This window comes from Mustela erminea, chromosome 13 (genome assembly GCF_009829155.1).
Source record: "Mustela erminea isolate mMusErm1 chromosome 13, mMusErm1.Pri, whole genome shotgun sequence".
In the NCBI taxonomy this organism is placed as follows: domain Eukaryota; kingdom Metazoa; phylum Chordata; class Mammalia; order Carnivora; family Mustelidae; genus Mustela; species Mustela erminea.
In genome coordinates this window covers 27,129,566-27,377,646 of record NC_045626.1, presented here as the reverse complement: position 1 = coordinate 27,377,646, position 248,081 = coordinate 27,129,566, and the positions used below count along the sequence as shown (strand labels likewise).

The following is a 248,081-nucleotide window of genomic DNA, read 5'->3' as shown; positions in this document are numbered from 1 at the left end:
CAAAATTCGATTCCACAGGCTCTGTTGCCATCTGGCGGCAATACCCCCCTGATGATGCAGCCTCTCACGTGATTTCCGAGAAGTCCCTCATGCTACAGTTAATTACTTCCTCAATCTGTACAAGGCATTAATTATTTCATCATTCATGATTACTAAACATATTTTTAAAAAATTATGAGGAAATCACTTTACTTCTATATTTCTTTCTCTTTCTTTCTTTCTTTCTTTCTTTCTTTCTTTCTTTCTTTCTTTCTTTTTTAAGATTTAATTTATTTATGTGACAGAGGAAGACAGCAAGAGAGGGAACACAAGCAGGGGTTGTAGAAGGGGGAGAACAGGCTTCCCGCCAAGCAAGTAGCCTGATGCGGGGGTCCATCCCAGGACCCTGGGATCATGACCTGAGCAGAAGATGCTTAATGAATAACGCCTCTAAGTTTTTTACAGTTTCTTGAGACAATTAGCTGGAAGTGCATGTACCAAAAATATCCTGACTACGTCTTTTTTTAAGACTCTTATATAGATGAGGTTTCTTTTATTAACAGACTTTTGTTTCTACAGGAAGCCAAACATATAAAACTTTTATTTTTTTATATTACTTCCCCTCTCATAATCTTGCCCTCTTTAAAAAAAAAAAAGTAAATGAGTCATAGAAATGGTGAGTGCATCCCAAACATCATATACCTGCTGGTGTCCCACTCATATCTCCTTGGCATTTATAATTTCTGAGTATGAGAACCAAACTCAAACTGTCACATCTTTGCCTCAGAGCCCGCTTTGGGTACACATTCACCAGGCTGAAGGTGCCACGGGAATACTGCATCCCCCTAAACTGAAAGCAGCCCTCAACCAGTGACAGATGGGGGTTGACATATAAATACCATGATGGGTTGAATTGTATCCCTCAAAATTTGTATATTGAAGTCCTAACTTCCAATACTTGAGAATGTGACCTTATTTGACGATAGGATCGTTAGAGACATAATCTGGTTAAAAGGAGGTCATAAAGGTGGGCCCTAACCATGACCTGTGTCCTTCTACAAAGGTAGAATTGGGACACAGAAACATGCAGAGAAGTAAGATAACGATCTACCAGGCTAGGAGAGGGATCTAGAACAGCTCCTTCCCACACAGCCCTTAGAAGAAAACAACTCTGCTGACCACGTGACTTTGGACTTCTAAACTCCACAACTGTGAGATAACACATTTCTGTTGTTTAAGCCTGTCAGTATGGTACCTTATTATAGCAGCTTTAGCAAATCTCCCTCACACCTGTCAGGACTAACACTGTGATCTGCGTTCTGTGGTATTTCCCAGAGTCCCCTGTGGGATTCAGCTCCAACTGACCACAGTGGCGACATCCTTGATAACACAGTCTCTATTCACTTCCTTATCTCCCTTTTTCAGTTCCCATTTCACTACTAGTGTTCTCTGGGTTCACCTCTGAAGTAAACTACTTGATCTCCAACTCTCGAACTCTCAGACTCTTGAACTCCTGGTCTCCAGGCCTCCTTGAGGAACCCAAACTAAGATAGTTAGTATCAGAAATGGTGCTCAGGGGCACCTGGGAGGCTCAGTGGGTTAAAGCCTCTGCCTTCGGCCCAGGTCATGATCCCAGGGTCCTGGGATCGAGCCCCACATCTGGCTCTCTGATCAGCGGGGAGCCTGCTTCCCTTCCTCTCTCTCTGCCTGCCTCTCTGCCTACTTGTGATCTCTGTCTGTCAAATAAATAAAGAAAATATTTTAAAAAAAAAAAAAAGAAAAGAAATGGTGCTCAGATGTCAGGATGGCATTCTGGAATCAGACCCCTTCCCAGCCAGATGGTCACAAGGATCTCACTGCTTATGGAAGTGGAGTGGCAATGACCACCAAGCTGAAGCATCACAATCATTGGAGACCTCATCTGTAGGGACTCAGGACAGGATTCAGGGGGACGGTTTTATACAACATTCCTGATATTTGAGAGATCTGGGGTGAAACATAATTATAAGGACCAATAGAGTGGGTTGGCTGTCGACTGCCATCAGAGTACCAAGGAGAATTACAAGCTCGGATCACTAGGACTGACACGAAAGCCAGAAAGCCTCTTTGGTAACATGGACAGAAATGCATTTTATAAAAGTTACCCAAAAAGTTACAAAGGAAACAGGAACAGGAACGTGAAATAATGTTACTCCAAACTAGCTTATCCTTATTTAGACCCTCCCCAAGTCAGATCCAGGGGGCATTCTGGTACATTCTGGAACAGGCAGGGGCAAATCCAGAAGGCCAGGATGTCACGCAATGCAGACACCTCCACCAACTTCCTCTGTTGCACCCATGTTTCTCCTTCCAGCTCATATCTGTGGCCTCAGAGGACATTTCCTTCAACCCGGTGGGTGAGAAGAGCAGAACACTCACATCCGGCTCAAGAGTAAATCAGGTCTGCATGTTAACTGTTGATCATCTCTATGTGGACAGCTGCTCCATGACACCCCTCCAGGATGAAGAGAACTGCTCCCCGTGGGCAGCGCATCGAGTAACACAGTCGGTCATCAGCCTGGTGTGAAAGGAGGAGGAGCCCCAGGTAAGCACAGATGCGGACTGCTAGGCAATGGTACATGACTTGACTGATGGATCAGGGAATGGGATCAGAAGACTCAAAACAAAAGAATGGGCAGCAAAATGTGAAATGTGCATTACTTACCAGCACCTGCAAGAAGCTACTCATCGAAGGAGATCCAGAGCAACCAGGTGGGTAGGATGACTCATCCGGGGACGTCCAACCAGCCTCTGGCCTTGGCCATGCCCCTCCATGGACTCATGGACAGAGAGCTGAGTGGCAGGGATGAAGACTCTTAAAAGGGCCCCCACTCCCCAGGCCTGCCTTCGTGACTGCTGCTAAATGTCTGCACAATTAGTCCCTGAAGCTGAAGTCGACCCCTAAATACGTTGTCATCCCCCCAAGGAGACCAACCAGCGACTTGATGGAAACGTGATTCCACTGAACTCCTTCCACTCTAGAAGGAGCAGATTCACCTCTGCTGGGACTGATTCCAAGAACAGAGTCTCCTTTTCTGCTGGTCTTGTCTTGGCCAACAATGCTATCCAAAGGCTGAAAGAGTGTCTCATGTATAATTATGAAATCCCACACATCACCTTAGACCGGTATTTGCCAAATTGTTTTTCATTATCCTATGGAGCCTTTTTAGACATTTTTTTCTAATTGCCACTCCTGTGATATGTTAATACTACAGATAACACTGGATATCTGTATATGCACCACTGTGTGTGCTTTAAACATAAGAAGAGTAAGATTGGTTTTCCTGGGGCGCCTGGGTGGCTCAGTGGGTTAAGCCTCTGCCTTCAGCTCAGGTCATGATTCCAGGGTCCTGGAATCAAGCCCCACATCAGGCTCTCTGCTCTGAGGGGAGACTGCTTCCTCCTCTCTCTCTGCCTGCCTCTCTGCCTACTTGTGATCTCTGTCAAATAAATAAATATTTTTTTAAAAAGATTAGTTTTCCCATCAAGAGCCAATTTTCACCCCCCCCCCATGAGCAATACTGCCCCCACTGAAAATGCATACCTGACACCAAGAGCTTTACTTTATAGAAGTTGGTGCCATGATGGGGAAAGGTCCATGGGCTCCACTTTGTCTGCTACATGCCATGTCACCTAGAAGCTGCTGTCCTGATAGGATGTTGGTGGTAGCTTGAGAATATGTTGCAGAATTGGGGTGCTGGTCTTAAAGATGAAGTCTTATATGGTGCTTATACAGTCATAATACGGTACTGTGTGTTGACCCCAATAGATAGAAAACACAGGTCTGGGAGCAAAGGGATGAGACTGGCCTCTGCCACCAGAGATCCCACTGACCCACTTGGGAAACTGGTGCTTCCCATCTCTTCAACTTCAGGCTCTGCTGGACTAGAGCATCTAGCATGACGTGGTTGCTGGGAGATGCATCAACCAGGTGACACAGAAAGGCTTCCACTGGGGTGGGGGTGTCTGGGTGGCTCAACCGGTTAAGCAGCTGCCAGGTCATGATCCCAGGGTCTTGAGATCGAGTCCCATGTCAGGCTCCCTGCCGGTGGAGAGTCTGCTTTTCCCTCTCCTTCTGACAAGAGCCTGATAACCAAGGGCTAAGACCCCTTAGGGATGAGGGTTTGGGTCACCCCCACCAATCAGTAGACTTGCCAAGGGAGAAGAAGGGCATCCAGAATGTGTGGTATTAATTTGCTAGGGCTGCTGTATCAAAATACCACAAACTGGTTGGTATAAACAGTAGAAATTCATTTTCTTGCAGTTCTGGAAGCTGGCAATCCAAGATTAAGGTGCTGGTTGGTTTCCTCTGAGGCCTCTCCCGTCGGCTTGCTGATGGCCATCTTCTGGTTATTTTTCACAAGGTCCTTTCATGCACATTCAGTCCTGGTGTGTCTCTTAACGCTTCTTAGAAGGACACCGATCAGACTAGATTAGTGCCCCACCCCAGGGATCTCATTTCCACTTCCTCACCTCTTTCAAGGCCCTGTCTCCAAACACAGTCACGTCCTGTGGTACAGAGGTGTGGGACTTCAACACATAAATTGGGGGGGGGGGAGAGCAATGGCCAGAATACAGTTCATTCCATAACTGGCTGGTAGAGGAAGGAGAGGATGAATAGCAGTTTTAGACTCAGGACCATCTATAGCAAGGGACTATAGCTTGTCCTACTAAACCTGCTGCGTGAGTGAGAGTGTGTGTGTGTGTGTGTGTGTGTGTAGAAACCGGAACTTGAAGAAGTGGTGGCAGGGTGGAGTCCAGCTCATGTGGGCACAGTGGATCTGACCCATGCAGGGGTCAGCCACTGTCAGGGTACCATCCACATCCCCTCAGTACTTAGCATTTCCTCCCACAGCAGCCCAGATTCCAGGAACTGCCCCTCCCAAGGACTCTCTCAGTGATCTGGACCCCACTCTGTGGCCATTTCCGCCTTTTGCGCAGCTCAGAAATGCCAGGGAATTCGTGCCTCCCAGGGGTGGTCCTCAACCAGTGAGTGAAGAGAGGTGGGGAAGGAATATGACCGCTCCACCCCACCGGGGAGCCATCCCTGAGATGCATGTCCCACACGGTTCCCCAGGAGTCCCCAGATTGAAGCCCCAGTGCCCGCATTGCTGACTGGCTGGATAATGTAGCCTTTTGCTTTCCCTCCCTTCCCCCCTTCCTTCCGTCCCCTTTACCTCCCCACTCCCATACAGGTGCTTTCTGGGATCATCCCCCCAGAAAAAGGACCTGCACTCAAATTCTTATCTCTGGGTGGGCTTCCAGCAGAACTCAAATTAAGACAGCCACGGTCTTCAGGGTAGCTCATATTTACTAAACTTAACATACATACTTATTTGACTGGCTTCACTGCCTTTACACTCTGGGTTCTCTCTCAATTGGTTGTTTCTCCAGGTCCACTCTCTTTCATACTCACTACAGGGTGTCATGTGCTGGGACACAGCAGGAAGTACTGACAGAGAGGGACCTGCTGTCATGAAGGTTACTGTCCAGGAGGGAAGCCAGACTTGGAACAATTAATTTCAAACGTGAATCTTGTTGTGTCAAGGAAAATATGGGAGAGAAAAAAGGACACGGCAGTGGGATCCAATCTAGTCTGGATTAAACTAGACGGTGGACGGTGCCTCCCCAAGGAAGCGACTTCGCCTGGAGGATCACAAAAATGCAAAATAAATCCCACATCACTAAGAACCTTTATTTCACTTCATATCCAACTGAAAAAGCCACAAAATAAAAATATTTTCAATTCATAAGACTTTTACATCAATGACACTGACCAATAGAGAGAAAAGTGAAATCCCTGAGGAAATGCCAACAATAAATAAAATACTTAAAAACAGAATGTTCTGAGTTCGAAGGAAAATTTCCTGAGCCTGCTCAATTTGGGGAAGCCAATGGCCCTTTGCAAACTTCAGTTTCTTAAAAGGATATCCAACTGACGCAAGTTTCCTGTCATGACAAGAAGCGGCCCTTTTCAGTAACACCTTACATTAAATGGGGGGAAATAATCAATTTTGTTTCAATCAATTTATGCATAGTTCTGAGAAATCTATTGCACTGGCAGGAGAAGAAAATACATGCTCTTGGTGACAACAGAATTTTACAACATAACGAGTAAGTAGCAGTGCTAGTTTGTTATTCACCACAATGTACTGTTTTCTCATGGTGTGTGGATATTACACAAAAGCGATGTAAGTCTCCCCACTGTTTGTGGGTAACAAAAGGAAGACTCAAATACCTGTGGAAGGCTAAGATCAACACTTTTAAAAATTCCAGAAAGATTCTCCGTGAAGAAGACCCGGGATGGAGGACTCGCATGGGAGCACTAAACTTCCTTTTAGCAATGGAGTCGAAATATCCTGTTGCACGGATTCTAGGATGTGCTTTTTTCCCAACACTTTCATGAATCAAATTCAAATGGGCATGGCCATTAACTGTCACAGATTAATGGTCAACTCCTCTACCTAACTTTCTCAGTGGTACATAAAATAATGGCATACTTTACAATCAACGGCTTCTTAGATGAATTCAATATGGCGCTCTGTACTTCAGCACACACAGTGAGTCATACAAAAATAAAGCTGACATTTAAACCCTGGTAATGTTCCCAATTGAAAAGACACTGGCAAAAACATTTGGCGTCTGAAATTTCAACACAAGCACCACAGCCTCAGGAAGGATTAGTTCGTATGGTGATGTGGGATAAGCTTACACTCCAGTTTTGGTTCTGTCCCTAATCAGTAAGGAAGTGGATTTCACACTGCTGGGCCTCATTTCCTCATCTGTAAAATGAGAAAGTAGAATCAGATGGCCTCTCAGTCCTCCAGCCAAAAAGGAAGGGGATTTAAAATTCCGCGCCACTCAGGACGTGTGTGGCTGTGGAATGTTCCACAGACACGCTGCCCCCAAAGCCAAGATGCTCCTACAGGCTGATGGCTTGGGCCCCTCTGCAGCCACCTCTCCCCCAACAAGAGGAGTCAAGGCTCCAAATCCAGAGAGTTTCCTGGATCCAGGAGATAACGTAATTCATTCACAACGTTGGTAACTGACAGGAAAAGGGCAATTCTTCAGTCTGGGGCAATCTGTAAACTTCTTTTAAAAATTTCAGAACTTTCCTAACCTCAGTTGATCTAAATGTCTGCAATCAATATAAAATACCAAAACATGACAGCAAGGTCTCACTTCAAAGTTTCATGACTGACAGAGCTTGGCTACAGATGCTACTGCTCTGAGTGTTTTCCTCCCACGTCCTAGAATCACCAGCCAGAAAAGGAGTTGTTTTCTGAAAGAAAATAACAGAGACATTTCATTTGAATGAACCATTCACATCAGCTCCTCACTCCCACCTTGATATATTATCTGTTGAGAATATGTCTGGTTGGCCAAAGAAAGCAAATGGTGAGGAATAAGTATTAAAATAGATGAAAAACTTAGGGTGACTGGGTGGTTCAATCAGTTAAGCAGCCAACTCTTGATTTTGGCTCGGGTCATGATCTCAGTGTCCTGGGATTGAGCCTGGTGTTGGGCTCCCCACTCAACAGGAGTCTGCTGGAGATGCTCTCCCTCTCCCACTGCTCCTCCCCCGCTCTCACAGATCACACATTCTCTCTCTCTCTCTCTCTCTCTCAAATAAATAAATAAAATCTTTTTTAAAAATTTTTATTTATTTGAGAGAGAGAGAGAGAGAGAGAGCACAAGCAGGAGGAGCAGCAGAGGGAGAAGCAGTCTCCCCGCTGGCAAGGAGCCCAATGCAGGACTCGATTCCAGGATCCCAGGATCCCAGGATCATGACCTGAGCCGAAGGCAAACGCTTAACCAACTGAGCCACCCCGGCACCCCTCAAAGAAATAATTTTTTTAGAAAGTGATGAAAAATGGGTTGTGACAACACCAGCATTGCTTTCTGGTAAATAATACACATATTTATATTTTTTGATACACAAGTTATAATCTGTCTTTACCTAAACATGTTACAACTAAAAACAGGCACAGTAGCCAGCATCAATGACACCACACAAACCACAGATTCCTACACCTTCCTATTTCATTTCCAAAGGCTCAAGCTCTTTTAAGTGTTGTGATAAGTTGCTTGGCTAAGTTATTAACTAAGACAGACTTCCTTCCTTCTTCCTTTGTAAGAGACAAAATTCTCTTTGACTCTGTCAGTAGTACACACCTATGCTGAGTGCCCACGCGTTGAGCTGGCGCACACCAATGAACCCGAGGAAGTGACAGAGCTCACATGTGTTGGCCTTAGTATCTTGCATCCAAACAGCAGATTCTTCAGCTCTAAGGAACTAGAGTTCCTGGGTCAAAGGTTACCATTAAGCAACTAGAATACATGCTTTATGCAAGTAGGTGAGGGTAGGAAAGGAAGAGGTTAAGAAAACAAAAACACTGTAAGTGTGTAAGCCTGATGATTTACAGACCTGTACTCCTGGGGCAAATAATATATTATATGTTAATAAAAATAACTAATTTTTAAAAAATAAAAAAACAAAACAAAAAACAACAACAATAAAACAAACTCTTGGAGCTGCCAATGACCATGGGCAGCCATCATAAACATGGTGTTCCAGAGGGCAGGAATCTCAAGTCACTGATTCCCTATGTCCCTCTCTACCTCTACTATGGGCCGTGCCTCTTTCCATGAGATAAAGGAACCTTACAAAATGAAGAAGTGATGACCAGGTATAGACTCCAGTTGCTTATAAGTCAGAAAGTTATGCATAGTCAGAGGCCTGGGTATTTTAGGTCTTTGATTTCCATCATCTTTCACAGAAAAGTTGTTTAGATATTAAAGACATTTATTAAGCAATTTAAGGACTCATGTTTAAATATAAATACATACTAGTTAATTGTTTCTATGTAACCAAAACAACATGGCTTCTGTCCTATCTAGATAATGGGCCGTAAGTCACGAAGCAGGTGTTTTCAGAGGACTAAAGACAAGCAATGTTTGACGTGCTCACTTCACGAATTTTTCAGTGCTACACTGTTGGTGGAAATGCAAGCTGGTGCAGCCACTCTGGAAAAGAGCATGGAGGTTCCTCAAAAAGTTGAAAGTAGAGCTACCCTATAACCCAGCAATTGCAATACTAGGTATTTACCCTAAATATACAAATGTAGGGATTTGAAGGGGCACCTGCACACCAATGTTTGTAGCAGCAATGTCCACAATAGCTAAACCATGGGAAAGGCCCAGATGTCCATAAACAGATAAATAGATAAAGATGATGTGGTATATATATATACAATGGAATATTACTCAGCTGTCAAAAAATGAAATCTTGCCATTTGTGACGATGTGGATGGAGCTAGAGGGTATTATGCTAAGCAAAATAAGACAATAAGAGAAAGACAAATATCATATGATCTCACTCACATGTGGATCTTCACTGTTTAAAGGGATCATGGGGGAAGAGAGGAAAAAATAGAGCAAGACAAAATCAGAGAGGGAGATGAACCAGAAGAGACTCTTAATCATGGGAAACAAGCTGAGGGTTGCTGGAAGGGAGGGGGATGGAGGGGTGACTGGGTGATGGGCATTAAGGAGGGCATGTGATATAATGAGCACTGGGTATTATAGAAAACTAATGAATCACTGACCTCTACCTCTGAAACTAATACTATATTACATGTTAATTTAATTTAAATTTTTAAGAATTTTTTTAAAGAACTTTTTGGTGCTATAAAACACTAAAGGAAAGCCACCACAGAACACTATTCAAACCTGTTCCATTTCCTAAGTGACAGTAGCACCAAACCAGGGAGGATGGGAGAGAGGCTGGTCCAGTTCCCGCAGCCCACCCCCACTCCTGGCACTCCCGGGAACACACTAAATCAAGAATGTGCCAGAAGGTCAACTCTTCAAAAACAGTTTTTTATTAAATAAGTAATAAAGTTTCACTGTAGACAAACTGGAAAACATAATAAGTAAAGACAAAGAAAAACTAGTACTAGTTTGGGAATATATCTTTTTGAGACTTTTCTTTGCTCATACGTACATTTGTTGTCAAACTCCAAGATATGCCCATTTGGGCTAAACCAGTTATACTTTATAGAGTTTTATATAGTACTCTTTTGGTTTCAAAGGCATTCCTTTACATTTGTGAAGACTGAGATTGCAACATGAAGACATGTTGCAAGTGTCTGAGAACCAAAGACAGAGCGCCATCTCTGCAGCAACGGCTGGCTCTGTAGTTCAGCTCTAGGAATCCCTGTAGTTTGCTAGTTTGGAGCAGTAATAATCTGAGACAAGATGACTCTCTCTTTTTTTTTTTTTTTTAAAGATTTTATTTATTTGTCAGAGAGAGAGCGAGCGAGAGCGAGCATAGGCAGACAGAGTGGAAGGCAGAGTCAGAGGGAGAAGCAGGCTCCCTGCGGAGGAAGGAGCCCGATGTGGGACTCGATCCCAGGACGCTGGGATCATGACCTGAGCCGAAGGCAGCTGCTTAACCAACTGAGCCACCCAGGCGTCCCAAGACAAGATGACTCTCTTAATGCCCTTGTGTAATGGTGAGTGTGACAGTGTTTGCCTCATTTTCACTGACTTCTGTTTACTTGACTTTCTCCCCTTTCAGAAATAGGGGCATACACTATTACTTTTAAACAGTGAAGATCACGTGTGTTTTGTTTGTGATCCTTGCCTTGAGCGGAAGTGTGTTATAGCCAAAAAGAGCTTAACAGGAGCAGAAAACGAGCTGCAGAATAATTAGGGAAGGGTGAATCTCTTCGTTCAAATACGTATGGCATGGACTCCAGTCCCCTTGCTGTATGGAAACCAGACTGGCCATCCTGCAGAACCCCATGCACTGAGGGCCAGCCTGAGGCAAGGCCTTGCCGCTTGCAGCTTCCAAGATTCACAAACACATTCACCAGTCTAAATGCAACTTGATTATGTAAACATTAAAGGTTCTTACCATTGATGTTACTGGTAGATCAGACTGTAGTCATTAACCAAAGAATAATCCTGATCATCTGCAGAAGGCAAAACAGAGCAACATTAAGTTCATCTTGTTTCACGGTAAGATCTTAATCCCTCTGGAATCAAAACATTCCAGTGAAATATTCTAGTGACTGTCCTTTTATAAGAAGAAAACATCTGGTGACAAATCCTACAAATGGCAGGCACGACTATAAACCAAAGGATTCACTCACACATTCTGGAAATCACTGCTATGATTTCATTGCCCTTTTGCATCCATGTGCACAGAGCAGCACCTAGAGTGAAGTCATCTTCAAACATAGGCATAAATAAGTCCCATGTTATCTGGTGGTAATTGTTTTACAAAAATAACTTAAACCCTTATATTTTTCAAAGATACCACTTCAGCCCTGGTTTTCTTTTTAGTAGCTGAAGTTCTACTAAGCTCCCATATGCAGCAGGAGTTGTCTCTTCCCTCAGTCCCTTGAACAAAGGTAGGTATATCTTTCTTTTATTCAAATAATAGATATTTGTTGAGCATCTCCTATGTGCCCACAGCTCTATTAGGTGCTATGAGCGATACAGGAGAAAAATCAAGTGCCACCCTCAAGGGTCTTATAATTATCCAAGGAATAAAACTAACCCAAAAAAATGCTATCATGTGTGGTTGTCCCAGAGTTATCATAGGAGTTCTGAGTGAAAAAGACCAGAGTGATTAGTGAAAGACCCAGTTACGGTCAGTACCCAAATATATAACATCAGGTCATATGTTTCTAGACATCTATGCCTTCTATCAGGTATGTTTCTGGGTAATCCAAAGGAAACTATATCTCACTTTGCTGTTTTTATGGTTCAAGTTCAAATCATCTCTTACATATGACTGCCTTGTGTTTCTTTTGATACTCCCAAGAGTGGATTTCTCTTTGGTAAGCTATAAAGTAAACCACCAATTACCAAAGTCCACTCTGTGATAAATAGTATTATGTTAAGATCCTAATATAGGTTCATTCTCTTGAGAATTTGATTCTATTTATTCCCTTCTTTCCCTTTATCTCAGCATTCTAACTACTCAGCCTTAGAGAGAACATGATGGGGCACCTGGGTGGCTCAGTCAGTTAAGCAACTGACTTCACCTCAAGTCATGATCTCAGGATCCTAGGATCGAGCCCTATGTGGAACTCTACACTCAGCAGGCAGTCTGCTTCTCCCTCTGCCCCTGCTCATGCATGCTCTCTCTCAAATAAATAAATAAAATCTTTAGGGAAAAAAAAAGAGAGAGAGAGAGAGAAAACATGACATAAGCATTTCAAAAGGTCTTTCTTGGTGTCATACCTGGTGTACTTCTAGGAACTGGGAGAGGTCCTCTCCTGTAAGAAATGAAAACCAAAGTCTTTCAGATAAGTTCTTACTATTTTTCTAATTCTTGACTTCACACTACAAGCATACAGCCCTCTAATCAGATCTGGTTTCTGTTCTGGAGAGTCAGGAGAGTTCAGATGAAGGAAAACGCCTACACCACCACCGACCCACTGGAATCTAGGCTGCCAACATTCTATTATGCTGCGGGCAGGATGTACAGGGCCCTGCCCCCACACCCCAGACCGACAGGAGGAAAATCTCTGCTGTCAGCATGTGGTTTCCTGACCTCTGGGTACCTCAGCATGTCCACATGTAAGATGGAAAATACAAGCAGCTCCCCCCTCACCGTGAGGATGAAATGAGCTAATTCCCATGAACTCTTCTGAACAGAGCCTGGTATTCTTAATTATTGATGAGTGCCTGGCAATGCCCCCTCAAATATTCCCTTTGCTTTTTAAAAACTGAAATGGAAATTAGCAGCTTTGATGTGAAACTGACTGTGTGAAATAGAAGTTTCTCTTCTGTCAGGATCCTTTATAGCTGGGGCAGCAGACTCGTTCTGCAAAGGGCCAGACAGTAAGTGACTTGGGCTTTGTTGGCCCTGAGGACAACCTTTTTAGAACTGTCAACTCAAATGCAAAACCAGTTGTGGACAAAATGTAAACAAAATGTGCATGGTCGGGTTCCAATAAAACTTTATATGAGCACTGACATCCGTACTTTGTGTAATTTTCACATGTCACAAAACAGTATCCTTTTCTCCTTTTTCAGCCATTTACAAATGTAAAAACTACTCTTTACTCTTGGGCCCTATCAATAGAGTTTGGTCAGAGTTGACTCACAGGGGGCTAGAGCCTGCTGACCCTTGCTTTCCACAAGCTATAAAAAAGATAGGATTTGTATGTGAGTAACAATAATCACACTCAAGCGTAATATAGCCCTCCTTAAACTATGACTGGTAAAATCCACTGAGCATTTGTCCTAAAAACGCTACCTGCCCAAATCTAGCAACCTCACTAAGCAAATGCAGTGGTATATGTGTTCCAATTCTAATATTGCTTAGAACACTGACGATAACAACATTTATTAAAAGTATGGACTCTGAAAAACAATCTGAGGGTTTTGAAGGGGCGGGGAGTGGGAGGTTGGGGGAACCAGGTGGTGGGTATTGGAGAAGGCACAGATTGCATGGAGCACTGGGTGTGGTGCAAAAATAATGAATGCTGTTATGCTGAAAAAATAAAAAATTTTTAAAAATGTATTTTTCTTCATGTGAAAGGTAGCTGCTTATTACCTTGCTAAGTTAGGCCCCGGGGCCTTTCCCTGTGAGGCTGTATTCTTCTGGGGGCAGTAGAAATTCTCATACATGATGGGTGCTAGGGGAACCAAGAAACAAAATATTAAGATGCTGGTGTCTTCCATTCTTGACACGTGATGCAGAAGACTCACAGAAATGCTGAAATAATCCCACAGCCTGACCGCTTCAGTCACCTGGTGGGGTCTGTCCAGTTTTTCGGTGGTTCACAAAAAATGCAATGTCTTTCTCAATGCTGCATGCTTCCAAGCTCTTACGAACTTCTTCATACATCTAACAAAAAGAAGATAAATCAGGACACCTGGGTGGCTCTGTCAGTTAAGCATCTGCCTTAAGCTCGGGTCATGATCCCAAAGTTCTGGGATGGAGTCCTACATTGGGCTCCCTGCTCAGCGGGGAGTCAGCTTCCTCTCCATCTACCCCTCCCCCCTGCTGTGCACTCTCTCTTTCTCTGACAAATAATTAAACAAAGTCTTAAAAAAATAAAAAAGATAAATCAACCTAGAGGTAGGTCAGTGATAATTATGATACAGCTTATTAAAACAGGCTTGATGAATGGCTGAATCTTTCAAATTTTGTTTTAAAAAAGAAAAAGAGACATCCCCAAGTCTCTTTTTGTATCACTCATATATAGGGATTTCTCTGATGCATATCCGGTGTTAAAATTGTTTTAAAGATGGTGAGAAATGTATCTCTGTGGGAGCGTAAAAACCTTGCCAGGAAGAGGGTTTTTTTTTTTTTTTTTTAATACCAATAGCCAAAGGAAATAGATACCAAAACTAATGCCACACACAAATGTAAAGACAATGTGCTAACTTGGAAGAAGTTCTAGTCAATTCTATAGGTCTCCCAGGTGTTTAGCTGTTTTTCTAAAGTGACTGTCCCATCTAAGTGAGGGTGGCTATTTCTCAGCAAAGAAGGTCGTGATAATTTGAATTCTAATCCCTCCGAGGTTTGAGAATCCCATAAGGATTGCTATGCCCAAGGTAAACCTGGGCATTGACCCTGGGAATACTGTTGAAGTAAATCTTGAGCCCTGGCCTCATCATTAGCCTGGGCAAGTGTCAGTGGGCTAGCACTTGGACCTGTCCTGGAGTGACACTCTGGGACCCACGGTCATACTGTGACTTCTCCGTCATCCATAAATTAAACCGCATTTGGGGGCACCTGGGTGGCTCAGTTGATTAAGTGCCTTTGGCTCAGGTCATGATCTCAGGGTCCTGGGCAGGGAGCCCGCTCTTCCCCAGCCCTCTACCCCTCTTCCTGCTTGTGCGCACTCTGTCTCTCTTTCTCTCAAATAAATAAATAAAAATCTTAAAAAACAAAACAAAACAAAACTGCATTTGGGTCTCCCTTCTCTGCTCCCTGCCCTAACTCTAAATTCCTTCAAGAGAAAGTCATGGTAGCAAAGCAAAGGGGTCAGGCAGTTCGGTGTTTATTTGGGCCTATCAGCTCACTGTGTGGCCTTGGGCAAGTCACTGTACCTCTCTCAAATGAGAGGGTAGACTCATAAATGTCTATGGCCCCTTCCACTCTACTGACTCCTCCGTGGACACCTTTGACTTACGTCATCGCTTGTGACACACTGTTGTGACAGCTGATTCATGTGTAACCACAACGCGTTCCGAAAGAAGTTTATTCGTTCACATTCTTGAGCTTCAAACATCTATGGAAACATAACTCCATGTCCAGACATAGGCAGAGAAAGAGGACATTTGTCTAGATTGGCTATGACTTAAGAAACAGTATCAACCTTCATTATCTGTAAGATTACTGCCCCATTTAGGATCTTACCCTCACCACCAGGGAAACTCATCAACTCTCATCACAGGCAAAGAACGCAAATGGTATTCTCATATGGTATTAGCACAAGCAGGATCAGATATAGTTCTGAAGGTAAGAGGTAATGAGGAACCCAAAGAGCAAGGTTCTAACCTGAACTCCAGCTCACATTTCCAACTGCCTAATGGGTAGCTCCACCTGGCAGTTTGCCAGAGCCTCCAACTCAAACCTTTGCCCTGTCCCTATGACGTAATTCACATGGCAAGATGATCACAACTGTGGAAGCCGGTTCATGAGAACATGGAAGAACCTGCACTTGCCTTCTATCCCCGCATATTTTTGAAAATTTCTTTAACAAAAAAGTTCTTTAGAAAAGTCCCTCCCTGAACAATAGTGGGGTTTTTTTTTTTGGATATAAACAAATACCAGCTTTTGGGAAAAGTGGGATATAAACAAATACCAACTTTTGGAAAAAGCTATCATTCTAGAAAGTGGATGCTATTTGATTCATCAGGGAATATTCTATGTTAATGTACTTTTTAACGTTGAATGCAACACTATTACATTTTGAAGGTTTTTATAATGTAAATCTTCACACATCCACAAGAGAGAATGGTCTAATGAATGCCCACGTACCCATCACCAGCTTAAACATTTATCAACTCACACCCAATTCTGTTTTATTATATGCCCATCAACTCAACTACTCCCCAGAGTATTTTGAAGCAAATAACATTATTTCACCTGCAAACCTTTTAGGATTTATATGTAGTGTATATTTTAGGTTTTATTTATTATTTAGTATTTATTTAGTATACTTAGTATATTAGTATATTTTGTATTTATGTGGCATGTAAATACTAAAATTTCTTATTATTTTTAATTATAGAATATTGCACATAGGAAGAATCATAGGGACACTGTAGTAAATACCCACATATCAACCACCTAACTCGGTCAACAATTTTGGCCATATTTGCCTCCGATTCTGTTGAAGGCCCTTGTGTGCTTTCCCCAGTCTCCATCACCTTCTCCTTCCCCATAGAAAACCATTCTCCTAAATTTTATCATTCCCATGCAGGCTTTTTAAAACATGTGTGTGTCCATAAAATGTATATGATATTGCTTTACATTTTTTTAAACCTTAAAAAAAAGGCCTTAGTCTAGGCTTTTCCATGAGAGTGCGGAATCAAGGACGTAAAACAAAAGAGTGTTTTGGGAAGGGGATAGTGACCCGCAGTACTAGAGAGTAGATATAAATCAAATAAGATCAGGAAGTGCAAAGGCCTGCTGGACCTCAAACCATGGAGACCTCCAGTTCCTCAAGCGAGCAGCCCTGAGAGGGTAGGGGTGGGCAGGGGGGATCCCCAGACACAGCCGGCTGGGAAAGGGAAAGGACAATGAGGATGTGAAGACAACTCCTTCCAGAAGCCTGGCTAGGAAAAGAGGAGAAGGAAGCAGATGGGACACACCAGCCAGTAGGTTCTAAAACCAAGAATGAGTGGAGTTAAGCGGATCACAAGAGCAGAAGTTCACACTAAAGGCTGTGCACAGGCACGAGGGAAGGACAGCGGGATGGTGGCATCTTGAGCCCAACGGGCGGGACAGGCTCTTGATAGGGCGGAGGTAGCCCCTTTTCAATGAACAGGAGAACAGGAAGGGAGGAGGATGGAGATCAGCGGTTCTGAGGCTCGAATTTGCATAAGAATCACCTGCGGACTTAGTCACACAAGGCTGAGCCCACTCCAACAGTTTCTGTTCAGTAGGTCTGAGAATCTGCATCTCTAACAGATTCCCAGGGGATGCTGATGCTATGAATCCTGGGACTTCACTTTGAGAACCACTGGTAAGAAAAAGATTATGTCTTTATTTTCTCCGCAAAATTGTGAGGCCATGTGCTAAAAACGAAGCAGGGGTAATGATGAAATCAAAGGTGTAGCGAGAGTAGAAACTTCTGAAGCCTGCTCGCCTCCTGCCTGAGTTCTCTTTATCCCACAGCAGGTTCAGGTGAGGCTCTGGAAAGATAATGACGTCATCACCACTCCCCTGACTCAGCTATGGCACGTCTGGGCTAACGGAACACAAGAGGAGGTCCTGGGGCAGCATCAGACACAATGGTCAGGGCTAAGACGCGGGAGAAAGATGAGGTCTGGGGGAAAACGCTCTGGCTCCTTCCCTCCTCCACTGAGATTTCTTGATTTCTAATTTGCCCTCAAACAATTCTATGAGACTTGGGGTCCTCTAATAAAGGGGGGTGCGAGTCTGCCAGGGCAGACTCCCCAGGTTCTGGGAGGAAAACCCACCCCCTCCCAAGCAGCTGCCCGTTCCGTACCTCGCAGGCCTTGATGTGCTCGCTCTGCCAGTCTTCGCGGATCTTGTCCAGGGTGCTGATGTGCATCATGTATGTCTTGTCTGCAATGCAGGGGAGGGGCCTGGCTTCAGAAAACGGACGGGACCAGGCTGTGCAGACCCACCGCCCAGCCTGCCCTGATGGAGTAGCACTGAGCTCTCAAGGACCCCAGATCTCTGAACCCTGGAAGGCCAGGGTTCAGGGCCATCTCTCCTTCTCGTAACATCTTTATGAATCAAGTACTTTCTTTTTAGACATTAAACCAAGCAAGTAGCAAGAAAGGGATCAAGAGAAGAGAGAGAAGCCTGGCAGGAACCTCAGCCAGGGTTCTCTTTGGCTAATTCAGCCTCAATAGCTTCCTTCCCATTTTCAGGAAAATGATTCAGGGAGAGAACTGTCGAGTTTCTTTGGTTTTGGATTTAGATGCTTCCTAAGTGGCCACAGTCATGAGTGTCTTGTCTCCTGCAGGGTATTTTGGGATTAGAGAGCTTTGCAAACACCTGGTTTGGATCTCAGATTTCAGCCATGACAAGGCCTCCCAACTTGCCTATTCCCTTCATAGCAAGAGTTGGTAGGGCCGAAACTGGCTTTTAAGAGAGATGTTCCCGGGATGCCTGGGTGGCTCAGTGGGTTAAGCCGCTGCCTTCGGCTCAGGTCATGATTCCAGGGTCCTGGGATCGAGTCCCACATCGGGCTCTCTGCTCAACAGGGGGCCTGCTTCCCTTCCTCTCTCTCTGCCTGCCTCTCTGCCTACTTGTGATTTCTCTCTGTCAAATAAATAAAATCTTTTAAAAAAATAATAAAATAATAAAATTTAAAAAAAAAAGAGAGATGTTCCCAGTGAGTGAGCACCTGATTACAAAGAAGCTGCCCCATCACACTCCCCCCCACCCCCGCCCCGTGCCCAACACCACCTTCTCCACCATTCAGTGCCAAGTCAGGCCCAAGACCTAAGTGTGGGTGCTGGGACAGAAACCGCTGGCCCAGTTGCTTCCTCTCACTTTCCCAGGTTCTGATATACCCTCTCTCCCTCTTTCTCTCCTTCCCTCCCTCCAGATAGCTCAGTAATCCCACTGTCTGTCTATAAATGACTGTGTGGTCTATAACACTACCTTTCCAGACAGAGTCTGTGGAATGTCAGCCCCACAAAAACCCTCCCCCCTCCCCGGGAGCAGCCCCTCACCCGAGTCTTCTACTGCAGTCTTCGAAGTTGCCAGTTTCACAAAAAGCTGTGAGGACAAAGGACAGAGGAGAAATGCTGGGCCAGACTTCCACAGGCCAACCAGACTTACAATGACTGTGAAGAGAACAGTGTAGCCCAGGTCTTACCTGTGTTTCTCTCAGCAAATCGTTCAACCTGCCCCCTAATCTTATCACCATTGGGCAATAGCCACAGAACATCTTGCCCTCTGTTTTCCTAAAGACATACCCCTGGCCTCTGGTTGCTGTCAATCTTCTATTCAGATTACATAAAATAGATAATCACTGAATCAGGAGGTGGCTGGGCTATAAAAAATACTTGAGTTTTGAAGAAAGACGAAAAAAAAAAAAAAAACCCTCGGGGCGCCTGGGTGGCTCAGTGGGTTAAGCCGCTGCCTTCGGCTCAGGTCATGATCTCAGGGTCCTGGGATCGAGCCCCGCATCGGGCTCTCTGCTCAGCGGAGAGCCTGCTTCCCTCTCTCTCTCTCTCTCTCTCTCTCTGCCTGCCTCTCCATCTACTTGTGATTTCTCTCTGTAAAATAAATAAATAAAATCTTTAAAAAAAAAAAAAAAACCCTCCCCAACTTCTTATTACCCCAGTCCTATCCCCCGGCCACACTTCTCTAGCTCTTCCTGAACCCAATAATTGCGACAAGGGGTTTTCTGGGTCAGAGGATCCTAGTGGCCCAGAGGAAGATATTGTCAGGGACTGAGGAAGTAGCTCCATTTTTAATGAAGATTATTAACTGGATTCAGTTTCAGATGCAGAAATCTCAGCTTTCTCAGGCTGCCGGCTCTCCCAGGTACCTTTTCTTGTTGCTTCGGGTTTACCAGGTTGGCGCTCCGGTGGACAGCCTGCTCTGCCTCATCTTTGTCTCGGCACTTCTGCTCGTAGGTCTTCTTTGCCTTTGTTGTTAGAAGCCAAAAAAGGACCAAAACAGGTGAGCAGAATGGTACCCTGCAAAGCAACCATGCCAGCCCACCGGACCCGGCAAAGCACGGGGCGCTCGGATCACCATTGAGGTCACCACTCGATGGTGGGCACTCTGAGGGCAACACTCTATCTGATCTTTTTTGGGAAGGTTTCTCCAGCCCTTTTCCAAACTGCATGGGGTGGCAACCTGATCAAGGAAGTAATCACTCCTATTTTGGCAAACACAAAGTACGAGAGCTTCAAAAACTGACAGAAACAAAAGATGGGATTTGAAATAGCCAAAATCAAGGTAGGTATGTAACCATAAGGTGTGAAATCGAGCAAATATGTAACCCAAGCCTCGGAACTTAGATGCAATCACTTGGCTGTGGTAATCATAATTATGCCTCAGTATCCCAAGGTGCCCTCCCTAGCAAGTGACAAAGGGGAGGGCACCAATCCCATCGTTTCTGGCATGTAGGCATAGCCATGTTCCTTTCTGATTTAAAGAACAATTTTAGCTAGTCTGAAAGTAGGCCATGGTCTATCATGGGCCATTATTACTACCATGAGTGTAAAAACAGTTCTCAAACTACAACTAGTGAATCAGAGCATTTTCTGTTTCAACTACTAAGGCAGTCTTAACTTTGAACAAATAAAGCTGCAAATCAGTTAATAAAAATGTTGACCCCCAAAAACCGCTTGACCAAGAACGAATACTCCTTTGCAGGGATGGTCTGTGCTCATCAAATATTGCACCTGTCTTCTTGCATTTCTTGGCAGACTCTGCAATTCAGCTGGGGTTGACCTTTCAGTAAACAGCCATATAATTCTCTGTACATGCTACACACACATAGAAATGTCCTAATCTTTCATAATTACAAGTGCATGAGATATTCATGCAATAATTTTCCTTTGTAACAATATGTGAGACATTTCTCTATTATCAAGCATGAGCCCTGTAGCCGAACACTTAAATGGTTGTAAATACACACACACACACACACACACACACACACCCCACAATTTTAACTATCTCTCTATTGGTGGACATTTATTTTCTTTCATGTTTTTATAACATAAAAATATGCTGATTTTATTTTGAGTGGTATGAATTTATCTACACAGGTCAAATTCCTAGAAGTGTAATTGTTTGGTAAACGAGTATGTATATGACCAACTTCCTTCCAAAATGACCACACCAACTGAAACTCCCACCAGCAGTATATAGAGTAAATTTCCTCACTCTCACGAACACCAAGCTTAGACAATATGCCTGACCTTTTCTAATACTAGAGAGAGAGTGACAAACACATTTAAAATAAATGAAAAAAATAGATGGTCTCGGCAAAGAAATAGAAAAGCACAGCAAAGGCAGAGAAGATCAAAAGAAGAACCAAATGGAGGGGTGCCTGGGTGGCACAGTCAGTTAATCATCTGACTTTGTCTCAGGTCATGATCTTGGGTCCTGAGGCCCACTGGGCTCCCAGCTCAGCAGAGAGTCTGATTGTCCCTCTCCCTCTGCCCCTCTTCCTGCTTCTGCTTTCTCTCTCAAATAAATAAATAAACATTTTAAAAGATAAATAAAAAAAAGAACTGGGGCACCTGGGTGGCTCAGTGGGTTAAGCCTCTGCCTTCAGCTCAGGTCATGATCTCAGGGTCCTAGGATCAAGCCCTGCATCAGGCTCTCTGCTCAGCAGGGAGCCTGCTTCCTCTTTTCTCTGCCTGCCTCTCTGCCTACTTGTGATCTTTCTCTCTGTCAAATAAATAAATAAAATCTTTCAAAAAAAAAAAAAAAGACCTTCTCAGATGACGAAAAACTCAGAGTATTTGTTGCTAGCAGACTGCTCTGTAGAATGGCTAAAGGAAGTTCTTTGGGGGCGCTTGGCTGGCTCAGTTGGCAGAACATGTGCCGCTTGATCTCAGGGTCATGAGTTCAAGACCCACACTGGGCGTGAAGCCTACTTAAAAAAGTTCTCTAAGCAAAAGGAAACTATAAAAGAAGAAACCTTGGAACATCAAGAGGAAAAAAGGACACACTCAGCAAAAAGAAAAAAAAAAGAATAAATACAATAGTCTTTTTTTTTTCCCTTGAGTTTTCTAAATCATTTTTGACAGTTGAAGCAAAAGTCTTAACATTGATATGGCTCTCTGTGTAGGTAGAAGACAGAGTTGAGAAACGTGTATTTCACTAAGGCTTTCTCTTCAATTGTAAGAAAGCTCACCCCAGACCACTCAAAACATAAAAGTGCTGGGAATGTTGATTTATTGTCCATCACCATTTCTGGAATTACACTAACATCACTTCTTATTCATCAGTGGCTTTGAGGTGTTGTGCATCACGGGAAAGACTGATGCAGAACAGGGTACCTGGATGGCTCAGTCGCTTAAGCATCTGCCTTCGACTTCCCGGGTCCTGGGATCCAGCTCCAAGTCAGGCTCCCTGCTCAGCGGGGAGTCTCTTCTCCCTCACTCTCTCCTTCTGCCCTTCTCCCTGCTTGTGATCTCTCTCTTTCTCAAATAGATGAAATCTTTTTTTAAAAGATATTATTTATTTATTTGACAGACAGAGATCACAAGTAGGCAGAGAGGCAGGCAGAGAGAGAGGAAGGGAAGCAGGCTCCCCGATGAGCAGAGAGCCCGATGTGGGGCTCGATCTCAGGACCCTGGGATCATGACCTGAGCCGAAGGCAGAGGCTTTAACCCACTGAGCCACCCAAGCACCGCTCAAATAGATAAAATCTTTAAAAAAAAAAAAAAAAGAATGATGCAGAACAAACCATACAAGCCACCAACACTGGTGACATTTTCTTCTGTAACTGGGTTACCAGACAGCCTGTCACCGTCTGAGAATATAATGATGTTTCAAAGTCATCACAGATGTTTCAAAATCAGAGTTCACTGTCCCAACTGAACAGACTCACAAAAGCTAGAGGGAGGCTGCTAGCAATCTGTCTTAGCTCTGTCTCGTTAAGTGTTTTTTTAAATAAATTATTTAAGGAAGGCTTTTACAGTTTTCAGCTCTTGAAACAGGAAAGAGTCACTCCGTAAAATAGGTAAGAAATCCATATTCAAGGGGCGCCTGGGTGGCTCAGTGGGTTAGGCTGCTGCCTTCGGCTCAGGTCATGATCTCAGGGTCCTGGGATCGAGTCCCGCATCGGACTCTCTGCTCAGCGGGGAGCCTGCTTCCCTCTCTCTCTCTGCCTGCCTCTCCGTCTACTTGTGATTTCTCTCTGTCAAATAAATAAAATCTTAAAAAAAAAAAAAAAGAAAAGAAATAAATCCATATTCAAAACAGTCACAGAGAAAAAGCTCAAATCCAACAAGACAAATGGCATCATGGGGTATAGATGCTTTTGTGTCTTGGCCTGAAATATTTAAGTGACCTTCCCAGGTTACCAGAAAGGCACTATTATTTCGCTTCCTCTATCTAGTTTCATCCTCAGTCTTTCCAAGGCCTGAAAAAGAAGGAAAGTCAAACTTCTAAAGGTTGTTTTCCCAAACCACTGTACTAATTAATATTATTGAAATGTTATTTTCAGGAATATGCTTATACACAGCACAGGACTTCACAAAATGTCACCTTGCTGAAAAGGAGGCAATAAAGCGAGCCTCGGGGATGCCTGGGTGGCATAGTCTGTTCGGCGTCCAACTTCATGTTTCAGCTCAGGTCATGATCTCAGGTTTCTGGGATGGAGCCCTGGGTCATCCTCAGGCTCCGTACTCAGCAGGGAGTCTGCTGGTCCCTCTCCCTCCGCCCCTCCCCTCACCTGTGCACGTTCTCTCTCTCTCTTTCAAATAAATAAATAAAATCTTTTAAAAATCAATACATAAATAAAAAAATAAAGTGAGACTCACATCCATAGTTTTCTTGAACTGTAGGCTTTTTTGTTTATGGACAGCATCCATTAATATCTCTGTCTGTGAAGAGAGGACAAGCACTATTAGTAATAAAACAAATTACCGTTAATACCAGTTTACTTGAGGACTAAGAGTTCGATGTGGACCATCTCACTTAGTCCTCACACACACTGGAAGGTCGACACGCTATTTATTCCCCCCATTGCATAAGTGAGGAAACTGCAGCAGAGGCGGAAGCCCCTGCCCCTGGTCTTATGGCTCGGTGACGGTGAGGCCCGCCTTTGAACGTGGGCAGCCACCAGCTGCCGCGGAGCATCACTGACCCTGGAGCGGTCTCCTCAGTAAATCTGGAATTAACCTTAGGTTTCAAAAAGGATTTTAAAACTCTTGTTAAGGCGTCATTCCTTTTTAAAAAGGGGTCTTTGGTCTGTAAACCTATGTCAGCTTCATCAATGGCACACCCTTAACCAGCAAGGAGCCCAGGCAGAATGAAGAGAAGATATGTCTGTAGGACAGCTAAAGAAGGTGTTTTTTTTTTACCCCCATCTAATCCAGGAAATGTAAAGTACTCTGCTGAGTTCAACTGGGAGCCATTTCTTTGTTGTGGCTGTGATGTTAACACGTTCATTGCTCAAAACAATGCAGCAAATAATAAAAAAGTATGTCAGACATAACAGAAGCTCCCATTTACCAGGTAGTATCACGTGCCAAGCAGTTTCCATGCAACCCAGAGACTGTGAATATTCTTATCTCTGTTTTCTTGACAGTAAACTGAGGTGGCTTAACTTACCCACGCAAGTCATGGAGTGGGGATTTGGGCACAGACTGACTCCTGTGCCCGTGTTCCTAATCATTACCTGAACCTACCACGATCCCTTACAATAGCTCTATAAAGCCAAATGGGTATATAAAAGACTAAGAGATGCAATCATTCCAAATGAGTTATGGCATTGCTCTTGTGCAAAATGGAACAATGCAAAATAGTAATACTGAAAATGATACTCAAATGTGATGTCTCTTTCTTCTGGAAAGTTGAATTTTTGTCTGTTACCAACACAAATTTCAAGATATCTGAATGGAATGTCTGGCATGGTCTCACTTCAAATATAAATTTCGTGTAATACGTGAAATTCACCAGGCTGGGGGGTCAGGGGTGGACAAGGGGTCTTCAGAGAACAGATGAGTCATCTTCTAGCCCAGCAGAAATCAAGGTACCAGGAGGTGGCTATGCATCTGCTAACAGTGAAGATGCTGAAGGCCCAGAGAACAGACATGAGCCCCGCATGCAAAGACTCATCGGAAGGTTCTTGCTATCACAGACAGGAAGCTGTGTGGTTCACATGACTGCCTATGTACCTCTGCCAGGAGGAGGAACTGGGTTTATTTGTTAATGGTTTCTAATTTTCCCTGGAGCAGTTCAGTTAGCGATGTTGGTCTAGTCTGCCGTCTCTTCCAGACCAAATATACACATTGCCATTCTTTCAGTTTGGGAGCTGCTACTGTTTCATAGTTTATGGCCCCAGCCAGGCCTTCTTGTGTCCAGTTTGCATATAACATGTGCTTCAGGCACCAATGAGATGGCTACCAAGTCTTATTAATTAGCCAGAACATTTCCGTTTCTCTTCTTCTCTGCCTTCGAGGATGCCTGGCATCTGCATCTGGACAGGACCCTAGAGAGGCAGTCTGGCTGCCACCTGACAGGTGCGACCTTAGGGCCCAAGAGGTGATAGATATTGCTTAAGGTCATTCAGGGACACCGAGTCCAGCTCTTTGATTAAAGCCTCCTCAGGTCTGTGTTCACTTACAGAGGAACCTAGTCACAGCAAGTCTTCTAAGGCCAAACCCAGTGGAAATCAAATTTCTGTGTTACTGCTAACACAAAGTAGTGCCAGAACTATCACCCCTGTTCTAAGGTAGGGAAAAGCAAGAGGGCAGGGGAAAGAAAGAAGAGATATATAAATGACCCAAATGACCCTATGGTAAATTATTGAAAGAGCTTTTCAGTGGTCTGTGTGTCTGTCTGTCTGCATTCAGACTGTATTCAGAAAACAGGTCACTTTGTACAACCCAGGAGGTTCCTTTCTTCAGAGATGGCTTGTTACACAGGCAGAACAACATGGCTCCACGATCATCCCAGTCTTAGCTGAGATGTAGAACAGAATATGGGCATCAGAGGAGAGCCCCTGACCATGTGCTGTCCCTTCAAGAGACAAGCTTCAAGGTCACCCCCCAGGAGACCTCCCCAGCCTCACTGATGAGGTCAGGTGTCCCCACTGTACATTCACGTGGCCTCTGCACCTTCCCTACTAGTTAAGGTTCATTGTGCTTTATCATGATGACTATGTCACATGATGTCTCTAGCCATGCTCTACACTCATGGAGGGAAGGCTGACCATGTCTGTACTGTTCACCACCGCAGAAATCTAGTTGTCTAAGTGAGTACACCATTAACTTCTGATTAGCCCTTCTGCCCACACTTCCCCTTGCCCAAGTTTCTAAAACAACCCAACTGATGAGGATGCTGGGGGCTCAGTCAGTTAAGCAGCTGCCTTTGGCTTAGGTCATGATCCTAGGGTCCTGAGGTTGAGTCCCACATCGGGCTCCCAACTCGGCAGGGAGCCTGCTTCTCCCTCTGCTTGCTGCTCTCCCGGCTTGTGCTCACTCACGCTTTCTCCCTGTCTAACAAATAAATAAATAAAACAAACAAACAAAATACAAAAAAAGAAAGAACGAAACCAATTGATGGCTTTCCTTGATAAGTGGAAATGGTTTAGTTTCCAAAAAGTGGAAGACCAAAGCATGCAGGGTTGGGCCAGTGAAAATGAGAAGTTAGCACTGATATATTTTCTCCCAAAGTTTGATTTGAAAAAACAAAAGTATCTAAATACAGAAGTGGTACAATCTAGAGTCCATTGTGACACAAGTAACTGCAAATTTATTAATAAACTTTGGACTTCCCCCAAGAAAGCTCAGAAGGCCCTCTTCTGCACAAGAGAGCACATAGGATAAAAGGAACAGGGATGACAGCAGTGGCTCAAACACTGGCTCCTCTATTGCGTAACAGAATACAGAACATATTCTTTGAGCTACGAGAATTTGGTCTTTGTAACTTGTTAGGAAGGGAAGTTTCAGAAGCCTTGCAAAATGAACAGAACACTCCCTGAAGTGACCAAGGCCACCGAAGGCACTCAGAACTATGAGGAAATGACCTTCTGCTCCTCTTCCTGGAAATCATGTATGCATAGACTCTGACTGTCTAAGGCATTTTTGCCTCTGAAAAATGGTTATTCCTCTAGGTAGATGGGTAGGGCTGGCGTTGTCAGCCAAAAACAGTGTGACTATCCAATGGGTTGGTATAAAAGCATATTCTTTCTGCTCTGAAAAATATCTGAGGTCAGATGTACCTCTCAAACCTGATACATGAAGCGTGAGTATGTAATAAGCCACAGGATACGGTGTTCCTTACAAGTTAGTGTCCACCCTTCCGTCCTCACAAGAGCCACAGCTGCAAGAGCAGCTCGGGAATGACTGTAGATGAAGGCAGCCAGGGTCCAAAGGCTCACCCACTCCAAATGCCAAGTAGTCACCAAAAAATCTGGAATTAGAATCTGACCTAGAGCCATAGGCAACGCTGCTGAGGTTGATGTACGGGTAGAGTTGGCCTGAACCGCTGGATGTTTCATTAGATACACACACTACAGACAATAACCTTCAGGTGGCCAGGAGCCACGATGAGGATGGATTTCCAAAAAGTCCATGCAGAGCTATCTGGGAGATCGGGCTGGAAATCTTTGGATGCCGAATAGGAAAGAGCATGTTCCCCCCATGAGAATCCGAGGTTCCAACCTTATAGACCAGATATAAGAAAGAAATGTTGAAGGTCCCTTCTTGGCTGCCAGGCCAACCTGGATATATAAGTCATTTAGTAACAAATTAGAAGAGAGTCAGGATAGTGGCTGCTCTACTCTAAGGACTAGTTAGTCTAGTCCAGTCTTGCCCTGGTCTAGTCTAGGGACTAAGGTCTAGTTCTAAGGAATGCTTTACAATCATAAAACTGAACTTCTTTTCTTGATCCTTATAACTTCTCAAATGTTTGCCAGTTTTATTAACTCTGCTTACTCCTGTGTCCTTCCGTGTAGTCCAACAGAGTAAATCCCATCAATGAAGAGGAGCCTATGTGCACCTGCTCTGAAGACAAAGAGGACTTGATTTCTCAGAGCCTCAGTTTCCCTATTTATAAAATAAGGCATTTGGACTGGATGGTCTCTGGGAGAATGTGAGTCTTTTCCATGACTTACCCTTCCCTTACTGCCTCGTCCCTAGGAGGAGTGTGATCTGGGAGCCCTCCAGGTCTAACGCCCTAGACTCTACTGAAGACAGAGGGCTCCCCCTTGCCAGTCAGTTGGAATAGTGGCAGCAGATATGAGAAGAAGAGGAAGGCAGGCCAGCCCCCTAAACTCTGCAAGAATTCAAAGAGAACTGACCCAGATGCAAATGGGCACAGGGACATAACCATCTAGATTGGGTCTCCATGTGGTTTCCCAATAAAGAATCTGATAGGTTGGTTAAAAGAGCATGGCTGCATGAAGGCAGGAATGAGCCAAGGAGCCTGATGAACAAACAAGCTTGGAGTTTTGTGCCACAGGAGAAGCAACTTCTTCACACATACACAAATCCAACCTTTTTCCGTTGTAGCTTCTGCTTTTCCCTGAATTCTTCCATCTTCCTGGCCTCTTCTCTTAGGGTCTGGGCAAGCTGAATGTGACATTGGGCCACACTGTCTACTTCTGCAAAAAGAATAAAAAAAAAAAAAAAGACAAAACAAAAAACAATACACAAGATCTACATATGTCTGAATTCAAATATACAAAACCACACAAAACGTATGCACAAAATACTGGAGCAAGGGGTAAAAATAACGTACTTCACTCGGTCACCATTTATTGAGTGCTTCCATGTGACCAGCCTTGCCTTGGCCACCAAGACCAAAGCTAGGAAATCCTTTAGCTTAGCCTCCTACCACTGGCTGTCACTCATCTAGTATGTGCCCCGGGCTAGACTGAAAAATAGCCAAGGCCCCAGCTCACAGAGCTTATGTGGTAGAAGATATCACAAAACCCACTACGATTTCAAATTCAATACTTATTTCACATTAGATGACTCTAATAGTCTTTCTATCTCTAACATGAGCCTGAGCATTTGTGAGAAAGGTCATACACGAAAATTTTGGGTACCAATAGTTACTTCTAGATAGAAAGATGACTGGTGATTTCTTCCCCTTATTTTCTAAGATCTTTGTAATGAGCATGGCTTATCTTTATAACAAAAACAACAACAACAAGAACAAAATTCTTATTTTACTTGTTCTAAGAAAACTAATTGAAGCATGGCATTAAAGCTAGAAAGACTGACAGATCTGACCTAAGAAAAAATTTTAAACTTGTGTGTGTCAAAACAACCTTGAACAAGGTTCGAAGATACATAACAAATTGGAAAAACTATTAGTAACTTATATCAAAAAGAGTAAATAGCTATATAAAAGAACATTTATGACTCAAAAGAAATATATACATATATATTCCATTATAAGAAACTGCTTAAAGAACATGATTTTTTTTAAAGATTGGCTAAATGGCCAATAAACATTTGAAAATGTATTCAGCCTTAAAGCTATTGAATGAAATGTAAAACTTGAAACCACAGAATATATAATTTTTTGCTTTTAAGTTGGGGAAATTTTTTGAAGTGTGAAAATTCTTCATTTTGGCAAGCCTGGGGGAAAACAGCACCTTTGGTGGAGGGAAAAATCAGTACAACCTTTCTGGAGGAAGTCTGGCATTTTGTAAGATCAAAATTTTCTTTTTTTTTTTTGAACATTTCATTTTTAAGTCATCTCTGTACTCGGTGTGGAGCTTCAACTCACAATCCTGTGATATCAAAAGTCACATTCTCCACTGACCAAGCTGCCAGGTGCCCCTCAGAACTTTCAAATGTGAAATAATAATGCAGACCTATGTGAATTGAAATGGGATGTTTAGATAATATTCAGAAAAACAAACTGTAGAGAGCTAGGTATAGTATAATCTCATTCATACAAAAACTCGTGTGTGTGTGTGTGTGTGTGTGTCTGCGATTTAAGAAAGAGAAGGAAAATTACAAATGCATAGAAAAAGGTCTAGAAAGATAATCTACCAAACTTCTAGCATGATCAAAACATTGATATTTTCAGGGGAACCTCGGTGACTCAGTTAGTTAAGCATCTGACTTTGTCTCAGGTCATGATCTTGGGTCCTGAGGCCCAACGGGCTCCCTGCTCAGCAGAGTCTGCTTGTCCCTCTCCCTCTGCCCCTCCTCCTCCTTCTGCTTTCTCTCTCAAATAAATAAATAAAAATTTAAAAAGATTAAAAAAAGAAGAACTGAACAGAAATTTTAGAAATAAAAAACACACTAATGGAGATTAAAAAAAAAAAAAAAACTCAACAGACGGGCTTAAGAATGGAAGAGACATGGGCACCTGGGTGGCCCAGTGGGTTAAAGCCTCTGCCTTCAGCTCAGGTCATGATCCCAGGGTCCTGGGATCGAGCCCTGCATCAGGTTCTCTGCTCAGTAGGGAGAGCCTGCTTCCCCCACTCTCTCTCTGCCTGCTTCTCTGCCTACTTATGATCTCTGTCAAATAAATAAATAAAATATTTTTTAAAATTGATATTTTCATTTCAAAATTTATTTTAAAACATAGGATCTGTCCTCACCTCATAGAATCTGTACCACTGAAACAGTATCATCCTCTTTATTTATATGAATAGACATATTTGTGTATAATTTTCATTGCATAAAAACACCTGGAATCACATTCACCAATAACTGCTTATCGCTAGAAAGTGAAAGTTCAAATGTTCATTATCTTCTCGATAGTTGTTTAACTAGTTAGTTGTTTGCTTGAATTTTTAAGACAAATATATATAAATGTATGGTTTTTTTTAATAAGAAGGAAATAAAACTATTTTGGGGGGGAAAAGAAAATAAGTTAAGTATGAACAAGTTTATAGGCTTAAGAGATCCAGCCTAGGCTGAAGCTCCCTTGGCCCACATGTTTAGGCTTGTGGGTATCTAAGAAACAAGAAACATAAACAATATTTCCACCTGGAGAAATGTTTTTATTCGTGGTTAAAGAAGGAAGAAGACACCTTCTATGGAAAAGTTAGGATGAATAACTATTTAGCTAATATTTACAAACATCTAGAACCTACATCTAGCTACAGAAACACTTTAAGCACATGTCGCATCTACAGTGTCATGTTAAAATCGCTAGCTTGGAAGCACCAGGTATTGGGAAGAACAGAAAGCCTTAAAGGCACTTCCTGGGAATTGGCCTGGGGAACTGAAGTGGGGAGCACCTGGCTGGTCAGTTGGTAGAGAGTACAACTCTTGATCTTGATCCACGACCATGAACTCAAACCCCATGTTGGGAGAAGAGATTACTTTAAGAAAAAAAGAAAAGAAAAGAAAAGAAAAAGAAAAAGAAAAAAAAGAAGTGGGGACACCTAGGTGGCTCAGTAGGTTAAGCGTCTACCTCCAGGTCAGGTCATGATCCCAGAGTCCCGAGATGGGCCTCCCTGCTCAGTGGGGTGTCTGCTTCTCCCTCTCCCTCTGCCCCTCCTCCCCTGCTGTGTTCTCTCTTTCTTAAATAAATAAATAAATAGAACTGGACAGGACCCCTTAAAGGCCTAAGTGCCAGGGTCTCGCCCTGGATTTCAAGTGTGAGAACCGCTGCTCTAAGGGAGTCAAATGCACATCACGACGTGGGGGTGTGGAGGATGGGTTCTCCTGCTCGTTTCAGCTCTGCAGAGCTCCTTCTCACCTTGCGAGCTGCTCTAACTTTTTTTTCACCCAATATGAGATCGCTGTTCAAATTAAAACCCACTTCTGGGGCACCTGGGTGGCTTGGTGGGTTAAAGCCTCTGCCCTTGGCTCAGGTCATGATCTCACGGTCCCGGGATCGAGCCCCGCGTTGGGCTCTCTGCTCAGCTGGAGCCTGCTTCCTCCTCTCTCTCTCTGCCTGCCTCTCTGCCTACTTGTGATCTCTGTCAAATAGATAAATAAAATCTTTAAAAAAATAAAAATAAAAATAAAACCCACTTCTGGGACAGACAGACTCAGCAACTTGCCAGGGCCAGCAAACACAGTTTAGAGAATCACTTACGCTGCTTGAAGACCTCCAGGGCCCGCTTCAGGGTGCTAAAAAACAAGCACATGTATAGTTTCAGTTCTGGAAACTGGCTGTGCAATTTCATAATGCTATTGCACGCTTCTCTCTGCCTGAATCTCACGGCCTTCCAGCTCAACTCTGCCTGTGAGCTTGGAAAGACCACAAAGGATCAAGACTTTGGCCATTCACTTTCCTCTTTCTCACTCTCTCAATCCCAGGCATAAGCTTCTCCACTGTCCACCTGGGTAGAGCAAGATGCCAAAATTCCTCATGCTTCCTTTCCCCCAATGGTATTATAGGAGTTATGGTCCCTTTCTCATAAGAATACTGGTCCTTCTCTAAGGTATGATCATTAGAAATGTGGATACAAGCCAGTAAAGGAAGGGTTCACACTCTGGCTCCTGATTGCCCCCTATTTCCATTCATCAACCATGTGTTCCTTGAACATAAACTATGAGCCACATGTTGTGGCAGATGTTAAAGATTCAATGATACAAGACAGACATGATCCCAGACCTCAGGCTCTAATGGGGGAGACACTAAACACATTGCACTAGTGTTCCATTGCTGAATAACAAATTACCACAAATTTAGCAGCTTAAAACAACAGACATTTATTACCTCACGGTTTTGGTGTGGAAAGACCCTGACTCATTTTTCACACCTTCTCTTGATGTCCCCCCATCCTCTTATAGCCCATGGCTCCTGCACCCGGGGAGACCCCCCTTGCCTGTGGTTTGAGTTTTCCCCCATCCTACACTTCTTAAGTAAACCTCCTTCTGAGGTCACTTGGCCCTGGGAATGTTCTTACTCATGCTGCCTTCATAGAAGCAGATCTCACTGGGCTCAGTCAGGCCCCTCTAAGTAAGAATGGAACTTTGTGAATTCACCAGCCCCCAGCCCCCACAGCATAAGATCACGGATCACTTCCTATATGTATATACGTGTGTAGCAAGTTTTGTTACTTTGCAAAGTAAAAGCCCTTGTCTTTTCCAGCTGACCACATCTTCCAGCTCTTTCGCTTCCGCTGCTCTGTTCACTTATCCCAAAAGAGAGGATTCTTCTTTCTCCATGCCTTTTCTCACACAAATATTCCCAATTATTACAAAGACATCAAGCAGAAAAAATAACTGCACATTCTCCGTTCACTTTATCCAACTTATGACACGATTTTTCAAGGAACACAGTGTACTAGAAAGAATCCCATCGGACAAATGTGCCAGCGGTCCAGAAGGACGAATGAGCTTCACGAAGCGCAGACTTTCTACTGGCATTACTGAGATATGCAGAGGGACATGGCAGCACGTACAACCAGAAGTCTTTCTCGATGGGGAATCATGGAGCTGAAACCCAGCTTTACTCATAAATTGTTCAGGGTGTAAAATTTTTCTCCCACCTGAAGGGCCATTAAGAGGGCAGTCCAAATAGCTCTTCCATTTGTCATTAACATTGTTGCCTCATATCATCACTTAATTGCTATTTCCCTTGCTCAGGGGATGATGACAATCCAGAGACAGAATCGGAACCTTGGGGATGGTGGCCCAGCCATGTCGTCTCCATTCTTCCCTAGGGTTCTTCATTGTGGGAAGAGAAAATATCCTACCACCCTTTACATAAGCGCTTTGGCCTTAGCCCTAATGCAGCCCCTTAGAAACCCAAGTCTCCGTGTGGTCCAGGAGAGGGAAAAGTCCAACTAGTCCATGCAGAAGGAGAGTCTCGCGCTCTTATCCAGGGCCCCTTCCTAAAGATCATCCTGGAGGTACCAGAGACAGGAGTCACCTAAATAACCTTCCATGTCAACCGTGGAGACACCATTGCCAGGAATTATTCCCCATTGCATCTTTCTCTCCGAGCTACGCTCTTAGAAGGAACACTGACTGGCTTTTGTCACAGAGCAGAGAGAACAATGCAGAGGCTCTCTAGGAATCTGCTAAGTTAGAAATCAAATGTGTATGAATATAATAAATACCATTTTGGATCAGGGCGCCTGGGTGGCTCAGTTTGTTAAGCGTCTGACTCCTGGTTTTGGCTCAGGGCCTCATCTCAGGGTCCTAGGATCGAGTCCCGCACCAAGCTCTCGGCTCAGCAGGGAGTCTGCCTGAGATTCTCTCTCTGCCTCTTCCCCCAATGCTCGTTCTCTCACTTCCTCTCTCTCAAATAAATACTTAAATATTTTTAAAAAATATATATCAATTTGGGTTAGACTCCTTCTGCTAAATATTGAAGAGCTCGATAAATATCAATGCAGGAGTCCATATGACTGCCCATGAAGCCACCAGCCCTGTAGATGAGAGGCAGTGTGTCCTAAAGCCATATCTGTATTCAGAGAATAACAGAAAAGTAAATCGTCATACAGAAACCTCCCATCGGGGTGCCTGGGTGGCTCAGTGGGTTAAGCCTCTGCCTCTGGCTCAGGTCATGATCTCAGGGTCCTGGGATCGAGCCCCGCATCGGGCTCTCTGCTCAGCAGAAAGCCTGCTTCCACCCCCTCTCTCTGCCTGCCTCTCTGCCTACTTATGATCTCTCTCTCTGTCAAATAAATAAATAAAATATTTAAAAAAAAAAAGAGGGGCGCCTGGGTGGCTCAGTGGGTTAAGCCGCTGCTTTCGGCTCAGGTCATGATCTTAGGATCCTGGGATGGAGCCCCGCATCGGGCTCTCTGCTCAGCAGAAAGCCTGCTTCCACCCCCTCTCTCTGCCTGCCTCTCTGCCTACTTATGATCTCTCTCTCTGTCAAATAAATAAATAAAATATTTTAAAAAAAAAAGAGGGGCGCCTGGGTGGCTCAGTGGGTTAAGCCGCTGCTTTCGGCTCAGGTCATGATCTTAGGATCCTGGGATGGAGCCCCGCATCGGGCCCTCTGCTCAGCAGTGAGCCTGCTTCCCTTCCTCTCTCTCTGCCTACTTGTGATCTCTGTCTGTCAAGTAGATAAATAAAATCTTAAAAAAAAAAAAAAGATACCTCCTATCAGTGGTGAGAGCCATAAAATGGCACAAAGACCATCTCTCACAGTTGTCATAAACAGCATGCGTGCATGTGCCTAAGCCCCTCTATTAAACGTCTAGTATAAAATTAATATAATCCTCTCTATGAAACAGTATACATAGAAAAAGACTTCAAATTAAATCTAGAAGGTTTTACTAATGGGTCATGGCTTCATAGTTCATTTGAGCCTTCTTTCTATTTTTCTGTATTTTTCACAACTGGAAATAAGGGGGAGGGAAACAATTTGAACTATTTTCACCCAACACATGTCACCCCATGGGCCAGCTCTGTCTGCTGAAGTGATGGGGGCTCCCAGTAGTACTGGTTGACCAGGAACCCAGAACGAAGCGTGGCACCTACTTGATCTCCGACTGTCCACATGGTTTCTTCCTGGAGAGGTTGAGAAGGTCTTTGCCATACTTCTCTTCAATTGATGCCCTGAGGGGAATAGGAGAGGGCTCTGAGTCCTTCTTGGAGTTGATTCTTAGTTAAAACACATGGCACGCCCCTCGAGGGCAAAACTGCACCTCTGACGGGAGAAGCTCAGATATAAACCAGTCTCTAAAAGGCAGAACTCCCTCTACCCGACCAGAAGAACTATGAGAAGACCAGTAGCCTTCATCTCTAAGTCACCAGCATGGACATCACAGCAAAACCAGACACAACCTCCCGACCAGCACAGGCTAGGACATTACAGACTATTTAAAACTATGACCCAAGGATTTATTTACCAAAAATTGATTTTTATTTATATTTATATATATATACTTAAGTGGAATACGATATTTCCACCAAATGCTGCACTCCTGAGGCTCACCCCTCCTCCCATGTTCTCGAAGAGTATCCCTTTAACCATCCTATAGAGTTCCTCATCCATAGTCAATTCAAAGACATAGCTAAACTGCAGCAATGAGAGGGCAATTTCAGAATACAGGCTCTGCAGTTGGCAGGTCTCACAAGAACAACTGATTTTTACTTGGTGCAGCATGGCCTTTCTAATGTGCCAAATATCCCCATTTCCCCATCCATTATGGTGTCTCAGGGACCATAGCAGGTACATTGTACCAGATTCCGGGACCCGACTTTCCTAGGTTTGAAACCAGATCTATCCTTTCTTCGTTGTGTGACCTTTGACAAGTTACATAACCTCCCTGAGCCTCAGTTTCTTCCGCTGTAAAATAAGGATGATAAAACTCATCACACAGGGTTAGTAGGAGAATGAATGAGATAATGTATGCAAAATATATGGTAGTTTATATGTGTATTGGCAAGCCTTCATTAAGTGGCAGCTAGTAACATAGTCTCATTTAATTGCCCCTAGCTACTGGCTGCAGGGTGATGATCCTCATTTTTATATTCGTTTCTTGCTCATATCAGGAGCTTGGTATATAAGCTGGCCCCATCCTGGGTTCTTTGGGTGAGAGAGTCTAAAGACAAGAGGTACAAGGGACAAAATAAGTTCATTTCCTTGTCAACCAGTGGAAGACCTCAGCCTGGAATGTTCTATAGAATGCTTCCTAAAAGGAAGTAAGGGAGGTGGAAGAGGGGATAATGTTCGGGGGAGAAGAAGAGAAGGTGGGGGGAATTTGACCTGGACTTTGAAGGATGGGGACAACTCACTTAGGCATCAGGGAGAAGGGAGGACATCCAGGTGGGAAATACCGGAGTAAACATGTACGGGCAGAGACCTCCAAAGCATACTAATCAACTCTGGCTGGCACAGAGAGAGTGGCTGTACTGAGTGAGAATGTATGAAACAGAAAGAAAAGGACGGGAAAGAACAGTTCTGCACAAGGAACAAGCACATCCTCCCGGAAGGTCACCTGCCCTTCTGCCCAGAGCTGATGAGTCATAAACACACGATCTCTGTGTGTGAGGCCTCTGGAGCTGCCACTTTGTAAGTTCCCATGGTAAGTTAATTACCCAACTTCATATGAAAAGCTACTCTTCTGGGGCGCCTGGGTGGTTCAGCTGGTTAAGCACTGACTCTTGGTTTCGTCTCAGGTCATGATCTCAGCGTCCTGGGATGGAGCCGTGAATCAGGCCCCCTGCCCAGAGGGGGGTCTGTTCTCCCTCTTCCCCCTCCCCCTGCTTGTGCACCATGCTCTCTCTCTCATGCACATTCTCTCTCAAATAAATAAATAAATAAAATCTTTTTTAAAAAATTCTCTCTCTCTTTCTCTTGCCTTCACCAACTTGTGCATTCTCTCATGCTCTCTTAAAAAAAAAATAACTAAAGAATAAAATAATAGGGCAGTGATATTTGTAAAACTTTTGTTTTATACATGTGTGTACTAGGTGGCAGTGTAAAATTTTTTTTATTATTTCTTTCTTCTTTAAAAAACTTTATTTTTTTCTTTTTATTTTATTTCTTCTGAGGGTTTCATTTAAAAAAACAGGTGGACATCCCTGATTTCCATCACCATCCCCATTGTGTCAGGGGTCTCTTGGGTGGTCCAGCCTGGGCAACAGAAGCTTCGGTCAGGAGCCAATGCCTCCTCATGGGTGTATGGCAAGGCTAGTTCCTTCCCAAGAAAATGTATAAAAGCCCTTCCTGGAGGAGGAGCTAAAAATCAAGGGACATTCTGCAATCTGTGTATCTTATAGTTGTGAAACACCTGTTTGCTGCTACCTTGTCAGAGGTCTGCTGGACAAAGGTAGAAGCCCACCTCCTGTGCCCATCAGGAGAAAGGAACACTGTATGTTGGTGTCACCACTGTCAACCAGCTTGGGTAGAAGAGGGAGGCTGGTCCCTCAAAGGAGGGGTACGTAGCCAGCTCCCTGGAGCCCGAGGGTTGGTGGACCTCTCTCCACCCAACCCTCCAGCCAGTGCTCCAGTTCCCTGGGGACCTTCAAGGGGGCAGACAACCATAGAAATGTGATGTTACCCCATTTTCTCTTGAGAAGAAAATAGAAACACTTAATGGAAAAACACGTTGACGTCTGGATCTCCAAGTTATAAACCTCTTATTCAGTGTGACACAAATAAGATCTGTTCACTAGTTTGGGTCCCAGCAACGACCCCAATCTTGGGCCAAAAATCCCTCCTAGGTGCTCCTTCATCCAGAATCACTGGGAAACTGAGTATTCTGCTGGGATAAGATTTTCCACAAAACTAACTGACCCCATTAAATATGGAACTTTTTTTAAAAAGAAGTCCTATCCATTAAAAAAAAGAAAAGGAAAGGAAAAGTCCTTTAAACTGCCATGGACCACCCTGAACACCAAGCCCCTCGCCCGCCAGGATGCTGCAACCTGCCGCCATCTTTCTCACGGCTCTGTGGCCCCACCAGCCCACCCCAGCCTCTGAATCAGCTAAGCCTTGCTCTTCTCCCACAGACACGAGGGTACTCCTCCACCTATGAAATCCACACTGCCCTCTGAAGGCCCCGAAAGGTCCTGTCTGTCCCGCCTGGACTGACCAGTCTTTCACAATCTCCCTCTCCCAGGAGGTTTTTAGTGCCACCCCTATCACTTCACTTCGCATTTTATGATATTTTGTGCACTGCTTCATTCCTAAATCTCCTTTGTCATGGATTTCTAAGAGCTCTAGGAGAGAAATAACCATTTACTTCTTGGGGACCATCCCATAAGCTACAGCAGAGGGCCTGTGGACCCCCAAAGACAAAGTGTAAATGATTCCTTTGAATGGGTTTTGTCTCCCCTCCGTCTTCGAGGAAGAAGAGCAGGTACCTCTCTTTCAGGAAGTCTTCAAACTCTTTGCAGTTCTTGCGGCCATTGTTGAGGTGCTGGATGAGGCAGTCGTAGCCCGCGGTGCTGAGGATGTCCGTGCTCTGGTGAGAAACAACATGGCGTCAGAGCAGGGACCCTGAGGACGGCGTCCCCAGGCCTAAAGAGTGCACGGGGCCAAGCGCAGGGGGAAGCCGGCAGTGGGAAGTTTCAACGCACTTCACCTCCAAGACAGATATGACCAAAGAGGACGAAATAGAAGACGTAAGCGTGTTTGCAGCTATGGGAGAACTGTCAACGTTAGGAAGGGGAAGGGCCACGAAGCAGGAAGTGATGGGACAGAGAGATCACAAGGACGAGAGGGCTGGCCGGGCTCTGTCCCTCTCTGCACCCCCACCCAGAACTGGGACCAGGGCTACACAGTCTTCCCTTTGTCCTTAAACTTGTCACGGAGCTTGACACGGATGTCCCTTCCCACAAACAATAAGCCTGGTGTGTTGGGCGGGGGTTGAGGGTATCCCTGCAAAGGGCAAGCAGCTCTGAGCCAGGAGCCAGGCCCCAGGAGCCAAGAGGGGGTCCACTGCCCACTGGGAAACATGAAGGGAACCAGCAGGATCCATCACAGGGTCACCGGCTGGTCCCAGCTGGTGATGGGTGGTTGGAGGGAGAGGAATTTTTTTTTTTCATTTTAAATTAGCAATTTATACCTATTTGATTCTACTGTGCACTGGGAGGTTGGAGGAAGCTACCTTAGTCCCCAAAGCAGAAGCCCCAAAGGCAGTACATTTTTAAAATCAAAGTCCCTCAGCCCCTCCAACCAACCAGTCAGGGGCTCAAGAATATTCCCTGAAGTATCCCCTAATGAGGCTGCTTCCCTGGCTGCTACCTCCATATGCATACAACAAGCTGCCTGATTCAGGCTCCAGGTCCTTAGAGAGGTTAGTTGGCTGCCACTGGGTGTGCCCTGAGGAGCTCTGAACTCACCCACCCCTTGCCCAGCCCGGGTGACCACCCCTTCCCAGGCCCAGTCAGCGGAAGGGGGTACCACTCTGCCATTGGTGGTGACTGGGGGACTCCTGAAGACACCACTCTACACAGTCCCGGGCACCAGAGAAGCAGAATTTCTCTCTTCCATTTGCTGTCACTTACACTGGATCCCTTGAAGATAGGGTCCCAGAGAGATCCAGTAGGACCCAGGCTTGAGGCTGATTTTAACATGGCATTCAGAAACCTCACTGGGCATAACTCACACTGCATTTTTAAAGATGGATTATTGGGCACGTGGGTGGCTCAGTCATTAAGCGTCTGACTTTGGCTCAGGTCATGATCCCAGGGTCTTGGGATTGAGCCCTGCACTGGTCTCCCTGCTCAGCAGGGAGCCTGCTTCTCCCTCTGCCTCTACCTGTAGTTCTGCCTACTTGTGCTCTCTATCTCTCTGTCAGATAAATAAATAAAATCTTTTAAAAAATAAATAAATGAAATAAAGATGGGTTATTATCAGAATAGTCAATTTTACACATATAATTAAATCTAAGTAAGAAATGCCTTTAATTCTATGAATTCTGGCTGTTGTTTCAGCATAGATTTAGGCCTCGAGAAGCCTAAGGAAATGGCCTCTCCAAAGCTTCAGTCCTCCCGCCATCCCTCCATACATACTTCTCTCCCAGCCGCATAGGCATCTTATGATTTCCCACAATGCAGCGTTCCGTGGCAACTCTAAGACAATGTTTACATTATCTCCTCCTGAATCCAAATCCAGTCCCTCAGCCCCCAAGTTCTCTGGAAGCCCCCTCTGAGTAGCCCTGACGCCCCCCCTTCCCTGGGCTCTCAGAGCGCCGAGCGTCTGAATTTGCTGCTCGGTATCCACCACATGAAGAACCTTGCTGCCCCAACTCTTTGGCAAGTTCCCTGCAGCTTCTCCCTAGTCTGGGGCACCCCTCCACACACACACCACAAAACCCTCTAGCTTCATATGATGCACACCTAAGGTCTACAATAAAATTCTGTAGGGAAGGAACACCTCTTGTGTTCCAGCCAGGTGCTTCTGAGGATAAGGATGAAAATGGACTCCGGAGTGAATGAGTGAATGAATGGTTACACAGGGCCATGGTCAATGGTAGTTTGTAGATGGAAGTGCTTTGCCTTTCCCAGAGAAAAGCCCTTGGGTTCCCTGTGTTATGATATTCATTTGAAAAATGTAGTTCCCTTTTTCTTTTTTTTTTTTTTAAAGATTTTATTTATTTATTTGACAGAGAGAGATCACAGTAGACAGAGAGGCAGGCAGAGAGAGAGAGAGGGAAGCAGGCTCCCCGCTGAGCAGAGAGCCCGATGCAGGACTCGATCCCAGGACCCTGAGACCATGACCTGAGCCGAAGGCAGCGGCTAAATCCACTGAGCCACCCAGGCGCCCAAGTTCCCTTTTTCTTAATGAAAGGTGCAGATACTCTTGGACCAGGCAGGAAGGATGGGAGCTAGACTAGGGTTTCATGGAAACAAACCAGGTCATTCGGCCTCCTGGCTCTCAGCCTTAAGAAAAACAGAACTGCTGCTTCAGAGCAGTGACTGGGCTACAGAGGTGACCAAGAATGGAAATCCCCAAGGATCTGGAGGGCCAAGTAGGCTACAAGACTGCATGAGCACAAAACTGGCATCACAGGTCTGCCATCAGAAATCATAACCCCATAAACTCAGTATCCTCAGCTTGGTAAACTAAGCCCCCTACACAGTATCCCTGACTTCTCTCCCTGAGCTTTTCCCATACTGGGTCTCTTCCCCTGACCTCCAAATGAACAGTTAATGTTTCTACCCCAGGACTTTTACACATGCTCCCCCTGCCCCATGGTGGGAATGGCATTTCCTCCTCTTCATTTAAGTCTCTCCTCTGCTTCAGAGCCAGTTCAAATTCCATTTCCTCTCTGGAGTCTTCCTCAAGTAATTCCCACTATAGTCTTCTCTTCCTCTTCTGAATTCCTGGAGTGTTTAATGCCCATTCCTCTATTTGGCTCTTATTCTATATTATTTTATGTCATTAGTCAACATCTTTTTAAAAACTAGCTAATTTCTTAAAAGATTTCTGGATTACACCCAACTTTTATCTCCCAAAGCAACTTCCGCGTTAACGGTGCTTGAGAAATGCCTATTAACTGTATGCCAACTACAGACAAGATATTAACCACGTTCCAAAGTCCTCATTAGAGTTCTTGCCATCAAGGATCCTGTTGTTCATTTAGGGAGTCAGTAAAAGACACATAAAACAAACGTGCATGCACAAGGAAAATTAGAGGCTAAAACAATATATGAGACTATAAAGAGAAAATATATAATGAATGAGATAGAGAAGAAAAATTAGGCTTGGGTCATCAGCAAAGAGAAAAAAATGAGTCTTTTAGAAGGACTGGGATTCACACAAGAAATCAGAAAATATTTCAAACCAACTGATAATGAAGAAAATGATACATCAACATTTGTGAGATGCAGCAAAATAGGGCTTAAAGGGAAACTTAGAGATTTAAATGCTTAAAGAGAAAAGAAATTTTTAAAAGTAATGATCTGGGGCATCTGGGTGGCTGAGTGGTTAAGCCTCTGCCTTCAGCTCAGGTCATGATCCCAGGGTCCTGGGATTGAGCCCCACATCAGGTTCTCTGCTCAGCGGGAAACCTGCTTCCCCCCTCCTCTCTCTGCCTGCCTCTCTGCCTACTTGTGATCTCTGTCTGTCAAATAAATAAATTAAATCTTAAAAAATAAATAAATAAAAGTAATGATCTAAGCCTTCACTTAATGGAAGTAGGAAAAAAGAATGAATGAATCTATAGTAAGTAGAAGGAAGGAAATAAAAATAGTGGAACACAAATAAAAGAAAAAATAAAAATAGTAGAACACAATGACACAGAAATGGACAAATAAAGTGTTCATGAAAAATTGTTTACCTTCACCTGGAAATTCAAATTAAAGTCACAGTAATATCTACTTCATGCCCACGCCCACTAAAATAGCTAAAACTGAAAAGTAACAATGAATGTAGGCAGGAATGCTGAACTATGAGACCTCTCACACCTTGTTGATGGGGATGTAAAAATGGTACATTTTTAAAAGTAGCAAATTCTCAAAAAGATAAATATATACATACCCCATGACCCAAAGTTCCACCCATTTCGCATTTACCCAAGCGAAATGAAAACATATGTCCACAAAAAGACTTGCACGAGAATCGTCGTAGGAGTGTTAGACCCAATAACCCCAAACTGGAAACAGCCCAAATGTCTAACAACTGATGAATGGCATACAATGTGTGTCAAGTCTATACAATGGGATAATACTCAGTGATAGAAAGACAGAACTACTGACCCATGAAACCACCTGGATGGATCGCAAGGTCATGCCAGTGAAAGATGCGACACAAGTATTTACTGTGTAATGTTACTCACAGGACATTCTAGGAGAGGCACTACTAGGACATAATTCTTGGTAAAAGAGATAACAGTGATTGCCTGAGCCAGGGGAGAAAATAGGGCTGGAGTGGGAAGGGGCCCTCCAGGAATTTCCTGGAACAATGGAAAAACATACACCCAAGTGACCCACATTCCTACCAAGATCATTCCATAGAGAAGTGTGGGCTGTACAGGTATAGGCAGTTTCTGAAACTCACTGACCTATGCATTTTTTATCTTATATAAATTTTGCCTCAATAAAATTAAAAGGCAAAAAAAAATGCATTAGGATTCAGAGGGAGAATGGGCAGGAGGAAATCAGTAGAAGGGGTAGAGGCAGCTCAGCCTTAGATGTGGACCTGGCGTTGGAGTCCTGGGTGAGGCAGGGAGAAGAAAAAGAAGGGAGAGTGAATCTAAGCACCCAACAAACCTCCCCAAGCCCCAGAACTCGAGGTTTCATGATACTCAAATCACAGACAGGTAAACAGCATTCAAGTTTCAGTCAATGGGTTAGTACTTGAACCACAAAGACATTTCTATTTCCTTAAGACAAAAAATTTGTCCAATCCAGCAGTGAGCTCATGGGTGCCACATCAGCAGACATGTGAACCAAAGAATAGTACTAACAGTCCCGTGAGCACGGCAGCAGGCAGTCTGGACCAGGGGGGCTCTGGGTTCCCGAAGGAGGATGTGTCTGTGGGCTGCCTGGTGGAGGAGGGTGACTCTACTGCCCACCAGCTCCCCACCCCAGATCTAACACTCAGGTCTGATTCCGCTCACTTGGTCCAGGCACATCCAGGTCTCCTTCCTGCCCAGAGCTGAGCCCCCAGCTTCAGGGGCCTCTGAGAATTTGTTTCTAGACTCCTTTCCCACCATGGGGCCTATGGGCAGAAGGTATAAAGGCAGAGGGGAAGCAAAGAGTACCTGTGGCCTCTCAAGCTGCCATCCCGGTTACAGGCACTGCGGCCAGGGTGTCCCCATGGCTGTCCCCACGTCTGGTTCTGTGCTGCGTCTCTCTCTCTCATGGTGTCTGCTACACACAATTTCTCTACACAGGGGCTCCAAAGCCACCCTATGCCAGAATCCTCCCAGCAGACCCCCAGGTCCCACCCAGACCTCCAGGTTCTGAGCTTGGGGCATCTCCATTTTTTGCATTCCTTCCAAGTGACTTTCTGCCGCTGGAGAACTGCGGCCACAGACATGATGAAAGATGAGAGAAGATCGGGGATCCTGCGCAGAGGAGCCGAGCACGGAGGAAAGCAGGACGCAGGAAACTAGAGAACATGGCAGATGTGGGAGGCAGGAGAACCATGGCCGGAAATGGGCATGGAAAAGAGAGCAGGGGAAGACTCCACGGTTCCAGCTTCATTTTGAAACCTCTTTTTTATTTTATTTATTTCTTTGACAGAAACAGATCACAAGTAGGCAGAGAGGCAGGCAGAGAGAAGAGGAAGCAGGCTCCCCACTGAGCAGAGAGCCCGATGCGGGACTCGATCCCAGGACCCTGAGATCATGACCTGAGCTGAAGGCAGAGGCTTTAACCCACTGAGCCACCCAGGCACCCATTTTGAAACCTCTTTGAGTAAAAAACTGTGAATCAGTGCTGATGCCTCTAGGAGGGTGTGGGGCCACTGACCATGCCGTTCATTACAAAGGCTGCATTTGTCTACCACCTGGGCATGTGACACAGCCGCCGGCCACACTTTGCATTATTGATCCACCGCCCGTTCCATAAACACAGCGAGGTGAGAGCTATTTCCATGTTTCACAGCTGGAGAAAATAGGGCGCTAGGAAGTGATGGTCTCCTGATCACTGTCTCCAATGACAATGAAAGATTTTAACCCTTAACCAACAATATTATCCAAATCTCTGTCATTCATGAAGAGCTATACAGCAACAGTAGACACGGGATACAGACCAAGGCATTCCTGTTACCTCCCTAGGCTCTCCGCCTGGACCTTGCTTTCCTACTTACTTTCCTGTCTCTTATACCAAAGAGGTAAAACCAGATGATTCAAACTCACCTTATCAGCAAATGTGGATTAATTATTATTAATTAATATTAAAAATTAGGTCCAATATACATTGCATGCTTGCTGTATTCCAAAGAGCATACTGACTATCATGCATGGAATGTCCTGTATAATCCTTGTAACAGCCCTGTGACACGGGTATCATTCTTATCTTCATTTACAGGACAAGAAACTGAGGATCAAAGTCTATATTCGTAAACCACTCAACCACACAGCTTCTCTTCCTGGAGGACAAGGAGCATAGCTAATTTTCTGTCAGTCCACTTCCCAGCAAATCTAAAGATTTTATTTTTAAGTAATCTCTACACCCAATGTGGGGCTCCAACTTAAAACAGATCCAGAGGCTGAGCCAGCCAGGCGCCCCACCCCCACCTAGCAATTCTCCGTGGGCACACCCAGGCTTTCACGCCACACTTGGGTTTGAGTCCAAATTCTACTGCACTAGCTGTGTGACCTTGGGCTGAGCGCTTAGTCTTCATTCGTGTGAATTTACAAGGCTGTAAAATTGGGGAGTATTGTAAGGCTCAAACGACATACCATGCCTTGACTTTGTCAAGTGCTTCATAAACTAAAGGAATGAGGGGAGACACATTCAAGACCAGGCCACGGAAATAAAAAGCATATGGATTCAGACCTGTGTGAACTTTTTCCTTGAAAGTGGACCACAGTGAAATAAATGTAGCTATTCAAAAATAACTATGTCATCATCAGAGGAAGCAGCTGGAAAGGTGTCAGAGGCTATAGAAACTGCTGTTTTCAGCCAAGTGTTCCTAAAACCCAAAGTCAGAATCCTGTCATGGTTGTGTCGTTAAGCCCTCTCGTAAGCCATCACAGGGGACGTTGAGGCAAGAATGAACCCCACCCCAGTTCCCACCCCGGCTGTGCTCTGCAAGCCCACAGCAGGTCTCCCTCACTCCCTCCAACCTTCCGTCACACATCCCCAGCTCCGTCTGGCCTGGATCCATTTTCACATGTAGAAATGTCCCTCCTGTCAGGTCATCAGGTCAATTAAAAAGGCAACTCCACTCAACTGAAAATACATTTGAACGTAACTGTGCGATACCAAACCTCTGCATCAGAAATTTAAAGAAAAAAAAAATGATGAGAAAGATGGGGACCAAAATGTTCAAAGCAGTTCTCTTCTGGAGCGCTTGGGTGGTTCAGTCAGTTAAACATCCGACTCTTGGTTTTGGCCCAGGTCATAACGTCAGGACTGTGGGACAGAGCCCCACATCAGGCTCTGCACTCAGCAGGGTGTCTGCTTGAGAGTCTCTCTCTACTCTCCCTTTTCCCCTTCCCCCTCTCTTTTTCTTAAATAAATAAATAAAATCTTGGGCTTTTTTTTTTTTTTTTTGAGGCCTTTTGTTTCTCTCTCATGTGTTTGCTGGCCCCACTAAAATAACAAATGATCCACAACCACAGTGGAAAAGTAGGGCCCAATGAGGAAGCTGGAGATTTGTAGGAATTTCTGTTATATAAAAAGCTAATGGGCTCGATGGACAGAGGACAGAAGTCAGTATTCCCACCCACGCAAAACAGAAGTTCCACAAACTTTCCCAGCAAAGCCCTAGAAACCCTCAAGCTCAAATTGGCAAAGGCTGGACCTGAAGCAACTGTGGAAAATCGGCAAGGTATGTGAAGGCCATGGGCACCCCGCCAGTGCCCCGCCCTGCTCTCAGGGCAGGCAGAGCAGCTGATGCTGACTTTCACTCCAAAGCCATCATTGGCAAGGACTCTGCCAGCCAGCAGCCTCCTAGCAAGGACATGGAGTCCAGAACAGCAACAGCTGACTGACCCTAGGCACTGTCGGAGTAGTTGAATGAAAATAGCCCAGAAAATGTCAAAGAGATATGTAATGAGTAAGGACTTACCTACCATATAAAAACAGTATAAAGTAAGAAAAGTTTTAAAAGTGTGGTATACTGACATGCAGAGCTGATACTCAGGTAAATAAAATACAAACAACAGTCCAGAAATGGTTTTATGTGCACAGAGGATTTAACATATGATAAAGGAAGCATTTGAAACCAGAAAGCAAAGGATGGCTTATTCAATAAATGTTATTGTGACAATGACTGTCCTTTTTCCAAAAAACTAAATAGAGAGCCCTTCCTAACATCATACTCTAAAATAAATATCTGATTAAGTGAAGGTCTAGGCATGGAAATCATACATATATAAGAAGGATATATAGAATATATATTTTTTTAAATATTGAGGTAAGAGATTTTTCTAGACCGCAAACTTAGAGCATTTAAAAAAAAAAAAAAGGCGAAATTTGCCTATTCTGAAAATACAGTTTAGCAAAATGGACCCCACTTGGGACAGAAAGTTTAAACAGGCTGATTTCCATAGAAGAAACAGAAAGTAATCAAGGAGCAGAAAAAAGCAACAGAACTGGATTTTTCATAGTAGAATGGAATTCCATTCTCAAATCCTCAGGGGAAAAAACTATTCCTAAGGTCCAAAATTGATTGGAAATAAAAGAAAATGTCCTAATTCACCTTGTAAAGCAAATATAACACAGTATTTAAACTTAATGGCATACAGAAAAGGAAGTTACAGATCAATATAACTTATAAATATTAATCAAAATGTTCTAAATAAAATATTAGCAAGATCAGGGGCTCCTGGATGGCTCAGTTGGTTGAGCATCCAATTCTTGGTTTTGGCTCAGGTCAAGGTCTCAAGGTCGTGGGATCAGGTCCCTGTCCCTGGGCTCTGTGCTCAGCAGGGAGTCTGCTTGAGATTCTCTCTCTCCCTCTGCCTCACCCCTTCCCTCCCACGGTCTCTCACTCTCTCATAAATAAATAAATCTTTATAAAATATTAGCAAAAATAATCCAATGCCACATTCAGAAGAGAATATAACATGACTAAGTGGGATTTATTCCAAGAATGCAAAATTGGTTTAATATTAGGAAATGTATTAACCTAATAAAACATTGTAATAAATCTAAACAGAAAAATCAGGATTTTCTCCCTACATGCCTATGGTGGCTGAATAGACTCCAAAGATTCCTACGTCTTAATCCCTGGATTCCATGAACTTTATCTTATACAGAAAACAAGTCTTTGTTGGTATGATTACATTAGGACTATTGAAATAGGGACATTATTTGGGTGGGTCCTAAATGTAATCACAGATGTTCTTATGAGAAGGAGTAGAGGGAGATTTGACACCAGGGAGGAAAAGCCATGTGACCACAGAGGCAAGACTGGGGTGATGTGTCAAAGGCCAAGAAATGCCATCAGCCACCAGAGGCTGGGAAGGAAAAGGAACAGATTTTTCCCTACAACATCTCGAGGGAGTACCGCCTTGCTGACACCTGGATTTCACCTCAGTGATGCTGATTTTGGACTTCTGGCCTCCAGAACTGGGAATGAAAGCATCTCTACTAGCAGATGATATGATACACATGGAAAGTTATTCTCTGCTCCTGGATAGGATGACTCACTGTCCTAAAAATGTCAGTTCTGAGTTAATTTATAATTGTAATGCAATCCCAATGAAAATACCAACAAGTTTTTTCTTATGTGGTTAAACAAAGTTCATATGGAAATCATAAAACTGTAGAGGTGACCAGGAAAATACGGAGCAAGGAAAGTTCTGAAGGAAAGCCTGCCCTACCAGAAATTTAGACATAGTATAAAGCCCCCATAATTAACACACTGTGAGGCTGGGGCAGAAATAGTCAAATAGACCAGCGCAACAGAATATAAGGTCCAGAAATAGATGCAAGTACACATGGAAATTTAATATATGATAAAGGTGGCATCTCACATCACTGGGGCAAAAATGGACTTTTTCTTAAGTGGTGCTGGAACAACTGTTAGACATGTAGGAAATGATAAAAATAGATTCAAGCCCCATACCGTACACAACTATAAATTCAAGATGGATCAGAGGTCTCAAGGTAAAAAAAGAAAAAGAGAGAGAGGGGGGCGCCTGGGTGGCTCAGTGGGTTAAGCCTCTGCCTTCGGCTCAGGTCATGATCCCAGGGTCCTGGGATCGAGCCCCGCATCGGGCTCTCTGCTCAGCAGGGAGCCTGCTTCCTCCTCTCTCTCTGCCTGCTTCTCTGCACTCTGCCTACTTGTGATCTCTGTCTGTCAAATAAATAAATAAAATCTTTAAAAAAAAAAAAAAAAGAAAGAGAGAGAGACCTGCAAGTACTAGAAGTAAACATTTATGGGGCACCTGGTTGGCTCAGTTGGCTAAGTGCCTGCCTTTGGCCCACGTCATGAAACCAGGATCCTGGTATCGAGCCCCACATCAGGCTCCCTGATCAGAGGGGTGTGTGCTTCTCCCTCTGACTGCTGCTCCCCCTGCCTGTGCTCTCTCTCTCTGTCAAACAAATAAATAAAATCTTAAAAAAAGAAAAAAGGAGTAAACATTTCAAAAGTTTTTCTAACTGTGACTTAAAATCCAAGTACACTAGGACACCTGGGTGGCTAAGTCAGTTAAGTGTCTGCCTACAGCTCAGGTCATGATCCCAGGGTCCTCAGACTGAGTCCCACATCAGGCTCCTTGCCCAGCAGGGAACCTGCTTCTCCCTCTGCCTGCTGTTGGCTCAATATCTCTCTCTCTTCTCTGACAAATAAATACATAAAATCCTTTTTAAAAAAATCCAAGTGCACTGAAAGAAAAAAATTCATACATCAGGCCACCTAAAAATAAACTTCATACCAAAAAAATAATAATAGACAACATTAAAAGGACAAAGTAAGGGGAAATAGTTACAATAAAATCACAGCTGAAGGGCTATTATCTCTAACATAAAAATAATTATTTAAAATTGATGGAAAAGGATAGGGTGCCTGGATGGTTCAGTCAGTGAAGTGTCTGACTCTTGGCTTCAGCCCAGGTCATGATCTCAGGGTCATGGGACTGAACCCTGCAGGGGGCTTCACACTCAGTGCAGAGTCTGCTTGAGGTCCTCTCTCCCTCCCCCTCTGCTCCTCCCTCTTGAGTGCTTTTTCTCTCTAAAATAAACAAATAGGGGCGCCTGGGTGGCTCAGTGGGTTAAGCCGCTGCCTTCAGCTCAGGTCATGATCTCAGGGTCTTGGGATCGAGCCCCGCATCAGGCTCTCTGCTCAGCAGGAAGCCTGCTTCCTCCTCTCTCTCTCTCTGCCTGCCTCTCTGCCTACTTGTGATCTCTCTCTGTCAAATAAATAAATAAAATCTTAAAAAAAATAAAATAAAATAAACAAATAAACCTTTTAAAAGAAAGGAAAATAAAATAAAAGGAAAGGAAAAGGAACCAAACAATGGGCAAGAAATATAAAACAGATGATTTACTCTGTGTGTACGTGTTCCTTAAATATCTAGAAAAATGTACAACCTCAGCTATTGAAAAGAGAAAGGCAAATGAAAACAACCTCACCCATCAGAATGGCAAAATTAAGGGTGCTTAGGTGGCTTAGTCATTAAGTGTCTGCCTTCAGCTCAGGTCATGATCCCAGGGTCCTGGGACTGAGCCCCACATGGAGCTCCCTGCTCACAGGGGAGCCTGCCTCCCCCTCTCCCACTTCCCCTTCTTGTATCCCCTCTCTTGGTCAAATGAATAAGTAAAATCTTAAAAAAAAAAAAAAAGAATGGCAATATTAACAAGCAGGAAACACATTTAGGTGACAAGACTGTGAAAACAGCCCCTGGTAAGAACAAAAAGCGGTTTAAACTCTAAAAGAGGGAATTCAGCAATATCTAACCAAACTATGTGTGTGTTGACCTTTTAATCCAGTTATCCCACTTCTAGGAATTCACCCTCAAGTTACACCTCCAACAAAAACAAAGCACATATGCACAGGTTATTCACTGACGTGCTGTCTGAAATGACAAAATTCTATAAACAGCCTAAATGTTCACCCACAGGAGAGTGGCTGATAAACCGTGGTACATTCACACAATCAAGTTCTTTGTACCTATAATAAAGAATGAGAACCACGGCACCTGGGTGGCTCAGTAGGTTAAGTGTCTACCTTCAGCTCAGGTCATGGCCCCGGGGTCCTGGAATCGAGTCCCACATGGACCCCACATCAAGCCCTGCCTCGGGCTCCCTGCTCAGTGGGGAGTCTGCTTCTCCTTCTCCCTCTGCCCCTCCCTCCGCTCGTGCTCTCTTTCTCTCACTCATTCTCTCTCTCAAATAAATAAAATCTCTCTAAAAAAAAAAAAATGAGAAATATCACTAAGAACTGATACAGGTTGGCTCCCAGTGTATATTTTTTATAGCAAAGAAAGCAAAGGACAAGAGTGGAGCTGGCTTATTAATACAGCATTTCTGTCAACCCTCACACAAGGGACTCACGGTTTCTGATTATTTCAAGGGAACCACCGTTCTGATTTTCTGGAATAAACCGGTCATGAACATGCCCCAAACAGGGGTGCCTAAGTGACTCAGTTGTTTAAAAGTCTGCCTTTGGCTCGGGTCATGACCCCAGGGTAGTGGGATAGAGTCCCACATCCAGCTCTCGGCTCAGCGGGGCGTCTATTTCTCTCTCTGCCTGCCACTCTCCCTGCTTGTGGTTGCTCACTCTCTCTCTCTCTGTCAAATAAATAAATAAAATCCAAAAAATAAAAAATAAAACAATAACACACATTTCCAGATTCTGTGGTCATTCTGCCTTTTGCATTAAGAAAAGAAAATGAGGGGCGCCTGGGTGGCTCAGTGGTTTAAGCCGCTGCCTTCGGCTCAGGTCATGATCTCAGCGTCCTGGGATCGGGTCCCGCATCGGGCTCTCTGCTCCGCGGAGAGCCTGCTTCCCTCTCTCTCTCTCTGCCTGCCTCTCCATCTACTTGTGATTTCTCTCTGTCAAATAAATAAATAAAAATCTTTCAAAAAAAAAAAAAGAAAAGAAAATGAGAAAATATATTTTATCTGGTCATTTGTACAAAAAGAAACACAGAAAACATAAACCAGAAATTAATGGAATTTTTCACTTACTTACAAGGGGTAAGAGGGATCAGAGTGGACAAGAGAGGAGTGGATTGGGCTAGAAGGAGTGGGGACGGTGATGCTTCTCTGGGCACCCCTTTTTCATTTGTTTTTAACTTTCGAAAGTTGTTAACATAACAAGAATAAGGGAGAAACCTCTACAGGGGAACACAAAGAGAAAGAAACAAACCTAACCTTGTTTGAATGAATAAAATCACCACACTGAAGGAGAGGGAGGTACATTCAACCCAAATAACTTTTGTACACCCTATTCTGACAATGCACTCTCAGCCCAAGGCCAAAAGAAGGAGACACATTAAACTCTAGCTTGCTTCCCGCAGTGGTATTGGTTAGCAATTCTGAAACTACTTTCTAGTGTCTTTCTAGTGTCTCCTAAGCAAATGAGTAAATACGCTATGAATAATGGCAGCCTATATCCCTTAGGTAAGGGAACAGGAACACAGTAGTCAGAACTGGTTCACCCCAGTGAGGACCAGTTCTGCATACCTCTTCCCAGCTCCCGGCTCAGTAAAGTCACATTGGTGGTTTGGAACTGGTCTTGGAGGGAGTTCTTAAACCACAGAAATTGGCAAATGCTGCAAAGCAAAATTTTTATCCACTGGATAAAATACAGCAAGTGGGGGAATGGAATTGGAGGTATCAGTATGCATACGTATGTTTCCTCACTCTGTTGAGAGAGCCTAGAAACAAGCAATTCCACAGGTAGCAATGAGCACACCCAGAACACAGATACTGGTTTCTCAGTCCTATTCTCTACTAAAAGGAGCCAAGGCTCTTTGGAGAAATGGCAGATTCCAGGACTGGGGCAGAGAAATTAGCCAATAAACCTATAACATCCGTGTCCCAGAAAGCAAGGAGTGTTCAAAGAATGATGGGAATATATCCAAAGGACACAAGATCTAGGACACACAATCTGGTTTAGAGAGGCTCCTTGCTATCCAAATCTAGAAAAATTGCAGCATCAAGGTAAATCATGATTATAGCATATTTATAATCCATTGAATAAAATAAGAATCCATGTGCACATACTAATGTGGTGGGAGCTCTCTCATTGTATAGATGGAATCCGAAAATCACCATACAAAGACTTGGACATGAATGTTCATAGCAGCTTTAGTTCTAGTCTTTATTTTTTTTAAAGATTTTATTTATTTATTTGACAGAGAGAGGCACAGCGAGAGAGGGAACACAAGTAGGGGGAGTGGGAGAGGGAAAGCAGGCTTCCCACTGAGCAGGGAGTCCAATGCCGGGCTTGATCCCAGGATGCTGGGATCACGACCTGAGCCAAAGGAAGATGCTTAACGACTGAGCCAGCCAGGTGCCCTAGTTTTAATCTTTAGCTGACAACTGTAAACAACTCAAATATCCATCAACAGATCAATGGATAAACACACTGTGACATGTCCATAAAGCGCAATATAACAAAGCTGAACATATTAAAAAACTTCACATTTTACTACAGATTAATTTCTATTATGTGCCGTGAGACCAAGACTTTGTGAAAGACGGTTCTCCCTCTAAATATGACATAGAAGGCATGAGATTTAGGAGATATTAATGTTCAGAAAGTTGACTGAGGTTCAATTATTACCTATCTAACCTTCAACGTGATCCAAATTTCTCTCTCCCTCCTACCTTCTCCCTATCCCCTCCCCCCTCCCCACATACACCCTCAGAGACATGAGAAATTTGATTTACAAATCCACCGGGAGAGAAAAATCTTAAGAACTGAAGGTGGGGGGCGCCTGGGTGGCTCAGTGGTTTAAGCCTCTGCCTTCAGCTCAGGTCATGATCTCAGGGTCCTGGGATCGAGCCCCACATCGGGCTCTCTGCTCAGCGGGGAGACTGCTTCCCCCTCTCTCTCTGCCTGCCTCTCTGCCTACTTGTGATCTCTGTCTATCAAATAAATAAATAAAAATCTTTAAAAAAAAAAGAACTGAAGGTGGGTGTTTTAATCCACAAGGAACACTAGATCATCCCCAAGACCCTGCTAATGTTATTGCTCACACTTTTCCAGTTCCTAAAAACAAGTTGAAGTTCTATAGTTTAACCTTGAGGGGGCATGACTGCCTTATAACACAGGATAAAATCTGTGGAGCATCAGTCTATTTTAGCATGTGTGCTGCCGAAGCCAGTACAAATCAGTGTCTTGAAATTCAGACTCAAAAGTCCTCCTCCTGGTGCATGGTGTGCCCGAGACACAGCACGGGCCTAGAGAGAACGAGCACCAGGAAGTGGTTCTGACTAAAACTGGAAGTCAGTCCCCAGACTGAGGAGCAAGGGAACAAGAGAGTGGTTCTCCAAACCCTGCTGTCCAGCCAGCAAAACCAGCCAGATCAAACACCCCAAGGACTACCACAGCTGTCAAAGCAAATAACAAAACTGGGCCAGGGATCCAAAGTAGGTCAAGCCCAGGGAGATGTCCAAAGTCACTGCCCTGGCTGACTTGTAGTTCCTCTTGCTCCACGTGGGTGGGAAGTTTGAGCCCAATCCAGAAAAATTCCCACCAGCCTCCGACCCCCTTCATGTCACATCCCCACTGAAATGCCATGTTGAAGGCCTTTAATTTCTATCAATTATCCCTCTGATGCACCCACTAGGCAAACCAGATTCTCAAAGGAGAAGAAATCTCCAAGCCTTGGGACAATACGTAACTGTGAAGACTCATGAACACCCCACCCCTGCAGAAGTAATGTCTGGGAGGCACTTCCACAGCTGCTAACTGGGAAACCCCAAATGAACGCCTTATCCCATATTCCAATAACCCCATATTCGATCAACTGGATTTTTTTCATGACAATTGAGCAGAAGCCGAGAATTTTCAAATTAATACAACATATATAATGACAATAACTTTTCTTTTTCTTTTTTTTAAGATTTTATTTATTTATTTGTCAGAGAGAGAGCGAGCGAGAGCGAGCATAGGCAAACAGAGTGGAAGGCAGAGTCAGAGGGAGAAGCAGGCTCCCTGCGGAGCAAGGAGCCCGATGTGGGACTCGATCCCAAGACGCTGGGATCATGACCTGAGCCGAAGGCAGCTGCTTAACCAACTGAGCCACCCAGGCGTCCCGACAATAACTTTTCTAAGGTAGAACCTGACCTCCGCACATTCATTCCTCCTCCATAACTTCCATCCTCCCTGTCTCGATTTCTGAAACCCCAGTGCCTAAATCGGAAGAATCCTCACAAAATTTCCCTTATGTTCTCTGGATTTGGATTCACCAAGGCAAAAGCGGGTTTATAATTTCTAACACATTTCAACCCAAAAATGAATCAGGGTTAATTATCAATTGATCAGAAAGTGAAACTGGGGGTTCCTGGGTGGCTCAGTCAGTTAAGCATTTGATTCTTGATTTTGGCTCAGGTCATGATCTCAGGGTCCTGGGATCAAATTACACATTGAACTCTGCTAGGCAGGGAATCTGCTGAAGGACACTCTCACCTTCTCCCTTTGCCCCTCCCCCAACTTATACTTGCTCATTCTCTCTCTCTCTAAAAAAAACAAATAAAAATTTTTAAGTGGAATTGAGCAGAATATCCCCATGTCCTAAACATTCAAGGTAATCAAACAGTCTATTGACTTTTCCACAGTATTCTAGCCTTGGAGCACTACTGAATTAGAGAACACCTTAGAGCTCAACCATATATCTCTTTCCCATCCTTTTACAAATGAAGGCACTCAGGCCTACGTTGCAACTTAACTGGCCATTGTATTCTTTTTTTTCTTTTTTTTTAAGAAGTTTCCCTTTTTTTTTAAGATTTTTTTTAATTTATTTATTTGACAGACAGAGATCACAAGTAGGCAGAGAGGCAGGCAGAGAGAGAGGAAGAGAAGCAGGCTCCCTGCTGAGCAGAGAGCCGGACTCTGACTCCGGGCTTGATCCCAGGACCCTGGGATCATGACCCAAACCGAAGGCAGAGGCTTTAACCCACTGAGCCACCCAGGCACCCCTGGTCATTATATTCTTAACATGAATAGAAATACATACTGCAAAAAGTGTTACTCAACCAACAATAGTCAAATATATGCAACACTCACCAAATGTGCTCCTCAAGATGACTAACGTTGGTTCTGAGGAATAAGACCAAGTAATATATATATATTTTTCTTTTTTCAGAAATTACTCATCCTTTGGGTTTCAGTGATTCAGCCTTCCCTGACCCCTGAAATATCTGACTCTTGGTCCCACTTGTTTCTAGCGACACCGTAAAACTGATGACAGTTGTGTTGTCTTTGAAGAGCTTTTTTTCAAAGTTTTTATTGAGATTTAGCTAAGTTTTAATGTTAATTTATTTTTGGCTTCACCGCTGCCATGTCGCTAAGGCCAGCCCAAGTTCACTGTATTTTGGATTTTCCATACTTTGGGCCCATGACTTTTGGGAATGAGAATGTCTTCCGTATTCAAATTTCAGGTTTATTCTTGTCTTAAATGTCAGAATTCTAGAAGAGATAGGAAATTTCTTCCAGTACATGTCCTCCTAAGTCCATTGACTTTTCTCCTCTAACATACCGATTTCTTGGCCAGCCTGATCCAAGGAGCATTTTTGTATGAATTTGGAGCACAGAGGACATTCAGGTATCTTAGATGTGAAATGTGTTAAAATGAGTTTGACTGAACTAGACCAATAAATGTGATTCACCAATGCTACATTTCAACTCAAGTGTGTTGGAAACATGTGTCTATACAAATCTACACATGAATATTTAGAGCAGCTTTATTCTTAACTGCCCCAAATTGGAAGCAACCAAGATGTCCTTCAGTAGGTGAATGGGTGAACAAATTGTGGTATATCCATACTGGGCAATCTTATTCAGCAATAGGATGAAATGAGATATGGGAGCATCTTAACTATATATTGCTAAGTGAAAGAAGTCAATCTGAAAAGGCTATGATTCCAACTACATGACATTCTGGGAAAAACAAAACAGAAGACAATAAAGAGGTCAGTGGTTCAGAAGGAGGGAAGGAAGAATGAATAGGGGATTTTTCAGCCCAGTGAAACTATTCTATATGATACTATAGTGGTGGACCTATGACATTATGCATTAGTCCAAACCCATAGAACACAGTGAACCTTAATATACATTATGGGCTTTAGCTGATAATAATGTATCCCTAGTCATGCAGCAAGAGTATGTACCACACTAATGAAAGATGTTAATAATGGGGCAAGCTGGGGCTTGGGGGAATAATATGGGAATCCTGTACTTTCATTCAGTTTTTCTGTAAACCTAAAACTGTCCTAAATAATAAAACCTATTAATTTTTTAAATTCTTGAAACTATCCTCAGTAACACAGCATGCTTTAGCTTTCTAGGTAATTACTAGAAACAAGATTTTAGTGACTTGATCATCGCAGCAAACTGGTGTTTGTCAAACTGATTCTCAGCAATCTGGCCTGCTTCCTGCTGAAGCCACACTGATCTTTCTGTTCCTCAAAGACGCCGGGCCCTTTCCAGGCTTGCCGCTTTCTCTCTCCCGCCCCCAGCCCTCTGGAAGGCTGGCTGGACCTTCTCCTTCGCATCTCAGCTCAAATGTCTTCCTGTCAGAGAAGCCGCCAGTGATCACTCTGCCCATCCCCCAAGCACATGGAGTGACTATCCAATCATCCTATGTTGTAGGCAGAATGATGACCCTCCCTGAAGGTGGTTTTTTAAAATATTACTTTAAAGGGGGCACCTGGCTGGCTCAGTCAGTGAAGCATGCAACTCTTGATCTTGGAGTGATGGGCTTGAGCCCCATGTTGGGTGTGGAAATCATCTATTTATTTATTTATTTATTTATTTTAAGATTTTATTTATTTATTTGTCAGAGCGAGCGAGCACACGTAGACAGAGGGCAAGCAGAGGCAGAAGCAGGCTCCCTACTGAGCAGGAAGCCCAATGTGGGACCTGATCTCAGGACGCTAGGATCATGACCTGAGCTGAAGGCAGCTGCTTAACCAACAGAGCCACCCAGGCGTCCTGGAAATTATTTAAAAATAAAATCTTAAGGGGCACCTGTGTTCAGTTGATTAAGTGTCCATGTCTTGATTTAGGCTCAGGTCATGAGATCAGGGTCATGAGACCAGGCCCCACATCAGGCTCCAAGCTGGGCATGGAGCCTTCTTGGGATTCTCTCTCTCCCTCTGTCCCTCCTCTCCTCTAAAAAATTATATATATATATATAGAGAGAGAGAGAGAGAGAGAAAGAGAGGAGAGAGAGAGATCTTATTTAGTTGAGAGTCAGAGAGAGAGAGCGCAAGGATGCAGTAGGGGTGCGGGGGTAGGGGCAGAGGGAGACGGAGAAGCAGGGAATCCTAAGGAGACTTCTCCCTGAGTGCAGAACCCCATGCAGGGCTCAATCTTACAACCCATGATATCATGACTGAAATCACAAGTTGGATGCTTAACTGACTAGGCCACCAAGGCACCCCAGTAAATAAAGTCTTAAAATATATATGTACGTATGTGTATGTACACACACACACACACACACACACACACACACTACTTTGAAGTATTATTTATCTTGATTACTGAAGGTTTTCTGAACCTTTGGGGTGTATTCTTTCAAATTTCATTCCCAAGGCAAGCATCTTACTCAAGTGCTGGCCCTGCCTTCCTCCCTCCCTCCATGAAGGACCTCCACTGGTCACATTAAGGTCCAAATGACTTAACCACTACCTATCGTGGGAAGGGGCACTTAAAACTTCTTGATTTACAGAATACCTGGCTATTCTACGATGAACATATTAGCAAAAAAGAAAACCAAACCACAGATAACCTTGAAGAAGAGATCACCTCCATTTATATGCTTTTAATGTTGAGTTGGGGGAGAAGAACAGATTTATGTTCGCTGTTCCCGATCGTAATCATTAACAACCTTCTTCAATAGGAATGTGGACAATCTATATGAGTACAAATGTATGGGATCAGGTTCAACTGGAAAATCCTCTAGAAAGTAACTCAACAATTTATCCCTGGAAGTTGGGATCTGAAGTGCTGAAGGAGGGACTTCAATAGTCTCATGTTTTTTTTTTAACTACACAGTTGACCTTGAACAACAAGGGGGTCAGGAGTGATGACACCCCCCAATCTCCTAACTGCCCCATCCCCAACCCCACACAGTTGAAAATCCAAGCATAACTTTTGATTCCCCCCAATTTTAACATCTAATAGCCTACTGTTGACCTGAAGTCTCACCAACAATATAAACTGTCAATTAACACATATTTTGTATATGTGTTACAGGGACTATATTCTTACCATAAAGTAAGCTGGAGAAAAGAAAATGTTATTAAGAAAGTCATAATGAAGAAAAAGAAAATCTTAAGGAAGAGAAAATACATTTACAGTACTGCACTATGAAAAATCTGTGTATAAATGGACAAGCAGAGTGGAAACACTTGTTGTTCAAGGGTCAACTGATACGGACCTGTAATGGTTTTCCTGTCTTGCAATGAACATGTGTTACATTCCTAATTGTTTAAAGTACCAATAAAAATGCAAAATAAATGGCCCGTCATACCCATAAGTGGTTCTCTCTGCTTACAGGCCAGGTGGTAAGGAGAGGTCTAGCTGGAGAGGTCACTGTGAAGAGGCTGGTCCTTTTGCCGGTATATATGGGAATAGGTACTCTAATTCCCACCCAGCTGGAGGGGCCCCTCATGCCCTAAGGGAAAAGCCTCAGCTTTGGCACAAACAGGTGGCCAGGTTCCTTCCCCACAAGCTGGTCATGTATCTCTGAGTTTTGAATTTCTTTTTTTTTTTTTTAAGTAGACTCCACACCCCACATGGAGCCCAACATGGGGCTTGAACTCCCAACCCTGAGATCAAGATCTGAACCAAAATCAAGAGTCAGATGCTTAACTGACTGACCCGCCCAGGTGTCCCTGGCACTTTGATGCTATGATCTGAACGGCTGTACTTGTTTTTTTTTTTAAGATTTTATTTATTTATTTGACAGAGATCACAAGTAGGCAGAGAGGCAGGCAGAGAGAGGAGAAAGCAGGCTCCCAGATGAGCAGAGAGCTCAATGCAGGTCTCCATCCCAGGACCCTGGCATCACTACCCGAGCCACTGAGCCACCCAGGCGCCCTGTACTTGTTTTTCTTTTAATACTTTTTTAAACCCTTTCAGTTATTTTAAAAGTTACACTTATTTTATTGTAGAAAAATGGGAAAGTACAGATAAGAAAAAAGAAAATAATTATGCTTTTCATACCATATGAAATCCCAGAAAAAAAGAACAGCTGACATTTTGCTGCACACCCCCCAGGTATTTTCTTTATAGACATGTGATGAAGTCTTCATATTGTTTTTTTAAAAGCAAACGAGGAGGGCGTCTGGGTGGCTCCGTTGGTTGAGCGACTGTCTTTTTTTTTTTTTTAAGATTTTATTTATTTATTTGACAGAGAGAGATCACAAGTAGGCAGAGAGGCAGGCAGAGAGAGAGGAAGGGAAGCAGGCTCCCGGCTGAGCAGAGAGCCCAATGCGGGACTCGATCCTAGGACCCTGGAATCATGGCCTGAGCTGAAGGCAGCGGCTTAACCCACTGAGCCACCCAGTTGCCCCAGAGCAACTGTCTTTGACTCAGGTCATGATCCTGGAGTCCCTTATCGGGATGGAGCTCCACGTCAGGCAGGAAGCCTGCTTCTCTCTTTGCCTCTGCCTGCCCCTCTCCCTGCTTGTGCTCGCTCTCTTTCTCACTCTCAAATAAATAAATAAAATCTTAAAAATGAAATAAAATACAAATGAGAAGGGGGAGCCTGGGTGACTCAGTGGGTTAAAGCCTCTGCCTTTGGCTCAGGTCATGATCTCAGGGTCCTGGGATTGAGCCCCAGGACAGATCTCTGCTTGGCGGGAGCCTGCTTCCCACCCCCATCTGCCTGCCTCTCTGCCTCCTTGAGATCTGTCTCTGTGTCAAATAAAGTTTTTAAAAAAAAAAATGAGGAGGTCTTATTTTACAAATTGGTAGTAACTTTTTTTTAACTTAATATATTATATTAATATAATATATATATTATATAATATATATAATATATATTATATAATATATATAACATATATTATATAATATATATAATATATTATAAATACTTTTGCTGCTGCTTGTTTTAAATGCCAATTTTTAGGGATTAGGGACTTATTCACTTATTCTAACAATTCTTTTTATTTTTTAAATTTACTTCCACTTGTCATTTTCAGTCATTATCTCAATTTTAAAAATTAACTGAACCGCACAAAAACCACTACAGTACTGGCATACAAGTGTATTACTGACAGCTGCAACTCTTTAACACAGCTCTACTCTATTTTATCATCTGAAACACAGCATGGTCCCAGTTCTAGGCTGGCCAGATAGTACTGACCTCCCTGCAAAACAGGAAGCTCAAGCCCAGAGTGGTTAGCTGGGTGGCTTTGGGCAAGTCCCCCACTTCGACCAAGGCAAAGTGGGGTGTGGGTCACAAGTGATACACGGCCATGGGTGGGAGGACTGCGGCTGCCCTTAACTGGTGGCCTCTGCGTCCCCACTTCCTGTTCTCACCCAAGCCAACCACCATTCCATCTGAATAGCTGCAGTCTTGTACTCTCAGCCTCTCTTGGACCCCCTGATCTTCCCAGGCTTCCAGGTTACCCATGTGAAACCCTGTCCACAGGACTCATTTCTTTGCCCTGGAGAGCAGACAGGTTCTAGCGTGCTGAACCCTGGGGCCCTGGGGCCTTGCAGGCTCCTTGCAGAAGGAGCCACGTGGCTCAATGGCAGGTGCCTTGACTGGCATCATGTTCGCTCCTTTTGACCCCTGGGAGGAACACCACAGTCTCTCATATACAGACTCTCCACCTACGTTGTCCAGGAAAAGAGCCCATACCGGCAAGGGTCAGCCAGGGAGTAACCTGCTGGCCAAGACAGTGACCCTGAGCAATGGCTGGTCAGAATCAAAGCCAATAACTCTTCTGGCAGGAACGCCATGGGAATCCTGATGAAACAGGTCAGAAGATGCAAACACAGGACAGGTGGAGAAAGAAGGCTGGCGCTGGGGACAACCCACAGCACTGGTCAACTCTACCGATCTCCGGATCCGGCCGTTAGCAAAAGAGCCAACAAAGGCCTAAGGAAATACTTTTTCTTCCAGAGAGCTAAGTTCTTTTCAGACCCCTTGTTCAGGACCTGACTGTCTCGGAAGGGAGAAAGCTTAGTGTCTGTATTTAATAGGAATATATCCTCAGAGCAGATTCCAAGAGGCAGGGCAACCAAGGCTTGGAGCAGTAAAGAACTATAGATCTAGAGTTTTCTGACATCTGTGGCCCTTTATAACATGTCACTTCAGTTCACACTGGAGTAGAATCAAATCAGCACTGCAGGACGAGAGCAGAGAAGAAAGACCTCATTTGACTGTGGTGAGGAAAAGACCCCAGTGTTTCGGCTTGTATCCCTCACCCAACACAACTAAGCCCGAAACTAGGCTCTGGCCCCTCCAAGGGAACCAGACTATTAACTCATCTCACTCAAGACAGGACCTGCAGGTAGACGTGGAGTCTGAGTCCCGTTCCCTAAGCAGCTTATTCAAGTATTTCTTCCAGCCTCCTGCCAAGCCTCACCCTCCCTGAGGCATTCTGGAAACAGATTTCCCCATCTTATCACATGCCCAATGCTATCTTAGCACTTTTTAGGGGCTGGTGCCCCACGGCACCCACTACTCAGCTGGGAGGGCCCCATAATCCTCTCCTGCTAACCTACACCCGTTAGCCTGAGCAAAGCCTGAGTAGGCCAGCCTATTTCCAATCAGGGTCATAGATGCATGTTTGCCCCTCAACGAGAGCACAGGCCCACTGAGGGCAGGGCTCATTCTTCCCCTGACTTTCAAAGTCACCAGGAGAAGTGTATAAACTTGGTGTGTAATAGATGTAATCACAAAAGATTAGCTCAACACACTAGACTATATACAACGTCTGCAAGATGCACACATTTTAAGTATAATTAGTCATTTCACAGATGAGGACACTAAATGGAGTGATTTGAACAAGGGCACATCCCTCAGCTTCAAGGGAGCAGAGCTGGGAGTGCAACCCAGGAACGCCCAGCACAGAAGCTCGAGGGCCTGAGGACTGCCCATCCCTACCACACGCTGTATTTACTGGATGCTAGAACATGCGAATTACATACACAACACATGTATGTGTACGTCCATATGCAGATACAAGAACGTGCATCCAAATATTCGTAGTAAATGGCAAAGAATATCCTTACCCTTTCTTCAGACTCACGTGGATTCATAAGTAGTGGCACATGGAAAGAAACAGAACCATGTGTAAAAGAGGAAACAAAACAAGAAAATAAATGTTCGCTCTCCCTGGTGATAAAAACACAAATGTAAGTTTAATGAGGCACCTGTTTATGCTTATTTAATGGGCCGCGAAGAAACCATACCTGCCATGTCGGATGTATGAAACCGGTCCCTTCAGATAGTGCCGGGAACACTGAGACTACGTCTGCCTTCTAGGAAATCCATATATATATATATATATATATATGCCAGAAGTTTGTTTTTTTTTTAAAGATTTTATTTATTCATTTGACACAGAGAGATCACAAGTAGGCAGAGAGGCAGGCAGAGAGAGAGAGAGAGGAGGAAGCAGGCTCCCCGCGGAGCAGAGAACCTGATGTGGGACTCGATCCCAGGACCCTGAGATCATGACCTGAGCCGAAGGCAGCGGCTTAACCCACTGAGCCACCCAGGCGCCCTATGCCAGAAGTTTTTAAATGAATGCTTTTGTCAGTCCTTCAACACACGGGCCTGTGAATCTGAGCTAGGGAACCTGGGGAGCCCCATTTTTAGAAAGGTTCCCTCTTCGCTGTTTCTCTGCTAGGTCCCGTTCACTCACACTCTGTATTTCACCTTGCATCTGAATCAAGGAGCTCTGTCCCCACTCCAAGATCGAGGCAGGAGAGTGAATCATTCTCAGAGCCTCCAAACCCCGATTACATCTAAAAAGAACCGAATCCCCAACATGTTGCTGGAAACTAGACCCAAACGAACCTCGGCCAGTGCTGTTATCAAGACCCCACCTTCAGTGATCTGTGAAATAACACCTCTTATTCACCTGACATCGCCTTGAAGCAGACCGTTCCCTGGACTCCTGAAGGAACACACACCCTGGACCCCTTCCCAGTGTAAACCCCTGACCCCAAGCAACAGAGAGACTCGCTTTCCTTCCCTGTCTGAGTCTCCCAGACATTCCACCTACCATATGCCATCACTTACGCTATTCAATAAACTCTGCTTCCACTTCCTCCCGGCTCGTGTTCGATTTTTTTTTATTTCGTTTTTCTAAAGTTTTTTTACTTTATTTATTTATTTATTTATTTATTTATTTAGTGATCTCTACACCCAACATGGGGCTCAAAGCCTCAACCCTGGGATCAAGAGTTGCCTGCCCTTCTGACGGAGCCAGCCAGGTGCCCCTTATGTTTCATTTCTATCCTGCACAAAGCGCAGTGACCCTCTCTGGATTGTCGGATCGGGCCTGCCTACATCAAAGCCATTATATACCTGGCACAGAACCAGGTACCGCTGGATCAAACGGGCAAGAGTGTGGGTCCTGACATATCAGTGACCGTGCCAGCTCTGGAATGACCAGCTGGGGACTCCATATACGTGAGGTAGTAATAAACACTACCCCTGTCGAGGCCACTGTTGTTTTGGGTTTTCTGTTACTTATGACCAAGTCCAATCTTATTTAGACTGAAGGTAAATGAGCTTTCACCAGCTAGTGTCTGACTTTTTCTTTTAAGATTTTATTTTATTTATTTGTCAGAGAGCTAGAGAGAGAGAGAGCACAAGCAGGAGGAGTGGCAGGCAGAGGGAGAAGCAGGCTCCCCACTGAGTAGTGAGCGCGATGCAGGACTCGATCCCAGAACCTTGGGATCGTGACCTGAGCCGAAGGCAGACACTTAACCATCTGAGCCACCCAGGCATCCCTGGTGTGGGGCTTCGTAATGGAGCAGGAAGCAAGATCATCAAAACAGAGTAAACATACGGGAAGGAAGTGGAGGTCTAAGCAGTGTGGAAAAGGTATGATGTCATCACCATGGAAAGAGAGAGAGTGATCTCATCAAAGAAACATAGTAAAACAGCTGGGCAGTGACAAGTTCCTTCTTGAGTCTCCAGAAACAGGTACTCAAAGAAGCCAATTTTTAAATGCCCTAAATGAATGAAGATGTACAGCACGACACTATCACAGAAAACTTCAGAAATTATATAAATGTCAAACATCAAGAGGCTTACATCACTTATAGTATTTTTTAAATGATTATTAGGAAAAGTAGATAGCAATAGATAACCTATACTTTATTATCGTATTTGTATTTTATTTATTATATAGAAACAGTAGAATACAAAATAGTACATACACTAGGGTTATAATCACATGTGGAGGGAAAAAATTGCAAGAAGTACCAAATTACTAACAATATATTTTTAATTTCCTTGACTTTGTTACGTTAGTATTAAAAACTATTATTTTTAAATAGCATGTAAGAATCATCTCATTGAGTAGAGAATAGTCTCAAAAAAGTAAGATGTCTCATGTCTCTCTGTGACCCACAGAAGCCATGAAGTATTGCTATGGAAGACTGAAGATTGTTATTGAGTTGAGCGGCCTGAGACGGCATGATGACTCGGGAAGAACGCTCCTCTCTCTAACCAGTGCTGGATTTTCTCTCCTGGTCACAGGGACTCTGATCAGGTGGTCAGCATCCCGCGTGTGGACCCTGCTCTGTATGTGGGTCTTGTGCCTCTCCCTGGACATGCGGCTCCCAGCAGGGCCAAAGACCATCCTTGATGAGATCACTCTCCCAAGCACAAGATGACCAGCCAGTCACAGTAGAGCAGGCTCTGCAGAAGCCCAGAAGGACGCTTCCCCCTAACGGGAAAGTGAAGACAAGAGCACTTCACCGGCTTGGGTGAGTAGCCTCCGTTCTCTGCCACGTATGTCTCTCACTGCTCACTTCCTTTGTTCATCTGCTCACTCTGATATTTGATGAGTGTCTGCTACATGCCAGGCACCATCCTAGGTGTGAACAAGTCAGACGCACCTCATGGGGCTTACAGTCATGGGAATTAGACGCTAAAGAGGTAAGTACAGGATTGTAGATTGTCTTACGGGTGCAGGGCGCCATAGGAACGGTCACGTAGTGTCGAGTGAATTGGCTCGTTAGAAACCGTAATCATCATTTGGTAACTGACCTACGAGTGCCACGCTAGAGTAGGTAAGCAGGGGGAGGCAGGTGATCAGAGCAGAGAGGCAGGCTGGGCTGGGTCTGGCAGAGCCGTGTAAGCCATGGTCAGACTTTTAGGCTCCAAGGGCCACGAGAGGCCACTGGAGAAATTCAAGCAGGGGAAGGATACGAACTCATATATGTTTTTGAGAGCTCTCTAAGTGACTAGGTTCTGGAAAACAGTGGCTCCAGCTCAAGAGGGCACTGAAGGGAAGCCCAAGGTGACAGCTATGCAGCAGGCCTGACTGAAACAAAGGACAGAGGTCTCCAAAAAGGCGGTCTCCAGAGGAGGATGGGCAGGAAGAGGATTTTTAAAAATACCTGGAATGCTGGAGCATTTTTTTTTAAAGAGTCTCTGATAAAGGTGAATAATTTGCAGAAATAGAAAAAACTGAGCCTAAAATTCATGTGGAATCTCAAAGGACCCTGAGTAGCTAACACCATCTTGGAAAACAAGAACAAAACTAGAGGACTCACACTTCTTGAATTCAAAACTTACTACAGAACCACAGTAATCGAAACAGTGCGGTACTGGCATAAAGACGGACCATGGGATAGAACAGAAAGCCCAGAAATAAACTGTTGCATACACAAATGACTTTTGACAAGGGTGCCAGGACCATTCAATAGGAAAAGGACAATCTTTTCAACAAATGGTGCTGGGAAAACTGGATATCCACATGCAAAAGAATGAAGTTGGACACTTCCTTAACACCAAATACAAAAATTAACTCAATATGGACCAAGGACCTAACTGTAAGACCTGAAACAATAAAACTCTTGGGAGAAAACATAGGGCAAAAACTTCACAACACCAGATTTGGCAATGACTTCTTGGATATGACACCAAAAGCACAGATAACAAAAGGGAAAACAGGGGCGCCTGGGTGGCTCAGTGGGTTAAGCCTCTGCCTTCGGCTCAGGTCATGATCTCGGGGTCCTGGGATCGAGCCCCACATTGGGCTCTCTGCTCAGCGGGGAACCTGCTTCTCCCTCCTCTGTGTGCCTGCCTCTCTGCCTACTTGTGATCTCTCTCTGTGTCAAATAAATAAATAAAATCTTTTTTTAAAAAAAGGGAAAACAGACAAACTGAACTTCATGAATACTTAAAAATTGTGTGTGTCAAAAGACACTAACAGCAAAGTAAAAAAGCAACCGCAGAATGGGAGAAAATAGTTGCAAATTATATATCTGATAAAGGGTTCATAGCCAGAATATATAGAGATAACTCCTTTTTGTTTTTAAGAGATAACTCTTAACAGCAAAAAAATAAACAATCTGATTCAAAAGTGAGCAGAAGACTTGAATAGACATTTCTCTAAATATACATGAATGGCCAACAAGAAAACGAAAAGATGTTCAATTTCACTAACCACTAGGGAAATACAAAATGAAACTACAATATCATCTGGTACCCTTAGGATGGCTATTACTAAAACAAACAAAGAAACAAACAAAAAACTAGAAAGCAGCAAAGTGTTGATGAGAATGTGGAGAAACTGGAACCCTTCTACACTGCTGGCAAAAATGCAGTCACCAGCAGCAATATATGGCAGCTCCTCAAAAAATTAAAAATAGAGTTACCTTATGATCTAGCAATTAAACTTCTGAGCACATTCCCAAAAGAACTGAAAGCAGGATCTTAAAAAAATCGATTTTTTAAAGATTTTATTTATTTATTTATTTATTTATTTATTTATTTGAAAGAGAGCACATGAGTATCAGCAGGGAGAGGGGACAAGAGAGAGGTGGAGAGACTCTCAAGCAGACCCTGTGCTCGACGTGGAGCAGGACACTAGGCTTGATTTCACGACCTTGAGATCATGACCTCATGACCTGAGCAGAAATGAAGAGTCAGTCGTTTAACTGGGTCACCCAGGTTTCCCAGTCTTTTTTTTTTAAGATTTTTGTTTATTTATTTATTTGACAAAGAGAGACACAGGGGGAGAGGGAACACAAGCAGGGGGAACGTGAGAGGGAGAAGCAGGCTTCCTGCAGAGCAGGGAGCCTGATGTGGGGCTCCATCCCAGGACTGTGGAATCATGACCTGAGCTGAAGGCAGACACTTAGCGACTGAGCCATTTGGGCTCCCCACAGGCTCCCCAGTCTTGAAGAAATATTTGTAAACCTGTGTTTATGCCAGCATTATTCCCAAGCACTAAAATGTGGAAGAAACCCAAGTATCTGTCTACAGATGGAAAGATAAGCAACATATGCTCCATATGCATAACAGAATATTATTCTGCCTTCAAAAGTTAGGAGATTCTGAAATATGTTACAACATGGATAAACCTTGAGGGCTAAGTTATGCTAAGTGAAATAAGCCAGTCATAAAAAGGCAAATACTGTATGATTTCATTTATCTGAGGTACTTATGGGCTCCTGCGTGGCTCAGTAGGTTAACTGTCACCTTCGGCTCAGGTCATGATTCTGGAGTCCCAGGGCTCAGTGGCGAGTCAGCTTCTCCCTCTGACCCTCCCCTTCTCGTGCTCGCTCTCTTTCATTCTCTCTCTCTCAAATAAATAAATAAAATCTTTTTTTAAAGGGGCACCTGGGTGGTTCAGTGGGTTAAGCCTCTGCCTTCGGCTCGGGTCATGATCTCGGGGTCCCAGGATCGAGCCCTGCATCAGGCTCTCTGCTCAGCGGGGAGCCTGCTTCCCCCTCTCTCTCTGCCTGCCTCTCTGCCTACTTGTGATCTGTCATATAAATAAACAAAATCTTTTAAAAAAAATATTTTTTAAAAATCTGTTAAAAAAAAAAAAAACAGAGTGATAAATACACTGCTAGAAACATGCAATGGACTTTCAGAAATCTCCTAACCAAGATCTAGAAGCAGAAGCAGAGATCAATACAAAGTCCCAGGGTGGGCTCAAGGGCACATCTCCCCACCCACCTCCCCAAGCCCCCTGGGGTGTAGCAAGTAGTTTTGTGTGAATGTGGTTCATTTTTGTGAACTTTGTGGGTGTGAGGCAAGGGCCAGCCTTCTGCTGCCATTACAACTTTTCATGTTCTTTTTTTTTTCTCTCACTGCTAAAATATAGTTGTAAAAATGGTGATGTCATTGAGGCAGGTGGAAATTTTAGTATCATCCTTGAGGGTTTATGAAAGTGCTTGAAACCTTAACCCACCCCCATAAACAGTAATATGTACAAAGAATGAAGTCGTCTGTGAAAAAAAAAAAATATTTACGATCATTACAGTCTTTTTTTTTTTTAAGAATAGTGGATAACTAGAGCATTTAAATATCTAAGAATACTCTTTTGTTTTACTTTCAAAAATAGTTAGCTGTGATCATTTGTTTAAAAAAAAAAAAGTCTTCAACTGGTTTCTGATCTATTATTACAATCCCATGTGACCTGGTCAAGGCTAATGAAACAGACATATTTGAACAGTGAGTTTTGAAGCTAGGTAACAGTTCCCAAAGATAGAAAACAATGAATATTATGGATTTGTGCACTGGGCCTTAAGAGCCCTGTGCTGTCTTGAGCCTCCTTACACATACAAGTAGTACAAAGAGTTTAAGACAGGGGTATCAGGGCCCGCTGGGGAAAAACTTTCCTGTTCTCATGAAGAAAAACCTCTACCAGATATTTTGAAACCTCTTACCGACCCTTGGCTAATCTTCAGCCCAAAATGCAATGTAAGGTAGAGCTAATCCCAGAAAGCTGGTTTAAACAAACAGCCACCAGTCTACTGTGTCTTTGAAAAGTCTGATTTTCCTGCTTTGCTCACACACATACTGTTTGGCAAACAGTCTGTGACTCTGAGGCAAATGATGAAGCCGTTGTTGGGAGGTTGGAAGGTTCACGGCAGCTTTACGAACACTGGTATTGAAAATACCCCGTATTGGGACGCTTAGATGGCTCAGTCGGTTAAGCATCTGCCTTCAGCTCAGGTCATTTGGCTCAGGTCATGATGAGGGTCCTGGAAGACTTCCTGCTTGGCAGGAAGTCTGCTTCTCCCTCTGCCTTTCCCTTAGCCTATGCTCGCTCTCTCTCTCTCTCCTGCTCTCTCTCACTCAAATAAATAAATAAAATATTTTTTTTATTTGAGAGAAAGAGAGAGTAAGCACAAACAGAGGATGGGCAGAGAGAGAAGCAGACTCCCCGCTGAGCAGGGGGCTCCATCCCAGGACCCTGGGATCATGACCTGAGCCAAAGGCAGACACTTAACACACCCAGGTGCCCCTAAATAAATAAAATCTTTTTTTTAAATTGTTTAAAAGATGAAAGAGCTAAATCCTCAAATAGAGCAGTAGGTCAATAGATAATTTTTAAACTGTTCTATCAAGAAAAGGCAGTATAGGGACGCCTGGGTGGCTCAGTTGGTTAAGCAGCTGCTTTCAGCTCAGGTCATGATCCCAGCATCCTGGGATCGAGTCCCACATCGGGCTGCTTGCTCCACAGGGAGCCTGCTTCTCCCTCTGACTCTGCCTGCCACTCTGTCTGCCTGTGCTCGCTCTCACTCTCTCTCTGACAAATAAATAAATAAAATCTTTAAAAAAAAAAAAAAAAGAAAGAAAGAAAAAGCAGTATAATCGTATTATTTTTTTAAAGTGGTGGTAACTACCAGGAGAGTATGAGTTTCTGTATAATGATGTTGAGAAAAGCAGGAATTTTTTAATTTTTCTTAAGGATAGGTCCCATGCCTCTCATTAAATTTGTAAGAAAATAAAACAAGAAAAGAGGGTTTTGATAATTATTTTAAAAATAAGTCCCACTGGCTGCTCTAGGAAGAACAAATTGAAGAAGACTGACTATCAGAGTGCCTGGGTGGCTCAGTGGGTTAAAGCCTCTGCCTTCAGCTCAGGCCATGATCCCAGGGTCCTGGGATCAAGCCCCGAATTGGGCTCTCCGCTCAGCAGGGAGCCTGCTTCCCTTCCTCTCTCTCTGCCTGCCTCTCTGCCTACTTGTGATCTCTCTCTCTCTGTCAAATAAATAAATAAATAATCTTTAAAAAAAAAAAAAAAAAAAGACTGACTGTCAATAATTTTACCTTGCCTCTGACCACAAGGCAAAACAATACAAAATAGCCCTGCGATGCACTTCTAGGGACCAGTTTTCAAAAGAGAGTATTAAAGACTTAAAGCACTGCCTAAACATTGTATAAACTAGCACATGGAGTCAACATGAAGGGCCTATGTGATAACATGCTTTCTTCTATTTATTTAAGAGAAAAAAAAAAAAAAGCAGCTTCCCATACAGCTGTAGGTCATTCTACAAAAAAAAAGTCATCTAGCAAAGCCCAATATGGCACCTGCTTTGTTCTGGTAAGGCTCCAGAATGACAAGATTCCACAGTAGCCAAATACATGGAGCAGAGGGACAGCCCTGGGTGCACAGCAGGGCACTGAGCAAGGTCAAACACCCCAGAGACTTGCCCTGGTCACTCCACTGGCAGAACAGAGAGGCCCCACCTACTGTGGGTACAGGAGGGTGCAGAGGAGGGGCAGGACAGAGACTAGGAAGCTGGTCTAGACCAAGATCCTTGAGAATCAGGAAGCCCTTGTTAAAATAAGGATCTAGACAAAGCGTACAGACAGCCTGGGCCTCACATCCCCGTGAGGAACGTGAGACTCTCCTGGGGTGCAGGAGGTCAGCTACCTCTTCGGAAACAGGCTCTACATCACCTGTGCGTGTCCACATCTGGAAGACATTGTCTGATCACGCCAAAGACTGGCAGGTGTCCTACTGTGTCCTAGCTGCTTCCCTAGAGTGCTGGAAACCACAGCCATGGTCACTGTCCTATTCTGACAAGGTAGCACCAATGTTCACATGCTAAATTACACAGCAGCACTTGACCACGCAGCCCCAAACCCGGCATGCGCAGGGAAGGGTGGGAAAGAAGCCACACACCCGCGCTTCCCATCAGACCCACTCAGGGACCATCCCGCTTCCAAGGAACGCTGACTCTCCCCTCTCAAACAGATCCATGGAAAGTTTTCTTTAAATAAGTATTTCCGGGGCGCCTGGTGGCTCAGTGAGTTAAGCGTCTGCCTTGGGGTCAGGTCAAGATCTCAGGGTCCTGAGGTGGAGCCCCGCATCAGGCTCCCTGCTCAGTGGGGAGCCTGCTTCTCCCTCTGCTCCTCCTTCCCTTGTTCTCTCTCTCTCTGTCAAATAAATAAAAATCTCTTTAAAAAATGAATATATAGATATAGATATAGATATACATAAATAAATATTTCCATGGGGCATTTGAGTAAGAGTATGTATAAAGAATGTGCTGACTCAGGGTGCCTGGGTGGCTCAGTAGGTTAAGCCTCTGTCATGATCTCAGGGTCCTGGGATCGAGCCCCACATCGGGCTCTCTGCTCAACAGGCAGCCTGCTCCCTTTCTCTCTCTGCCTGTCTCTCTGCCTACTTGTGATCTCTGTCTGTCAAATAAATAAATAAAATCTTAAAAAAAAAAAAAAAGAATGTGCTGACTCGTGCCTTTTCTGGAGCATCTACTTAATCTGGCCAAGGGCTTTTCCACTTCCATGGAACATCCCTCTCTTGGGCGTGTGCTGGCCCCTTCCTGCTTGTACCCCTATTGCCACCTTTATTTGTCTGTCCCCTCTCTTCTCCTGCATTCACAAAGGTATCCTTCCGGAGGCCTTTCTTGGGGACCTCATATCTTTTCATTCTTTCTCTTTGAGGCACTGCCTTTAATTCTCAGCTCTGTGCTGATGGTAACAGTAGCTGACAACACAGGTGTTCACGATGTGCCATGCCCGTGCCTGGCACTGAGGGATTAGACGTGGTTCATGTCCCATTTTTATGGAAGTGAGGAAGAAGGGCTGAGGCTTCGTGGTGGGGTGGGAGGAGGGAGGTTGACGTAACCAGCCACCCAAAGTCACAGAGACACTGTCACCCTAAGGAGCACAACCGGGATTCAAACCTGGCCAGTGAACCTCCAAGCGCCCACTGGTAACTGACGCCTTTCCATACTTCACACAGTTCTCTATATTCTGTCCTTCCCATGGCCTTCCCAGACCACCAATCCTGGCATGGGGCTGGGGGCTTCAGAATGCTGCTGGCCTTGGTCGTCGCCATGGCTAACCTGTGGTTAGCTACTGTTAATGCTGCCTCTGCCTCTTCTTCCTCCTCCTCCCTCTCTTCCCACAAACAAGTTCCTCCTCCTGACTTCCTAATTTCTGCAGCCCTTACCTCATTCTCCACTTTACGTTACAGGGAGCCTCCTCTGAGCCCTCCTCTCCTCTCTAGTGCTCACCTTCAACTGGTCGCCTTGCCCTGTGGCTTTGACCTCCTCTGCCCTTGGCTAGTCCTCCCTGATCTCCTTTGCTCTCCCTATGGTCTGCACTCAGCAACAGACCCTCCCTCCCAGCCCAGTTTCCTTGGCCTCTGCTGGACTCTCCTTATCCCTACCCCTTCCTCCTCCACGAACTTGAAGCCAAAGCCTGCCCTCCCTCCCTTGCTTCCCCGTGGGAATACACCTTCTAACCAAGGTGGTAACCCTTACGTCTGCAAATGCCGCCTCAATTAGAAATCCTCATATAGGGGCGCCTGAGTGGCTCCGTCGGTTAAGCGCCTGTCTTCAGCTCAGGTCAAGATCCCAGGGTCCTGGAATCGAGCCCCGCATCAGGCTCCCTGCTCAGCATGGAGTCTGCTTCCTCCCTCCCTCTGCTCTTCTACCTGCTTGTGCTCGCGTCCTCTCACTGTCTCAAATAAATAAATATTAAAAAAAGAAAGAAAAAAAAAATCCTCATATAGACGGGCACCTGGGTGGCTCAGTCGGTTATGCATCTGACTTCGGATCAGGTCATGATCTTAGGGTCCTGGGATCCAGTTCCGATCTGGGCTCCCCGCTGGGTGGGGAGTCTGCTTCTCCGTCTCCTACTCCCCCTCCGCCTGCTTGTGCTCTCTCTCTAGCTCTCGAATGAATAAATAAAATCATAAAAAAAGAAATCCTTACACAGAAAAGGTATTTCATAAATATTCAATAAATCCAGTCAACGGATACCCACTTGTGTTTCCAAAGTTTTCTACCATATCCAATCACAACCTTCTTGCCCTTGAAACATGCAAGTGATTCCACTCTAACCACAGCCTGGCCTCACCTACCCCCTGAGTGGGTGGAGGCCTCACAGATGCTGCTGAGGTCTCCAGCATGTTCCTTTATGCCCCTCTGTCCCCAAACCCAGACAACTGTCCCACCTGCCTGATTCCTGAGCATTCACATGCAAGGCACTGCGGCAGCGCTGGGCGCTCCACTGATGGCGACACCCAGTGCCTGCCATGCAGGAGAGAGAGCGTCATACGCAGGGTCAAATGGTGACCCACCACCTATCTCTGGCAATACCGAAGGAGCCGTGCAGACAGCAGTGCTGGGACCGTCTAGCTGAGCGCCAGCCTCACCAAGACATTCACGGAGCCCTTGGTCCACGCAAGGTCCTGCTCCACTGTTTACCAGCCCTAGCAGCGTGGCAACGTTGCTTAACCTCTCTGCCACACCGTTTCCTCATCTGTAAGATGATGGTAAGTCAGCTACCTCTTAGGATAGTTGTGAGGCTTAAACGAGGAGCATGTGTAAAGGCTTTAAAACGGTGTTAGCTGGGCAGTCAGTTGGCTCAGTCGGTTGGTTAAGCATCTGACTCTTGATTTCGGCTCAGGTCATGACCTCCCGGCCTTGAGACTGAACTCCCCAGTCGGCTCCCAGCTCAGCGTGGAGTCTGCTGGAGGGTCTCTCCCTCTTCCTCTCCCCACCGGAGCACCTCTCTCTTTCTCTCTCTCTCTCCCTCAAATAAATGCTAAAAAATACATCTTTTTTTATTAAAAGATGTAATTTATTTGTCAGAGGGAGAGAGAAAGAGCACAAGCAGGAGAGCAGCAGGCAGAGGGAGAAGCAGTCTCCCTACTGAGCAAGGAGCCTGATGTGGAACTCGATCCCAGGACCCTGGGATCATGACCTGAGCTGAAGGCAGATCAACTTAACTGATCTGAGTTAACTTAACTGACTGACTTAAGTTAACTTAAGTCTTAAGTTAACTGACTTAACTGACTTAAGTTAGTTAACTGACTGAGCCACTCAGGTGTCCCTAAAAATAAATCTTTAAAAAAAAAAAAAAAAAAAGAAGAAAGAAAGAGGGGCGCCTGGGTGGCTCAGTGGGTTAAGCCGCTGCCTTCGGCTCGGGTCATGATCTCAGGGTCCTGGGATCGAGTCCCGCATCGGGCTCTCTGCTCAGCAGGGAGCCTGCTTCCCTCTCTCTGCCTGCCTCTCCGACTACTTGTGATTTCTCTCTGTCAAATAAATAAATAAAATCTTTTAAAAAAAAAAAAAAAGAACAGTGTTAGTCACAGGCTGTGCACAGTAAAGTCTGCTATTATTTGATATAAAGTGTTACAGGAAATTAGAGATAAAAGACATCTTTGCAAAATCTCTCTCAGGATCTCAGATACTGTCTGAAAGTATAAGGCCAGCTTGGGGGAAAAGGAGTATAAACAGAAAGTTCTCTCCCCCCGACCTTCACCTCTAACTCCAAACCCAGACTTCCTTTCTGTGCGCACACACAACCCCCGCTGCCCCCCACCCCTACCCACTCCTGCAAGCAGGAGTCAGTGCCCGGGAGCCCTCTGAGCCTGGAGGCTCCTGGACTCACCCTGTCTCTGGCCCTTAGGCTTTACAGACACAGTTGCTCAACCAACAACTCTTCGCTGAGGATCCATCCTTCCCCAGCTCAATGGGGGGCAGTGGTGGGCTTGCAGTCCCCCAGTTCAAAACCAAAAACTGACAAATGTTAGGAAGGAACAGAACGTGTGGGGCACGTGAGCAAGCAATAGAGCCTGCTGGGAGCAATCAGGAAAGGCTTCCCTGAAGAGGTGACATTTGGGCTGATACCTGAAAACAGGTGTCACACTTTGAGGCATGGGAAGGCAGGTCTCTGCCCTAATTTTTCCCACCATGACAATGCCTGCAGTGGGACCTACAGGTTGGACAGAGCCCTCAGGAAACGGGGCATCCCAGGGCAGGATCTGAACCTGGTCACTGAAGCCACAGCACCATGCTTCTCCACACACTTTGGGGTCAGGGCTGTGCTGGGGAGCTGCAAGCAGCAGGGTCCTAGATAGGAGACTTTGAGGTGTGCTGACTTCCTGCTCCTGCCTTAAAGGCGGTTGCTCCGCATGAAGGGTTACAGACTATTGAGGGGCACTTGGGGAGCGAAAGGACTAGGGGAAGAGGACTGGGGCAGGCGGGCGCTGGATGCCGCGCAGCTCTGCGCGGGGACATAGCGGACTCCAGAAACAGGCGAAGCTTCTTGCGGGGAAAACCCTCTTGGTCTCCAGGGGGAAAGCGGGCGCGAACGGGGCTGGGACACACCGTTCGAGTCCGCCGACCTGGAGAAGACAGTCCCCGGAGTGGGGGTGCGGGGTGCCTGCCGCTGTCAGCTGGCGAGGCTCACACAGGTCCCCCAGATCCGCGCCTGGCGTAGCCTCGGGGACATCGGCGGCTCTCCCCGGACCGTCCGCTCCACGCCTGGGTCTCGAGATCCTCGGCCGGGAGATAGGGGCGCCGCGCCGCTGGGGCCCAGGGGGCAGGGGACGCGGGGACCCGACCCTGGGGGCTCAGGGACGCGCGGCGGGCTGGGGGCCGGGCCGAGAGGGCACATGGCAGCAGACAGGTCCCCGGGCGGCGCCGACTTACCCAGAAGTTCGCCTTGAACAGTGCGCCCGTCATGGCCGGCGCGCGTCGCAGGGGACGAGCCGAGTGGAGCTGCTGGCAGGCGCCGGGTGACCGGACTGTGGCAGCCCGCTGTCCCGCAGCGGGCCTAGGGAGTCGCCCGGCCGCCCGGAGGCCGCCCCGGGTCCTAAACCACGCCCGATAGCGCCCGCCCAGGGCGCACAGCTCCTCCCGGACCGCAGCTCTGGAGTCCAGCGGCGACGCCCATGCCCACGCCCACGCCCAGGGAAAGCCCCGCGACCTGTGACCCTGGAATTGCCCCCTCGTTCAGGAAGCCTTCAAGGATTGCAAGAAACTGGGCCTGCCGACTTCCCGAATTTGACTCCCTTCCCGCCGACGTGCTCCCCCCTCCCCCGACCGAAATCCTGGCGGAGAAATCCAGGCTCAGCCTGATCAGAGGTTGCTTGGACCAGGTGTCAGCTCCGCAGAGCTTGAAGACTGACCATACCAGCGGACGTTTCAGCCAGTCCTGCGTTCTACAGAAGACGCATTCGCTACAGAGGAGCCCCTGGCCAGGTTTTCGTGTAAAAGTCAAGGAAAGGTCATTGACACTATTAGCCCTAGACTTTAGGTCCCTTAAGGCGTCCTTCCAAGGCCTCCAAGAGCTCAGCTCCTCCCTGACCTCCTCCCATTTCTCAAGACCCAAGACCCTTTTCCACCAATGCCACCCCAGTAGGAGCCAGAGCCTCCTCCCTCCCCCTGCACTCTTCTACCCTTAGGACATGCATAACCCCAGGACAAGGCCGACCCTTCCCTGCTTTGAAGTACTGTGGTGCTTTGGGACAAAGTACTGCCCTGACCTACCTGCCCTGAGCCAAAACTGTGGCTCAGAGAGGCTGAATGACTTGCCCAAGATGCCAGGGTATTAAACAGGTGAAGAGCTGGATTAGATTTCTGCCCTTCTAAACAGGGCCAGGGTCAAAGACAGATGTCACCCCACCCCACCCCCCCAGGGCAAATCCACCCTGGGCCAAGAGCAGGTGCTCAAGGAAGGGAAGATGAAGATCAAGGGTACCAAGACTGAGTACTCATGGCCACCTGCAACCACAGGCCTGAAGAGGCAAGCATTTGCCCCTTGGGTAGGTTCTGCTTCTGTCCAGACACAGCAGAGGGCAATTGCTGGGCTGATCTGAAGGATAGCTAAAAGATCCTGCCTGAAAATACCACACCCAGTCGCCCTGGGATGAAATCCCACCTGCAGAGTTATCCACAACTAAGAAGATGAAGTGACTCCAGCCCTGGATCACTCCAAGTGGCATGTACCCAGCCATCTGGGTGTCCATCCCTTTGGAAAGCAGTGAGGTTAGGAGGAGGGGAAGCCTGGCAGCACCATCTGGAGGCAGGAGAGGCCATGGTGGGCACCAGGAGGAAGGATGAACTGCAAGAGAGGTAAGAAATAGCATGAACTGGGGGTCTTGCCTTCAGCTCAGATTTGTGATCCCAGGGTACTTGGATCTTGTGCTGTGGTGGGCTCCCTGCTCAGCGGAGAGCCCGCTTCTCTCTCTACCCCTTCCCCTGCTCTTCATGTCTCTCTCACCTCTCTCAAAATAAATAAATAAAATCTTCAAAAAAAGAAAAATATATATATAGGGCTGGGTGGCTCAGTCAGCTAAGTGTCTGACTTCAGCTCAGGTGATGATCTCAGGGTGCTGAGATCGAGTCCCTTGGAGCCTGCTTTCTCCCTCTCACTCTGCTTCTCCCCTCTGCTTATTCTCTCTCTCAAATAAATAAATAAAAATCTTTAAAAAAAAAAATAGCATGAACCGGAAGTTGAAAGAAGTTGAAGTTAAGGAAGACAGCACCAAGATTTTTCCTGGAAGTTTTTAATATTTGGGGGCAGATATTTTAGACACAATTCTAATTGTCTAAGTTTTAACTTTATTTTTTTATATATATACACATTTATACATATACATACACATATATATATACATACACATACATACATATTTGGAAGTCTTCCAAATGTTCACAATGCCTATAATGCTTGATTTTCACAGCTCTGGGGCCAAAGATCCCTGAATTTTAACTCTCTTCCACCACCTGGTGGCAGAATTGAAAATTACAAATGCTTGTCCACACTGACAGAAAATACTATGCTTTCATTCCTCAACCTTATTAAAGTCATCGTCTGAGCAAGGTGTTGTGAGTAAAAAGACAAATAAAATATGTACTATATCTAAGGGTCTACAACCAATTGGAGAGATTTTACTAACAAAGTTAAATAGCAATAGCAATTTTGCTATAGCAATTTTGAAGTGACATTAAATGATCAATACTTTTAAGATAACCACTGTTAATATTTTGGCATAATCTCTTCCAATAAAACACATTTGTTGTACATAAAATTTTGAATCTTGCTTTTTTAACTTAACATTTCATAAGTTATCTTCTAAAGTCATTAAATGCACTTTTCCTAACAAAAACTTTGATAGCACCCAGTGTCAGCTAAATGGGACACTCTTGCATGTAGAACTTGAAAATCTCTAGGAAGAGAAATTTGGTCATGTCACCAAAATTTAAAATGCGCTTATATTTTGACCCAGTATTCCATGTCAAAGACATAATTCCAAATATATTCTCACATGGGCAAAGTGAAGTATGTATAGTTATTCATAGCAATATGGTTATTCCAGCAAAAGATATGAAACAGCTAAATGTCTATCAATGGAGAATCGACTCAGTAAACTGTGATATATCTTCATAATGAAATAATAGTCAAGCATTAAAAATATGAAGAAGTGGGCACCTGGGTGGCTCAGTGGGTTAAAGTCTCTGCCTTCGGCTCAGGTCCTGGTCCCAGGGTCCTGGGATCGAGCCCTGCATCCGGGCTCTCTGTTTAGCAGGGAGCCTACTTCCTCCTCTCTCTTTGCCTATCTCTCTGCTTACTCGTTATCTCTCTCTGTCAAATAAATAAAATCTTAAAAAAAAATGAAGAAGTTCTTTGTGTATTGATATTGGATAATCACCAGATATTAAGTGGAAAAAAAAGGATGCAAAACAAGCTGCCATTTGAGTAAGGTCAGAAAAATTCACACACGTGTGCGCACACACACGCATACACACACATATTTTATTTTTATTTTAGTTTTTTAAAGATTTTATTTATTTATTTGACAGAGAGAGATCACAAGTAGGCAGAGAGGCAGGCAGAGAGAGAGAGAGGAGGAAGCAGGCTCCCTGCTGAGCAGAGAGCCTGATGCGGGACTCGATCCCAGGACCCTGAGATCATGACCTGAGCCGAAGGCAGCGGCTTAACCCACTGAGCCACCCAGGCGCCCCCCACACACGTTTTAAAATGGTTCCCTCTAAGGAGGAGATCGGGCTGAGGGAACATAGTAGTGGGGGAGAACTACTTTTCATTTCATGCCCTTTGGACCTCTGAATTTGTGAGTTTATTACAAATGCCCCCAAAATTTAAAAAAACAAAGTAACAAAACAAAACAAAAAAAAAACCTCTTCAATATTATTTCTAACTTTTGCAAAATTTCCCATCGAGTGGGTATACCAATACTTCCTTAGCATTTCCCTAATGCATTCAGAAACATTACTCTGATAAATATAAAAAATATAAACATTTTTAAGGTTCTTGGAATATAGTGCCAAATGCTTTTCCAGAAAAGTTGTATCGTCTGTACTTTAAGCAGTGGAGGAAGGGGAAGTTTTCCCCAGAGGCTTCGGTGGAAAGATTCCCCCAGGGAAATGGGTGGGCTAAATGATGATGAGTTGCCAAAATAACAAAGAGCCACTGTCATCACCAATTCTCCTTCACACTCTCACGCAGTCTGATGTCTACATCCCTCTTCCTCCTTTTCCTCCCACCAACCCTTTCTAATCATTCTTCCTTAAAACTTAACTGCTTTCTTCGCATGTCTCCCCTCCTCACAAAGCTACCAAGTTTCCCTGTTGTCCATTGGAGTGAAGTCCCAAACATTTCTGCCTGACTTTCAAGACTTTCCTGGGTTTGGCTCCCCCCTGACCTTTCCGATCTCATTGCCCAGGTTCCTGCCCTCCCCCAACCCGAGCCAGTCAGGTTCCCTGTTCTGCCACCCCATCTTTGCCCACGCTTGGCGGGCTACCTGGGTCACTCTTCCTCCTGCTCAAGTTCCACCCGTCACCACTTCCTCAACTTCTCCAGCCCTGGGTGTCTTCTCACTTCTCAAATCTCTGGAACTTGTCATCCATATCACACACACTAGCCCTTAATAATGTATTATTTATATCCTAATGTTCTCTCATCTCTTACCTCCCCAAGAAGACTTCAAAGGACCCAAAGTGAGACTGACATTCTCTCCTGTTGTCTCATGGATTGGACAATGATAGATCCCACCGGGGAATTCATCAACAACAGTTCTACCAATTTTTCTTTCAGTCCCCATAGTAGGAGTCAGCTGTGTCAAGCCCAGGTCTGTCAAGCCAATGTCAAAATGAGAGGCTGGATTTTGTCAGTAAGGTGGGAAGCTGAGTAGATGGAGGAATGGATAAGAGGCTCAGGACAGACAGGAATGGAATACAAGGGACAAACATCCAGGAGGAGGCTGAAGGGCCCAGGGGCTCATGGCATGGTGGGTGAGGAGCTCTGGACTGCATGGAAGCAAGGGCTAAGGGTAGATACCATCAAGATTTGAATTTTCATTAGTTAATGAGTAACTTACTACACACAGGCTTGTTTTTCTGTCAAAAGCCACCATTAAGGCAAGCCACAGAACAAAACAAATTTATAGTATATTTTCCAGAAAGGATTCATAGCCAATATTTATATAAGGAACTTGTAAAACTCAAAAGAAACAAACAAACAAAACCAGACAACTTCATTTTAAAAAGCCGAACAGTCATAAGAATCGTTTCTAGAGAGAAGCCTGGTGGTGCTGTTGGTTTAGTGTCTGACTCTCCGTTTCAGCTCAGGTCATGATCTCAGGGTTGTGAGATGAAGCCCCATGTCGAGCTCCACACTCGGCATGGAGCCAACTTAAGATTCTCTCTTTCCCTCTCTCACTATAAAATAAATTAATTAGGGACGCCTGGGTGGCTCAGTTGGTTGAGCAGCTGCCTTCGGCTCAGGTCATGATCCCAGCGTCCTGGGATCGAGTCCCATGTTGGGCTCCTTGCTCAGCAGGGAGCCTGCTTCTCCCTCTGCCTCTGCCTGCCTCTCTGTCTGCCTGTGCTCACTCTCTCTGACAAATAAATAAATAAAATATTTTTTTTAAAAATTAATTAATTGAAAAGGACTGTCTCTAGGGCTGGGGCAGGAAATACAAGCTGAGAGCATCTTATAGTGTCAGAAAGTGACACACACACAAAACAATTAGGGGCATAGCAAAGAAATACAGAAGCCAGATGAAACCTCCCAGTGGGGTCGCCTGGGTGGCTTAGTTGGTTAAGCAGCCGCCTTCTGCTCAGGTCATGATCCTGGGACCCTGGGATCAAGCCCCACCTCAGGTTCCCTGCTCAGCACAGAGCCTGCTTCTCCCTCTCCCTTTGCTGCTCCCTACCACCCCTCGCTTATACTACTAGCTCACTCTCACTCTCAAATAAATAAAATAGAAAGAAAGAAAGAAGGGGCGAGGGAGGGAGGGAGGGAAGAAGGGAGGGAAAGAATTAGAGAAAGAAACCTCCTAATGGCCAAAGCTGGAACTGATATCAACAACAAAAATACTGGATTATGAGATTATAACCCAAAGTAGGCAACAACTAACCACAAGCCCATATGGATAGAATTGGGTACTTGGATACATAAATAAATGGAGAAATACAGATCTATAGGGCAGAAGAATTCCAAATAATCTATGTAGACAGTTCTTCCCTTACAGGGATGGAGCATAACTGCTCACCCTTTAGTGGAAACTGGAAATAGTGACTCTTCCAAAGAATGTTGTGTGGAAGGGGTCGGGGAGAGAGGAACCTTACCATGAAGAAGCTGACAAACCATACATCAGGCAATATCATTCACAAAGGAAAGGAGAAAGAAAAAAACCCAACAACAATGACAATTCACCTTGGTGGTACATACCTTTGATGTCATGTGACAAGAATGGTGCTTTCTGTCTGTAGTCTTCCAGCCAAAACCCATACCTTCAGTCTAAGCATGAAGAAAATACCAAACTTAAACTGGGAAGACATTTTATAAAATACCTGATTAATACCTCTTAGAACTCTCGCAGTCACCACAAACCAAGAAAGTCTAAAAAACTGTCAGAGCCCAGAGGAGCCTAAGGAGACATGATGAATAATGTGGTATCCTGGATGAGATCTGAGCGGGGGGGAGGACAATAGGTAAAAGTTAGGGAAATCCAATGGGGTAAAGGAGATAGAAAGTAAAACCAAAACAAAAGAAATCTCAATAAAATAAGGACCGAAGTCCATAGTGCATCAGTGTTGGTTCACTGGTTACGTCAGATACACCGTATGGATGTCCTGGCGTGATACTGACTCAGCCCAGGGAGGCATCAGGTCAGCTTCAGTTTACTGGTCAGAGTCGTACCAGGTCTCAGTCGGTACCTTTGGCCAAATCAACAGGTTCATATAGAAACTTGAGGATGCCAGCGTTCTAAAACAGACCTCTGTGGGGTATTATGCTAAGTGAAATAAGTCAATCAGAGAAAGACAATTATCATAGTCACTCATATGTAGAATATAAGTAATAGTGCAGAAGATCATGGGGGAAGGGAGGGAAAACCGACTGGGAAGAAATCAGAGAGGGAGACAAACCATGAGAGACTCTTGAGTCTGGGGAAACAAACCGAGGGTTGCTGGAGGGGAGGTGGCTGGGGGGAGGGGTAGCTGGGGGATGGGCATGAAGGAGGGCACGTGATAGGATGAGCACTGGGTGTTACATGCAACTGATGAAACATTGACCACTACATCAAAAACTAATGATGTGCTATATATTGGCTAACTGAATTTAAATAAAATAAATAAGTTTAATTTAAATTTAAATGAAAAAAAATATGATGGACCTCCACAGCTAATAGGATTTGCCAGCTAAGTTTGGGGCTCCTGGAGAACATGACTGAGACGGGTACTGCAGTTTGGTCTTCCTCTGCCTCAGAGCCATATCCATACAGAACTAACACAGCAGGCCGGGGACTGCTGTCCTGAGAAGTCTGCTTGCAAAGTTAGCCTGCGGCTGGTGTTCGGGAACCTTCCTGGTAAACAGTTCCCAACACTGATATAAAACTGTCCCCAGGGGCACCTGGGTGACTCAGTTAAGCATCGGCCTTCGGCTCAGGTCATGATCCCAGGGTCCTGGGATCAAGTCCCACATCGGGCTCCCTGCTCTGCAGGGAGCCAGCTTCTCCCTCTGCTTCTGCCTCTCTCTCTCTCTGTCTCTCATGAATAAATAAATAAAATCTTAAAAAAAAAAAAAAGCTGTCCCTAAAGGCTCAGAGTGGCTCACTATGCCCAAACTATTTGTATAGTGTGTTTTATGCTGAACACCTGTTTCCTTCTGGGAGTCTGGCATTTGGCTATGTGTTTAGGCAGAGCATGCTTACGTGACCAACCCCAGTGACCTTGGGTACTGAGTTTCCAATGAGCTTCCCTGGTAGACACATCACATATAGTCACAATTCATTGCTGGAGGAATTAAGTGCATCCTGCTTGACGCCATTGGGTGGGGATTCTTGAAAGCTTGGGCCCGGTTTCCTCCAGACATGACTCCCTGAGCACCTTCCCATTGCTGATTTTGCTTTGTAGCCTCTCACTGTAATAAATCATGGCCATGGGCACCTGGGTGGCTCAGTGGGTTAAGCCGCTGCCTTGGGCTCAGGTCATGATCTCAGGGTCCTGGGATCGAGTCCCGCATCGGGCTCTCTGCTCAGCAGGGAGCCTGCTTCCTCCTCTCTCTCTCTCTCTCTCTCTCTCTGCTTGCCTCTCTGCCTACTTGTGATCTCTCTCTGTCAAATAAGTAAATAAAATCTTTAAAAAAAAAAAATCATGGCCATTCGGTGACAAGTTGTTAGCCATTCAGTGAAGAGATATTCACATAGTTTAAAAAAAATAATCATACGGAGCACACTTGTTGCCATGAGCACCGGGTCCATATGTAACTGTTGTACCACTGCACTGTACATCTGAAATTAGTATTACACTGTATGTTAGCTAACCGGAATATAAATACAAACTTAAAAAGATGCTGGGGAGGGGCACCTGGGTGGCTCAGTTGGTTAAGCGGCTGCTTTTGGCTCAAGTTGTTTCCAGGGTCCTGGGATTGAGCCCCACATCAGGCTCCCTGCTCAGCAGATAGCTTGCTTTTCTCTCTCCCTCTGCCTGCCACTCCACTTACTTGTCAAATAAATTTAAAAAGAGAGAGACACACACACACACACACAAATAGGGGAGACAAATAGGAAGATTTTAATTTGGACTGCCTCTTACTGAATCAGTTTTCTTAGGTATAATGTTACTGTGGCTATATAGATGGTCCCTTTTTCTTTAAAAAAAAAAAAAAGGGAGACAATCAAATGTAATAGGCATATGTACGGGAATCCACACTGAACTGAATTCTGAAGACAGGCAACAGGAAGCTCCATATGAGCTACGGAGAAGGGTAGGAGTCCCTGGACACAAGGGGGAGAAAACTCACTAGAAGGTAAAAGGAGATGTTTGCAAAAACAAGATTGTTCTATTATGCAGATGAATTGAAGGTCTTTATTCTTAGTGCACAGATGATAAATTTTCTTTAAAAGAGAAAGAGACTGGGGTGGGCTGGGGGGAAGTGAGCAGGGAGAGAGAAATCCCAAGAGGACTCCATGCTGAGTGGAGAGCATGATGCAGGGCTCAACCCCATGACCCTGAGATCATGACCTGAACGAAATCAAGAACTGGACACTTAACCAAACTGAGCCACCCAGGCACCCCCAGATGCTGAAATTTTTTAGATGAAGTATCAGAAGTGTCAGGATGTTTGCAACTTACTCTCAAAGGGCTCCCCAGAAAAATAAAGTAAATGCATCAAAATATTAACAAGTGGCATATATTAATGAATATATCAACCTTCTTCAAACCTTTCCTTAGGCCTGAGCATTTTCATAAGTCTACCTCTTACCAAAGGCCAATTCCTCCATGAACTCTTTTCCAGTTCTGTAAATACGGATACATTTTTTATTCCGAACAGCACTTTGTACCGGTCACTTATAGCATCTTATGTATACTTCCATAATTACACAGCACTTACAGTTACTACAATACATTGTCTCTTGTCCTCCTCCCTACCCACTAAGAGGATTCTGTGTTACTCATTTTGTATCCTCTTTAGTACTCATGTCATATTAAACACATAAAGCAAGCACTACATAAGATAAGCCTATCTTAATATTCCTACACAGATTATAGAGCTGAGACATTGGAGGCCTTCTCCAGAGCTGGACTTCATAACAATCAAATAGATTTCAAAATACTTTTATCTGAAAGCTGTAAAAACCTCCAGTTTCAAAGGTCAAGTGCCTTTCTCAGATAAGCTGTGCAAAAACACATTTTCAACAGACTTTCGGCTGTCCCACAGCAGGGCCACTGGGCAGAGTATTTAAGCCCATCTGGTGAGAACAGCTGAGTGCCTTGCGAGGTCTCCCAACTTGCTGGTCTGAGTAATAAAAAATAAGATCTGAGGGGCGCCCAGGTGGCTCCGTGGGTTGGGCCTCTGCCTTTAGCTCAGGTCATGATTTCGGGGTCTTGGGATCGAGCCCCACGTTGGGCTCTCTGCTTGGCAGGAAGCCTGATTCTCTCTCTGCCTACTTGTGATCTCTGTCAAATAAATAGATAAAATCTAAAAAAAAATTTTCAGTTTCAATTGGTTCACCGTTGTAATGACTATTTTGGGCTCCAGCTCAGCAAAACTGTTGGGGGTGCGGGGCTTTACTGATTTAGGGAAACTGTTGCCATCTTTTAGCATGTTCCCCACCCCCCCCAAACCCACTGCCTCTTAATTTTTAATCTCTAAACTTAACATGTGCCTCAGACTCGAGACCCAAATATCAAGTTGTATGTTCCACTGACTCACACAGCCAGGCGCCTCGTCTACAATTCTTAATCTTGATGAATAAATGACTTAAAGGACTTAACGAATTACTTCAGCTAGTAGACAGCAGAAACTAAAATCCAGAGGACCTTCACAAAAATTCTTCTCCTAGAGTGTATTTGCTCTTAGACATTGTTTATCCTGCTTTTATTAGACCAATTAAACCAGACCTACTTTAAAATATTTGATACAGACTCTACCAAGGCTCAGACAGGTGAAAAGGAACATTTCAGCTTCATCAGATCATAAAGAAGTCATACGAGCAGAATTTATCCCAAATCATCATCTTCTCATATTGTGATGATAAGAGAATTGTGGAATGTGTAGTATAGGTGCGCAAATGCAAAGTTCTTACCGGTTGGGTGAAATCAACAAATTACACATATAACATAAAAGGAAGTGTGGTAACTGCAATATGAAGCTGATAAAATAACTGAATAGAAATGAGCTGCTTTTGGGAAGTAGGAAGAGGGTGGGGGTAGGCAAGCAAAAGAGATTTCCATTTTTCGTACAGTCCTTTTTTTTTTTTTTAAGATTTTATTTATTTATTTGACAGAGAGAGATCACAAGTAGGCAGAGAGGCAGGCAGAGAGAGAGGAGGAAGCAGGCTCCCTGCTAAGCAGAGAGCCTGATGCGGGACTCGATCCCAGGACCCTGAGATCAAGACCTGAGCCGAAGGCAGCGGCTTAACCCACTGAGCCACCCAGGCACCCTCTTTCTTTAAATTATATGCCTACTTAACAATTTAAAAAGGAAGAGCCCAGAAAGACCCAGGCACGTGAAACTTATCACACAGGTGGGGCGCCTGGATGGCTCAATGGGTTAAAGCCTCTGCCTTGGGCTCAGGTCATCCCAGGGTTCTGGGATCGAGTTCTGCATCGGGCTCTCTGCTCAGCAGGGAGCCTGCTTCCTCCTCTCTTTCTGCCTACCTATGTCAAATAAATAAAATCTTTAAAAAAAAAAAAAACCACACAGGTGTCATGGTGGGTTGTATGTAAGAGCTTGATAAATGGACTTAAAAAACTGGGTATGAATACCTAAGATTCCTAACCTCTACACAAAAAACGTTAACTCCAGATGGATTGGGACAATCTTTTGTTGTTTTAAGCAAGCTCTACACCCAGTGTGGGGCTCAAACTCCCAACCCAAGATTAAATCTCTACAGACTGAGCCAGTCAGGGGCCCCAGTGACAGTCAATCTTCTAAACTATGGTATCCAGTTTTTGGTCAACCACCAGTCTAATTGCTGTGAAAGTATGTTTAGACATGACTAACACTTAAAATACTGTGCATAAACTATTACTTTCCATAACATGGGTGGGGGGTCTCATCCAGTTGTAGGCCTTTAGAGAACCCGAGGTCCACCAAGGAAGGAATTCTGCCTCCAGACACAACTCTTCACCCTGGGTCTCCAGCCTGTCCACCTGCCTTTTGAAACTTGCCAGCCCCTACTACCATCTCTCTGTACACATCCTATTTGTTTTTTTTTTCTCTCAAAAACTGTTAATACCTGGATTAAGCTCTTAGGTAACAAGAGCAAAACCTTTAAAACTCTTAGTAGAAAATATAGTTCTCTTTGTATATTGTAAGGTAAAGGTTTCCCAAATAAGACCAAAAACACTAATCATAAAAACTGACCAGTTTGATTATAAACTGCTGCTTACAAAAGATATGTTAAAGAGGGCGCCTGGGTGGCTCAATGGGTTAAGCCTCTGCCTTCAGCTCAGGTCATGATCTCAGAGTCCTGGGATCGAGTCCCACATCGGGCTCTCTGCTCAGCAGGGAGCCTGCTTCCTCCTCTCTCTCTCTCTGCCTGCCTCTCTACCGACTTGTGATCTGTCTGTCAAATAAATAAATAAAATCTTTAAAAAAAAAAAAAAGATATGTTAAAGAATACTGAACAAGAGAAAATACTGATAAATGTTCATATTTCTACTATGTCCTTTCTCAGTCCGTACCTTTCAGACTTCACTTAGCATTGTTTTTTCATTTCCTTGATAATTTTAGTTGTCTTATCCTTTTCTTGCCTACAGTACTTTATATAGATCAGCCTTCTTGGCAGAGAAGCCAGTGGGTCTCTTCAACATTACCAAGTGTAAACTCTGCCACATTATCCAGTTACCTAGTTCATGAATTCTTCTCTAGTCAATCACAAAGCACTCTAGAATCTTACGAAGAGCTCAGCCTTGAATCATCTAAAAAGCATGCTTATTAATTCCTCAAATTAATTTCAGCTCTTTTAAAAGAATCACTCAGACTACAGAAAACCACCAACCGATACGGAACCTTTATTTTTTTTTTAAGGTCATTTCTGTACATCTGACGTATGGGAGTAATCCTTTTACAAATGGAACTGATTACCAGAATAAACGACAACAAAACCGAACTGGTATTTCATGTGAATCCACAGCAGTTTAAGCTTCAAATCCAGCCAAGAAGTTTGTTACAATTTCTTTCAGCTTAGCATCTGACTGTTCTGAGATCTTTCCATCAGTCCTATTTGAAATAAAAAGCAGTTCATCAGTACTGACCTAATCAAAAACTCAATGACTAGCTACAAAATTCAAAAAAACTTCAACAAGACTTTGTATCTTAAAATTTATAGGAAAGAGGCCATCAGTTGTGTTCATACCTAATATTGCCCAATAGGGCCTGGTGCTGGCTGATAACATGAGCCAGGAAAGCGTGCTCAAACTTTGTGATCTTGCTGGGCTCCAATTTATCAAGATACCCTCTTACACCAGCATAAATAACAGCCACTTGTTCTTCAATTGCCATGGGAGCTGAAAACAAAAGAACGCCAAGTTGCTCAAATAAACACCACATTAACAATGTCAGAAAAACTTACCTTTTCTTCTAATTATTATCATGTTTCTACATATTACATACTCCCACTTTCTCTGTGACAAACTCCACATTAGTATCTTTCCTACTTCTCTCTCCAGGAAAATGTTTTCCTTGTTAATTGCAAGCCTAAAAGTGTAATCATCTTCAGGGATATTCCATAACCACTATTTATCATCTGGCAGCATTTAAACTGTTTAAGATAAAAATAATTTGCTGAGGGGCACCTGGGTGGCTCAGTCATTAAGCACCTACCTTCGGCTCAGATCACGATCCCAGAGTCCTGGGATCAAGCCCTGCATCTGTCTCCCTGCTCAGCAGGAAGCCTGCTTCTCCCTCTCCTACTCCCACTCCCCCTGCTTGTGTTCCCTCTCTTGCTCTGTCAACTAAATCTTTAAAATAAATAAATAAATAAATAAATAAATAAATAGCTTAAACTACAGCAAGAATAAATGTATACTAACATACTTTTAAATCTGCCCAATGCCATTCTCTCAAGGCCAAGGTGGAAAGGGTAGGAGGAAGAGATCTAATAGGTTTTAAATCTCAAAAGAAAAGTAAAGTATATAGTAAGTTTTCCTGGTTTTCAAATGACAGACTGCGCTGGAAGTACAATAGGCATTAATCACATTCAAAACACTATCTTTAATGAAAGAACACCAGGTATTATAGCTTGTAAGGAGCTATGGGATTCCCAGGCCCTTACACACAGTACACACACTGATAAAATGAAAGAACTCACAATACTGTCCTTGCTTCAGCAACTCAGTCAATCGCACACCACGACTCAAGAGCTGTTGAGTGGCAGCATCAAGGTCAGAACCGAACTGGGCAAAAGCAGCAACCTCACGATACTGAGCCAATTCCAGCTTCATGGTACCTGCCACCTGAAATACAGAAATGGTTAGCTCATGAAACACAAAAAAAATACTTAACCCACTGACAAAGAGCACTATACAAGTACACTACGATTTTAACCTAATGATATCCCTTCTCCTTGATAAAGTGATGCAAATTACCTGCTTCATGGCCCTGGTTTGGGCAGCAGATCCAACACGGGACACAGACAAACCAACGTTAATGGCAGGGCGGATACCTTTGTAGAACAATTCTGTTTCCAAGAAGATCTACAACATACAGAGAACACATATGTTAACAAGCTTTAAAAAAAACAAAACAAAACAAAAAAAAACCTATTTTCAAAATTAAGCAAAAAAACCTGAAGCCCAACATCTCCAAGGAAAAATGTTAAGTGTCTTCTCATCATAAAGTGCCCCTCCAATCTTCCCCTATCAATTTATATATTCTATTGCTAAGATTAAGAGAGGAGAAGAGAAAAAATAGGTGATGAATTCCTATTAAAACATATGCAGAAGGGGCGTCTGGATGGCTCAGAGGGTTATGTCTCTGCCTTCGGCTCAGGTCATGGTCTCAGGGTCCTGGGATCAAGCCCCGAATCGAGCTCTCTGCTCAGCAGGGAGCCTGCTTCCTCCTCTTTCTCTGCCTGCCTCTGCCTCTTTGAGATCTCTGTCAAAGTAAATCAATCAATCAATCAATCAATCTTTAAAAAAATGCAGAGGAAGTGATCTGACCTCTGAGATTTGCTTCAAAATTATCAGGGGTAGAGAACAGCAGTGGCTATAAATGAAACAAAAATGAAGTTCACTATACCACAAATTGAAATGGGTGAGACATGTGGGGTTCATTACACTGTTCTCCTTTTCTATACATTTTAAATTTACCGCAATAAGAGTGAAAAGCATTTAATAAATCAGTTCATCAACACTAGTTTAAACCAATGCCTTGGAATCATCCAAAGCTTTTATATTTACTTTAATTATAATATAATACCTGTCCGTCAGTGATAGAAATGACATTTGTTGGAATGTAAGCAGACACATCACCAGCTTGTGTTTCTATGACTGGTAAAGCAGTCAAGGAGCCACCACCAAAAGAATCGTTCATTTTGGCTGCTCTCTCTAGGAGACGGGAGTGTAGGTAGAACACATCACCAGGATAGGCCTCACGACCAGGAGGCCGGCGGAGCAGCAGAGACATCTGACGATAGGCAACAGCCTACGGTACAGAGAGAGGATTATAAAGTTCAGTTACTAGAAGCTAAATTTGTCACCTTCAATTGTGGTGCAAACGTAGAAACAGATTCTAAAAATATATTATCCTTTGACCTGTTTGGATAAGTCATCATAGATGATCAAAGCATGTTTGCCATTATCTCTAAAATATTCTCCCATAGAACAGCCAGAATAAGGAGCCAGGTACTGAAGTGGAGCAGCATCAGAAGCAGTAGCCGAAACCACAATGGTGTACTTCATGGCATCTGGGAAGAAAATAAGTTTTTTAAGTTCCACAAGGTTATCAACATTTTGGTTTTAAAGACTACTGTGGGGGCGCCTGGGTGGCTCAGTGGGTTAAGCCGCTGCCTTCGGCTCAGGTCGTGATCCCAGGCTCCTGGGATCGGGTCCCACATCGGGCTCTCTGCTCAGTGGGGAGCCTGCTTCCCCCTCTCTCTCTGCCTGCCTCTCTGTCTACTTGTAATCTCTGTCTGTCAAATAAATACAATCTTTAAAAAAAAAAAAGACTACTGTGATAAAAACTAAGTGCTTTACTACATAATTTACCAAAGTCAGATTAACCAGTCAAACAACACAGATTTTAAAGAAACTGACAAAAACCTTAATGTTTATACTACTTTTACTTACTCAATTATTATATCAGAAGAAATTTCAGTTCATTAGGGAATAATTAAAACCAGCCTTCATGAAGTAGAAGCTATCCTAAGATTAGCAATATTAGGACTCCCAGAGAACAATGATACTAAAGTTCTTTCCCTTCAAGTAAACCCTACCCTCAAGGCGGGCTTGAACTCATGACTCCCAACACCAAGAGCCACATGCTCTATCGACTGAGCCAGCCAGACATTCCTGGACTGAAGTTCTTTAATACCTGCATCTGTGAGTCTCTTCACCAACTGGGCAACAGTGGATCTCTTCTGACCAATAGCAACGTAGATACAGTATAGCTTCTTCTTTTCATCAGTTCCATCATTGAAACGTTTCTGGTTAATGATGGTGTCAATAGCAATTGATGTTTTACTTTAAAAAGAGAATGTAAACTTAAATTTTAGTAAATACTTCAAAGGATTTCTCAAATTTCAGTCCTACTTCTAATCCTCATCAGATTCTACTCACCCCATTATATCCAAAACATTTACCATTCCAACCCTAATAAGTCATCTTTCCACAATTAAATTTTAGTTAAAATGTTTAACAAGCTTTACCCAGTCTGTCGGTCACCAATAATCAGCTCACGCTGACCACGACCAATTGGCACCAAGCTATCCACAGCCTTAATGCCAGTCTGCATGGGTTCGCGCACAGAGATTCGAGGAATGATCCCGGGGGCTTTCAGGCCAACTCGCCTACGGGTCTTGGAACCAACTGGACCCTGTTAAACAATAAAAAGGAGCCCCAGAACAATGAGTTTTGATGTCGATTAGAAGCTACAAACACATCTAATAACCATTAAACATACCTTTCCATCAATGGCATTACCAAGGGCATCCACAACACGGCCCAATAGCTCCTCGCCAACTGGAACGTCCACGATGGCTCCTGTTCTCTTCACAATATCTCCTTCCTTAATTAGTTTATCATTTCCAAACACGACAACACCAACGTTGTCGGGTTCCAAGTTCAGAGACATACCCTACAAAACACACAATTGAACCCCCATGAAGCCTGAGTAGTACTTCTTCCCAAATGTCAACACTATATGAAATGAAAATAGCTAGTTTAAAAAAAAAAGGAGTATTGGACTTTTGATCTGATTGATTTACTCAAGTATTTTTATGACAAAAAACCTTCTTTTATCAAGACTTAGAACAGCAACACATTCCCTTGAATCCTCTTAGGATAGCATTATAAGCCTAACATGCTCGTTTATTTACTACATCATCAAAGAACTAGAAGAAACAAAGAAGCTTTTTTCACTGTACTTCTTTTGTCTATGGATTTTGAACCAGGTGATCAGTACCAAATAAAGTGATCAACTGGAAATTTTAAGACACAGTTGATTTACATCTTTTTATCTGTGAGTAGTATCATAAACAGCTAAAAAAATTACAGTGAGAATTCATCAGGTTAGTAGAAAAGGAAATTAAAATCTACCCAAACGAGGATAAAACGCTGTAATGTAACAGTGCTGGGTCGTCTCTCATCATTACAACTTTAATTCAAAATATAAGATTTTTAGGTCCCTATTCATTACTAAGGATAAAGACTATTTATGAACTGAGTCTGGTCAGTTACTGAAGCTCTGCAGAAATACTCAGAACAAATAGAGAGTATCACTGCAGTTAATGTTCAATACAGTTGTCACTAATCACATGTAGCTATTTAAAATTTGAATTAACACCATTTTACCGAAGTCAGGGAAACTCAATTTTCTCCCCAATTAACAACTCTCTACACATCACCCACTCTCTCTGTGAGACACTCCACACTGTACATTCTCATAGCCTCACATGTAAAATAGTTACTATACTTAAACAGCGCAGACGTAAAGTATTTCCATCATTGCAGGAAGTTCTATTAGACTATACTAGACTTTTACATCTTAAAAGCTAAAAAAGAAACTCAGAGTTTATTTATATCAGCCTCACCTTTCAAAGTTATGCAATGTATACGCTGAAGATATGAGAGGCGACATTTTTGGCCAAGGTCTAACAGCTATGGAGAAAACTTTTGGCTGTGTAATTATTCTTCCATATCAAGGTTTTTTACCATACTGGTCAGTAGCCAGAGGACCAAGTTTGTCTTCACCCACGCTGAGTGGGTTATCCTGCCCCCCCGGTCTACCCAGATACCATGCTCTGCTTTCCTTAGAAAACCCATGACTGCTACCATTTGTTTTCATCCGACTGGCCAACTAGACTCAACCTAATAGGAAGAAGTAGACTTCTATCATCAGAGAGCTTCTGATAACTATACCACTAGCTTAACAATAATAGGTCTACTCCTAGAAGATATACAAAGTCAAGGAATTCCAACTTTCCACCAGAAATGAATTTAGTTGGAAGTTATCCAAGGCTCTTATATAAGACAATCTTAATAGGTATAAAGCAGACTTCTTAGAATTTGGCTGAAGGTTTAGTCAATTTTTTATTTCAGCACTAGTGCCTACAATTTATATATTATCAGTCCCTAGAATAAAAACTTTGGTAACCAAAACCCTTAAGTTTATTTTTTTTTCACAATCAATGATAATGATTAAATACTGAAGAAGTTGAGAGTGAAAGTTAAAATAAAAAAAACACTAGCACAATCTCTGAATTATTAAGTAATTCAGAGACCAATCCTAAAACACCAAAATCTCATTTTTTGTAACTTACCTTTAAACCTGAAGAAAACTCTACCATTTCTTCTGCCTGAACATTTCTTAGCCCATGTACACGGGCAATACCATCACCAATGCTCAGGACACGTCCAGTCTCTTCAAGGTCAACAGAGGTATCGGCTCCAAGAATACGTTCTTCAAGGATAGAGGACACTTCGGCAGTGCCTATTGAGAGAAAAAAATCCATTGCAAAAACAGCCTAGTCTCAAGATCTTTTTAAAACCCACTTCCCGGGCGCCTGGGTGTCTCAGTGGGTTAGGCTGCTGCCTTCGGCTCAGGTCATGATTTCAGGGTCCTGGGATCGAGTCCCAAATGGAATTCTCTGCTCGGCAGGGAGCCTGCTTCCCTCTATCTCTCTCTCTCTCTGCCTGCCTCTCCGTCTACTTGTGATCTCTCTTTGTCAAATACATAAATAAAATCTTAAAAAAAAAAAAACCCACTTCCCTAACAACATAAAAACTGTAATTTTATAATCACAATAACCAAGTTATTTTTTTTAACATTTTATTTATTTGCTTAACAGAGATCACAAGTAGGGAGAGAGGGAGGCAGAGCAGAAACAGAGGAGGAAGCAGGCTCCCTGCTGAGCAGAGCCCAATGTGGGGCTCGATCCCAGGACCCTGGGATCATGACCTAAGCCAAAGGCAGAGCCTTTAACCCACTGAGCCACCCAGGTGCCCCTAACCAAATCATTCTAAAATGTAATATGCATGGTTCTATTCAAAAAAGCTTGATATCTGGGGCGGCTGGGTGGCTCAGTGGGTTAAAGCCTCTGCCTTCGGCTCAGGTCATGATCCCAAGGTCCTGGGATTGAGCCTCACATCGGGCTCTCTGCTCTGCAGGGAGCCTGCTTCCTGCTCTCTCTCTCTCTCTGCCTACTTGTGATCTCTGTCAAATAAATAAAATCTAAAAAAAAAAAAAAAAAAAAGGCTTGATATCCACCACTGCTATAAAAAAACAAATCCAAGGGGCACCTGGGTGGCTCAGTTGTTAGGCATCTGCCTTCGGCTCAGGTCATGCTCCCAGGGTCCTTGGATTGAGCCCTACACTGGGCTCCCTCCTCAGTGGGTAGCCTGCTTCTCCCTCCCCCTCTCTCCCGTTTGTGTTGCCTATCTAGCTGTGTCTCTCTCTGTCAATAAAATAGAATCTTTAATAAATAAATAAATAACACACAAATCCAAGTGATGGAGAGAAAAGTTCACAAGACAAATGTAAACCAGATAATCAGCTAATAAAATTAAGCAACATCATTATAATTTCATCTTTTACTCCTTTTATTTAATTTCTCAGGAATTTCTATCTATGTTGAAACCTGACTTTTTTGCTAAACTCTGCAGGAAGCTTAAAAATGCAATCTATTTTTTTTTTTTTTTTAAACTAGGCTTTATGCCCAGCATGGAGCCCAATGCAGGGCTTAAACTCATGACTCTGACATGGAGACTGAGCTGAAATCAAGAGTGGGACACTTGGGCGTCTGGGTGGCTCAGTCGTTAAGTGTCTGCCTTCAGTTCAGGTCATGATCTCAGAGTCCTTTGATGGAGCACCACATCAGACTCCCTGCTTGGTGGAAAGCTTGCTTCTCCCTCTGCTTGTGTTCCCTCTCTCTCTCAAAGAAATATATCCAATATTTAAAACAGTGGGACACTTAACCAACTTAGCCATCCAGGCCCCCCAAAAAAGCAATCCATTTTTAAAACCAACTGTTAACAAAGTATAAATATCTTTCCCCTTAAAGACATGCAAATACTTAATATTCTTCATCTTAGCATGTGGGAGACTTCTGTATTCACTTGTTTATCTTTAGTTCAAAAGCCCCACTCACATATCCCCAAAAGAATTCCCTAACCTAAGCATCTTCCATGCTCACCTCCACCATTATCTATTTGCAATGTGCAAATCTGTAGGTTGCCAAGTACAGATTAGCAGCTATTACCATCTAAAATCATAAAGGTAAAAGTTGTTTATTTTTTTCTAATTTTTTTTTGAAGATTTTTTACTTATTTTGACATAGACACACAGCTAGAGAAGGAACACAAGCAAAAGGAATGGGAGATGGAGAACAGGCTTCCGGTGGGGCAGGGAGCCCAATGCAGGGATTGGGATCCGTCCCAGGACCCTGGGATCATGACCAGACCACAAGGTAGACACTTAACTGAGCCACCCAGGCGCCCCTCTAATGAAATGAAATCTTTTACAGTTCAGAAAGGATACCCACCATCTGATATGTGTACTTTCTGTTTCCACCCAAAGATACTTTATCAGAAAAAAAAAGCTGCAGTATCATGAAAAAATATACATTTCACTAGAACAAGAGAACCTACCAAGACAGGGCTAAATGGCACATTACAGGCAAAGAATCTGAGATTTGTACTAACTAAAATTAAGAGGGGAAAAACAATTAACAAATGAAAATTAAAAAGTTATGCAACCTATGTAATTTATTTTTTCCCCTACTGACAAGGCAGTAAGTGTGGTGTATACAGACTTAGAAATAATGACTTACCAGTCTTCTGAAGACGAGTGTTAGAGGCATGGAGGTTCCTTGCAGCAATGAAGGAGGATCCCAAAGCATTTTTGGAGACCTAGTGCATAAACAATTTTAAAAATTTTGTTTAAAAAAAAAAAAAAAAAAGACCTTATAAAACTGGCAAGCTTGAACAAATGCAGGCTTAGTTTGATCAAATTAGTTTGATCAGTTTGACCAAGTTATCAGTGAAAATATTAATTATATTCAAAATATTCTGCTTAAAACTGGAAGGCTATTAATCACACAACAAAGCAGATTTTGATATATGCAAAAATGTATTAAACAGCTCCTGGGAATATGGTTAAGTATTTTATAAAAAGTTATTTTAAGGGTGCCTGGGTGGCTCAGTGGGTTAGGCCTCTGCCTTCAGCTCGGGTCATGATCTCAGGGTCCTGGGATCAAGCCCCGCATTGAACTGTCTCCCCAGCAGGGAGCCCATTTCCCCCTTTCTCTCTCTGTCTGCTGCTCTGCTTGTGACCTGTCAAATAAATAAATAAAATCTTTTTTAAAAATAAATAAATAATTTTTAAAGTGTTTTTTTAAAAACTCAGAGTTACCAAATTATCCTTTCCTTTAAGGGAATCAGGTACTATTATTTCATCTTTAGATACATTTGAGTTGAACTGCGGAAATTCTCAGTAAGATAAAACTTCCTAAGAAGGGGAAATATCCATATATATCCTACTTTACTTAAAAAAAAAAAAAAAAATTACTGGGCGCCTGGGTGGTACAGTGGGTTGGGGGCTCAGGTCACGGTCTCAGGGTCCTGGGTGTCTCTGCTCAGCGGGGAGCCTGCTTCCCCCTCTCCCTTTTCTCTGCCTACTAGTGATCTGTCAAATAAATAAATAAAATCTCTTTTAAAAAATTAAATTCCTAAATGTTAAAAGATTTTGATTAGAAATTAAGAATGGCTGTGGATTCTATTTCCCTTGCCACAGACAAAGCCTACAACAATGTGGACCGCCTCCTTCAAGTTCTAACAATGCTATTGGTCACTGTCAAATCTGAACCTACTATCTTCTACAGAACCGGATGAAAACCATTAAAAATGTTTTTCTTGCAACTTAGTTGTATTAGAACAGTAAAATAGCCAGTGTTTATTTTACCTCTGAAACTGATACTACGTTTAACAAAAGTTAAGTAAATGTAAGCCTTCAAGGGCGATAAGTAACGAAGGGCATTGACCTTTACAGGCATTTTCCAACCTAAGCTTTATCTTGAGCTCTCAATCACTGTCTAACAATTCCTCAAGGACGAAATCTTAAATCACGTCAAAGTACCACGACACAAAGCAAAGCCTTCTTTCTGCCTGAGACAACTTAGGGTATCGGCCGCAGGAAATGCACATTTACACTGTACAGCGTTTCACAGTCACCTCTGTATTCAGCACTGAGATCGTCTACTTAAGTATTCAGAAAAGTACCTTCATTTATTGCTTTCCCCCGAACGGACCTCCGAGCAGAGGTGAAAAGGCCGGGGCGTACTGACCTTCATACAATGTCAGGCTTTCCTAGGTCGCTTCAACTAGAGCTACCAATATAGTCCTCTGACCTTCAGCGGGGCAATCCCGGAGAACCCGCGGGCGACCAGCCTCGCCGTTTCAGAACAGGTGTAGGAGAGCTAGCGACCCAGCCCTGACCTTCACTCAAAGCCCCCTCTCGGACAGCTCTCAACTGAAGTCCTGGACACCCCCTGAGGTCCCTCTCTAGACAACATCGAAGTCGCCACCTCCCCTGCAACGCTTAACACGGTCCCGCACGGATGGCGAGCATCTGGGCCCTTACGCCGCCGCCCAGCCCAAGACCGCGCAGCCAGCGGTGCAAGATGGCGGCGCCCGCCAGCCCCTCACCCTCCATGCAGCAAGGGCTCGCGAATCAGCACAGCACCAGCGACCCGCTGGGCCACCTCCCTCCCGCCGGTACCCCGCACTCACCAGCCCGGCCCGTCGAGGAAGGGCGCGGGCCACGGCCGCGGCGACGCGCACGGACAGCATCTTTGCAGGTTCTCCTCGGGTGGCTCCTCTGCAGCCGCAGCCTCCGGACTGACTGGGACAAAATGGCTGAGCGACGAGGAAGGTCAAGGCAGCCGGCCCACCTGACCCGGAAGTACCGCCCCTTGCGCTCACACCCGGACGCGAATCGGCCTTTTGCGCGAGGGTTGGGGGTGGAGTTACTTTTTTAAAGTATTGTTTTTAGAGTTAAGCATAAAAATTAGCGATTAGATCTTTATTAACTTCGGCCCAGGCTTTCGTCGCACATTTGTTTTGACCTATTGAGTTGACCTTGTGGTTGCCCCTGGCGACCATGTGGGTAGCGGAACCCCTTACGTTGCGGCTTTGAAGCCCAGTCCCGGCTGGGGACCGTGTAGGCGTCACCCGGCGCTGGGACGCAGCTGGTTTGAAGGTGACGGGAGGTTGATGTTGTGGGGTCCGAGACTACAGCTTTTAAAGCGTAGTAGCAAAATAAACAGTTATCACCAGGGGCGTGCGGAGCTGGTTAAACTGTAGATCGCTGGCCCCACCCCCCAGACCTTCTTAACGTTGAAAATTTGGAGTAATCTGAATTTTTGAGAGGCCCCACACCATTCTAGGTGATCCGTTACGCACTCAAGTTCGAAAATCGCAGTTCTCTTATATTCTATCTAAATGAAATCTGTATATTAGAACAAATTGTTTAAAAAATGGTAACAAGCACAATTTCAAAACGAGTGGTTGCCAGTTCACCGAGGATGGTGCGGAATCAGAAGTCTCATCCCAGCTGGACTAGGATTCAGGATTTCCTCTACCAACATCTAGTTTCAGGACAACAGGGACTATACTTTTACATTTGGAATAAAATTAGGGCATCTGAGTGTCTCAGTCAGTTGAGCCTCCGCCTTGGGCTCAGGTCATGGTTGGGGGGGGGGGGGGGTCCTGGGATAGAGTCCCCGACTGGGCTCCCTGGTCAGTGGGGAGTCTGCTTCTCCCTCTACCCTATGCCCCTGCTGGCCTGCTCTTGATTTCTCTATCTCTCACTCTCTCTCAAATAAATAAATGAGATCTTTAAAAAAAATAAATTTGGAATAAAATGGAAATGATAGGGATGCCTTGGTGGCTTAGTCGGTTAAGCAATTGCCTTCCGCTGAGGTCATGATCCCAGATTCCTAGAGTCTAGCCCTGTGTCTGGCTCCTTGTTCAGTGGGGAGCCTGCTTCTCCCTCTCCCTCTGCTGCTCCTCCTGCTTATGTTCTCTCTTCGTACCCACGTGCACGCTCTCTCTCTGCCAGTAAATAAAATCTTTAAAAAAAAACAATAAAACGGAAAGGATGAAATAAAAAACACCTTCCTATACCGACACACTAACATTGGAACAGAACTTCCCCAATCATACACACACAGAATTTTTGCCATAGTGAGATTTTTATGATATGCACAGAATTGTTGTCGGGAGAGGGAATATTGGGTGTCTTATCTAGTTTACAGACAAAACCTTAATCTGGGTGGAGCATATGAATATCGGGATTAAAAAGATCATGTCCTAAAATACAGCTTGCGAATGTATGGTCAGCAATCCCTTTTCTAATATTCTATTCCATTTTCAAGGTGAGTATCCTCCTTATGGATAAGAGGAGGCTAACAGAAAAAAATATTGTCTTCTAAAAACAGAAAGGTTGGAAGGGTATTTTGTGAAATTAGTAGTGATGAAAGTGGACAAAGGACGTAAAGATAACTTCCCCCCCCATACTCAGGGGCTGTACCAACTTAATTGAAATTTGGTTATTGAGCAGAGACACATTTGACCAAAAAATTAAGGAAGCCATACAATATGGTATTGGCTAGTTAGTAAAATTCTTTTGAAAAAAAAAATTTCATCATAAAGAAATTTCTGACTTAGAAGAAAGATATTTAGTGCTAAGAGTGATCCACAATTTGATATTAAACCACATATATCACACCATTGAGTACATGGGCTACCTTTCCTGATGTTTCACAGTATACTACAGGAGGCTGCAGGCAGCATTGTGGTCTAACTAGCCTTCAAAGATAAAACAATCAGAGCCAGAACATTATGATCAGACTCTAGTTCTACTACTTAATCTTGGTCAAGTCGTTTAATCCATGTGTGCATGGTTTTTAATGTGAAAATAGGTAGAATAATGTGTTCATCTATTTTTCCAGGGTACTTGTAAGAATGAAACTAAAACAGGAAAACAAAGAGATCTATATATTGCAGTCTACAGAGAATCTTTTGTAGTTAACACTACAGTGAGGGAGGGAGAACTTTAGGGAAGGCAAGAAATGAATGAAGAATGGCTGAGTGGCAGTGACCCAGCCAGCAACTGGATGCCATCAACTGTTTTGTTTTGTTTTTTTCTTTAAGTTTTATTTATCTAAGTAACCTCTACACCCCAAGAGGGACTTGAACTCACAACCCAGATCGTAAGTCCCACTCTTCTGATTGAGCCAGGCAGGCACTCCAACTGTCAACTATTTTAAAACAGTCTCCAGCACATGTAGCTCTTTCATAGTGAAAACTAAAGGATAAGGTAAGACTGCTGCAGCTCATATTGCTAGGGTAAAAATAAAAATTTTAGGGTGCCTGGGTGGCTCAGTGGGTTAAGCCACTGCCTTCGGCTCAGGACATGATCTCAGGGTCCTGGGATCGAGTCCCGCATCGGGCTCTCTGCTCAGCAGGGAGCCTGCTTCCCTCTCTCTCTCTCTCTGCCTGCCTCTCCATCTACTTGTGATTTCTCTCTGTCAAATAAATAAATAAAATTTTTAAAAAAGATTAAAAAAAATAAAAAATAAAATAAAAATTTTAAATCAATGCACTCCTTGTGGAAGAAACAAGTATCTGCTATCCAAAAAAACAAGTTTCAGGTATTTTTTCAAGACAAGTGGTTCAAGTCAGAAATAAAAATATAAGAAAAGGGGGGAAAAAAAAACCAGCCTGGTTCTGGACGGTTGTACTTCTCATCTAGGAAAAGATACCAAGGAGAGCAGAGAGAACCGCGAGGCGGCAAGCTCACGGTCTTGGAGCCTTGGACCAGCCTTGCCCAAGGACTCAGAGACCCACAGTCCTAGGAAAAACTACAACTCCCAGAAATCCCGGGCCCAGAAGGGGGAGGAACCAACGGCGTGTGGGCGGGGCCTTCAGGGCGAGCTGTGAACTTCTCCCGCGAGGAACTCCTCGAGAAGTGGCGGGAGCGGCGGCTATGGAAGCACAGGAAGAGAAAGAGGCGCAGGTGATGGGGCGGGATCGGGGATTTATGGCCTTCTGGAGACGGCATCTTTAACACACTCTCCCCGTCCGCGGATTTCCTAAGCGCACCTTGTTTACTTTTTTCCTCCCCCTACTCTGCCGGTCCATCTTTTAGACCCTAGTTCACGATCTGCTTAGACCCCCGGGAAAGGGCGTTTCCCTTCCTTTCCCCGGCTCTCCTTCCTTGGACTCAGACTTGGAGAGCGGTTGAGGAGCCCCTGAGGTGCCTCTCAGCAGACTGGAGTGGGACTTGCGAATCCAAACCCACTTTCCAGCGAAGCTTCACCGTTCACCGCGGCTTCCTAGCAGGATTTTCACACCTGACCTGCTTCCTTATTCTGCATCCCTACTCTCGGTGCCTCTTGGTACCCGCAGGGCTTTTGGCGTGTTGAGAGCAACTCTTTTTTCAAACTTTGAGCGTATAATAATGTTTTGGCACCTTCATACTGAGCTTAAAATCATCCGAGTGATGCAAATTACTATCCTTATATTGCTTTGTAGCTTTAGGAAAGGGTGGATTGTTTTCTGATTTTGTTCATTGGGCTTGCTCACTTTTTCCTGACATCTGGTATCTATCTCCGTACAGACAATCATAATGCGAAGTCAGTGCGTTGCCAGAGTATTTCCAGAGAACGTTTTGTTTGCTTCTCATCATTTCTTTCTCGTATTTGCTTCATGCTATTACAACAAACAAGGCTTTATTTTTATTTTAATGGTTAGGTTGCTGCATGGTTGAAAAAAATATTTGGAGATCACTCCATTCCACAGTATGAGGTGAATGCTCGGACCACGGAGATTTTACATCACCTTTCAGAGCGCAACAGGGTTCGGGACAGGGATGTCTCCTTGGTAATAGAGGACTTGAAACAGAAAGCAAGTGAATATGAATCCGAAGGTGAGATTAATTACAGAATTTTGAATGAGATAACTTGAGGTAACTACATTTTATAACACTAAAGAATACAAAATTAATTTAGTATAGACTGTTTTTTGTTTTGCTTTGGCTCCCACTCCGTTATTATAGCAACTTAATAAGCCATTATTTCATTATAATGTAAATTTTACTAGTACTCTGATACCAAATAGTAACCCCAAAAACATGTGTCTAAAATTGGGCTGATATACAGGCTTTTGGTTTTTCACTTACATATCTTCTTGATCTGTTTCCCGTCTCCATGCTTTAGTTTAATGAGCCATCAGGACATGCGAGGTGGCAGCCATGAACTGCAGTGAACAAATCATGTCATCACTATGTGTTCATGGGATTGCACTAGAATTTTTTGCTGTGCATAGGTGTCTTGAGAAAGTGCATTCAAGACACCTGTTGTTTTTGTAATACAAACTACACGCAAAAGAATTGACAAAAACCTTTCTATGCGTTGGGATATACAAAAGAGGAAAAAAGTGAGACCTATAGTTGCCCTGTATTTAATGTGTGTGGCCTGTGCTACATGCAATGTTTTGAATATAGTACAGTTTGTGTTGTAATTCTACTGCATATGGGCTTTTTTTTCCAATTTTCTTTTTTTATTTATTTATTATTATTATTTTTTTAAAGATTTTAGTTATTTATTTGACAGAGAGAGATCACAAGTAGGCAGAGAGGCAGGCAGAGAGAGAGAGAGGGAAGCAGGCTCTCTGCTGAGCAGGGAGCCCGATGCGGGACTCGATCCCAGGACCCTGAGATCATGACCTGAGCCGAAGGCAGCGGCTTAACCCACTGAGCCACCCAGGCGCCCACCAATTTTCTTTTAAAAATTAATATACAGCAAAATTGACTTTTTGTTTTAGTTCACTTTTAGCATATAATATTTCTACGATGCAGCAATATTTTATATACATGTTATTTTATGCAATTTTAAGTTTTGTTTATTTATTTGACAGATCACAAGTGGGCAGAGAGGCAGGCGGGGTGGGGGGAGCAGGCTCCCCACTGAGCAGAGAGCCCCATGCGGGTCTCCATCCCAGGACCTGAGATCATGACCTGAGCCGAAGGCAGAGACTTAACCCACTGAACCACCCAGGCGCCCTGTAATTGCTTTTTAAATCAAGCGAAAAAATATGCATGTATGCTCTTTACAATTCTGTAGCCACCTTTCCTGATAGTCATTGTTTTTTATGTGTACATTTGAATTATTGTTTGGTGTCACACAGAAATTCCTTTAGAATTTCTTCTAAGTCAGGACTGCTAACAACAAATTCTCTGCTTTTGTCTAGCTGGGAGTCTTTCCTTTGCATTCACTTTTGAAAGATAGTTTTGCTAAATGTAGGATTCTTCATTGATAGTTTTTCTCTTGAACACTTTGAATATATTACCCCATTGCTTTCTGGCCTCCATTGTTTCTGCTGAGAAGTCAACTATTAATCTTATTGGGGTTTTCTTGTAAATAACAAATCCTTTTTCTTTTGCTGTTCTCAAGATTGTCTCCTTATTTTTTCCTTCAACATTTTTATTTTGATATGTTTGTTTGTGGATCTTTTTGCATTTATTCCACTTGGGTTTGTTGAGTTGTTGAGTTTTTTTGTTGAGTTATTTCTTGGATGTATAGATTATTGTTTTTCAACAAATATGGTAAGTTTTTAGGCATTATTTCTTTGACTGTTCTTTTCCTGTTTCTTTCTTCTGGACTCCTATTGTACCTATGTTGGTGTGCCTAATGGTGTTCCTCATTTTTCTGAGGTGCTCTCTCTTTCTCTCTCTCTCTCTCTCTTTTTTTTTTTTTTTTTTACTTTTTTCCTCTCTGTTCTTCAGCTTCCATAGTTTCTATTGCTTTAATTTTAAGTTCACTTATGTATTCTACTTGAAATCAATTGTTCATTTTCTTTAGTCAACTTCTCAGTTTAGTCATTGTACTCTTCAACTCTAGAATTTCCATTTAATTTTTTTTTTTAACAATTTCTGTTTCTTCTTGATATTCTCTATTTGATGCAACATTGTCCTCATACCTTTTATTACTTCTTTCCTCATGGTTTCCTTGAGGAACTTGTTCGCATGGCTATTTTGAAGTCTTTTCTGATAAATCCAACATATGATCATTCTGACAGGCAATTTCTTTTGCTTGCTTTTACCATGGGTCATGCTTTCTTGTTTTGCATTCCTATGTATTTTTTATAGAAACAGGACATATCAGATAATGTATTGTAGCAACTCTGAGTACAAGTCTTCCAACACCCCAGCCCCTCAAAACTTGTTGTCGGTGTTTTCTTATTTGTTTAATGACTGGCTGATTGTTTTTAATGAAGTTTGTTTACCCCTTGATGGTGTTAAGCCTGTGATGTTGGTCCTCAGGAAGGCACAGACTTAAGTACCCACAGTCACTGTGGGGTGTCAGTGGTTTTGGAAGGACTGTCTTCCTCTTTTTCATGGACCACATCTAACTGCGAAGTTCTGCTAATTGACAGCCCATTATTGTGTCCAATAATGCTGTGGGACATAAGCTACAAGCTAATCCAATCAAATTCTGGCACCCTTAAAGGTATCAGAAGGCAATGTTTGATATTTGTTGTGACCTAAGACCGGTTCCTCGAAAATGTCTTATTCTCTGATTCTCCTGCACAAAGTAACTAGCCTACAGTTTAACCTGTGTCTTGACTCTTCTCCCATTGCTTTTTTTTTTTTTTTAAGATTTATTTATTTATTTGACAGACAGAGATCACAAGTAGGCAGAGAGGCACAGAGAGAGAGAAGAGGAAGCAGGCTCCTTGCTGAGCAGAGAGCCTGATGCGGGACTCGATCCCAGGACCCTGAGACCATGACCCGAGCCAAAGGCAGAGGCTTAACCCACTGAGCCACCCAGGCACCCCTCCCATTGCTTTTTACTATAACTTCCACAGTTCCTGAGAGTCTCTTTAGGCTTGGACTTCTCCAGGCTCTGTTGCAAATGAATTCAGCTCCTTCGTGAAGATACTGGGAATTATGTCTTCTATGTCTTGCTTCTTCCTCTGCCCAAAAATCTCTGAGTCACAATCTGGAGTTGGAGGTAGAGACAAAAGCAAACTTTTTTCTGAGTGGCCCTGCGAGGGTAGATGCTGAGTGCTTGGTGGACAGGGAGTACAGCAGTGTTAGGTCCTCTTGACTTTCCTTTCCTGGTGTGGAATCACTACCTCATGAGCTGGTAAAAGGGTCTGTGGGGTAGGGTAGAAGCTCACCCAAGGCAGCGCTTCCATTTCAAAAACAGTGGCTGGGTGGCCGAAGAGCCCACACCTTTGAGCCACATTCACCTATGACTCAGTCTCAGCAACAGATAGCTGATGGGCAGGATGAGGAACACTGAAATTCAGTTCCTCCTGGACAGAAAGCCCTCTGGCTGGGAGCAGGGGGCATGGAGATCCCTGTGTTCTTAACTACAGTAGTCTGGAGTGGAGTCTCCACCTCACTGAGCTGGGAGGGAAAAAGAGGGGGTGGTCTTGGTTTAAATACCACAACTCTCACCTTCCTCACGGAATTTTCATGGATTTTCTAGAATAGATGTTTCTTTATTTGCTGTTTGTCCTTAGAACCATTTTCCCAGGCTTTAAATCGTTGTGTTTTGCTTCTGGTTTTTGTTGTTGTTGTTGTTTTTACGTAGTTGGGTTTCTTGTTTTGTTTTTTACAATTTTTGTCTGTTTCACAGTGGGGGCTGGTATGTAGCTCTCATTGCCCTGTTAGGCTAGAAGTCTTAATCCTGGTCTACTGATTTTTGACAAGGGTAACAAGACATTTCAGTGGAGGAGAATATAGGCTTTTCAAAGAAGTGCTGGGATAACTGGATAGTCACATGTATAAGAATGAAATTGGACCCTGCTTAATTAATTAATTAATTCTATGCAAGAATTAATTCCAAATGAATTAAAAATCTAAGCATGAGACCTGAACCTAAAACTCAGAAGACAACATCAGTGTATATCTTTATGACCTTGAATTTAGCAATGGTTTCTTAACTATCATTCCCCTAAACACAAGCAACAAAAGAAAAAGTAAATAAATTGGACATCAGCAAAGTTAAAAACTTTTGTTCTCAAAGGACACCATCAAGTAAATGAAAAGACAGCCCATAGAATGGGAGAAAACGGGGCACCTGAGTGGCTCAGTGGGTTAAAGCCTCTGCCTTCAGCTCAGGTCATGATCCCAGGGCCCTGGGATCGAGCCCCACATCAGGCTCTCTGCTCAGCAGGGAGCCTGCTTCCCTTCCTCTCTCTGCCTGCCTCTCTGTCTACTTGTAATCTCTGTCTGTCAAATAAATAAATAAAATCTTTAAAAAAAAAAAAAAGAATGGGGAAAACATTTTCAAGTCATATCTGATAAGGGTTTGTGTTTATAACATATAAAGAACTCCTACAACTCAATAATAAAGAGATAAATAACCGATTTAAAAGAATGGGAATGTGAATATACATTTCTCCCAAACAGTTATAAAAATGGCCAAGAAGCCAGCATTATTAGACATCAGGGAAATGCAAATAAAAACCACAATTCCATTTCATACCTACAAGGAGGTCTATAGTCAAAAAGACCTTGGGTTATCATTTTATTGATCATTACTAAGTTCTGTGAGTGACTTTGATACAAAAAATAATAATCATCATCATCATCTTAGTAATAACTGTTGGTGAAAATATGGAGAAATTGAAGGTGGGATTATAAAATCATATGGTTGCTTTGGAAAACAGTCTGGTAATTCCTCAAATGGTTAAACATAGTTACCATATGACTAGCAGTTCTACTCCTAGGTATATTCCCAAACATTAAATGAGTAAAGACAGAATGTAGGTTAGTGGTTGCTAGGGCTTCATGGGTTAGGGAATTGGAATACGATGATTAAGAAATGTGGGGTATGTTTGGGGGTGATGAAAATGCTCTAAATTGTATTGGTGGGTGTACAACACTATGAATATACTAAAAGTCATCAAATTGTATACTTTAGGTGGGTGGATTATATGATATGTGAAAAGATTTCAGTAAAGCTATTAAAAATTAAAATAAAAGAAACATCTTAGTCACCATAGAACTCTCCTATCTTTTCAGCCAAGCATCTTCAGAGCCTTCTCATGGAGAGTGTGAATTTTTCCCCTGCCAATCTGTCTAGCACTGGTTCTAGGTACCTGAATGCTTTGGCTGACAGTGCAGTGGCCCTTGAAATAAAGGATACATCACTAGCTAGGTAATTCTTGTGACAGTTTTAATTTCTGTAATCATATACTTTAATGTCTTGACCTAAGGATTTTTTTGTTTCTCTGGGTAATTCTGTAGAAGAAATTAACAATAAATGCAAAAACATTGAATTTACTTAATTTCTCCTTATCATCGCCAGTGAACATGTTTAATTAATTCAGATAAACTTGGTGTTGTTTAAATTTTCTTCTTTTAATATTAGGTTTGTGAAGGTTGGTACACATGTATATTTGGAAAGGGAGCTTACATTGCTCCCTGTGAACAGTAAGAAAAGCAGTAGGCTAAATTATCTGATTGAGCAAAGTGAATTTTGGTCATGTTTCCTATACTGGGTAGAGTAGGTTGAGGACCTTTATTCTTTGTGATAGGCATCCCACCTATATAATGATATTCTTTCCAACAACCCTAGTAGGAAGCTGAAGCTCAGGAGAGGTGTGTTAAATAACTTGTCCAAGCTGGTAAATGGCAGAACTGGGATTCCAACCCAGCTTGACACCAGAGTCTGTATGATTACCATTGCTGGCCATGTCTTAGCTAGGACGACCACTTTAAATTGTAATCAGAGAGCTGTCTAGCTATTCTACTTAATTGCCCGTATGAGGACTTGGAATTAATATATATGCTCAGAGAGTAGTGTTTCAAGTTTAAGAATATGAGGCTGTATTACAGCAGAAATTTAAACTTAAGTCAATTCAGCAGACACCAAATACCAGTTATATGCTAGGCATATAAATATAGCCATACACACGCACGCGTATAGACAGATGGATAGATATAGATAGATGTGTATACACACACACACACACAGGCACTGGGGAAGCATAGGCTAATAACTGTCAGCAAGGACAGCCTCTGCTCATGGTCAAAGAAGGGAGATGGGTATGTAAAACTATAGCATAGTTTGACATCTGTAACAATACAAGAATGTACCAGCTGTAGCTAAGTAGCACAGAGAAATGGGTACTGAGTTCCAGAATGGGAGTAAATCTTATTTGAGTTTTGAAAGACAAATGGAAGTTCGCCTGAAGAAAGGCTTTTCAGGCAATGGGAATAGCATATTAAAAAGAAATGCATAGAGAAAAAAATGCATGGAGGTATGAAAAAGTGTGATGACAGAAAAATCCACATAGAGATAAAGTCATCGTTAGAAATGAGGAATAATTGTCATTATTGTTCTTAATGTCCATTTATGTGATCAGATTCTTTTTTTTTTTAGTTTTATCCCTGCAGTGAATGACTTGACCTCTGATCTTTTCCGTACCAAATCCAAAAATGAAGAAATCAAGCTTGAACTGGCAAAACTTGAAAAAAATCTAACTGCAACTTTAGTGTTAGAAAAATGTCTACGAGAGTAAGTAATTGAGTTGGAAGCTGTGACAATGTTTATTATAAAAGCCGTGACAGGGTATTATCAGATTTAGTTTGGGCGGCAGATATGATTTAAAACAACATTAGGAACTGGGGTCCATAAATGGTTTTCTAAGTAAAAAATGACTTGGATGTAGATAGGAGTTGGTTGGATACAGACTTTCACCTTTTACTTCATACAATTTTTTACCTCTTTTACAAATGGCCTAGTTTTTGTTTGTTTGTTTTGAGATTTATTTACTTGGGAGTGAGAGAGTATCAGCGAGAGTGGGACAGAGGGAGAGGGAGAAAGAATCTTAAGGAGACACCCCACTGAGCACGGAGCCCTATGCACCATCCACCCAGAGATCATGACCTGAGCGGAAGTGAAAGGTCGGATGCTTAACTGACTACACCACCCAGGTGCCCCAACAAATAGCCTAGGTTTTATAATTTGGGGAATTTTACATGTTTTTTTTTTTTTACTTACAAGCTATGGTGCAACATAAAGTCACACTATAATTTGTTGTCCATTCTTATTAGACCTCTGGTATCCCTCCTTTTTTTTTTTTTTTTTTTAATATTTATTTATTTATTTTAGAGAGAGAATGTGTGTGTATGCGTGTGCAAGTAGGGGCTAGGGTCAGGGAGAGTTACAAGAGAGAATCTCAAGCAGACTCCCCGCTGAGCACAGAGCCTCTCTCAGGACTTGATCTCACAACCCTAAGATCATGACCCCAGCCAAAATCAAGAGTCAAACACCCCTAGAGCTCTGATATCCCTTTTGATGCTCTGGACCTTCTTTAGGTCCCTGTTGCCCCGGAGATTAGATGCTCCAGATCACGAATGTGGATATGCACAAGTAATTTGCTGGTGTGTAAATTTCCTTAACAAATATTGAGTATGTAGGTGCAAGGCACTCTATCATGTCACATTTAGGAAAGAGGACTTTGGGACCTCCATAATTCAAGTTGGCTTGGATATATTAAATCATTTCTTCAAACAGCAGGTTTACTTTCTCCAAGAATAATTGGCCAGATTAATCTTAAAATTACTTAGTATTCCTTGAGAAAAATTCCAGGTGGCAGCATGGCGGAGATGACCTGGAAGAAAAACTGGTAGCTAGTCTGCAATATAAAGTATATGGTAGAGGGGTGCCTGGGTGGCTCAGTCGTTAAGCGCCTGCCTTCAGCTCAAGTTGTGATCCCAGGGTCCTGGGATCGAGCCCCACACTGGGCTCTGTGCTCAGGGGGAAGCCTACTTCTCCCTCTCATTCCGCCACTCCCCCTGCTTGTTGTTCCTTCTCTTACTGTCTGTCAAGTAAATAAATAAAGTATACAGTAGAAAATCTAGCAAGTGTATTACCACCTTTTGGCTAAGCCAGAGTCGAATCCCAAAAGTAGTAGCTTCTTTTCTATAATTCCACTGAAGAGAAGAGAATGTTTTTAACCTTACTTTTTAAAGGGATCTAAAGAAGGCTGAATTTCATCTGTCTACGGAAAGGGCCAAAGTTGACAGTCGTCTTCAGAACATGGACTTCCTCAAAGCAAAGTCGGAGGAGTTCAGATTTGGAATCAGAACTGCAGAGGTTTGTATGAAGGACTAAATATATTTAGTTCTTTTTTTTTTTTTTTTTAATTTTACTTATGCATTTGAGAGAGAGAGAGCATGAGAAGGGGGAAGGTCAGAGGGAGAAGCAGACTTCCTGCTGAGTTCAGAGCCCAATGGGAAGCTCAATTTTGGGACCCTGGGATCATGACCTGAGCTGAAGGCAGATGCTTAACCGACTGAGCCACCCAGGTTCCCCTATTTAATTCTTTTCAAACTTCTTGTTGACCTTCACCCTCACATCTAGGCAATATTATTTCTACCTTTTCCAGATAAAGGAACTATGGAGAAGTTGAGTAACTTGCCCAAAGTCACATAGCTGCTTAGCCACGTATCCAGATTCAAGTGCAGACAGCCAGGCCCCGGAGCCCAGACTCTTAGCAGTGCACCCATCTTGTGGCAGCTCTGCGACTGTTTGAAATGATCCACACGCTGCATAAAAGTGCTTAGATGCATGTGTGGTTTTCCGTCTATGACTTGTCGCTTCTTGTTACTGTGTTGTATGTTGAAAACATGATGGTCACTTTCAAAATACTGTTTTTTTTGTTTGTTTGCTTGTTTTAAAGATTTTATTTATTTATTTGACAGGCAGAGATCACAAGTAGACAGAGAGGCAGGCAGAGAGAGAAGAAGGGAAGCAGGCTCCCTGCTCAGCAGAGAGCCTGATTTGGAACTCGATCCCATGACCCTGGGATCATGACCAGAGCCAAAGGCAGAGGCTTTAACCCACTGAGCCACCCAGTCACCCCTCAAAACATTGTTTTTAACCGAACTCCCTTTTTTGGAATTATAGGAGCAACTTTCATCTAGAGGCATGGATGCTTCTCTGTCTCATCAGTCCCTAGTAGCACTTTCAGAGGTGAGCTCATTGTAACCCAATTTAGCTCTCTTTAAAATCTTAGTGCACAATCTGCTTTTTCATTTGTTTCTTGGTACAGAGCTTTGTTCACTATTAACCTGTTTTTCTTCACTTCTGTAGTTTACGTTCACCAGCATTTATACCTTTATTCCTCGGTTAGCTGTAACTATCCTCACATTTATTTGGTTTCCTTTACATATTACTATATGCTAGAAACTCTTTGCTAGAGTTGGTTATATGTTATTGATTTGTTTATAAAATATATTTATTGAGGGATTATATACTAACCATCTAGGTTCTCTTCTTCTCTTTCCATTTACAGTAAAAGTAAAAATGCAGGCCTGAAAACTCCTATAGGATGCAATCCTAGGTTTTTAGGTTGTATAAGTGTCTCATTTATTTTTGTGGAAAGAGGGAGAAAGAGGAGGTTTTATTTTGTTATTATTCTTTTATTCTTTTTTTTAAGATTTTTTTATTTATTTGTCAGAGAGAGGGGGAGAAAGAGAAAGCATGAACAGGGGGAGCAGCAGGCAGAGGGAGAAGCAGCTTCCCTCTGAGCAAGGAGCCTGATGTGGGACTCAATCCCAGGACCCTGGGATCACGACCTGAGCCAAAGGCAGATGATTAACAGACTGAGCCACCCATGCATCCCAATTATTATTTTATTCTTATGATTTTTTACACTTTGATTTTTGGAATCTAAAGTTGACAATTCATCAGTACATATTTGAGATCCTAACTGCTCCCTTACATTATGATTCCTGTTCTCCTAGACAGCATACTTAGATCCTATTCTCTTTTTTTAAAGATTGTATTTATTTGAGGGAGAGAGAAGAGAGAGAGCGGGACCAGTACAGAGAGAGAGAGAGAGAAGGACAAGCAGAGTGCACTGAGTGCAGAGCCTGGTGTGGGCTCCATCCCAGGACCCCGAGATCATGACCTGAGCCAAAACTAAGAGTTAACGCTTATCCAGTTGAGCCACCCAGGTGCCCCTATTCTCTCTTTTTTTTTTTTTTTCCTATTCTCTCTCTCTCTTTTTTTTTTTTTTAAGATTATTTATGTATTTATTTGGCAGACAGAGATCACAAGCAGGCAGAGAGGCAGGCAGAGAAAGAGGAAGGGAAGCAGGCTCCCCGCTGAGCAGAGAGTCCCACTCGGGGTTCTATCCCAGGACCCTGGGACCATGACACAAGCCAAAGGCAGAGGCTTTAAACCACTGAGCCACCCAGGTGCCCCTTCTATTCTCTTTTTTAAAAGATTCTATTTTTAAGTAGTCCCTACATCCAACGTAGAATTTGAACTTACAACTCTGAAATAAAGAGTCATGTGCCCCTTGGACCAAACCAGCCAGACACCCCACTTAAATCCTATTCTTAGTAAATAGGAGTATAACTTTTCTCTTTTAAGCATCTTATAAGGATTGATTCCATTGGAAGTAAGTTTGTTGTTCATATATCTTTGAACCTCATTTGGCCTATAGGTACAATTTGATACATTATTTAAAATAACTTAATGTTAATGCTTTATTATATTTTATTTCAGAAATGAGTGGTGTTTATTTGCATTACGAATATCTCTATTACTCTGTGACTCTTGTGTTTTTTCCACCCCCAGAAATTGGCAGAACTAAAACGACAGACTATACCTTTGAAGAAAAAATTAGAGTCCTATTTGGATTTAATGCCGGTAATTATTTTTATGAATTTTTTAAAAAGCAATCTCCAACTTTCCCCAAGGGTACTAAATGATCATGAAAATACTAGGTCCATGTTTAAGGATTTAAAGTCTGCTAAATTTCAGTATCGTATGTAAACTGGATACACTTCTGTAAAGTTTTTGCCTTTTGAAAAAGACTGTTGCACTTTTTCTCCTTGAGTTCTGGGTGATGCAATATAACGTTTTCTTGTTTTATTTTTCTTTAAAAGAACCCGTCCCTTGCTCAGGTGAAAATTGAAGAAGCAAAGCGGGAGTTAGTAAGTAGTTCCATTTTTCTTCTTCTGATTTTTTAAAAAGAAAGAAAAAAACTGCTGATAGAACTAAAGCTCCCTTCATCCTTCTTTTTTCCTTCCCACTCAGAGGTAAACGACAGTTCCAAAGTTGCTATGTGTCATTACCATGCTTTTTAAATTTATTTTTTTAAAGATTTTCTTAATTTATTTGACAGAGAGAGAGATCATAGTAGGCAGAGAAGCAGGCAGAGAGAGAGGGGGAAGCAGCTACCCGCCGAGCAGGGAGCCCAATGTGGAGCTCAATCCCAGGACCCTGAGATCATGACCCGAGCCAAAGGCAGAGGCTTACACCACTGAGCCACCCAGGCGCCCCATTACCATGCTTTTTAAAAAAAAATTTTTTTTTTTTTTGAGTCAGCTCAGCACTCAATATGGGCCTTGAACTCATGACCCTGAGATTAATAGTCACATGCTCTCCCGAATGAGCCAGCCACATGGTCTACCATGTATTTTTTAAATACTTTTTTGGATATGTATATATATTTCTTTCCATAAAAAATACATAGTAATTTTTTATCTCTTTTAAATTTTTTCATAGATTTTCCTGGCTGGAAAAGGGGGTGTCGAGAGACATAGAATATCCTAGGCAAAAGAATTAACAAAGGTATAAGAGTTAAAAAAAAAAATGGAGGACTTGTCTAAGCTTTGGCAAGTGATGCAGTCCAGCTGCTTAGGGGTATACAAGGATGGTAGGGCTAAAGAAGATCGATTGGTTTATGATATAAAGGATCTTAAATATAAAGATGTTGAACTTGGAGGCTCTAGGGGAGCACTGAACATTGCTATGTGTTTCTTTATTTTCTAAGCTAAAGAGAAATGTGATCAAAGCTATGTGGGTTTTTGTTTTTGTTTTTTTAAGATTTATTTATTTATTTATTTACTTGTCGGGGAGAGAGAGATACAGTAAGAGAGGAAACATAAGCAGGGGGAGTTGGAGAGGGAGCCCGATGCAGGGCTTGATCCCAAGGACCCAGGATCCTCATGACTTGAGCCGAAGGCAGACGCTTAATGACTGAGCCATTCAGGTGCCCAAAGCCATGCTTTTTGATTAGGACAGTTCTTTAGAAAGATTATTCTGAGGGAAAAAAAGAAATATTATTCTGGAATCAGTGTATAAGTGTAGACTGGAGGAGAGAGAGAGAAAATTGCAGAAACTGGTTGGCCTCTTTTGACTGGGGAGAAGTAATGAGAAAGTGGCAGTGAGAGTAGGAAAGAGGTGATGTGAGAGAAGTTGTGGAAGTACTTTGCTCAAACAGGAGATGTCAGAAAAATGGGTCCATGTATCTTTTTTTTTTTCTTTTTAAAGATTTTATTTATTTATTTGACAGACAGAGATCACAAGCAGGCAGAGAGAGAGGGGGAGGCAGGCTTCCCATAAGCAGGGAGCCCGATGCGGGGCTCGATCCCAGGACCCTGGGATCATGACCCGAGCCGAAGGCAGAGGCTTTAACCCCCTGAGCCACCCAGACGCCCCGGGTCCGTGTATCTTCAAACTGATACAGTGACTCATCTTTCTCAAGAGTTTTTCCCCTCGAGATGTTTATTAGAATCAGGAGTCTGAAAACTTTCAGGGGTATGGAGAAGAATGCAGAGATATAAAAGCAAAAAATGTCTAAAAGCATATTTAATATTTATAATGGTATTTACAAAAAAATGTTTTTTTAAGATTTACTTATTTATTTTAGAGAGAGAGCATGACAGTCGGGAGAGGGAGAGGGAGTGTCTTTTTTTTTTTTTTAATTTATTTATTTAACAGACAGAGATCACAAGTAGGCAGAGAGGCAGGCAGAGAGAGAGGGGGAAGCAGGCTCCCTGCTGAGCAGAGAGCTTGATGCGGGGCTCGATCCTAGGACCTTGGGATCATGACCTGAGCCGAAGGCAGAGGTTTCAACCCACTGAGCCACCCAGGAGCCCCTGAGAGGGAGTCTTATACAGACTCCATGCTGATCATGGAACCCAATGTGGGGCTTGATCCCACAAGTCTGAGATCACGACCTGAGTCAAAATCAAGAGTCAGACAACATAACTGACTGTGCCACCCAGGCACCCTTGAAATTCTGTTTTAATGTTTTTCTTTTTCGCTTCCCTTACTTTAAATTACACTAGGAATTCGAGCATCTGTTTTATGTTCTTATTTATAGAATTTATGGTGTTTCTTCCTGTAGGATACCATTGAAGCTGAACTTACAAAGAAAGTAGACATGATGGAACTGTGACCAGAGTCAAGTAAGCTTCGTCTTCCCTCACAGAATACATTGACTAGGACTTGAAAGAATGTATTCTCTTTGCCTTCCTTAAATAAGTCAACTCCTGTGTTCTTAGATGAGATAATAACGTCACTGTTGATGAACTGTGGTTTTTGGTTATATATTGCTTTTCTGTTCCCAAATACACAGTTTTCATATTAAAAAGCATTGTGGGTTCTCTGTGTTGCTGGCAGTTAAGTGTCCCTCGCTGGGTCTCTTTGGTGACCATTACGACATTTGTCATGTCGTCGCTCATGAGGTTAGTTAGTGAAGAGAAGAGTTCTGCAACTCAGTTATGTTTCTCCCACTCCTCCCTCCAGGGTTTTGCTGTCAGTTCCTTCTGATCAGCTCACCTGCCTACCTCCAAATGTTAATATATGCAGGAATTTAGTTTATGAAAGGGGTGACCTTTTAAATCAGTAGTGGAGAAATGGATAATTCAACACATGGTGCTAGATCCTTACTTCACACCTTATGTCAGGATAATCCCAAAGATCAAAGATTTAAATGTTAAGACAAAAAAAAAAGATAGTGAGAGGAACCATGAAGAAGCTTTAATGTTTTGACTCTTAAATAATCATAGAGTCAGTAAAATGGGTCCCCAACCCAGGAGCCATAAATGAAATGATAGAAATATTTGAAAATTTGGAAATATTAAAAATTCCCATGTAATAAAATCTTTAAGAAGTAAAAATCAAAGGACTTCACAAATGTGGTGTAGGGAAAATTCACTATGTTCACCGTGTTTCACCATGTTCACTATGTTCCTTTTTGTACTTTTAAAAATTTTGAACCATGTGATTAAGGAGTAATCAGTTAAAAAAAAAAAAAAGAAAAAAGAAGCTATTAGTTTTGCTTCATTTTGTTTTTTTGCCATCGGCTTTTTAAAGATTATCTAAATGGCCTTAAAAATTTCCCTCTCAGGGCGCCTGGGTGGCTCAGTGGATTAAAGCCTCTGCCTTGGCTCAGGTCATGATCCCAGGGTGTTGGGATCGAGCCCCGCACTGGGCTCTCCACTCAGTGGGGAGCCTGCTTCCTCCTCTCTCTCTGCCTGCCTCTCTGCCTACTTGTGATCTTCTCTCTCTGTCAAATAAATAAATAAAATCTTTAAAAAATTTAAAAAATTAAAAAAATTTTTAAAATTAAAAAAAAAATTTTCCTCTCCTTTCCCACAAATATATGGAGATACAAAATCAAGAGACATTTATATTTCACTTTTTGGAAATTGTCCATACCATTTAGCTGTGTAGGTATTACAATTTGGTCTTTAGCTTAACAATATATAGAAGCTCCTTGTGTATTAGCTAAATTGATCTTTTGTGATTTGCACTGTAAATATTTTTTCAAGCTTGTCATTTGTCTTTGGACTTAATTCCAGTATTTTTGGTAAGGCAGCTTCTTAGGTTGATTGTGGAAATGACCACACTAATTCCTCTTGTCCCTGTATACTCATCCTTTATATTGTGATTTTGCCACTTCTCCTATCAAGAGACAAAGTCTGGGGGTGCCTGGGTGGCTCATTGGGTTAAGCGTCTGCCTTCGGCTCATGTCATGATCTCCAGGTCCTGGGATCAAGCCCCATATCAGGCTCCCAACTCAGTGGGGAGCCTGCTTTTCCCTTTCCCTCTGCCTCTCCCCCTGCTTGTGGTCTCTCTGTCTCTCTCTCAAATGAATTTAAAAAAAAAAAAAAAAAAGGAAACTATAGTCTTCAGACATTGAATAACAAAGGAGCACAGGACATTAATTCATAAGAGAAAAAAAAAACAAGATGAGCCCTCTGACTGCCCCAGCTTACTGCATGAAGACAGATAAACTGGACTTTATGAAAATGAAAAACTTTTGTGTTTCAAAAGACACCATTAAGGAAATGTATAGGGGGTGCCCAGCTGGCTCCGTAGATGGAGCATGCAACTCTTGATCTCGCAATTGTAAGTTCGAGCCCCACCTTGGGTGTAGAGATTACTTTAAAATAAAATCTTGGGGCACCTGGGTGGCTCAGTGGGTTAAGCCTCTGCCTTCAGCTCAGGTCATGATCTCAGGGTCCTGGGATGGAGCCCCACATCGGGCTTTCTGATCAGCAGGGAGCCTGCTTCCCGCTCCCCCTCTGCCTGCCTCTCTGCCTGCTTGTGATCTCTTTCTCTCTCTCTCTCTGTCAAATAAATAAAATAAAATAAAACTTAAAAAAAAAATAAAATCTTAAAAAGAATGAATAGATAATCCGCAGAATGGGGGGAAATACTTGCAAATCACATATCTGATAAGGGACTTATATCCAGAATCTGTAAAAATTCTTCCAACTTAATAAAAGACAAACAACCCAATTAACAAATGAGTAAGGGATTTGAATAGACATTTCTCCAGTGAAAATGTACAGATGCCCAAATAAGCAATGAAAAGATGCTTGACATCATTAGTTATCAGGGAAATGAAAATCGAAACCACAATGAAATGCTATCTCATCCTCACTAAGGTGGCTAAAATAAAAAAGAAATAGTAACAAGTGCTGGTGAAGATGTGGACAAATTGGAATCCTCATACACTAATGGTAGGAATAAAATGGTACAGTTGTTTCAAAAACCAGTTTGTCAAGGTCTCAAGTAATTAATAGAAAGTTACTTTATGACCCAACAGTTCAACTCCCAGGTATGTACCCAAGAGAAATGAAAACACACATCCACACAAGAACTTACATGTGAATGTTTACATTAGGATTATTCAGATGCCCACCACCAGATGAGTGGACAAACAAAATGGGGTATATCCCTACAATGGAGTAGTACTCATCCACAAAAAAGAGGGAACTACTGATCCATGCTACACCATGGATGAACCCTGTAATCATTATGCTAAGTGAAAGAAGCCAGTGGGAAGACCATATGTTACAGGATTCCATTCACATGAACTTCCAGAAATATACAGAGACAGAAAGCAAATTGATGCTGCTAAGGGCTGGGAGGTTGAGAGATATGGAGTGATAGCTAAACTGTACAGAGTTCCTCTTAAGGTAATGGTCACATGTGTCTGAATATATCAAAAACCAGTGAATTATATACTTCATTTTTTTTTTAAGTGGGCTCCACGCCCAGTGTGGAGGCATTCAGTGTGGGGCTTGAACTCATGACCCTGAGATCAATACTGAGCTGTTATCAAGAGTAGGACGCTTAACCAACTGAGCCACCCAAGCACCCCAAATTATATACTTGAAATGGGTGAACTGTATGTTAAATAAAGCTGTTGGAAGGAAAGGTATGCAGATTAAAAAAGACGTACAGCTGTTTCTATTTGCAGATGAAGTTAGTGACGTGAGCATCCCTCCCTGGAAGTGGATGTGGGGTGTGGGCAAGCAAATACAGAATTAAACCTTTTGTTCTAATTCCATTTCTAGGTCTCTAACCTGCATATTTTCTGGAAACATCAAATATACCCATATGGATATGGCTTGGGGGGTAGTGTGTGAGAAGGAGCCTCTGTTTTGTTTTTTTGTTTTTTGTCTCTAATTCTGACTCTTGGACTGCATATTTATCTGTAGAGAACCACTGCTTTACTCCAAAATTGTAGTGCACTGATCTCTTAAGTACAGAGACATTCTTAGGTAATCACAGCAAAATGGTCAAATTCAGGAAATTTAACATTGATAAAATATTACTACCTAATATATAGTCCCTACTCAGATTTCTCCAGTTGTCTGAATAATGTGCTTCATGGGTGGGGGCATATGGTGAAATAGATACAGGGGACTAAAAAGATACAAACTTCCAGTTATGAAATAAGTAAGCCACAGAGGTGGAAAGTGCAGCATAAGGAACATAGTCAATAAGATTGTAAAAATGTTGGGATGCCTGGGTGGCTCAGTCAGTTAAATGTCTGCCTTCGGCTCAGGTCATGATTCCAGGGTCCTGGGATCGAGTCCTGCGTCAGGCTCCTTACTCATTGGGGAGTCTGCTTGTCCCTCTCCCTCTGCCTCTACCCTCTGCTCGTGCTCTCTCTCTTTTTCTGTCTCTCTCACTCTGTGCATCTCAAATAAATAAATAAAATCTTTTTAAAAATTAAAAAAAAAAAAAGATTGTAAAAATGTTGTTTGGTGACAGATGATGACTAACTGCACTTACCGTGGTGAGCATTGAGTAATGTATAGAATTGTTGAATCATTATGTTGTGCACCTGAAATTAATAGAACACTATATTTTTTTTCTTTTTTAAAAAATTTTTATTTATTTTTAAAATTTCTTTTCAGTGTTCCAGAATTCATTGTTTATGCACTACACCCAGTGCTCCATGCAATACGTGCCCTCCATAATACCCACCACTAGGCTCACCCAACCCCCCACCCTCCTGCCCTCCAAAACCCTCAGGTGGTTTTTCAGAGTCCACAGTCTCTCATGGTTCGTCTTCCCCTCCAATTTCCCCCAACTCCCTTCTCCACTATATGTTACCTATGCTTCGGTTTTTAAAAATGTGGGCTGGGACGCCTGGGTGGCTCAGTTGGTTAAGCAGCTGCCTTCGGCTCAGGTCATGATCCCAGCGTCCTGGGATCGAGTCCCACATCGGGCTCCTTGCTCCGCAGGGAGCCTGCTTCTCCCTCTGACTCTGCCTGCCACTCTGCCTGTGCTCGCTCTTGCTCTCTCTCTCTCTCTCTCTCTCACAGATAAATAAATAAAATCTTAAAAAATAATAATAATAATAAAAATGTGGGCTGCTCAGGGGCACCTGGCTGGCTCAGTTCATGGAGTATATGATTCTTTTTTTTTTTTTTTTTTAAAGATTTTTATTTATTTATTTGACAGAGAGAAATCACAAGTAGATGGAGAGGCAGGCAGAGAGAGAGAGAGAGAGGGAAGCAGGCTCCCTGCCGAGCAGAGAGCCCGATGCGGGACTCGATCCCAGGACCCTGAGATCATGACCTGAGCGGAAGGCAGCGGCTTAACCCACTGAGCCACCCAGGCGCCCTGGAGTATATGATTCTTGATCTCAGGGTTGTAACTTTAAGCCCCACACTGGATGTAAAAATGTGGGATGCCCAGGTGGATTAAAGGTTTATATATTAAAAAAATATAATGTTCTTCCTAACAATTGTTTTTTCCAATCCAGGACCATATTGTGCATCGTTGTCTCTATCTGAAGTCAGCTTTTAATACCTGCTTTTGACCATTTTGCTTTTACTGTTTCATTAGACCCCCATTTCTAGACCAATGAAACATTGCCCCTCCACATCCAGCTGTCTGAGCAAGTCCAGCCAGGATGGCCCAAACCCAGGGACCCTGCATGTTGAGATCCAAGCCCTGAAGAATCCCTTTGCTTTGCCCCATGTTCTGTCCTGTGTGGGAAGGGCAGATTTGCCTTGGCCTCTACTAAATTAAGAAGTTGTGACCTAGGCAGGGGCTCGAGTTTCCAGCAGAAGGGGATTAGCTATTACAGCTTCCGCTACTTGGGAGACTTTCGAAGCTCGATATTGAGTGAGAAGTGTAGCATGAATGAAAAGATGTTCATCAAAATGTGTCTGAAGCTATTTTGGGAGTAGACTGAGGATTGTATGTGTGGATGTCCTTGGAGCCTGTTTGGTTGCCAGGGGATCTTTTTCTTGTGATTGATCACGGGAGCACGTGACAGCTGGCGCGCCACAGCCTGGCTAGGACCCCGTGCCTACATGTCCCAGCTTTGATGAGACACCACTCAAGGAGGCCACTCTGCCAGCTATATTTAGTACCGTGATGCACGCATGTCCTTCTGACCTTAGCTTCCTCTCACGTCGTACAGATGTATATTTTTAGGTTTATCTTACAGCACCCAGCTCTCACATTTACAGTTTTCTTTGGATTCTGCAGCAGCGGTCGTGGGCTGACAGCCTGCCTCCACTGCGTGGGGAAAAAGAATTGCTCTCTCTGCCTTCTCAGGATCCGGATTTCTACAGCATGTTCAGACGCTGAGCATGAAATCGCGTTCTTCTGTGTCCTGGAAATGTGACCTTAAAGACGTCATGTAAACTCTCAGGTGTCCTAAGGGCATAACAGGTGCTTTCCCTCACTCGCCACTCATTCCGCTCATTCACCTGCTCAGCGACAAGCTTTATCAAATACCGTGTGTTAGGTTTGGGGGCCTCAAAGATCAATAAGAACTTCCCCCCTCAGAGAGGCAGTTTATAAATTTCACAGATCATCAGACTGGAAGGGACGGTCCAGTCTAAATTTTAGTCTTATAGACCAGGAAACGGAGGCCCAAAGAAGTATAATAACTGCCCAGATGTCACACCCAATCACTGACCAAATCGGGATTAGAACTCAGATTGCTTAAAAAGAACAAAAAGGGGACGCCGGGGTGGCTCAGTTGGTTAAGCAGCTGCCTTTGGCTCAGGTCATGATCCCAGTCTCCTGGGATCGAGTCCTACATCGGGCTCCTTGCTCAGCAGGGACCCTGCTTCTCCCTCTGCCTCTGCCTGCCACTGTGTCCGCCTGTGCTCACTCCCTCTGTCAAATAAATAAATAAATAAAATCTTTAAAAAAAAAAAAAAAAGAACAAAAAGAATGCCAATCACCTTACTTCCCAGCCCAAGGATCTTTGTTCTGTATCACCTGCTTTTAGCTAAACTGTAGTGAGCTTCAATTTTCCTTATATGACCTTAACATTAACATTATAAAATTAATATCCAGTGATTGAGAAAATGTACAGTAACTAAGACCTAACATGAAATCAGAAATCAGTACCATTTTGAGGGTGCCTGTGTGGCGCAGTCTGTTAAGCGTTCAACCCTTTGTTTCAGCTCAGGTCGTGATCTCAGGGCTATGCAATAGAACCTCACGTGGGCTCCACACTCAGCATGGAATTTGCTAGAATTCTCTCTCCATCTCCCTGTGATCCTCCCCCCTTCTCTCACTCTTTAAAATAGATAAATTTTTTTAAAGAAACTAAAACCATTTATAAATCAATTGGAGTTTATTCATCAAATAAGCATGAACAGATATTTGAAAAATAGTTGTCATGTATGTGTGAGATGTGGTATATGTTAAGCCTACAGGTTTTCCTGTAAATTGTATTTAACTGCATATAACAGAAAGCACAAAACCATAGCTCAAACAAAAGAGTGGTTTATCTTTCGTATGTAGAATACCAGAAGCAGGTAGTTCAGGGTGGAGATGGGGCCCTCTGGGACCATCGGGGACTTCAGTTCCTCTGTGTGATTAACTACCTTTTAGCACTGGCTTCCATTTTTATGTCATAAAATGTCTGCTGCATTATGTCACCTCACAGTCATATAATGGCAGCTGCAGCACCAGCTTTCACGTCCATGTCACTTTGGAAAACCCCAGCTGCAAGGGGGGCTAGAAAATGTAGTATGTTCATGGGCACATTGTTACATAGAATAAATTTGGGCTTCTTCACCTAAGGAAGAGTGAGAAGAATTAACAAGGGGTTGACTAGAAGTCCCTGCCACAGAAGAATCTATTCTACCTTCCGGTCTTGGGTTGAATTTTCTCTTGTACCTTCACTCTGTGGAAATCAGATTTGCAGAGATGAGATTTCCTTTCTTTTTATTCAGTTTTGCCACTTCTCTTTCTGCCACTTTTTGTTCTAACAAAGTTTAGTTTTCTCTTCCAATTTGAGATGTCAGACTCCCTCTGTTTGGATTTTGACAAATGTTGCATATAGCACAAACGTGTTTTTTTTTTTTTTTAAGATTTTATTTATTTGACAGACAGAGATCACGAGCAGGCAGAGAGGCAGGCAGAGAGAGGGGGAAGCAGGCTCCCTGCTGAGCAGAGAGCCCGACGTGGGGTGCGATCCCAGGACTCTGGGATCATGACCTGAGCTGAAGGCAGAGGCTTTAACCCACTGAGCCACCCAGGTGCCCCACAAACGTGTTTATTTTGACTGCCTTAAAAGCAGTGATTCTCAATGGGTTGGGAACAGGTGACATTTGGCAGTACCCGGAGACATTTTCGGTTGTCACAACCAAGGAGGTGCTACTGTCACCTGGGGGAAAGGCCTGGGGTGCTGTTAAATGGCTACAATGCACAGGTCGGCCCCTCATGCTTGATGAGCATCTGGGTACCCTCTTTTTTTTTTTTTTTTAAATTAATTAATTAATTTATTTATTTGACAGAGAGAGAGAGATCACAAGTGAGCAGAGACCCTGATGCGGGGCTTGATCCCAAGACCCTGAGACCATGACCTGAGCTGAAGGCAGAGGCTTAACCCTCTGAGCCACCCAGGCGCCCCTGGGTCCCCTCTTTTTTGTGAGTTGCTTGTTGAGTCTTTTGCCTACTTTTCTACTAGACTGTTTGCCTTTTTCTTATTGATTTGTAAGAGTTCTTTATATATTCTGGTTATGAGGTCTTTATCAGCTGTTAAGTATTGCAAATACCTCCTCTCATTTTGTGGCTTGCCATTTTACTTTTTTTTTATTATTTTTAATTTTTAAATATTTTTTCTAAACCAGAATATTTATTCTGCTACCAGTTGTGAAAATCCTTAAGGTAAACTGATGCTGCCACGCTGCCCTCTTGGGTTTAGGTGTTGTGTCTCCAGGGACTCATGCCTGCATCTGCCATATGCAATTTTCAGGTGCCTCATTTGTCCTCACCCAGTGGTATTTCATCTTTTAGCCTCAGCACTCCAGTTATGCTCTTTAGCTTGGCAGGGCAGCCACATCTGCCACAGGTTGACTTCTGGACATGGCAGTCCTGACAGCCACAGTGGCGGCACAAAATGTGCATCTTCTTATGACGTCATCTCGTTCCTGTAGCCAAGACTGGAAGAGAAGACCGCCATTTTGTTTGTCTAATGACATCTTTTTGACAAACAGAATTAATGTTGATACCCACCTTATCAATCTTTTCTTCTTTCATGTGTGCATTTTGCCTTCATTTTTAAAGCTATTTTCACTGGGTTTACACCCATAGGTTGTCAGTTTTTTTCTTTTAACACTTTGAATATATAATTCAAATCTTTCCTTCCTTCCCTATGGCTTAGTTATCTGGGGCCATTCAGTATTACCACAAACTTAACATCTTAAAACAAAACACGTTTATCATCTCACAGTTTCTGTGGGTTAGATGTCTGGACACAACTTATGTTGGTCCTGGACAAGGCTGTAGTGAAGGTATTGGTTAGTCCTGTAGTATTGGTTAGTTCTCCTCTGGGGCTTGACTGGAAAAGACTCTCCTTCCATGTTCACTCAGTTTTTTGGCTGAATTCATTTCCTTGAAGTTGTAGGCATCAGGGCTTCAATTTCTTGCTAGCTATCAGCTGAGGCTGCTCTGAGTAGCTAGCTCTCCAAAATCCCTTGCTAAGCGAGATCCTTCATTCAATACGGCCACTTACTTCTGGAAGCCAGCAAGGGAGATGGGACTCCAGTGGACAGCAGCAGACAGGCGCCATGATCTGATCTTTTTTTTTCTTTTTTTTTTTTTTTAAGATTTATCAATTTGTTTATATGAGGGAGAGAGAGAGATAAAGTAAGAAAGTGCGTGCACACGCATGCACAGCAGGAGGGGGCAGAGGGAAAGGGAGAGAAAATCTCAAGCAGACTCCTTACGGAGCAAGGAGCCCAATGCAAGGCTCAGTCCCACCACCTGAGATCATGACCTGAGCCAAAATCAACAGTTCGACGCTCAACCGAGTTACCCAGGTGCCCCACCATGGTCTTATTTAACATTGTCGTGTAATCTCATCAATCTCGTATTCACATAATCATGTACTTCTCATTACCTTTGCTTACTCCCTTGATTAGAAGGAAGCCACAGGCCCTGTCCGTCCTCAGGGACGGATCATACAGTTCACGAGCACCGGGAGGCAGGAATCACAGGGGCCACCACAAGAGTCTATCCACACAGCATTAGAAGCGGCCTATTCATCGTACCATTGTTAATGTAAAACTAATGTATATTTTTTTCTGTGGCTGCTTTTTAAAACTTTCTCATTGGTTTTCAACAACCCCATGATATTCTAGGTGTGTTTTTCTTTGAACTTCTCTTTAGTTTCATAGAACTTCTTGTATTGGTGGCTTGATAGTTTTCATCAATTTGAGAAAATTCAGCTATCATGTCTTCAAATATTGCTTCTGCTTTATTTTCTCTTCCCTTTCTGGTATTCCCAATTACCCACACATTAGACTTTGTCAGTGTATCTCATGTGTTTCTTGTACTCTTTGCTGTATTTTCCAACCTTTTTTTCTTTCAAATTTTTCTGTCTTTTTTCCTCTCTTGAGTCTGGATACTTGTACCAACCTATCTTCTAGATTACTAATCTTCTTGTTAATCTGCTGCTGGTAGGCACTTCCTCTTCCCATCACCTCAAATCAAGACACCGTTTTTATCATATCTTTGAAATATCACAGATAAGTCTGAGGAAGCATCTGGCACCTTGCTGTTTCCATAGTTGGGCAACTTAGCTCTTTATTCTCAGCCTGCTGAACTGCATTCCTTTCTCAGAAACATAGATAGAATCCAAAACTTCTCTGATATCCTTGTTTGGAACTTTTGTGGCTTACTGAATCAAAGCAGCTGAATTCAGTACAAGTTCAATGTCATTTCCTTCAAGAATTAACTCACCTTTCTGGGCTCAAGATAATGAATAAGCAAATGCTAGACCTCATCTGAGCCCCATGGGTGTATTTTTCGCCCCAGAAATTTTGGATTTCGATAAGAGAACCATTCTCCTGAATAACAACATGGACGGGGAGGTGAGCGTAGGCAAATTCACATCTTGTAACAGAAGCCCAGGGTAACACCCTTGATCATGTTCTCTAAGTAACTACCCGTAGTGAGAATGGTAGCCAATTCCTTTCTGTTTCTCTGCCATTTGTCAACTCGGAGCCTCTTCTTTTTCTTTCCAAGGAGACAGATCCACATTGGTGCATTTGAAAGTCCTCCACAGGGTTCCTCTGGGGCCCTTCACAACAACAGTGCACCCCTTCAGAGTGATGTTCGCCTTTTCTGGAACATCAGCCATCTGATTGCGGAAAACAGTCCTCACTGTCACAGTAGATGCGGCAAAAGAGAACCTTGTGAGACACTTCTGTCGTTATCACTGCCCAGCTTTTCCGCATTTGTCTCCCATGCCATTTATGATACAGCACATTTCTCAGAGGGGGAAAGATATGGTCAGGTAGCAAGAATTTCCTGTCCCCTTGGGAAAGGAAGAATCGGCCAGACTAAGAGTCCAATTGATATGAGACAGATTAACGGGAGAAAATACAACTATCCTGCATCCGTGGAATCCACACAGGCATGGAAATTCCAAAGACAGGCAAAATGGGGTACATATGTCAATTTGAACCAAGGAAAAGGGGGTTGGGGCCTGGGACTTCAAAGGGAAGGAATGCAATTTACAGGACAATGAAGAAAAGTAAATGGTGAATGTTTGCTGGGTCACTAGAAAACAATGGCACATAGGAGTTAGATCAAACAGACCTTGCTATGTTCCTCCCTGTTCTCCATAACTAGTTCATTTCGTAATGTAGTTACGGGGATAACTTTTTTCCTGGAGAAGGTCCTCTATGAATTCTTTTTTTTTTTTTTTTTTTAGGATTTTATTTATTTATTTGACAGACAGATCACAAGTAGGCAGAGAAGCAGGGCAAAGAGAGAGAGAGAGGGGGAAGCAGGTTCCCCACTGAGGAGAGAGCCTGATGCAATGCGGGGCTCCATCCCAGGACTCCAGGATCATGACCTGAGCCAAAGGCAGAGGCTTTAACCCACTGAGCCACCCAGGCACCCCTCCTGTATGAATTCTTTTAGGCAGTTGTGGGGGAGATAAAGAGCTTTCCCTGATTTTTTTGGGTCTTGATTGCTTTTTAACTCAATAATTTTCATGCCAAAATGACCCATTTTGGTGAGGGGGCCTGCTCTTGGTCCCTAAAACACTACGTTCTTAGAATTTTCCTTCTCTCTGGAATCTTGGCTCCTTGAGTGCTGGCTGTCCGGGCAGCTCTCCGATGTCTTCAAACAGAATTTTCCTTTTCCATTTCTCTAGGCTTTCCAGTTGTTCTCAGCAAAAGGATTAATGTACCCACTTAGACCCACTTTTATACTTTAATGCAGATTTCTCTATACCACACCATCTGGTCTGAAATGTATACTTCAGTTCACATCTTTTTATAGGAAGCAACTGTCTCACCAACCTGCTATCAGTCAGGCATAGGTTTATAACTGGCTTACAGACCTCTGCAACACTGTGGACATATGAAGTGTGAACATTGTAGGGGTGCCTTAGAGCATCATAGAGCAATGCAACTCTTGGTTTTGGGGCTGTGAGTTCAAGTCCCACCTTGAGTGTAGAGCTTACTTAAAATAAATAAATAAATAAATAATTTTTTAAAGTGCAAACATTGTAATTCATGTTTCTTCTCTCCTTTTATTTATTCACATGGGACAGAAGTACCAACACACCCATTCAGTTCAACACCAGGTAGATGCAAATGTTGAGGGAATAACTCTGAGCCCTTGGTTCATCTAATTAAGTCATTGCCCAAGGAAGAAATTTCAGAAGGGTGTCTCGGCTTGCTCTTGGAGCAACACTATCTGTTCTGAATAAAATGGATTTCTTAGAAAAATGTATAAAGCAGATATGGTTTTCTTTGCTGTTTATCAGAACTCCAGACTTAACTGGGTATTGCATTTTTATCTGCTAAACTGGCCACCAGTGTGTATTCTCCCCTGATGGTGTCTCTAAAAGAGAATTGATTCCAGTGTTATAGGAATCTTGACAATGGGAATCATAACTTTCATTGGTCATTAATGCAAGTAAAAAATGGAAATAAATTTCATTTTGAACCCAGCCCCTGACCAAATTAGCTTATCGTTCTAATACTTCTTCTGTTGGTTTTTTTTTTTTTTTTTTGGCTTTTCCAGTTGTGTAATTATTTCACAGCATATAATGGTAAATTAACTTCCTCAACAATTTTGATTCTTCTCATTTTATCTCAGGAGGTACTCTCATGTATGGTAATACCAAAGTGGTTTTGTGGTAATAGTGTTTTAGTCATTATTGCTGTGTAGCAAACAATCCCACACTGACATGAAACAACCATGGATTCTGTAGATGGGGAATCTGGACAGGGCACTTTTTAAAAAATATTTATTTATTTATTTGACAGACAGAGATCACAAGAAGACAGAGAGGCAGGCAGAGAGAGAGAGGGAAGCAGGCTCCCTGCTGAGCAGAGAGCCCAATGTGGGGCTCGATCCCAGGACCCTGGGATCATCACCTGAGCAGAAGGCAGAGGCTTTAGCCCACTGAGCCACTCAGGCACCCCTAGACAGGGCACTTTTTAAGAGTGAATATCTTGAGACACCACATGGCTCAGTGTGTTCAGTATCTGCCTCTGGCTCAGGTCATGATTCCAGAATCCTGGGATCAAATCTTACATCAGGTTCCCTGCTCCGTGGGGAGCCTGCTTCTCCCTCTGCCTCTCCCCCTGCTTGTGTGCTCTCTTGCTCTCTCTGACAAATAAATAAAAAAAATCTTAAAAAGAGAAAAGAGTGGGGGTGCCTATGTGGCCCAGTTGTTGGGCATCTGCCTTCAGCTCAGGCCATGATCCCAGAGTCCTAAGATCAAGCCCCACATTGGGCTCTCTGCTCAGTGGGAATCTGGCTTCTCTGTTCCCACTCCCCCTGCTCATGTTCCTTCTCTCACTGTGTCTCTGTCAAATAAATAAATAAAATCTTTTTTTTTTTTAAAGATTTTATTTATTTATTTGACAGACAGAGATCACAAGTAGGCAGAGAGGCAGGCAGAGAGAGAGAGGAGGAAGCAGGCTCCGTGCTGAGCAGAGAGCCCGATGTGGGGCTCGATCCCAGGACTCCGGGATCACGACCTGAGCCAAAGGCAGAGGCTTTAACCCACTGAGCCACCCAGGCACCCCTAAATAAATAAAATCTTAAAAAAAAAAAAAAAGAAGTGACTGTCTCAACAGAGCAAGGCAGAAGTGTACTACATTGTTATGATCTAACCTTAAAAGTCACAAAGCACTGGGAAGACTGGGTGGTTCAGTCAGTTAAGCGGCTGTCTTCGACTCAGGTCACATCCCACCGCATGGAGCCCCACATCCAGCTCTTGCTATACGGGGAGTCTGCTTCTCCCTCTGCCTGCTGCTCCCCCTGCTTGTGCTTGCTCTCTGTCTCTCTCGTTCTCTCTGACAAATAAATAAATATAATCTTTAAAACAAAACAAACAAAGTCACAAAGCATCACTTACACTGTACTATATCCACTAAAGAAGATTCACAAAAGACCACCACAGAGTCAAGGGCAAGGAGAAAACACAGACTCCCATCCAGTGGTTGGACTGTCAGTCTTGCACTCAAAGAAAAGTATGGGATAAGATATCCTTGAGGCCAGCTTTGCAACATACAATCTACCAAAAGGAATGGCCTTATTGTGTTCCAGTGTTGAATAGCAATTCTTCTACTAAAGGTATTTCACCTTTAAGCCTCAGTTCCAATTTATTTCTCATGGCAAGGAAGTTTCCCTATTCTGATTTTATTAAGCTTTTAAAGAATAAATAATAGGGGCACCTGGGTGGCTCAGTTGGTAGAGTGTCTGACTCTTGATCCCAGGGTTGTGAGTCCAAACCCTGTGTTGGATGTGGAGTCTACTTTAAAAAACATATAAATTCAAAAGTAAAAGTAAAATAAGTAAGTAAATAAGAGATGGTGAATTTTCTCAAATGCCTTTCTGCATCTATGAAGCATCTATTGAAGAGGCATTTAATAAGACAAGAATGAATGAGGTTGTATTTGCCCTCTGAGCTAAGTCTGCAGCTGACCCTGTCGTTCAGGGAGCATTTCTGAGCACTTGTGTGCCGGACCTCTCCTGGGTACTCAGACACAACACTGAACCAAAACAGAAGGGGTTCCAGCCCTCAGGAAGCTTACAGCCAAAATGATCCAGATCCAGTTCAGTGCCTGAAATCTGGCTTTTGTGCCCCCCAAAAATGCAGGAAGGGGAGTAATTCCCACCCTCCCACCTAAATCCCAAACTCAATAACTTGGTCCTGCAAAGTCTCTCCATTTCGGTGACATCCAATCACTGGTCAGAATGTCGTTTGAAGGCGAAGGGCATTTACATGTATAATTTTAGCCACCAGAGGGCAGTCACATTTAAAAAACACTTTCTAACTCCCTTCTCTCTAACTCCCCCTGTCCTCCATGCTATTTGTTAGGCTCCACAAATAAGTGAAACCATAGGAGTTGGGGGAAATTGGAAGGGGAGGTGAACCATGAGAGACTATGGACTCTGAAAAACAACCTGAGGGTTTTGAAGGGGTGGGGGGTGGGAGGTTGGGGGAACCAGGTGGTAGGTGTTATAGAGGGCACGGATTGCATGGAGCACTGGGTGTGGTGCAAAAATAATGAATACTCTTATGCTGAAAATAAATAAAAAATAAATTAAAAAAAAAAAACACTTTCAAAGGGGAAGAAATGACAAACCTAATTCCTTGAAAGGCTATCCTCCTGGGTTCCCAGGTTAGAGTCAATCCCCACGGTGGGATTCTCTCCAATGGAGAAATGGCCCAGCACCCAAACCACTCTCCCACTTCAGGCCTGGGGGATCACCAGTTTATCTCAAGGCTCTGGTCCCTTGAATGGAGGATGATATCATGGAAACTGACATGGACCATCATGACGTAGATCAGAGGGTCTCCCAAATCAAACACTTTAGAAGAAGTTAACTGCATAAGAACCACCACAGGGAGGGGCCAGGGCACCCACACACCCACCTCCCTTCAAGTCCTCACTTAGGAGAGTCGGTCAGTGAGCATTTATTGAGCCGTATCTCCTCAACAACCAGCCCTGTGTGGGCAGGGGTAAAATAGATTTGTTCTGGCTACGGAGAGGGGCCTTGCTTGCACAACCTTATGAGAAAGCAGTAAGGACAGCCCTAAGGCAAAAGAGCATCCAGTTAAGGCATCCCTTCCCTCTGTTCCAGGGGAAGCACACAGGAGGCCACCCAAGACAACAGCTTCTTCAGATGCAGCTTGAAGCCCTGACCTTGGGGTACTGTCAGGGAAGGTGGTGCTTCCGGAAAGCTCAGTTCTTCTCTTTCCTAGCCTAGAGTGAAGGATCTATTTCCAGTTCGGTTTGTTTTGCTTTCTGCTTGTCCGATGTGTTTTATCAGAGCCCCACATCCCCTTCCCCATCTGGGGCTTGAGTAGCATTGGGAACACATAAGCAACAGAGAATTTCAGGCTCTTTCCTACCCACACTCCTTCCCCCTCTACATCAACAACTCCAGAGCCCACCTGAATGAGAAGAGGGAAAGGGAGAAAAATGGTTCATATCCCAACAAATATTCTCCTTCCACGGGGTTGTGACTGCATAAGACCTAGCCCAAGAGTGGCCTAGGACAAGAACCGGAGGAGCGTTAGTTATTCTATGTCCACAATCCCTTTCTGGAATTTCCCAAGCTCTCAAAACCCAAGGGTCTTTCAGAATTCATTTGGCAAAAGTAATCTGACCTGAATCCATCTAGCAGCAAAACCTCACCTGAACCGTGATGCCGCTGATTTTGGTCCATGTGTACCCCTTGGTGTGAGTACTCATGGATTCCATCACAGAAATCCACAATGCTCCATCACAGGGCACAGTCCCAGACTCCACTGCGTGCATCACTGAGTCTATGGTGTAAGCACCTGATTGTCTTTCTCAAACCAAATATTCTGAATTCTGAAACATAACTGGCCTCTAGGACCTGTTTCTATATGAAATCTAGGTTCTATAGCTTATCTCTCCTATTATCTAGCTATGTGACTTTCAATAGGGTGGACAGACCCTAGGGTGGCCCTAAGATTCATGCCTCCTGCATTATGCAGGCCCCATATAATCCCTTTAAGTGTGGGCAGAACCTGTGACTTGCTTCTAAGTAATAAAATATGGCAAAGGTGAAGAAATTTTGAAAATATAACTAAAATCTCAAATCAACTGATTTTTTTTTTTTTTAAGATTTTTTTTTTATTTTATTTGACAGACAGAGATTACAAGTAGGCAGAGAGGCAGGCAGAGAGAGAGGAAGGGAAGCAGGCTCCCTGCTGAGCAGAGAGCCCGATGCGGGCCTCGATCCGAGGACCCTGAGATCATGACCTGAGCCGAAGGCAGCGGCTTAACCCACTGAGCCACCCAGGCGCCCATCAAATCAACTGATTTTTATTTAGTCAAATGGAAAATTATCCTGAGGGAGCCTGAGTTAATCAGGTAAAAACCTTTATTTTTTTAAGATTTTATTTATTTATTTCACAGACAGAGATCACAAGTAGGCAGAGAGGCACGCAGAGAGAGAGGAGGAAGCTGGCTCCCTGCAGAGCAGAGAGGCTGATGCGGGGCTCGATCCCAAGACCCTGGGACCATGACCTGAACTGAAGGCAGAGGCTTTAACCCACTGAGCCCTCCAGGCACCCCAGGTAAAAACCTTTAAAAGAGGGACTAAGTTAGACCTCTGGATAGCTCAGTGGTTTAAGTGTCTGGTTTGATTTTGGCCTCAGTCATAATCTCAGGGTCATGAGATCAAGCCTCAGTTTGGGCTCCTGGCTCAGTGAGGGGTGTCTGCTTGAGATTCTCTCCCTCTGTCCTGCCCTCTACACTCTCTCTAAAGTAAATAAATAAATAAATAATTTTTAAAGAAAGGGACTAGGCCCTTCCTGAGGTCAGAGGGTCTCAGACGTTTGCTTTGAAGAAGCTGTCAAGTTCTAAGTGGGTCTCTGGAGAGGGCCATGGGGCAAGGAACTACGGGCAGCCTTTAGTCATGGAAAGCATCCAGCTGACCACCAGCAAGAAACCTGGGACCTCAGTCCTGCAAACGAGACAAGATGAATTCTGCCCTTGAGGAAATTCTGCCCACAGCCTGAGAGCCTGGAAACAGATCTTTCCCCACTTGAGACTCTGATGAGACAGCAACCCCAAACTGATACCTGGATTCCTGGATAGCAAAACTGGGAAGTGATGGACCCAGCTAAGCCAAACCCAGAATCCTGATCCATGAAAACTGAGCTTGTAAGTGTGTGTTGTTTTAGTCCACTCGGCTGTGGTCGTTGGTTACGCAATACAGAGAACTAACACAATGGAGACATCCCTTAACGTCCTTGGGCTGCGGTTGTTTATCTGCAAACTGGGCAAGTGTTTTGTCACACCTAGCAGCATTTCCAGCTCTAGCTTTGGAGACTCGATGTATGGGGTAGATGCTGGGGGCTTTAGTGTTGCGGGGAGGAAGAATAGTTTCCTTTGTGGGTGAGCAGATGCGGGGAAGGGGCTGTGGATGCCAAGACGGTGTGCCGTTGAGGCTTCTGATGCACAAGAAGAGAAAAATACAGGCAGCTGAGAACTCAGCGAGTCCCCAGTGACCCGGCTGCCAGGCTGGACACTGACCACAGCTGGCATCGCTCCGGGCTGCAGGAGCGATCATCTTTCCGAAGCAGGAAAAACAAGCATCCTCTTTCCCCTGCTGTATAAGGGAAGCTTCACCACCCTGGGCACCCGCCCCCATCTCTGTCAGTTTAGGAAGGGGCAGAAGATTTCCTCTCACCCTCTTCATCTCCGGGCACCTAAAGTTCTTGGGCTGGCAGCCTCAGGAGCTGACCTGGGGAGCTCATGGGGAGCTGAGTCAGGGAGGGCATCGGGTTTCCTGTGAGCTCTTGGCAAAGCCCAGACGGAGGTGAGGTTGTGCTTCTGAGCTCTCCCACCAGGCCAGTCCATCATTCTCCTTGCCTTCTACACTCCTGCTGCCTGTCACGGGGGGCCCCAGACCACTAACAAGCCCCAGAGGTGGCGCATGAACCGTCTGTCTTGCCTCCCCCAAATCCTCCCTCAGACACAGCTGACAGGCTCCTTTGACTGGCTGAAGCAATTGTCCCTTATTAAATTCTTTAGGGGATGATCTCATTAAGCCTTGTTATGGGTCACTTCTATTTCAGGGAGAATAAATTTGCTGGACTCTTTCTGTGTGCAGCTAGTTAATTGAAACCTGAAGTAGGGGGGTGGGGGAGGGGGAGGGACAGGCAAGGTGGTGAGCTGGGCGGGGGGAGTGTGGGTAGGGGAGCAGTGCAACTGGCTGGGTGAGGAGCTAGGAGCTGATGGAAGGAAGAGGCAGGGGGTCCATGTGAGGGGGACCGATAAGACGGAAGACACAGGCCCTGAAGGGGGAGGGGAGATAAAAACAAGCACGCCCTGCAGCCTGATCTGCAAGATAGCCTCCTAGCTGCCTCCCAGGCCTCTGTGCTCAACCCTGCCTGACACATGAGTCCAGACCAGCATGAAGCGATAAGGGTCTAGGCCAAGATGTGGCAACAGAGATGGAAAAGAAGGAGATGTGAGAGGACTTGGAAACCAATTTAATATGAGGACAGAGGAGAGGAAAGTGCCCAAGATGACCTTGAAAGATCTTTGGAGAATGGGGACGAGTGCCAGCAAACAAGACCAGCAGAGTCCTCAGATCAATACCACGCTCACGGCTCTATCGTGTGAAGAATCCCTCTTCACCCAGTCTGAAAAAATGACTGTGCCCAGTCTGAAAAAATGACCGTGTCCAGTCTTCTGGCTCCTCTGCCATGATGCACGCGGGCAGGAAACATGAACTGAGTACCCACCGTGGACAGGCCCCACTGTCGGGCACTGGGGAGGCAAATATAAACAAGCACACTGCCCAGGCCAAGAGACTCCAGCCCTTTCCAAGCAATTAGCCCTTCTCAGAGTGTTATACTTCAATTCCCTTTTCAAACAGTTGTGCTGATCCTCAGCCTGGGCCCTTGGCAGGAGAGGGCATAAAGACAGAGGAGAGTTTTGTGTTGGGGACCTTAACATCAAGTGAACTTGGTATGGCCGAAAGATAGGTGGCTGCTGAAAGACAAGTGGCCCCAGGCTGGTGCCTTGAACTTGTGGACCTGGCTTCCTTTACCTGTAAAGGAGGGAGGGTGTTAGGTGATTCCTGGAAACTCTCTTATCTTTCTTTCTTTTGCTTTGTTTCATGGATGGGCAAGTGCTGTGACAAGTCTGATTTCTACAGAAGTGTAGGGTTATCCTTTATTCCAGAAAACGATAGTAATATGAGCACCCACAGAGTGGGTGTGGAGTGTGACATGGAACCTATATTCCCTATTCCTTGTGTTTCCATGTGGGTGGTTGCATTGGGCCGGTTCTTGGAGTCTCCCCGGTCTCTCTCTCTCTCTCTCTGGAAGAAAGACATCCGACTGAAAAACTTGAGGGAAGGAGCTGAGCATGCTGCACTAAGACCAGCTTACCAAGTTCACATGTTGAAGCCCTAACCCCCCAGTACCTCAGAACGTGGCTGTATTTGGAGATCAGGCCCTCAAAGAGGGGATTAAGTTAAAATGGAGTCATTAGGGTGCATCCGGGTCCTCAACCGCCCGCCCGTGTCCTTAGGAGCTTAGGACACAGACCACACAGACTGAGGAGAGGCCATGTGAAGACACAGTAGGAGGGAGGTCATCTGCAAACCAAGGAGACCTTAGAAGAAACTAATCTTGCTGACGCCTTGATCTTGACCTTCCAGCCTCTGGCACGTAAGGAAATAACTCCCCGCTGGTTAAGCCCCCCGTGTGTGATACTCTACTATGGTAGCCCTTGTGAACTAATACAATATTCTCTTTAGGACTTACCGGCCTACAGGGATGTATACTCAGAGCTGTTCATGACCAAACCTGCCTTCTGGGGGAGGGCTGAGTCTGTCCAGGTCTGTCTGCTGCCAGGTGAATGTCTGTCTGCAGTGCCTGGGGCATATCAGAAAGCCCCTAGGGATGGCACATGTGTACCGCGTCCTCCAATCTAGTTTGTATCTACCATTAAGTTTACCATAAAGTTGACATTTAAATGTTCCTCTGCTTCCCGTGTCTTATTTCCCAGTTGATCCCAAACTAGAGGAGAAGGGGCAACGTTAATCATTGTGCCTACAGCCCCACCCCAGAAGGAGAAGGCAAAAGCACCATAGCCCATGTTACACATTAAAGCCCTCTCTCACTGGTGCCCTCACCACTCCCACATGGGCACTCTATATCCAGGCCCACTCGTTCCCAGCATGGCCTAGCTCTTAGATTCCATTAGGACACCCACCTATTACAACTTTCCTCTTCTCTACGCTGCAGAATTCTCTTCATTCTTCCAGTCCTGGCTCAGAGGTCTCCTCCTAGCTCAGTCCTCCTTGGGGCTCAGGTCCTACCTGTATCTTTCTCATGTCAGCGCCCATGACCCGGTACATATTTCTATTATTTTGTCATACCATCCTAATGTTAGGTGGCCACGTGTCTGTGTTCTCCACTAGGACAGTCTAGGCTGAGCACTGCACCTGGAAGGACTTCCTGGTCACACCTGTGTCCCCAGTGCTAGTTTGGTGCTTGGCTCCAGAGCAGGTGTCCACAAAGTGCTGGAGTATGAATGAGTGGCAGGATGACATTTTGACATATTAATCTGTATGTTTCTCATAGTTTTCCACCCCACCCCTTCTATTTCAAGTGGACTGGCCTGTTGGTAATTCCTCCATTTGGGCTTAGTGTAAAGCAGAAGAGCCTGAGTTCAATAACTTCCTGTCCTTTGAAAAAAATCTAAAGTCATTGGATTTCGTGTGTGTGTGCGCGCGCGCGCGCATGCGCGCTTGCATGGCCTGTGGGGAAAGTGTGAGGGGTAAAGAGGGGAGATGGCTTTTGAAAGAGAAGAAATCATGTAGGCCTAGAAGGGGAGGGAGGTGTGGATGCCCTCACCCTTGCACAGCCCACCATGATGGGGGTGAGCAGTCCTCCTTTAATGGCACGGGAGCAAAGATTTCTGCTCCCTGAAAGGATGCAGCTGCCTCCCATCACCAGGCTTTGGCAAATCCTGTATTTGCATGGGTGGACGACAAGACCTCACCCAACCTTGAGATCTAGAGTCCTAAGTGGGGAAGGGAAATGAAAATTCAGCAATGACTTGGGGCACCTGGGTGGCTCAGTCCATTATGCATCTTCCTTGGCTTGGGTCATGATCCTAGGGTCCTGGGATTGAGCCCCATGTTGGGCTCTTTGCTCAGTGGGGAGTCTGTCTCTCCCACTCATTCTCCATCTGTGCTCTCCCTCTCTCAAATAAAGAAATAAAAGCTTAAGAAAAAAAAAATTCAGCTATGACTGACATGTTCTTTCCTGCCATGTAGGGACCTTGGAGTAGAAATTAAATTGATCTCTAAGACATAAAGAAAGTGATGTTTCTTACGTATTTGAGTTGGGAGGACTAGATTATCATCCACCAGAAATGAATTCTGGATCCTCTAAGTCCTGAAATGTTTCTCCTTTTCCCCCTCTTCTGACCAAGAAATTTGCCAAGGTCTGAACTGGTCCAGAACTTAGCCCCTCGTTCCCTCAACTATTGTTTGGAGTGTGGTAATTTGGGGAGAGTTTTATCATTCTCAAGATCGTGTGGTGACTCAACCTCTCAGCAGCCTGGGGAAGCCCCAGAAGGTGAATCCTTCAGCCATTGGATGTTCCCTTCCAGAGACTAAAGGTCCCAGTAAGGAAAATTGTATCCTTCCTCCAGTGAGGTTGGAGAGAAGTGCTGCTTAAGGTCAAGTCCCATGCGTGGGAGGAAGAGGCACCTAGGGAAATGACCCCAAGTGGGTAGGGGCTGGGGGTGAGGCTATGTGGGACAGGAAGGATCCCTCTATCCAACACTGGGCCACTGGGAGCAAGGTGCCCAAGAATGCCATGAGATCAATAGAACTCTTTCTCTTGGGCCCAGCTAGTCACCTCTACTGCAGTTAAGACCTCTTAGAAACCACAAACATCTCTCTTCCATCTTTAGCCCCTCTCTCATCCCTGCTGCCCACCCCCTACCTTGGTGCAGAGCCAAAGCTTCCATGGGATGGTGTGGGAAAGAACGTCTGACTTCGTCACCCACACTCGGTCCAAGGACATAGCATCTGTCTCTGAGTTGGACCGGGGAGGAGAATGTATGTTGAGAGGAGGCGAGCAAACCAGCAAAGAGAAGAGGAGAGGCCAGGTGGGAACTGAGTTGGTGGGACAGAAGAGAGGAAGGAGAGCTTGGGTTTGGCTTTGGGTCCCTCCAAAACAGAGCCTGAGACAAGAGCTGACATAGAGGTAGTTGATTGGGGAAGCTGCTTGGGAACAGAAGGAAGGGACTAGGAAGATTGGCACGAGGAAGGAGGGAGAGCCATTCCAGTGAAGCCTCCCACCCTGGTCTCGGTGGAGACCGAGTATCTCCATGGCCTGGCTGTCTGTCTCTGAGGAGCACTGCAGAAGGGGTCACAGAATTGTCCATCTGATGGAAGGAAGATGAGACATTTACCCACCGGCTCTGGCCTCTGCTGGTTGAGTGTCCCCCTCTGGGCTGCTGACTCCTTCTTTCAGATTCCTCTAGTGTCGACTATCTGCCCCAGGAGGAAAGGCCCAGGGCAAGAGACATTAGCACACAGGGAAGGGGGTTGTGGGGCGGGGGATGGGTGGGTGGGAACACAATGCAAGAGCGAGAGTGAAAGCAGAAGATGCAGCCAAAGAATGGAGAGAGAGGAAGGGAAAGAGGGCTGGTGATGGGGACAGGAGGACAAGATGAACACAGGTAGTCCCTGTTTGGGGGAGAGCTACACGCCCAACAGAGGCATCATGGGAGCAGCTGTAGACCCTCTGCAGAGCTCTGAAACTGGCTGGAGTGAGCCCTCATTGTCATCTCCTTATCTGCTATGGGACTTCAGCAGGTACAAGGGAGCCTTGGCAGTAACTGGACATCCCCACCCCTGGCAGCCAGGAGCAACCTCTTTTGGGCCTTCCAGGAAGACAAACTGTCTCCTTAGCGTTTCTCGCTCTTCTGGTTCAACAACATCGACTCAGGCGTTCTGGCTGAAAACACACCTCTCCCAAGAGGCAGACTGATGGCATATGATTATACAAAAGGATCGTGACTTGCCAGAATGGAGCAAGCCTCCTGCAGGTCTTGTGGCAATGGGAAATCCAGTTTGGGGCATGGTGGTCACCCCTACTCCAAACCTTCAGTGTTGAGCAGATCTGAGAGAGGCTCTTGAAACTTCTGAAGTTTAGAAAGGTCTGGGACATTTTATATCTGTATTCTACCTACACTGTAGACCCAGGCTCTTCCTACCATACAGTAGGACTCTTTCTACACAGCACTGACCTTTCCTTCTCTGATGTATTATCATTCTACTAATAATCAATAACCAAGATTGATCTCTCACCTGTTTTTTTTTTTTCTTAAAGATTTTATTTATTAGTTTACTTGACAGAGTGAAGGCACGAGAGTACAAGCAGGGGGAGCAGCAGAGGGAGAGGGAGAAGCAGGCTCCCTAAGCAGGGAACCTGATGCAGGGCTCCATCCCAGGACCCCGGGATCATGACCTGAGCTGAAGGCAGACGCTTAACCAGCTGAGCCACCCAGGCACCCCCTCAACTGTCTTCTTAATATTCTTTTCCTTTGAGTTATTCTTGTCTTCTTTACTTGTAAATTCTAGAGTTTCTTAGTTCCCAGTACACTAGAACTACAAAACAGCTGGGGTTGAGGCCCAGTAAGAATGTATAGATGAATGGGTGTTAGACTGGTCCTCCTAGGCTGTCAGATTGGTATGATTTGAGAATTAGGAAAAAACTGGCTAACCAAAAATATCTCCCTCCTCCCAGCTGACTTGCCTTGTTGTCTGAAATTCCTATCTTTTTTTTTTTTTTTAATTTTATTTATTTGACAGAGAAAGATCACAAGTAGGCAGAGAGGCAGGCAGAGAGAGAGAGAGAGAGAAGCAGACTCCCCACTGAGCAGAGAGCCCAATGTGGGACTCAATCCGAGGACCCTGAGATCATGACCTGAACTGAAGGCAGCAGCCTAACCCACTGAGCCACCCAGGTGCCCCTGAAATTCCCATCTTTTATGTCACTCCTTGAAGGCTTCTAGAGAAGCACTTATGTTAGTTGGACAAAATGCCATCACCTGGGAGAGGTCATGCGTTAGTCAGCTATCACTCTAGTAAGAATTGGGTTCCTTAATTAATTGTTATTAAGACGTGGAGATGAGAAGCCTTTGAGATTGAGTCCTAGGGCAGGATGTTTTGGTTGTCAAAGGTGGGGAAGACAGGCAAAGAAGGCTAAAGTCCTGGGGCCTTGAGTGGTGACGGCAACAACGCTGACTGGGTCAAGGAGGGTCCTGGCTGTAGTGAGCACAGACACACCAAAGAGATACTGATTTTATGGCTTGCCTTAGGTAAGGTCAACGTGTACATCCCACGAACAAGATCTTAGTTCTCTGCAGGCAGGGCCTGCCTAGACACCTCATACATCCCCCAGACTGACCCACAGTACACACGTGTGTGTTCTCTTGGGTGACAGAACAGAGCCAGCTTTGCACACACACATCACTGCGTGAGGCCTCCCCATCCACTGCTCTTTTGCCCTTCTGGTAACTTGAAGGACTTACAGCAAAAACCACAAGCAGGATGAAAATGCCAGAGCAGCTCTACTGAGTGCTTTAAGGGACACATTTCTCCAAACAAGCAAAATTAGCTGAACAAAAACTCATTTTTCTGCAAAATATAAGGGTGATCTCTAAGGCCTCCCTCCCAGGCCTGCTGGTTACTCATGGTTTTCAGTAAATGACAGTAACTCTAGAGGAGGGAGGTCTTTGGAAGTCGCCTAGTGCTTGCTGGCCTGGCTGGGGAGGGCCCTCCCAGTCTACTGCCCCCACACAGGTTCTGGAAATCTCTGCTTTGTCTTTTTCCCGGGGGCGCCCCATCCTGTTTCCCAAAGCCTGGTGCCTTTGCACTGATTCCTCAAGAGAGGGGTCACATGAGATACTCTGCTTCATTTCATTTTAGGTTATTGTTGCTGCTGTCAGTCTATTGAAGGACTTTAATGAATGCTTGTATTGTTCTCGGGCTGGAGCCTTTTTCAAATGATCAGCACATTATAAAACACAATAATGAGTCTAATTCCCACCCCCCCAACACACACACGCACGTACCCGCAATGGCATTGCTAAGTCCCCCAGATATGTACGGTAGTGAAGAGTCTGGGATTTAAGTGCAGCAGAGCTGGGTTTGGCTCTGACTCTTCTGTACAGTGCTGGTAAGCTTGGGCAAATCCATTCATTCATTCATTTGTTTATCCAGTAAGTATTTATTCACCTCCTTGTGTTAGTCATATAATCTCTGCAAAATGCTATTTAAAAAAAAAAAGATTTTATTTATTTATTTGAGAAAGAAAGAGAGAGAGAGAGAGAGAGCAGGAGCATGAACAGGGGGAGGGGTAGAGGGAGAAGGAAGCTCCTTGCTGGATCCCAGGACCCCAGGATCATGACCTGAACCAAAGGCAGGTGCTTAACCGACTGAGCCACCCAGGCGCCCCTCTCTGCAAAATGGTACCAATGCCTGCTCTTACTATCTTTCCCAGTTGTTTAGAAGAGCTAATGAAATCATACTTATGAAAGATCCTTGGTAAGCTCTGAACACACTTGTGTTGTTGACATTCATCAGCAAAAAGTTTAAAACAAAACTGGAGGGGTGGGGTAGGAGGACCCAAACCACAACACTCCATACATCACTTGTGCTAGAAATACACCTGTTCCACGTTGTCTGATGTGCCCTGTATGTTGGGAGCCTAGACTTTCCTCAAGCCAGACTTTGCCTGGCATACCTTTCTCTCCATCTCTGTCCTTGGAAACCCTGCTTTCTCCAAGGCCCTAGCTGAAAGCTCCCTCTTGGCGCAAAGTCCTTCTTGCTCTTGGGAATTCATTTCTTCCTCCCACATGTCCTTCCTCTGCTTTGGGCATGTTGTGTCCCACTTGTGAACTACTGTAATTTGTTTCTAGATGGAGCCCTGTTACTGGACGGACAGCCGTGCTCTGGAAGGAGGTGAGAGGTGTTCTTTTCCAGGAATCCTGGCTCTGCCCTTTCAGCTCCTGTGACCTTAGGCACACTGTCTTCTCTGGGCCTCAGTTTCCTCTTCTGTAAAACCTACCTGTCCTTGCTTACTGTGGGGAGGATGAACGAGATACCACGTGTCAAGGTCCCAACACAGCGTGCCTTGCTTTCAGTGGGTGGGCTTTCAATGGATGGCTTTTAAGTAAAACTGAAGAGCATTTGTACAGACTTCGGTGAGCTCTCCTGAGATACACATAGAGGAGGCGCCCACTTAGTCAGTGCAAATGAAGAACACTGGGACCATCTCTACACAGGATTTGGTACCTGAAATATCCCCAGGAAAGGTGAATTCCTCCTCAGAGGCACTCCTTTATGTTTCAGTACCACTGGGAGAGGCAAACATCAAAGCGCTCTACTTCCTCGGGTGCTGGGTGCTGGCAGCACTGACCGCCCGCGAAAACAAGGAGACTCCGCAGGGAAGGGAGGTGAGGAGTCTGAGGAGAGATTTGTTAGGACTGGTCTTGCTTAACATAATATGTATTTAAAACCAAGTATGTTGGGACGCCTGGGTGGCTCAGTTGGTTGAGCAGCTGCCTTCGGCTCAGGTCATGATCCCAGCATCCTGGGATTGAGTCCCGCATCGGGCTCCTTGCTCGGCAGGGAGCCTGCTTCTCCCTCTGCCTGCCATTCTGTCTGCCTGTGCTCGCTCTCTCTCCCTCTCTCTCTCTGATAAATAAATAATAAAGTCTTTAAAAAAAAAAAAAAAACCAAGTATGTTAATTTTCAGTCAAAGATCTTTGGGGGTCTTAACAATTCACCTCAATTCTGACATGAACTTCCCTGAGTTCGTGCAGACCCCACAAGCGCCCCCACCTCAGATGCCAGGAGCAACAGGAGTCCCCAGGCTACCCACACTTAAGCCTGGCAGACCCGGGATTTGGGGTTCCTGTGACTCTCCCAATAGTTCACTAGAACACCTCACAGAACTCAGGAGAGTGCTTTACCTATGATTACCGGCTTACTTCAAAGGCTACAACTCAGGAATAGCCAATGGAAAAGAAACATGGTGGAAGGGGGGATGGGGGTTGCGCAGAGCTTGAATGCCCTCCCCGGGAGCGCCACCTTCCCAACATCTCAGTGTGCTCGCCTGCATGCGCTCTCTGTGAATCCTACCATTCAGGGGCTTTTATGGGGTTTCATGAAGTAGGCACGATTAATTAAATCAGTGACCATGGGTGACCGAACTCCATCTCCCGCCTTTCTCCCCAGCCCAGAGTGGGGGTAGGGCCGAACTTTCCAACACTCTCCTCAGGAGGGGAGGTCAGCCCCCATCCTGAAGCCGCCTGCGGGCCCACCCAGAGACCCCTCATTAGCATAAACTCAGGTGGGGTTGAAAGGACTTTCCTAAGAATGACAAAAGGCACTCTTATCACTTAGGAAATTCCAAGGCTTTTAGGAGCTCTGTGCCAGGAACTGAGGACAAAGACCACACAGTTTTAATCTTGCCACAGAGCCCCTGATGTTGTTCTTACTTAAATAGCACAGTTTTCAGAGCTGGAAAGGGGAGGGTGAGGGACTGGGGACCTAGTCCATAATACTGGTGTTTCCATGGCCTCCCTGTTTGCTTCCGCCTTGTCTCCTGTTTCCATCCCAAGGGTCGTTGTCCTCCCAACATCCCAGGGGCTTTTCCGCCCCCCCCCAAGAGGCTTTTCTTTCCAATCCCAGTGTGTCTTCGGAACTGTCCTATCCGTTCCCAACAAGGAAGGTCCCTAGGGCTGTGGGCCCTTACCTTCTTTCTATAATGTTTGCCTTCCTTCTACTTCAACAGGAACCAGACTGAGTCTTTCTGGCTCTCCCTGCCCCGGGGTGCGTTCGGTGTGGGGTCGATTCCTTGCCAGGTTGTTCTTGGGCAGGGAGGATCTGCTGTCTGAGGTCTTGAGAGTAACACTCAGCAGAGGGGGAGACACCTGCTTCCCTGTTAGCGCTGAAGGAGCGCAGCCCAGACTCACCTGCAGCCCCCACCTCCCCTCTGGCCGTCCCTCTCCTCACTCCTCTGCTGTCCAGTCACTGGCAGCTTGGCGCCAGGGTCGTTGTCCCCCCAGCATCCCAGGGGCTTTTCCACCTCTTACCCCTTTCCCCACCAAGATCAGCTTCTCTGCATATTTTCTCTCAGTCACAATTATTGGCTTGCTCTTTCTGCCATGCTCTGTGCTGGACACCAAGGGAGCTCAGAAGAAGGAGGCCTGAGCTTTGCCCTCAGGGCACTGGCTCTCTTCTTCCTTTGTTACAGTGGTCAGGCCTTCCCTCAGGGATCCCTCACCGCCCTCAACTGCCGGCCTATCTCCTCCCAGCCTCTCACCCACTTGGCATGTGGCACCACTTCCTTGTCTTGACATCCCTTCAGGCTTCCATGTCTCCCTGGCTAGATGCTCCGTGGACTTCCTCCATTCACACCCACGGATTTGTGTCGGCCACAGAAGAGGGCCCCGAGGCTCTCCCTGGTGAGTCAGGTAGGTGAGGAGGAAGAATGCATACAACAGGTACACAGGAGGGCAAATGTTATGAAGGGAACAAACAGTTCCTGAGGTGGGCAGTGGTGTGCTGGTCTGATGGCGTGTCTGAGCAACCTCTTGCTCCTTGAACCCTGGAGGTCACACAAGGTCAGGTCCTGAGTCATACAGAGCTACTCCTTACATTGAAAAATGAGAGGACAACACACACTAATTGAGAAATTTTAAACTGCCTGTTGCATTTATTTCCACTTTTTTTAAAAAGGATTTTATTTATTTATTTATTTGACAGAGAGAGAGAGAGAGAGAGAGAGATCACAAGTAGGCAGAGAGGCCTGGAGGGGGTGGGGAGGAAGCAGGCTCCCTGCTGAGCAGAGAGCCTGATGCGGGGCTTGATCCCCAGGACTCTGAGATCATGACCTGAGCCGAAGGCAGAGGCTTAACCCACTGAGCCACTCAGGTGCCCTTATTTCCACATTTTAATATAAGCTATAGACTTCGCATATAGAAGGGGGTATCGCTGTTTGGAAAGAGGGTTGGGGAGCCCAAGACAGAGAAGCCTCACATGCCACCCCAGGGAACGGGGGAGCTGAGGGGAGGCGTCCCCTCCCAGCCACCCTCGGCCCCGAATGGCTCCACTCTCATGGCCTCTTCTGCCCTGGTCCCTTCTGGTTCCACGTGAACTTGGGAGCTGAATTGGCAGCATCACTGTACTTAACCAGTGAGTCTAGGTGCCTCTGGAAGGTGCCTGCCTGTCCGGAGCGTTACCAGCAGAACAAGGGCCTGGTTTGTGGAGTGTTCTCTCTGAGTCAAGAATCCTGCTGACAGCTTTACATACACAAGTCACCTCACTCTTAGCCCTTACAAAAGGCTGCAAGGTGGTGTCAGGAGTGTGATGCGGTAAACTGGTAAGGACCTTTGTGCTTGGCAGGGTTACTGAACCGCCCAGGGGGTCACTGCTAGAGGGAGGCAGAACTGTATTCCAAATTCAGCTCTGTCATATTCCGGAGCCCCTAGGGCTGATAACCATGTGACCCTCTGCTACCTGGAATCCTTAAAATGTTCTGGATGGCCTTCCGCGTGGAGGGCATAATTTAATTCCGTGGAATAATGCTCTGAGGCCAAGCAGGTAGTGTTAATTCTGGAGGCAGTGACTTGTCTGAGGTTACGGGGACAGCGCAGGACAGACTTTCAACAGTTCCCCTTACAGTGTATACTGGGAGATTGTAGTGAATGCTGGTCATGCTGGGGTTGGAGGGTAGAGGGCTGGGTGGTTACCCTGAGGGAGGGGTAGCCTGGTTCTTAGCAATCTAGAAGAAAGAGTGGAGCAGCCCAGACCCACAGATAAGGGTTCTGTCTCTCCAATCTCCCATTCTCCTCATCTAAAGAATCACCCTAATAGTAATGTCCACCTTACAAAAAGAAATGGCAGAAGTAACCAGCTTGGTCAGGAGGGAAGGGGCTATAGTCAAAGCAAGTCACAGGCCAGCCACACTCTGATGCTACTGTTCAGGTCAACATTTCTAACAGGCACCTGCTGCAGGCCCAGACTCAGTGCTGGTGGTGCACCAGGTTTAAGCAATGACCCCAGAAGAGTGTTTCAGACAGGGCTGGCCTTGGCCTCCAAGACTTAGGACAGAAGTTGGGAGGAGAACTACAGCTCTGTTTCAGTTGTAACACTGCAAGTAGGCTAAGGGATGGAAATGTTTGTGGGATGGTGTCTGCGAACACAGGGATCATGTTCAATTTCTGGTGGTGACAATGGGGCGGAGGGGGTTGCTAGTGATGTAGATGGAGGGGGAAGGGAGGCTGGGCCAGGCTTGTTGCATGGAGATGGGATTTCAGGAGTTTAGAGAGCTGAGCATGCCCTGCACTTGAGATTCTGGGAGACCATTTGGTATCTCTACAGCACTGATGAGATAATACTGTCAAGGAGTAATTTTAAAACCGAAGGTATTAATCCACATTTACTCTTTCATTTCAAAGACTGCAGGTGTGATCTTCATAGTGAAATTTTCTGTTTTTGTACTGAAAGAGCCTGGGCTCTTATCACTACCCCACAACTTCTCCAATTCCTTGAGGACTAAGGTAGCACGGAAAAAAGTGAACAAAGGGATGAACAAGTGAGTGAAATATACATAGACAAAATGTGTATCGGGCACGTGGTGTAATCTCAGTGCATTTCAAAGAGATGGGTGTGGTAGAGGTTGGGAGAGCAAGGCCTAGAGTTGGACTGTTTGTGCTGGAGTCCCATCCTGCCACTCCTGATGTGTGACCTTGGGTGGGTCACTTTAACCATTCTGGGCCCCAGTTTCCATTTTTGTCACCTGGGGCTGGTAATGGTCCTGAGCTTATAGGGTTGTTGTGGGAATTAAATGAATAAATCCATTTAAACCCATGCTACAGTGCCTGGCACACAGTGGGCATTCAAAAAAAGTTGGCTAGTAATATAAAATTATTTTATCAATGTACTCGTTTAATCGTGGAAGGAAAACTCCCATGCTTGTGGGCAGTCAGCATAAATGAGTGAACTGGGGCAGCTGAAGCACCTGGTATGAAGGGTAGTGTTACCCCAGGTGCCAGCACGGCTCCTGAAAAAGTAAAGACCTCTTACATTTTCTCCTCAAGCTCTTATTTATTTATTCATTTACTTCTCAAAACCCTGACTTTGGGAGCACCAGCTAGACCTCGAGTTGCGTTTTTGTTCTCCGAGCCTTCTGAGCCCTGCACGGGCCAGGTGGTCGGCGCTCACTTCACCTTTCCTCCAGGTCCCGCGTACAGCACGTTCCTTTCCATCGCAGACCTGAAGGGAGGGCCTCGAGAACTCAGAGCACCCGGGCGCGTCCCGCTTCCCACGGTGAAGTGCAAAAGAGAGGAGTGACTCTGCAGAGGTGGAATTTGGGGCGTTGGCAACGCGCGGAGGGGCGGAGCCGGCTCTCCCGGCGGACCCTGTCTCACCAGCAGGTGGCGGTCTATCGGCCAGGCTGGCAAGGTAGCCGACCAGAAACTTGAACGGGATGCTGATGCCACTGCAAGACGCGCACAGCGGAGTCTCCTCGAGCCGAGCTGTCGTCATCCGGAAAAAGTGGGGAGAGAAGAGAGCGGACTCCTTGCTGGAGTCACTCAAGGATTCGGACACTAAGAGCTTCGTTCGGGAAGGGTTCAGAAGGGGTGAGTACTGAGAAGCGCGCGGAAAAGGGAGTGTTGTCCTTCTTTTAGGGCATTGTCCTTGGCTTGCACTGACTGGTTTCCAGTCCTCTGGGAAGGGTGTTTCTGGAAGGGAGATCCCTGATCAGATGGATGAGCGCGGGAAAGAAGCCCGGGAAGCTGGTGCCCGCGCGCCGGGCGCTCTGCAGCGGGAGGAGCGCGGATTCCTTTCCACCAGATGGCGCTCTCTGGCTTTCCCTTGGCTTCCCGCTCCAGTCCCTGGAGGCTGCCGCCGCAGCGGCCGCTCTAGCCGACCCGTGCGGGCTCTGTGGTTCCGGGCGGAAGTGAGGCGCGGAGCGGAACGGCCTCTGGTGACATTTTCTCCGGGCGGCGCGGACGAGTGAAGGGACTTGGTGGTGAAGGCTGTGGAGGTGGCGAAATTCGCTTTAGCTTCGGCGGGGCTTTGACCTCGACCCTCTGCTCGCCGCTGAGGCTTCTGCTGAAGAGGAGAAGGCGGCGGTGGCCGTCGCGTCCCGAGTCACCGCGGCCGGGGGAGTCCCGGCCGGGGGGTCGGTCCGTGCCCCGACGGGGCGCGCGGAGCGGGCGAGGAGGTGCAGAGCTGTTGCGGAGCTCAGGTGAGCCGGGAAGGTGCGCAGGGCTGGGGCCCGGCTGCGTCCTCGGGAGGGGTCGGGTTGGGTCGGAGGGGTACGGGCCGCGGGTGTAGGCTCTGCGGCGCCCGGGCTGCGGGGTCGTGACGGGCCCGGCGGGCGCAGACTGTTCGCGCCCGGACTTGGCGGGAGGCACGGCCCGGGTGGGGGCCCCCGACGAGAGCGGAATCGCTGGACGCCTTGTTCGTCCGCCCGCCGGTGACCCTCAGGTCCTCCCGGCCGGGGCGAGCTGGCGGGTCGAGCTCCCTCTCGCCTTCCCCGGGCCGCGGATCTCTCTCTCCCGGAGCTGAGAGGAGGCTGGTGGTGCCGCTGCCCGCGGGCCGAGCGGGAGAGCGGCTTTTCGGCCCTGAAGTTGTCTTCATGCAACTTTACGGCGCCCCAGCCCGTGGGAGAAGCGGCGGCAGCAGCCCTGCCAACTCTGCCAGCTCCGCGAGCTGGGATCTGGCGCCGACACCTGCCACTGCTCCCGGGAGCCCGGGCGGCCGCCCCAGTGCCGCGGTTGCCGGGGCCTAGGAGGAGGGAGAAAAGGCTTCCTTTGGTTGGCGCCGCCTGCCTCTCGGTGCTTCCACCACCTTCGGTCGGCAGACGCCGCCAGTCGATGGGAGGGATGTGTCAGCCTCCAAAACTGACCTCTTCTGGACAGTTTGTCAACTTTATGTAGAAAATAGGCGCAGATGTAAACTGACGGGCCCCAAGTTAAAGATCATTGTCTTCTTTGACTCTTCCCGGGGAGTTTTCACTTCTCCCCACTAGCACTCCATGCTTTGTAACTTATTTTCTTACAGCACCGACCTCAGTTTATTGTTGGGGCCGCAGTTCCCACGAGAAACCGCAGGTCATTCATTCTCTTCTTTTAAGTCCTCTCCGCTGTCGCAGAGTAGAGGCTCGCAGGTTGAACGAATGAACCTCTGTCTCTACTTGTTCTTCCTGATCGAACCGCTTGAGCAGTTTATGCTTACATGTGCTTTTCATTTCTTGACTGAGCTTTTGCTTTCTGAATCCATCCACCCAGTAGGATGAAAATCCCACTGATGATGTTTTGTCAAGGTTGGACCTCTTAATTACAAATACATCTGGCAATTTTGCTTAGGCTATTATTGTGTAGTGTCGTTGGGCACATGCTAACAGTTTGAATCACTTCCTTTCTTCTCCTGGGATATTTTAAGGATGGAGGCTATTAACTTTCTAATGTAGTTTTGCTGATGCAGGCAATCTGGATTCCTCCAGTAAGAGCATTGCCTTTTGGTTTAACAAGCATTTTTAGAGGCTTACAATTGATAGTTATTACCTGATGTCCTGAGGAGTCAAAATGCTAACTGTTTGTTAGTGGGAAGTGTAATATTTTGGCTGTCTAATCTGGCCAATCCGATGCTTCATTTAGTGCTTTATGCACAGTAGGTGCTCAGTAAATATAAAATTGAGTTAAGTTTTAATTTAGGAAACTGAGATGGAATTTACTGCAATGACCTATGCTGCTTTAAAAAGAATCTTACTGAAATTTCATGCAGTTCCATTGAGAAATAAAAATATTTTTAGCCATTTTTTTTTTTTAAAGATTTTATTTATTTGTCAGAGAGAGAGAGAGGGAGAGAGAGCGAGCACAGGCATACAGAATGGCAGGCAGAGGCAGAGGGAGAAGCAGGCTCCCTGCCGAACAAGGAGCCTGACTCGGGACTTGATCCCAGGACGCTGGGATCATGACCTGAGCCAAAGGCAGCTGCTCAACCACCTGAGCCACCCAGGCGTCCCATTTTTAGCCATTTTTAAGTCAGAGTGCTTTTCAGTATCACTGTACTCTTAAAACTTCAAACCATGTTTATTTTTCATAATAACCTTTTGTAGATACAAACTTCAAAATAAGTGGGGTGCCTGGGTGGCTCAGTTGTTAAGCGTCTGCCTTTGGCTCAGGTCCTGATGGATCGAGCCCCATATTCCACGGGAAGCTTGCTTCTTCTCCCACTCCCCCTGGTTGTGTTCCCTCTCTCGTGTCTTTCCCTGTCAAATGAATAAATTAAAAAAAGCTTCAGTATAGATAGGTGTGTGCAGTATGAGAGGCAGAGAGAAACTTCATGATTTCTTTCTTTTTATTTATTTATTATTTTTTAAAAAGATTTTATTTATTTATTTGAGAGAGAGAGAGAGATCACAGGTAGGCAGAGAGGCAGGCAGAGAGAGAGGGGAAAGCAGGCTCCCTGCCGAGCAGAGAGCCTGATGCAGGGCTCGATCCCAGGATGCTGGGATCATGACTTGAGCCGAAGGCAGAGGCTTTATTTAACCCACTGAGCCCACCCAGGCGCCCCCAGCTAAATGATTTCTTAACGAAAAAAATTTTTCTGACATTTTTGTGAAAAAAGAGTGGAGCTGGAGACTTTCCTCACTGCTAGCTTCATGTTAAGTTCACAGTGTAGTTGTTCCATTGCTCACTAATTTAGTTTACATTTACTCTTAAGTGCATTTATGAAAGTGTTCTAATACTCTTTGTCTTGTACTCTCTGTGATTAATCCAAGATCTGTATATTAAAAATAAATTCAGCTTAAATTTTAATTTAATGCAGTTCTTTTGGAATTGAGTGCTTAGTATATGTCCTTCAAAGCTTTTATTTTGTAAGTGACATTGGTACCTTAAGTCTCGTTACTATATGACTAGTAACTTCTCCAGGCTTGTGTAACTTGTAAACTCATTTTTCAGGGAGTTGTTTTGCTGGGATCTTCAGTCTTAAGAGTTTTGTTCTGACATCTGCATGAGTAAACTCGATGTATGTGTAGTTAGAATGGTTTTTTGTTTTATCTTTCTTTTAAAGTTTGGTACTGGTATATATTAGAGACTCAAACCCTGTGTAATTTCAGTGAATCATCTTAGACCTTCCTGTAAAACATTAAAAATGTTCTACCTTTTAAAAATTTATTTATTTATTTATTTGACAGAGAGAGAGAGAGAGAGAGGGACAGAGAACGCGAGTCTGTGTGTGCCCACACCGCAAGCAGCAGGAGGGGCAGAGGGAGAAGTGGACTCCCGGCTGGGCAGGAAGCCCATGCCAGGCTGGATCCTAGGACCTAAGCTAAAGGCAACGGATTGAACCACCCAAGCATCCCAAAAATCTGCTACTTAAAAAATTTTTTTTTTTTTAAAAATTTGAGAGAAAGAGAGAGAGAAAGCATGAGAGGAGAGAAGGTCAGAGGGAGAAGCAGACTCCCCATGGAGCTGGGCGCCCGATGTGGGACTCGATCCCGGGACTTTAGGATCTTGACCCGAGCCGAAGGCAGTAGCTTAACCAACTGAGCCACCCAGGCAGCCTGCTACTTTTACAAAGTTTTTATTTTTTAAGTAAATACTACACCTAATGAGGGTTCAGGCGCACAATCCCGAGATTGAGTCATATGCGCTATGGATTGAGCCAGCCAGATGCCCCTCAAAATGTGCTATTAAGTGTGTTCTTTTGAACCATACTGATTATGGTATTCTGTATTTTAGGAAAGAATCTGGGGCCAAATAAATTTTCTTAGCTGTAGTGAAAATGAAATAGACATTAATAATTGGGGAAGAGCTACTGAAAACTTTGAGCAAACAGAGGACAACACATTCAGGTAGAACCTCTTTATTCTTACAACACTAATTTATTGATTGCCTACTATGTGTCGCTAATGCTCTAGTTGCTAGAGATATACTGGTGAAAAGGACTGACAAGGTCCTGATGCTAAAAGAACTTAAACATTTAAACATTTAAACCTGAGTTTAAGATGAGTTTCCAGGTGGGCATTCCAGCCTAGGTAACTGCTTACCCAGAGTCATGAGTATCAGTCTTGGCTGGTTAAGTGTGGCCAGTGCCTTGAGTTCACAAAGGTTGTGAAGGTACGTTAGTCTGCTAAAGTGTTTTTTTTTTTTTTTTCCCTTTTAGGGGAAAAAGCTCAGGTGGAATATGAAGGATGGGCATTCCTTTTGAAAAATGTTCTTCATCCTTCTGTTCAATGAGTAGAAATGTTACTGCTTTAATTTTATTATTATTATTATTTAAAGATTTTATTCATTTATTTTGATACACAGAGAAATCACAAGTAGGCAGAGAGGCAGGCAGAGAGAGGGGGAAGCATGCTCTCCGCCGAGCAGAGAGCCTGATGCGGGACTGTATCCCAGGACCCTGTGATCATGACCCGAGCTGAAGGCAGAGGCCTAACCCACTGACCCACCCAGGCGTCCCTATTATTATTATTTTAGAGTGAGTAAGCGAATGAGTGAGTCGAGAGGAGCAGAGGGAGAGAGGAGAGAGAATTTTAAGCAGGTTCTATACTCAGTGTGGAGCCTTATGCTGAGCTCAGTCCCAAGACCCAGGACCCTGAGATCATGACCTGAGCTGAAATCAAGAGTCAGACGCTCAATCAACTGAGCCATCCAGCTGTTCCACTGGTTTTCTTTTTTATTTTGGGTTTGATTCTTATTTGTCAGACTAATTTGATAGTACTTTTCTTTAGGTTTTAAATTCCAGTTTTAAGTATAAATTTGATTGTTGTCATGAAACTTTTTTCTAAATCCTTTTAGGGTTTATCTTTTTTTAAGGGGTTATCTTTAAATTGTACCTACCTTTCTTACTCTTTCGGGGCTCATGGTAGGGGAAATAAACAGTGTTTTCTGCTTCTGTGTGGGCAGCCTCAGCACAAGTGGGATTGATGTTCAGTCAGTTTGCACACTCAGCCTACAAGTCCTTGTGGTAAAAGAGAGGAGCAGGGTGAAACTAAAAAGTATTTTATATTCCTTCTGTATTTCTGGGCTAAGGGAGGAAATGTGTGTTGTATATATTAAACATACTTTTCATAACACTTTAGTAACAGATGATAATACTAAACGTAGTTTAAAAATAGCAGAAAACCAGTATGACTCAGATTTGATGATTGTCTTGTTTAGGATTTGTGGCTTTATAGCGTTCATTTTAAGTTTTGTTTCTGTTCTCTCTCATGTCTTCATTCATAACAGGGACCTCCGCTTCTGTCACTTAATAGCCAAAAGATAGATGGTATAAATCCCAAGTTATTAATTTGACTTGATTCAATTTTGAAACAACGTGGATGGTATTTTCTAGTTAAGATTAGTTAAAAGTAGAAACCTACCACATAACTGCCATGTTTGTTTGTGGGGGTGTTTATACCTTTTTAAATCGGAAGCCCATTTACTGAGTACTTAGGTGCCAGTTGGGGATGGGTAGAAAGATGAAAGAAAATTTCTGCATAAGGTACTCAAATCTAGTGAGCCAGATGACCTTTAAGTTTCTTTCCTGTCCTAAAATGTGAAGAAAAGTAGGTTATAGCAGAAAAACGTATAGCGAAGTATTGGATGGAGTTAGTCTTTTCCTTTATAAAATCATTTTAAATACAGTATTGGAGAATGACGTTTTTCCTAAATAGGTCTCTAAATGTGAAAGAAAATGATTGGAGACTTGAGTGTTCTTTTTTGTACTGCCAGTTCATTTACAAAATACTTTTTCCTCTGCCTGGAATTCAAGTCCATGTATTAGTAGTAAATTAGTTTTGATTGTTCAAAGAGCAACAAAATTAAATCTTTAAAAATTTATAGCAGTCATTCCTAAGAATTTGGATAAACTAGGCTTGTGCTTAGGTAATCTAGAATTTTAAGTTTTCATTAGCATGATAAACATTTGGGAAACAAGATACTGACTGAAGTGTCCAGAAGTTATTTTATACTGAGTTGTCTGGTTTAAAGAAAAACAACAACAACAATAACTTTTATGATGTTCTGAGTCAGCATTTTGCTAGGTGCCTTATAATTAGAGAAAGGTATTGTTGGGGATAGGGAAATTGGGTGTGGACTAAAACTCTGGGAAAACAGGACTGTTTTCCTTTCTGTGTTAAGAACAAAAACCTCATGTGGTTAAGATTTTAAGTGGTATTCTGTCTGCCCTAGTTTTAACCTAGCATAGAAGCATCATTTATTCTTACATCAGGGCTTTATCAAGGGTTTCCCATTACTTTATTCCACTACAGCCCATCAAATAATTGCTCTGTTAAGTTTTCGGCACCATTTAGCTAGGGGACCTCAGGTCCTGGCATATGATGACCCATCTTTATCCCATCTTTATGTGTACTGTATTTTGAGGGAGATAGAAATGGCCAGAGCAGAGATCTTGGAGGAAATCTGGAACGTGTGTTTTAAAGTATTCTTGATTTACACTGATAGTGCTTTTGAGTACTTGGAGGGTCTCATATTAGCCGTGGTGCATTCTTTGCATGTGGTAACTTCCTTGGCTCTTGATGCTGGTTTATTCACAGCCTGGGGCTGGGCCAGTTGCATGTCAGTAGTGGTGGTATCTGCAACATGAAATGATTTGAGCAGCCATTATCACTCTTGGCCTATTTATAGAGGTTGTATCACTGGAGGAAGGTTGGCTGGCAAGCAAGCAGAGCTGCTGTCTTCCCATGGTCTCACAATTTATATTTCAGTCTAGGTGGGCCAAATCCATTCAGCTGCATTAATTTCTAATGTTTCTTTTCTGTACTCCAATTTTTTAGCACTTCAGTTTCTTAGTCAACTTCACTCATGAAGGAAAAAAACCCAAATAACTATTACCACACTGAAGATAATTAGCAATAATTTCTTACTATCATATGATATTTAGTGTTCACATTGTTCCATTGTCTCCTAAATGTATTTTCATACTTATTCAGACTGAGTCAAAAAGGTCTGTGTATTGTTTGGTAATCTAAAGTTTCCCCCTACATTTTTTCCCTGGCAAATAACTTGAAGAAACAGTTTTCCCCATTTGAATTTGTCAGTTACATTCCTATGGTGGTTTTAAACATGTTCCTCTGTCCCTCGGTCTCTTGTTATTTGGTATTAGGTTTAGAGGCTTGATCAGATTCAGTTTTTATACTGTGTGTGTGTGTGTTTGTGTGTATTTTAAGATATTATTTATTTGACAGAGAGTGCAAGAGCGGGAGCACACACACAAGCAGAGGGAGTGGGAGAGGGAGAAGCAGACTCCTCACTGAGCAGGGAAGCCAACGTGGGGCTCCATCGCAGGACCTTGGGATCATGACTCAGTCCCAAGGCAGACACTTAACCAACTGAGCCACCCAAGCACCCCTGTAATGTATATTGTTTCTTTCCTTTTTCTTTGAAGGGGCAAAAATATACCTTGTTAGATCATGTTGAGTAGTTGTATGAGGAGGCACATAATGTTTGGTTCTCTGTGGTGTTAGCAGCTGTTGACACTCATTGCTGAGCTGCACTTAATTACTCCTAATTCCTCACTCTGAATGCCTTTCATCATTCTCATTTCTGAGGCTTTTATACTGTATCTTGTTTATAGCCTCTTCAACCTCTTCCTTTTGAGAGCTAAGGGAAGGGATGAGTTGCTGTGGGGAAGAGGGCTGTTTCCGTTACATCATTATATTGTAGTGGTTTTATTTCAGTCCTGATCTTTGGTTCCTGGACTGTGCATATTATCCATGCTACCTGCAACTTCTTAGTGAAAAAACTAACCCCAAATACAACAAGTAATCAAAAGAAGTCCTTTGGGAGCAAAATTTGTTTTGAGATATTGGTGCTTACTAAGGTAAGACTACTGTTATTATTAGAGTAGGTTAGTGGGTGCCTGGGTGGCTTAGTCAGTTAAGCATCTGCAGCTGGCTCAAGTCATGATTCCAGGGTACTGGGATTGAGTCCTGCATCGGGCTCCCTGCTCAGTGGAGAAGTCTTTTTCTCCCTCTGTCTCTCACCCCCAGTCGTGCTCATGTGCCCTATCTCAAAAGAAATAAAATCTTAAAAAAAATTTAAAAAATTGAAGTGTGCATATATAAAAATTAGAAAAAAAGATTGATTTTTCTATTTCAAAAGATTTGGCAACATCACTGTTAAAGACATAGTGGATTCTCTTCCTAGAACTGGGGGCTTTGTTTTGATTTTTATTAAGATAATTCTACTTTTACCTTATTTGTGTTATGTTGCCTAAGAAGTTTAGTTTAGTTGTGTTTATTTTTGCATCTTTATGCATAAGTTCACAAACATTTATATATAGTATTCTTTTTTCTTTTTTTAAAAGATTTTATTTATTTATTTGACAGACACAGATCACAAATAGGCAGAGAGGCAGGCAGAGAGAGAGAGTGAGGGAAGCAGGCTCCCTGCTGAGCAAAGAGCCCCATGCGATGCGGGGCTCCATCCCAGGATCCTAAGATCATGACCTGAGCTGAAGGCAGAGGCTTTAACCCACTGAGCCACCCAGGTGCCCCTATATTTAGTATTCTAATTAAGGAAAAATACCAGGTTATTAGTGGTGTCCGTTTTTGTGTTAGGGTTTTTTTTTTTTTTTTTTTAAAGATTTTGTTTATTTATTTGACAGAGACAGCAAGAGACGGAACACAACCAGAGGAAATGGGAGAGGGAGAAACAGGTCTCCTACTGAGTGGGGAGCCCGATGAGGGACTGGATCTCAGGACTCTGGGATCATCCCCTGAGCTGAAGGCAGACGCTTAATGACTGAGCCACCCAGGTGCCCCTGTCTTAGGTTTTATGTGGAAAGGAGAGTTACATTGTCAGAAGTCATGTTGACTTTATGTAATGGAAAATATTTTTATATACAGATTGATAGTTCTATTAAGCAAACAAGGGGTTTCATTAGTGGTCTTGGTGATTTTTAAAAATGATTCAGTTCAGTTTAACAAAGATTTAAATATTGTATATAAGGGAAAAGACCATTAAGTATTAGGAACTGTGAATGAACTGAAAACAACGTAATCCCTGTGTTCAGAGGAGATTGCAATATAATGGGGCTGGAGGGGTAGGTAAAAACATTTGCATAAGTGACTAGTTTCTTTTTATTACTTTCTTCATATTGTGCTGTTCCCCCCACCCCATGTTTAAGGTTAACTAACTCTTAATTTCTTGGGCTTAAATTTTCTGTCATTGCTGTGTGTGTGTTTGCTTTAAAAATCACCCTCATAGCAGTGTATGTGTTGTGTGCTACAGTCAGAAAAATCAGGTAATTTATTAGGTGCTAATTTTTTTTGGATGATTATTTATACTGTGATTCTCTTCCACCCTTAGCTTGTCATATTATCTGTATCCAACTTCTCTGACACTGTAGAGTCACTTCATAATCTTTGACAGTTGCCCACACCAGCAGGAAGTAGGCTTACAAAACTGAAAGCCCTGCTTCATTCTAGTTTTATCTTCTTGGGTTGCAATTTGTCTCTTGGTCTCTGTCTTCGGTTCATGTTTATATATATATATATATTTTTTTTTTTTTTTTAAAGATTTTATTTATTTATTTGTCAGAGAGAGAGAGAGTGAGAGCAAGCACAGGCAGACAGAGTGGAAGGCAGAGGCAGAGGGAGAAACAGGCTCCCTGCGGAGCAAGGAGCCCGATGTGGGACTCGATCCCAGGACGCTGGGATCATGACCTGAGCCGAAGGCAGCTGCTTAACCAACTGAGCCACCCAGGCGTCCCCATGTTTATATTTTAAAAAGTAAAACCATGCAAAACTTCAAAACACCTTAACTTGGGCCTTTTCTTTTAAGTTTTTGGGTATAGGGTAGGCAAAGTTAGGTAAAGAACTTAGAAAGTGGTTTTAAAGACCCATAATTGGGGGCGCCTGGGTGGCTCAGTGGGTTAAAGCCTCTGTCTTTGGCTCAGGTCATGATCCCAGGGTTCTGGGATTGAGCCCCTCATCGGGCTCTCTGTTCAGCAGGGAGCCTGCTTCCTCCCCTCTCTGCCTGCTTCTCTGCCTACTTGTGATCTCTGTCTGTCAAATAAATAAATAAAATCTTAAAAAAAACAAAAAACAAAAACCCATAATTGTCATGGAATTTTTTTTTAACCTTCGTCCCAATTATTAGGAAAGTTATTACTACTGCAAGTGAGTCAGTAGAAGATGCAAGCTATGCAAGAATTGCAAACATATGCAAGAACATATGCAAGCAACTCTTGGAGGCAGAAATTTCTACTCTCTCAGAGTTAAGCTACATTGTTGTTGGTGGTCTCATGATTTCTTTTGTTTTTAAGGTCCATTCATATAAGAAGTGTTTTTATAGCAGTGTAGAAGCAGTCCAGTTGCTTTTAATTTTATTGCTAGGAGAGTTCATCATTTTTGAATCATAGATTCAGTAATAAATGCATAGATGAGGGGTGCCTGGTTGGCTCAGTCAGTAGAGCGTGTGACTTGATCTCAGTGCTGTAAGTTAGAGCCCCATGTTGGGTATAGAGATTATACTTGAAAATACATTTTTTTAATAGAACAGCCTCTTTTATTTTTTTTTAAGGGGAGAAGGGACAGAGGGAGAGGGAGAGAGAAAACCTTAAGCAGGCTCCTTGCATGGTGTGGAACCCCATATGGGCCTTGATCTCACAATCCTGAGATCATGACCTGAGCTGAAATCAAGAGTTTGATGCTTAACTAACTGAGCCACTTGTTTGTCCCCCAAAATAAAAAGTCCTAAAAAACCCCCAAACAAACAAAAACCTGAACAAACACATGTAACTGGATATTTAAACTATAAGCCAGCTAACAATTTTTGGATTTCAAAGCTAAACCAATAAAAAAATAACTTTAAAAAATTTGCTTAGACTGCTCTGAGGCTATTTGGACTGCACTTCCCTTGCTTAATAACTCCTTCCCTCCTTTATATGGCATAGTTTTTTTTTTTTTTTAAGATTTTATTTATTTATTTGTCATAGAGAGAGAAGCGAGAGCAAGCACAGGCAGAGGCAGAGGGAGAAGCAGGCTCCCTGCCTAGCAAGGAGCCTGATGTGGGACTCTATCCCAGGACGCTGGGATCATGACCTGAGCCGAAGGCAGCCGCCCAACCAACTGAGCCACCCAGGCGTCCCTATATGGCATAGTTTTAACTTATTTTTTTTTTTAAGATTTTTTTAAAAAAATATTTTATTTATTTATTTGACAGAGAGAGATCACAAGCAGGCAGAGAGGCAGGCAGAGATGAGGAAGCAGGCTCCCTACTGAGCAGAGAGCCCGATGCGGGGCTCGATCCCAGGACTCTGAGATCATGACCTGAGCCGAAGGCAGAGGCTTAACCCACTGAGCCACCCAGGTGCCCCAAAGATTTTATTTTTATTTAATAGAGAGAGAGGGAGACCAAAGAGGGAGAAGCAGATTCCCTGCTGAGCAGAGAGCCTGATGCAGGGCTTGATTCTAGGACCCTGAGATCATGACCTGAGCTGAAGGCAGATGCTTAACCAACTGAGCCACCAAAGTGCCCTGGCATAGTTTTTCCTTTTATTGATTAAATTGTATGGTATGCTTGGGCATGGTTTTAAGTAAGTGCAGCATGCAAAAGTACACTGCTTTTTTCAGATATAAAGATACCAAAGAGGTGGTGATTGTGTGGTCTCTATAAAGTGAATAAAAACAATGGATATTTGTTTTTAGGGAAAGTTATCAAAGGAGTATCCTTGCCTTCTTAAGTATAAAATGCAGATATATTTTGATTTATATAAAAGATTTTTTTTTTTTTTTGGTTCAAGTGTTTTTTTAAAAGTAGTCTCCACTGCCAATGTGGGACTTGAATCCATGGTCCCAAGATCAAGAGTTAAACACTCGGGACACCTGGGTGGCTCAGTTGATTAAGCATCTGCCTTTGGCTCAGATTCTGATCCAGGGTTCTGGGGTCGAGTGCTGCATTGGGTTCCTTGCTTAGTGGGGAGCCTGCATCTCCTTCTCCCTCTGCTTGCTGCTCCCCCTTTTTGAGTGCCCCCTCTCTCTGTCAAAAAGTAATATCTTGAAAAGAAAGAAAAAAAAGTTGCCCGTTTTTCCAGCTGAACTATCCAGGTGCCCCACAAAACATGTATTCTTGTATAATTGTGGGTGAAACTGAATAATGAAGTAGCTTAGAATTTAAACTTTAATAGCTTATATTAATTGAACCATAGATTGAAGCAAGGAAAAAATCCCATGTCAGTTGCATTTCCTGTAGCTGCTATTGAAAAAAAAATTATGGGCGCCTGGGTGGCTCAGTGGGTTAAGGCCTCTGCCTTCTGCTCAGGTCATGATCTCAGGGTCCTGGGATCTAGTCCCACATCAGGCTCTCTGCTCAGCAGGGAGCCTGCTTCCTCCTCTCTCTCTCTCTGACTGCCTCTCTGCCTACTTGTGATCTCTCTCTGTCAAATAAATAAATAAAATCTTTAAAAAAAAAAAGAAAAAAATTGTTACTGAAGCCTTTATCATTATTGTATATATCTGAAAGGCAGGTGTTAAGCTAATATGTAGCTTATTTATAGATAAAGCTGGTGCTGAAGTAAAGGGTAACTGCACTTGTAGCAGAGTTTGTCCTTAAAATTTTTAAATGGTTGGGAAATTATTAAAAAAATAAGATATTGTAAAAGCCAGTGTTTGAAATAGCAAAATGTCCTTAAGATTCTATTTTAATGAAAATGAAACTTATATTTAAAAAATGATATCCACAGGCCCTAGCAAAATGTCTTTTGCTTCATAAATACTGTATAAATATATGTTGTTCAACAAATATTAAGTGTCTGGCAGGTTTTGGGTATTTTTCTAATTGCTGCAGATACAGTAATCAAAGCGACAGATTCCCTGCCCTCTTACATTCTATGAAGCAGACAGACAATAAACTGTAAACACAAATGAGCAAGGTAATTTTAGTTTCCTTTTAAAAAATAGAGAATATTGGGGATACGGGTGAGAGAGGAGGTGTTTTAGTGTATTTAAGGAAGGCCTTTTAAAGGTGGGTTTCAATTGAGATCTTAAATACAAGAGCAAACCAGATTTCAGAATAGTGACTACCTTTCCTCGTAGTGGGAACAGCAAGGGCAAAATCTCCTGAATCAGAAAAGATCTTAGCATGTTGAAGAATTTGGAGCCTAATGGAGCAAAATGATGCTGAAGTGAGACTTGAGCAATACATGCCTTGTAGGCCTTTCTGAAGAAACTGTAGGTCTAAGCAAGGAGCAGTCTTGTTTACCTTTTTTGGTGTACAGCATAGATGTGCCTTGATTCACACAGAGGAGTTATTCTTGTATATTCATGGACAAAACCTGAATTTTAAATATCAAACCTCAAATACATTAGGAAAACTTATTTTAAAGGAGTCTGACGAAAGCCGTATCTTTAAAATGTATAACCTAAATGATGTTTTGTAAAGATCCAGATGTTCAGAATTTTCATTTTGGTTAAAGGAGGCTACTTGTGTGTCTTAGATTAAGAAACAGGTTGGAAATTCAGAAAGTGTTCTAAATATATCTATCTAAGTCTATCTAAATATATCTTGGCCATTGACCTACATATTCTTTTCTTAGAAATGAGGATTATATATTTCAGGTTAACTATGAGCAGTAATTAATAAAAATAATTAAAATGTTCTGGAAACCTAAATGGAATTGTTTAGATAGTTGTCAGTGTGGATAGACCACTTAACTGTGTGTTATCTTTTTAAATTGTAGCTTTGTAAAAAGCCTGCAAATAGGCAATAATACAGTCATCAGTTTGTTTTAAAAATAGCAACAGAAGCATTCTTTTAGTAGGCTTTTCAGTTGAAATCGCCTATATCTTTTTTTGCTTTTTAAAATATTCCTTGAGGGGTGTGTGGGAGGCTCTGTCAGTTGGGCATCCAACTCCTATAATTTCAGCTCAGGTCATGATCTAATCTCATGGGTGGAGAGATTGCACATTGAGCTGGTCTTTCCATTCAGCAGGAAGTCTGCTTGGGATTCTCTCCCTCTGTTCCTCCCCTACGTATGCATGTACTCTCTCACAAATTAATAAATCTTTATTTATTTATTTTAAATATTAAAATTTAATATTTAAAATATTTGTATTAAATATTTATATATCTTTTTATTTGAGAGAGCCAGAGAGGGGGAGAGCACGAGCAGCGTGAGGGCAGGGGGAGAAGCTGATTCCACACTGAGTAGGAGCCCAATGTGGGGTTCGATCCTGGGACTCAGGGATCATGACCTGAGCTGAAGTAGACTGTTAACTGACTGAGCCACCCAGTTGCCCCAATAAATAAAATTTTGAAAATAAAATAACCCTTGAATGTTTTTAAAACATTGAGATCTTGGCTGATTCATGGTTGAGTTTTATGCTATATCTAATAGTCCTCAGCAGTAGTGCTTACAGGTACTAGTTTTCTGATGCTGAGAAGCAAAGGCCAGGGCAATGCAGATTGATGTCATGTCAACTTTTCGGTTAAGTCTACAAGTAAATCTGTTAACTTTGATGGTTTTCTGTGAGCAGTGACTCTAGCTTTTACAAAAATGGTATGCAGAAGATGACTAACATGGATATTGTAGCATCATATGCACTTTTTAAAAAGCAAAAGTGAGATTTAATAGGTTCCTTTAATTTTGATAAGTCCTGTGTGTAGCTGGCCTCTAACCTAGTTGGAGCTAGGAACTCACACTCGACATCTGGGCACTATTTTTCCTGTTTGTTTACTGGCTCTCTACTGCTTTTCTTTGTGGGCTTCATTTTCAGTCAGGCTTTATTCTCATGAGGGCAAAGTTGGCTTCCCAGTAGCTCCAAGCTTACAATTTCCTCAGCATTTAAAAAAAAAAAATTAATAGACTTTATATTTTAGAGCAGTTTTAGTTTTGCTGAAAAATTGAGAGAAAGCACAGAGAGTTCCTCCTCTTCAGTTTCCCTATTGTTGGTGCATTTGTTAACAACTACGAGCTAATACTGATACATTACAAAAGTCCAAGTTTATATTAGGTCTCACTTTTTGTGTTGAAGAATAGAGATACCGTAACATGGAATAACAGTTCTGTGGATTTTGACAAATGCCTGTCCTTCCTTAGGTATCCAGCAGAAAAGTTTCACTGCCCTCGATATCTCCTGTGCTTCACCTGTTACTCCTCTCCCTTCTCCATTTCTCCTTGGCAACCGGGGGGTTTTTTTGATGACGTATTTGTCTTAATAGGCTTTATTTTTCTTTTTTGGTAGTTTGTTTACAGCAAAATTGAGTGGAAGATACAGAGATTTTTCCATATACCTCTTGCTCCCACACATTATCAACGTGGCCCCTCAGAAGTCGTACATTTCTAACAACTGAGGAACCTGCATTGACGCATCATCACCTAGAGTCCGTAGTTAACATTAGGGCTCATTCTTGGTGTTGTACAATTTTTGGGTTTGGACAACTTTATCATGTATATCCACCACTGTAATACTGTACAGAGTAGTTTCATGCCCTAAAAATCCTGTGTGCTCCACCTGCTCATTTTTCCCTCCTCCAAGCTTCTGGCTACCACTGAGCTTTTTAGTGTCTCTTCTCCATAGTTACGCCTTTTCAAGAATGTCATATAGTTTGAATTATAGAGTATGTAGCCTTTTACATTGGCTTCTTTTCTTAATAATATACATTTAAGTTTTTTCCCCCATGTCTTTTTATGGCTTAATGGCTCATATATATTTTTAAAGATTTATTTATTTTCGAGAGAGGGAAACATGCACAGGTAGGGGGAGGGGCAGAGAGAAAGGGAGAGAATCTCAAGTAGATGCTCGCTGAGCTGGGAGCTTGATAAGGTGCTCGATCTCACTATCCTGAGGTCACGATCTGAGCCAAAATCAAAAGTCAGACTGGACCCTTAACCACCTGGGCCACATGGGTGCCCCATAGTTCATTTCTTTATAGCATTGAATAATATTCCATTGTCTGAATGTACCTCAGTTTACTTGAATGGTCACCTGCTATAGGACATCTTGGTGGCTTCTAATTTTTGGCTGTATATCCTTTAGCACTTTTGACTGAAAATCAAAATATTGAAAGCTTTCTTTTTCTTGACTTTATTACTGTTATCAATAGCAAATATTTATGTCCCTCCTGCCCCCCACACTGGTATAAGAATTAATTATTAGTTTTTCAAAAGATGCCAAGTGTTAGAAGAAATTTTCCTCTTAGGCTAAAACAAGAACAGGTCTGTTTTAAAAACTATAAAATGCAAATTAAATGTTTCTCCGTGGTTAATCTGGCATTCAATGGTTTACGAAATATTTTCTCACACACTAGTGAAATTAATACTCATAGTAACATTTTGCAGGATGTGCCTGGGTGGCTCAGTCGGTTAAGTGTCTGACTCTTGGTTTTGGCTCAGGTCATGATCCTGGGTTGTGAGATTGAGCCCATGCCTGGCTCTGTGCTCAGCAGGGAGTCTGCTTGAAGACTCTCCCTTTCCCACTGAATAAATCTTAAAAAAAAAAAAAAAGTTCTGAGGTTAGTACTGTAGTATCATTTTGTAACTGAAAAATAGGCTCAGAGAAGTTACATAACTTGGCCGAAGTCATATATGTGCCAGATAAAAAATAGTCACTTTACTGTAAGTCTTGTGGGTTTTGCTCTCCGTTTACTTTATCCTAACATTTTTTTGTGGGGAGGAAGCACCAGGTATGGGTTGTATTTAAGTTTTTCAAAATCTGCAGAGTTTCTATATAAACCCCTCCCTGTAATCTCGATTTCTCTAACTCCAAAGCCCTGTACATTGGCTTAACAAAGCTACCACATAATTATGAAAAAATAGGATTGAGGATTATCAATAGCAGATATTTATGATATTTATTGAGCAGCTCCTTATTTTAAGGAATGGTGCTAGGTGGGATATACTGTGCAGTGATGAGTGATAAAGAGCTTGGACTCTGGAATTGCTTCTGTGAAAATCCTGACTCCAGTATTGACTTTGTGCAAATTCTTTAACTTTGCCCCTATATGTAAAATAGGGTGATAGTATTTGCCTTATAGAATTCGCCTTGTTGGCGGGTTATACTTTTAAATGCTTAGCTGATTTTCCGGAGGTTAAATATTGCTTTATTTTTTATTTTAAAGATTTTTACTTATTTATTTGACAAAGTGAGAGAGAACACAAGCAAGGGGAGCAGCAGAGGGAGAAGGAGAAGCAGGCTCTCTGGTGAGCGGGGAGCCTGATGTGGGACCCCATCCCAGGACTCCAGGGTCATGGCTTGAGCCACCCAGGCTTTATTTTACTTTTAAAAAGATACTATTTGGGCGCCTGGGTGGCTCAGTGGGTTAAGCCGCTGCCTTCGGCTCAGGTCATGATCTCAGGGTCCTGGGATCGAGTCCCGCGTCGGGCTCTCTGCTCAGCAGGGAGCCTGCTTCCTCCTCTCTCTCTGCCTGCCTCTCTGCCTACTTGTGTTCTCTGTCAAATAAATAAATAAAATCTTCAAAAAAAAAAAAAAAAAAAAAGATACTATTTATTTGCCAGAGAGTAATAGGAGTGTGTGCATACAAGCAGGGGGAGGGGCAGAGAGATAAGCAGACTCCCGGCTGAGCCTGGGGCTCAACCCTAGGGCCCTGAGATCAAGACCTGAGCTGGAGCCAGAAGCTTAACCAACTGAGACACTCAGACACCCTACGAGCGCTTTATTTTAGTAATGTTATTATTTATATGTATATATACAGATGTAGTGTATCCTTGGGCATCAAACAGTTCTATGCAGTCATCCCAAAGGGTGGATTATTCACAGTTATTTTTACTAAAATGAAAAATTATCACTTTCATTAAAATAAAAGATTAGGGGTCCCCTGGGTGGCTCAGTGGGTTAAAGCCTCTGCCTTTGGCTCAGATCATGATCCCAGAGTCCTGGGATCGAGCCCCGCATCCGGCTCTCTGTGCTGCAGGGAGCCTGTTTCCCTTCCTCTCTCTCTGCCTGCCTCGCTGCCTACTTGTGATATTTGTCAAATGAATAAATAAAATCTTAAAAAAAAAATGAAAGATTAGCACTAAAATACTACTGAAACAACTGCTTGTCTTTCCTACATACATGCTATATATTGAAATAGTGTCGAGCAATATGTGTTTATGATGCTTTCGACTTTTTAAAGTATTCTTAGATTGTTCCATATATACACGTTTTGTTTCTCTTAACTTGCAAAATCTGTATATTTCCATTCCCTACTCAACTTTTTTTTCTTTTAAAGATTAAAAAAAAAAAATTATTCATTAGAGAGAGAGAAACAAGCAAGAGGAGAAGAGGGAGAGGGAGAAGCAGACTCTCCACTGAGCTGGGAGCCCGACATGAGGCTCAGTCCCAGGACCTGGAGATCATGACCTGAGCTGAAGGCAGATGTTTAACCATCTGAGCCACCCAGGTGCCCCCTCTACTCAACTTTTAAAATTTTACGGCTAAGGAACTGAAGAACAAAGTTAGAGCCTCATGTTAGGTTACACGGTTCGGTTACACAGTTAGCTGCAGAGCTAAGGTTAGAAACCAGGTTTCTTTCTTTCTCTGCTTGTTGCCTTTCTTTTTCATGTCCTTACTTTTACAGAAAGTGAGAGTCAGGTGCAGACAAATAGAGACAATAGTAACTGATTCTCATGATTTAAATTTTTCTTTAAAAAAAAAAAAATATTTAGTTCTCAGAGAGAATGAACAAGCAGGGAGAGGGGCAGGAAGGGGAAAAAGCAGGCATGGGGCTTTATCCCAGGACCCTGGGATCATGACCTGAGTCGAAGGCGGATGCTTAATCATCTGAGCCATGAGGTGCCCCCAAGATTTGAATTATCTTTCTGATTCATTGTTTTTTTTTTTTTTTTAAAGATTTTATTTATTTATTTGACAGACAGAGATCACAGGTAGGCAGAGAGGCAGCAGCCCAAACCACTGAGCCACCCAGGTGCCCCCTGATTCATTGTTTTATTTGGTCTCAGGAACGCCAAGAATACTTTAATGTTATTGGCAGGAAAATCCAACCCCAATCTCTGCTGACTTTTAGACCTGAATATTAAATACTTAGTGCTTCTCTAAGATTTCTTCAAATGTCTCAAAGGCACTTTAAAATCCCTAAGCCTAAAACCAAACTCTTTTTTTTTTTTTTTTTTTTTTTTTAAAGATTTTTTTTTTTTAATTTATTAATTTGACAGAGAGAAATCACAAATAGACAGAGAGGCAGCCAGAGAGAGAAAGAGAGGGAAGCAGGCTCTCTGCTGAGCAGAGAGCCCGATGCGGGACTCGATCCCAGGACTCTGAGATCATGACCTGAGCCGAAGGCAGCGGCTTAACCCACTGAGCCACCCAGGCACCCTAAAACCAAACTCTTGATGTACTTTTCCCCTCCATTCACTACACAAGTCCTTTCATGTTCCCTTGGTGGTTGGTTCTACTGTCAGACTAGTTGCAGAATCCAGAAACCAAAGACTTGTCCTCGACACCTTTCTCACTCTACATATGTGCTCTGTAACCTCCTATCCATCCACATCTCTCTGTTGCCAGTACCATCAGTCTAGAGCTACTGTAATTTTTTGCCTTGCCTTGGAATTGTTCTGTTGACATTTATTTGTCTTCTTTTCCATCCTGTCTCTGCTGCCAGAGTGCTCTTTTTGAAGTACAAACCAGCTTAAATCTATGTCTCCTTCCCCTCTTTAAAAGAGTGGGTTCCTATTTACTTTTCAGGGAAGCCTTCCTGTATCTTTTAGGCTATGTTACATTCCTCTTCCTTTTCTCTCTTTGTGGTGCCAGTATATCTTCTCTCTGTAATACTTACCACGGTAGTAAATTTTGTATTTGTTTGTGTGATTATTCAATCATGTGATTATTCAGTTGTCTCTTCCTTTTTTTTTTTTTTTTTTAAGATTTTATTTATTTATTTGAGGGAGCGAAAATGAGAGAACATGAGAGGGGAGAGGTCAGAGGGAGAAGCAGACTCCCCGCTGAGCAGGGAGCCCGATATGGGACTTGATCCTGGGACTCCAGGATCATGACCTGAGCTCAAGGCAGGTTGCTCAACCAACTGAGCCACCCAGGCGCCCACAGTTGTCTGTTCTTTAGACTGCAAGTACTGCTAGGAAGGTACTGTATATTTCTTAGTGCCTGGCACAGTAGCTGATGCTGGGTACTCAGTAAATCTGTGCTGAATGCATGAATGCTGCATACATGAATGAATGGAGAAGTGACGTGTTAGCTCTGTGAGGGGCTTGAAGTGAAGAGGAAGAAGAGAATAGATAGGCTAAAAAAATACAGTTTCTTGAAATTTGACTTTGTGGTTTTTACATATTAGGTACTTTGAATGTGTAACTCATTTCATCTTACCAGGGACTAAAGTTTTACAAACAAGGTAATTGAGGCTTAGAGAACATGAATAATTTGTCAGTGGACTCATAGCACTTCAAATTCCCTTTTCTAGTGTCAGCACTGATGTTTTTGTGAACTTTTGTTTTCTTGTTTGAAATGTGTTAGGTCACCATATCTTACTGCTACCACTGTCTAGTGTTAGTGCTACTACCTTTTTGTATGAGTGCTGAGAGTAACATTGATGAAAAGAGACGAAAAGAGACGGAGAGCAGTTTTGGTTATGCAGGATTATGGTTCTTTGCTAAAGTAGACCCCTCATCTTAATCTAATCAGTTCCAAGTTACCTCCTGTGAAACTTTGAAATCCCATCGTGGGTTTTTTGTTTTTGTTTTTGTTTTTTTAAAAGATTTTATTTATTTATTTGACAGAGATCACAAGTAGGCAGAGAGAGGGGGAAGCAGGCTCCCCACTGAGCAGAGAGCCCGATGCGGGGCTCAATCCCAGAACCCTGGGATCGTGACCTGAGCCGAAGGCAGAGGCTTTAACCCACTGAGCCACCCAGGCGCCCCTCATAGTGGGTTTTGAGTCCAGTACCTCTGACCTTTCTTGTTGCTTTTGATTTTTCTTATGTCTCTTCTGTTACAGAGTTTTAAGATTCTATAATAGCCCTTTTAACTCCTGCTTTTGTTTATTAAAATCATTCTTACTTTTCCAAGTGCAGTTAAATTATCCCCTTCGTGGATACTTTTTCTAGTTCTGAGCTTGTGAAAGTCTGGAGTTCTTTATACTTCTTTTGTAGGACTTGCCTAATTTTGCCCTACTTGAATGGACTCATTCAGTTCATTTGTGTGAACTTCTTACTGTCTTTATCTGCTCTGAAACAAATAGTAGATTTTCAACCTACAAATTTGTATTTGATCACACCTTAGTGTGAGTACTGGGATTTATTCATTTTTTTGTAATCCCAAACCTAGCATGTTACTTGACATAATAGGCATTTGATACATATTAGTTGAATTAAATGTCTTCTGCCCTAGTTTTTCTTTTAAATGTAGTTTTAGTATTATGAAGAATTTGACCAGGGGTATAACAAGATCAGATTTTACATTTTTTCAGGAACAGATTTTAATTTTTTGACGATTTATTTATTTGAGAGAGGACATGCAGGGGGGTTGGGGAAGGGAAGGATTGAGGGAGAGGGAGAGAATTTGAAGCAGATGCCCTGCTGTGCTTGGAGCCCCACACAGGGCTCTATCTCACAACCCTGAGATCATGACCTGAACTGAAACCAGGAGTCAGATGCTTAACCAACTGTGCCCCCCAGGCACCCCAGTTTTTAATTTTTAATTTTAATTTTTATTTATTTGTTTATTTATTTATTTGACAGACAGAGATCACAAGTAGGCAGAGAGTCAGGCAGAGAGGGAGGAGGAAGCAGGCTCCCTGCTGAGCAAAGAGCCAGATGCAGGGCTTGATCCCAGGACCCTGGGATCATGACCTGAGCTGAAAGCAGAGGCTTTAACCCACTGAGCCACCCAGGCACCCCCCCCCCCAGTTTTTTTTTAAACAGAAACAATTCTGGCTGTACTTGTAATCAGGAGTGAGTGTGGGAGAACCACTATGATTATTATAATAGATCAGGCAGTGAGATGTGAAAATATTTGAAGATTGTATTGGATGGCTAAGTTGATAGGACTTGGTGATGGAATGAGATTTGGGGGTATGTTTTTGGATTTGGTAATGAGACAGAGTTAATTGTACATTAGTTGCTTGCTAAAGGAGAGGCAAGTTTGGATATATATTTTTTAACATTAAATTTGCAGTATCTTTGAGATTATTTATTTTATTTTTTAAAAGGTTTTATTTATTTATTTGACAGAGAGAAAGAGACATCGAGAGGGGAGATCAGGCAGGGGGAGTGGGAGTGGGGAGAAGCAGGCTTCCTGCAGAGCAGCGACCCTGATGCAGGGCTTGATCTCAGGACACTGGGATCATGAGCTGAGTAGAAGGCAGATGCTTAACAACTGAGCCACCCAGGTGCCTCTCTTTGAGATAATTTAAGTAGAATGTAAAGGACGCAGTTGGTCATTAGGATTTGGGGATCTTTGGAAAAACCCTTCAGGCTAAAGGTGAGAATTAGGGAGTTAAGGGTGTGGATGATACCACCTAGAAGTGCAATAAGAGAAGGGCCTAAGATTGGGACATGAAGAACTAAATTTGGAGCTTTTGGGTTGTTGAACACTAGGAAGTTGGGGAGAGTGGTATGCCTGGGGAGGGTATGGAAGTTCCACATACTTTCCCTCTGTGTCTCTTCATCTGGTTGTTGCTTCATATCCTTTAAAAACTGGAAAATGTCTATTAGTTCATCAAGATGACCTGGTGGAAACACCTCAGACAGGGATTATTAAAACGGCAACTTTGGACATGACATACTCAGGGCCCCTTCCAATAGATAATCTGTTGTTGAAGTTGAAGAACATCACTCTGACACCTCACATTGGAAGTGTGCCTCATCAAGCCAGATGACAGATGATGGAATATTTGGTTGAACGCATCCTGGCTTCTCTCCATGGCCTTCCTATTTCTAATGAAGTGGTACTTAAATGATCTTACGTGGGCTGAGAATTCAGTGGGATGAAACATGGCAGATTAAATGGGGACAAAAATTCTTTAAAAACATAACTAAATTTAGAGAGATGAGAATAAGTCAATAAAGGATATATAAGTTGGTTGAGTTAGTGAGGAAGAAGGAAAAACCAGAATAGTGTGATGGATAGAAGTCCATGGAAAGGGATTTTCAAGGAAGGAGTGGTTAACAGCGTCAGATAACTGCTGAGAGGTAAGGAATGAAGACTAAAAATGTCTCCTGGATTTAAAAAAAAAAAAAAAGATTTAATTAATTATATATATATATTTTACATTTTAAAAAATTTATTTTTTATTTTATTTTTATTTATATATTTTTATGGATTTTATTTATTTATTTGACAGAGAGGCAGCAAGAAAGGGAATACAACCAGGGGGAGTGGGAGTGGGAGAGGGAGAATCAGGCTTCCTGCTGAGCAGGGAGTCCTGATGCAGGGCTCAGTCCCGGGACTGTGGGATCATGACCTGAGCCAAAGGTAGATGCTTAAAGACTGAACCACCCAGGTGTCCCAAAATGTCTCCTGGATTTACTGACTTGAAATAAAGGTAGTTTTAGCAAGCTTTAAGTGGAATGATGGGAACAGAGATTAGATTACATTGGCTTAAACAGTGGAAGGTAAGGAATTAAGACGCTGATAGATCTTAAAGTGTGATAGCTGATGTGAAAGAACAAGAAAGACGTGTGCTTTTTGGAGTGCTTGGGTGGCTCAGTAAGTTAAGCATCCCACTCTTGGTTTTGGCTCAGGTCATGAACTCAGGGTTGTGAGATCGAGCCTTACTTTGGGCTCCTTGCTCAGTTAGGTGTCTACTTTAGGTTCTCTCTCTCTGTGCCTCACCATGCTCATTCTCTCTTTCAAAAATAAAATCTTTAAAAAGAGAAGTTTTTTTTTTTTTTTTAAAGAGGTTCTCAACTAGGTTTTTTTTTTTTTTTTTTTGACAGAGAGAGATCACAAGTAGGCAAAGAGGCAGGCAGAGAGAGAGGGAGAAGCAGGTTCCCCGCTGAGCCTCTAGAGAGCCTGATGTCGGGCTTGATCCCAGGACCCTGAGACCACGACCTGAGCCGAAGGCAGAGGCTCAACCCACTGAGCCACCCAGGCACCCCTGTTTTTCTTTTTTTTTTTTTTAAAGGTGAGACATGGACATACGTTTCAAATTTTTTTTTTTTAAGATTTTATTTGTTTATTTGACACAGAGAGAGATTACAAGCAGACAGAGAGGCAGGCAGAGAGAGAGGGAAAAGTAGGCTCCCTGCTGAGCAGAGAGCCCAATGCGGGGCTCGATCCCAGGACCCCGAGATCACGACATGAGCTGAAGGCAAAGGCTTAACCCACTTAGCCACCCAGGCGCCCCTCAAACTTTTTGTTTTCTTGGCAGCGCCTTTGCAGAGCAGAAATTTTTAATTATAATAAAGTCTTTTTTATGGGGCTGTGTTTTAGTATAATATTTAACAATTCATTGCCCAACCTAAGTTCACCTTAATTTTCTCCGGGTTCCCACTATAAGTTTTTTAGTTTTGCATTTTATGTGTATGTCTCTCATCCATTTTGAGTTAATTTTTGTGAAAGGTGTAAGGTCTGTGTCTAGACAATTGTTTTCCCTGAGAATGTCCAGTTGTTCCATTTGTTTAATAGACTTTATCCACTGAATTGTTTTTCTTGTTCTTTTGTCAGTGGTCAGTTAAATGTGTTTGCATGCATCTACATCTGGGCTCACTATATTCTGTTCCATTGATCTGTGTTACCTGTTCTTTGGCTAATACTACACTGTCTTGATTACTGTAGCTTTTATAGTAAGTCTTGAAGTTGGGTAATGTCAGTCCTTCAGTCTTTAGTATTGTGTTGACTCTTCTCGATCTTTTGCCTTTCCATATAAACTTTAGGATCTGTATGTCAGTATAAGGTAGCTTGGGGTTTTGATTGGGAATACACTGAATCATTGGATCAGGTTGGGAAAAATTGACGTCTCAACAATAATGAATCTTCCAATCCATGAATATAGACTATTTCCCCATCTTGAAGGTTAAGAATAGACAACGTTGATCTGTGGTGATAAAGTCTGAGAAATGGTTACTATTGGGAGAGGGCAGGTAATGACTAGAGGTGGCATGGGGGAGGTTTCTGGGACTTGGGAAATGTTCTGTATCTGTGTGGTTGTTATATGTGTATGTTCATTTAGTAAAAATAATGATATGTGTACCTCTCTTTGGTAATATTTTCAATATTTCTTTCTTTCTTTCTTTTTTTTTAAAGATTTTTATTTATTTATTTGACAGAGAGAGATCACAAGTAGACAGAGAGGCAGGCAGGGAGAGAGAGAGAGGGAGGGAAGCAGGCTTCCTGCTGAGCAAAGAGCCCGATGTGGGACTCGATCCCAGGACCCTGAGATCATGACCTGGGCTGAAGGCAGCGGCTTAACCCACTGAGCCACCCAGGTGCCCTATTTTCAATATTTCTTAAAAACAAAAACCAAAAAACCAAAAACCAAAACAACAACAGTCTGACTATTTTGATTAAAGAGCAGAAAACATGGGGCACCTGAGTGGCTCAGTGGGTTAAGCCTCTGCCTTTGGCTCAGGTCATGATCCCAGGGTCCTGGGATAGAGCCTGCATTGGGCTCTCTGCTCAGTAGGGAACCTGCTTCCCCCACCCCCGCCTGCCTCTCTGCCTACTTATGATCTCTGTCAAATAAATAAAATCTTCAAAATAAAAAAAAATTTTTTTTTAAAAAGCAGAAAACTTGTATCCAAATTTGTGTTTTAGTGGTCTTTGATACCTACTTAGTATCTTTGAAATTTTGTAGGTATAAATTTTTGGGGGGAGGGAAGTAGGTAAGGAATTTAAGTATTGAGGATAAGAGCAAACTCACATTAAAGGTTATAGTGTTGCTTGTAGTTGTTTTTATATTAGGTCGTTTTTGGTCACAGATATAGGCAGAATTTTTTTTTTTTAAAGTATAAATTTTAGACAAAATGAAAAACCAATGTAGACTAAATCTTGAGGAAAAAAACTATGTTATAAATTCTGTTTGAAACAGTGTACTCCGGGGGTGGTTTGTGTAAGCCCTATCACTTGGTAATTGACACTAGATTAGATAAAACAGTAGAAGGTTTCCTGTTTGGAACAATCCCATTTTATTGCAAGGAAATAGGGTCACTTGTATGGATTTTTTTTTTAACTTAAAGTTTTGTGACAGAGGAAATATATCTTCTGCTTTAGTGGTCGAAAGCATTGTTATTTTGTCATTAAAACACTGGCCCTCTTTAAAGCTGCTTTTTCATATTTAGTGCATTGTTTTGTGTAAGAGCAATGTTGGAATTCATGAATAACTGTACATGTGGAGAAGCACTGTAAGTTAATGGGTTCATATAGATTGTTTGAAGCATTAGCTGCTTATATTTCTTATACATCTAGGGTGGTGATATGAACTAAACAGATGTAGGAGTGCTATTAATTAGAATGCCCCATTTTACGTGACTGTAGAGCAAGATCTTTCCTAGAAGCAGTTTCACTTAATGGGCTGTGCTTGTGTCAACTTGTGGTTTCAACGGAACAGTGCCTGTAGCAACAGTAAACTTCTAACAGCAAATGACTTGAGTTTGCATTTGTCACATTAGGAAGGACAATACCGTTTCAGTTTACTCATTCATTTTGTGTCATTATAATGGTGTTTAAAGCATGGTTAGTTGCTCATTAGGAGTAAAATTGAACAGTATAAACTAAGGCAAATCTTTGTTATGTTGAATGCTTAATGCTTTTATATACAGTGCTATGTCAAAACTCTGAGGAGGGTTTCCTGTAGTGGTTGGCCTTAGATAAGACCCCATCATTCTGGGCACCTGGGTGGCTCAGTGGGTTAAACCTCTCCTTTCAGCTTAGGTCATGATCTTGGGGTCCTGGGATCGAGTCCTGCATTGGACTCTCTGCTCAGCAGGGAGCCTGCTTACCCCCCTCTCTCTGCCTGCCTCTCTGCCTACTTGTGATCTCTCTCTCCCTGTCAAATAAAGAAATAAAATCTTAAAAAAAAAAAAAAAAAAGACCCCCATCAGTCATGGTCCATTCTCACAATTCTAAGTTTATAAGAAGTTGTTAATCATCTAAGAATATGTTGTGAGAAGTAAGACTTTCTTCTGTGTGTTTTATTGATACTTTCATTTTTTTCCCTCCAAGGATAATTGTTTTACCTATCAGTTTATACACTAAAGCAACAGATTCACATTTTTTTTTTCAGATTCACATTTAAAAAAAAAAATCTGTTTAGAGTTTCTCCTATGTTTACGTTTTATGCTTTCTCCCTGGATTAGCTGATACAGTCATCTACCACCTGTGCTTACATTGATAATGTCCAGATCTGTATTTCTGTGGTTTTTTTTTTGAGACATGTTCCTAAGCATTATGTAGTTCATATTAAAGTTGATTATTTCTCTTTTTAATTTTCCAGTAGTTCACATCACTTTTTTTTTTTTTGTTTGTTTGTTTGTTTTGAGAGGGAGAGAGAGATAAAATGGTGGTAGGGGTAGAGGGAGAAAGAGAATCTTTTTTTTTTTTTTTTTTTAAGATTTTATTTATTTATTTGACAGAGAGAGATCACAAGTAGTCAGAGAGGCAGGCAGAGAGAGAGAGGGAAGCAGGCTCCCTGCTGAGCAGAGAGCCCGATGCGGGACTCGATCCCAGGACCCTGAGATCATGACCTGAGCCGAAGGCAGCGGCTTAACCCACTGAGCCACCCAGGCGCCCCGAGAAAGAGAATCTTAAAGCAGATCCCACATCCAGTGCAGAACCATGTGTGGGGTTCAGTCTTACAACCCTGAGATCATGACCTGAGCCAAGTCAGACACATAACCAACTGAGCCAGCCAGGCACCCTCCAGTAGTCCACATCTGAATTTGGGGTTACCCTGTACCCAGTTGTAAATGCCAGCAACCACCCAGGGGTGGGGTGTTCCATATTGTCATATGGATTGAATTGGTTTATAATGTTCAAGTCTTCTAAATTCTTCTTGACTTTCTGTCTTTACAGTGAGGGCTGGAAATCTACAACTATGGGTGTTGAATTCTCTCTCTCCTTTTCATTTTGTTAGCTTTTGCTTCATATATTTTGATTTTTGTATTTCACTGATATATTAATCTTTGAGTCATTATGAAATGTCCTTCTTTGTCTCTAGTAATTCTTATTGTCTGATGTTGATATAAATATTTTAGCTCTCCTGTGGTTGCTCTTTGTGTAATATATCTTTTTCTATTTTTCTCTCAACCTATTTTATCTTTGAACCTAAGGTATGTTTCATAGACTATATAAAATTGATCTTTTTGTTGTTGTTTTTGTTGTTTTTTTTTACAGTTGGATCTTTTTTATCCATTCTGACAATATTTTGCTTTTTGTTTGGAATATTTAGGTCATTTATGTTTAATACAGTTATAATATAGTTGGGTTTACATTTGTCATTTTATTTTATTTTATTTTAAAGATTTTATTTATTTGACAGAGAGAGACACAGTGAGAGATGGAGCACAAGCAGGGGGAGTGGGAGAGGGAGAAGCAGGCTACCTGCTGAGCAGGGAGCCCAATGCGAGGCTCTGTCCCCAGAATCCTGGGATCGTGACCTGAGCGGAAGGCAGACAATGATTGAGCCACCCAGGCGCCCCTGTTATTTTATTTTTTATAATGTCTCCTTTGTTGAGGTACCTCTGTACCTTTAATGTTTTTTTTGCAGGGGTTAGTTTTTTAACTGTATTTTAAAATTTTTTTTAAATTGTTGCTCTAGGGATTATACCTATATCTTCATTTATCACAGTGTTCAAATTAATGTTTATTTAATTTCAGTAAAATATAGAAACATTGCACCAGTAGGGAAGAGCTCCGTCTCCTCTCTCCTTTTTAAAGTATTACTTTTACATATATGACATCTGTGTGTATTATAAATCTCACATTACAGTGTTACAGTTACTGCTTTTTACAACCATTTATTTTTTAAAAGAAGGTGAGAGAAGAAATAATCATTTATAGGATCTTCTGTGTTAACATACATATTTACCACTTTTTGTCTGCATTTCATTTTGTGGATTTGAGTCACAGATTCTTTCCTTTTAGCCTAAAGAATTTCCTTTATTCTATTTTATTTATTTATTTATTTGACAGACAGAGATCACAAGTAGGCAGAGAAGCAGGCAGAGAGAGGGGAGGAAGTAGGCTCCCTGCTGAGCAGAGAGCCCAATGCTGCCCAGGATCCTGGGATCATGACCTGAGCTGAAGGCAGAGGTTTTAAGCCACTGAGCCACTCAGGCGCCCCTCCTTTATTATTTCTTTTAAAGCAGGTCTGCTACCAATGAGATTTCTTAGTCTGCTTATCTAGGAATTCTTTTCCTTTACATTTTTAAAATTTTTAGTAGTTTTATTTTATTTTACTTTATTTTAATGTCATATTATATTATATTATATCATATTATTTTTTACAATCCCTCCACTCGGTGTTGGGCTCGGACCCATGACCTCGAGATCAAGAGGCACATGGTCTTCCCATTGAGCCAGCCAGGCACCCCCCAGTTAAAAAAAAAAAAGAAAGAAAAAAAAATTAAAGTAATATCTGTTGCCAACACGGGGCTCAAACTTGCCACCTCAAGGTCAAGAGTCATATGCTCTTCTGACTAAGCCAATAAGGTTCCCCTTTTGTCTTTGTTTTGAAAGAATATTTTTGTTGGATGTAGAATTCTTATTTTTTCCCCTCAGCACTTTGAATGTCATTCTCCCTTTGGGTTTCTAGTGTTTCAAAATGAGAAATCAACTGCTAATCTAATGTGGTTTTCTTGTATATGATGAATTTTCTTTACTGCTTTCAGGATTTTTCTAATTGTCTTTCACTTGTTTGACTATGATGTATCCATGTGGCTTTTATTGAGGTCTCCTTTGAGATTTGTTGAACTTCTTGGATATGTGTGAATTGATGTTTTTCATCAGTTTAGAGGATGTTTGGGGCCATTATTTTTTCAAGTATTTGTTCTACCTCATTTTTTTCTAGGATTCATATTATATACATGTTGGTGTTCTTGATAATTGTCCCTTGTGTTTCAGAGGCCCTATTAATTTTTCTTTAATCTTTTTCTCTCTATCCTTCAGATTGCACAGTTTCTGTTGACTTATTTTGTTTGCTGATTTCTTTATTTGGCATCTTGAATCTGTTGTTGAGCCGTTTTTGTGAAATTTCTTTTCAGTTTTTATACTTTCCAACTGCAGAATGTCTGTTTGTTCCTCTGTTAAGAATTTGTTTCCTTGGGGCGCCTGGGTGGCTCAGTGGGTTAAAGCCTCTGCCTTCGGCTCAGGTCATGATCCCAGGGTCCTGGGATCAGCCCCATGTCGGGCTCTCTGCTCTGCAGGGAGCCTGCTTCCTCCTCTCTCTCTCTCTGCCTGTCTCTCTGCCTACTTGTGATCTTCGTCTGTCAAATAAATAAAATCTTAAATCTTAAAAAAAAAAAAAAAGAATTTGTTTCCTTATTGAGATTCTCTACTTGTTGATTCATTGTTATCATACTTTAATTTTTAAAATGTATTTGCCTTTAGTATTTGGAACATATTTAAAATAGCTCCTTTGGGACGCATGGGTGGCTCGGTGGGTTAAGTCTCTGTCTTCAGCTCAGGTCATGATCTCAGGGTCCTGGGAACAAGCCCCATATCCGGCTCTTTGCTCAGCAGGGAGCTTGCTTCTCCCTCTGCCCCTCCCTCTGCCAGCGCTGACTCGTGCACGCCCCCTCTCTCTCTTTCTCTCTGACAAATAAATAAATAAAATATTTAAAAAAATAAAATAGCTCTTTTGATGTCTTTGTGAAGTCCATCATCTGAGGACATTGTTTTTCTAGTGACTGCTTTTTATCTCCTGTGTATGAGTCACGTTTCCTATTTCTTCAAAGGTCTCTTAATTTTTTATTGAAAACTGGACACTTTAGATAATATATTGCAGCAGCTTTAGATTCTAATTGTTTTTCCCTTTGAAAGGGTTGCTGTGTTTTTGTTTGGGTAACTGGGATACATTTGAAATCTGTCTCTCCCGTACTGTGTTGTTGCTTATGTCTCTGCTCAGTTTTTAAATTTTTTCTCTTTTAACTTTTAAACCTGGCTTTCTATTCTTTGCTCTTGTCCTTTCCAGCATAGTTTACTGGTCAGCTAGTGCCTGGTCAGAAATTGTGCTCAAATACCTCCCACCACTAAAGGTTTTTGGCATCTCCTCTGCATAATCCTGTAGTGTCAGCGAAGAATATGCTTGATCCATTCATGATCACATCCTCAGGCTAGTGGTACGCTCAATTGCCCTGTCTGCCTGCTGGTGAGATGGTCACTTGCATCAGTAATGCCCCTGAGTATAGGTGTGGCCAACCATTCCACTTTGGGGGCTCCTTTGTTAGTGCAAACACAGATCATCCAGGTCTGTGCCACCTAATTAGGCAGAACCTATTGAGCTGGGGGGGTGGGGAATGGGAGTGGCCCCTACTGTTCTTAATAAAAATCCTACAAGTTTTTATTTTTTAAGATTTAATTATTTATTTGAGAGAGAGAAAGAGAAAGAGCTTATAAGCAGGTGGAGGAGTAGAGGGAGAGAGCCTCCTGAAGCAGGCTTCCGGTTGGGTTGGGAGTCTTACACTGCTCTACCAGGATCCTGAGATCATGACCTGAGCCCAAACCAAGAGTCTGCCACTTCACTGACTCTGCCAGCCAGGCGCCCCAAACCTGCAGTGTTTTTTTGTTTGTTTATTTTTAATTTTATTTATTTATTAAAGCATGTGCAAGCAGGGGGAGAGACAGAGCAAGGGAGAAGCTGACTTCCCCGAGCAGGGAGCCTGACAGGGGCTCCATCCCAGGACCCTGAGATCATGACCTGAGATGAAGGCAGATGCTTAACCGACCAGGTTCCCTGATACTGCAGGTTTTTAAGCATCAGCACTTCTCTTTGTGTATGGATTTGATAGATTTCCAGAGCTCTGAAGTGGTTTTATTATTTTTTTAAGATTTATTTATTTATTTGAAAGAGAGAGAGCACACCCAAGTGGGATGGAGGAGAAAGAATCTCAGGCAGACTCCACCCAGTGGAGAGCCCGATGTGGGGGTGCAGTGTGTTTGTGTGTGGGGGTCCCCGATGCAGGGCTGATGTCATGACTCTGAGATCACGACCTGAGCTGAAACCAGAAGTCAGGTGCCCAGCCAACTGGTGCTCCTGAAGTAGTTGTTTTGATTAATTTTGTCTTGTTTTATAATTACATTTTGGGAGTATTAGCTGACCCTTTCCCTTTCTCATAACCAGAAGTGTCCTGCTTTACCAGTACTTCTGAAACCCTGCATATTCGTAATCTATCACCTCTTCCTCACACTGAGGCAGCCATTATCTTAACATTTTGATAATCATTCCTGAGCCTTTTGTTTTTTAAAGATTTTGTTTAGGGGTGCTTGGGTGGCTCAGTGGGTTAAAGCCTCTGCCTTTGGCTGGGGTCATGATTCCAGGGTCCTGGGATCGAGCCACACATCAGGCTCTCTCCTTGGCAGGGAGCCTGCTTCCTCCTCTCTCTCTCTCTGCCTGCCTCTCTGCCTACTTGTGATCTGTATTTGTCAAATAAATAATAAAATCTTTAAAAAATACAGATTTTGTTTATTTATTTGATAGACAGAGATCATAAGTATGCAGAGAGGCAGGTAGAGAGAGAAGGGGAAGCAGGCTCCCTGCCAAGCAGAGAGCCCGATGTGGGGCTCAATTGCAGCACCCTGAGATCATGACCCGAGCCGAAGGCAGAGGCTTTAACCCACTGAACCACCCAGGTGCCCTCATTCCTGAGCTTTTTAAAGAAGTTTTAAAGCACAACTAAGTATCCATATATATTATGTCATTTCATATTGTGTTGATTTGAACTTTATATATACTGAATGACATAGGGTTTTTTGTTTTTGTTTTTGCAATTTGCTTTTTTTGTTTTGTTTTGTTTTAAAGAATTTATTTATTTGACAGAGAGTGAGAGAAGGAGAGAGAGCACAAGTCGGGGGAGCAGCAGAGGGAGAGGGGGAAGCAGGCTCCCTGCTGAGCAGGGAGCCCGATGTAGGACTTGATCCCAGGATCCTGAGATCATGACCTGAGCCGAAGGCAGAGGCTTAAACCACTGAGCCACCCAGGTGCCCCTGTTTTGTTTTTACTTACCATTGTTTTCATTGTTTTATCCATGTTGATGTAGTTGTCTTTTGTGTCCATTGCTATATGCTGCTTTATTGTAGCAGTGTACCACAACTTATTTTTCCATTCCACTGTTTGTCAGTAGATGTTCTGTTTTTGTTTTGTCTATCACAGAAACAGTGCTGCTATGACACATGGTTTCTCTAGACAGTGTTTTTTAAGCTTTTAGGTCACCACCTATTGGGTTGTGAAATCAATTGACTGAGTCATGACTAACACTAAAATTTTTTAAATACATAGAATGAAAAAATATCTGAGTGCTTTACATAAGTTTTTGTCTCACAGATGTAACCACAGGAAGCTCCAAACTCCTAAGTCACCCCTTATTTCTTGCATTTCAGAAAGCACTGCACATTCCCTGTTGTTTGCCCTCCCCTCCTTCTCCACCTCTTTTCTACTTTGGTTCATCATCAGCAAAATCCCCAATATTCTTTTTTTTTTTTTAAATTTTTTAAAGATTTTATTTATTTATTTGACAGACAGAGATCACAAGTAGGCAGAGAGGCAGGCAGAGAGAAAGAGAGAGGAGGAAGCGGGCTCCTTGCTGAGCAGAGAGCCCGATGTGGGGCTTGATCCCAGGACCCTGAGATCATGACCCGAGCTGAAGGCAGAGGCTTAATCCACTGAGCCACCCAGGTGCCCCCCAAATCACCAATATTCTTAACTTCCTCTCTGAACTTCTCCTTTACCTTCTTGCACTAGTAACACTGTGGCTTTCCACTGAGGGTACAGCTTCATCTTGCAAGGGGTACCTGTGCTTTTTTTTTTCCTCCTGCAGTCCTTATCAACTCTGCCTGGATTTCCTTGTTCCTCACTGCCACTTTGCAGGTAATTTTCCTCTTCATTAATCCCCATATTGCTGTCCTCTTTTGACCACTGACTGTGGTGATTTTTGTTCCTTGCTTAGTGTCATTTTGTCCATTATTACTTTTGTCTTAATTAATTCTTCCTGATTTTAGTATATACAGATGATCTTCTCACAGTGCCCACTCAGTTCTGTGAACTTTCTCATAATGATTTTGTACTCCACCTCAGCCAGGTATTTCCACAGTCCTACTCTGACCAATGCTTCTCAAACTATTTGTTGTGATGAACTAGCGTGTGTGTGTGTGTGTGTGTGTGTGTGTGTGTGTATACACACATTTTTTTTTTTTAAGAATCTTATTTATTTATTAGAGAGGGAGAGAACTTGTGTGTGTATGTGAGCCAGGGAGTGGGGGATGTGATGGGGAAGGGAGAGAGGGAGGAGCAGACTCTCCCCTGAGCAGGGAGCCTGGCATGGGGCTCGATCCCAGGACCCTGAGATTATGACCTGAGGCAAAGCCAGGCACTTAACCTATTGAGCCACACAGGTGCCCCAAGACCAATATATTTTTACTTCCAATCCATCGCTGGTGGATTTTTTGGGTAAAATACAATTAATTAAGGTGCCTGGGTGGCTCAGTGGGTTAAGTATCTGCCTTTGGCTCAGGCCATGATACCGGGGTCCTGGGATCAGGTCTCTTTCTCCCTTTGTCTTTCATGAATAAATAAATAAAATCTTTTTACAAAATACAGTAAATTACTAGGAAATTGAAATGCTGTTTCGTTGTCATGACAATACCAAATTGCTATAGGTCTCTAGTTAGTTTTCTTAATTTCTATACTTCTCTCACTGTAGACAGTCCTTTAAGAACACCACTTTGAGTGGCACTATTTTAGATCTCCTTAGTTACCAATAAATGCAACCCTTCTGTAATCTGTTTCATTCACAGTACTCTTGGACTACCACCTTCTTTATGCAATTCACTATAGTACCTTGACTCCACTGGGATGTTCATTCCATTGGACATTTTCACTGCCCTCTCCCTTCTGACTGTGATCATTACAGTCATTTCCTTGTATACACTCTTCTTTCTTGCACTGATCTACTTGCTTGGTAAAACTAGAATTCTGGTTAAACCAACTTCTTCCTCCTCTGTGCTTGGACTTAAACAGCTGAATTTCAGAGGAGAACAACATACCTATGTGTGCCAGTCTCACTTGAAGTTCATGTTGCAACCCTTAAAGTGGGACCTTATTACTGTCTGAAAATCATATACTATACTACTCTAGTGTCTTCACTTTCATAATACGTTTTCACACCTTGTTTTCTGATCAGCTCAGCACCACCTCATTCATCCTCACTCATAATGATGACCTTGCTTTCCACTTCCTTGAAAAATTTGTAGTAAGAGGGAACTTCCATAGATTCCCGTTATGTTTATCATTCATTGGGCCTGAAAATTAGAATGACACCTTTTGTCTTGACACATTCTGTCTTAAGGTCTGTTTTACCTGTTAATCATAGAGATAAATAGATTGGGGGATTATGTGATTTTTTTCATTTATACAATTTTTTATTTCTCTAAACCTTTTATAAGTCCCTGTGTATGGTAGATGTACAGTGAACAGTAACACAGTTAACTATAATTATGCAAAGTGCTGTGGAAGAAAACAGGTGTGTAATCTGTATATAACAGGGAACCTCTTAGTAAGGTACCAAAGGCTATCCCAAGGAAATGATACTTACTCTGATATCTGTGAAGAATAGCCAATAAGGGAGAAGGCTCAAAATGAGTGTGAAAGGCCAGAGATCTGGAAAAGTTGCTTATTCTTTGTATCCGGAAGGAGTCAGGGTGTGAGTGGCCCAAGATGAAACTGGGGATGTGGGCAGAGGTTTTGAGCAGGGAAGAGCAATTGCACACTACCTTCTTCCCTAAGTTTGTGTTGATGATCTCTCCCTAGCGTGGAAATTGAGTAGTATTGCAAATTATTCTTTTTGACGCTCTATAAATTATTGTGCTTAGTAGTTTTATTCTCACATTTTCTGTAGCGAGTGTTAGAATCCTTTTCCATTTTCACAAACCTCCAAACTTGCTCTTTTCATCTTGCATTAAGTTTTGCTGACCAAGAATGAGGTCTGATATGAGAGAAACTCCCTCCAGATTTTCACAGTAGCCTCATTTAGCCTTATACTTTGTACTTTTCACTTCGTTTCCCTTAATACTTTACACTTCTCTGTCTCAGAGGGGCAGGGTATTGCTTTCTTTCCATGGTTTGGCTCTCCTATCTGTCCTCATCTTTTGTTATCTTAGTTTCCTAATGAATACAGGACTAATAAATGCTGCATTTTGATTGTCCAGAACTGACAACCTGTTTTCAATTTGTTTATTTTTTTAAAGACTTCATTTATGTGAGAGAGTGTGTGTGTGTGTACACAAGTGGGGAGTTAGAGGGGTGGAGAGAGAGGGGGAGAAGTAGACTCCTCACTGAGCAGAGAGCCTGATGCGGGCTCAATCCCAGGACGCTGGGATCATGACCTGAGCTGAAGGCAGATGCTTTACTGATTGAGCCACTCAGGCACCCCTTTACTTTTGTTTTTTTAAAAAGATTTATTATTTATTTTGGAGAAGGCAAAAGAGTGCAAGCCCTTGGGAGAGTGAGTAGGGGGAAGGACAGAGGGAAAGACCCTTCAAGCAGACTCCCATTTGGGCTCAGGGCTCAGTCTTACAACCTATGAGATCATGACCTGAGCCCAGACCAAGAAAACGATGCTTAACCGACTGTGCCACCGAGGCACCACTGACAGCCTGATTTTTAAAATTACTGCATATAATCCTTTTTAAAGGGAAGAGGGAAACTCCTCAGGTAGAACTCAAGTTGCCTTGAACTACTCTCCTCTTGGTCATCCCCTTGCTCTTGTAAGACATTTATAAAATACTTTATGTGGAATCTACAAAAAACTCTTCCTATAAACACATTATATTTGCCTTGTAAAAATGTTCTGTTCTTTATAGAGCAGGTTGGTGGGCAGGAGTAACACTGAACATAGGAGATGATGATTATTGATTGTTCCATTGAAAAATAAATTATGGAGATTGTGTTTAGAGTGGTTGACAGTGAGATGGAGAATATTAGTCTGGAAATATGAGGTAGGACTGATAGGAATTAGTGAATGATGAGATGTAATGAATAAAGGAGAAGGCATTGTCAAGGGTAACCCTCAGGTTTATGACATGAGCAACTGAAGTAATAGTGTTGTTATTTTTAAAAAAAGATTTATTTATTTTATAGATAGGGAGAAAGCATATGTGCAAGAGCGGACGCAGGGCGGAGGAGGCAGAGGGAAGAGACTCTTCAGCAGATCCTGCGCTCAGCATGGAGCTTGATGTGGGGCTCAACCTCATAATCCTGAGTAGGACCTGACCTCACCAGGAGTCAGGTGTTCATTTGTGCCACCCCGGTGACCCTAGTGCTGTTTTTATGAGCTAGGGAAAGTTAGAGAACGACCAGAGTGGGGTAATACAGAGATGACTAATTTGGTTTTGGACATGAAGAGGTTGTGATACCTTTGTGAAATCGAAATGCAGATGTCGGTTGGCTGTTTGGGTAGACTGGATAGAGCTTGGAGAAGAGCTGAGATGGAGAGACAGAATTACTAGTATAGGGATGGTATTGGAAACTGGATGTAGAAGAGGGTTACTTTGATGGGTATGAAAAGGACCTAGTCCTAGGAGTAACACTGGAGGTTTGGTAGAGTAAGTTAAGTCTGTTATAAAGTAGGCTGAGAAGGAGCAACCAGAATAAAGGAAACCTTGGAAACCAAAGAAAAACATTAGCTTAAGGAGAAGAGGGGAGTGGTTAAACATAGAATGCTGCTTAGACGTTAAGATGAGGGCCAAGCTGTTTGTTGGCTTTAGATATACCAGGGTCATTAATGTTCTGCTGCTCTACAGGTTTAATAAAAGCAGATGTCAGATGGGATTGGGTTGGAAGAGTATGAGAGGTAAGGTAGTAGAGGCTGGGAGTTTAGACAACTCTCTTAATGAGGTGGTGAAAGAAGAGAATGGTTCCTGGAGGAGATGTGAGGTTGAGGTGGTAAGTAGAAGGAGAATTTTTCAAATGAATGAGTAAATGGATGGATGGATGATCCATTTGAGTGGGAGAAGTTGATGAATGTATATCCTTGTAGAAGGGGACTGCCGTTAGACTGGAGGGAAGAACAGCATGGTGGAAAATGCTGTTCTAAGGAAATAAATGCTGTATTTACTATTTCATTTACTTAAATGCTTATTTACTATTTCATTGTGAATTTACTATTCTACCAGGTGGTTGAGAGCCTTTTATCCCATTTATAAGATGCAACTATTATTCGATAGTTTTATCTTTTTCTATTGCCAGCTACTTTTAATTACCTCTACCTGGACCAAAAACAATATATGCAGTAAATACTGTGGTTGTTGGGGAAGATTACTTTGTACACATGGCATCTTTCCCCACTGTGTTTAGGGCACTTTATTTTTATTCTGCTGCAGAGAGTTTTGTCAGAGCTTGTATTTTCACTTACTGTGACTTTTTCTTGCTTTGTGTTTTATGAATTATGACAAAATTCCGCTACAGGGGGGAGACTCTAATTGACTTCACTGACTAAATTTGACCTGAACAGTGGTTGCTGTTATGAGCAGAAAGGTGCAGCTCCCCTTTTATTCAGAAGACTTTTCAGTAGACTTGTATGGTTTTTTTTTTTTAATTTTTAATTTTTTATAAACATATATTTTTATCCTCAGGGGTACAGGTCTGTGAATCGCCAGGTTTACACACTTCACAGCACTCACCAAAGCACATACCCTCCCCAATGTCCATAACCCCACCCCCTTCTCCCAACCCCCCCTCCCCCCAGCAACCCTCAGTTTGTTTTGTGAGATTAAGAGTCACTTATGGTTTGTCTCCCTCCCAATCCCATCTTGTTTCATTTATTCTTCTCCTACCCACTTAAGCCCCCATGTTGCATCACCACTTCCTCATATCAGGGAGATCATATGATAGTTGTCTTTCTCTGCTTGACTTACTTCGCTAAGCATGATACGCTGTAGTTCATGTTGTCGCAGATGGCAAGATTTCATTTCTTTTGATGGCTGCATAGTATTCCATTGTGTATATATACCACATCTTCTTTATCCATTCATCTGTTGATGGACATCTAGGTTCTTTCCATAGTTTGGCTATTGTGGACATTGCTGCTATCCGAACGTTTATAGTAGACTTGTATGTTTGATTGGGGTTTTGAATAGGTAATACTTGCATACTTGCATGTGATAGTAGAATCAAGAGGTAAAAACAAAACAAAGGTCTTTTGACTCCTGTTCTCTCATTTGCTTTCTTTCCTTGCCAAAGTAGCTGCTGTTACCTATTTTCTTGAGTATCTTTCTAGAGATTCTGTACATACGCTGACGAACTCATAAGTATAATTTTGTTCTTTATTTACACAAATGGTATAATGTACTTTTTTTTATTCATTTAACATTATGTATTGGAAATTGCTCCATATTAGTGTATAAAGAACCTTTTCATCCTTTATGGCCACATTGTATGGACATGTCACTGTTAGCTAACAGGTGTCCTATTCATGGTTGATGCTAGTGTTTGTGATTAAAATTGCTTTTTTTAGGCAGCAGAAGTTGTAAACTTGTCAATAAACTCTAAAATATATGAATCTTGAAATGAAAGATAATTGAGTTGTCATATTGAAAGACAATGATAATGTGATGTTTTCTTACAAAGAAAAACAGTCTGGATTTATTTGTCCTACCCACACAATTTATTTACTGAACAAACAGGAGTTTTTTTTTTTTAATTTTATTTATGTATTTGACAGAGACGGCAAGAGAGGGAACACAAGCAGGAAGAGTGGGAGAGGGAGAAGCCAGCTTTCTGATGAGCAGGGAGCCTGATGTGGGGCTTGATCCTAGGACCCTGAGATCATGACTTGAGCCAAAGGCAGACACTTAACAACTGAGCCACCCAAGCAACACACAGGAGTTTTATGGTCATATTAACATATTCTCTTTTCCACCTGATGTTATATTATGTACTTAAAAAGGTCCAGGGCTTCCTGCTTTCAAAAATTAGAGACTTTTGATTCTTATGCTTTATTTCTGACATCAATTTCATTTGAGTATATTTCTAAAATATTTCAGCTGTAAAAAATTTTTTATTCTGGAATATATAACATCATTCTCTACAGAAGAGTCAACTCTCATTTTTATTTAGTTAGAGAATCTTGATCTATTCCTCATATTTGGAGTAATTCATATCTGAATATTTTATTTCCTGTTTGTATTGCCAACATGCTTTAGTTATGACACTGGCAGTTCCCTGGTTTAACTTTCACTCCCTCTGTTGGCTTTCAGAGGTGTTACATTCCTTTTGGAATTGTGTTAGGAATAACATTTATGCTTATTTTCATTTAATTCAAAAATTAGTAATGATGCAAATATGTGTATGAAATAGGCTACATATGGGATTGTTTTACATTAATGAATGTTTCAGTGGCCGCAGATGTTCTGGTTTTCATGAATGTGTTGAGGAACCTTCATCAGAATGTCTGTTTCATCAGCAGCTGAGAACAAGGCCATGAAAAACAAAAAATAGGAACATAGAATATTCATGTTTATAGTAAGCAAAAAGTAGGCTTGGTATGTTAGATCAAGGAAAGGATATTCTGAGTATCTTCTGGGTGCTGTCTACCATATATTAAACTGTTAGTAGAGTTGATAGAGCGGAATGAAGATGTCTTCTGGCACCTAATTAGCACACCATCTAGCTCAGTGTTTGTATCTGTCACCATTGGGACATCATAATTGCCTTCCGTAACATCACATGTACAGAGAGATATTTACTTGTTTTGCACATTCTTAGCACCATCCTTTTAAAACCAGACCACCAGTTAATGAAGTTTGCTCTGTATAGGTTACAACTCTTGTGTTTAAAGATTGTGTCTGTCCTGTTTCTCCATGATTAAGTAGAGTTGTAGCACACTCTGTACGGGAAGGATGTTAGGTTCTCATGTTAGCATATGGGGCATCTAGGTGGCCCAGTCAGTTGAAATCCAACTCTTGGTTTCCACTCAGGTCATGATCTCAGGGTCTGGGGATCCAGCCCTGAGGTCAGGGAGGAGTCTGCTTGAGATTCTCTCCTTTTCCCTCTCCCTCCTCAGCCCCTCTTCCCACTTATGCTTTCTCAAATAAATAAAATATTACAAAAAAGAAGTTAGCATATAAGGTGGAGAATGTATGTAGGGTGTTTTAAGCTCCTTAAGTCATTCATAGACTATAGTATACTAGGTTTCCTGGGTTCACAAAGTAGTTGGTCTGTATTTAATGGCTGCTGTTTATGAAACAAAACATGCTGAAACACTAGGCTCACATTCAGCCTGATGAGAGGTATGTGGGAACTAGGAAAGGAGTGTGAGGAAACAGCGTAGTGAGGCCTGGCCTCTTCATACGCGTGTAGAGCAGCTTCTTCTGAGAGGAATAGCACAGAGGTTTGATGCATACAGTTACTTTGGGTGCTCATTTGCCAAATGCATGTAATTGAAAGGTTTTTTTTTTTTTTTTTTTTTTTTAACGCAAGTGTGTACATTTGATGTTACTCCACTATAACTTCCTCTCTTTGAGGATTTGAAAATAAAAGTAATCATTCTAGCTAACTTTTTCTGAGACTAGTTTGCCTTTTTTTTTTTTTTTAAGATTTTATTTATTTATTTCACACAGAGAGAGATCACAAGTAGGTAGAGAGGTCAGCAGAAAGAGAAGGGGAAGCAGGCTCCCTGCTGAGCAGTGCTCAATCCTAGGACCCTGAGACCATGACCTGAGCCAAAGGCAGAGGCTTAACCCACTGAGCACCCAGGCACCCCTGAGACTAGTTTTTTTGAAGCATTCTTTTTCATTGATGTTAAAGTCAGAATATATACATTTAACTGTATCAGAGTTTTGAGGATCCTTTCTTGAATATTTTAAGTAAAGTTTTAAAATTGGAAATCCTTGTTTGGTTCCTTGCTGGTCTTGCAAGTTCAGTAATTGAGGATCAATATTACACCATTTTTAGTAGTTGTGTATGCTAGTATTTTGATAGTACTAAGTCCTTTGGATTTGACTGTTAAGCAGATGACAGATTTTAAAGGCCTGGCTAAGGGTAACTTTTGCTACTCAGAAAGGTAGGCATGTTGTATAGATAAGTAATCTACCATTTCTGTTTATTGATTTTGTGTGTTTTTGTACAGGTTGCTTTCCTGTTGCATCTTTGACCTAGTTTCCTAGACTCTGCTCCATGATTTAACTTGAAAGTCTGAAATGAAGATGGAGGAGGCAGTGGGAAAAGTTGAAGAACTCATTGAGTCTGAAGTCCCTCCAAAAACATCTGAGCAAGAGACAACGAAGGAAGAAGATGGATCTGTAGAACTGGAATCTCAAGTTCAGAAAGATGGGGTAGTGGATTCTACGGTTCTGTCTTCAATGCCCTGCTTATTGATGGAACTGAGAAGGGACTCTTCTGAGTCTCAGTTAGCATCCACAGAAAGTGACAAGCCGACCACTGGCCGAGTTTATGAGAGTGACTCCTCTAATCACTGCATGCTTTCTCCTTCCTCTAGTGGTCACCTGGCTGATTCAGACACTTTGTCTTCTGCAGAAGAGAATGAACCCTCTCAGGCAGAGACAGCGGTGGAAGGAGACCCTTCTGGAGTGTCTGGTGCCACAGTTGGGCGCAAGTCTCGGCGTTCTCGATCTGAAAGTGAAACATCTACCATGGCTGCCAAGAAAAACCGGCAATCCAGTGATAAACAGAATGGCCGAGTCGCCAAGGTTAAAGGTCATCGGAGCCAAAAGCACAAGGAGAGAATCAGGCTACTGAGGCAGAAAAGGGAGGCTGCTGCACGAAAGAAGTACAACCTGTTGCAGGACAGTAGTACCAGTGATAGTGACCTGACTTGTGACTCAAGCACGAGCTCATCAGATGATGATGAAGAGGTTTCAGGGAGCAGCAAGACAATCACTGCAGAGATACCAGGTAGAGGATGTTTTTTAAACTGACTGTAGAGCAACCGATGGCATTTCTAAGCTGTCAGGCTCAGTTAGATGAGTGACACTTGAAAAAATCCAGGACCTGCAGCTCTGTGTAAATTTGAAGACTGCAGTGTATTAACAAGACATGGCCAATTTTAAAAACCTGTTCTGAGGTTTCCAGTGCACTTTAGCACGTCAGCAAAAAATACTTAAATGGTTAATGATAGGGACAAGATTATTTTTAAGTAATGGAATTTCTCACAAGTCTCTTTCTCTGTAACACATGACCTGAACTCCCATCATTGCCTTTATAGCACTGCTTAGATTTAATACTGTTCAACATTATTACTAAGTAAATTCTCCTCAGGAATAGGCATTTTGCTTTATTATATAGCCACTGTACTTGAGCTTATGGTGTCTGAAATGACATGTTCCATCTTCTGTTAAAGTTTTCTAGTAGCTGTTCCTCCTAAAACAGTAGTTTTATGAGCTTTTCCCCAGGTCAGAGCATGATGAGATATTTATCCTTGTTGCACATTTTTCTATTCTGAGTTGTCACTTGCATTGGAAAGAATGCTTTTTTGCAGTATTTTCTCTTTACTTTAAGAAGTTTGATAGAAATCTCCTTATTCTAGCTCTCATTGGTGTAAGGGTATGTAATTTAAGGGTATGTAATTTATTACATGTTTGACATATCTGCCTTTTCCATATTATCATGACTAGTACTGTGTACTACAAAGGCATTCTTGAGATTTCAAGGTGCAAGAATGATGAGGTCTGAATGGTTCTTAATTGGTGAATTCTCATTATTGAAGAGACTCTTATGATTAGAACATTTTATAAAGTACATAGCATTTAATAGATAATGACAGCATTGTTTATTGCTACATTAAAGAAGGGGAGGTTTTGGTTTTTAAAATTTTATGGGTGACTGTTCTTTCCTCTTATTTTTCTGAAAAGTTTGTTTCTATACATGAAGACAGCATATTGCTGATATACAAAGAATATTTCAAGAAAAATCATATTGGTTAATTGAGACTGTAGCCAACCAAACTTACATAAACTCAGTAACAAGAATGATCCTGTAGGTGTTCATCTTAAAATAATAAAAGTCTCATCCATATATTACATTAAATAGGCGTTTTTAACAATTAGAAATGCTTACTGTTTTAGTATCTCTTGAACTCCTTTGGTAGTTCCTTGTGTTAAAATTGCTGGGGAGGGGGTTTATTTGAATTTCATCAGTTGAGTGCATGAGAGAAGCAACTTCGGGGTTGTTCTCAGACACATTCTAAGTATGTTTCAGTTTTTCATTTAATATTTTTTAGAAAGCTTGATTAGCACCTGTAAAATTGTTCATGCATTCTTAGTCCTGTGTTCTGATCTGTTAATCAAGATCATGATGATACATTGCTTAATTTTACTCACTAAACAGAGTTTTAGGTAACCACCCCAATATTTTGCCTCCTTATGGAAAGGGAAAAGAAGGTGGGTGAACAGAATAGACCCAGTTATAGAGGTGGCATGAGAAATGTGTTCATGGGCACTGTCCTGTTTGGGTCACATAGGTTAGGTGTGCTTTGTTTATATTATCCAGACTTCCTTGCTATTTGACTACTTTCACCAGTGTTTAAAACTTCCAAAACCCTGGTGGTCTGTTTCTTGTCTATTCTGAATTATATACAAACCAAAAGACCAAAGTAAGTTATCTGAGTCTGTGATTTAATTTCTCTTGCTCACAGCATTTAGTAAGGTTGTGGCTTTTGAAAGTTTGTAGGGTTTTCTAAGGTAATCGCGGAGAATCAAATGGTAGGTAAGGTGCTGGGCCACTTTATCTGACCACCTAGATTGTGTGCACTGCACAGGTTCGGGAGGTGCTGTTCATATGAGCGGGTATATAAAGCAGCAAAGATGGAGCAGCTGAAGTTTAAGTATTAGGAGGTTCCTTTCAAATGTCCATATTGCTACTCCTAAAAAATTATGACATTGTGCGTCTCTAATGTAATAATTATGTATATGTCAGTTTTCCTGAGTCACATTATGAGTTCAGGGAAGGGGATGCATTCAACCTAATAGCAAGGGCAATTGTTGAAAAGTTGTACAAATTGTAAAGATTGAATAAATTATGAACTGACTTGGATAAATTATGACTGACTTGAACGTAGACATTCAGGTGAACTTAAACTCAATGTGCCTGACAGAATCTCTTGGATGTTGATGTTTGAATCAAGCTGTTTACACAGAATGGATATCAAGGGGAAAAGTAAAAACAGATTCTTGCTATCCTTTTTCATCAAGGTACCACTGATTTAGTAATTCAGAAAATGCTTCATTTATAAACTTTATCAGCAGCATAAATGTTGAAGGAATTAGACTTAAAAGTTCTTTTACAACAATTTTACAATTAATGCATTTTCTTTTTTCATTTTTATTTTTTTAATGCATTTTCTTTTAAAGAGTGAAAATGGTGGAGACTTCTGTATTTTATAGTGCACGATCATGTTTAATTGAGTTTGATATCTGGAAACAAATGTTTATGAAGATTGTTTTTTTAGTTAACAGTTAACTGACAGGCAGCTTATTATCCATGCTAAATCATTTTCTCCACGAAGTTTTTGAGGCTGTATTGCTGTTTTACGAAAGTGTTTGGAGAGATCATGTCAAGATAATTCTGATAGTTCTTGCACTTGGGGGACTTAGAAGTGAGCAAAATAGAGTATTTATAGTGAATATTAATGTGAAAATACTTTGTAGTGGTCTTGAGTATTCAAGGTTTTTAATCAAATATCTCATTTATCTTTATAGATGATCTTTTTGTACTTTTTTTTTTTTTAAGATTTTATTTATTTATTTGACAGAGAGAGAGAGATCACAAGTAGGCAGAGAGGCAGGCAGAGCGGGGGAAGCAGGCTCCCTGCTGAGCAGAGAGCCCTATGTGGGGCTCGATCCCAGGACCTTGAGATCATGACCTTAGCCGAAGGCAGAGGCTTAACCCACTGAGCCACCCAGGCGCCCCTCTTTTTGTACTTTTAATCACTCTTTGCAGTTTTATAGTTGGATAGTTGGACATCATTTCTCTGTAAAATCACTTTGAGTTGAAGCTAGTTCTGTAAAGTCTGCTCTTGCAGGGAATTTTGATTTTAGTGAATATGAATGATGGACATCAGACTTCATTCAGGTAAAGAAATTAGTTCTCTAAAGAGACTTACTTAGGTCCATCAGTGTACATGGGGAGCAAGGAAAAGTTTTTTCCAATAACTTTTTTTTTTTTTTTTTTAAGATTTTACTTATTTGAGACAGCGAGCGAGAGAGCAGGAGTGGGGGAGCAAAGGGAGATGCATACTCCCCACTGAGCAGGGAGCTTGACACGGCTTGATCCCGGGACCCTAAGGATCATGACCTGAGCTGAAGGCAGACGCTTCACTGAATGAGGCACCCAGGCTCCCATAACTGTTGTTTTTGATAAATATTTAGTGTAGAGTAAACCTGAGGGTAGCTTCATCTTGTCTTGGCTGTAATGACCTGCTTTTGTGTGCTTTAAAAGTCCATCATATAAATGCCTCTTCAGACTGAGGTTCCAAAAATAGTACCCACCTTTGTTAGGTAAGGGTCAATTATCTAATTTTGCATTTAGAAAATCTCTATTTCGGAGAATGTCAGGGAGGCTGTTGAGGACAGCTGTCCAAGATCATGTAATTTTCAGTCCATGTGGCCAGGTCAGCCCCGCTGAAGCCAGGATCTTGGTATCCCTTATTCACCATACACATTTATTCCCTGCAATGCATCCTGATAAGCTATTATCTTAGCTCACAGTGTTTCTGAGGCAGAGACTTACTATGCTTCATCAACTAATTCTTGTTTGAAAATGAAAAAGAATTTTTTTAAGTAGTAAATGCTTTGTAGAAAATTTTGAAAACAGAAAAATATGAAGTAGAAGATTAAAATCACCCACAATCCTGCTTTTGTTAACATTTGAGTATGTTGCCTTTTATAATATGTAACAAAATTCACCACCCTATATATACTTCCATCTTCCTTTCCTCTTAACATTGCGTTTTGAACATTTTAACAAAACACAATATTCTCCCTAAAATGTGTGGATTTTGAATTATTTAGCTGACTGTAAGATAAATTCCCTAGTGTTGGGCCTTTGAGCTGTTTTTAGTTTTTGCTATTATGAGAAAAGGCTATGAATACTTTAAGGCTCTTGACACAGACTGCTTTTTAGAATATATTAAGTTTATTGCATCCAGGAGTTTGTGTTCGTCGCATTATATTCTTACTGTTGAACATTTATATTTTTAAAAAGTCTTGCAGATTTGATGGAAGAATTGTATCTTAGTGTTAATTTGCATTTCTTTGATTACTAGTGAAGCTGAAAAATCATGTTTGGCCATTTGTTATTTTGGTAAACATTCTATTCACACTCTTCGCACATTTTCCTCCTGCCACATTTGTTTTTCTTACTGATTGGTGAGTGTTCTTAGCCTGTTGGGGATTGAATTACTTGAAAATTTTTTATATTAAGCAGTGGGAACTCAAGGGCGAAGACCCCAAGCCCACATCAGCAGTCCTTAACAGATTTTTTCCTGGATTGAATATGAAGTGGCTAAAAGCGCCACCTTCCCATTTTAAGCCTCTTGTATTCTTACTGTATTTTAGGAGACTCACTGATAACAAAGCACTGAGACATAGTAATCAGGTGGAAACTGCCTATTTTCAGCTTAGTAAATGCAAACAAGGCAGGTAAAATCTGTGCAGTTTTCAATCTGACTATAGGTTAGAATCACTTGGGAGCATTTAAAACTAATGATGCCCAGGCCCCACTCCAGACCAATTCAATCAGGATCTCTGGGTCTCACCCAAAGCATCAGCATTTTTTCCCAGCTTTTTTGAGATACAGTTGAAACACAACATTATGTAAGTTGGAGGTGTACAATGTGGCAATTTGGTATTATGCATATATTGCAGAATGAGTACTGCAGTAGGCTTAGTGCAGATATCTGTCACTTCACATAGGTGTGTTGAGAACATTTAAGATCTGCTCTCAGAAGCTTTCAGATATACAGTACATTGTTAATTGCAGTCACCATGCTGTACATTACATCCCAAGAACTTATTCATCCTATAATTGGAAGTTTGTACCCTTTGATCACTTTTACCCATCTCCCTATTCATCCACAGTATATACTGTATGAGTTCCCTTATTTTATATTTTACCTACATGTGAGATCATGCGTTTTTAAAGCTCCCCAGGTGATTACCATGAGCTGCCAGGGCTGAGAGCTACTAGTCAGTTAAGTGGTGATGTTTTAAGGCTCCCGTAGCTAAAAGTCATTGTGAAACTAGTAGTCTGATTCAGTTCTGTTACTGCTAATGGGCATCAAGTTATGAACAATGGAGTCCAGTTTTTAAAAATCATATTAGTTATAAAAACCACAACACAGTTCTGTATTAATTAACAAGCATAAGCATTCTTTTCTTTTACTTCAGTTAAGGGATTATTTTCAAAGCATGCATTGTTTAAATGTGGTTTTCTCTGTGGTACAATGTCTGGATAATGTTACTTCAAATTTGGAAGCTTCACAGTCTTACTGGTGGGTATTTTTTGGTCAGTCTCTTATGTTAAAGCACTAAGGTATTATTTTCGGCCTGCTTTTCCTAACTTCCCAAAGTTGAGTGCCTGTATTAACTTTGTGTACATGCAAAAGTGTAAGCTTTGCTTTCAATAAGTCTTTTTTGCAAAGTAGGATTATCTTAGTAGTATTAATAAAAGGACATGCATGTGTTTAAGGTGAGAATATGGTCCCTGGTTTTGTTGTTTTGTTTTGTTTGAAGGTTTTATTTATTCATTTGACAGAGAGAGAGGGGGAAGTAGGCTCCCCGCCCAGCAGAGAGCCCCATGCGGAGCTCGATCTCAGGGACTGTGAGACCATGGCCTGAGCCAAAGGCAGAGGCTTAACCCACTGAGCTACTCAGGAGCCCCCCCCGGGGTTTTTTTTTTTTTTTAAATAGACTATTTTTTAGAGCATCTTTAGGGTTGAAGCAAAATTGAGCTGAAGGTACAGAGACTTCCCAAATATTTTCTGCCCTGATATATGGACAAACTTCCCCACTATCAGCACCCCCACCAAAGGCAGTGATGAACCTGCATTGACTATGCTATCACTCAGAGTCCGTAGTTAATATTAGGGTTCACTCTTCTGTGGGTCTTGACAAATGCATAGTTAATTGGTCCTTGATTTTAATACTTTAAAATGTCTTATTAATCAGTGTTTATTACTACATATTACTACATAGTATACTATATATACTACATAATACATATTACTACATATTACTACATAATATACTACATATTACTACATAGAGATGTAGTCATCTCTGTGAGGCTGCAGCTTATCTCAGTATCCTTAGCATAAGTATTCTTACACCATTTTCTGAATTCAGCCATTTTTCAGTGTTTGCTGAAAAAGAGTAGCACGAGAATCTGAAACAGATCAAAGTAGTCCTCTTAATTACCTATCCTATACACTTAAGTTTATCTATCCAGCACTTGTAATGGGGATAAACTGCTTAAAGAAAGTTTAACTTTAACATTCTTTAAATTTCACTTAGTGTTTCCATAAGCCAAACACAAAATTTTGGGAAAGGTACGTTCTTGAGAAAGTTTTTGTATGAACAAGATATTTTTTTTTTTAAACATGAGGACAAGGGATGGAGTGGTCAGGGGAAAAATAATAATATCAAAGAATAATAAACTTACTCCATTTGCTAAGTAGAATTGGGCCAAAAATTTGTTTCATAGCCGTTTAGGCATTGAACAGAGGTGGTATGACTGATTAAACAATTCTCATTATCTAGGAGAAATACTGCTAGTATTTTTTTTTTTTAAGATTTTATTTATTTATTTGACACAGAGAGAGTACAAGCAGGGGGAGTGGCAGGCAGAAGAAGAGGGAGAGGGAGAAGCAGGTTCCTTGTCGAGGCAGGGAGCCTGATGTGGGGATTAATCCCAGGACTCCAGGATCATAACCCAAGCCGAAGGCAGACGCTTAACCGACTGAGCCACCCAGGCACCCCAATATTACTATTCTTAAAACTGAGACCTGGGTGATTTTTCTTTTGCGTCTTCATAAAAAGCCACTATGAGATAAAGTAAACCGTATTTTCAGAAGTACCGTGGAATAAATACAATAGAGCATTTCGTATGGCTGTTCTTTGTAAGACTTCTTTGTATAGGTAGAAGGGCTAAGGTCAGGATTGATTGATTTCCATCACTCATTTATTCAGCAGATATTTGAGCACCTACTATGTAGCATGTGAGTGCAGCAGTGAATGAAAAGTCTCTGCTGTCATGGAACTTACTCTTTTTTTGAGGAGATGGATGCTATCAGGAATATACATCATGAATAATAATGAAGCAGGATATAAGAGATAAAGATTGACTAGGAATGGGGTAGAAAAGCTAGTTTAGATAGTACTGTAGTCAGGAGTGGTCTGATGAGGTAACATTTTTAAAATAGTTTCCTAAAGAAAAGAGGTTGGCATTATTAGTTTTATTGGAGACCCAGTCCAATCCAAATCAAAGATAATCACCTAGTTCAAGGATAAAACAATGTTTGGAGGAACAGATCCTGAACTGGAATCCCATGAGATGACTTCCTACTGTGTATTAATAGCTGTACACTGTTGACACATTTGGAAAGTGCTGGACCATGTTGAAATAGGTTTCTTTACTGCAGGACAACTCAGAGCCGTTAATGTGCTCTGCAGAGGAAGAGGATATGATTCGTAGCATATTCTAAACTTAACCACAAAACCTTTTTTTTGTTTGTTTGTTTTAAATAAAGGCATACCTTTTAGCACTTGCGTAGACCTGGGTTTGTAAAAAGCTGACCCAGAGGCATATATACATGGATTGTATATATCCTTTACATAGTTTCCCATAAAGAATATTTTTTAACTTAATACAGGAGCTTTTGATATGAATCAGTCAGTTGAGAATTAATTGTATACTGATTTATTATGGATCAGCTGTGAAAACAGCTTTTAGAATTTTAAAGTTAAAGCAGTGAAAATATCACCTGGGGAGCTTAAAACAAAGTGACCTTCAGTGCCTAGGAGCCCTAGGTTTGGATATTTGTTAAACCACTCCAGGTTTTTATGTTCAGCAGAGGTTGAAAATCACTTACAGATTAATAATTAGTTGTATAGTAACACAATACAGGTTGCTGGGCGAATAATATTGAAGCTGTGAAAAATGGTAGTGTTATGTTACTTAATTTTTCTTGGAGTTTACTTTTGTTAATTTAAGTGCTTGCGTATCAGTGCTTTACATGGCTCTTTTTAGTAATGCTTAAGCCATTTTCCTAAATAGGCATGTCTTAATAAAAAATACAATTTTCTGAATTAATGATGTTTTATCAGATGGCCTCAATGTCTTTAAAGCTGACTTCAGTCGTGCTGGGGGATCTGAAGGAGCGCCCAGGGAAATTCCAGGATTACTTGACAGGGGTGCTGTGTGTGATAGGCACTGCATAGGCAGTGTCCTGGAAGAGGCCATGAGCTGTTTTTCCAAGATGCAGAGGCAGACAGAGGAGAAGTTTCACGTGTGGATGGAAAAGCTAACTCACCTTGACACTGGCGAAGAGAACAAGCAGCTGTGGAACCCAGGGAACTTAAAATGCAACTAGTTGGCCAAAGAATTTCCCCTCTCACCCAGTCAGGTGCTTATATGCAGATGCCTGATTTCCAAGAACTACCACAGCAGCCCTTTGGTTCTTGTGTGACTTGTCGAAATGTTGACAGTACAGAATTCCCGAAGACTTTTAACAGTTTTCCAGCTAACTTTGCCAAAAATGGCAATATTACAGAACAGCCTTTGAATCTGTCACAAATTCATTGTGTTTACTATCTGGTTTTTGGATTGTATAAGAAGGAATATAGTTTTGCCTATTTTAAGTTTCTTTTGAGGGTGTTTTAAAAATTATGATAGTAAACAGTTCCTTTTTAAAAAATTAGATATTCAAAACAGCAGAGTTGGATAAATTTTAGCTTGTGTTTCATTACATTTGGTTGGAACATAGAACCATATTTAGATGATAATAGGAGCGATCTTCATCTTTATGCTTTTTTGTGCCAAAAATATAAATAAGATATAAGATAGGGAATGGTAGTGAATCCAAATAGTTAAGTGATTAATTCCTTGAGAATCTCTTAGCATTTATTCTCTAAAAACACTGTTGACTCCCTTCTATTTTCAGCGGAGGAAATCATGTAATTAATCCCACTCTGAAGATCATAAATGATGAATGTACTGCATGAACATTTTTATATCATTCTTCCATATGTCATTTAATGAATGCATTTGTTGCTTGTCTTTAATGAATTATAACTTTCAGTAACATATGTATGTAGGAAGAATGAATTAGCTTTTGAGGAAATGTATACTACCTACTATGCAAGATATTGTAGAGAAAGCAGAATAGAATGGAATTTGATTATATGCATGAGAATTTTTCATTGCTACATAGATGAATTTGTATCTTCAGCATTAACTTAAAGCTCAGCGCCTGAGTAACTTGGCAGACAATATTTGGTGAAATTGTCTGGTTCCCTGATGTAAAGGGTACTTCTAGAGGAAACAGATGAAATGTTCACACTGTTAATTAAGGGTGTATATTGAATGTTTTTTTTCAGTTACTAGTGACTAAGTATATTAGCTAATGTACTACCGATTTAATTTTGTTTTTAATCCCTAGACAGAAAATAAATGGCCCTTTGGCATGTTAAAGGGCCCATAAGTATGTCAAAGGGGAGAAAACATCACAGGATTGAAAGTCTTACAACATGATAGCTGTTTTTATGTGTAGCGTGGGATTGGGAAATATTGATATTTTATCTTTTCAGGGTTGGTAAGACTATTGTGAGAAACTGCTAAATTAGGATGAAATTTTTAAATAGGAATATGTAACCTTGATAACACTTTTTTTTAACATTTTGCTTTATATTTGATTTACTTAAAATAAAAATTTATTAGTCTTTTCCTTCAAATTTATAACTTCTCAATATGAAAAAGGGTAATATTTTAATATTTAATGAAATTGCAACTTTGGGAGAACTGTAATTCTCTGTTTTGTAAGAGAAGGATGGGTGGTTTACATAACAATGAAGACCTTTATTTTAATAATTTATCAGTAACTTTACTCAGAAAATTATCAGTACATTTTCTGTTTAGTTCTTTATCCAAATATTTTTTACTTCTAAATTAACTGTAATAGAACAAGTCACTTTTTTTCTTTTCTAGTTTTTGTTATTCGAAAAATAAACTGGGTGGGTTTTTTTCTCTTTTTTTTTTTTCTTTTTTCTTTTTAGAAACTGATGGATAGGGACGCCTGGGTGGCTCAGTTGGTTAAGCAGCTGCCTTCGGCTCAGGTCATGATCCCAGCGTCCTGGGATCGAGTCCCACATCGGGCTCCTTGCTCAGCAGGAAGCCTGCTTCTCCCTCTGCCTCTGCCTGCCATTCTGTCTGCCTGTGCTCACTCTCTCCCGCCTCTCTCTCTGATAAATAAATAAAATCTTAAAAAAAAAAATTAATTAAAAAAAAAAAAAAAAGAAACTGATGGATAAGGAGTTGGGAGTTAACTTTGGGGGAGGCTTGTTAATGTGCTCCATTCTTTTTGGAGAATGTGTGGTAGGAATTGATGAAAAAGACTAGAAGTCTCTTCTTTATTGTGTAATGACTGTCAGATTTCCTGAACTTGGTATTTGACAAATAGGGGTAAGGTTTGAACACCAGTGCAACTTGCAATAAATTTCTTAACATCAGCTAAGCTCTTACATAATGTTAGTATGAATTTTTACCATAAACTGTATAAGAGTTTATATTATAACAGATTTCTTTGAAATGATCATGCAACATTTGTAAATGACTTCAGCTAGTGTTTTTCTTTTTTTAGTTTTAAGTTTTATATCAACAGAAGAACATCCTAGTTTGGGATGACTGACTAGATTATAAGTAATGTGTAATCTTTACTTGAATTTGAGATATTTTCAGGGAAGTTTGTTCTGTTTTCAGTTTCTTACTGGGATCACAGATTTTACTAGATATGGACTTTTAGGCATAAAAAATGTTAATTTAGGGGGGCGCCTAGCTAGCTCTGGTAGAGCATGCAACTCTTGATCTGAGTCAGGAGTTCATACCCCACATTGGGCATGGAACCTACTTAAGAAAATGAAGTTAATTTCAGCATGTTAATGTGACTTTTTTTTCTATGCATGTGTAAACGGCTTTAAGCACTTAGCAGGTTTCTTTTTTATTTCATGATTTAATATTTGATATATTAAGCATGTACTGCTGTTTTTTATTTTTAAAATAGAAAATATGAATTCATCTTTTAAGAATAACACAAATTATTCCTAGTATTGATTGGATATATTCTAGTTTTTGTTACTAGATAATTGAGCAAAAAGTCTACAGATAGATTTTTGCATTTAAGAGAAAAATGAAAAAATTTCAGTGGAATAGAATTATCAAAGATAGGTTTTAAATTTTTTTTTTTTTTAAAGATTTTTATTTATTTATTTGAGAGAGAGACAGTGAGAGAGAGCATGAGAGGCGAGAAGGTCAGAGGGAGAAGCAGACTCCCCATGGAGCTGGGAGCCTGATGCGGGACTCGATCCCGGGACTCCGGGACCGTGACCTGAGCCGAATGCAGTTGCTTAACCAACTGAGCCACCCAGGCGCCCCTCAAAGATAGGTTTTAATTGACATTCTAGGTAGGACAAGATTTTAGATATTTAGGAAGGTGTCAAACAGTAATTTTGGGAAGCCTTTCTACATAATTTTGGGTAAAGAGGTGAAAAAAGGTTTTGGTAGAAAGAAAAGGACCACCAAGATATATTGATTTCATTCATAGAATATATTCCAAAATACTAAAATTTATTCTAAAGTAAAATTGGACACTTTGTGGTTTGGAGTGTTTAAGAATAATTTTGAAGCAGAAACATACATGCAAATTTTATCCTGATTTTCAGTTTCTCACAGTGCCTTGAAACTGTGTTGCTCTCTTAGGGAATATTGTTTTGAAAAACAATAAGTTTTTATATGAGTTGTGCTTTAAAATGATCACACCTTGTCCAGATTGCACAATTTAAAAATACCTATTTTAAAAAAGTTTGATTTTATATTCTGTATATTTAAAGAAGTATCAAGTATTGAAGTAGTTTTAATACATATTTTTATATGATTGCTGTTGTGGATTATTGAATTCTCCTTTAGCGAGTCAAAGTCTTTATCCCTAAAATTATACCCCCTCATCCATGGGGATTATGTCCCAAGACCCACGTGGATGCCTGAAAGAAACCACGGGTAGTACCAACTCTACATACGTTTTTTTTTTCCTATACAGACATACCTGTGATAAAAGTTATATTAACTAGGCACAGTAAGAGATTAACAACAGTAATGAAATAGAACAGTTATAACAACATATTGTAATTGAAAGTATGTAAATATAATCTGAGAATCTCTCATTGTCCTGTACTCGCCCTTCTTGTGATGATTTGAGGTGATAAAATGGGGTGATGAGAGGAAGTGAGGTGAACAACACATGCGCTATGATGTAGTGTTAGGCTGCTGTTGACCTTCTGACCATTTGTCAGAAGGCGGATCATCTGCTTCTGGACCACTGTTGACTAATGTAACTGAGACCATGGAAGTGAAACCATGGCTAAAGGGGACTGTTGTACTACAGGGACTACAAATAAGAAATGGGAATGACTTTTGAATCATGTGTGGCATTTTAATGTAGGTATTGTTTTAGAAGTGCCTAGTGGTCCTCCCTAACTTCTCTTGAATTCCCTTAATTTTCCTAGAATTTTACAAAGGGTAAGAGATGTATCCTGTTCTGACCTTTTTGTAGTATATAAAGGGCTAATGCTGGGAAGAAACCTTTCAACCTCTAAAGCATAGACATGGTTGAAATGCTTTTTAATAAAGAATAGAGTCCCATATTTGAGCATGTCATTTCTCTAATGTGTACATATGGAATTAGGTGATGATCTTTAAAAAGGAGCATATCCCCTCAGTAAAGGTAAATGTGTTTTCGGAAGCTCTGTCTACAGACTACTTCCTGCCTACTTTTTACTAATTCAGTGTTCTAAAACATTAGATTTTTAATTATTTTAAGAACATTTAACCAGCAGATTAGAACGATCTGGTTATTCGAGCCATTTGTTAGATAATAATAACTCTCAATTGTATTGATGTGTATTTTGTGCACATTATTAAAAACGAGTGTAATCAAAGCCCAAATAAAATTTTAATTTATAACACAACACAGTGAAATTAAAATCTTATGATGTAATGTTTTGCATGAAGTGTTTTTTTTAACTTTAAGAAGTAGAATAAAGGATTCTGTCATTTTGGGGCTCCAAAAGAAAAAGCCTGTCTGTTACTGAATAAGAGGAATGAGAGTCATCTTAAGGATGTGTATGTCTGCGCATGTGTGTGTACACATATGCCCATTCATAATTCTGAAATAATTTCTGTATTTTTACTAACGTTCTATTTGACAAGTTGTTGGAGACAGATAACTATGTAATAGTCTTACAGGGATTTTATTGGATTTACATCATTAATATCCATTCATTGCTTCTTACTTGTATGTAAGAAAAAGAGTTGCCCACATATAAGCTTAGTTAGCCTGATTAAATTGGAGAAAAGTGTTACTTTATGGATATTCTTTTTATTGTCAAGGTTTTTGGCCTCGTTTCACTAGCAGACTGAGTAAAAAAATAATTTTGCTTCATTGCTTTTGTCATTCTCTACTGTTACAGATTTACCAGCAGAGATCCAGGTCTCTGGATCTAGGTATATCTCAACTTACCTAAGGTTTATTACTTAAAATTTGTATGCAAATCAGAATATTAGAAATGAAATAATTTAAAATGAATTAAATCTGCTTGTTAATAAAAGAAGTGCCATAGTGAATCTTTTTCTTGAGCAAATCACCCAAGTTGGTATTACTGATAATTTTCATTTTTAATGTCTAGCTGAATTTGCCTAATGCTACAGCTATGTGGAAGTCATAGGAAAGATGGCGAACAGATTTCTTGCTGTTTTTTGTTTAGAATAACAGATTATAGGCATCTTAAGGATGGTAACCTTTTAAAGTAAGTGTACCTGTTACCTTTCTTTAGTTTATACTGATTTCCCTCTCTCCTGTTTGTATTTAAATGATACAGTGATGGAGACAATGAAAAAGATCTTCTGGAATGTCACATGTTAGAAAATACAGCATCAGAACTCTTTCAGCAAATTTATTAAGCTTGAAATTCATTTTCTGTTCAGTAAAAATTGTTCTTGAAGGAAAATTCTCAGATCCTTTCTAAAAATGGTGTGTGTCCATAATCATTGTACAGATAAGAAACTTGTCTTCTTAATTTGTCTAGAATGAATTCTTCACAACATGAATAGCTTCTGAGTTTCTATACTTCTTTTTTTCTTGGTTTTTGTTTTTAATTTCTCTGAATTTTAGGAAAGTAGTGGGATTGAAAACAATTAGTTTCTAGCATTGAATAGATCTTCTTAACCTTATGTTAAATTTACCACAACATAAAGTAGAAGACATCCTAAAAATTGAAGGAATAATAATCTATGAGGAAATATATTCTTTGGTAATGAAATCTTATAACTTTAAGATTTGGGGAGAATGTTATCAAATAACTGATTTTTATTTTATTGCATTTTCTTTATATCTTTTACCTAACTGCATTTGAAATGTAATAACTAATCTAGATAAATAAAAGTTTTAAAAAAGAAATGTTTCTTGTTGCTATGTTGAGGACAGCATTGGTTATATTAGTGATTCTCTACCAGTTAATTCACATTAGGTGTTTGGAAGTCAAGAAACTTGCTTTTCCATAATGTAATGATGGTATTAATTTGTAGTTAGAATAATATTTTGAGATAATTTTCAGGTTTTTTTTGTAATTGATGTATTGAGAAAGGTATTAACAAATTCCAATGTTAATACAAAAGTTGAGATTCTTTTCCTTTGCATGTCCTATTAAGTTATCCTCCTAAAAATTGAGGAGTATTTGGAAAATAGCAGAATGTAGACTACTTTGAGAAGTAATCAGAAAAGAGTGAAGGTATCTTTAGCAGGGAGTATAGACATGGAGATGTGGCTAAAATCATACCTAATTTTTATGTCCTTCATGTACATAGTACAGTTATTTCAGTTTTGTTCCCTATAGATCTGAATATTAAAGCAGTAGGTTGTTGTTTGTTTCTGAAATAGGCAGAAAAATTGAAAGATGGTGACCTCTTCAGATGCCCTGTTTTCTGTCTTTTTAGGGTCTTTTTTTGAATATCCAGATACATATTACCTGAGTTAGCTCATGAATAACCTCATAATTTTCCCAGCTTTGTAATTAGGGGTGAAATGTTAAAATTAAATTTTCTTTCTTGCGATCAGCTTTCTAACAACTCTGATAATCTTTAGTATTTGCTTTTATCTCTTTAGTCCTTTTAGAATTAACTCTTAATCAGTATCATAGGTAACTTTTCTGGGTGACAAAGTGATCTGTCATTGACCAGTATGATATAAGGACAGACATGTTTAAAACTTGATTCCCACCTTGCAAACTTAATAATCTCAAAAATGTTAATAATTGGGATGAGTATAGTGGAAAAAGCACAAAATAGACATTGATTCAGTTTTATTTTGAAAATGACTTAATGCAAAAAAAAAAAAAAAAAAAAAAAGACTTAATGCCGGGTGCCTGGTGGCTCCATTGGTGGAACATGTGACTCTTGATCTTGGGGTTTAAGTTCGAGCCCCACTTTTGGTGTAAAGATTACTTTAAAAACAAGTAAAAATTTAAAAAGTAGAAAGGGCTTACTGCTTAAACATAAATTTTCAGTGCATATTGCACATTTCATTTCCATTTAGCCCTGTTCTCTCAGACATTTTTCTTTTCACCGAAATAGCTTTTGATAGTATTTTGCAGAAAATATATACACACACAGTTTTTTGTATTTAAAGGTGCTTTTCTAGAGATAGCACTTTTCTATATAGATTTTTGTTTTTTTCTGGTAGAGGTAATTGTCTTTTCCAAGAGCTGCTTTGAAAACGACTGCTTTCTGTTTCTTCAAATTGTGTGTGTGTGTGTGTCTGAGAGAGAAAGAGAGAGAGAGTAATAAAAATATAGCATAAGTATTCTCAAGTATTTTTTCTTATGTGCAAATATAAATTTTCAGTTCGGTAAGTATTTTGGTATGTAATGAAAAAGCCTTTTTTTTTTTTTTTTTGGAGTAGGTTTTGCTAACATGCAAATTTCCTTCTTGAGGTTTGCCCTTTCCCTCGATTCCTCTTATCCACACCTTATTCCCCCATACCTCATTCCCTCACCTGGCCACCACACATACATACTCTCCCTTCTTAGACCCCTTGAGTAGGTAATTTCTAAGGAGTCTTTCAGGTGTAACTGTTTTGAAACTGACTATCTGGTTTGAGGCCAAGTGTGATTTCCATCTTTATCTTGATGTTATAGATAATGGCACTGGGCCTAGGCCCTTTAATGACTATGGCAATAGAGATTGTATGGGATCATTTGGCAGTAACAAGATAGATTTTTCCTCTCCTCATGAGGGGTTTCAGGAAATAGGCTATAATAGGGACAACAGAAGGAATTTTCTGTGGGCTTTACTATATATTACTATAGTCATAGAAGTGGGAGTTGAAGGGGAAAACATCTGTTGGGCCATTGCCCCACCTTTCCTTGGGCCTAACACTTAACCTGTAGAGAAGGAGAATTGGCATTCTAGGATATCTGGGATACAAGAGGAATTCCTGTCTCCTAGATCTAATGAGACCTCATACTGGGAGACTGACAACACTTGTGTTAGTGAGAGGGCTCTGTAGGCAAGGATGGTGCAAAATATGAAATAATCCAAAAATGATCTGTTTGGCTTTGAAACACTTTCATATGAATACACCCAAACTGACATGACACTTCAGACAAATATAAACATACAAAAGCTCCATTTGTGGTGATCTCAGTAATCCTAGCAAAGCATTTACTTCACAGGTTGGGTTAAATTTTTTTTTTTTTAAATATATAATGTATTATTTGCCCCAGGGGTACAGGTCTGTGAATCATCAGGCTTACACATTTCACAGCACTCAACATAGCATATACTCTCCCCAATGTCCATAACCCAGCAACCCTACCCCTGTCCCCCTACCCCCCAGCAACCCTCAGTTTGTTTTGTGAGATTAAGAGTCTTTTATGGTTTGTCTCCCTCCTGATCCCATCTTGTTTCATTTTTTTCCCCTTCCTACCCACTACAATCCCCTCATATCAGAGAGAGCATATGATAATTGTCTTTCTCTGATTGACTTACTTTCCTTAGCATAATACCCTCTAGTTCCATCCATGTCATTGCAAATGGCAAGATTCCATTCCTCTTGATGGCTGCATAGTGATTTCATTGTATATATATATATATATACCAATCTTCTTTATCCATTCATCTGTTGATGGACATCTAGGTTCTTTCCATAGTTTGGCTATTGTGGACATTACTGCTATAAACATTCGGGTGCACCTTCCCCTTTGGATCACTACATTTGTATCTTTAGGGTAAATACCCAGTAGTGTGATTGCTGGGTCATAGGGTAACTCTATTTTCAACTCTTTGAGGAACCTCCATACTGTTTTCCATAGTGGTTGTACCAGCTTGCATTAGATTGGGTTAATCTTATGACCAGAATGAGGCACCAATCTAGACAGTGATGTTTTCTCAAAGCTGCTTGTTTGCAGGCTCTGTAGGGCAGAATTTGCATGTAAAGATAAGCAAACAAATAATAAAGTAGGGCAGGTGCTAATTATAATGGAAGGATGGGCCAGTGGACCAGTATTATGCTGTTACGTCATCTTTAACTCTTACCATAACCGTGTGAAGAAACTGAGTCTTACAGGTTAGTAGTAATAGGCAGGACTTTTAACCTATATATTTGCTTCTAAAGATCTTTGTGTTTCCTGTGCCATTGTCAGTCTCCTGTGTATTCCCAGTTCCCTCAACAATGAACAACTATAATATAATTGATTCTGGTCTCTCATCTGTAAAATAAGAATGGTAAATTATGTATTACCTTACATAATTTTAAAATTTTGTGCTTTTGATTGTCAAATTTGAAAAGGAGTTTGTCAGGGATAAACATAGTAAAGGATGTTGGGTTTGTTTTGCCTCTGTTTATTTACTTATTTAATTTTTTAAAAAAGATTAATTTTATTTATTTAACAGAGAGAGCACAAGTAGGCAGAGAGGCAGGCAGAGAGAGGGGGGGAAGCAGGCTCCCTGCTGAGCAGAGAACCTGATGTTGGGCTCCATCTCAGGACTCCTGAGACCATGACGTGAGCCAAAGGCAGAGGTTTAACCCACTGACCTAACCCAGGCGCTCCGCCTCTTTTTATTTTTGATTCAGATTCTTTCAGTGAGGTTTAAAAGAACATATTTTTAAAAAAGAACATATTTGAGGAAACAAATTCATGAAATTAAACACCGATGGCAACAGTATGAAGGTTTAAGGTCCATAAAAGTGTAAACTTCACTGTATCAGGAATGTGTGATGACACAGACACATCTGTATTTTATTATTTGAAAAGTTAGAATGGTGTTTATAGCTAGGAGGTCAGTGAGAGGGTACAAACCTATTTCCAGCATAAAACGGATAAATCGATATTCTTAAAAAGGCAGTGGATTGCTTAACATTATTTTTTCCTGCCTTATAATTGTAATGACCAGCAAAAAAAAATTTCAAAAATATTTCAATTGGGAGAAACAGCACTTTAACCATAGACCAAATAGGTATTAGTTAATTGTATTAAATTTACCTTTTTGTGAGATACGCTTTTAATGATTATAGAAAAGCTAATAAGTCCTTATTACAAATTTATGTTTTAAGATTGTGACAAACTTCAAGGTAGCAGATGGGAGATTGTGCAGTTTGGCTAATCCTTAAATATTGTTAACATGAATGTGCTTATATTAATGATTAAATTTTAAATTGGAACTGTTTCCATGTGTAACTACTTGAAGGGACTATTTTGATATTTTTGAAAGGGAAAATAATCTTAGTAGCAGTGCATTTGTTTTACCAGCAAATAAGAATAATAAAGTGGGAAGGAGGACAGTATCTCCTCCTTTATTCCATCCTGTAGTGAATTGTTTGAGTCAAATTGGAAGCGTAGTTGTTGCTTCTATTTTTAATATTCTGTATTTTCCTAGCTCTTCTCAGTGGCTTTTTCCTGCCTTTCTTTTAAAAGGCAGATAAAATTACTATAGGATCTTACCTGTCTCTTAATTCTTCTGTGTAGCAAGAATCACTTTTAGAAGAATATCACAAATTATCACTGTCAGTTGGCTAATACTTAAGGGTTCAAGTCCAAGCCCTGGTGCTAAGTGCTTTAATATGCCTTATTTAATCTTGATTTGCTAATGATAAATGTAAGATGACCTTGGAACACAAGATTCTTACTTAATTGTGGTTTGTTGTTGGAAGAAGGATAAAAAGGCAATCATTCCTTTCTTGAAGTTTGTATAGTATTGTCATCATTTTGGATACACTGGAAATGAGAAACGACACTGATAATTTATTTTAACTTTTAAGTGTAATTAAAATATGAAAATATTACTGTCTTTGTTTATGATGAATACTAAATTTAAGCTAAGCTATAAGGTGTGCTGTTTGGAAATACGGAAGATGCAAGAATGAAGCCAGATAACAAGTTTATGCTTGTATTTCCTACTGATGAAGACTTTCAGACAAGTTATTGCATTGGGTAGGTGATGTTAACTCTGCATGTACATATACAACTATACTCTTTGCATGATTCTACATGTAGGAGTGGTACAATTTTGACTTGACTGTTGACCTCATGCCTCAATTTGGTGGTTGTGGGAGAGGGGAATGTGTGAGCAGGAGGTTGTGAATGGTAGTAGTGTTCAAATTTTAAAATAAAACACTAATTTTTTGTAAAAACAACACTTAACTAAAGCCCTTTTAAAAATAGAACATTTGGTCAAATAGTCAATATTGTACTTGACCCTCATATCTTCTGCACCCAAAGTTTGGACATCCACAGTATCTTGATTCCATAATAATCATTTTGAACTCTGACGAGAACTCCATAAATGATAGAGCTTTCTTTTCTTTTTTAGAAAAGAAAAATATCAAACTTCAACCAGTTTTTTGTTATTTGAGCTAAAATCCATTACCAGCTGATACTGAGGCCACACTATTGAATTCTATGAACTTGATTTACCCTTTTGGGAGAATTGGAAATTATTTTTAAGTAGTCAGCTGAAATTGTCACGATCGTCAGACTTTCATATTGTGACATGTCTGTTCTTGACATAGTGGCGCTTAACAACTCATTTGCTTTTATTTGGTCATTTTTAATTTTAAAAATGTTGCTGCATAAACCTGTGATTTGATAGCTTTGCTTTAAGGGATAAATACCCCAGATGTGTTCCATCTTTTGTTCAGTGACTATTTACACAATGGATGTCTGTGTTAAAACTAATCCTTCATTGTGTTCTATTTTAATGATTCATTGGCATATGTTTCATAAAATAGGTGTGCTTAATGTTAAATAGTCTTGATCTTAAAAAATCTTAATCGATAGACATAATTTGCCTGCACTTCATAAATAGCTGTTGGGGGAGAAATTGCATTCCTTTATTTATGCTGCTTCTAAAATGGAGATAGGAGTAAGGGATGTGTTTCATAATTGAATGAAACTTGTATTTTTGCTTTTTGGGGTTGCATTAGAAAAAGGGTAGCATTAGCATTTTAAAGCATGTATCTGTTCTACAAGCATGAATATTGAGTTATTTTAGCATGAATCACTGCAGTTTAATTACTCTGGAACTCTGCTGCCTTTTTCAGCTTGTTAGGGTGATTTGGAGGTAGAAGGGATCTCTTACTAGCCAGTAAGAACTTTCATATTGTCTCTAAAATAACCCATAAGGTTGCATATCGTTGCTTGGAGTGTGAGCTGGTTGTCTTTCTCAGGGAAAAGAAAATTTAAATATCCCTAACAAGACATCCAAAGCAAAATCCTGAATGTGGATTTTGTGAGTATTGTCTTTTTTGTAGAATGTTGTAAAATGTGTAACATCCCTGATATTTGTAAAGGGCTTTACTGGACATAGTCAAGTAGAGCTCTTATTGTTGGCCTTATTTCTCTAGAATAGGAAAATATGTATTTGATTTTCTTCTCTGAATCTATTAGTGACTTTTAACTATCAGCTATTAAGAGAAAGAACTAGATTCATTCTCTTAAAAACTATAAATTGAGTTTAAATTGTTTGCATCAGTTTTTTTTTTCCTTTGAAAAATCAGTTTTACTCTGTGGAGTCATTCCCTTTTTCATAATCTTCTGCTCTTTAGAATTAAGACAAGAACTCAATGTATTTTTCAGTATGCTGTTGTCCTGCGTTCTTCATAATGCTCCTTTTCTCCTTTTCAAACGTGTTTCTCATCTTTATAAGCTTGGGTTATCTCTTCCACTTTCACCTCATGTACAAAATACTAGATATATGAAGTGCAGCTTTTTCTGACCAGATAGAAATAAGAAGATAAAGGCAACTGCATCTTAGTTGCAGAAGTATTTTTCACCCCGGAAGTTAGATACAAGTATACATTTTCTTTCCTCCCTAGATGGACCTCCAGTTGTAGCTCATTATGATATGTCTGACACCAGCTCTGACCCAGAAGTGGTAAATGTGGACAATTTATTGGCGGCTGCAGTAGTTCAAGAGCACAGTAATTCTGTAGGAGGCCAGGACACAGGAGCTACCTGGAGGACCAGCGGGCTTCTAGAGGAGCTGAATGCGGAGGCAGGTTGGTCTCCCTCCCCTCCCCCTCTCTAATGGTGTACTGTGCATGTGTCCCAGCAGCTATTTTCCTTGTAGTGATCCTGCCGCTGAGAGCAGGCCAACTAGACATCTGGCATTAGATGACTGTGACTGTCCAGGGCGCCATTTATAACTGAAAAGGAGATGTGGGTAGCATGTCATTCATCTTGCCTAATGTGAAGGAAGCAAAAATGAGAAATAATGGTAGGCATAGGTAGATTGCAGTAGACCTATTTCTTGGGATAAAAATGCTTCACATATGTTAAAAACCACCCAGGCGCCTTAATACTCTGCCCCACCCCTCTTCTCCAGAGGCTTCCTTCACTTATTCTGTACCTGACCTTACCTTGCAGTTTGGGGAGGGAGCTGATCAAGCTGGCCACTAGGGGCTGCTGTGCAGGCCTGTACTGTTTCTTCTGCTCTGGGTGTTCCTGTCCCTGTCAGTTCTCTATGGTAGCTCTCAAGTTCATCTCTTCCAACCCTTTTCTTTCAGTTTCTGCTTCTGGGATCTCAGGAAAATCTCCCTCCCTGTCTTGCATAATTTATCTGGGCTTTGTTATGATTCTGAAGAGTGATACTTATTCACTAAAAAAAAAATAGTATTTCGGGACACCTGGGTGGCTCAGTGGGTTAAGCCTCTGCCTTCAGCCCAGGTCACGAACTCAGGGACCTGAGATCGAGCCCTGCATCGGACTCTCTGCTTGGTGGGGAGCCTGCTTCCCCTCCTCTCTCTGCCCACTTGTGATCTCTCTCTGTCAAATAAATAAATAAAATCTTTAAAAAAAAAAAATTTCTTTTGAAAACATTGCCAAGTGCCTCCAAGTCTCCATAATTGTGTTCCTCAACACTTTTTCAGCATTCTTTCTCACTTAAACCTTTTTCTTAAAGCCCTAGTACTTCAGTTTGAGAAGAGAGGGGGAGGGGATTGAGAGACTACTTTTAGTGTGTATTTTCTTACATTAGTGTTACAGAGGGTTATAGTTTCCTAGTTAAATTATAAATTGCATTGGCTTTTATGAGCTACTCTTATAATTTAATCACTACCTAAAATACTATGTTTATGGGTTTTGCAAAAATAATAGTGGGTTTAGAACTTTTTATATTGAAATTGCTAAGAAATAGAAAAGGAGACAGAGCTCCACAGATCATTGCCCTTAAATCTTCCATAATGTTTGGTTGGAACAAAATAAAAGACTCTTACCTGTTGAGTTTCTGCTTAATTGATTGTAGTTAGTTTTGGAGCAGGACCTGGCTTTAGTTTTAAATGTGTTTTGACTGCTAACTGTCTATTTGACCTTGGTCAAGGTGTTTCTCCTCTGGCGAGCACATGGACTTCAATTTTTATATGTATAAATACTTGCTTTGCCCAACAAGGTTTTTTTTTTTTTTTTTTTTTAAGATTTTATTTATTTATTTGACAGATATCACAAGTAGGCAGAGAGGCAGGCAGAGAGAGGGGAGGAAGCAGGCTTTCTGCAGAGCAGAGAGCCCTGAAGCAGGGCTTGATCCTAGGACCCTGGGATCATGACCTGAGCAGAAGACAGAGGCTTTGACCTACTGAGCCACCCAGGCGCCCCACAACAAGGATCTTTATTTTTTATTTTTAATTTTTTTTAAAGATTTTATTTTTTTATTTATTTGGCACAGAGAGATCACAAGTAGGCAGAGAGGCAGAGAGAGAGAGGAGGAAGCAGGCTCCCCGCTGAGCAGAGAGCCCGATGCGGGACTCGATCCCAGGACCCTGAGATCATGACCCGAGCCGAAGGCAGCGGCCCAACCCACTGAGCCACCCAGGCGCCCCTATTTTTTTTTTTTTTTTTTTTTAAAGAGAGAAATCACAAGTAGGCAGAGAGGCAGGCAGATAGAGAGGGAGAAGCAGGCTCCCTGCTGGGCAGAGATCCTGATGTGGTGGGGCTTGACCCCAGGACCCTGGGATCATGACCTGAGCCGAAGGCAGAGGCTTTAACCCACTGAGCCACCCAGGCGCCCCCCCAACAAGGATCTTTTAAGGATTTATTAATATATATAAGTACTTTAAAAAATTAGGCAGTAATATTTTGTATCAAAGGAGAGTAGTTTGACCACATTTTGTGCAATGTGTATTTCTAAGTTACACAATTTGTTCTATACACTGGATAGGTTATCTTCATTTTCTTCCTGTTGACTAGTGATGCATTCTACTTCACTTTTATTTCCCTGATTTTTAGTCTTGCTGTTAAATGTAGATCACTTTGTAGTAAAGTCTTGGGGGTAAACATGAATGATTACTTTTTGTTTTGTTTTTCATGTGAAGAATTTTAATATTAGTTTGAGCCATATGAAATTGTTAATATTTGACTTTTTGACCTATAACAAACCCAGCAGTTTCAGATAATTCAACCTAATAGTGCAAAGTTGTAGGGTTTTAAAGTATCCTTAAAGTTACCAGTGTTGGGGGTAATATCACATTTTAAGATTCAAGTAATTGTTAGCTTGATTGTTTAAAACATCACTAGCCTTTGTTTACTTAATTCTATTTTTGATTTTTTTTTTTAAATTTCAGTCACACAAAGTTTTAAAGAATATATTACTCCGGTACCTTCTTAAGAACCACCATTCTTAAGAAATGAAACATTACAAAATATGTAAGGAAAACACCCATGGCTTCAACTCTGTTCCCCTTTTCTCCTCTTCTTTCCAAAGCTGTCTTGAATTGGATATTTGATGTTTAGTATTCCTGTGTGTTTCTTTATATTTTTACTGCATTTGTTATGTACCTGTAAACAAGCATGTTTTAATACTAATTGATATTATATTGAAGGCAATGATTTGTAACTGCTTTTTTCAACACTTTGTGTTTTGTTCTTGTTAAGTGTAGCTCTAGTTCATTCATTTTTCACTGCTATTTAGTATTCACTGTATGACTCTATCGCAGTTGATTTACTCATTCTCTATTGGACATTTAGGATGCTGTTCCAGATGATGCCACCATTAACATTTATTGTACATGTCTCTTGTACATGTATGTGATTAATTTCTCTAGGATATAATATAGAGAGAACATATGTGTGTATTGGGTTATTTATTGTGTGTAGATTTTTAAATATCATCACTGTTCAACATATCCTCAACACAGTTTCTTATGAAGCCATATATTGGCTCAAAGTCTTCTTTTCTAAATCTGACAGTGCAGGTATATGAGTAATAAAACTTAATACACTCTGGTCTTGATTTAATTGTCTTAGTGGGAGCCCATCTCATAAATTTTGAATATACTTTCAGTGCCACAAAATGTTAACAGAATTCATGCTTGCTTGCCAGTTTATAGTTTAGAGATTGAACTATTAGCATCAATGAGATGGTCATTCTTACGGTTTGAGTTTAAGATAAATTTTTAAAAAGATTTATTTTATTTTTCAGATTTTATTTATTTCAGGGGGAGAGAGGAGGAGAGAAGGAGAGAATGAGTCCGGGGAGTGGCAGAGGGAGAAGGAGAGGCAGGCTCCACACTGAGCAGGGAGTCTGAGGTGTTTGGATTAGGACCTGAGCCAAAGGCAGATGTTTAACTGACTGAACCACTCAAGCACCCCTTAAGATAAATGTTCTAATGGTTAATCTTGAGTTGTTCTCCTCTCTCTCCCAGCAAAATAAGAGCCCAATCACTGAACAGACTATTCAGGGGTTAATCAAGAGCAGCATCTCAGACCAGGTGTGCAGCTCCACTACATTTAGGGTGCTGTAAGTATTCTTTGGAGATAAAGAACCTTGCCGAGTACCTTGCCTGTTTTTCCAGGCAATAAGACAATGAAAATATATATATATTTTTTAAGATTTTATTTATTTGAGAGAGAAGGAGAGAATGAGGGAGAACGGGGGTGGGAGAGAGAAAAGCAGACTCCTAGCTGAGCAGGGATCCTGATGTGGGGTTCTATACCAGGGTGCTGGGATCATGACCTGAACCAAAGGCAGATGCTTAACCCACTAGCCACCCAGGTGCCCTAGATGATGTTTGTTTATGGAAAAGAGTTTTTACTCTTCAGTTTTAGTTTTAATCAAGGAAAAGAATTAAAATTGGAAAGCCACTGGTCAGCAAAAGACTTAAGCTTTCCATTTTAACTCTTGCCATGTGTTTACTTCTCCCTTTTTTTTTTTTTTTTTTTAAAGATTTTATTTTATTTATTTGACAGAGAGAGATCACAAGTAGGCAGAGAGGCAGGCAGAGAGAGAGAGAGGAGGAAGCAGGCTCCCTGCTGAGCAGAGAGCCCGATGCGGGACTCGATCCCAGGACTCCGAGATCATGACCTGAGCCGAAGGCAGCGGCTTAACCCACCGAGCCACCCAGGCGCCCTACTTCTCCCTTTTTTTAAAAAAAGATTTTATTTATTTATTTATTTAACAAAGAGGGAGACAGAGCATAAGCGATGCGGGGTGGGAGGGGGCGAGGGGCGGGGAGCAGCAGAGGGAGAGGGAGAAGCAGGCTCTCCACTAAGCAGGGAGCCTGATGCAGGCGGGGTTGATCCTAGGACCCTGGGATCCTGAACTGAAGGCAGATGCTTAACTGTTGAGCCATCCAGGTGCCTCTACTTTTCCTTTCTTTCTTTCTTTTTTTTTTTTTTAATTAAAGATTATTTATTTATTTATTTGACAGACAGAGAACACAAGTAGACAGAGGCAGGCAGATAGAGAGGAAGGGAAGCAGGCTCCCTGCTGAGCAGAGAGTCGGATGTGGGACTCGATCCCAGGACCCCGAGATCATGACCTGAGCCGAAGGCAGCGGCTTAACCCACTGAGCCACCTAGGCGCCCTACTTTTCCTTTCTTGATGCTAGAATTGAACAGTGTAGTAGATGATAGCCTGCTGCCAACAAATCCTGGTTTGAGCCAGCAGCCACTTACATACTGTCTGGACTCATGTAAATTACATAAAGCCTCAGTTTTTCCTATCTGCAAACCAGGGTAAAATTAGTATCCATCCCAAAAGGTTGTCCTTCCCGTTAGGTGAAATAATGTCTATACTGTACAGAATATAGCACAAAGTAAGACCTCAGGAATGCTGGCCAGCGTTATGTTAATGTATTTATGCTGAAGTGGGTTGAGTAAGGAAGTGCTTAATGGACCTAATCAGTGAATTTCTAATTTACTGTTCTGTCCTGGAATGAGTTGTTCTCACCATAGGAATTTCCTATACTTGGCCTGAGCATAAGAATTACCTAGGGTGCTTATAAAAATTCAGAATCCTAAATTTCTCCCCGAGGATTCTGTAAGTAGATGTGGCATGGGGTCTGAAAAATCGTTTTTTGTAATCACCACCAGGTAACTCTTGTGTTGGACATCTTGAAGAAACGGTATCAGTAAATAGGATTATGACTTAATTTTTACTTATTGCTAGTAGTAGCTCACTGTAAACATAAATGTGGATGAGGCTAAGACAAGCAGGAATCTGAAGTACTTTTGGTAAGGAAGACTTATAATTGTGGTAAACTAAATTTATTTATAGTGTCTCCCCACCGGTCCAGGAAATTAAAACTTATGAGAAACACGTTTTTTCCATCAGCCTTCTTGTCAAGAAGGTAGCCTATGAGCATGTTCCCATCCTTAAAATAGGGATGATGGTCTTGATTTGTCCAGAACGCTAGTTATAGGGCAGAGAAACAAATCTTGGTTTTCCTGTTCTTAGCCTAGGGCTTTTTATAATCAGACCAGAATGGCCATGTTTCTATTAATAGCACTTTGAAGTCTGTATCAGTTCTGTGAAGGAGATCAGATTTGGTCAGGTTTTGCTTGTTTTTACCTGGTTCTTACGAACTGTAAAATTTTTAGTTTTCTGACCTTCCCTTCCCCTGCTTTGTAAAGTTGTTTTTCACATTCTTACTGAAAAAACTAAATACAAGGTCATAATTCACTTGTTTTCAAGCTAAATGAATAATGAATTGAGATATTACACTTTTTTATACCTAAAACATTGCTGACATCCTATATATAATAATTTCCTTTAATGTGGTGCAAATCGGCTTTGGACTAGTTCTTACCAGTAGATTTATGATTTAAAAAGTAGCTACATTATTTCTTTTGAAGACAAAAAGAAAATGTGCCATGATAATTTAGTTTACTTTTTTATGCTCTTTTCTTTCTGACATGTATATTGAAAAGGTGTTCAGTGGGAGGACAAAAATTTAGAATGTTCTTAGAGAGTGAAAGAAGTTATCTTTCCAAAGAGCTACCCAGAGACAGCCAGCTGCCCCAATAGTTAAATATAAGTTCTCTGATTTATTTTCAGTTTACTATATGGTAATTGTGGTATTTACACTTTTTCTACAGGACTTATTCTTGCCCTGGAACAGGAAAGATTATTGCCATTGACAGTATTTGAAAACTCCACAGCATCTTTGAGACTCAGTTTTGTGTATGCTTTGGCCATTGCTGTGTCATTGGATTCCTGTGAGGTCATGGGTTGGAGGGATGACAGTGGAGGATGGCACAAAGGCCAGAGAAGGTGAAGCTGTGCACAGGAGCTCCCGAAGGAATGTATGACATACTGAAAGGGTTATCTTGAAAGAAAAGGACTAATTGCTCGGGCTCTGAAATAGACTGAAGAGGGAATATGTCCCTGGCTCTTGGAGAAAGCCTTGGTGTCTCTTATAGAACATGGCGTCCCATAAAATTGGTGGGGTTGTAGCTGACTTGTTATCTGAGTGGCACATTTTATCCGATGGCTCTGACAAGAAATGTGGCAAAACTCTCGCAACCAATGGTCTAGAGTTAACATTCACCGGGAAATTTGTCTTTAGCCCCCATCACTTAACCTCAGTGTCCCTTATTTCATTTTATACTGATATTTAGACTAAAGAGTAAAGACACTGGCTACATGAGCAGACCCTGATTTTAAGTGAGCAGTTTTAGAACATCACACAAGTTCTGTAAATGCCAGCAGCGTGGGATTACAATTTTTATGGCCCAAATCGTGCTACCAAAATGGTTTGAATTGATGTAATAATGTGAAGGTGGTTTGTAAATTATTAGTGTCTGGATCCATAATGGATGACTAAAGTTAGAAGAATCTTAAATATTGATGGTAGTTACCTTATTTTTCTTAAGATACAATAGTAAAATTGTGAGCAAAAGTAGCATAGTAATTTTTTATTTCTTCCTCTTTATTATTTTTTTCTTCTTCCCCTTTCTTTAAACAAAGAAAGGCAAAGTGATATTTCCAGATCTGAAATGTCGTTCTGTAGGTGACAGGGTCAGGATGAGGGGCCTAATCAGTGAAGATTGGTTATTCAGAAGTACTGTTGACTGAGAACATTTCATAAGTTGGAATTATAAATTAGAACTGCAGGCTGCCCTCAAAAAAATAAAAAAAATTAGAACTATGGAGATAGAATGGAGATAGAACTGGGCACAGAGATACTAAGAACTAATGGTGTCATAGTCTTGTCATGTTTTCCTAATTACTGTTTAAAAGATACGAGAAATCAAGGAGGAATAGTTTAGTTATAGCAACCATGATTCCTACAACCTGCCTTTTTAGTTTGGTTTAATTCAGTTATCTTGTGTATTTTTAAGATGGTAAGGGCTGAGCCCCTTGCTATGAGTCTACTACAGGGAGTGTGAAGTGCCTCTTGAGGCTCAGCTCCTTAGGGAGTATTTATGTCCCCATAAATAACGAGCGCTCATAGAGTAATAAGGAATCATGGTAGCAGGACTTAAAGTGGAAGGAGAGAAACTAAGCCCAGTGCCAGGAATGTTCCATGGAGGGGTGAAACTGTCCCGTAGTTTGTACTTGGAAGTGCTCTAGAAGGGGGGCGGCAGGTGCTCTTGTGCAGGATGGAGGGCCATATTCGTAAGTGATTCTGGTCCCCCAACTGAGGTGTAGGAGCAGCTTCCAAGGACTGCAGGGTAGATGGCATTTTCCAGAGATTCAGGTTTCCACAGGGAGGTGAAAAGTTCAGTGCAGTTTTCCGTGGATCTGGCATTCCAGAGGGCAGTGGAAAAGTTGTAGGAAGGTAAGAAGTGGGTGGCTAGAGCAGAGGAGAGTAACAGTGGAGCAGAGGACGAGACGGGAGAGCGGTGGCTGGGTCCCAGAGGCTTGTGTTTGTGGGTGGCCAGGAGGATGGAATTACAATGTTTTACTTCTCATAATGATTGGTTTTCCTCCTACCTGTTCCTCTTGCTTTCTCCTTTTCCACAGGAGCTCCTGTACACTCTTGTGCTGTTACTTCCCTTATACTGTTCTTCTGCCTCACTGACTATCACCCGGCCCTTTGCCAGCCCCGTGCGGGTGTCTCTTCTTCCCTGCTCCAGCATGTTCAAGCCCAGCTCTCGTGGGCCATATCCCCAGCTCTTGTAGAGCGGGCTTTCCTGTTGGACCCAGCTGGCAAAATCTGATCCCTGGGCCCACACTTGGAACCTGGATCACACTGCTTAGCATAGCTGGAGAAAATCAAATTCCGCTAGGCAGAATTGAGGGTTGAGTTAGCTTCCTGATCTGCAGCCCACCTGGCTCTCAGTGCTGCCCAGCAGATCCTCTCCTTCCTTAGGCAGTTCTGTCTTCTTAGTGGCTCCTTCACGTTTCTGAACCCCCACCCCGCCACCCACCCACACCTGTGCACCGCACGTGGCCTTGCTGCATTCTTCACGGATGAACATTGCCTCAGCCTTCTGCCATCGCGCCTGTTTCTTCTCTGCCTTTTTTCCAGATATGGCTGGGTCTCTCCCATCTTTTAAAGTTCTTCATACACACACACACCTCTCTCCCTCAAGCCCATTTTCCTTTCTCAGTACTGTCCTCTTGCCTTTTTCTTCCTAGCCAAACTGTTTTAAATGTGTCTGTACTTCGTTCCCTGCCCTTGTTCTTCAGCTTGCTTTGCTGCCTTGGCTTTAGCCCTGTCACTCCTCTGAGGCTCTTCTTGCCAAGGCATAAGTATGGTCATCATATGCCGATTCCAGTGGGCTATATCTAGTCCCTTTTCTCATTGGACCTCTCTGTTAGGCACCGATAAGCATTTCTTCCTAGAAATGCTCATTCCATGGTGTCCTGGCTTCATATTTTAAGATTTTCTTCCTACCTCTTACTTAACTTGGTGAACTCCCCTTCATCTGCCCATCCTTAATTACTGGCATTTGTCGGGCTTCTGTTCTAGACCCCCTTCGCTCCTCCGCTGCCTTTTACCTTCCCACTTACTGCCAAGGACTCTTATTTCCTCCCTCAACCTCTGACCTGAGCTTTAGAACAGTACCCCCAGCTGCCTGTTGGACATCTCAGAGGCCTGCCAGTGTCATGTCCTGAGCAACCACCTTCATCTGTTCATTGGTGCTCGGAAGGGTGCTGTGACTCTATCTAGTTACCTAAAGCAGAAGCCTAGCTATTATTTTTTTTACTAAATTTGTTGATTTGCCTGATTCCCAGCATTACTAGCCCTTCTGTATATATACGTATACAGAGTATCCCCCCTCTTTTGTTCCTTTACTAGTTCAGCCGTAGTCATTATAGCAGTCTAACTGGTTTTCTTGCCTTTCATATTCCTTTCCCTGATAGTAGTTCCATTTGTATACCCCAGAAGGAAATTTTTTATAATGGAAAACCAGATCATGTCACTGCTTACATTCTTCAGTGGTTTCCTACCTCTCAAAGTCAAGTCCAGACTCTTTACCATCTGAGTTCTGCTGACTTCGCTAGTTTCATTTCCCATTACTGTTTTTACTACATTACCCCACGTTTCGCTGAACGTTTATACCCTACAGGGCAACACGATGTTCCTTATTGCTACTTCCCTCACCTGTGCCTACTCTTCCCTAAGACCTCTGCATCCTTGATTATTCCCATGTCTGTGTCTTTAAACACACACCTTCTATAACAGAGCAGTTTTTTAAAAAAAAGATTTTATTTATTTATTTGAGACAGAGAATGTGAGAAAAAGCATGAGCAGAGGGAGGGGCAGAGGGAAAGAGAGAGAGAGAGAGAGAGAGAAGCAGGCTCCCCACTGAGCTGGAAGTCCGATGTGGGACTCAATCTCAGGACTCTCGGGATCTTGACCTGAGCCGAAGGCAGCTGCTTAACCGACTGAGCCACCCAGGTGTCCCTATAACAGAGCAATTTTCAAGCCATAGTATAATGGACTGCTTTTTATAATCCCTGAGTGTATCATGAGCTCATTGAGGGTAGATACTGTATATGTCCTTTGTTCTCCGTAATATTCCTAGCACCTAGTGCATAGCCTCTCATAAACAAGTACTTATTTATTTAGGAACAAATAGATGAGGTAAATTGTTATAGTTGCACAAAGCAAGGCTGCTCAAAGGATTGAATATGGACAAGTTGAAGGTTTGAAAAAAGACTATCAATTTATAGTCCTTCCTAGCAGTGCAGTAGGAACAGTGTGTGTGAAAATAGTTGTAACTTCAACATTGAACTGGAAATTGGACAAAGCACTTGGCCACAGGCAAGGTATTGGGGTCAGAGCAAGAACCTGAGTTAACCAAATCAAGACTTAACTATGCATACTCCTCATTTAAGCAAGCACCCCAGATTTAACAAAACTAGGTTTTGTCTGGTGAATGCCTCCTTTCATATGCTTGTAGGGTTCAAAGTTATTTACCCACTGCCAATTTTTAGAATCCTATTTCTGCTGTTCTTTAATACAGAAAGTTAAGCCCTTGCAGACTGTAATACAATCTCGATCTCCAGTTGTATCTGGAAGCCATTTTAAGCTTTGTGGTCTTCATGTTTTCTCATATGCATCATAGTCAGCTAAAGAAAAAAATTAAAGAATTGTTAAAAAAAAAAAAAAAGACCCACCGTTGTTTCAAACTTGATTGCTTTTTACCAGCTTTCATCCAGCACCAAAGTATTTTGATACCGTCCTGTGTGACACTTTGTGTATTATCCGTATACTTCTCCAAGTTTCTATGGTAGTCACTATCTTTGGACATCATTGCATTTTGCTTATTTAAAGTTTTTTCCCTTAGGCTAAATTCTCAGAGATGGGACTGCAGGGTCAGAGGGTATAAAAATTAGAAGTCTTTTGCTTTGGGACTATCTATAACTTTCCAAAAGGGTTATACTAAAAGTTCGCAAGAATACGAAAGTACAAGGTTTCTGAGTGACAAACACTGGAGTGAGTGATGTGAAGGGGTGAGGGAGGGGGAAGGGAGAGTTGTATGTGTAAAATCTTACTCATCGTGGTTTAGTCTATATGCGGTGTCACCAAGGATTTTTCTTTTTAAATGTGGAAACATAATGTGTCAGATGACAATACATTTAAATAAACATACCCTCTAATTGAATAATTGAAAATTTGTGCCTGTTGCAACTCGGTTTATTTCATAATTCCTAGATATTCTAAATTTCATAAAAGCCAGAACAGTTAAGAACTGGGTACATAGGCTGAATTATTTTAGATTTTTAAATTCTTGTTAGAATTGTTTATATTGCTCTGTACTTTGCTGTTGTGCTCTTAGCCATGACTGAGAGAGTTCCTTGAAGCTCATGTTTTTGGTGAGTTGGAGAGTGTGTTTTACTGCACCATGTAATAGATAACTTTGTGAAGCCCCTGGTGAAAAAGTTCTTACATGCCCCAGTGCCACAAATTGTTGTGTTTTTCCCACAGTATGTGGTTTCTTTCTGTCTAACAAGAACTGTCAGCAACGTGTAGGTTCTGTTTCAGTTGCTCAAAGCAAAAACTGTGATCTGCCTCTATTCTTTCCTTTTAGATGTGGTTTTGAGTTTAGATTTTGTCAACTCTACATTCCTTTTGAGAAAGACTGTTAAAATTGTTAAAAATTTAAAGAAAATTGTTAAATCCTTCATAAAGCATTCCAGTACAAATATGATATTAATTAGAATTTCTGTTATTTATTCCATTTATGCCTTTGAACATTTCTGGGTTAGAATTATGTTCTATTAAAATTCACCGTTAAGCGGTAGAGAACCCCATTGCCCTCTAGGTGGTGACAAAGCCGTTATACAGGTCATTTAAAAGCATACAGAAGTTAAATGCAAAAAACATTGTGGAATAAAATATAATAGAGTATTATCACAGTTTATATATACCTATTTACTAAAGTACTTGAAGTTTTTTTTTTTTTTTCTTCCTGAGGAATAGAGAGCTAGAGACTTGACAGTTTTGCTCTGGTGAGCTCTTGTACAGCAATACTGTTTCTGTGATTAAACCTTGATGGGAAATCTGTCAGTGAGTATTTTATGCTGCTTGTGAGAAGTCAAACTGTAGAGCTTATTTTTCCCCCTTCTCTCTCAGGTCATTTGGATCCAGGATTCCTAGCAAGTGACAAGACATCAGCTGGCAATGCACCTCTCAATGAAGAAATTAATATTGCCTCTTCAGATAGTGAAGTGGAGATTGTGGGAGTTCAGGAACATGCAAGGTAGGATATTAAGTGGAGCATTCTGATATTTTATTTTACTCATTTATCTTTTAAGAAGATTTTATTTATTTATCTAACAGAGAGATAGAGAGCATGAGTAGGCAGAAGTAGAGGGAGAAGTAGGCTCTGCTGAGCAGGGAGCCTGATGAGGGGCTCAATCCCAGGAGCCCGGGATCGTGACCTGAGCTGAAGGCAGATGCCTAACTGAGCCACCGAGGCACCCCGCATTCTGATTTTTTTTTTTTTTAAAGATTTTATTTATTTATTTGACAGAGAGATCCCAAGTAGGCAAAAAGGGAGGGGGAAGCAGTCTCCATGCTGAGCAAAGATCCCCCCCAACCCCAATGCAGGGCTCGATCCGAGGACTCCGAGATCATGACCTGAGCTAAAGGCAGAGGCTTAACCCACTGAGCTACCCAGGCACCCCGCATTCTGATATTATATATATTTTTTAAAGATTTTATTTATTTATTTGACAGACAGAGATCACAAGTAGGCAGAGAGAGAGGAAGGGAAGGAAGCAGGCTCCCTGCCGAGCAGAGAGCCCGATGCGGGACTCGATCCCAGGACCCTGAGATTATGACCTGAGCCGAAGGCAGCGGCTTAACCCACTGATCCACCCAGGCGCCCCGCATTCTGATATTTTAAATGTGAATTTAATTTTAACCTGAAGCCAAGTGAAAAGAAAATGGTAGTCCTCATGGCATGGCTGGCATGAACGGTGGGAACTATCTCTCCACTTCCTTTGGCTTAAAAAATGCCTTTTGATTAGACATGATATGAGCTTCAGTATGTGTTGCATATTATTTCATCAAGAACTTCTCAACCATACAGGTATGTGAATTAGAACTGGTTTCCTCTTTATTTTTAGCAAATGTCCAGATAGCTTGACAGACTTTTCTCTTATGGCATAAGTATCACCCTACTTTCTCCCCTATCATTCATATTTTCTTGCCGTTCACTTTATCTGGAAATATATTAGGAGCAAGCAATTGGGAAATATACATCAGACATCATACCTCTATTGCTTGTTTCCTAAAGCAACTCTCCTTGTCTTTCTTTAAAACTTGAGTTACTTCAGTTTGTTCCTAATGTAATAGATTTCTAGTGAAGTTCATGTGACTCAAGCAGTCCTGTTTTAGTATTTAAAAAAGCCAGAAGACATCATTTTTGTGTAGTATTATGAAAATTTTTGAAATTTATCATTCTTCATGAGCAAACGGTAGCCAGTGGGTTAAATCTGTTCCGCTGCCTGTTTCTATATGGACCTTGAGCTCAGACTGGTTTACATTTATAAATGTTTAAGGGTCAGAGGAGGGGGGATCAAAAGAAGAATAATGTTTTGTGACATGTGGAAATTATTTGAAAAGAAATTCAAATAAAACACATTTATCCATAAATAAAATCTTATAGGAATGGAGCCATATTTGTTCATGTGCATATTGTCTGTGGCTCCAGTGACAATGTTGATAAGTTTCAACAGATGCCTTAGAGACCTCAAAGCCCAAAATATTTACCATCTATCCCTTTGTAGGAAAAAATGTGCTAACTCTTCCTTTAAGATACTGTTCCTAAGAATTAGTTATAGCTCTCTCAGAGGTACTCTTGAGGAACATTTAGCACACATATGCATAAAGAACAAAAATTTAAACTTTAAAAAATGTGTATTCTATATTAGCAAACAGTTTTTCTCCTGGGCCACAAGAGTTAAGTTGTGATTTCCTGATTGCCCCAAGTAGGTATTGACAGAATATCTACATTACCTGGCTTTCATTTTATTTATTTTTCTTTTTAAAGATATTATTTATTTATTTGACAGATCACAAGTAGGCAGAGAGGCAGGCAAAGAGAGAGAGAGGAGGAAGCAGGCTACCCGCTGAGCAGGGAGCCCAATACGGGGCTCGATCCCAGGACCCTGGGACCATGACCTGAGCCGAAGGCAAAGGCTTTAACTCACTGAGCCACCCAGGTGCCCCATTACCTGGCTTTTAGATCTGATTTTACTCTTCTGTTAGATGTAAAACATTAACCAGGATTTATTCTGTCATGTATATAAAAGGCAAACTTAAGAGTGGAGAACGTAGGCAAAGTATATATGTGTGTAAATTGAGGCTACCTTTGTCTTCATGAGAACTAATCCTAATTTCCTTTCCTTTTTTTCTTTTAAAAAGATTTTATCTATTTATCTGAGAATGAGACAGAGATAGAGAGAGAGAGCAGGAACAGGGTGGAGAGAAGAAGCAGGCTCCTCACTGAGCAGGGACCCCCATGTGGGGCTCCTTCTCAGGACCCTGGGATCACGACCTGAGCCAAAGGCGATGCTCAACTGACTGAGCCACCCAAGCGCCCCGATCCTAGTTTCTGAGAGCATTTTTCAGGTCATACCTGTTGGGACGTTAAGGATGTAGAGTTAAGTCATTGTTTAGCATGTCTTCTCCCCAAGAATGGCCAGTTCTCAGATGTTATCAGACCTAAATGCTTCCTCTTCTGTCCTGTGTTTATGCTGTATGTCTGTCTGCATGGCTGTTTCCTTTTTCCTTTCCTGTTTTCAATGGTTATTTCCCATGTTCTGGTGGGAAAGAGTTTTCATTCTTCAGTCTTTCCTTAATCTCCTTCTTTTTCCTTTTTTTCTTTGCCTTAATCAAGAACTTTTTCCTGTTCTCTTTTTTCACCTGTTCCCTGCATGCTGACTTATGCCTCAGATGACAGGATAGAGCTTTTGATTTTTTCCTTTACTTTAGCATGTATTTGCCATTATTTATTTCACCATTGTTCCTTAAAATACAGAAGATTATCCTTTTAAATCCCTACTATAAACCTTGTCTTGCCTATTAACAAATCGATAGAGGTAAATTATTTTCAGTTTTGCCAGGAACACATTATCCATTCACCAACTTCCTCTTGAATTACATTTCATGTTTTAATTCACTGTTAGTCATGTGTTCCTACTGAAGTAGCAAAGAGCAGGTAATAACCTGTGTTGCTTACCTGATCTCTTTGTCCCTGAGACGTTACTTGGCCCAGTTCTCTATTAACTTCTATCACATCTCCCTTCTTTAATGTTTACTTCTGCCTACAAGTGTTACAAAGTGAGCCACCTTTCTTCTTGGCTTCTTTGTTCAACTTTTCTTCCATCATAAACTCTTTAGCTTCTTTTTTACTACGAGTATTTTGGTATCTGGAGTTAAGATTATCCTTATATTTCCATTGAAACTTGGAAATTTAAATTGTAAGTTCTTACCCAACACACACACACACACACTCACACACACACACACACACACACGCACTCACCCCCACGTTAGTACACTGGTGTCAATACTTAATAGGTTTTTTTATCCATATTGTCATTTTACTCTATAGACTTGTCTGTTCCACTCTTGAACTAAGTCAAGTGACTGCCTATATTGTAAATAACATGCCATAATGTTACTTTCAAGGAGTTTTTCCTTGCAGGCTCTGAATCATCAGTATGTGTTTTATTCTGATCCTTTGGGTTGAATCCGGTGGAAATGCTCTCTTAAAAGTGACAAACTGATTATGAAATCTCAGTGATGGTGAATACTGCCCATCTGATAGAATGTACAGTTGGCAAGTTTTGTTGGAGTATTTTGAACTGACTCCTGTGTCATTCTGAGGGGGATCCTTTATTTTGCTTTTTGTGCCTAGGACTGAATAGAATCTCGCTGGCTCTTCTGTCTTTCTGAACATTTTTCCGGTACTTTTTTAAGAGGAAGCCTGACAATCTTTCAAACATTTGAGATTAAAAATCTGAGAAGCAGGTGTGGGGAGAAGCTTTCTTGTTGGCTGCTTTGGAGTTACCGCTTTGGTTCCTGTATCTCATCCGGAATTTATTTCTTTTACAGGTCTAGGGTTGCAGTTATGAAGTATTGATGGGCTTCTGGCAGGGTTATCGCTTGGAAAAAAGGTTTTAGGTTTTGATCCACATCTTTTCTAATTTGATTTGCATGCATAGATGTTTTGTTTGGATTTAGTTGTCCCTTTCTTATTTTTTCTTTTGACATTCTACCTTGCTGTGGGCTTTTTGAGAGTTTTGAAAAACTTAGACTCAGTTCTTGAGTTATTCTCTTTGCGATTGTGGTTGCTCTGACTTGAATTGCGTTGCCATTTTTCCATATTGGAAGCATTTTATTTCACGTGGACTCAGTAGTTCTACTTACGATGTGTCTTTTTTTTTTTTTTTTTAAACAGTTTTTCTCTTCTTGCATGTTAATATCTTTCCCGGCTCTTTAAATGTAGATTTTGAAATGTTCTTTTAGTTTCTGTGTTTCTTCTAGTCATAGACTCGAAAGCATGCCTTCTGAACTAATGGATTGAATGCATCTTTTATGGCTGTCTTGTGTTGCTGTGATTAATTCCTATTGTTACCTAAATGTTATCATTTCTAAATGTTAATTTTGGGACAGTCCATTTTTACAAGATGTTCTTTGCCAATGAGATAGAGATTTTTCCAGCACTCTAGTTCCTCTGTTCCTTTAATTTTGTCAGAAGTTTTAACTTACGGTCCTCTGCCAGTATTTTTCTTTATCCATGGTCCTTTTTCCTTTTCTTCTACTGGCCTCATTGGTAATTGCCCTAAGAAGATGAATGCATGTAGAACAGACCTTTCTGTTATGGAACTCTTAACAGTTTCTTTGGTACCTGTCCTATGAAGCTTTGGGGAATAATCAAACCCTTAACTCATTTCACTGTAGTCTTTGGTCCTGTGGTCATTTGTCTTAATGTTGTTTCATCCCTCCCTCAATAGAAGAACTGATGCTAGAAGCCTTCTGCATTTAAGACTGACTGCTTCCTAGAACCAGTTGCAAACATGAACCTTAAAAAAACAAGGGAGCTATACAGATAGGCATTTCCCTGAAGCCAAGGATTAATTTCATCTTCAGTTAGGAAAAATAAGTAGGAATGTTATCTAAGAGGTCACGTTCATGTTTTGTAAATGAGAGCAAAAATGATTAATGTTTAATGTTGTTTTCTTAGGATAGTAAGTTAACTGTATCAAAAGCTGACCATCAGAGCCTGCCCTCTTTCTGTGTTTTTTCTTTTCCACTGTGAAGTCTCTCCTTTATTGGTTTCAGTATATGAAGAGCAGGAAATTATTCTGTCAAAACTTATTATTTATAAAGTAGGTTTTTTTGTTTGTTTGTTTGTTTTGTTTTGTTTGGGCAGCGGGAAGTGAGTCCTAAGCATTTTCTCAAAGCATTTACTCAAAATATGACTTTAGGTTATGTTTTGTGCCTGTTGCCCATCATACACAGATCAAATGGCTTTGTGAAAGCACAGCCTGTATCCGCACTAGAATTGGATTGGAGCAGTTAAAAAACAGCTGTGTGTGTTTCCACGTCAGGTCTTTCATCATACAGAAAACGGGTTTGTGGTAATCCATGAAACTGTATTTTATGTTTGTAGCCTTACCAGAAATTTGAGCCTCTTACATCCTTCTCTATAGGGCTGATAACAGTTGTACTGGTGCCTTTTCCTCCTGAAATTTTTTCCCTCCCTATCTGGTATAAGTTGATCTATAACATATGCCATCTTATAAAACAGTGGAAAGGTTTCTCCAGCACTCTTGTTTATCATCTTGAGTCTTTTTGCCCTGTACTTAAAAAAGATGTGGTAAAAGCCTTGTTCAGGCCTCATCCATCTCTTAGCTACCATTTTGTTCAAAATGGTTGAGGTCATTAAATCATAGATTTCTTGAATGTTTTACTGGCATATAACACACACAGTGAAGTCGTAAGTGTACACTTTAGTTTTTGCAAATTGCCGACACTGGTAACTAGCGCTCTGATCAAGAAACAGAAGTCCCTCCTGTGCCATCTTGCATTTACAACCTTCCCACCATTCTGCCTTCCTGTGACCACTAGCCTGACTTCTAAAAGGAGAATTTTGCCTATATTATTAAAAATCTTAAAGTCAACACTAACCTTAGAAGTTGTCTTAGAGTACTACTCTTTAATATTCCTGACAGATAGCCCAGCACTTGCTTGAACATTTAAAAGGCAGTTTATACCATTTGGTAACCGAAGCTATACTTGTGGTGTAGTAATGATCATCTAAAACTTCCCTCCATAAACTGATTAATGGTTGGTAGGTTGTTCTCAAGATCTCTGCACATGGTGGAGTAGCCACCTTCTCCCATGGTGATTCTCCATTCTTTGGGAATTGACCTTCCATTGCAGTTAAATAGGAGCCCAGAAAGCTTTTGACAGAAGATGGGATCATCATATAATCCAGAGAATCTAAAATTTTGAAATGAGAGAAACAGACTGAGGGGGTTGAGGCTTGAGTCAAATGAATGAGACTAGTTATTCCATCATCCTTAGGTTCTTTGAGGTGCTCAAGTGTCTTTCCATCAAATTTGCTTTTTTGCTTAAAGTAGTCTGAGTTGGAGTGCCTGGGTGGCTCAATGGGTTAAAGCCTCTGCCTTCTGCTCAGGTCATGATCTCAGGGTCCTGGGATTGAGCCCCGAATCGGGCTCTCTGCTCAGCAGGGAGACTGCTTCCCCCTCTCCCTCTGCCTGCCTCTCCACCTACTTGTGATCTCTCTTTCTTTGTCAAATAAATACAAAAATAAAAAATTAATAAATAAAGTAGTCCGAGTTGGTTTCCAGTAACTGGAATCATTTGTAACATAACTATAGCAGCCAGCTAATTCAGATAGTTGAAGAAGTGCCTCACCTCCTTATTCTCTTCTCTGTGTCCATCATTCCGCAGTGGTATATATTGTCTTTACACCTCTCACTCTCCTACTCTTGAGTGTATTCTAGAATCTGCTTTGCTGTTTATTGAATGATTCCCAGGGGCCCTGCTCCTTACAATCAGACGGAGTATACTGCGTTAGGTGCAGTCTGAGGAAGGCATACTTAGTGGAAAATGAACTCTCTGATGGAGACTTTTTTTGGGTCCGGTGCTTAACTTGCTTAAGGCCCTGGACAGTTGTCTTTTGGCTTTGGTTTTCTCTTCAGTAAAATGAACATTATGGATCCAGTCCCTTTTATTTTATTTTTTAAGGATTCATTTATTTATTTTAGTGAGAGAACGCACTCAAGAGAGCAAAAGTAAGCATGGGGTGGGAAAGGCAGAGGGAGAGAGAAACTCTCAAGCAGACTCTTCTCTAAAATGTGAGCCCGACCCTGGGCTCAGTTTCACAACCCTGAGATCATGACCTGAGCTGAAACCAAGAGTCAGACGCTTAACTGACTGAGCCACCCAGGAGCCCCTGAATCAGATCCTTTTTAAGCCACTCCCTGGTACCATTACTTAGGGAGCAGTGCAGAGTAACAGTTGGGACTAAATAACTCTTTTATTTTGGAGATATTTCTGGGAATTCTGCCAAAGATTACACTGATTCTTTCTGTAGCCATTCATTCTCTGAATTCTGCTAAGTTCTAGCCTCCTTTAATTAGTACTTATACAGATGAGCTTTTGAATTTTTGAAGAACTTTGTATTTTTAAATTGTTAATCTGGGCCTATTTTTGCACTTTGCTTTGTACTCACTGTGTTTTGCCTTACCTAATTTATTTTATTATTTTATTTATTTATTTATTTATTTATTTTTAAAGATTTTATTTATTTTATTTGACAGAGAGAGAGATCACAAGTAGGCAGAGAGGCAGGCAGAGAGAGAGAGGAGGAAGCAGGCTCCCTGCTGAGCAGAGAGCCCGATGCGGGGCTCGATCCCAGGACACTGGGATCGTGACCTGAGCCGAAGGCAGCGGCTTAATCCACTGAGCCACCCAGGCGCCCCTGCCTTACCTAATTTAATACACGCATTTGTAAAGCAACAACCTGATGTGAAAAGCCAGGACTCAGGATCAGACCTGGCTTGAAGCTCCGTGGTCCACAACCTTCAAGCATTGTGACTCTGGGCAAATCATGTAATCACTATAATCCTCAGTTTCCCTTTCGGTTGAGTGTGGATTGTAACTTTGACATTTGTTGGGATTGTCTAATGAGGTGAGACTGCTTAAGAAACTCAGTATGCTAGTGCCATCAGTCATCAGAACCATTTCTGTAAATGCTGAATGGACTCCTTTGGCTGACATTTTCTGTGATTATAAGATCACTTCATCTGAGTATACTTAATGGATTGGACAGATCTGGATTAGCCTTTGGACTTTATGTCTCACATTTTAGTGCTTTTCACTCACTAATCTTTGAAAACATAGTAGCTTCTGGGTTAATAGCTACTTAGCCCATTCTGTAAAGATAATGGGCTTCTGGTATGGTAACAGATCTGCGTTCTGCCCCTTGCTCTGGCTGTGGGGGATCTGTTTTTTGGCACCTCTCTTGGTAAGGGAGTAATTTTCAGGCTGCCTTTGTAGGAGCAAGGAGTCTTTGCAGGATCATAAGAGTCCTTCAGCAGTTTTGCAACTAAATCTTGTCCATTGTTACCCTAATGTTCTTTTGCGTCTGGTAGTGTAGGTAACAGTGGCTCAAAGCTGGAATTCTCCAGTGATCCAGCACCACTTATTGTACACAGCCTGTTAGAGCAGCTACTCAGGACCCACTATAATAGTTTATGTGACTAGAATCCTGCCAGCTGCAACTTTCACATATATTACATAGGATCTGGTCAGTAATTTAGGAGTGAGGATAAAAGTAGCAACGAAAGCTTGAGCGGCCTACCTTCCTCTCATCCGAATCCAGAATCACTCAGTGATTCATGGGGGAGGCTCACAGTTCTATCATTTGATTGGAATGTGGAATTCATTATGTCAGTGTTTCAGAAGCAGTTTCCTTCCGTTGAACTCTTGGTGAGATTTATCACCAAGGCAGTTCTGTGCCTCTGATAAAATACTTTTAGAAGACCTTAACTGAGCACTTCAGCCTTGTTACTTTCCCTCAACTAAAACACATAGGCAGTTCAGATGCATGAGTCAGGTGTTCTGTTGTGACCTTCAGGATAAGGGAAATTGATCCTTTATGCATGACCTAGTACTTACAGACTTCAAGAAATCCAGTCTGTAGAAGGGTATTACTGCTACTGTCTTGGAAGGTATTATTCCCAGCATGGCACAGAACTTATTTGGGAGAATAGCTTGTACCTGTATTTCCTACTGTTTTCATTTGGTTAGATAAGGTTGTTTAGGTATCTTAATTTTGCACTGGATTTATATTCTGCCCTGTTCTGGAGACCCCAGAAGTTTAATTGTGTTGAGAGAAACATGTTATCTGTCCATTTCAGTAACAAATCTAGACATAACTCAGGAGTTTCTGAGATAAGACTCTTGTCTGTTTTTAGGCTAAATTGAGAGAGGAGGGAGACACTAGAGGGAAGAAGGGAGGGATATTGGCTGTGAGTTTCATGAACTCATGCAGTAGGCTTATGTTTGTGAAAGTTTCGATCGGTGCCGCTAGAGCATATTGCCTTCTATTTTTCCTGTGGTGGGATTAACCATGCTTACGCTTTTCATCTCAATTGCAGGTGTGTTCATCCTCGAGGAGGTGTGATTCAGAGTGTCTCCTCATGGAAGCACGGTTCTGGCACGCAGTATGTCAGCACCCGGCAAACACAGTCATGGACTGCTGTGACTCCCCAGCAGACTTGGGCTTCACCTGCGGAAGTTGTTGATCTTACCTTGGATGAGGATAGCAGACGTAAATACCTACTGTAATACAATGTCACTGTGTTTCCTCTGCACTGTTCCCTTCTACTTCCTCCTCCTCCTCTTTGTGACATGGAAGTTCATTGTCATAGCTTCAGCCTCAGAAGCTGTTCGTGGCATTTGTATAATCGAAACTCATGGAAAATTGCCCCCCCCCTCACTTTTTTTTTTTTTTTTTTTAAATTAAAAGAAGTCACTTAGGAAAATAACTTAGCACAGAGAAAAGAATTTCTTCTTTCCCTCAGTAGGAATATGAGAATGATGAATTTATTAGACAGCTTCATTTTACTTGGTGACTTTTGATCTTAGGAAACTCTTCCTCCTAGAATAATATTTTAATTACTAAGTGAAATGGATTTCAGTTTTGAATCTTGTATTTATTTTTCTGTGTAATAAAATTAATATCTAGACTTGACCACTGTCAGCCCACCCATTGGCACTCCTACCTTAGGGCATTTGCACACATTTAGTCAGGTCCTTCTTGGCACCTAGTAGGGCATGTGCATTTGAAAACCTGTCCTTAAAAATAGAAGACAGAAGTATTACTTTTCTTTTAGCTTAAGTCTTCTACCTTCTTTCCTGACTTTGCTCCTGGCTGACTTCCCACAACACAAATAATTGATATGGCCCTTTGTGTTTATAAATACTGCTAAGGTGACTTAGTTGGTCTCCTTGTTGCAATAATTCATAACTCTTTGGAAAATGTCTGCTTTTGGGGCAGAGGCATTTCAGATAGATACCCACCATGAGGTTTTCTGGGCATGTGAGGAGAGTATTGAGAGATCAGTAGGAAAGTCTCTCTCCATCAACTTTTTTTTCCTGGTTTGTTCATATAATGGGAGAACACAGAAACCTACTACTTAGGTAGAATATGAAAAGTTGTGTTCACCTCTAAGACTGTGGGCACTTACAAGTCTGAGAAGACTGTGCCTTCTTTCACAGCTGGTCTCTCTAGACAGGAGGTACAACAATTGTTTAACACTCGAGCTGAAATAGACCTGATACTGTATTTGGGTATTTTTCTCCTCTACCATCTAAAAGTGGAAAAATCAAAATGCACCATAAGAAACCAGATGCAAAGCACATAAATGACACTGTAGGTTTTACAGTCTCTAACTAAGCAAAGGGTAGTAGGAGCTTCAGGGAATTTAGGAAATGCCAGTGTTGGAGTTCTGTGGCATTAGTTACTACCTTTTTTCCTATAACATGTTGTAGTTACTAGTGAATTCTTTTACAAGCAATACCTAGTTAGAACACTATGTACTGTGCACAGGGAGGAGTGAAGTACTATTGGCTAAGAAGACCTCATCTTTTGTTTTTCCGTGGTTTTTGGTTTTTGTTTGCTTTTGTATTTTTTGTTTCCATATTGGCCATATAACGTTGCTGTAGCCCTTTGCTTCCCTCCACAAATGTCTTGGTGGCCCTTCCTTATAAGAGCATGAGAACTACTTTCAGATTTCATTCAGTGGACACACGTGTCCCAATGTCTGTCCTGCATAAGGCAGTATGCAGGGTAGGTATGGTGGGGCCGCCAAGACAAATGGGGACACCCCCCTGTGTGCGCATGTGTCAGAGTCTGCCTGGCCTCCTCCTCTTCCTCCTCTCTTCTTCCTCTTTTTCTTCTTCTTTTAAAGACTCATTTAGTCCTTTATCCTTCTTCTGCTGCTTTAGTTCGTCCATGTACCTTTTCCATGGGAGTGGATGGAAACGTGTTCTTTGATCTTCTCTGATAACATCTCATTTGATCTGGCCTCTGTTATTCATCAACTTTTTATTTTCCCGTCAATCTACTTTTAATAGATCAGGCTTTTAAAAGATCATGAACCTCCACTTTTAGCACCTCATATATCAAGTCTCACGTGGCCACAATTCTAGACAAAAACCAAAGATCCAGAGGCCAGAGCGAAATAGGACCTTCTGCAGAGTCACTACTGGTGTATACTTGGACCTTCATATTTTACTTTAGGATTAATTTATTGAATTTTGCTGTTACACATTGTTTTTGACTTGAATTAAAATGCTAGACAAAGCAGAAATGTACAATTTCTGGTCTGTGTTTTCCAGGAAAATCATTGGGAAAAGAATAGAGTGGATTATATGACTTGAAGTTTTTACAGCTTATTTTTTCCCCAGCATCAGGGCAGAGCCCCATTTTAAAGAATGTTTTCACATTACCTATTCTTATGTTAATAGTGTGTTTTGTCCAGTTCCACACAGCAGGTGATTTCCCATGACATACTTTCTTTAGCCCCTAATAGTCATCCGCTAAAGAGAATTCTTCTGGTGTGCTGTGTGCACTGTGGATCGGGGGCAGAGAGCAGAGTCATAACCAGGCTCTTCTGTGGCCTTTCACTTTTATACCAGGTTGCACTTTTCCCGCACCTGCCCCCGTTCCAGCATCCTGACTACCTGACTTGATGCACCAGAACAGGGATTTAGAAATCAGTATGCGAAAGGGGGAGGGGAAGGGATGGTAGAGACAGTCAGCTGTTTTCCCCTACAGGGTTGGGGTTTTTCCACCTACTAACTATAGAGAGACTCTGTTTCAACTCTTCTTTCATTGCCAGACCCAGAAGAGTTGGGGTGTGGTTTCTGGCAAGGGATTTTACTGATAAAATTCTGCGGGAAACAACTCCTGTGACATTTGAAATTTTTTTAAAAGGGATTGTTATTAACCGAAGTGTTGCATTTGGTAGCATAAACACTTCTTTATGCTTCACAGAACATTGCTCACAATCTCTCTGCTAAAGTGGTGTACTTGGGGTCACAGATTTGATTGTGGCACGAATTCAGTTAAGTCCCTCCCTGCCCTCCAGTTTGAAACCCCAGAGCAGGAACTGGCTATCGCGTCAACGTGGCTGCCCTAGAACACGTACGTGCTGCTCACTAGCAGCTATTCTTTCATTCTGATGGAAGGGGCCAGACTGAATGGACTCCGGTAGTCGTTAAAATTGAGCATTGCATAAACCCTGCTTTTATTATTCTCAATTGTGAATATGAACCGTCTGATTTGCTAAGTTAGTCAGTTGTTCACTGTTACTTTTAGCAGATTAGCACCATAGGTAACTTAAAAATGAATTTGTTGCCTGCTTTTTATACTGTGTCACAAGGTTTTTGAAAGAGCTGGGACACAACTTTGTCTTTTAGTTTAAGCTTTTTTTTTTTAATGCAAGGAGCCCCTAATTTCTGTTTTCCAGTATGTGTATGATGTGACTTCCATGTATATATAAAAATGATTGCGCCCTAACCAAACTTCCTCAGATTGTGCACTGTTTGTTTAAAATAATCACGTATTTTAGTCCAATGCTGTTGTATTTTTCATTTTATTTAAAACACTACATACTTCTTATTCTTTTAACAAATTTTAAAGGGTAGTGATCTTAAAAGAAAAATCACTGGATAACTAGGAAATATTTTTGTTGTTGTTTTGTTTTGTTTTTTAGAGAGTACAAAGGTCCTATGAAGCCTTTTGCTCCTCTTACCATGAAAATGAAATGTTAGCCATTGTATGGCTAGGAACCAATGCACTTGGTGGTTAACAGGTCTGCTGTTGCTGGAGTGTGAGCGTGGACTTGATGCAGTGACGACAAATCATTGCTTAGAATTAATGTTTTAAAATGTGCAACTCTAGTTTTTAAAACAAAATTTGGTTCTTCTTTACATTCATTATTTAGTTTTTGTTTCCATTTAGTATTTAATGGTCTTTGGAGAAAAAAAATAATAAAACAGAGTGTTATATATATATTTTTTGGTGCAAGATAAGATTTTCTGTTTTTTGAAACAAGTCTGTAGCATAAAGGTTAAACTATTTTAAGACAAAATAAAATAGAGTGTATTTAAACAATGATAATTTCTGAGGATTTTTTTTTGTATCTGCTTCAGTTAATTAGATGGTGCCTGGAGCAGCTTCTGAGTTAGCTTTTGGATGTGAAAGTCGATTATATTTTGTTAACAGATCTTACTGGTATGCCAACTTTTTCCAAGCAACAGCTGTATCCTCCTCCCAAGATGTTTTGCATGTGGCCGTTGGTGTGTTAGATCTGGGTAAAAGTAGCTCTGCACTGGCTTTCATGTAGCCCTGCCTCCCTTCCCAGCTAGGACCAGTGAGGTTTCAGAGAGAGCCCAGAGCTTCCTAGTGCTAGGTGCCTTTGCTCCTGGGCAGAAAACTCAGCGGACAGTTACTTCCCAGGACCCAGCACCAGATGCCCAACTGCATGCACTTTGCACGTGGTTGAACATCGAATCAAATATAGAGGATTTCAAAGCAGTCTGAAGAACTTCTCCTTTACTTTGGTTCTATTTTCAGGGGTTTTATTTGGCTATAGAAATTATAGGAACTACCATATTAATATCTCATAACTTTTTTCACTTACCTTCATGTAAAAGGGAACAAGGAACTGGGGAGAATGAGGCTATCTTTACTAAAATACCACTCCTGGATCTCTCCATGTTCCTCAGGAATTCTTAGTTCTACTTGCAGTGTAAAGGGGTCTGTTAATGAGGAAGTACACCGTTAACAGTTGGGAAATGTTTTCAGCATTCTGGAACAGTTCTGAATGCCGTTCTAGGACTAGCATTGTACTACCTTGTATCCGAAACCTTGAAATATTAGTGCCTGTGAGAGACTCTTCTCGGGATTCCAGACCTTGCTTTTGATCCCTTTTGCCCTTGGCCGCTGCTTTTGTAGAATGAGTAAGTAAAATAATTTGTGTCTAGTTCTTAATCTCATTCTACCTTCCTCCTCCTGTGCTTGTATGTTTGGCTGGCTTTTGGCCTCGCCTTTCCTTATTGGTGTGTTTTTCACAGTAGATGACAGCTATTTATAACTTTACTCCTGAGAAAAATTATAGATAAATCTTGACCAAATATATAAATAGCTCTTTGGCTCCAGTTTTGCAGCTGAAGTATACAGTGAATCTCTTTTAGGTTTGGTTGTGTGTGTGTGTGTGTGTGTGTGTGTGTGTGTGTGTGTTTAAAGATTTTATTTATTTAACACAGAGAGAGTGTGCACAAGTGTGGGAAGTGGCAGGGGGAGAAACGGGCTCTCGGCAGGGAGTCCGATGCGAGACTCGATCCGAGGATCCTGGGATCATGACCTGAGCAGAAGGCAGACGCTTCACTGACTGAGCCACCCAGGTGCCCCTAAGTTTTGTTGTTTTAACTCTATTACTCATCTAGGAAGAGTGGTCTTCCTAGGTCATTGGTAGGTATGATTTCCTTACTTCCTTGACTCCATGTTTGAGAGCACCGAGTCACAGAGTCTGGGAAGTTCCTGGGCTACAGTAGAGCTTTGGCTGGGAGAATCTGCTTGGAGCAGAAGAAAGCAGTAGAAAATACCAGAAGGAACAGTGAGCTTGGACAAAGATGCAGAGGATGAGTGTGCGGATCCAGGGCTGCCATGGCACATCTCTACACAGGTGCAGGCCTTGTAGATGGAGGTGGCTTTAGGCAGGGATCCTTTTGTGTGATGAGGAGCCACTGTTTCTCTGTTTCAGCCTAGCCTTGAGATCCCATTTGGTGGGATGGGTGAGTGAAGGGTCAGCATGAGTGCTGACAGTGAAGTCAGACCTCAGAAGAGAGGTGTGGCAGCAGAAACCCATGTGACCTCAGAGAATCTGGCCTGCTGGTTGGGAATACTCTTTGCTTGTAAATTATATCCACCTAGCTTCTTATTCTTTAGTGAAAAATCTATATGATACCAGCTTTTTCCTTCGTGCTTTGGTAAATGACACCTGAGAGGAGTCATTTCTGTTTCCTTTCCGTGATGACTCCATCCTAAGAGTGGAAGGGTGAAGTACTGCTAGCTTTTGAGCCCTCACACCTGTGATGGGGTCTGAAGCAAGCAAGTCTCATGTAAGCATGGACCTTGGATGGACCTGGAGCACCAGGGATCTTTAGACCAGAGGGGAGGGTGTGGTGGCTAGTGTATACAAAGCTGGAACCAGAGACTAGGAGACCCTAGAAAGACCATTTGACCACCTAAGGGAGTAAATTTCTGTACTTGTAAAATGAAGAATTTCTTAGATCTCTTTCTTGACACTGAAAGGTAGGGCTGTGTTCTTTTAGCGGGTCATTTGTTGTTCTGCAAAGCCGTCGGGCTTTTTCAGGCAAGAATTCAGGAGAGCGACTCACTCCAGGAAAGCTGTTCAAAGGGCTACAGTTCTGTCCTCTTACTTAGGCTTTTGGAAGGCATTGGATGATTAACAGAGAACCTTGAATTTCGACAATCTCTTTATTTTCAAAGTTTTGAAAGAATGTTTATTTCAAAATTTCCACATGGGAGTAAGAAGTGGTACAGATTGTTATCCTAATTTTGCAGATTGGAAGACTGAGAACAGAAGAATAACAACTTTTCCAGATTTGCATGGCTAGACTTTGCAAGAACAGATTTTTTTCTGTGGTCCAAATTAGGACTTCTTAGCTTTAAGAAAAACAAAACCTCTTTTCTCCACCTGGTTTTCCTTCATTCTTTTTGCTGCTGATTCTGCTTTGCTCTGGCCTGAGAAGAATTGGAAGTCTTCCTGAGAAAGTAATGTTTGATTGGTTCCCTTCTCTCTTAGGTAAGTGGTCAAAGATTTAAACATCAGGCGCTTGAGTATGCGTCCCTGCAGGCTCTGGAGTGACTATGGAAACTTTTTCCATAGATAGATTCCCTGTCTCATAGTTTGTGGAACAGGAAACTACAGATGGCCAGTAAACATAGGAAAGATACTTGGTGGGGCTCACTACTAATTATGGAAACACATACTTAACTTTACAGGATGCCATTTCACACACGCAGGATCAGGAATACATTTAAATCCAACCAGGACGCAGAACAGTGGCAACTTGCTTGTCTTTTTGTGTGAGGATAATTTGCTACAACTACTTTGGAAAACAGTGAAATTGTCTAGTAAAGCTGAATATGTGTATGCCTCATATATGGGCTGAATGTGCTCCCCACCCCCCCACCCCACCCAACCCTACCCCCAGTTTATGTGCAGAAGCCTTACTCCCCAGTCTGATGATATTTGGAGGTGGGGCCCTTGGGCAGTAATTATGTTTAGATAACATGGGAGTCCCCGTGATAGGATTAGTGTTTTTTAAAGATTTTATTGTGTATTTATTTGAGAGAGAGAGAGAGAGAAAGAAAGAGCGAGTGAGCAAGCACACGTGAAGGGGAGGGTCAGAGGGAGAAGCAGACTCCCTGCTAAGCAGAGAGCCCAATGTGGGACTTGATTCCAGGACTCCAGGATCATGACCTGAGCTGAAGGCAGCCGCTTAACCAGGTGAGCCACCCAGGCACCTTGATGAGTGCTCTTCTAAGAAGAGGAGGAGACCTGAGCTTCGCCTGTGAGGACAGAGTAAGAAGGAGGCTGTCTGTATGCCAGGAAGAGGGCTCTTACCTGAATCCAGCCATGCTGGCACCCTGGTCTTGGATGTCCAGCCTCCAGAACTGTGAGAAAACAATCTCTGTTGTTTAAGAGCCACCCACTCTTTAATATTTTGCTCTGGTGTCCTGAGCTAACTAAGGCGTCTCATGACTCACAAATTCCACACCTTGGGATAATAATACCCTTGAGTAGGTTTTAAACTTTAGGGGTAGCCTATATGGGGAAGTCATGAACTCAGTTCAAGTGTCTGTAAACCATCTTTTCTTTATCTATTTAAGGGAATAGAACAACAGAGCAGAAAACAGTATTGCTACATGAAACTTTTGTTATATGCTGATACACACCACACACAGATATGTGTGTGTGTGCAGAGGGTCAAGATACAAGCACGTTTTTTCAAGTATGGGTTGCCGTTAACAAGATATGGAAAGCCGTGGTTCTAGAGAAGCAGTTTATGTGCTCAGAAATATTTGGTGTCATTTTCTCCAGTTTTTGTCTGTTTCAACATGGATGTTTATAGGATGGTTAGTGTATTTATACTGTGTTTAGCCACTGTGGAATTTAATGAACTAGATCTGTATTCATATACTTACAGCAGTTTTATCAACATAGATCAATCTCAGTGTAGAAAAAGAAAGCTTCAGATTATGTGTTACGTGATACAGTTGATACGAAGCTTAAAAGAACAAAACACTACATATTGATAAAGGTCACATACACATGTGTAGTAAGACTATAAAGAAGTTCGTGAGAATAATAAACACCAAGATCAGGGTAATGGTTGCCTCCAGAGGGGGAGGTAGAGTGGGAGGGGTCACAGGGACTTCAACTTTATGGGTGAAACTTCTTAAGTTGGGTAGTGGGGACACAGATGTATGTTGTTCTTTGTACTTTTTTATATATCTTAAATATTTCATAATAAAATTAAAAAAATTTTTTTAGGATTTTTTTATTTACTTATTTGATAGAGAAATCGCAAGTAGGCAGAGAGGCAGGCAGAGAGAGAGGGGGAGGCAGGCTCCCCGCTGAGCAGAGAGCCCAATGCGGGGCTGGATCCCAGTACCCTGAGATCATGACCTGAGCCAAAGGCAGAGGCATAACCAACTGAGTCACCCAGGTGCCCCAAAAATTAAAATTTTTTTTTTGTTTCAAATAGGAAAGAACAAAAAGCTCCTTATGACTTCCTAGATGTTATTAGTAGGCATGGATAAGATCTGAAGCTGATTCTTTTTAGATGTCCTCAACACTTTTTCCCCCTCAGCAGTTGTTGTACATGTCACCAAAACAATAAACCATAACAAAAAATAAAACTGGCAAGTTGGACTTCATCAGAATAAATTTTGTGCTTAGGACACCATCAAGAAAGTGAAAAGACAGTTCACTGAGTGGGAGAGAATATTTGCAACCTTTGATGAGGGATTTGTATCTAGAATAAATGAGCTCTTCCAAGTTGATAATAAAAAGGCAAAACAATGGGCAAGGGATCTGAATGGAGGTATGTAAGGGAGATACACAGTTGGTCAGTAACATGAAAAGATGTTAAACATCATTGATCATCAGGGAAATGCACCTCCAAGCCACAGTGAACTAGCGCTTCACCACTACTAGGATAGCTAGAAGCAAAAAGACAATGTGTCGGTGAGGAAGCGGAGAATCCTGGAGCCTTTTAAGTTGATGGTAGGAATAGGAGGAAGTGCAGCCACTTTGGAAAATGGTTTGGCTGTTACCATACAACTCAGCCACTCCTGTCCTAAGTGTGATACCGAAAGAAATGGAAACCTAGGTACACACAAAAACTTGGACCCAACTGTTGATGGCAGCCTTAGTCACAGTAGCTGGAAGGTGGTGGCAACGTGAGTAGCCATCAGCCAGTGAGGGGGTGAGCGGTGCGTGATCTAGCCGCAGTTGGGTATCCAGCTGGAGATAGGAATGAGGTGCAGATACATGGTAGAGCATGGGTGAACCTGGAAAGCATACTAAAGGAAAAAAGCCAGTTGCAAAAGCTCCACATACTCTTTCATCTATGGGAAATGTCCAGAATGGACAAATTACAGAAACAAAGGTTCGTGGTGGTTACGGGCTGGAGGGGAAGTGGAAATAGGGAGTGATAGCTAATGGGTAAGAAGTCTCTTTTTGGGTAGGTGAAGAAAATACTCTGAAACTGCAAAGTGGTGATGGCACGCCACTCTGAATATATTAAAAACCACTGACTTGTTACACTTTAAAAGGGTAAATTTTATGGTATGTGTATTTCAATATGACTGTTAATTGAAAAAATACCTAATCGTTTGGAATTGAGAGAACCACACTTTTTAAGGTTACTGTCTTGGTGTGAATGGGTGCCACACTTTCTGCAGAAACGGGACTTACTAGGTCAGTTACAACCCAGCGATGAAAAGGGATGCAGGAGCCCAGTGTGACAGGAAGTGAAGGAAGGCAAGCAGGCCAACGCCCTTAGTACAGACCGCCCTGCCCCGGAGATGAGCTTTAGGAGGGGATCCATCCTCTGAGGAGTTGGAAAGTGTGGAGGTTTCTGTGAAGATCAGATTTGCCACTGGGGGTGAAGGTTATTGTGACAGAAACCAACTCTTCCCCTCTGTGAGTGCATGCCCGCAGCCCCTGGCCCATAAAGTCAGCAGCCACCTTCGGGCACCATGTCTGATAGCCGACAGCCTGCCAGAGGGACCCTCACCACATCTTTGGGCAGTGAGGCGCAGTGGGCGGGTTCGGCATGGTTTCTTACTCTGTATGCCTGCTGCTGCCCTGCGAGATTTTGCCGAAGCGGTCCCCATCCTGCGTGGTTGTGAGGGGCTCCACGCTGCTGTCACTGTTCCGGCTAGGAGTCTGGTGTTCCCTAGAGGGGTTGAGGTGGTGTTCCCTAGAGGGGTTGAGGTGGAAAACGTGTTGGAACCTTGGCTTTTAGGCTGTGCTGGGTAGTACCTGTTCTCTTTCATCCATTTATAGGCTCCCACACCCCAAAGTGGATGACTAAAATTCTCCCGATCAGCTTTTTGGGCCCTTGACAGAGTACCTTAGTTTGTGACATTGCAGATGTGAACCTCCCCCTCTAATGACATCGTCCAAATCTTGTCAGCATAGGCATGAGCCAGTTAGCACCAGAAGTAGGACTGCCACAGGCTGCTGGCAGGTGTGGGACTCACCCTGTCACAGGTAACCTGCAAATCCTGACCAAGTGCCCAGGGCAGTGGGGAAGACAGGTGGCTCAAGGCAGGGGCAGCTGGCCAACTGCAGTTGAAGGATGTTGTCACTTTAACAACTGATAGAACCCATCTAAGATGATCCGTCTTGAATTCATCAGAGCTCTCCGTGCCACACATAAAGTGGGGATAATAGTACTCATCTTACAGGCTTGTCCTGGGGTTGAGTGAGTGAAGGCCAAGCCCTGCCAGCCCTGCTTCAGTCATTTGGCTAGCTCAACCAGGAAGTGTGTAGATCAAATAAAACTAGGCGGTGGGCTGCTAATAATTTCCTAGCAGCAACACTAAATCCTTACAATATACTTGAAATAAGTACTTTCGAGAAGGCAAGCAACAGTTTTGTGTCTGTGTAACAGGCATGGGGTAGGGAAAAGAAGTCCCAAGGTCTGGATTTGAGTCCTGCCTTCACTGCTCACAGGCTGTGTGACAGCCTACTGTCAGCCATCTCTCTGGATCCCAGCCTCTTCATCTCTGAAA

General features: G+C 42.3%; 4 protein-coding genes, 1 long non-coding RNA gene and 1 pseudogene across 11 annotated transcripts; 3 read left to right on the top strand and 3 right to left on the bottom strand.

The window, feature by feature from the left end:
• Positions 1-5,699: 5,699 nt before the first annotated feature.
• Positions 5,700-77,214, bottom strand: PSTPIP2 (proline-serine-threonine phosphatase interacting protein 2). 2 transcript variants are annotated; one of them, XM_032310063.1, is made up of 15 exons: positions 76,921-77,214; positions 38,608-38,708; positions 35,275-35,352; positions 31,925-31,959; positions 28,405-28,511; positions 23,722-23,784; positions 19,758-19,856; positions 18,934-18,979; positions 17,733-17,812; positions 15,186-15,284; positions 13,795-13,891; positions 13,598-13,679; positions 12,277-12,311; positions 10,940-10,997; positions 5,700-7,300 (listed from the first exon to the last, which is right to left on the bottom strand). In XM_032310063.1, the coding sequence occupies exons 1-14, from the start codon at positions 76,951-76,953 to the stop codon at positions 10,948-10,950; spliced, it is 1,005 nt and encodes a 334-aa protein (XP_032165954.1). In that variant the 5' UTR covers positions 76,954-77,214; the 3' UTR covers positions 5,700-7,300; positions 10,940-10,947. The 2 variants fall into 2 exon arrangements, with proteins under 2 accessions (XP_032165954.1, XP_032165953.1); XM_032310062.1 differs by lacking the exon at positions 13,598-13,679 and having other exon boundaries at positions 76,921-77,121.
• Positions 11,331-13,014, top strand: LOC116571753. Its single transcript, XR_004277983.1, has 2 exons — positions 11,331-11,438; positions 12,425-13,014. It is a non-coding gene; the product is annotated as an uncharacterized LOC116571753 (long non-coding RNA).
• A 12,022-nt stretch (positions 77,215-89,236) lies between the features above and the next one.
• Positions 89,237-99,871, bottom strand: ATP5F1A (ATP synthase F1 subunit alpha). Its single transcript, XM_032310163.1, has 12 exons — positions 99,691-99,871; positions 97,734-97,812; positions 95,226-95,395; positions 93,368-93,541; positions 93,114-93,280; positions 92,780-92,928; positions 92,002-92,153; positions 91,667-91,891; positions 90,835-90,942; positions 90,558-90,702; positions 89,604-89,754; positions 89,237-89,467 (listed from the first exon to the last, which is right to left on the bottom strand). Exons 1-12 carry the CDS (start codon positions 99,748-99,750, stop codon positions 89,386-89,388), a joined length of 1,662 nt encoding a protein of 553 aa, XP_032166054.1. The 5' UTR covers positions 99,751-99,871; the 3' UTR covers positions 89,237-89,385.
• Positions 99,872-102,874: 3,003 nt separating this feature from the next.
• Positions 102,875-117,743, top strand: HAUS1 (HAUS augmin like complex subunit 1). The gene is made up of 9 exons (XM_032310164.1): positions 102,875-102,979; positions 103,717-103,891; positions 109,001-109,136; positions 110,364-110,498; positions 111,959-112,082; positions 112,896-112,961; positions 114,576-114,647; positions 114,887-114,934; positions 117,136-117,743. Exons 1-9 carry the CDS (start codon positions 102,950-102,952, stop codon positions 117,184-117,186), a joined length of 837 nt encoding a protein of 278 aa, XP_032166055.1. The 5' UTR covers positions 102,875-102,949; the 3' UTR covers positions 117,187-117,743.
• Positions 117,744-127,596: 9,853 nt separating this feature from the next.
• Positions 127,597-149,636, bottom strand: LOC116571472 (annotated as a pseudogene).
• A 1-nt stretch (position 149,637) lies between these two features.
• Positions 149,638-239,336, top strand: C13H18orf25 (chromosome 13 C18orf25 homolog). Of its 6 annotated transcripts, none has more exons than XM_032309634.1 (5): positions 149,638-149,731; positions 192,308-193,092; positions 214,829-215,011; positions 227,258-227,384; positions 236,833-239,336. In XM_032309634.1, the coding sequence occupies exons 2-5, from the start codon at positions 192,378-192,380 to the stop codon at positions 237,020-237,022; spliced, it is 1,215 nt and encodes a 404-aa protein (XP_032165525.1). In that variant the 5' UTR covers positions 149,638-149,731; positions 192,308-192,377; the 3' UTR covers positions 237,023-239,336. The 6 variants fall into 6 exon arrangements, with proteins under 6 accessions (XP_032165525.1, XP_032165524.1, XP_032165527.1 ...); XM_032309633.1 differs by lacking the exon at positions 149,638-149,731 and adding an exon at positions 150,237-150,342; XM_032309636.1 differs by lacking the exons at positions 149,638-149,731; positions 236,833-239,336 and adding exons at positions 150,237-150,342; positions 231,251-231,390.
• The last annotated feature ends 8,745 nt before the right edge of the window (positions 239,337-248,081 follow it).

Excerpts from the sequence above, each read along its gene's own strand:
- PSTPIP2 (XM_032310063.1), bottom strand. The coding sequence starts at position 76,953 with ATGACGGGCGCACTGTTCAAGGCGAACTTCTGG. Across the intron at positions 28,512-31,924 it reads CCTGGAGGTCTTCAAGCAGC|AAGTAGACAGTGTGGCCCAA; the intron begins GTAAGTGATTCT and ends TTCTTTTTGCAG. Across the intron at positions 18,980-19,757 it reads ACCCGAAGCAACAAGAAAAG|CTTTTTGTGAAACTGGCAAC; the intron begins GTACCTGGGAGA and ends TTGTCCTCACAG.
- ATP5F1A (XM_032310163.1), bottom strand. The coding sequence starts at position 99,750 with ATGCTGTCCGTGCGCGTCGCCGCGGCCGTGGCCCGCGCCCTTCCTCGA. Across the intron at positions 97,813-99,690 it reads TTCCTCGACGGGCCGGGCTG|GTCTCCAAAAATGCTTTGGG; the intron begins GTGAGTGCGGGG and ends TTTATGCACTAG. Across the intron at positions 91,892-92,001 it reads ATGATGACTTATCCAAACAG|GCTGTTGCCTATCGTCAGAT; the intron begins GTCAAAGGATAA and ends TCTGTACCGTAG.
- HAUS1 (XM_032310164.1), top strand. The coding sequence starts at position 102,950 with ATGGAAGCACAGGAAGAGAAAGAGGCGCAG. Across the intron at positions 102,980-103,716 it reads AGGAAGAGAAAGAGGCGCAG|GTTGCTGCATGGTTGAAAAA; the intron begins GTGATGGGGCGG and ends TTTAATGGTTAG. Across the intron at positions 110,499-111,958 it reads TTAGAAAAATGTCTACGAGA|GGATCTAAAGAAGGCTGAAT; the intron begins GTAAGTAATTGA and ends TACTTTTTAAAG.
- C13H18orf25 (XM_032309634.1), top strand. The coding sequence starts at position 192,378 with ATGAAGATGGAGGAGGCAGTGGGAAAAGTTGAAGAACTCATTGAGTCT. Across the intron at positions 215,012-227,257 it reads GGAGCTGAATGCGGAGGCAG|GTCATTTGGATCCAGGATTC; the intron begins GTTGGTCTCCCT and ends CTTCTCTCTCAG. Across the intron at positions 227,385-236,832 it reads GGAGTTCAGGAACATGCAAG|GTGTGTTCATCCTCGAGGAG; the intron begins GTAGGATATTAA and ends TCTCAATTGCAG.